The 288,358-nt window shown below is 45.5% G+C and overlaps 6 protein-coding genes, 5 non-coding genes and 2 pseudogenes across 14 annotated transcripts in view; 10 read left to right on the top strand and 3 right to left on the bottom strand.

The window, feature by feature from the left end:
- Positions 1-15,961, bottom strand: part of SMAD6 (SMAD family member 6) — a 76,323-nt gene extending 60,362 nt beyond the window's left edge. Inside the window, exons 1-3 of the mRNA XM_037054200.1 lie at positions 13,972-15,961; positions 5,956-6,012; positions 2,210-2,287 (exon numbers count right to left, since the gene is read on the bottom strand). Of these exons, the coding sequence (XP_036910095.1) occupies positions 2,210-2,287; positions 5,956-6,012; positions 13,972-14,782 (946 nt within the window). The 5' untranslated portion in view covers positions 14,783-15,961. The remainder of the gene's footprint in view (positions 1-2,209; positions 2,288-5,955; positions 6,013-13,971) is intronic.
- Positions 15,962-135,923: 119,962 nt separating this feature from the next.
- Positions 135,924-147,685, top strand: LCTL (lactase like). Of its 3 annotated transcripts, none has more exons than XM_037054197.1 (14): positions 135,924-136,013; positions 136,562-136,701; positions 137,088-137,251; positions 137,983-138,070; positions 138,347-138,456; positions 139,847-139,975; positions 140,078-140,173; positions 140,607-140,661; positions 140,755-140,916; positions 143,961-144,235; positions 144,775-144,901; positions 145,036-145,235; positions 146,082-146,145; positions 147,570-147,685. In XM_037054197.1, exons 2-14 carry the CDS (start codon positions 136,584-136,586, stop codon positions 147,683-147,685), a joined length of 1,704 nt encoding a protein of 567 aa, XP_036910092.1. In that variant the 5' UTR covers positions 135,924-136,013; positions 136,562-136,583. The 3 variants fall into 3 exon arrangements, with proteins under 3 accessions (XP_036910092.1, XP_036910090.1, XP_036910093.1); XM_037054195.1 differs by having other exon boundaries at positions 136,548-136,701; XM_037054198.1 differs by lacking the exons at positions 135,924-136,013; positions 137,088-137,251 and having other exon boundaries at positions 136,644-136,701.
- ZWILCH (zwilch kinetochore protein) lies at positions 146,343-185,417 on the bottom strand. The gene is made up of 19 exons (XM_037054194.1): positions 185,118-185,417; positions 182,645-182,696; positions 177,616-177,711; positions 174,927-175,045; positions 172,801-173,000; positions 172,202-172,272; positions 171,715-171,870; positions 169,911-169,982; positions 165,491-165,584; positions 164,924-164,973; positions 164,190-164,295; positions 163,185-163,264; positions 161,597-161,753; positions 160,844-160,872; positions 158,111-158,247; positions 156,952-157,047; positions 153,810-153,922; positions 148,976-149,091; positions 146,343-147,817 (listed from the first exon to the last, which is right to left on the bottom strand). Exons 1-18 carry the CDS (start codon positions 185,168-185,170, stop codon positions 148,997-148,999), a joined length of 1,776 nt encoding a protein of 591 aa, XP_036910089.1. The 5' UTR covers positions 185,171-185,417; the 3' UTR covers positions 146,343-147,817; positions 148,976-148,996.
- A 204-nt stretch (positions 185,418-185,621) lies between these two features.
- Positions 185,622-191,305, top strand: RPL4 (ribosomal protein L4). The gene is made up of 11 exons (XM_037054199.1): positions 185,622-185,716; positions 187,078-187,177; positions 187,463-187,534; positions 187,726-187,832; positions 188,389-188,527; positions 188,953-189,077; positions 189,574-189,703; positions 189,967-190,123; positions 190,418-190,501; positions 190,785-190,905; positions 190,990-191,305. Exons 1-11 carry the CDS (start codon positions 185,714-185,716, stop codon positions 191,218-191,220), a joined length of 1,269 nt encoding a protein of 422 aa, XP_036910094.1. The 5' UTR covers positions 185,622-185,713; the 3' UTR covers positions 191,221-191,305.
- LOC118992650 (small nucleolar RNA SNORD18) lies at positions 187,583-187,653 on the top strand. The gene has a single exon (XR_005067670.1). It is a non-coding gene; the product is annotated as a small nucleolar RNA SNORD18 (small nucleolar RNA).
- Positions 188,010-188,108, top strand: LOC118992651 (small nucleolar RNA SNORD16). Its single transcript, XR_005067671.1, has one exon. It is a non-coding gene; the product is annotated as a small nucleolar RNA SNORD16 (small nucleolar RNA).
- On the top strand, positions 188,784-188,856 carry LOC118992648 (small nucleolar RNA SNORD18). Its single transcript, XR_005067668.1, has one exon. It is a non-coding gene; the product is annotated as a small nucleolar RNA SNORD18 (small nucleolar RNA).
- LOC118992649 (small nucleolar RNA SNORD18) lies at positions 189,762-189,831 on the top strand. Its single transcript, XR_005067669.1, has one exon. It is a non-coding gene; the product is annotated as a small nucleolar RNA SNORD18 (small nucleolar RNA).
- A 1,296-nt stretch (positions 191,306-192,601) lies between the features above and the next one.
- On the top strand, positions 192,602-195,984 carry SNAPC5 (small nuclear RNA activating complex polypeptide 5). 2 transcript variants are annotated; one of them, XM_037054193.1, is made up of 3 exons: positions 192,602-192,742; positions 193,968-194,057; positions 195,071-195,984. In XM_037054193.1, the coding sequence occupies exons 1-3, from the start codon at positions 192,653-192,655 to the stop codon at positions 195,188-195,190; spliced, it is 300 nt and encodes a 99-aa protein (XP_036910088.1). In that variant the 5' UTR covers positions 192,602-192,652; the 3' UTR covers positions 195,191-195,984. The 2 variants fall into 2 exon arrangements, with proteins under 2 accessions (XP_036910088.1, XP_036910087.1); XM_037054192.1 differs by having other exon boundaries at positions 195,068-195,984.
- A 1,944-nt stretch (positions 195,985-197,928) lies between these two features.
- Positions 197,929-274,758, bottom strand: MAP2K1 (mitogen-activated protein kinase kinase 1). Its single transcript, XM_037054190.1, has 11 exons — positions 274,244-274,758; positions 237,772-237,982; positions 235,866-236,012; positions 229,090-229,167; positions 228,487-228,538; positions 206,633-206,757; positions 203,827-204,028; positions 202,488-202,552; positions 199,773-199,834; positions 199,376-199,421; positions 197,929-198,686 (listed from the first exon to the last, which is right to left on the bottom strand). Exons 1-11 carry the CDS (start codon positions 274,321-274,323, stop codon positions 198,573-198,575), a joined length of 1,182 nt encoding a protein of 393 aa, XP_036910085.1. The 5' UTR covers positions 274,324-274,758; the 3' UTR covers positions 197,929-198,572.
- Positions 259,534-259,997, top strand: LOC118992468 (60S ribosomal protein L36a-like; annotated as a pseudogene).
- LOC118992661 (small nucleolar RNA SNORA51) lies at positions 265,669-265,799 on the top strand. Its single transcript, XR_005067680.1, has one exon. It is a non-coding gene; the product is annotated as a small nucleolar RNA SNORA51 (small nucleolar RNA).
- Positions 274,759-278,604: 3,846 nt separating the features above from the next.
- On the top strand, positions 278,605-279,066 carry LOC118992528 (cytochrome c-like; annotated as a pseudogene).
- The last annotated feature ends 9,292 nt before the right edge of the window (positions 279,067-288,358 follow it).

The raw sequence follows: 288,358 nt of genomic DNA, 5'->3' as shown, positions 1-288,358 counted from the left end.
AGCATTTTCTACTCTTTTTAAAAGTTATTATTTATTTTTAGAGGTGAAGAGAGGGAGAAAGAGGGGAAAAGAAACAGCGACTAGGTTGCCCTGACCGGGAATCGAACCAGCCACCTTTCGCTTTGCAGGATGATGCTCAACCAACTGAGCCAGGCCAGCCAGGGCCAGTTTCTCTAGCTTTAAAACAGATGTACCATCTTATGCCATGTATAATGCACTCCTGTGTATAATGCACACCCATGTTTTTTGGCCCAGACTTTCAGAATAAAGATCTTTCATTTTAATTTTTTTAAAGATTGTATCTATCTTTAGAGGGGATGGAAAGGAGAGATGGAGAGAAATATCAATGTATGGTTGCCTCTGGTGCGTCCCCTGCTAGGAACTGGCCTGCAACCCAGACATGTGCCCTGACTGGGAATTGAACAGTGATCCTTTGGTTAGCAGGCCCGTGCTCAATCCACTGAGCTACACCAGCCAGGGCTTAATTTTTTAATTAAATTTTTATTTATTTATATTTAGAAACAAAACCAATGATCATATTCCAGGGTATTATTTTGCATATAGATATCATTATTGCTTTCTAGAGTTATACTTTTACCATATAAGCATAAATAAAAGAATTAAAAACATATAAGGATAGCCCTGGCTGGTGTAGCTCAGTGGATTGAGCACGGGCCTGTGAAGCAGGGGTTCACCAGTTCGATTCCCAGTCAGGGCACATGCCTGGGTTGCGGGCCAGGACCCCAGTAGGGGACACATGAGAGGCAACCACACATTGATGTTTCTCTCCCATTCTTTCTCCTTCCCTTCCCCTCTCTCTAAAAATAAATATTTAAAAATATAAAATAAAATAAAACATATAAGGATAAATAAAAGAATCCAAAACATATATAGATATGGAAATTAGTACTACCCATGTATAATGTATGTCCTTATTTTTCCCTAAAAAATTTGGGCAAACAGTGCACATTATCCACAGCAAAATACAGTGGTCGTGTGACCTCCCACGGCTGTGACGGAACAGAGTGGGGGGAAGGGCTCTGCAGGTGGGGAACGAGTGGGCAGCCCCGAGAAGCCAGCTTTGTGTAGCCGTAGGGAGGGTATGGCAGGAACGACAGCCAGGACTCTGTGCAGGGTGGGTCTATCAGAGACACACTCAGCCCTTGCAGACAAATGGGAGGCAGAACAGCGGAGTACAGTGACAGATGGCTCTGCTACTATGTGCTGCTGGCCAAGTCCCTTTACTGCCGTACTGAAGCAAAGGGGCCCAAATCAGGCCATGGCCCAATGTAAACACTCCATAGCTCTGATCACTGTTGTTGCTATCACGATATGGGTGCAGGGCACAGGAAAGACAGCTTAGATGCAGAGAGAGGTCATCAGGCCGAGACCCAGCCATGCCCACTTGGAAGCAGCTCCAGCCCGAGGGGCTGTCTGTCACACCATGCAGCACAGGGCCAGGCCATGAGGCCCAGCTGCCCTCACAGGGCACCACCGCCATGTTCCCAAAGGGTCCCACAGACCTTGGCATCCATGGCCCTCCTGGTCCTCTATGCCCCCCGGGTCACCACCAACTTCTTATTTCTTAAGGAAAGCTGGATTTGGGTATTTTATTTCTGGAATGTCCCCATGGCCGACTCAATTGCAAGGGGTGGGAGCTCCAAACCAGCATTCTCTCTGCAAGTTAGCCCAGCATCCACCGCTCCAGTAAAGTCAGGGAAACCACTGGCCTCTCGCAAACTCCCTGCTTACCGACCCTCCCGAAAACTTGTTGCACCCGCTTCATTTCCCCCTCTTCTAACCCTCTGCATAGGTCCTTCCTCAGAGTGGGGACAGAAGAAGAAACCCATGAAGAGAGATGTACATGAACACATCCATTTTAGCAACTTCTGAGCCTGCTAAAATGAGAGATGAAGAGCTGTGCTGGGCTTCCTCATGCCCACAAGATAAGGTAGAGAAACTCGTTAAAACATGGATCGACAGGCACTTTAAGTTGTTATCATCAGGTACCATTCATACAGACTGGTCTGTTCTTAAACCCTGGAACACCAGAGATGAAGACATGAGCGGTCGTCACATCCAAAATGTGGGAGGAAAAGGGGAAGAAAAGTGGGAATATCAAAAAAGGCTTCCATCAAGCACCACTCCCACCTGTCCCCGTCTGTAAAGTTCAACACAACAGCAACACACAAAGGAAAAAAATGCCAACCTGAGAATTCACCCGGAGCAGTGATGAGGGAGTTGGTGGCCTCCGTTTCAGTGTAAGACAATGTGGAATCAGACAGATCTGTGGGAGGAAAGAGAAAGAGAACTTAGCCGGCTGTGGGGCGTGCCTCCCTCTTCTGCTTTCTCACGCATCTGCGTGCACGTGTGTGCATGCAAGAGCTTGCAAAGGGCAGCGGGTCCCTCCCAACTTTCTGATGCCACTCTGAAACCCTGTCCCATGATCATACGAGACCAGGCCAGCCCGTCCTGGGACTCTTCTGGAAAATGCTGACTGCTGCAGCCCTGGCACCTGAAAAAGTTTCAGTCGCTTTGACCACAGAAATAACCCAAGTTCAGGGGACTGAGCAAGTAGCAACTTGGAGCCTCCTTGGTTAAGGTTAAATTAAGTCCCTAAACAATTCATAGCTGGCTGCTGTACTTAATTACAACCATTAAAATTCTTGAAGTTGTTCCTTCTTGCTTCCTTCCTTCCTTCCTTCCTTCCTCTCACTGGAGCTGAGGAAACTCTGTTTTAACAAGTCACCAGCCATCCTCACTCTGTCCCGCTACACCCCTCTAATTAAGAGCTCAAGCATTTGCTGGAAGATTAACTTTTTTTTCTCTCTCTCCCCTCCTCCACTCCTTAACATCCAAACCTGCTCACTGAGCAATTTTCAATGCCTGGACTGTTTTTTTTTAAGGCAGTCTTTTTAAGTAGTTTTAAGTACTTCATATGGCGTGCATTATTTGTTTTCCCCTGTCTGCAGTGCAGTTAGATGGGGAAAGGAAAATCTTTTGCACGTTTTTTCTTGGACACTGAGTTGCTAGCTTGACAAGCCGATGCCTTCTGGGGCAGGCAGACTTGGAAAATTTTTCCTGGGCCTGTGCCTCCTGCTACCAGCAATGGGGTGCTGTCCCTGCTAAGGGACAGGCTTGTCCAGGAGTCGGGAAGCATGATCTGTAAGGCCTGCAGCACCTTCATTATCATCTCGCCCAGCACAACCCAGGTATGGCTCAGCTGGTCCCACTTGGCTCAGGAGAGGCACCCAGAACTGGGGATTCCTAGGGCAAAAACCATTAGCCTAGGCCCTCACTGGCCAGGATTCCACTCAATCCTGCAAGATTATTTTTTTCCTTTCACCACATGGCTTGGAGAGTGGGAAGATGAGACATTAACCAGTTTGGCCTCTTTATTCTTTTCGTTTCCCACTTGCCAGATGCTGACTTGGTGTTCTGGGTTTTATTTTGTTTTTTTGGTCTCATGTGATCACAGAGGCAATGACTTTTTGTTTACGAAAAAGCAACAATGCAAGGAAAAGAAAATAATACCCCCCCAAAAATAACTCGGACTATTTTTCAGGACACAAAAAAGTTATCTGCTGATAAAATGTGTTGGGAAGAAAATAAGGACAGATGGAAAATCTCTTTTAAAAAAATCTCAATGCCTCAGGGGGACCTTCTTAAGATCATTGTTTTTAATATCGAATGTTCCCAAAATGTTCAGCACCCCATGTTTTGCTGCTACTTCTTGTTTGAAGAAGCGCCATCACAGGGTGAACCTACTTCTTGGTGAACCACAGTGGAGCCAACACAGATAGCTTTGTGAGGTTCCCAGGAGTGGGAACAGCAGGCAGCTTCTGCCTTTCTCAGCTATTGCAGTGAGTCCCTACAGTGCACTCTCCAAACCCTCACGTCTGGTGCTTTGAGGGATGCCCTCAAAGTCTGAAGCATCTTCTCATTGTTGTAGAAAAAGAATACTCCCCACCTTGATCATGCTGCTCAAGCCCCAAGGAAGGACCCCAGCTGGAAGTTGGAGCCCCAGATTCAAGTCCCTAGCCAGCAAGACCAGGGGTCGTCACCTTTTTCTGCAAAGGGCCCAATATTAAGCATTTCCGCCTTGCAGGCCATACAATGTCTGCTGTAACTATTCAGCTTTGCTGCTATAATGTGGAAGCGGCCACAGACAACACAGAAACGGGTGAGTGTGGCTATGTTCCAGCAGAACTTTATTACAAACACTGAAATTTGAATTTCATAGAATTTCACATGTCATGAAATAGTATTCTTCTTTCGACTTTTTAAAAACCATCTAAGCAAGTAAAAACCATTCCTAGCTCCCAGATGATACAAAAACAGATGGCAGGCTGCTGTTTACAGACCCCTGAGCTATGTGACCACCAGCAAGTGTCACTTCCTCTCTCTAGGCCTCACTTGTCCCATTCGTAAAATAACCAGGACACCTGTTGACTTCCAAATGGTCACTCTGCAGGGCTAAGTGGTGTCCAGAGTTTTGCTGCTTTATCACAGGCTGACCCACAATTCCTTAGGGCAATGATTCTTGACTTTCAAACTGAGGTACTACTTTGCTAAAAACATTTGAGGATTATTTCCCCCCTATAATGGAACTAGGGATTGTCTAAGTGACTAGTGCAATTATGTTGACTTAGGAAATGCTGAGACAATCCTATGAGGGAAGGATGGGGAACCAGCAGGCTGAATAGGGGGCTGCTCTGGGTTTCCACCTCAGCCCTGCTGCTCATAAGCTGGGCGGCCACCCTATCCTTCAGTCTGACTCCCCCTCTATGAAGTGACAGGGTCCAACCAAATGACCTCTCCAGTTCTCCAGGGAACTAAATAAAGACCCTGTATCCATGGGATGACCATATGTCCAGAAAAATAATGAGGAAGTTGCTATTGTTAAGCCACTGACTCACATGCCATCCTGAGACAGGCCCTGTCCTCCTAAATAGAGGAGGTCAAACTCCTAGAGGGGCCTGGTGGGCTCTCCGGACTCCATAGGAGGGCCTGGAAGGGACGCTGGACTGGATGCCTGAGAGCTGACAACACTCAGGAGGGACCTCCCAGATGATGCTGACACACGGTCCTGGGAAGAGAACTTGACCAAAACAAAATAAAACCCACTTTTTGTGGTCACTTGATGGAATATGTCAGCATCACTGCCACGCCATCCGACTTTTAAAGCTTACATCCCATGGGAACTGCACGGGTCACACAGCCACTCTCTCTCCTGGTTCTATCAAAGCCAAACTACCTCACCCCACCACCAGGATTCTCTGCTAGAGGAAACAAGACAGCCAGGAAACCAAGCCTTCTCTGCGTCTAATGCCATACACGCTGACTACAGAATACAAACTGCTCACCCAGCCCCAAGGTTTACAGAAAACACACTCTACCTCTGAATGAAACTGTCTACAATGACATAACCACCTCGACTAAGCGCCATGCCAGGGGCTTTATGTAGCGATACACATGCTTTCTAAATGTTCCAATTACTGCTGTTGCTGCCCAGGTAAATTTCTTGGCTTAACCAGGGAAAAAACCTACTGCTCCTCTCAATAGTGACTTCTTGCTCAACATATCTATCATAATAACAATTAGTACACATGAAAGGAGAACAATCTAAGACCTGGGGAGGGAGAAAGGAGAAGAGACAAATACCAACCCACCTCCAGTGACATGCTTAGGTTGAAACCCATTCATCTCCCATGGGCCCATGTTTAAAGGTCACAGAGAGGTTAATGATGAGCTGAGGAATTCCAAGATGTAAATAGCCCTCTGGAGAAGCTGAGTCTGCTTTGGCCTAACTGAGGGTGTGTCTGTAAAACTTCACCCCATTTCAAAGGTAACCAGACCAGCTTTCTCTCTCCCCTCCAGCCCTTCAGCAGTGAGGATGAAAGGGAGCCCAGGATGGACACACCTCCCCAGGGGTCGGAAGGAGGGCACACTTACCCAGTGGCTTGTACTCTTCACAAGGAGACAGCCGAGAGTAGGGGGGTGGTGGTGATTCTGGAAGACAGGAAACAGCAGGTCACTAGCAGGGTGGGAGAATTCACACCTGGGGGTTCTTCTACATGCTTTTGATTATTGATTTCCTCCAATAATAAACCCAGCTCACAGGAAACCCTCCTGTTCTCCCATCACCTCTGCTACCTAAATCCACTGGAACATCACTGCCCAGTACTGAGGCCACAGGCATGGGGTCCAGACCTGGGGTGGGTCTCTGCTCTGCCACCTTTGGCTGTGTGACCTTGGGCAAGTTACTTCAATTCTTGGAGCTGTTTCCTCAGCTCCAAAATCGTGACAACAATTATATAGACCCCTCGGATGTTCAAGGAGGATGAAAGAAGATAAATGTACACAAAATGCCTAGTAGAGTTCTTGGTACTGTGGAAAAATACCTCCACAAACAGTAACTATTATTATTGTAACAAGAGAAACATAAGTGCAGGGCAAAATCAGAGTCAGGGTTGCTTGATGGAATAACAGACACTCAGGCCTTGGCTGGTGTGGCTCAGTGGATTGAGCACCTGCCCACGGACCCGAGGGTGGCGGATCTGATTCCCAGTTAAGGCACATGCTTGGGTTGCGGGGTCCCTGCTATGGGTGCACAGGAGGCAACCGATGATGTATCTCCCTCACATCGATGTTTCTCTCCCTCTCTCCTTCCTGTCCCCTCTCTCTAAAAATAAGTAAATAATGTCTTACAAACAAACATACAAACAAAAAGAATCACAGATGCTCAGGTAAATCTGATTTTTGGAAATACTTGCACATGGCATAAGCTTTTGGTATATGTCCCTTGCAATAGTGGGAACATAATTATATGAGAAAGGTATGTGTAGTTTACCTGAAATTCCAACTTCCTGGGCATTGTGTATTTTTATTTGCTAAAGCTGGCAACTCTCATCAGGACTAAGTATGAGTGCAGAGGCTCAGACACAGATGCTCACTTCCAAACAAACTGCATTAGAACTAGCACTCTTCGGAGAGAGCAGGCATGCAAGACTGATTGGGACCAGAGGAGCCAAACCCAGGTTCCTACACGGGAGACCTCACACCCACCACCATGAGCCCTCGGCCTCAGTGCCCCGCTCTGCAAAGCAAAGAGAAAGGGTGGGACACGAGCTCCCTACCTCCTTCCAGCTCAGACCCTCCATGACTCCTTATTGTCTACAGTATTTTTCTTTTGGTTTCCTTTCATTTGCCTAAAATACTCCTCCTTAAAAACATATACTTTGTCTTCAGAAGAATTCCTTAGCCTCTTGCTTTAGGGGAAGTAACAATTTGCTAAACTAAGTAACAATTTGCATGAATGAAATGACCCTTCATTTTCCCTAAATGAAACTAAACACCATCAAATCGCAAAATAAAACAAACCCTCAGTGGTAGTAAAGTGGTAATAACTATTATTAGGCAGGTATCAGTAATGACACAAGGGGTAATAAGTGTTTTTCGCAATTATAATAAGGCGCAATTAGCTGCAGGAGCATTTGTTTTGCTCCACACACCCTGTGCAGCTTCAGCTCTTCCAGGCAGAAATTATTTCGACAAAGTGAAGGCGCTGAGGTCTAGAAACAGGGAACCTTTTGTGGATAGAATTTAGGGAGAAGGAAAAGTTAATAATGGAGTTGCTACTGGGAGAGAAGCAAACATTTGCAGAAAGCCTACACTGTGCCTCTCTCCATACCAGGCACTTTCAATTTTATTTACTGTGTTTTACCCTATTGAACCTTCGGTACAGAGTGGTTAATTATGCTCCTTGGGCACTTGATCTTATTTCATCCTTTTTCAAAGACAAAATGGTCAACGTAGTGCCAATTTTGCAGATGAGAAAACTGACTTGCCCAGCTGACTCACCCAGCCAATCACGAGAGAACTAGGATGTGAGGCCAGGCCTGACTCTGCTCTAACCCCAAACAAGACAGGTAATCAAAGGCACCCCATTCCCACCACTTCGTCCCAGCTGAGTCACCTCATCTGCACAGTAAGTGCTCACTAAGCATCTGTGGACAAAGACAACAGTGATAAGGACAGTGGTAAAGTTGGGGGCAGCAGTGGGCACAGGGGTGGATAAAGAGGACCCAAGGGGCCAAAGGGGTGATCCATGGGAGACCTTAAACAGGACACAAGGAAGGTGACTATTTGCCTTCAGTAAGAGTCACCTCAGCCCTGGCTGGGGTAGCTCAGTGGATTGAGCGCAGGTCTGCGAACCAAAGGATCATGGTTCAATTCCCAGTCAGGGTACATGTCTGGGTTGCAGACCAGTTCCCAGCAGGGGACACATGAGAGGCAACCATACATTGATATTTCTCTCCCTCTCTCCTTCTTCCTTACCCTCTAAAGATAAAGAAATAAAATCTAAAAAAAAAAAAAGAGTCACCTCATTAACAGGTCCTCAGTACTAACTCGGAGGGGCTAGAGATCAGACTTGAGTGAGGACCAGCTCCTCAGGACAAGAATCAAAACACAGGTAGGCCTAAAGTTCCACAGGGAAGGAGAACTGAGGCCGGTACTCCCACTGTGCAGAGAAGACTGAGGCATGGGCAGTGAGAGAGACTTCTCCAGGGCCAGACAGGGAGCTGGTTGCAGAGCCAGAACCAGAAGCTGAGTCTACTGACCCCCAGCTTCATTCCCTTCCTTCCACTACCCCACTAACTTATCAGAAAGACCTCAATTACTGCATAAGGGTTCTTCTGGCAAAAATCTGATTGGCTGAGACCCAGGCCACCCAAGGAGGGAGGCTCTGAACACCTGCCCCTCCCCCGTAGACCTGTCCCCCCAAGATGAAACTTAACAGCAGTGGGCAGTAGTTGGAGCCAAGCCACTGTCATCAACACCAGCGTCTCTTCCAGGGACCACCTGGGCCTTGAATTGTGACACCTACCACCCATGGCCACCCCTGAGCTAGTGGGGTTCTCATGACATGAACGAGACAGAAAGCAAATGTACAAACTTGAAATGTCAGGCACACCAGCAAGCAGGGAACTACAAAGGTCTCCGGAGAGACCCCCATTTTCTCCAGCAAACAGTGTGCACAGAATAGTTTAACAACTGTGGGCACTGGAAGCTAATCAGTAACTTCCATAGGAGGCAAGTAAAACAGTAAAAAGGCCTATAGACTTTATCCCCAATGGGGGGATTTAGAATGTCAGAGGTTTGCCTAACTCAACTTCTTGGAGTTCGCCCAATCCAATTTCTTCTTTTAACTGATCAGGCAACTGAGATCCAGCAAGGTATAGGACCATCCCAAGGCCACACAGAAAAGTAGGAAGGAGAAGTTACTTTATTTCAACTAAACAAAGGAGGCGGCCAGTTGGGGACCAATAGCAAGTTACTGTACCTTTGCTTGAAAAATTGAATTATCATTCACATACACTTTAAGATTTACTCTTCTGAGATATACAAGTTAGTGGTTTCCAGCATATGCAGAGTTGTGAGACCAACATCTAATTATAGAACATTTTCCTCACCTTAAAATAAACTCTGTCCCCATTAGCAGTCAGCCCCCTATTCCCCCAAACCCCAGGCAATCACAAATCCCCTTTCTCTCTCTGGATCTGCCTACTCCAGATGCTTCACACAAATGGATCCATACACTGTATGGCCTTCTGGCTTATATATAATGTCTGGCTTCTTTCATTTAGGGTAATGTTTTCAAGGTTCACCTATGTGGTAACATGAATTAGAATGGCACTCTTTTATGGCTGAATGATATTCCATTGTATGGATCTATCACATTGTGTTTATCCATTCATCAGCTAATGGACATTTGGGTCATTCCACTTTTGGGCTCGTAGGAATAATGCTGCTCTAAACAATACTGGGTGACCTTAAACTGGTACCTCCACTCCACTCCCACACGTCCAGGGAGTGGATCCAGGAGGATGGAGTTCCGGGACGTTAATCAGGTGAGCAAGGTGGGCACTCAGGTGGGACACACGGTATGGCAGACAAAAGGTCAGATAGGAAGGTGTGAGCTGCTTCCAGGTCCTCTATTCACTCACTCCCTTCTTAAAAGCTCTCAGTGCTTACAAAAGTTGTGTTGATTTAAAAATAATAACTTTTAGAGTCTTGCAGGCCCCTATGAAAGAAATTTGCACACGGAGGGAAAGAGAGAATGGAAAAGAGGGAAAAGAAGACAGGGAAAGAGGGAGAGGGATCAGAAGAACTCCAGTCCTTTCAGACATCCAGCCTCAGGCATCAACTTTAGGAATCTCCTCCAACTTCCTCCAGCAGTGAGAGAGCCGTCAGCCAGGGGCTCTGTGTACCAGAAGGCTAATGCTCAGCTCAGCTCGGCCCAGGCTGCCTCTGGTTAGGCCCCAGAGGGTACCTGGCCTTTCGGTATCTAACTAATTCTAAAACCAGAAGACTTCACAGCCTATCTCAGTGGCTGGTAAAGTATCAGTTTGGGATACTACCTTCCACCCCATCCTGGCAGCCCAGCATCTTGCTTGAGAAAGGCTCCACTGGCTTCTCCTAGGGCCAACCAGTTTCCTCTCTACCAAGGAGTGGCTGTGGGGGGAAGGTGGCCTCCCAGTGTCTGTCCCCTCCAACCCCAGAAGCTTTAGGCTGAACCCCAACCCCCAGGGTGGGAAACACAAAAAAGGAGCTCCTGGCACTTTAAGGCCGGCAGAGCCTAATTGCCCAGATTCCCCAGGCAGCCAGATAAACAGCGCGGCCGGCTGGCGCCAGCAAGAGGCAAACTGCACATTATCACCCCTTCCTCACCTCCAAGGAGGAGCTCAGAAGAGCTTGGAGGAGCAGAGCAGGCAAGCCAGAGGGGCGGGGCGGGGGCTTGGAAGCCCAACTTGAAATTGATCTGATTTCAAAGGGATAATGCCAGGCCAAATAAAAGGAAAACTTTCTAGCCCATTCTAATTCCTATAGTCCTGGCCTGGGAACCCTGTGTTTTCCTAGGCGGCCTCCTACAGTCGTTTAGAAGTTCTCTCTCTCACTCTGTCTCTCTTTCCCTGGCGCAATTTGGATAATAGTAATTTACTGAATATAATTACAGAAAAAAAAAGCGGTGAAGCAAAGAGCAGATTTATTCCAAAGTTAATGGATACTTTCAGGAGAAAGGAGCTCTATAAATACAGGTTAGAACTGTGATTAAAGTATTTCTCCACATTTCCGTCCACATAGGCACCAAGCTCAGTGAACTGGCTTTTCCTGGGACTGAGAGAGACACACAAAAGGGAGGGAACGCTAGGGGCCTGACTCCCACGGGGTGGGGGTGGGAGTGTGTGGAGGTGGAGACAAATTGGGCAGAGGGAGAAACCCACTTTCTGAGGTAAGAGTGGGGGAGAGGGCAGAGCTAGGGAGGTAGGCCTGTGTCACCTGAAATCTGCCCGTCAGACCTCAGAGACTCTGTATGCCCTTACCACTTTACAGATGGGGAAAGAGGCTCAAAGAGGGAGCTGGCCCCACTGCCCTGAAGCATGGTATGGATACAGCAGGGTTTGCTCTGAGCAGCAAGGGTCTGCAATGCCCAGAAAGGGCCTCCAGTCACTGGGAATCCCTGTGAGGCTCAGAGGCACTGATGTGACTGGTGCCAGGTGGCTGTCCCTCAGTTGGCCTGCTGGGTGTTCCAGTCTACTCTCTAGCTGTCTGCCTGCCTGCCGGTCTGCCCCAGCCCTCTCCCCTAGAGCCCTGGAAGGAGCAGTCTCCTTATCAGGACGCGCACGACTGAGCTCCAGCTATGCACCCGCCCAGCTCTGGGAGCCAGACTGGCGGCCAGCTGGTGGGGGTGGGGTGAGCAGAAAAGGGCTCCCCGGTTCTCAGTCCCAGTCTCCTAGGCGCATGCCATTAGGCAGCGGAATGAATAAGAGGGTCTACCTGATTCATACTGGAAACTCTTCCCAGGCCATCAGTCCTCCCCACAGCGCCCAGGATGGCTAGAAAGAGGAGCCCATTGGGCTAGAGAAGAGGAAGGAGAATAGATACAGCCCCTGCAACAACGCCTCCTTCTGGGAGCAGGAAGGGAGTCAAGTGCCAATGCTTACTCTAGAATTAGATGTGGAGAATGTTCCTAGAGCCACTGCCGCTGACCATCAGCTTACTCATCCAAGGTCAAGTTGTATTATTGCCCAAACAGAGCCTAGGACCAAGTCTATGGTTAAGAACCATCCCACAGCAGTTTGTCCTCAACCTGTACCTGCCCAGGTCCACCAAACTCAAACCAACATCCAAGATGACTTCTCATCCAAGGAAGAGGGACAACCCATCCATGCTTTAGCAAGGGTGTGTCCTGTCTGTGGTCTCCAACGCTTTCTCCCACCCACATACCTGAGCTTGCCTGGCTCTTTGACTCTCAGCTGGGTCTTTCCTCCTCCTCAACACCCATCACCCCTTACTCACCCTCCAAGGCTGCTCCAGGTTAGACCTATGGAGCTCCTGCAGGTGACCCTGTTACATATCTAACCCCATGGCACTGTGATAGTTTGCACCCCCTGACCTGGCTCTTCTTCCCCCATCTCCACCCCATCTCCCCCGGAAGATTGTATTTCTTGAGGACAGGGATCCTACTCATATTTCCACTCTCTCTGCTACTGCATCCAGCTTGGTGCCTGGCACAGAGTAAGTGCTCAGCAAATACATGCTGGCAGGCAGACACGATGAGAGAAAAATACCTGCCAGGGCTTTCTAAAACAGCAGAGTGGGCCCCACCAATGATCTTCCACTAAACAATAATGACCAGTGATAGGGCAACCACAGAGAGGTCCAGGTAGCAGAAGGGAGGAAGCCACTTCCAGGGGATGCTGTCAAGCACAGAAAGCCGTAGGCCACAGACCAGGGACTGCCAAAAGCTCCTGAATCAGGTTTGGACTGACCAACTGAGAGAGCAGCCAGATGAGGACCACCTTTCCCCACCAAGCCCCATCAGCGAACCACCACAGAGGCACCTACTTTTTCCTTCTCCTTCCAGCCACTTCCTCCTCACACCCTTTACATTGGGAGTCAGGAGACCTATGATCTGACCCTCTATGGACACTTAGGTTGGGCACCAACTACTGTCTCCAGAGGGACCAGAAAGGAGAAACTCAGAGCCCTCCAACATCCAATAGCCTATAGCTCTCTGACCCACACACCCTGACAGAACCCCCAATGCCACCTAAGACACTACAGGTTAAAATGTGTGTTCCTGCAAGTTCTTGGCCCCATTTGTCCTCACTTCTGCTCACTGGGCTGGGGGGGTGGGGGGTGGGGGATGTGCATGAAGTCCCAGGTAGAAAACAAAGACAGGGAGTAGTTCAGATGTAATAAAATACCTGGCTTCCTCACCTACTCATAGATGTCCCCAGGACCACTCAACTGGACACAAAAGCTGGACACAGAATTGAGAATGATAGTGGAAAACCCTGCCATTTGACACCCAAGAGATGGTGGGAGCAATCAGGTCAAAAGGGGGGTACCCACTTTGAGAGGAGTTGCCCTGCAAAAGCTTTGCTCCACAGTATACAAAAGGACAAGTGGGGCAACTGACAAACACTTCGACTCCAACCACGAATTGTCTACACCCGATTTCACAACTTATATATGCACTTGGATATAGCAAACTACAGCATAAGTATAGGCACATACTGGCAAATGCTACAGACCTGAGCACAGATTGGGGGGAAATTAGGGGGTAAGGTGTCCCAATGTTTGGCTTCTCCTAGGCCTACCCACCCCCATGTAGATGGAGCCTACATTCCACCCCTGTAGCTGCACAGAGAAAAACTTCACATTGTACCCTTTCAAGTTTGCCGGTGCCTTGATGAAGTTGCCATTTGATGTGTGCGCCCAGATCCCCACTCCCTGGCAAGACCAGGGTGAGGCGCCTCCACTGGAGCTCTCACGCTTCAGAGGTACCCGCGGGAGCACCACAGCTCTGCCCGCCCAAGGTGTCCGGGATAAAAATGCCACTCTAGGAAACTGGAAGGGGGCCCCGAGCCCGCCCCCACAAGTCCCGCGCGGCGCGCTCACCTGGCCCGCAGAGCCGGCTGAAGTGGTAGGGATTACAACACACAGTGGGGCCGTCAGCGGCGGCTGCGAAGCTGTGGCAGCCGCACAGGGGCTTCAGCTCCACGGCGTGCTGCAGGTCAGGCCAGCGGAAGAGGCGGCCAAGCAGCAGCTGCGGTGGTGCAGGCTGACCGCCTAGGCGGAGGTCGGCGCGCGGCACCAACACGCACCCTCCCGGCACGCCGCCGCGGGACTCCACCGCTTCCAGCAGCGTGTCCAGCGAGCGCTCCTTGAGCCGCTTCAGGAGCGAGTACGTGACCGTCTTGAGTTCCTGCTCCAGCAGCAGCAGCCGCGAACGGGCTTCACGACTCCGCCCTCCGCCCGCCGGTTCCAGGGCCGCCCCAGCCAGGGGGTCGCCGGCGTCCCGGGGCGCACCCGCAACGTCCCGCTCCGAGAACAGACAACAAGTCACGGTCTCGCAGTCACTTTCGGGCAGCCAGCCCGGGCCTCCAGGCTCCGCCGCGTCCAGCGGGGAACCTCCAGCGCCGGACCCCGGCTCCGACATGGGCCTCGGGGGGCCCCCTGCGCGTCGGCGCCTCCCTGCGCCCTGGGCGCCTCGCTGTCCCGCCGCGTCCCGGGGCCGCCGCGGGGCTACCGGGCGGACTTCGGAGCGGCCGCAGCCTCCGCCTTCTCGTGCCCGCGGGGCTGGCTCAGCTGGGTTGCCCAAGCTCCCATCCTCGTCGCCGCCACCGCTGCCGCCGCCTTCCTCCCGGTCGGGGACCACACGACTTCTCCAAAGTCGCCGCACCAGACCCGAGCGTTTGGACCTGAACATACGATATCCTTTGGCGCCGGGGGTGGGGGGGAGGCGGTCTCCGGTTACCGGGGGTCCGTTCCCTCAGCGAGGAGCCGGCTGCGCGGGCCGCAGCCCCACATGAAGCTCCGCCGCCGGGCGCCGTGCAGACCGCGCACAGCCTGTCGTCGAAGGGGCGCCGCAGGGCTGCAACATGAGGGAGCTCGCGGAGGTGGGCCGGAGGGGAACACGCGCACGCCGAGCCGCAGTCTGAGCCCGGCCAGCGGCTACATGGACCCGGCGGCCGGGCTGCTCAGCAACTCCAGCCCCGGCGCTTGAGGGGAACCACGGGCAGCGCGCCACCAGAAAGTCCCAGCATGGGCTATCAAGCCTTCAAAAGTTGCGCGGCTGGTCCATGAGCACAAAGCGCTCTCGTCGAACTCCCCTAAATGTGTCTGGAAAGCCCTGCCTGTAAAACCCAAGTTTTAAAAGCCCTGCCTGTAAAGCCCCTAACTACATGGGCTTTTCCTGCAGGACCCAAATGGCAGGCTTGTTGATACCCTCAGCTTCCTTCTTATTCCCTGCAAAAAGAGAAAAGAAAAAAAAAGGAAGAAAAAGAAACCCCAAACAAAACCAAAATCCCTGGAATTGCATGCACGAAACGCCAACTCCGTCTCAGGTCCTAGGCGCTAGATGCACTTGGAGCGAGTTTCTCCCGAACACGGGTGTCAACACATGAGTGGAAACTGTAAAAATCCCAAAGAGCTGCTTGGGAACCCTTAATTAAAAATGCAATCCACCGAGGCAGAGGTCGCAGCCCTCCCCACAATGCGCTCGGACGCCCGGGGCGCCGCGCTGCAGAGGTCGCCCCCCCTCCCCCCTCCACAAAAAGTGCCTCCCGGTGGCCCCGAGGTCCCGGCGAAGTCTGGCGAGGCAGCGCCGGGCAGCTCTTTCTCTCGGCTCGGCTCCCTCGCTCGCTCCCCCGCTCGGCGCTCTCTCTCTTTTTTGTTCTCCTCAAACGCACACTGAGGGCCCCCGGAGGAGCGCCGCGGAGTCATTGGCTGCCTCCCATCATATGCCAGTCTAGACACTTTGGCGGCTCCGCGGCGCTGATTGTTGCGCAAACAAGGTTTCAAGTTTCTTAACTCTTAAAGGAGAACACGTCCCATTGCAGGGCCCGCGGCTACGAGGGGCCGGCTCCTGGGGCGGGCCGAGCGCTGGCCCCCGCCCTACGCTCGCCCGTGCACCCCCGCTCCAAGTCTGACTGCGCCCACACCCCGCTATCGGGCTCGAGATGCGCGGCGAGCACGGATGGGAGAGAGCACACGCGCGCGCACACACACAACAAACACGGTTACAAAAACCACGGGCGGGTGGCGCGAGGGCTCCACGAACCTACTGAGACTAGAACGCAAACGGGGCGCTTTGCCTCTCTCTCTTGGCCTGAGCACAAACTTACAAACACACATTGCACTTTAAACTTGATGCAAACCCCCATCCCAGGAAAGGCTAATAAAAATGGGTGTGCGTGTGAGCTTTCCTGGCTTGCCTCTCTTGGGAACAGGGGCTGGGGCGGGGGGGGCGGGAAGGCTGGTTTGTTGGGGCAGCGGGATCTCGATGATGGCCCAAGGTCTCCACATCCTCTGTGCAGTCAGGGGTCGCTCTACTGGGACCAAAGGGGGACTGTGGGACACTTCGCACACAGAGGCTCCACGTTTGCCCGAGCTGAGGGTGGGGTGGAGGTGGAACTGTTTCCTACTCTGGAGCTTTCGCTTGCCGCAGCCTAGCCTCGGAGCCAGGCGGGCCGCCAGCGGTCCTGGGCCCCCTCAAGGCTGACGCTTCCTCCTCCCACTTCTCCATTCACTCTCTTCTCCACGGAGAGCGATGTGGGTAGAGCTCGGGCTTTCTCTTGAAACGTTTCACAACTGAAATGGGGATGGGATTCTGTAGGGTCAAGGGACGAACTAAGGCGCGCGGCGGCAGAAGCGGGACGCCCGGTGCGGGAAGGGTTAAGGCCGCTCCAGGCCCTGGAGCCGGCGCGGCGGGGTACCTCCTCGGGCGCGCTCGCTCGTCCGTGGGTGGCAAAAGTTCAAGCTTGTAAAGTACGGATTGGTCCCGCGCGGAGGGAAAAAAGGCCTGGTCCCCCCTCCCCCCCCGGGCGCGGCGCCGATTGGCCCAGCCGTGGGGCGGGCACCGCCCTCTCTCCGTCGCGCGGAGGCACCGCCCCCGGCACGGCGCCCCGCCCCTTTCCGGGCAGCAGGCGAAGCCCAGCCCCACATTGAATGAAAGAAATTCCGCTACTCCCATTGGCCCGAGGCTGGGCGCCTTTCTCCCGCGGTGCTCTAGCTTGGGGGGTCTCCCTTCCGCGTGCCCACGTTTGGGGCTGGCCTTGTGAGTGCTCTGCGCAGCGAGTCCCCGGCGGAGCGTCTGTGTATACGCTGGAGCAAGGGTGGTGTTTGCAGGAAGGGCTCAGAACCGTTTGGTGAGCTTTACCTGCAGCCAGGTACTGTTCAAGCCGCGTTCCTTAGAGAGGCAGCCACTCTCCGGTATAGAGCACCGGGCTGAGAGGCTTCCCCACCTTCATCCCCTACTGCTTTGACCAAATGAAAATAGTTGTCTTGGCTAGAGTTTCTTGTTTGAAAAATGAGGATGCCCTGGCCTGGTAGCTCAGTTGGTTAGAGCTTCATCCTGATGTGCCAAGGTTGGGTTAGATCCCGGATCAGGGCACACGCAAGAATCTAACAATAAATGCATCAATAGGTTGGAGTGGCAGGTCAATGTTTCTATCTCTCTCTGTAATCAATAATTTTTTTAAAAATGGGGTTGAAGCCTACCTTGAGTTCTCCACAGAACTATACATATCCTAGGAGATAGTGCATTTTAACTGCACAAATCACAAATGAACAGCAGGATCAATTTTACTACGTGAACACTATACCTGTGTAACCAGTACCCAGAAGACAATGTGACTGGCACCCCAGAAGTCCCTTTCAGTCACTTCTTGCCCTCAGGAGAATTACTGTGTCTTAAAATACAAGAAGAAACTCAATGTATTTTTTATCAGGGTATTTGCTGGCTTGGCCATGGATTACAATAATAGCTCATAGTATTGAGTGACTACTATGAGCAAGGCAATGTTCAGAGCATTACAAAGATTTTAGTCATTTAATTCTCACAACAACCCTGATGAGGTACTATTATCTCTATTTCACAGGGGAAGAAACTGGGGCACAGGAACTTGTCCTTTCAATTTACCATTGAAATGAAAATAGTGTTGAGAGTGCTAAATGCTAAAACCAGCATGGGTGCTCAACCCCAACAGCTAAAAAGTGGTGTGTGGAACCCTGGCCAGTATGGCTTAGTTGGTTGGGCATTGCCGCACAGAATAAAAGGACATGGGTTGGATTCCCAGTCAAGGCACATGTCTGGGTCGCAGGCGCAGTCCCCAGTTGGGATGCTGTGAGGGGCAACCAATCCATGTTTCTCACTAAGAGGAGAGGGGGAGGGGAGGAGAGAGAAAAAAAAAAAGTGGAGTGTGAGTCAGAGCCCACCCTTCAGGGCAGTGATTTTCAAAATGTTGGTCCTTTTGGGATTGAAGTGTTTTGGGTTAAGGGCTGGGACTCCATATAACACAACTTCGGGGGTAGGTATGGTTATTACCATCAATTTACAGATTAGGACACTGAGGCACAAGACATTCAGGAACTTGCACAAGCTTGTAATTAGTGGCTGAGGTGAAATTTGAACCAAGCCATTTTGACTGGGGGAGGGATGTGGGTGAGTAACAGAAAGCAAAGGGAAAGGGACAGCAGATAGGAAATGGGTGATCAGCTTCCACAAATGCTCATCACCTACACTTCAGGGCAAACATGTGAACAGTGGCTCCTTTCCCCCCACCCCCATACTTTTTGGAGGTACTACAGCAGTGTTCTGTAGGCCCTTTCTGCAGTGTTCCTGGGGAACTGCTCTGAGGGATGTCTGGCCTGTGTGAGGGCCTCAAGCCTAGAAGAGACTCAAGCAGTGGCCTTCCTGGGAAGGCTGTTTTCTTCCCTGGGCAGTAACCTGGACCAAGTATGGCTTTGGCGCTTGCTTACTGGTAATATTGGGGGCAGGGTGCCATTAGGTACCAGCTGGATGAGCCTGAAGAGCACCTAACCCAGAGTCTGCTAGGCCTGAGTTTAGTACTAACCCTACTTAACCTTTCTCAGTTCTGTAAGCCTTGGGGTTCTCATCTGTGAAATGGGCATGGGAATCATACTTGAGGTGGTTACCAAAATTAGGACATGAGGACCCAGAGTCATCCCGCCTTATGGGAAGACTGCTCCTTAGGGTGATTGTGTCCACAGTCCTTGGCTTCCTGGGAACCATCCAGCCTAGCTCCTGCCTGCGTTATGACCACTAGAGGGTGTGTGCAGCAGGGGCCTAGCAAGGCAGGGCCTGGGAGTTACAGCCTAAGGGCACCCTAGTACAGAAGGAGCTCTAGTTCCTGGGGGTGTAAGAGAGGCGGAAGCTGGGGTCCCAGCTGCTGCTCCCCAGGGGTGGGTAGCTGAGTCACTAACAAAGTAAATCACAAAGAAGTACCTCTAACCCCTCGGATTCAAATCTTATTCTAGTTTTTCCCCACTCCCTTATTCTAGTTTTTCCCCCCAAAGTACCCTGTGCTTCCTTCCCCTTTACAGTGCTTCTCATAATTTACAACCATACAACTCCTTGTCATTCTACTCTGCCTCTGGAAGGGAAGCCCATGCAGATAGAGATGCTGAAACTCGCAGGCACAGGCACCCACAGCAGCACTGAGGGAGTAGTCAGAAGTAGGCCATTGATGCGTTCCGTCTGTGCCCTCAAAGAAGCTAATTCACACAAGACAGCGCCTGCCCATTCTTTTTCTCCCCAGTCCATAGCATTATGCCTGTCACATAGTGGGCACCCTAAATATTTGTCACATAGGTGAGTTGAAAACCCCCACTTCACCAAGCTCTATACTCATTATCATCCTGTACCAAACATTTACCCACACTAGCTTATCAAATACCCCCAACCATACAATGAAAAAGTTATTCTTGATAGACCTGATTTTTTTAGAGAAGGAAACAGGAAAGTTAAGTCATTTGTCTCTGGTGACACAGCCAGTAGGCGACAGAGTTGAGACTTGAACCCAGGGCTGCTTAAAGTAAGAATTCATCTTCTTAACCCCTGGTCCTAGAGAAGAAAACATGCTTCTTTGTCCTTGGGAAGTTTCCACAGTAGCTGGGAAGAAAAAAGGCACCAAACAGAAATTATACAAGGCAGAACTTGCTTCTTGGTGTTGGGAAGGGGTGGGCTCTAGGACCACTGCTTATGAATAGAGGGAGTCTGGGTCACCTCTCACTGCAGTCAGATGGACTGGCAGGGAGACTGATTCATCCTAACCCACTTCTTAAGAGACTGATGAACAAAGCAAGGCCCCACTCATTAATTCTCATGGAGAATAACTAAATCCCCAGCTGGCCAAAGCGATAGTGTCTGCCCCTGTGGAAGGTAAATCTACTTGGCCAAGATGGCCCAAAATGGGGGAGTTGGGAAACCCTTGGGTGGTAGACAACCATTCTAAGGCTTTGGTGAATGCTATGGACCCTGTCTCTCTCAAAAAATATTCATGTGCATAAATAGAACTTTGTATTCATTCATTCAACACATACTTATTGAGCTCTTATTGGTGGCAGGCTGTACTCTAGGTGCTAGGAACCCTGCAGTAGGCAAAACACAAAAATTCCTGAGTGCAAAGTGTCAACTGGGAGGACAGACAGACCATAACCCAAATAATCAGGTATAAAGTGTTTTGGAAGGTAAAGGCACCAAGACTGAAAATAAAGCAGAGAAGGGGAGACAGGAATGTTAGGAGAGGGTGGGTGCAGTTCAGAGGAAGGAGTCATACAACACTTCCCCAAGAAGTTGACATTTGAGCAAGGTCTTGATGGTGATGGGCGAACGAACCACTGTGACACTCTCTGGAGGAAGAATGTTCCAGTCACAGAGAACAGCAAGTGTGCTGAGGTGGAAGCATGCCTGGCATGTTCCAAAACCAACAAGAGGTGATAATATGAGAGACATACTGAGGGGCAGGTTAGGTTCATACAGGACATTCTTGGCTCTTCGGCTTGTCCTCTGAGCAGGCTAGGAGCCCCTGGGTTCTGGTGCAGGGCAGGAGCCTCCCTATTTTAACTGGCTCCCTCTAGCGGCTCTGTAAAGAATAGGCTGCTGCGGGGCTGGGTGGAGCAGGGGGCTGGCTGGAACAGGGGCCTGATCCGAGGCTGTTGCTGTGGTCCAGGAAAGGCCATGGTGGGTTGGGGAGAAGTGGACGGATGGTGAACGTATTTGGAGATAGAACCAGCTTAATCTGCTGTTACATATCCAAGAGTGTGAGAGAATATATGCACAGTACACATGCTATTGATGCTTATGTACTTAATTTTTTAAATCAACTCACCACGTGTATTTAGCCTTATGGTAAGTAGTGATATCCCTGAACTCACAAACATGCTAGTTATATTTATCACTTTAAAATAAATATATAAAATAGGATATATTTACCTTTGCATCGGCCTGAAATCATTCTGGGAACCTCCAGGGTACATGCAATGTTGAGAATACCGGTTTAAACAATTTCTAGTCTCACTTACTTTTAGGCTTTTTGTTTGTTTATTTTTGGCTTTTTACCACTTTTCCTCAGAATTATTTTCCTGTTCCTGTCTATAACTATGGGGCCCATTACCATAATCTCTCTGCTGGTTTTGTTATTTATTATCAACTGCTGGTTTTATTATTGCCACCCCAGGCAGCCTGTGCTTAGCTTCTTACCCATTACTCTGTTGAACCCAACAGACCTGGGTCCAACTCCACTTCGTCACCTCTTAGCTATATGGCCTCGGGCAGCTTCCTTCACCTCCTACAATAACCCCCAATGGTGCACTATTATTATTCCCCTGTTGTAGATTACAGAGGGGAAGCCTGAGACTTAACTGGTGATAATAATATTGGAAGGTTTTTTTGAAGATTAAAATGCTTAGCACAGCGTCTAGCATCTAATAAGTGCTGAGGAAATGGTAGCTATTATTAGTCCAATGAAACGGAGCCAATCATTACCACACTAAACCCGTAATCTAACCCTAGAAACTACTTAATCTCTAGGAGACTCAGTTTCCTCAGTGATAAAATGGACCTGTTTGACTAAGGTGGGAGCTCAATGAGTTGAGTCCTGTCACACTGCAGGACTCAGCAACTCACGGGGGAGGTGAACTAAAGAAGGACGGTGGGCTGTGTAAGGAAACCAAGAGAAACTTCCCTCCCAATTGCTACCGGTCACACCCCTGGGCTGCACTTAACCCTCTACCACGTATATAGCCTTTCATGAGTGCAGGACAGAACGGGGCAGGGAGAGGGGCCTGTGTAGATTTTAAGTCCAGGAAAGGAGAATGACTTGGCCAAGATCACAGGGTCATTTGGAGGTAGCAGAGAATTGAGCAGAGATTGCTGACTCCCAGGGCTCCTTATCCCAGTACTTAAGGCTTCTCATGCCCAGCTGAGCAGGGCATGCAGTGCAGGAGGTAAGAAGACAGGCTCTGGGGTCAGACTGCCTGGGTCCTAATCCCATGGGGCTCTGCCCCTTACACAGTGGTCTTGGTCACTTTACCTATCCTTTCTGAGTTTGTTTCCCCATCTGTAAAATGGGCTTAATAATGACAGTACCCACCTCATAGGGTCATTGTGAGTATTGACTGAGATGAAATGTAAAGCATTTAGAGCTGCTGCTGTCATTCTGCTCCTGCGAATACCACAGGAGAGGGCAACACCCTGTGCTTTATCAGCTTTCAGATTCATCCACTGACTGAATGAACAGAGAGTCTCCTGGTTGTTGGAAGGGCTGGAGGCTGTAGCACAAAGGTCAGGGTGAGGGCTGGTGGATTTGCTCCCGTGAAACTGGATTACCTGCACCCTTCTCAAATGGGGCAACTGGGGGTGGGGGGAGGTTCTCTTGAAGTCAAAAGATTGTTCAGGAGAACTAATTTCACTCAAAGATGTTGGGGAAATTTATTTGTATATTATATTTATATCATATTTCACTTTTAATATTAAAGCTAACCCAGCTATATCAGAGAATAGAATGTAAAATTTTGGTGAGTTTTGAACAGAGATGAAAGACTTCTAAAGAATGTCACAGTTGCTGTGAGTAGCATCAGACCGCAGTCCTAGACCTGACCTGACCCCAGCGCCAACCACTGCCCCCCAGAAGCTCATTACCCTCCACTTTCAGGGTGACACAGGAGCCCTTGTGGAAAAGATGATGCCCAGGATGTAGCTTATTTTGCTGCTGGGCTAATGTTTCTACTGAGCACCTGCTGCAGGCCAAAGTCATTTGTGCAGGGAGCCCTGCTCTTCAGCCTTCCCGTGTGCTGGTCCACCCACTAGGAATGCCCTTCCTTCTCTTCCCCTGAGCAAACTTTTGTTTCTCTCTCCCCCTGAGAACAGGCCCAAGGCCGACTTCCTTACACTGTCCTGGCATTTGTATACCCCTGCCTCCCGGGGCTGGAAATGATGCATCAGCATTGGAGAGCCCACAGCCTGCGTGCTCCTCCTGTCTGTACCCCTAGCCCAGACCCTGGAGGGGCTCCAGAAATTGTTTGGGTAGAGGGGGTTAAATATTTGATAAGTAGGGGCAAGCTGGCCTCCCCATAGGAGTCGTACCAACTTCTGGTCCCTACAGCCATGCCCATGCCTGCCAACGCCGCAGTTCCACTTAACACATACACCACACAGATGTGCTTGCGCAGGAGGGAAAACAGTGTCTTCATACCACTAAGAAATGCACAACTTAAAGAGTGGGAGTTATGCTCCAGAAGGTTACTTTATAAAAGGAAAGAAACTAGAAACCACCTTTATCAATGGAGAATCTAGTTAAATAAATTATGATAGGTCATCCAGCTGTGGGAAAAAAATGAGGCAGCCCTCATTGTCAAGAGATCAAAATACTACGTGGCTAACAATGTATACATTATGCTCCAATTTGTGTAAATTTTTAAAAAGATTTTATTTATTTATTTTTAGAGGGGAAAGGAAGGAGAGAGGGAGAAACATCAATGTATGGTTGCCTCTGGTGTGTCCCCTGCCGGGAACTGGTCTGCAACCCAGGCACGTGCCCTGACTGGGAATCAAACCGCGATTGTGTGGTTCGCAGGCTCACACTCAATCCACTGAGCTACACCAGCCAGGGCCAATTTGTGTAAATTTTTTACAAAGCATATATGCTTGTGTAAAATGTCTCTGTGAAGCTACACTGGAAACTGGTAGAGATGACCCTCCCTCGAGGGTGGGACCAGGAGGCTGGAAGCCAGATGAGAGGGAGGTTAGCTATTCAGCCCGCACTTTGTTCGAATTTTTTGTTTGCTTGCGTGCTTGTTTTAATTCACTCTATTTAATAGGTAATGCTTGCACCTGGTACAAAGTCTAAACAGGACCAAAGGGTTAGAAAAAAGGATCCGCCATCGCTCTTCTGCCTCCAGCCTTCTTAATATTTACTCTTCCGTACATTCTGAAGTTTTGCACCAGGGGCTGAATTATCCACTCAAAAGAAATTAAATCAAGTATTTAAAAATAAAAAAAAATATTCTTAAAACAGTAAACATTTACTGAAGAAGGGAATAAACCAACAAAAGACTAGTTGACTGAAGAATTGAATACATGCAACCGTACAGTCACCTGCAAGCAGTAACCAACTAAGTGAGAAGTGAAATGACAAAAACAAGAAGAGATGCAAGTAAAAGCTGACAAAGGTTTGGGAGCGCATCCTGTCTCTTCTTGTTCTTGGTTTCCTGTGTGTGGGTCTTCTCTTCCAAACCAGACCAGGCCAGGCTTTATGCTCCTGTTTACTTGCCAGAGCTAGGCACACAGAAGGTGTATGATAAACATTTCTGGTCCTAACCCCCACTGGCACTAGCAGGCCTCTGGGAAGGGCCATCCAGGGCCCCAGGACTGGGGCTGTGTCACGACTTCTGTCTGCAGGGCTGTGTCACGACTTCCATGGACTCAGATACTTTTGTCTACATGGGCCACTTCTTCCGTTAAAAAATACACATATATTGAAAAGTATTTTTTTACAAGTGTATTGGCATAAAGATAAATGTCACCCAGGCTGAGTTCATTGTTACACATTCATTAATATTTATTTTTTTCTTCGGGTTCAAACAAAATTGAAACATTTCTTAGGCCCCCTAAAATTATTGTGGGCCCTAGGCACTATGTCTGCCGTGTCTAATGGACGTTTGTCCTGGGCCTGTGCCCCGGTCCTGGCTGGCTTTCAATAAACAGGGACAGCTTCTAGGAGCAGCCTGGCCAGGGTAATACATGGGGGTTGTATCCCAGCTCCAGCAATACCCACAAGGCTCTGAAAGCAATCACCAAGGCTTCCTGGGCTCAGTTTCCTCCTTCCTAAAATGCAACGTTGCAATGAGGATCAGAAATAATGTAAGATGCTTAGTTAGCTGAATAGTATTGATTGATTTGTCCCTAGGTTAGAGGGAGTGCTCTGGGGTGGCGGGGCCAGGGATGTGGCTGACGCCAACGACACTGACTGCCTACAGCCAGGAGTCCTGCCTCTTCAGGAGGAGAGGTGGAAGGAAGGCGGTGGTGGTGGAAGGGACACTCACCATCCTCCTCTCAGTGTAAGTCTGGAGCAGATAAAGAAAGACTAAATTCAGAGTCAGGCGATTGCTCAGGGTTTCTCAGCCTGAACTGCGTTAGAACGCTTGGGAGCTTGAAAAATACTAAAATTCAGTTCTTACTCCAAACCAATTATTAATCAAAATATCTGCTGAGGGCCTGGTATATTGCGCTTCAAAGCTGCCCCAGGTGATTCTAATATGGGGCAAGGCTAAGCATCCCCAGGGGCTATTCCTGTGGATGGAAGCAGTGAGTGGGGAATCATCTGTCTTGGCCAGCAGACAATTCTCACCCTGACAACAGCTGAGACCACAAACTTTCAGGGGCTGCCAGGGGTGGATTGAAAGTACAGGAAAGGTCATTTGTGGGGGGAGGGGGTCCTTCCAAGGCCCTGCACCCAAAAGAGTATTCCTTTTATTAAAGACAGCCTTCCAAATTGCATAGCTTCAGGCCGCACCCAGCTTGGATCCACCCCTGTGAGTGCCACTCAGCCCAGAACTTTGCTGGACCCTGAGATAAAGGGGACCAAATGCACCCTGGCCAGTATGGCTCAGTTGGTTAGAGCATCGTCCATAACCGAGAGGTTGTGGGTTTGAGTCCCAGTCAGAGCACATGGCTAGGTTGCCGTTCAGTCCCTGATCCCCAACCCCCAGTCTGGGCGCATACAGGAGGCGACCAATCGATCCTTTTCTCTCTCGTCAATGTTTCCCTCCCTCTCTCTCTAAAAGCAATGAAAAAAAATCCTTTGGTGTGGATTTTTTAAAAAAAGGACCAAATGCCCTCTAAAGGTTATGCCCCCACCTAAGGGGGGAATAACAAAGAAGACACAGGACCTACCCCAGCAAGGGCGGGCTGCAGGCCCTATAACCTGAAGATCTGGGTGCAGTTAACCTGCCAGCCTGGGTCATCTCAGACCCACTGAACCAGCATCTCTGAGTTAGGCCAGAGGCTGCATTTTTCACATACTTCCAAGGGGATTCTCATGCACAGGAACATTTTTGAGTTAAGAGAGGACCTATGTTCTACATCTTGGTTAGGAAGGGAGGATTACACAATACGAAGTCTGTCCAGAAAGTATCCAGCCATGGAAGAAAAAAAACCAAACAAACCATTTATTGAAGAAGATACAACACAAAAGAAATGTTGTACACAAGACAAGGACATCTCAGTCCCCTTCAAAGTAGGCACCTTGGGACCTCACACAGTTCTGCCAGTCACCATCAGCTGCCTCGTCATATTTTCCTGAATCTCATCGATGGTCTGAAATCTCTTCCCTTTTGAAAGTGAGTTTAGTTTCAGGAAAAGCCAGAAGTCTCAGGGCACCAAATCTGGGCTGTAGGGGGGGCTGAGTCACCTGGGTGATTTGATGTTTCTTGGAAAAACTGCACGAGATAAGATGCATGAGTGGGCGTACTGTCATGATAAAGCTGCCAATCACCAGTTGCCTGGAGCTGTAGCCTTCTGAATCATCTGAATAGTTTCTGTGGAGGAATATTCAGGCTAAACGCAAAATTTAATGCAGATTCATTGCTCCACTCGATCAGTCATTTTGAATGTCATGGGCCACACGGGACACATGCTTGCTTACTCAACAGTGTCTACGACCCCCACTGACTAGTACAGTGAAGTCATCATTGCTCACCCATATGTATCCCAGTCCATTCTCCTTGGCTGCCAGGCTACATCGATGTTGCTCAAAAACAGTCTCATTACATTAACAATGGCTGGACTTTTTCTGGACAGACCTCATATATACATATGTTGACTAGTCATCAAGGTTTACACTTAGCGTGTGTACTTTATGTATCTAATTCAAAAACAAATGAAAACAAAACAAAAGAGAAACAACCTTCTATGTGTCTAGAACTTGAAAGAGAATCAATGAAGGATGCCTGAAAGAGGGGTTTTTTGAGCTGGGCCTAGTCAGAGATAGGAGCAGGGAACAGGAGCGAGGGAGTTGGGAGGCCTAGGGGAAAGAGACTCCTGTATACACAGCAGTGGGGAGTCGGGGCAGAATGGAGAGAAGGTTGGTTCTGAAGTCTTGTCAGGCCACTACCTCACTCCCACCAGGAACAGGGTGGCCTCAGAGGCCCACGGGCTGCTGTGGTCAGCATAGGTAGCCTACGTTAACTCCCCTCTTGCCTCCAAGTGTATCCAGGGCACTCTCCCCAACAAGACGGCATTGTTTGGGGTTCTAATGCAGGGCAAGAAAAACAGAAAGCCCAATTGTCCCTGTCATAATGGATATATAATTTATAATAATGTCAGCTATTAAAGGATTTTTAGTAATTAACTGACAGTGGTGTGCTATTTCACTGCATTTTTGCCTGTTATAATGATCTTGAACTTTGTAAGGCAGTTTTGAACTTGCTCAAAATAAGCCCTGAATACAAAGAAGGGCAAGATCATTGCAAATGAGGGGTAGGAGAGGTTGGACAAAATGAGACTGTTCTCCCAGGAAGAGGGGAGAGCTATGCAGAACCAGGGAAATGTGAGGCCCACTGTCTTCCCAGGAAGCTGCACAACCAGCAAAATGCCTGCCAGACCAGAGTGGTGAGTAAAGACATTTTATAATGGCGTGTTAAGTTGCATTTTTTCTCAACACACCTTGTTTGCATGATACACACTTAAGAATATTTTTCTCTTCCCCAAAGAAATATACTTCCACTCTCATTTCTCTTTTTTAAGAATATTTCATTCATATGCTATTGCAGCTTTCCCAATTTTTTCTTCTCTTTATCCCCCGCTGCCCTGCACCTCCCCACCATCCAGCATTCCCCCCACCCCCTTAGTTCATGTCCATGGGTTGTACATATAAGTTCTTTGGCTTCTCCATTTCCCATACTATTCTTAACCACCACCACCCCTGGTCTATTTTGTACCTACCAATTATGTTTTTATTTCCTGTACCTTTTCCCCCTATTCTCCCTCCTCCCTCTCTCCACACTGATAACCCTCCCTGTGTCTGTAATCCTGTTCCTGTTCTACTAGTTTCCTTAGTTTTTGTTTTTGTTTTTTAGGTTCAGTTGTTGATAGTTGTGAGTTTGTTGTCATTTTACTGTTCATAGTTTTGATCTTCTTCTTTTTCTTAGATAAGTCCCTTGAACATTTTATGTAATAAGGGCTTGGTGATGATGAACTCTTTTAACTTGACCTTATCTGGGAAGCACTTTATCTGCCCTTCCATTCTAAATTATAGGTTTGCTGGATAGAGTAATCTTGGATGTAGGTCCTTGCTTTTCATGACTTTGAATACTTTCCAGCCCCTTCTTGCCTGTAAGATTTTTTCTGAGAAATCAGCTGACAGTCTTATGAGAACTCCTTTGTAGGTAACTCTCCACTTTTCTCTTGTTGCTTTTAAGATTCTCTCCTTATCTTTAATCTTGGCTAATGTAATTATGATGTGTCTTGGTGTGTTTCTTCTCTGATCCAGCTTCTTTGGGACTCTCTGAGCTTCCTGGACTTGCATGTCAGGTTCCTTTGCCAGATTGGGGAAGTTTTCCTTCATTATTTGTTCAAATAAGTTTTTGATTTCTTGCTCTTCCTCTTCTCCTTCTGGCACCCCTTTGATTCAGATGTTGTCCCAGAAGTTCCTCAGCCTCTCCTCATCTTTTTGAATTCTTGTTTCTTCATTCTGTTTTGAGTGAATATTTCTTCCTTCTGTTCTGAATCATTAATTTGAGCCCCTGTTTCTTTCCCTTCACTGTTGGTTCCCTGTATATTTTTCTTTATTTCACTTGCATAGCCTTCACTTATTTTATTTTTTTATGCCTTTCTTTTCTTAAAATATTTTATTTATTTATCTTTTAGAGAGGAAGGGAAGGAGAGGAGAGAAATATCAATGTATGGTTGCCTCTCACGAGTCCCCTGCTGGGAACTGGTCTGCAACCCAGGCATGTGCCCTGACTGGGAATCGAACCGCAATCGTGTGGTTCGCAGGCCCATGCTCAATCCACTGAACTACACCAGCCAGGGCCCACTTCTTTTATTTCGTATCTATACTCAGTCATTTCTGTGAACATCCCAATTACCAGTGTTTTGAACTCTGCATCTGATAGGTTGTCTATCTCCTTGTTGCTTAGTTGTTTTTCCTGAATTTTTGATCTGTTCTTTCACTTGGGCCATATTTCTTTGTCTCTGCATACCAATTACATTCTAAGGGGCAGAGCCTTAAGTATTCACCAGGGCAAGGCAACCCACTTCACTGCTTTGTGGCGCTGTATGTGGGGGAGGAGTCAGAGAGGGAGCAATGCCCCTTGCAAGCCTGCTATGCTCTCACCCCACTTTGCATCACTTCACTTGCTTCTTACAAGCAGATTGTACCCTTTCAGTTGCTGATTCCCCGATGGATGGGCTTGTTCTAGGATCCCTTGGGCCTCTTCAACAGACTCTCCTGTGAGACGGGGAGTTTCTCCCACTGCCACAATACCCACAGGTTTTTACAGCCAGAATGTTTGAGGCTTTATTTCCCCATGCTGGGACCCTGGGTTCTGCAGTTTGTCTTGCTCCCCAATTGTTCCCCTTGGCTTATCAACACAAGAATGTGGGAAATCTCATCCTCCAGCCACTGCCTTGACCACCCCACTTTGCCAACCCCCCACCCTTGCCGCACATTCTCTCTGTCCTGAATTCCCTTCTCTGCCCCTCCTACCAATCTAAGTAAATATTTCTTCTTTAACTACTTGGTTGTTGGACTTCCATGCAGTTTGATTTTCTGGCAGTTCTGGTTGTTTTTAAATTTGTTGTTATCATTCTTTTGGTTGTGCAAAGAGGCAAAGTGTTTCTTCCTATGCCTCCATCTTGGCCAGAACTCATTTTTCTTGAAATGCATGACTATCTTGATATCTTTTACTTTTTTGATTTTTAATAGAGACATAGGCATAGAAATATTTTTTTTCTTCTTAATTCTACCAAGGGGAATAAAAAGGCAACGCAAGCCCAATGATAAATAGTAACTGACACTGAGTGCTGGAGAGGCATTAGGAAGTGGTGGGGTCTGTGGCAAATTGGTGAACTCAGGCCCAATTGGTAAACTCAGAGCACAGCATCTGCTACTTCACTCCAGACAAGCAGGACTGCATCCCCTGGCAGAGACTGTTAAGTGGCTATGGTGCAACCTCTGTTCTTCCCCTTTCTCTTTAATAACAGTATGGTGAATTATTTTTAGAGGGGAAAATTTTATCCTGGGGAAAAGGACTAGTTTGGCCTGAGCATAGACACATGACTATCCTAAACTCCCTTGTACTTTGTATAGCCGTGTTACTATTTCTGGCCGGTAAGATATAAGAAGTTGTGCAGGAATTCTGGGAAGGCTACATGAGGAGAGTTGACTGAGCCAGGAGGTTCCATTTTATGCCCTCAACTTTTCCTTCCCCTAGAGTCTGACTGTGATGGCTGGAGCCCTGGAAGCCATCATGGACTGTGAAGCAAACTTTGCAAATGGGAGCTATACACTGAAGACAACAGAGGAGAAAGAGAGAGGACCCTAAGCCCTTGATGACTTTTTTAATCCACCACCTCAGGCCTGGGCTGCCTATTTATCTCCTAACTTCTTTTATATACAGAAGAAGCATCTATCTTATTTAAGCTCCTGTTATTTTGCATTTTTCTGTTATCTGCCCAACTCGTTCCTGATTAATAGGCAGCCCTATTAGGCAACTGCGCTATCCAACTTTTTGTATAGGTTTGCAGGTGACATATCTGAATGTCATAAATGTTGGAAACCTTATAAAACTAGTTAAAATACTGAATAGGCCAAACAAACCACATATAAACTGCATTAAGCCCAAGCCTCCCCCTCCACCCCATCCCTCAGCCTATACCCTTGATGGCAGTTATTAGAACTGTTGACAAATGGCCAGTCCTCTCTTTTCTGGGAACATAGTAGGATTCTATGTACCCGTCTACCCACCTGAACTCAACTGTGGCCATATGACTGGCTTTGGCCACTGAACTATGAACAGAAGTGATGTGAATCACTTCTGAACAGATGATTTAAGAGCCAGTGTTGGGCTTGCTACATTCTCTTTTCCTGCCACTTTACTGTGGACGCCTGTTAACATGGAGCTTCCTTCAGCTGGAACTTTGAGTCACTTTGGAGGACAGGGTACCCTGATAACCCACCAAGTAGTGTATAAACAAGAAATAAAGATGATTATAAAGCCGCCTGAACTTGAGGGTGTTCGTTACCACAGTACTTGGCCAGTCCTGGCTGATCTGCCACCTACACTCCGGATATTGGCCATTGGAATTTTATGAAGCCCTCCTTCAGCCTGTTCTCTGGAGTGAAATTTCTCCATCTCTCTAGCCCTCTTAGTCATTCTTTTTTTTTTCATTTATTCTTTCATTCATCCATACATTCATACATCAAACACACGGAGGGTCCTTCTATGTGTCGAGTCAAATTGCCGCTATCTGGGAGCTCGCATCCTTCCTTTGCCTGGGTTGTTTCTCTTTCTGATACCCCTGTGGGCCCTTCCTAGCCTCCCTCACATCTGTCCCAGCAGTGGAAAGGAATCAGGGCAGAGGGATGAAGCCCTTTGAGGGCAGCCTCTCGGGGCTGGGATTTGTGTCAAGGTGTGTTTGTTTCTTTCTTTTATCTAATTTAACCCTTATCATCTCTAGTAAAAACCCCAAGGCTCAGAGAGACTAACTAACTTGCCCAAAGTCACATAGCTGGAAAGCAGCAGACCTAGACTTGAGGCTAGTTCTGACCGGGCCTGTGCCCTACAACTACTTTATGCCACCTGCCTCCATGGGAGTGTCTTTACTCTGGTCAATGCCACCACCAGAAGCCACCTGTAGTGACAGGGCAGCCTAGCCCAGGGTCCATCTCCCACTTCTGATTCTTTCATCACAGACTGGAAAAGCATCTGAAACTCTGCACTGAATTTGGTGCAGTCAGTGCAAGCCCATGGTCAGCACAGAAAAGCAGGAGGGCTTGGTCTGTGGGAGTCTACAAGAGCCAAAAAGCTTGCACCTGGGCTTGGAGTTGGTGGACGGCAGCTGTGTCCATTAGGAAGCTTTGGGCTGCAAGTAATCCAACTCAAAGTGGCTCAAACAACAAGCACTTTCATTACTTCATAAAAAAAAATAACTTAGAGGTAGGTAGGTTCTGAGAGAAGCTCCACAAAGCCATCGAGGACCCAGTTCTTTCCATCTCTTTGATTATCCTTCCTCAGTGGGTCAGTTTTGCCTTAGACTGGCTTCCCTCACAGCTGCAAAATGGCTGCTTCAGTCCCAGGTATCAACTCACATACAATGAAGTCATCTTTCCTGCTGTCTCCTTCCAAAGAATAAAGAACCTTTCCCCAGCAGATGTCTTCTCAAATCTCATATGCCAGAATAGGGTCACTGACGCTAGAGAAATGTCATTTGTTAGGGGGCTAGACGGTGTCCATTCATCCCTTCCTTTCTCCACCCCTTTTTCTTCCTGTGAGGCTGCTGTGTATGGGCTGCATCAACAGGTAACCTTGCTCTCTGACTTCAGGTTGGATCCAGCCAATGGGAAACACCAGAAGGTGCTCCCAGAACAGGGGAAGGGAGCAGTCAGGGAATTTATTCCCTTGGGTTCTCCTTGTGGATTGCCATGGGTGCCTGTATCTTCTACTGAAGGCCACAGTACCTATAAGGTAGCCCTCTCCATACCATACCCTGTCTTGGTTCTAGTTCCTGCTCCCTCCCTTGGGGGTTCCTCAGGCCTATGGGATGACAGCTCCCCACCACTGCTAGCCCCAAGCTAGTCTACTACCCCTCCTGTAATGCACAAACTCTTTGCACACCTTTGTAAGTAGTCCTGTATCCACCCCTCTCAATTGCCCAGTCTGAATGTGCTATTCTCTACCCTTCCCCAGACCTGACTGATATTCCAGGCTGGGGATAAAGCTCCCTTTGCAGTCTCGAATCACTGTCTCCTGGGCCTCTTCCCAGAAGGTCCCTTTAGCACTTAACCCTCAGTCTGTCCTAAATACCATGCATCTCTCTAACCACTGCGCTGACTTCCTCATCTCTGTGAAACAGCACCACCAACCATGTAGCCTCCCAGGATCAAAACTCAGGTGTCAGCTTCCACGCTCCCACGCCCTGCCCCCAACCCAATCCAGGGCAAGTTCCATCGATTCCATCTTTACTCCCTCTATCCCTTTCTTCACCTCCCACCTAATTTTAGGGCTCCATCACTGCTTACCTGCCTCATGGCCTCAAGCTCCTAAATGATCCCACTGCCTCTGATTCATGCCACTCCCTGCTGTCACAGGAAAACCCTTACCCACAGCTCTGATCATAATCTTATTCCTCTGCTCCAATACCTCCTCTTATTGCCAGCAAATTAATGCCTTAATCTGACATCAAAGCCCTCCATGTTCAGGCCCCTACCCAGCTATCCAGACGCAGTTCCTACAGCACATAAAACCCTCTGGCTATGCAGGTTTTATCAGCTATTTCTGGGTGAAAAAAATCACCCCAAGTCTGAGTGGCTTAAAACAGCAACCTATATTATTTCTAACAATTCTAAGGTCAGCTAGAAGTTCTGCTGATCTGAACCAGGCTCAGCAGATCCTGACTTGGCTCACATGTCTGCAAGCACCCAACTACGGTCTAGGATGGCCTCACTCACATGGCTGTTGGCTGGGTGAAAGAAAGTAACCGAGTTGCATGTTGCTAATCACCCAGCACACTAGTCAGCTGATGTGTTAGTTATCTATTGCTGTGTAACAAATCAGAGAGCTAAAAACAACAAACTTATTTTCTCAGTTTCTGCAGGTCAGGAACTCAAGTGCCATTTAGCTTGGTATCTTTGGGCCAGGACCCTCACAAGAGTACAAGCAAGGAGTCAGTTAACCAGGGCTTCAGTCATCTCAAGGCTCCAATGGGGGACAATTGGCTTCTAAAGCTGACACGTGTAACTTTGGCAGGTCTCAGGTCTTCACTGGCTGTGGACTAGAGACATCATTTCCATGCCACATGGACTTCCCATAGGACACTCACGGTATGGCAGTTGGAGTCCCTCAAAGATCACCAGCAAGAGAAAGAGACAGAAGTCACAAAGTCTTTTCATAACCTAATGTCATGAATTGACAGCCCATGTCTATTGTTGCACTCTGCTTGTTAGAAGCAAGGTCCGAGCTGGCACTCAGTGGGCTGTTAACCCCGGGAGGAGGGGTCACTGGAGCGGTGTTAGAGGCTGCCTGTCACACCGGGGCTTGGGTATACACTGGCCACAGGGTCCTAAGAACAATGAGTGTAAGGCCACATGCAGATGCAAGGCATAGGGAAATAGAATCCATCTCTTAATCAGAAGATCTGCCCAGTTACATTGTCAAGGGGATACTGGCAAGGGTGGGGAATCACGTCCATTTTTGCAAAGAACCACACGGTTTCCCACTGGTTCCTCAGAACGCCTTATGCTTTCTAGCCTCAGGGCCTTTGGGTGCACGGTTTCCTCTTCCTGTGTATCCTGGCCCAGCCTCTGCCTGTTGTCATCCTGCCCATCCTCAACGACCAACACATACCCTTTTTTGCTGCTGTAACAAATTACCACAAATTTAGCGGCTTAAAACAACTCAAACTGTATTACCTTACAGTTCTGGAAGTCTGAAGTCCCAAATGGGTGTCACTGGGCTAAAACGAGAGCATCGGCAGGGCTGCACACCTTTCTGGAGGTTCTAGGGGGAATCCACTCCCCTGCCTTTTGCAGCTTCTAGAGGCAGCCTGCATTCCTCAACTCATGGCCCCTTCATCCAACTTCAAAGTCAGAAATGGCTATAGAGTCCTTCTCACTCACATCACTCTGACACTAACTCTCAGCCTCCTTCTTCCACTTATAAGGACCCTTATGCTTACTTTGGGCCACCCACATAAGCCAGGATAATCTCCCATCTCAAGGTCAACCGATCAGCAACCTGAATTCACCTTTGCCATGTAACCTAACATAATTACAGGTTCCATGGACTATGCACAGAGGGGGCACTATTCTCTCTACCACACCCCACTCCCACCCCGATGAATAATAACAGCAGCAGCTTTGCTGAGCACTTACTGTGTGCCCATCGGTGTGCCCAGTGTTTGTTTCCTGAAATGATCTCCTCCATTCATCACAACCCTATGAGGGGGTTCTATTCGTGCTCTGATTTTGCAGGCTCTAAGTGGCTAAGCAATCCCCCAAGGCCACCCAGCAAAGAAGTGCTGGGTTTGGAATTTGAACTCAAGTCTGCCCAACTCTGAAGCCAAAGTCCCAACCACTTGCTCATGCTGCCTCCTGTGAAGCTATCTGGTCCCTTCAACTGGATGTCACCCCTTCTCTGTGCTCCCAGAACTGAGTGATTGGGCCTCTCTCTTAAGAAATACTCTTCTGAAGTCTCAGTTTGGGGCAGGCTACCCCCCTGACTCAGCAGGCAAAGTATTAATGAACATCTAACCTGTGCCAGACTCTTCACTTACAACACTTCTCACACCCACTGCTAGGGCAGATGCCACTCTACTATCCAGAGGAAGAAGGTGAGGCCCAGAAAGGTGAAGTTAGGCTCAGGGCTCATTAGCATCAGTGCTGGGAGTTGAACCCGAGCCAAATTCCGAAGCCTGTTCTTCCCCTTTGCTAAGATGTCTCTGCAGTTGTGAGCAGGATAGAAATATACACACCATTACCTAGCAATGTAGCAGAGTGGTTCAATTGGACCTCCTGGAGTCTTATTGCTAAGATTCAAATCCCAGCTCTCTCATTTTCTGCCCCTGTGATTTTTTAGGCAAGTTACTTAACCTGTCTCTGCTTCTATTTCTTCATCTGTGCAATGGGTATAAATGATAGCACCTACCTCAGAAGAATTGTTGTGAAGATTAGACGATACATCTAACACACTTTTGACAGTGATTGCCACACAGTAAGCACTCTGTAAGTGTCTGCTATTACTGTGGGTAGGGCTGGTCAACTAAGGGTCAGGCAGAGTCCCTGCCTCAATGTCTGGCCATGTCACTGGCCTCTGCTCAAGCCTTGCTAGGCATCTCCCTTCTGTGAAACTTCACTACCCCACACTACCTAAATGGAAGGTTATCTGGAAGAGCAAAAGAGATAAAGGCTTTGTAAACTCTAGAGTGAAGTGCCTGTGTTGGTTAGTAATGACCTTTAAGACATGCTTAACCATCAGGCCTGAAAACCATGGACTCCGTGGAGGACCCAGTGCAGGCCTTCTCAGAGCAGCCCCAGGGAAACGGAGGGCTGGCAGCCGTCATATTTCCTCCTTCCCTCCCATGGCCACACCCCACCCCCACCCCATCCATCCTGGGGTGGCCATGGCTGCAGGAATGTGATGGTATCTCAGCAAACAGACAGTTTGTTCCCAGAGGAGCCGGGGCCGCCCCCAGGAGGCCCCACTCTCCCAGCCACAGTAAACACAAGGGTCTGTCCTCTTTATCAGCTTGGCTCAGCCGCAGCGGAGACAGTCTGCCCGCTGGGAGTCTCTGCAGAGCGATAAGCTGCCGGGCCCCTTGTTGGCTGCCCTCCTGGGGCTGCTGCTCCGGAACAGGAATCTTGGGGCTGACCTGGCTTGGAGCCTAAACACCTCATCCACGGGTTGGGAGGCTGAGGGTGGGGTTGGCTGCCTGTGCTCTCGGGTGATAGCCACTCCATTGAAAGAAGCAAAGGCCCAGAGTCGTGCCAAGGGGCTAGGACACACAGTGTGCAAAGCTCCCAGTTGCTCTCAAAGACCTGTGAATCATTTAGTTACACTGCTTTGCAAGTTATCTTATCATCAACATCTTTACAGAAAATACTTATTGATGACCATTTTCCCTCCAATGTTTTCCAATCTGCACTTTATTCAATGAATTAATGCACATAAACCACTTAGCACTGGGCCTGCTAAGGGCTCCACGAAGGTTAGCTTGCAGTAGGTGCAGTGTGGTGGCATCCTTGTCACCATTTTAGTGGTGCAAGTGACCCCAATCCCTTATAATAAAAACAGCTACCTTTTCGTGTAGGAGGGTCAAGCCCATTATGGCCTCAGTGTCTCAACGGACTGGAGGCGGGGACACTGGAGTACACAGGGTCCGAATCTGACAGAGGAGGAGACTGAAAGCACACAGAGATGAAGTGCTCCGCCCAAGGCTGCACAGCCAAACACAGCACAGCCCAGACCAGCCCCCTGCCCCAGGCTCGAAGGCTAATGCACCCTGTCCACCATGGCCATTGCCTGCCTTCAAGGCAACCACGGAGGAGCCTGGCTGGATCACTGGTCCACATCCTGGATCCTCTCAGGGGTTAGGCAGGGGCAGATCAAGATCCTGGGGGGTAGGGACTGGCTGATGCTCCTCCACAGCACCCTAGTGAACAGCAGGGAGTGGAACCCCCAAATAACCAGTGGCAGCTGTGAGCCTGCTGGGTGAGCACTTGGCTGGGAGTCGGACAGCCCTGGGCTCCTGTCCCTATTCTGCTGTTTTTAAGCCAGTGACCTGGGGCTGGGCACTTACTCTCTCTGGGCTTAGTCCCAAGATCTTTATTTTCTATCTGTAAAATGTTGCCTCCTCTGCCTTGGCTACTTTCTCTGAGACTCACTGGGTAAATGAAACCCCCTGGTTTGGAGCTCCTGAGTTAAGCTCCCTCTCCTCCTGATTAGCTGACTTTCAAAACCCTGGCCATCATTCAGCACCCAGCTCATATGCCTCCTCTTTCAGGGAGCCCTCTCTGGTCTCTCAGCTGGGCACAGCTGCAGCCTCTCTGAAGCTGTCACCTCTCTCCTAGGGTGCACTGTCCCTTAAATGGGGTCAAAGTCCAGGACTGATTCCTCGTTGCATCCCCAGATCCCAGCACACAGTGTAGGACACACTGAATACTCAATGAAGTGAAAGAGTAAATGAATGAATTACCAGAGTGAAATGACCATTCTGGCCCCCTCCTCTGTCTGTAACACTCAGAGAGCATGTCTCCTCCTCCTCCTCTTTGGGCAGCTCATACCAGTAAAGATCTCTGAGTGGCCATTCTTCCTGAATATAGCTTCCTTGCTTTGTCACTTCCTGTTCTCAGCTCCAGACCCTCATGTGCTCCCTAGGGCCCCGAGGATTCTATGCTGGCTCCTTGGCCTGGCCTTCGAGGCCCTTCCCAGAGAGGCCCCAGTGCCTGCTCAGCTTCTTCTCTGGTCCCTGGGCCTAAAAGTGCCTTCTACCTGGGCCTTGCTATCTGTTCTCCAAGACTCACAGAACATCTCTGCTCAGCCACCATCATGGCAGGGACTTCTGCTGCCTCCTCCTGCATCCACACACATACACATACCCACACTCTGTCCTGGACAAGGGACGTCCAGGTGGCCTTTGGTTCTCATGAATGGGTCCACCATCACTTACTCCAACAAAGCAACCTCTGCACCCCACTCCCCTGTACCAACAGGCTCTGATTCTCAGAGTCCCAGTGGGAAGGAGTGGGCATTGAGCTGGAATGTCACAGAGAACAGCCCCACTATATCTCAGGTTTTCTGTCGGCCACTCCTTCCTCCCTGTGCCCGCCGGGGTGCTCCTGCCTCCACATCTCCTTCAGACTCCACCTCACGGGGGGGCCCTTCAGCCCACTTCTGCGGCCTTGGCCCTCTGGCTACTTCCCCAGGCATGGCTACGGCCTTGCTGCCATGCGCCCCGAACTCCCTCCCTGTCACCACCACATTTACAAATGTTTCCTGAGTGCGTGCTCTGTGCCAGGTACTGTCCTAGGGACATGGCCGTAAACACAATAGACATGGTCCCTTCCCTCATGGAGCTTTCATTCTAGTGAAGGAAACGGAAGAAACGGTTAACACAAATGAGCAAAATATGTAGCGTTTTAATTTAGCTTTATTATAGGTAATGACTATCCTTGAACGTAAAGGCTTTGGCTAAAATTAAAGCTGGGATGTGTTTGGGGGGTTGTGGAGTAGAGGTGCTATTTATCATTACGGGGTGGTCAGGTAGGACGACATTTATTCAGAGCATTGCAGGGGTGTGGGGTGGGCCCTGAGGATCCTGGGGGCAGAGCATTCTGAGCAGAGGGGTCGGCGTACCAGCCCCTGTTTGAGTTCATGTCCCTGCCTCTGTGCAGCCGCACTTCTCAGTCCTCTATTTGTCCCTTAGCAGAATTCAGGAGTGACAGAGGAATTGCTCACTTGGCCACATGTCCTGCTATGGCAGGAGCTCCTTGGAACAAGGACCCTACTTCATAGTCACCCACACCCCACCCTATGTGTCCAGACACACCCCCGGACCCGCATGTCCAGACACACACACCCACATTCGCACAGAGACCCACACACTGTGGCTGACGGAGAGGCCTTGGTTATTGTCTACTGGGATAAACTGAGTGAAGAGTAAATAATAATTAAGTGCGCCCAGCCTGTCTAGTTTACAAAGATCTCCCTTGTGCCTACTCTCTGAGTTTGAGAACTGGGTGGTCATTACAGTGAGGTTCAGAGAAACCAAGGTGGGCAGGCTGGTAATTGGTGTTTGCAATGCTGGAACCCAGCTCTTCTGATTACCATCTAATGTATGTTTTCATAGTTTTAAGAAAATGGGTCAGACATGAACATAGTGCAAAATTCAAAATGTCCCTAGAGGTAAGTGTCCCTCTTCTCCCACTCCCACCTGCCCTAGGCCCCCGGCCATCTCCCTGGAATCTGAGCACACAGTTTATTTCCAACTTACTTAAATGGAGACTGAGGCTCCCCTCTATGAAAAGAATCTGCCTTGCAAATACATCTGATGGGATGAAAACAGGCTGGTAGCCCTGGCTCTGAAAGCACCTGGCACTTCCTCTTTGCTCCTAGAGCCTAGGCTGTCTGGAGCCAGGCTTGGCACGCACTAGGTTTCCCCAAACCACAAGCCTCTTGGAGTCATGACATGGTCACTGCATTTTCTACATCACAGTCCCTGGGGAAGATCCAGTCCTCACAAGGAATGAGCCTTGGGAAAGAGCAGGAAGGGGCCTGGGAGGGGGAAGCTGGGCGGCTGTGGAGGAAATCACACTCTGCTGGAGTGTCTTTAAAATGAGAACCCCATTTAATGACCTTTGTGTCCCTCCCCAGTGATTTTACAGCTAATGAGCTGTGAGTCCCCCGGAAAGGATGGCGCTGGAGTCACTGGATGACTATCCCACCACACCCACCACTCAACTGCAACTGTGCGGTGGTGTCCTCCTTTCCTTTACTGGGAGCAGATGAGGGTGAGCCGGCCCTGGGGCTGCTCTCAGGAGCTTACAGCCCAGGGGAGGCACAGACACACGCACACGATCCACTCAGGGAGCCTGGGGGAACCAAAGGATGGTTCTCCTCCCGGAGGGAGTGAAGAAGAGAGAAAGAAATACACAGGACCCTAGGCAGAGGGCACGTCGTATGCAAAGAGCAGGGGTGCTAAGAAATGTTAAGGGGTACTTTGGTCCTCGGTGGGATGGACCAAACAGGAAGAGTTAGTGGGGGTCAAAGGTGAAGGGCCTGATGTCATGTGTTTGACTTTATCTTATAGGAGGAGATTTTCAAGCAGGGTAATGGCAGGATTGATCTGTGTTTATCCGGATCTCTCAGAGACTGTGAGCACAGTGGAGAACTCACTGGAGGCAGGAGAGTCTAGAGGCTTCCAGGCCACGGGATATCAAGACCTGACTAAAGTGGAGCAGAGATAATATACTTATAATACTTAGTTCTTATATAGGCTGATGGAGACACAGTGTTTATGTTCTTTCTTATATGTCAGTTCATAACGGAAAAGAAATTTTAAATAATAGATGTCCATGAATATAAGCTTCAAGAGGGTGAAGATAAAAATAACACTAGCTAACACTGAAGCTTATTATGTATGCACTTAATAATTGTGCTTAATAGTCACTATTCCTAGGACTTCACAAGTATACATTCATTTAATCCTCACAATCCCATGAGGTAGGTGTTTTACTGCCAAATTACAGTCGAGGACAATGAAGTACAGAGAGGTTGAGAGTCTTGCCCAAGGTCAATAGGATGGAAACCTGGGATTTGGGGATCATGCACTTAACCAGGACTTGTCCTGCCACATGGGTCCTGTTCACTACCACATCTCTCGTACCTGGCACAGCCAAGTCTTCAGCAAGTATTCACTGAATGAGTGAAGCTCAGGGAGGTTTAGCAAGTTCTCTTAGGATAAACAGCCCTTTGAGATTAGACTCCCAGGGACGCCTGGTTGGCAGGCCCCTGGTTCAATGCTCCTTCCCCAACCTGGCTGTCCTCCCTCTCCTGTTCCTCTCACTATCTCTGTTTCCAGTTGTCCTCAGTCACTATACCAGCAGCTGAAGCCTGAGTCAACCAGACCAGTGAAGCCAGGCTGGTGGCCACACAGGTGACCCTACTGAAAACAACACAGTGTGGGGAGGCAGGCCAGCACAGGAATGGGCTATGCTGGATGGGGCTTCTGGTGGGGTGGGGTTGACACAAGCAGAGGCATCTGTCCTTGAGCTATGTTTGATCTCGCTGTCTTGTCGGTCACAAACTATGGGAGACCCAGCTACTGGAGGCCTGTTTTCTAACCCCAAATGGTAGTGCCCTCGGAAGGGCCTTGGCCAGTGGACCTAGAAGGAGGTCCGAGGAACCTTCCTCTGGGGAGCACCAGATGCCATGGTGACTCAGACCCCAGATTCTGGGCTCAAGGCCTGGAAATGTAGTGGCCTGATGTGGCTATCAACTTCCAGGCCTCAGTTTCCTCATCTATAAAATATGGCAGTTGGCGGGGGAGGGGGGGTGCTTTCCACTACTAATGCATGGGAGGCTTAGGAAGATGCCCACCCCACCCCAACTCTTGTCCCCTAGGAAAGCTCCCAGTAGTTTTCCAATACACAGACCAGCATAGCAGGATCCCCTGAGAACTTTGCAGATTCTCGGGCCCCATCTCAGACCACTGAATTGGGAACTCTGGAGGCAGCGTCCAGCAATCTGGTTTAACCAGCCCTTCAAGTGATTTTGACATACACTCAAATCTGAGAACCATTGCTGCAATCTGCAATTTCCCTGATTCTAGCCTAAGGCACAACCATCATCTTTCTTATGTTCAAAATAGCATCAGTGGATCCCTTCCGCCATAGAATCAAGCCCAAGCCCTTCTCCTGCCATCCAAGGCTTTTCACAGCTAAACTCCCCTTTACGCTTCACCCCACCCCCAAGAACAACTAGCTTCTATGACTCTATTATACAGCTAAATAACTTGTCTTCCCCAAACACATCACGCATGTGTTTCCAGGCCCTTGTCATGCCGTTCCCTGTGCCTGGAATGCCCTTCCTTCTTTTGACCAAAACCAAGTTTCTCTCTTCCAGGAAACCTTCCCAGAATGCTCAAACCAACACACACCCCCCCCCTTTTTTAGATTTAAAACAAATTTAGCCCTGACTGGAGTGGCTCAGTTGGTTGGGCATCATCCCACAAAGCAAAAGGTCACCTGTTTGATTCCCAGTCAGGGTACATGCCTGGGTTGCAGGTTTGGTCCCTGGTTAGGGTGCATACAAGAGACAACTGATCGATGAGAGGCATCGAAAGAGAGGCAATGTTTCTCTCCCTCTCTTTCTCTCTCCTTTCCCTTCCCTCTAAACACTAAATAAATAAAATCCTTAAAAAAACTTTTTTCAATTACAGTTCACACTCTATGTTATTTTGCATTAGTTTTAGGTACATAGCATAGTGGTTAGACTTTACAAAGTAGCCCCCCCAATATTTTAGGTACCCACCTCACACCATACATCATTATTATAATGTTAGTGACTATATTCTGTACTTTACATCCCCATGACTACTTTGTGACTACAAATTTGTACTTCCTAATTTCTTCACCTTTTTTACCCAGCCTCCCAATTCCTCCTTCCCTCTGGCAAATATCAGTCTGTACTCTGTATGAATCTCTTTCTATTTTGTTTGTTCATTTATTTTGTTTTTTAGATCTCACATACAAGTGAAATCAAATGATATTTGTCTCTCTCTATTTGACTATTGTCTCTCTCTAATTTGACTATTTCTCTTTGCACAATTCCCTTAGGTCCATCCATGCTGTCACAAATGGTAAGCTTTCATTCCTTTTTATGGCTGAGTACTGTTCCATTATATATATAAAACCACTTTTTTATCCACTTATCTATTGATGGGCACTTGGGTTGCTTCCATATCTTGACTATTGTAAATAATACTACAGTGAACATAGGGGCACATGTATTCTTTTGAATTAGTGTTTTGGGCTTCTTCAGGTTTACACCTAGAAGTAGAATCTGGGTCATAAGGCTGTTCCATTTTTAGTTTTCTGAGGGAATTCCATGCTGTTGTCCACAGTGGCTGTGCCAGTCTGCATTCCCACCACAGTGCACGAGAGTTCCCTTTCCTCCACAGCCTCACCAACACGGCGTTGACTTGTGGATGATGGCCATTCTGACAGATGGGAGGTATAGCTCATTGTGGTTTTAATTTACATTTCTCTGATGATTAGTAACATGGAGCATCTTTTCATATGTCTATTTGCCATTCACACGTTCTCTTTGGAGAAGGATCTAATCAGGTCCTCTGACCATTTATTAATTGGATGGTTGTGTTTTTTGGTGTTGGATTGTAAGTCTTCTTTATAAATTATAGTTATTAATCCTTTATCTGATGTACTATTGGCAAATGTCTTCTTCCAGTCAGTAGGTTGTCTTTTCATTTTGTTGATGGTTTCCTTTGCTGAGCAAGCATTTCAGTTTGATGTAGTCCCATCTGTTTGTTTTTGTTTTGTTTCCCTCGCCCAAGGAGATATATCAAAAAAAAAAATACTGCTAAGAGAAATGTCAGAGATTTTACTGCCTGTGTTTTCTTCTAGAAGTTTCATGATTTTGAGTCTCACATTTGCCTTTAACCCATTTTAATTTAATTTTTAAAATATATCATCTTTATTATATTTTTCCATTACCATTTTGTCCCCTGGTAACCCTCCCCCCAGTAGTCACCACTCTGTTGTCCGTATCCATGAGTCCTTTTTCTTTTTTGCTCAGTCCCTCCACCCTTCAACACACCCCCCGACCAGCTGTTATCTGTTCTCCATCTGTGAGTCTGTCCCTGTTTTAGTTAGTTCGGTTTGTTCATTTTTAATCAATTTTTAGTTTATTCTTTTATATATTGTAAGAAAGGGTCTAGTTTCATTTCATGTGTGTGTGTGTGCCAGGATGCCCAACCCTTGATGCCCCCTTCTTGGGAGTCCTCTGTCTTTGTACTCCTGCCCAGGGCTAAGCTTTGATTGGGGTTTGGTTTTGTTATGGGCTAAATTGTATCCCTCCCCAAAATTCATTGTTGAAGTCCCAACCCCAGTACCTCAGAATGTGACTCTATTCAGAGATAGGGCTTTAAAAGAGGTGATTAATCTAAAATGAGGCTGTTAGTATGGGTCCTAATCCACTCTGTTTGGTATCCTTATAAAAGAGGGAGTTTGGACACACAAAGAGATACAAGGAATGTGTGCCCACAGAGAAAAGAAAATATAAAGAGGCAGCAAGAGGGAGGTTGTCTGTAAACCAAGGAGCTAGTTCCACAGAGGAAACCAACCCTGTGGCATCTTGATCCTGGACTCCCTGCCTCCAGAACCGTGAGAAAATGAATTTACGTGTTTAAGCCAGTCTGCGGTATTTTGTTATGGCAGCCCTGGTAGACTAACACAGATCTCCTAGGGGTTAACTGTATTTTCCTGAGGTCTCTACCCCCCTTTCTAAATCTCACTCCTCCAGAGGCCACTGTTGGCATCTCTGCCATCGCTCCTCTGCATGGCCCTGGGGCTTGAGCAACAGCCATTTATTAGATGGGGATCCCCAGCTCCCCTAGTGTAAGACTGGAGAGACACAAGCAGAGGCAGATGGGTGCTGTCTGCTCCCTCTGCATCCCAGACTTGCAAATGGTTTCTCCCTGAGGAACAGTGTGCTTAGCATTAAAGGCACCCAGACAGAGACACCAAGGATTTTGCAGAAGTTATTTCCAGGTACGGAAATAACTGGAAATGTGCCCTCACTGGATTTCACCTTCCTTATATTCCCTGTTTCCACCCCCCCACCCCCCCGCTTTCCTCAAGTTACCCTGTGAGACAAGCAATATTGGTCAAAACGGCCAACCTAGAAAATTATAAGCCCTGGAACACAAAGCCAGGAAAATTTGGGCTCTGGACTTGGCCAAGTCTGTGTGGCCCTGGCTTAGTCACATCTGTCTCTGGGCTCTGGGCATTCCTGTGAAAGGAAGGGCCTGGATGAGCAGATGCCAAGCAGTTCCAGGAGAAGAAGAGAAGGTCCAACTGATCAGAGACAGTAGGGTGGGAGGGAGGCAAATCAGGTTGGAAGAGAAAGAGTTTGGACTATGGAGATGCTTGAAAATCACCATGAGGTGAGAGTTGTGTGGCTCGGCAGTGGCGAACCATGGCAGGCTTCTGAGCAATAGAGGGAGTTGATAAACCTGGGTGAGGACTGGCCAGACAGTGGGGTCAGGAAGCTGCCTCAGCCTACCCATATCCTTATATCCTTGCCTTCCTAGCTCCGCCCCTTTCCACACACCCCACCTTTACTCTTGATCTCCCTGTTTTTTCTCCAAGCCCTTTCTCACCTCACAGCCTTTACCCTGGCTATTTCCATTGCTCCAATGTCTTGAGAGTCATTGTTTCTTATATTTTGTCTGGTTTTTCAGTTGTCTTTAGGTGGCAGGGTAAATCTAGTTCCTGCTGCCTGAAAGTATCAATAACCAGAATTTAAAATTTAAAACAAAAACAGTGCTATTTAAAATAGTATTTAAAAAAATTAAATACAGATATATCTGACAAAAGATGTGCAACACCTGTACAGTGAAAACTATAAAACAGGACTAAGTGGAGATTAAAGTATACATAAATGAAGAGATAGATATGCCATCTTCATCTATCAGAAGAACCAATTCTGCTCAAATTGACACGTAAATTCAATGCAATCCCAGTCAACATCCTAGCAGGTGTTTTTGTTGAAATTGACAGACTAATTCTAAAATCCTCATGGGAATGAAAAGAACCTAAAATAGCCAAAATGAAACTCAGAGTTGGAGGACTCACACTACCTGCCCTCAAGGCTTATTATAAAGCTACAATAATCAGGACAGTGTGGCATTGCCCTCACCATAGGCAAAGGGATCAGTGAAACAGAAGGGAGAGTATAGAAATGGATCCAAAAGTAAATGGTTGATTTTTATTTTTTGCAAATGTTCTAAGATAATTCAATGGAGAAACAAAAGTCTTCTTAACAGATGGTACAGGGACAATTGGATATCTATATGCAAAAAGAAAGAAAGAAAGAGAGAGAGAGAGAGAACAGGAAAGAAAGAAAAGAAAAAAATTTAATTCATACTTCTATCATACATAAAAATTAACTCAAAATGAATCATAGACCTAAATGTAAAACCTAATACTATAAAGCTGTAGAAGAAAACAGGAGAAAATCTTTGTGACCTTGAATTAGGCAAAGATTTCCTAACCACACACAAAAAATACAATTGATCCAAGAAAAAAAAATAAATTAGACTTCATTAATATAAGAACTTGTCTTCTTGAAATGCACTAGTAAGAGAATAAGAAGGTAAGTCACAGATACTTGCAAAGGATCTTGCAAATCAGATATGATAAAGAACTTGTACCCAGAACGTTTATAGAACTCAGAACTCAATGATGAGAAATCACTGATTTAAAAATGGACAAATGATTTAAACACTCCACCAAAGAAGATACATAGATGCATGCCTGTGAGAATGTCTAAAAACGAAGTCTGATCATACCAAGTGTTGGCAAGGATATGAAATAACTGCAATTCTCTTACACTGCTGCTTGGAATGAAAATGGTAGAACCACACTGGAAAATAATTTAAAAGTTTCTTTAAAAATTTAAACATTTATCTACTATGTAACCCATTTCTAGGTATTTACCCAAAAGTAATATAAGACTTGTATGCAAAGATTCACAGCAGCTTTATTTATAATAATAAAAAAATTGAAAGCATCCCAAATGCCCATCAACACATAGATGTATAAAAAAATTGTGGAACATTCATTCAATGGAATACTACCCAGCAATAAAAAGGAATGAACGATTGATATACACATGATATATATGAGCCTCAAATAACTGCTGAGTGAAAAAACCTTATGCACAAGAATATATTCTGTTGGACTCCATTGATATAAAGTTCTTGAAAATGCAAACTAATGTATAGTAACCTAAAGCAGATCATTGGTTGCCTGGGGACTGAGGTGGGGGAGAGAAGGAAGAATTACAGGGAAGCACAAAGACACTTGGCAGTGATAGACATGTTCATTTTCTTGATTATGGTGATGCTTCCATGAGTATAAACATATGTCAAAATTCATTGTACCGTACACTGTAAATACATGCACTTTACTGTATGCCAACCACATTCCAACAAAGCTGTTTCTCAAACATGAAAGAAAGAAACACAGAGATAAATCTGACCTGGACTCTGCTTCTAGCCCCCTGGAGGGGAGGGGGAGGAGGGCTGCGCATTGGAACCTAATCAAAGACTGAGGCTAGAAGGGTGAAGGTGCAAGGGCAGAGTCTGAGCAAGGAGCTAGTGTGAGACGGGCTGAAGAGCCTTCTGCATTCCCGAAGTCACCCTCCCACAGGAGAGGCCGGTTCTGCCTTATCTCGCATGGCCTTCTCTCTCCAACATTCTTTCATCCTAAGGAGTTTCCAGCCAAAAAAGACTTCCTGAAATTGGGCTGGGCAGCCTGAGGAGGCAAGAACAATAGTAGAGCCCCAACTATGCAGCCAGCCTCTCTGCACACATTATTGTATTTAACCCTCACATCACCCCAGCACGAGCTATTATTGTGGTGCCATTTTACTAACAAAGACACGGAGGGTGGGGTGGGAGAGGGAGATAACAATGGAGTCTGCGATCGTGAATGACTGGTCTTAAGGACACTAGCTGACTGAGCCTCTCGGCCTCAGCTGGCCCCTGCCAGTGCTCACATGGCAAAAGGGCCAGTGGCTGGCAATGTGGTTGTAAGACTTTTCTCGACCTTGGGCTCTCTTATTTTGGAGATCCTACCTTACTCCATGCAAGGCATATTAAAGCCCCAAATCCTACAGTAAATATGATTTTCACTGTGATTATTCATTTTCATCTAGCTGTCGTGTTGTATTGGGGAGCCAAGACATGTACTTTTTTCCCAGTTTGAAACATTTTCTTAGGCTCTAAGTACTAATGGCAAAATGGCCCTATTTGTGGAGGGTCCTTTCAGGGTGTGTGATGGGGGCCCTGGCTTTGTGGGCAAGGATGTGAAGATCCAGTAGGAGGCCCAGGGCTCCAATACAGGTGTGCCTGGCTCCTGGGGACAGTGGGGAACGGTGCTGCCAGGGAGCCTGGCTTGGCACAGAAGCATGCATCAGAGTTGTCTGGTGCATATCCTGGCTGCATGGCCATTGCTCTGTGACCTTTGGGCACGTTACCTTGCCTCTCTGAGCCTCAGTTTCTTCTTCAGTGCAGGTGGGATCTTAGTAACTACCCCACAGGGTCAGTGACTACAGCAGGTCTGATTGGACAGTGTTTAACGTCCTTTGCTGTGCAGGGACGTGTGAAGACTCAGGAACCAATGTCAGAAGAGTGGCCGGAAATCCCGTCTGGTTGGCCGTTTCGACACCCCACTCCCACCCCCGACTTGTGGCGATTTCCTCTGGAGTCATCTTACCTTATCAAGTCACAAGCCCCTGAGTCACCTCCAGTCCTGGGGCCAGCTCCTTGGCTTCCCCACCACACTTCCTGTGGCCCTCCACCCACCCCATATTGTTCCCTGCCCCACCACATTCAGGGAGTCTTGTCTCCCCGGGTCTGGCGACTGAGAGCCGCTGGGAACAGGAACTGCTGAGAGGCCCCTGACCATTTCCAGGAAGTGTGCATGGAATGGAAGGGAACGTGTTGGGCGGCAGGCCCTCTGCCCAGCCTGGACTCCAGCTTCCAGCCACTTCACAGCCCGTCCCCTGCACCCCGGCCCCCCCAAGAGAGAGAGGGCAATAACAAGGTGAGAATGGTCCACCCAGCCTCAGCGCCCCTGCTGGGCCTTTTATAGTCACAGTGTTCACCCACTATTCTAGCAGGGTCCTGGACAGGCAGGCTGTTAAGGTTTCTGGACATGGGAAGGTCCAGAGGGCTGGGGGAAGGGCCAGCTAGTCTGAGCACCAGAGAGGAGAGGGGGGCATGGATACCAGTTATTTAAAACACCTGTGTGAGCGCATTACTATTTTAACTGTTCTTACTGTCATGCCCAATGCATGCCAGCTAAAGTTCGGCCCTGCATGCTCAGCCCCCCCTACCTATGAGGCATCACCCCTTTTGGGAAGCCCTGCTTGACCCCATAAGCTAGTATCAGGGACCCTTTCCAGTGGCGAGGTTTAGTCCTGTCCTATCACTTGTCACACCATAATCTCCAATATCTATCCCTCATCTGTCTTTCCATTGAGATATTCTGGGGAGAGGGGCCTGGGTGCCTCTTCCATCTCTCCCTCCATGAAAGAGGTTGTACTTTCTGTTAAATGAATAAAGGGCTTTGTATATGTTCAGAACCAGTCAGACCCGAGTTCAAATGTCTGCCTTCCCTCTTATAGTTACTCGATCTCTGCTGCATTTATAAACCCCCTTGTGTCTCAGTTTCCTTCTATGCCAAATAAACTAACCATGGCTGTCTAAAGCGTCATTGGAACCATTTAGACAAGTGTCTTCCCTCTCTTTTCACTAACCCTTAGATGAAGCTTGAGCCACCAACTGCCAGAGGCCCAGAGAGAGGAGTAGCTTTTGGCTTTCTTGTTGGAGGGGGAAAGATCTCAGAGACTTTTCCCCCTGAACTTGGCTGCTGCCCAACCCCTCCTAATTCTGCTAAGTGCAAGGCCCATCCCCCCTTGTTAACGTTCAGGCCTTGAATTGTGCACGTGCTACATAGGAAAGGGTCACTGTCACCCTAACGGGAACAACATACATTTACCAGCAGCCCCCTGTAACAGCAATAGCGGGCGCATCTTTGTGCAGAGTTGGTTCTAGAGCCCCTCAGGGCGCTCGCTGCTGGTGGGGTCTCAGGCAGCTGTTACTGCACTGGAGTGAAAGAGGGGATTGAGGGTGGAAGGGGGCTTTCACCAGGCTTTTGAAACTTGATCCCACAGGTGACCAAGCCTCCTCTACCCACAGTTAGACCTGGAAAAGCAAACAAGCCCTGTGCTCTTGCTGACTCCTTGGCCATGGGAGGACCCAGGGAGAAACTTGGCCCTGACAATGTACCACACTGGCTCTCCACCCTTCATTTTTATAAGTTCAGGCAAAAGAAAAGGCCAGGAGAAAATCTGCTACTAATAAGGAAATCAATTAGTTGGTGTGCATGTCACGAAATGCTTCAATAAAGATCTGCCTTTCGGGGATTTTTTCCTCTCCCTTTAATTTTTTCTCCCAAAGAGACCTGGCTGGGGCCAGGAGGCATTTCCAGCATCCTCCCTCGGAGCGGGGGGGGGGTGGGGGGGTTGGGGCACGCAGCTGCGTCTGGAGCAGATTAGCAGGGGGATGTGCTCCCCTACCCTGCTGGCACTGTGGGCAGCTGTGCCTAGCAGGGCCACACCCATGGTAGGGTCAAGGAGGAGGGGTCATGCCCACCCCAGGTCCCAATAACCAAGCTGCAAAGAGGCTTCATGGTCCTCCCCACACAGTCACTACAAATCACACACACATAACCTCACACACACACGCCCACAAACACATATAATCTCTCACAAAAACATACAGGCAGCCCACATACATGCACACACAATTACACATATACACTCACCCCCAAACACACACATACAAGATCACCCTTCTCCACACACATATATAAGCACACACGCACTAATTGTACATGTGTATATTTACACATGTACAATGAATCACTCATAATCCACACACATATACTCTCACACATGTAATTATGCTCCAAATTCACCACCCCCTACATAGAACCACACACCTAATCGTACAACCACTGACATGATCACATACCTAATTCCCTGCAACTGTACCTATATACGTGATGTGGGAACTCAGGACTATCTGAGCTAGGATGGATCCTCGAAGTCTTCACTTCCAACCCCTCCTCACACGACCAGTGAGGAGACTGAGGCCCAGAGAGAAGGCATGACCTGCATAACTGGCCCCTCTCTATCCCAACCCTCCCAGGGAAAGACATCTTGGAATGAAACACATTGACCAGCCGGTCGGGGTGGAGAAAAGGTGGGAGAGAGAAACTCATCTGGAGCCCAGCCACCAGAGAACTTCAGCCACATCTCTTCTAATAAGGAGATGTAAAAGTAATAATCAGGAAAGACTCCACGGAGCCCCGTAACTCCCCCGGCCCCTGCGCAGCCTTGAGCGCAGTCTAAGTGCTGAGACCATGGCCTTACTGGGGGAAGAGATCAGGCTTCCTGAGACTTGGCTTTGCCTCTCACATGCTGGGCAACCTGGGGCAAGGTACTTCATCTCTCTGAGCCTCTGTTTTCTCAGCTATAAAATGGGAGTAAAACTGACCTCACAGGACTTTGGGGAGGGAGAGCAGTCAATATCTTCAGAGCATCCAGCACTGTGCCCGGCAGGCAGCGGGCACTCAGCCAACCCTGCTCCCTCTCCCCCAGGCCCTTACATACAGGTCGCAGTTTTGTCATGTGAGCTGTGTGAGTCCCTTCCCTCTCTAGGCTCTGGCTTCCCCAGCTAAAGAGATCCCTACAGCTGATTAGAGATTGAACTTCTTGGCTGAGAGCTGGTGTGCAAAGTGAGCCCAGGTGGTAACTAAAGCGATGGCCTGGAATTTGCCCTGGAGACCCCAGGCCTCCAGGTTTGAGGGGAGCAGGGCCACTGCTCTTCAGAGAAACAGCTTTGAGGGGAACTCAGCCTTTGTCAGCTTCTGCCTGGCGAGGCTGGTATTTGAAATATTCTTCTGAGTGGTTGAGAGACGCTGGGAGGTCTCAGGGCAAGCTGGGAGGAGGGATGCGGTTGCCTAGGAAACCATGTGTTTCCACTTTTCTGAGAGGGGGAGCCTGAAAAGGAAGGGCCTGGGGTGCATGCAAGGGGAGGGGAGTGGGGGGAGTGTGTGCCCTTGGGGGGCAGGCTGAGGGGGAAGGGAGGCAGCCAGCCAGGAAGGGGCTCAGTGAGAGGCTTAAGGGAAGTTTATGGTCCCCAAATGACTGAGGACAAACAGCAGACTCAGAACCATCAAAATGCTTGCCAAAACTACAGATTCCCAGGCCCTGCCTGGGACCCACCAAGTGGGAGGGTAGGAGACTGGGCATGAGGATGAAAGTCTGTTATTAACCAGCTCCTGGCCTGGGAACATTGGGAAGGACAGCAGCCATGTCAAATTAGGAAGAAGGAAAATGAGACGAAGCCTGGCCCCTCTTGGGACCTAGGTGTCTTCATCCATAAAAAGATGGTGACAGCGGGGTGGGACACAGCTCCATTCCCTGGAGGCTGTGCAGGAAGGCTGCAGCCTGGGCTTCTGCGACAGGATGGTCTGGGCTCAAATTCCAGTTCTCCCAGTTACTGGCACAGTCTTGGCCAAGGCATCTCCCAGACCCTGAGTCTGCTCAATAGTAAGATGGGTATAACACCTATTATTATTATTTATCATTTCATTAATGTGGTAAAGTAACATATAATATGAAACCTGTTCTTCTGTCCTTGCCTTGAAGTTTAAGAGCTTCTCAATCTGGCCCCAGCCTCCCTTTTATCTCCACCTCCCCCAAACACCCTAAGTCCTTCCGCTGTACCCCACATTCTTACAAGGATCCCCCGACCTCTGCCCATGCTGGGCTCTCCACCTTCTTCCTTCTGACCACACAGACCAGCTCAAACATCCCCTCCTGGGTGTTCCCTGGCTTCTCTCCTCGCTCAGGACGCCCCAGTGCCTGCTCCATCCCCCCCACCCCCAGCTCTTTGCCACTGCCTCTCAGCTCAGCAGCCCCCAGCCTGCATGTGGCACTGGCAGAGGGCGGACTGGGGCTTGCGGGGGGAGGGGGGGGGTGTATATGTTGGGGTGGGGAGGCCATTTGGTGGCAGCACACCTCTGGGCTCAGACTCACCTGCAGGTGTCCCCTGCAGGGCTGACCTACCTTAGAGCCTCAAAGAGCAAGTCACACCACCTGCCCCCATCCCAAATGTCTTCACCTGTAATCACCTGGGTTACTTCAGACCACCTGCAGCTGGGAGGAAGTGAAGGGGTAGCTTTTGTTCTTTTCATCTTTTGGAGTGTATGGGTTCTAGCCCTCCCTACCCCCATCACCTACAGGCTGAAGGTAGTCTTCAGGTGGCACCTTAGAGAGAGAGGAGGAGGATTCCTATAAGCTGAAGTGAGGAGGGCACTTGCCCTAAGCAGAGGGAACAACCAGAGCAAAGGGGGTCAGTGTGGTTTAGAATCGGGAGACAACGATAGGAAAGGGGACTTGGCTGACTCCATCCCTCTTGTAAAGGAACCCAGTCATTGTTGCTGGATCAGGGCCTGAGCCCCCACAGGCCTCACTAGAGGTTGGCACCTTCTAGGGCTCAGCTGGTCCCTGCCTCTTTGCCACTGGCACCCAGGCTCTGGGAAAGAAAAGCCTTCTACACCCAGGATGGGGAAGAGCTTGATAGGCGGTTGGGAGAGGGGGTGACTTTGGCCAGTTACATCCTTCTCTGGGCCCCAAGTATCTTTCCTACAAAAGGGGGATGGGGCAATCGCCCACAAAGGTCCTCCTGGTTCCAAGTTGGCCAGTTCCTCCCACATCAGCTGCCAAGGGGGTGATTAGAGCCTCCTACCCTTTGGAGGGCCTTCTGGGGGGAGGCCTTCCACCCACCAGCAGCCCCACCCTCTCCCACAACCTCCCCAGGCCCAAGAGACTGGGGGCAGGCCTCCTCTCTGCTCTGCAGGACACTCCCACCCCAGCTTTGCCCTGGGGGAGACGAGAGGGACCAGCCCGACAGTGTGGAGCCTGAGCCAGAGCGGGTGTGGGGAGAGGCCTGCCCGCCTGGGAGGCCACCGGCAGGAGACAGCACGGAGACAGGAGAGATAAGCCGCGGCTAGGCAGGCTGCCCCTCCCGTCCCGCTGGGTCACAAAAAATGAACTCCGACATCCGGCAGGCAGCACAGGGAGGGGTGGTTGGGGTAGGGAAGCGTGGGAAGGGGGGACACACTCTGGTGGGTGGGGTGCATGGGACTCCCTTCATGGTTTTACCCTGTGTTAGGACACTGCCCTCCCACCCCCGCTCCAGGAAGCTGGGGGGCTGGGGAGGTCAACCCTACTGTACCCCTGTTCTGACAGGCTGTGAACCAGGGGCTCCCTGCCCTGCTCTTACCCTTGGAGGCTGTGGGGCCCAGGAACTTGGGCAGTCAGGGGCTGCTCCGAACTTGGAATGGAGCATCCTGGAGCCACAGGCCCTGCTGCCCCACTGGCTTTTCTTGTCCTGTCTGGAGAGTCTTTCTTTCCACTAGGGTGGGGTCAGGAGTGGGAGCTTCCTGCCCTGGGGGATTACCCATTCTGAGCGGCTGGTGCACAGGACCTGCCCAACAGGAGCTGCACTTTGAGACTCCCGAAGGGGGTGAGGTCTGGGTGCCATCACTTACTGATCATACACTGTACTGTGTACCTGACAATACCCATTATTATTATCCTGTAAAATAGACTGAGACTGGCTTAGCGGGGCTAAGGCCCCTGACCCCTCCACGCATCACACTCTCCTTTTTACAGCCTCTCACTCAAACCTCTCCATAGCCTGCACTTTCTCCATGCAGGTCCTTTAATCCTACCGCGTCTGTGTTTTCATTCATTAGCATGTACTCATTCATTAAAATTCACTAGGTCCTTACTCAAGGCCAGGCACCAAGCCTGGTGTTGCAATTTATGGAGTACACAGCAGAACCAGCCTCTGCCCCTCAAAATACTTCATATTCTAAAGGGAAAGATAAAGAGCACAATTAAAAATTTATTGACAGCTGTGGGAAGTGTTCTGTAGTGGGTGCAGTGCGTATGAAACAAATTTTGTGGAGTGTGTTTGTGAGGAGTGTGCCTGTGGAGTGAGGCAAGGGGGGTGGTGTTTAAGGACCTTTCTTTAGAAGGCAGTTTGCCCAGTGATCTAAAAGCAGGGTAGAACCAGGTGAAGGGGGTGAGGGTGTGGGCCATGGGGTATCCCATGTGGAGCTACTAAGGCCAGAGGGGATCTCTGTAGGTCAGAGAAGCTTGAAGCAGGTATCTTGTTGAGAGCAGAGCCTCCCCAAAATATGAATGGGAATGGAGCAGAGGCCAGAAGGTATCGAGAGCGGTGGTCTCCAGTAAGGGTGGCTGTGGGAAGGTAAGAGAGCACTAGACCTGGATGCACGGTGACCCAGGTGTGTTTTTAAAGGCCCTACAGCCACTGTGTGGTGAATGGACTCTAGGGTTGAGGACAGAGCAGGAGGCCAGAAGATAAGAGGGTGTGGCAGCTGCCGCATGAAAGAGATGCCAGGGGCTTGGCCTCATCTGGTGACCTGCATTTGACAGGTTGATCATGGATCTCCAGGTGACCAAATCCATATGATCCTTTGTGCTGTGGGACCAGCTGCTGCTCCCTCACTAAACCGTTCCTGTCCTGGCGTCTTGGGGCCCATACTCTCCAGTTCCTCCCCGCTGCACCTTCTGACCACTTCTGCTCGGGCTCCTGAAGAAGATCCTGTCCTTCCACTCTGCTCCTAGTGTCAGGACACACCGGCTTCAGGCTTACCTTTCTGTCCTCACTCTCTCAAGACAGACTCACCCACCCTCACAGATTCAACCACCGCCTGTACAGAGGTGACTTTCAAATATCTTCCCCCTCTGCTCCAAACACCTTCGTCTGCTGCACTTGATACCCCACCCACCTTTTCTTGGGATCCCTGAGAGCACCCTGCCCCCAAAGGACATGTTTAGAGTCCCCTGTACTCCCCCAGGCAGAAACACAGAGCCCTCCCACTGTCTCACACACCTGGCCCCACCCATCTCCCTTCATACTTCAAACTCATCCCCTCTTCTCCCTCCCCATACAACTGCTTTTCTAAAACAGATCTGTCCTCAGCTCCCCTCCATGCTGCTTCTCTGGTTCTCGATGAGCCTCAGAACAAGCCCAGGGTTCCTAGCACAGTTTCCATGGCCTCCAAGGTCCAGGATTTAGGGTTTCATCTTCCAACAGCCCTCCTGCCTCGCATGCCACTCTCTAGACACACTTTTTCCTTCTCCTTTTTTAGAGAGAGGGGGAGAAAGAGATCAGTTTGTTGTCCCACTTATTTATGCATTCACTGATTGATTCTTGCATGTGCCGACGGGCGAGCAAACCTGCAGCCCTGGCATACTGGGATGGCGCTCAACTAACCAAGCAAACTCCCGAGGCCCAGGCACCGTTTTGCACAAGCTATTTCTTCTGCCTGGCCATCTGCAGACTCTGCACAGAAATCCTCTCCTCCAGGGAATCTCCTTGACTCCTAGTTCAGCTTTTTTCCTGTATTCCTCCCACTCGGTGTGGTGATAGGTGGGAAAGGCAGACTTTGCCCTTCCCATATGATCAGAACTACCTGGGGAAGAGACCTGGCCTAGCATTCCTGGCTCCAGCAGTCACAGCCACAGAAAAACAGGACATCAGGGTCACAGAAAGCCCAGCCCCAGGCTAGACCAGCAGAATGATTGCAGGGGAGCCTGTTTAAAGATGGGAAGATCCCACTGGCCTGGAACCCTTCATACCAACTGGACTTGGCTTACATGAACAAAGCCTCAGGAAAACCTCAGGAAGACCTCTGACAGGGCCCATCTCCCATCCTTAAAATCCCCTTAGATTCCTACTCCTTTCTGATGAGCATTATCCTCCCATCTTCTCTGGCCAACTACAAACTCTCCAAGAAGGACTGCATACATTAAACAGCCACTGCTTGCTAGATCTCCCTTAGAGATCAACCATCCAAACCTGATAAGCCAGCAGCAGTGCAAGGCTGTGCTATAGCAGGGTACTTTTCTGTTTCAACACTGTGTACACAGAAGCAGGACCCTGATAAACTCTGTTCACAAACACACATTAGAGGGATTTCCCAGGAGGCTGTTTCCCAGAGTGGGTGGCCTACTTTGCTCTCTTGATAGCTCAGTGCGTAAGTTATTTGAAATTCCTAACATTATAGAGACATGGGTTAATTTGAGGTGCCTTCAACTCTGCCCCCGCTGTGTGGCTGACTCAACACTTGAAAACAGGACCATTTGGGTAGGAAGGGTCCTCAGAGCTCACCTGACACAACCCCTTATCGACAGATGGAGAAACTGAGTCCCAGAGGGAAAGGGTTTGCTCAGGGCTACAGAGCAGGGCAATAGGTCAGACTTCAAGATCCCTGGTTCCCGGGGCAGTGCTCACCCTGCTGCCTCAAGGCCTAGGCATGCAAACATTCTGAATTTAGTGGGAACTGTGTTTTCTAAGGGGCCAGTGACGTTATAGTGTGCTCTGCAGAGGGCAGCCCGAGGAGCCTGTGTTAATATGTGTTGGGTCAGGCTGCTGCTCACAGAACAGCACAGCCGGCTGGAGGTGGGGTCACAGAGGTGCCCAGAGACAGAACCACACGCGTTCCTCATGATTAGTTAAAAGTCAACACACTTACACATACAACACAATTACACATAACAACACTTACACATACCAACTCATACAAAACTCCTGTTTTTATTAGCTGAATTTACAACACAAGAATTCCATAGTCACTGAAGAAAAATTAGGAAATACAGATAAACAAAAATCAAGTAATGTAATTCACCCACAAATCTACTTTGAGCAAGGAAGAGGCGGTATTGCTAAATGGCCAGAAGTCCAGGTACAAGACCACCTAAACCTGAATTCAGTTCTGACTGTACTGCTTAGCAGCTGTGCGACCCTCAACAGGTCGCTTCACTTCCCAGAGCCACAGTTTCCTCATTTATTGGATGAACACTATTCTAGAAGTGGAGCGTTGGCCTTATGTTGCACATGCAACAGCTAAAAAACAAAAGGCAGTTATTTGGTGTGTGGCCTTCCAGAAACCATGCCTTTTCTCAAGGACAAATGCAGAAAAAGTAATGCATAGAGCTGGGCTGCATCACCTCTGTGTTCCCACCCCCGCACACACACCCCTGGCTTCAGCTTCGACAATTCTAGCACACTGAAAATGCACCCTGGGGCAGGGCCTTTTTTTGGTCCTTACCCAAGGACATGTTTATTGATTTTTCTTTTTTTAGAGAAAGAGAGAGAGAAACATCTACATGTGAGAGAAATACTTACAAGAGAGAAATATCAGTTGGTTGCCTCCTGTCCACACCCCAACCAGGAATTGAACCCGCAACTTATGTATGTGCACTGGCCAGGGATCGAACCTGCAACCTTTTGGTGCACGGGACAATGTTCCAGCCAACCAAGGCACCAGGCCAGGGCTGCAGGGGCCTTTTTTTTTTGCCTCTAGGCCTCAGTTTCCCTGTCTGTATTCTAAACTCAGGTCTGGAACAGCTACTCTCAGGAGTTATTTCTGACTGCTGGCCAGGGCTAGTGGCCTCCATCTCTGTGCCCTGACCCCTAGAGACATGCAGATGGCTAGGAGGCTGGCCCGGGTGGCTGGTGACTCTGGCAGCCGAATGCAGATCAGAATCTACAGACCATAGCAAGCCTTCCCTATCCCGCTTCCCCAAACTAAGGCAACATCGTGCACTGTGACAGGCCAAACAGGCCAAATGAGCGGGTGCATGCGCTTCGCCCAGCCTTCCCAACTGAGCCACATCAAATACTAACTGTAGGCTAATTATACCAAGAGTCTGACACAGGCAGTGGAGAAGGCATTCCAGGCCACTGACTCTTAGGGGTCTGGAAGGAGGCCACACGCATAGGGGTGTGGAAGGAGGTACACAGAGATTCATCTACTCATTGACTCACTTATTCACTGGTTTTTTCATTCAATAAACTCACAGGGCATTGTCTAAAGGTCATGCATTGCGCTAGTGCGGAGGATTTAGACTGAACAAAACAATCTTAGGTTGCTCCTGGGGCGGCAAGGACATAATTCCCAGAGGTGCTGTCGAGATGCACGCGCTGTGAAGTGAGGTCCAGTATAAAGCATGAGCCCTTCTCGTCCACAAGATCAGGGAAGACTTTCCAGAAGCAGTGGCCTTTGAAGCAGGCCTTGAAGGAAGGAGGCCAGGCAGAAAAGAGAAGTAGGACATTCTGGCAGAGGGTACAGTGTGAACAAAAGCTGTGACTGGTGAGTTAATCATGGAAATCACAGAATGAACACTGGAAAAATCCAAAGAGATCAACTTTGTCCCATCCCCTCATGATACAAAGCTGGAGACTGTGGCCTGGGCAGACCCCAAGGGCAGCTAGCATCACCTTGCAGGAGGAGGGACCTGAAAACTTTGCTATAGGTGATAGGAGTCACCAGGCTTTGCTGTTCAAAGGCTTGAGGTTCAGGAGCAACTGAGACAGAGGTCCCAGGCAAAGCCTGTCTCTTCTCAAGAAACCTGCAAGGTGTTGTTTGTGTGCTTGTGTTTTTGGCCAACCTTTATTTGGTCAGTTATCATTACTATCACAAGAAGCCAAGAACCTGGAGCTCTTTCTACTTCCAGGTGGCACAGAGAGCAGGCTAATACATGCTTGAGCTTCTGCCAGAGTTTTAGAGTAGATGTGAGGAAGCACATTCTAAGGGCGGACCAAGTTGGGCATAGGAACTAAGGCCAGAGAAGAAGCCCCATAGTGTACCCAGTTTCCTCCCGGCCTGGAGCTCTCTCTCCTGTCCTGCACTGGCACCCACCCTCGTACTCCCAAGGGAGCTTTGTGTCTCCCATGAGAAGGGCCCTGAGCTCTGGGAGCTATTAGAGGCCTGCAGTAGTTCTGATTTGGGGCATGGATCCATTTGGGAGTCTAACAAAGACTGTCAACCTGTCCCCGCAAAACTCTCCACGTGTCCAGATTTCGCCTGTAGTCTCAGCAGTTCTCGGAGCCCTGCGGCCTGTCTGCGGTCTCCAGTGTGGAGTGAGGAGGCTTCGATGGCCAACAGGTCCAAGCTCTATGGCAGGCCCACAACTCACCAGACACGTGACCTTGAGTCACTTTACAGCTCTGGGCCTCAATTTCCCCACTGCGAAAAGGAGGAAATTTCCACAGAGTTGGGCAGGAAATTGATTGATGCACGGAAAGCAGTGAGCACAGCTCTGGGCTCTGAGAGAGAATGGGGATACGTCTGCGTGCCCTTCCCCCACTGCTGAAGGGCAGGCTCATCCCAAATAGTGGGAGATACAAATTCAAAGGACAAAACCTCCTTCATAAATTCCCTCTGAAGTGGAAGACCGGGGCGTCTACTCACTTCCAACCTTTCTACAAAGAAGGCCATGACTTGTACATAAAAAGGACATTCCAGGGAAAAAAAACAGGACCAAAGAGGAGGTATGAATAAGGTTGCCCTGTGAAGCTGCACAGGGGTCCTTGGACCCCCCCACCTTCTCTCCAGAGCACCACCCCACTCACAGTTCTCAGACACACTCTGTATCTGCGTTCAGGTGATCTCCTCTACCTGGCACTGGCTTCTGCTCTTTTCCACCTAAGAAACTCCTAGCCACCCATCAAAGCCCACCTGAAAGGTCCCCTCTTCTCTGAACTGGACAAGCTTGTCACCACACCTAGCCTGCCCATGGGGCTTTGGTCTCAGGTCTAGCATAGGCTTGTCACATACCCCGACCCCCATTTGTCCTGGCTATTGGATGACAGCTGGGACCCAGGTTGTCATTTCCCACCTTGTACCCTGCACTGAGGGGTAGTTTTGTGACCTTGGGCAAATGTCAAATAAATGAATTTTCCTATGTCAAAACCTGGGGATCCCACCAACCATTCTCAGGAATTTATTTTACTTTATAGAGAGGGAAAGGAACGGAGAAAGAAGGAGAGAAACATCAATATGTGGTTGCCTCTCGAATGCCCCCTACTGGGGACCTGCCCTGCAACCCAGGCATGTGCCCTAAACTGTGAATTGAACCTGCCACCCATTGGTTTGCAGGCCAGCGCTCAGTCCACTGACCCACACCAGCTAGGGCATTCTCAGGAGTTTCTGAGGTGAGCATTACCTGATTCTTGATCTTACTATAAAGCCTGTGATGTGTGGGGCCAGCCAGAGAAGCAAGGGAAAGGCTGTGCAGAGTGATGAACTGAGCTCCAACCCAAGAGCCGTGATTCTCAACCTTTCGTCTAAATATCATGCTTGTACCCCACACCACCCCTGACCCCGTCAATAGCCTTTAGAGACAGTTTTTTTCTACTCACTCCCCAGTACAAAAGTCCAATACCCCAGGTACACTATATATCTATTTAAGTTCTATGTGTGTATCCATGATTTAAGATTTTGTAGATGCCTCCGCCCTGAACCAATTTTTGCCCCTTGTGGGGCAATGGCGCCCCATGAGAATGCCTGTTCTAAGCTAAGGCGTCATCCCCATTGTCTCTTCCAGCCTTCAAACCAGCCCATGAGGCAGGTGCCATTGTCCCCTCGTACAGATTTGTAAACGGAGGCACAGGTATTAGTTAACTTGTGCAGCTAGTGAGTGGCAGGGCTGGGATGCACAGCTGGCACTTTCAGAACACGGGTCCCTTGACTTGCCAGTTCCTTCAGGGAGACAAGAGACAGCTGTGTGGGATGGGGAAGGAGTCCTAAGCTAGGAGACAGGCCCTTCCTGCTTCTGGGCTTCCATTTCCATTCTCCTAATGTGAGGAGGGGGCCTCGGTGTGTCCTAAGTGCCCTAAGTACCCCAAGGCTTTGAGCCTCTGAAAAGAGGCTTTGGTAGCCTCCCCGTGCTGGGAGCGGGGCTGACCACCAGGCCCGAGTTGCTGGGGTCAGGTGGAGGGAGGGGAGGGCTGAGCCGCCAGCCCCAGAGACTAAGACGTCTGCTCCTAGCTGGCGGCCTCCCAGGGGTGCTCGGCTGGGAGCCTGGCTGGCCCCAGCTTTCCCCAGGGCCTGATAAACCAGAAAAAAGAAAGCGTGCTGTGAAGGGAAGGAAGCACCAGCAGACAAAGGAGGGAAGGGCACACTGATTCCATCGGCTCCAAGCCTCAGCCACCCTGGCGGGCTGGGCAGGGCAGGACGTGCAGACGGGTAGCCTGGGGAACTGGCGGCAGGATGCTGGGAGCCAGCTGCCCAGCGATCATGGTGCCTGCCTACCCTAGTGCCCCGCTGGCTGGGGTGGGGACTGGGACCAGGCTGGTGGGGACAGGCTCCACACAGCACAGCTTCTCACTGGAGCCTCCCCACAATTATCCCCATGTATAGGGGTGTCTGAGAGCCCCTGACGAGGCCAAAGTCACACAGCCAGTCACTGGCGAAGCCAGGTTGGGACCTGGGTCTCTGGCTCCAAACTCCAGGCTCTATCTCACCCCACACCTCACTCTGTCTGCCAAAGCCTGATTCTGTTGTCTGAGAAAGCAAGGAACTACTCAGAACAGAGAATGTGAATAGACCCAGTTCACGATGTACTGGGCATTGACTTAATCTCACAAGGGCCCTGCAAGGTTGGCTATGTTATTGTTCCTACTTTACAAATGAGGAAACTGAGACCTAGAGAGGTTGTAACATGCCCAGAGAACTGAGCTTGGAATCAGAGCCCATGTTCCTAATGGCTGGGCCTCTGCAAGGCCCTCTTAGGGCAGCCAGCTTTCCCCTTGTCTGGGGTGGGGATGGGGGTGCTCCAGACCCCTGGGATGCAGGAAGATAGCCTCTTAGGTCCCTGCCCTGGAGCTACAGGGCCTTCGCTGAGGGCAGCGGAGGGGGTAAGGGAGGGGCTCTGAGAAGTGGGAAAGAATAGCTAGATTTTTTCCCTTAAATAAGGAGCCAGAAAAGATACTCTAAAACTTGCAAACAGACGGAGAGAGGAAGTGAAGCCTTGCTTGGCCCTAGCCTTTCCTTAGGGTCCCAATGGGATGACTGATGCCTGAGTGGACCAGGAATTTGCAGGTGGGGGTTCAGTACCCAGCTCAGGTGCTCCATCTGGCCACTCCATCCGTAAGACAAGGCTGTGCGCCCCTAGCTCTCAGGGCTTAGGAGGGGAGCAGAGAGTCTGGGCAGAGGCTCTCCGCAGGGCTGGGCTTTCCCTTCAGGCCCCAGCTCCAGCCCATTGGGCTTGGCCTGAGGTGTTCAGTCATGCTAGCTACAGCTCACACACTGACTGTGATCTCTGAGGACCTTTCCCGGAGACTCTGGCCTCTCCCAGATGTCCCCCAAAGTCAGAAATGAGGACTGGGATGAGTGGAACCAGGGAGGAAGGAAAGTCAACCTAAGGGTATTACTGAAATAGCCACAGCTGTGAACAACTGGGGTTGCACCCTGCTGGGGCCCTGGGAGCAGCTGTACAGAAAGCGCTCAGGATCGGTCCCCTGCAGGGTGGGAGGGGAACATTACCTATTGGTTCTCATCCTCCCAGGCAGAAAGCGAGCGCTAAGCTGGGCTGCCAGGTCAAGGGTCATCAGCATGTACCTGCACAGAGCCAGTTGCCTTAGCAAGAGCTGGCATACAAAGAGAAGCTAAGAGGATGGTATGGGCTTGAGAGGCGCCTGACAGGCGCCTGACAGCATGTCCAGTGAGGCACATCCCTTCTCAGTCAATGGTCCCCAGGCCAGGGATACCCAAGAATGGGTCAGAACTGATGCCTTCCCTCTAGGAGCTCACAGCCAGTGAGGACCCCTCATGTACATTCTCCAACCAGGAGATAATGACGAGACCCACCCTGCACTTAGCACCTCCTATGTACCAGGTGCCATCAGCAGCCCTACAGGACAGATACTCCCTCTGTTTGAGAGAAGAGCACACTGAGGCTCAGGGAGGTTAAGGACCTTCCCAAAGTCTCACTCAGTCCAAGCTTGAAGCCTTCCCAGCATTCCTGGCGGGGCCAGGAAGTACTGCAGGGCCTTAGGGAAACGAGGCCGCTTGAAGGAGGTGGCGCTTGGGCTGCACTGAGGAAGCCGAGCACACACACGTCACCCCCTGCCTGCTCTCAGTCCCCTGTGTCTTCCCACAATCACCCCACTTGGAGTCCCCAAGGACACCTCACCATCACCTAAAATCACAACTCATCAGACTGGGAGGCCTTCAGGGGCCAGTTTACTCAATTCCTCCCCCACCTTCCTGTGAGAAACCTGAGGCCCAGAGAGGGGCATCATACGCCCAAGCTCACACAGCATGGGATAGAAAGCCAAGATGGGGGCCCAGGTCTCCTGACTCCCTGATTCAGTGCCCTCTCCTATGCAGGTAGCACATGCTAGCCTCATCAGGGTCCCATCTCTACTCTCAGGAGTAGAGCTCACCAGGGTGACTCACATATACCGGATTCTATAGCTGCATCTCCTTCCTGGGGTGTCCTGAGCTCAAAGCACAGTGCTGTAGGGTGCCCAGAGACCCTCGGCTTGGGCTGGGGTAGAGGAGGGGCTATGGGTTCAAAGGAGGCAGCAGAGAAGGGCTAAGGGACCCTGAATATTATAGCCAGGGAAAACGTGTCAGGCTCCTCCCTCCTGGCCGGCCACCTGAGTGCCCCAGCCATGGCGTTGGGCAGAGGGGACCCCTCAGTCACTCAGGCACTGGGGCACTACAAATGGGGTTAGCACTGAGCCTGGGAGACCTAAAGTGCCAGAGATAGGGGCTGGCGGGGGATCCAAAACACAAAACAAACACAGACCGCCCCCAGAGGAAAAGTCCAGAGTCTGAATTTTAAACAGGAAGAACTAGGCGTCAGACTCAGAGGAAGATAACAGGGGCTGGCTGAGCAAAGAAACAACAGAGAAAGAACTGAAGAAAGCTGGAGGGGGCTGGGAGGGCAGGGTGTTCCAGCCCGGAGCCTGAGACCTACCCAGATCTCCTTTGCACCCAGGGTGCAGGGTGCTGGGGTGCCAGCTTCCACACAGTGACCAGGGCACAAGCTCCCTCAAGGCATCATGGAAGGCCTTCTGTGAGGGGCACCAGAGTATGTAGGGAAAGCCTGTGGTGGGGGCCAGGCAGGCCAAGACTAGAATCCATGGGCAAATGACTTTCCAAGCCTTTATTTTCCCCTCTGAAAAATGTGACTAAGAATAGAATACCTATCTTGAAGGTTACAGAGGACGAAGGGAAACAGGATTGGCCAGGAGTGGGCACACAGTAGGACTAAGTTTTATTATCCTGCAGACCCAAGGATTAAGGCCTCTCTGAGTTTCTGGAAGCTTTGAGGACACACTGGTTCTCGCCCTCAACAGGTCCCGGTAATCTGGTGAATGAAAGATGGTCCTTCCAGGAGCAAGCAGACAACATCCCACCCAGCAGTCTGCTAGGGCTGCCATTACAAAGAACCATTAAGCCATACAGGCTGGGTGGCTTAAAAAACAGAAATTTATTTTCTCACAATTCTGGAGGCTATAAACCTGAGATCAAGCTGTCAACATGGCTGGTTTCTTTTGAGGCCTTTATCCCTTGGCCCACCTGCCATGGGGCAGGCAAGAACAGATGACCCTTGAGACCAGGCAAGCTACCCCTTCCCTCTTCCTTGCCCCTCAGGTGCAGCAGAATCACCTTTGGCCTCATTGCCATGGAACAAAGTTGCTACTCAGGGACTGAGGGTCTTGAAGACAGAGTAGGGAACAAGACAAGCCCTGGGCCATGACTGCCTCTGTGTGCCCCCCATAGCTGCTTGCCCACACCGGGTGGCCCTGGCTGAGGGGCAGCACTGCACTGGCTCAGCGAAGTGGCAAAATCTATTCAGGGGATGCCACCCTCAGCTCTACAAGATGCCCCAAGAGCAAGCAGAGGAGGGCTTAGGTGCTGGTGGATCTGTGCCCGGCTCCTACAGACCTGGCCCTTGCGAGAAGGCCTCTGCGAGAAGGCCTCCTGGGCTTCCCCCTCCACTCCCAGACTCAGACCCAGGGCAGAGCCCCGGAGGTAGGAACCTTGGGGTGTTACAGTGTCTGCACTTAAACCACTTGGACCTCATGAACTGCAGTGCACACACCCAAGACCCTCCACACCGTGAGGGGAGAGGATGCTGGAGACGGACGCTCATTGACAAGGTGGAATGTTATGAAAATGTCAGTAAGTGGAAAAAGGAGCAAACTTTATAAAGGCATAAAATATGGTTTTATAGTCTTTAACACCCATACACATACAGATATTTTGAAATACATGCCTAGAAAAAAGAAGCCCTACCAAAATGTTACCGTGGCTTCCCTGGGAGTTGGCGTGATGGATTCTCTCTCTCCCTTCTTCCCTCCTTGCCTCCCTCTCTCCTTCCCTTCCTTTCCTTCTCTTGCTTTTTATCTCTAGCTCCTGTTTTAGAAGCAATAAAAATACAAACTGACTATACAAGCAAATGTGAAAAGCAGAGTAGCAATGATACACACACAGGGTTTGGCCGCCTCCTGTAACAACCTCTCTCCTTGGACCCATCTTCCCCCCCGCCCCGACCCATCTTCCCCCCGCCCCAGCCCTCTCATTTTTCAAAAACCTCGTACATGCCTTTCATTTTATAATTCTCAAAGAAAGTTACATCCATTATATCAGTCCTCAGGGGAGGAGTGAGGCCAGGGGTTGCCATTAACACACTGTGCAGATGAGGAAGCCAAGGCCCAGAGAAGGGCTGTGCCTTGTTCCAAAGTCATCCTACAAGTGAGAAGCAGAGAGGGTTCCTCCCCTGCCTCTGGATCCCTCTGGTCTAAGGATGCCCTTGGGAACTTGGGGTGCCTGAGCCAGAGCTTCGGAAGTCAGGGGCAGAGAGCAGAAGGTATTGGTATGAATTCTTCTGGACCCAAATGAGTGCCCCCCCTTTTTTTTTGAGAGAGAGAGAGAGAGAAGCAAGAGAGACTTAGAAGCAGATGAGGCGCAGTTGACACAAGGTAACGAAGTGGGGTTTAACAGTGCACGTGTGTGGGGTGTGCAATAGTGCTGAAGGGGACCGTGAGAACTACAACGTTAAACAAGAGCTAGTTGGATAGGAAAATGAAGTCGCATTAAGGAGTTTGGGTTTCATCCAAAGGCTGGTGGGAAACCACTCACTGGCAGGGAAGTTACACAGCTAGTTTTGACTTTTAGCAGGGCCACCCTCTCCGAAGGATGAACAGCTGACTGGCAGCATGGAGAACAGGTAGGTGTATATTGCCTTACATGAGGTGGAAGATGATAGGGGTGTGAAATAAGGTCATTGTCCTGGTAGTGGGGACAAGTGAATGATTTGACAGCTCAGGGTAAGTGACAGAGAAGGCAATATCAAGGTTGACATTTAGGTTTCTGGCTTCAGCAATTAGCTCGATGGTGGTGTGATTCGCTGAGCTGGACAAAGAATACGATGAATTCTGTTTTGTGCATACTGAGTTTGAGGTTCCTGTAAACTAAGTCCAAATGTCCACTCTTCGGGTGGACACGTGGGCTTGTTGCTCGGAGCCAGAGATACCTACTTGGGACTCAGCAGCAGTGTAGTGAGGGGAGACATGGCTGTGAATAACTCCACAGGAGGAAAATTGGGAGAGGAGATTGCTTAGAATACGAATCACTAACTTGCTCTGAAGTTTTCTGCTTCAGTTTTCCCAACTGCAGAACAGCAAGCAGTTCCTCAGTGGCAGGAAGAACAAGCCTGGCCTTCTCCCTGTCTACCCCTCCGTCCTAAGGTGGCTGAAGAGACCCCCTCCTGTAATATGGTCTGGGGCTGAGCCACGTCCTGTTCTCCGTTTTGTGCCTCGGGCCTGGCCCCCAGAGCCATCCTCGCCCACCCCTCCTCTTGGCCCCACAGGGCCCTGGCTCCCTCATGAAGGTGCTCAACAAGCGCCCTGACTGAACAGAAAGGCGGGGAGGGAGAGCGCGCACAGCACCGCCCAGGCACGAGGCTCAGTGCCCCCGCTCCCAACCTGGCTCACCCAGGCCTCCGTTCAAGAGGAGAGTGGCAGCGACACCTGTGCGGAGCTGGCAGAGCAGCGGCACCGAGCACAGAGGGAGCACAGGCCGCGCTAAGAGAGGTCCAGACCAAGCGCTGGCAGCACCGCAGCTGCACCGCAGACACAGAGGAGTCTCCAGGCAGCTGCCACCGGGCGTCTGGAAACAACCTCTCGGCCTGCACACCCCACTTAATAGTGGGTGACAGTACTTCTCCAGGCCTCAGGTTTCCTCCGTGTAAAATGGGAGGTCAGGTGGGAAGGCCCCTAAGTGCCAACTTTTGAAAAACAACCACCACAGGAATAACAGTTGTTTGGTTCTACTTCTGGCCTATGAGGTGGAAAGCCAGAAGCAGCCAAGAATAATAGTGGGTGTGCGTGGGCCCAGGACTTGACAGGTTTTGCCATGTCGCCAGATACCCAGTGCAATCGCTGCCTCCCCAGACTCGCCAAAGGGTGGGTGCTTCTGGCTAACAGACCTGAGGACCAAGTTTCAAGGAGGGAGGTACAGGGTCATATGGGAGCCTGGAGCACCTGCCCCCAGCCCGTCTGGTCTGCGTGGCCCTGGAGCTGCCCTCCAGGTCCACGACGGAGCAATGCGACCACAGAGTAGTAACAGGGACATCGATAACAACCAGCACTTCAAATCTCTCAACTTGTGCAAGGACAGTAAGTGCTTTACATGAACTAACTCATTTAAACTTCAGCCAGCCCTACAAGGGAGGCACTATGGTCATCCCCTGGTCTGCAAATGAGGAAACTGAAGCATAGAGAGAGCAAGCAACACGCCCAAGGTGAGGCAGCCAGCTAACAGCAGGGCTGGGACTCAAACCCAGGCAGCCTGGCACCAGTGCTGACCCTCTTTAACCTCCGAGTTGCACTGGCTTCCAGGAGAAGGGACCCAGATACGTGAGACCCCAGATATGTGAGACCACAAACCCCTGTGTCAGATGCGAGCCTTCCTGGTGCTCCTTGTCTCCCCCCAGCCCCTGAGTGAGGCACAACAGAGCAGGGACACTTAGAAATGTAATACCAGCACTCCATTGTTAGCCTCCCCACAGATGACTTTCAGACGGAACCAGGGGAGTCCCACCACACATGTAAACAGCACCTATCGTTCACTCCTGTTCACGTGAAACTGAAAGAACACACACCTGTCCCTGCACTGAGACACGGCTGGGTGCATGCTCCCCCGTGACACATCTGTGGCTGCCTCTGGGTGGTCAGGTTTGTAGGTCTCCCTTTATACTTTTCTGTACTCAAAAACACTTTTTATACACTCACTTGCATCATGCCTATTAAGATTAGGTCAGATTTTATAAAGCATCTCAGGGCCACAGCCAGGTTGGAACCCAGGTCTGTGGGGTTCCAAACCCTTAGCTCACGGCCCTCCTCCGTCACACATCACTGAAGTGCTGCTGGGCGGTGGCCGGTCAGGCCGCTCCCGCAGGCAGAGGCTGGAGCACTCCCAGGGCAGAGCCAGCTCCCAACATTGCTGGGCCAGCCACCTCCCTTCGGAGAAGGGTGTAGCTCACACATTCAGCCTAAACGGAATATGTAATTTGAGGCCCTCTAATCTGAGAATATTTACACTATCAGCCCACTTCCAGTGCCTTAAACCCCAGTGTTAACATTTAATAATAAATAACAATAACCAATAATAATGGGCAAGGGAAACACCAGTGACTTTCCCCCCATATCTCTATATAATAATATTTTGGCACTGATCATATTGATTTATAGTAAAATAAAATCTTTTTTTTTCAAAATCATACAATTAGCAGAACTCCAAGCTTTGATTTTTACCCTGGAGCATAAAGGTTTTCTCCTTTTCCTTCACTTCTCCAGTGTAAAGGCTCTATGCTACACACTTGACATCCGTTATTTAGAGTCCTCGGGGATATACGCACATAACAAACATCCTTTCGAGAAAAAAAACTCATCTCCAGTTTTGAGTGGAGAAGTTGAGGCTCTGAGTGTCTACTAGGGTAGGTGACCTGCCGAAGGTCACCTGGGGGGAAGCCACCCAGTCTGGGTTCACACTGAGACCCGACACCGCAATCCGGGCTCTCTCCCTGAGGCTGCGCCTTGCACCCTCGCCCCTCTCCTCCACGTCACATCGCCACCTCACTTCCTCCCCGCTTTCCCTTCCAATCTGCCCCGCAGCATCTGCCAGTCCACCCTTGGACCAGAGACCACCGCAGGCAGAACTGGTTAGCGTTCCTTCCACTAGGAGCCTGTAAAATGCTTGGGTCCAGCCAGCCACATCCACGCTGTAATGAGAAGCACATTTCTGTGGGTCAGTGGTGCCCACACCAGACCTCGGGCCCGCATCACACTCCCGTGTGCCTGCCAGGAATACCCAGCATGTAATTTCTACCCTCTTGACAAAAGAGGCTTTTTTTCCTCCCCAAATCTCACTCACACACACACACAAGACCCTCCAGGGGGCAGGGCCCAAGCAAGGCTAGCATCCTACAAGTGGGAGGAATGGACCCACGGGAAGGCAGCAGGGTCTGGTGGCCCAGGGCTGGGCTCAGAACCTGGAGCAGAATATTTGAGAATGGAGCTGAAACCCAGATCCCTCCTCACCTAGAAGCCAGAGAGAGGAAGGGAGGCCAAGGCCACATACTCTTCAGGGCCCAGTGGAGTCCCAGTTCTCCTGACCCCCTTCCCAACTTCATTTTGGGGGAAGGACAGGGCACTGCCCAAGTACATGCTGGGTGCTGGGAACACTGAGACAGAATTGGGACTCCGCCCAGTCCCACAGAGGAGAGAGACGCCTACTTGTACGTCAGAGCCCTTCCACACTACCTGGCCATGTGCGCTTGCATGTGTGGACCCAAAACTGGGCAGGGCCTAAGGAGAGGGTTGAGAGTGGGGCAAGGAGGAGCTCCAGGGGAGAAAACAGCAGGACAAAGGAAGGGGCGCCTGGGACGGCCCCCCACCCCAGGTTAGAGGGCATCAGCAAAACTGAGACAGACAGCGTGGGGAGGGGGTAAGCTGTCAAAGTAGATGAGTGGGGATGGCAAGGGGATGCCTCAGAAGCCATGAAACGTAGTTAAACAGTCCCTCTAGGCAGTGGAGAGCTAGTAAAGGTTTTAAATAGGGGTGTTAGGGGGTGCTTTTGGAGCTGGAACTTGAGGAATTCTGGAGAGAAGTATGAATGAGTGTTGGGGGGAGAAGGGTGAGCAAGGCTGGGCACAAGGGAGGCTTGTTGGGGAATTGGGGTCAGGGCCCTCATAGGAAGAAAAGAAGCTGAGCCCCTCAGGGGGAGCCCCTCAGGCTGAGGACATATTAGGGAGGCAGGAGTCAGAGGTGTTGGTGACTAAGTGCCCCAGGGAGCGAGGGGCCAGCAGAACACCCAGATTCTAGCCTGGGTCCAACGGTGGTGCACCTCCACCAGAGCTGCCGCAGGTCCGGAGAGAGCTGACGAGCACGGTGTGGATAAGCCTCACAGGGGTGCCTGTGGGAGCCCTGGCAGCCATGGGGCTCAGCCCCAGCCCTCCCCTCCACCCTGACTCTAGCCCACAACTGTGACCTCCACCTCCCACCTCTGGCCCCCACCAGTCTCAGTCCAAAATGCCCCATGGCTACAGTGGACTTTGAAGGCCCCTCTTCCTTCCCTCCATCCCTCCCCAACCCAGCACCAAATCCAGCCCCCAGACATGGGTTTGGCTCAGCCAGGCCTGCTAGGCTGACGTCTGGTCTCTCTGGACAAGAAGGCAGGGGCGGCCAGGGGATGCCAGGCGTGCTGCTGTATCTAGGGACTAAGACCCTGTGGGGATTGCCAGACCTTGTGTGACAAAGGCAGAGGTTGGGGACAACCCTCGACACCCCTGGCTGACCCCCAGGACAGAACCTAGAAGATATGTGAAAAGAGAAGAAGCCTCTGTCCCTTCCTCCCTCTGCACACAGAGTCCCTGGCCCACCCTCACACCTACCCTGAGAGCAGGGCCAGGACATCTGACCCCGATGCTGGGTGAGCCCTGAGGCCCAGAGAGGCTGGAGGATGCTTTTCTGATCCTATTCTCCTCTGGCCTCTGTGTCCCCACCTCTCAACAGGAGGCACTGCGGGGCTCCTGGAAGAGAGTGGGAAGGTGTCTGGGAGCCGCCTCTGTCGCTCCCCTGCCCTAGGGTCTAGAACAAACTCGAATCCCTCTGGGTCTCAGTCTGCTCAACTAGAAAATGAGAACTGTGGTGCCCACCTCCCCAGGGGCTGGGATGGTTGAATGAGGGCATGGAGGATACAAAGCATAGCTCAAACCCACACCCGACAAGGGGCGGGGGGTGGGGGGACTTGTAATTCACATACTGATTATTTTATAAGGAGAATGCATTTTGGGGTCACTTGTATAATTTTAAAATAACATCAAAAATTCATTTTTAGAAACTGTAAGTCTACAGCAGAACAACTCCTGGGCCCCAGGCCTGGCCCTACACACTCACCAGAAATCCCCACCTCAGGCTGATCCCTGGGAAAACACCCCCCCCCCAACCCCGGTTCCCCACCCTGGACCAATGCTGTCCCTGGCAAAGGGCTGGGGGCCACTTTCCCAGCACTGGGCTCAGCCGGGTGGGACACAGTGGCGACAGCTGATAAGAAGGCCTGTTTAGTTCTGTCTGCTGCAGGCCCCGGAGGGAGGCCCAGGCGGCAGACAGGGTGGCTGTGGCCTCTTCCCCTTCCTGGGCCAGCCTAGTGCCCCCCCAGGTTGGAACCCCTTTGCCAGAGGGTCCCGCAGCCAGTTTCCAGAGCCCTGACCAGCACAAGCTGGGCACAGGGGCGCGCACAGGAGTGCATGGCAGTTGGTTTACACAACTTCATTGTCAGTGCAGGTGTTATATCCTCTTGTTCAAAAAAGCCCCAAGGGTTCCTGCGCTTATCTCCACCCAGGTCCCCTCTGCCAGTGCTCTCCCCAGAGGGTACCCTGGTGCAAGACTTGTAGATACACAAACAAATATGTCTTGTCCCTACCTTGCTTCCCCCGCATCCTCCCCCGAGCACTTGCACGAGGGTGTCCTGGGCGCATGTGCCCATGTCTCTGGACAAACCTTGGCCTGTACATGTCACATTCTCACCGACTACCAGCTCTGCTCTCAGGCCACTTCTGTGCCTGGCACACTCTCCTCCCCTCTTCCCCTGCCCCTCACTCCCTATACCCCTGATTCTCAGGCTTTCATCCTCCCCTGCTGGGTGCTTCCATGACACCCCACACTTTTTTTACCATCTCTACCTGAAATAGCTTGTTTAGTTACCTGTCCCCCCACTAGACAGAGGTCAACTTGTCCCAGTTTACCATAGACATCCCCAGTTTGGGCACTGATAAGCTCACATCTCAGGAAAGCCCTCAGGCCCTGACAAATGAGGGCAGTTGGTCACAATGGCAGACACTAAGTTTCATTAGGACTCTGGGTTATCCATCCCAGTCCCTCCAGCACCCACAGGCTCCATAAGTATTTGTTGCATCATAAAAATGACAGCCCACTTGTGTAGCAAGTACTCTGTGCCGGACACTGTTCTGAGTACCTTACACATATAAACTCATTTAATCTTCACAACAACCCAATGGAGCAAAAGAAGACTCCAGGAGATTAAGGCATTTGCCCAAGGCCACACAGATGGGGAATGGGACGAGGATTCATGGGTCTTTGCCCAGGCCACTCCAGGTCACCCAGGCTGACCTGCATGGGCTCCAGCACAGGAACCATAGTTGGCTGGGAAGGAGCCCCCAGGCTCCACAGTCCTGCCGAGGGCGACGCTGCCCGGGACACAGGACTGGCTGGAACCTGAGGAGACCTTGCTCTAGACCTGGGCTGATGAACTGAGGGCCTCCTGGGAATAGCCCCATCACCCCTAATGCCCCAAGCTTTGCCACAAAGTTGCAAATTCTCTCTGCGGTCAGCAGAGGGTGCAGGCTTGGAAAGAGAAATTAGGGGAATAATCACTGTCCCCATTTTACAGGCTTGCTTACAGAGGATTGATTACCTGGTTTCTAAAGGCCTAGGAGCTCTGCAAAGCTGTCCCTTCCAGAAAGGATCCCTTTTGTTTCAAGGAGGAGGAAGAGGAGGAGGAGGAGAGGAAGGAAGGAAGGAAGGCAGCCTGGCTTTTCTGCACATGCCGCCTCCTCTTCAATATGTAGTCCTGAGGCCTCAGTCCTGGCTCATCTTTCTTTTCACCTCAGCTGTGTGTCCTTGGGCAGATTTCTAAACCTCTCTGAGCCTCTTTTCTCATCTGTAAAGTGAGAATAATAATACATATCTCATAAAATTCTCTGTGGAGTCAATGAATACATAAAGTCCTTAGGAGAGTCATGATGCAGAGTGAATGCTCGGTAAGTAATGACTGATGTTATTTCATTTTTATGCTGCGCCACCTCCTAGAGTGCTCGTCCCCACAGCATGGTGAAATCCAATGCTCTGCAAGGCTTTCCCGCTCCTGTGACTCACACCTGCCTCTGTGTATATGAGATCAGGGGACACTCGGCACCTTGGAAGCCATAGCCTCATCTATCAGTTGTAATTAAAAAAACAACCAGTCACCAATCAAATCTTAACCTAATCAGTTACAATGAAACAGTCATCACAGACACAATCACAAGGACTGTGGAGACGGACTGAGTGGCTTCTGTCAGGAGACTTGAGGATGTGAGTCAGGAAGAGGAGCTGACCAGAGCCTGGGGTGGTGTGTGGTGATCAGGAGCACCCATGGTCAGGGTCAGGGAGGGATCCCAGCCCCTTTATTAGCTAAATGTGTGACCCTGAGCTCAGAGCCTCCTGTTCTGCATCGGGAAAACCGGGGAACAAGCCCCATCCTCACAGTGCTGTTAGGAAGGTGCATTTAGGTGATCCACAGGAGGTGCTTTCCTGGGACCATGAATGGCCATGATAGGTGCAGCTGTACAGCCTCAGGCAGGTGCTAGCCCTCTAAGCATCAGTTTCCTCACCCAAAGATCTACAGATGGGGAAATGAAGGCAATAAACCTAGCTCACACCATGGCTGAGGGCAAAGCACCAACCAGGGAGTCTGGACGATGGTAGGTGTTGTAGACGAGGTGTTTCCCTCCTTTGTGCATCCTCATCTCCCCGAGGGTAGGGGGGACTAGATTATATGTCCTCCGAAATTGCTTTAGGCATGTCACCCAGTTCAGCTGGGCTGGGATAGGGAAGAAAGGAGAGAGAGAAAGAAATAAGGGAGTGAGGAAAACAGGGAGGGAGACATGGAGGGAGGACGGAAGAAAGGAAGGAAACCAGAAAATAACATTATCCCCATCAGCCAGCCAACATAGGGCTGGTGTAGGCCCAGGAGACCATGAGACACGACGGCAGAGGGCTAGGTGGGCAAACGATGCCATCTGCCCGATCTGCACTAACAGGAGCTTCCCAAGGTGGGAATCCAGTTCTCTCTTCTTCCCCTGGGTCTTCCCAGCCAGCTACCCAGGGCTACCAGTTCAAAATTTACTTGATGGCCCAGACTGGTGTGGCTCAGTAGATTGGGTCACCGATGTGGTTCCCCATCAGGGTGTATACCTGGGCTGTCATCCAGGTCCCTGTTTGGGGCATGCTAGAGGCAGCCTATCAATGTTTCTCTCACACATCGATGTTTCTCTCTCTCTCTTTTTCTCCCTTCCTTCTCCTATCTCTAAAAATAAATAAATAAAATCATTTTTAAAATGTAAAAAAAAAAACAAAGAAAAGGTACTCGACAGAACTCTGCCCCATTAAAATACAGGGGAGGAAAAAAAAGAACAAAGTGAGAGGCCAAACACTTCCTGGTTTCAAAATATATTATAAAATGACACTAATCAAAACTATACGGTACCGGCATAAAGTCAGACACACACACCAATGGAACTGAATAGAGAGCCCCAAAGCAAACCCTCTCATATACGATCGGATAACCTTGGATGAGGATGCCAAGGGTACATAATGGGGAAAGGACAATGTCTTCAACAAACGGTGCTGGGGAAATAGGGTAACCAAATGCAGAATGAAGTTAGATCTGCACTTTATGCCATATACAAAAATAAATCAAAATGGATTGAAGACCTAAATATAAGCCCTGAAATATAAAACTGCTAGTATAAAACACAGGGAAGAAGCTTCATAACACTGAATTTGGCAATTATTTCTGGATATGACACAGGCGACAAAAGCAAAAATAAATAAAGGGGACCACATCAAATTTAAGAAACTTTCACATGGCAAAGGAAACAATCAACAGAGTGAAGAGGCAACCTACAGGATAGGGGAAAATATTTGCAAATCATGTATTTAATGAGGGATTAATATCCAGAATAATAAAGGACTCCTATAACTCAACAGCACACAAAACAAATAACCCAATTTAAAAATGGGCAAAGGACTCTGAAGAAACACTTCTCCAAAGAACAGATACACATGACCAATGAGCATTTGAAAAGATGTTCAACACCACTAATCATCAGAGAAAGGCAAATCAAAGCAGCAGCGCGATTTCAACTCACACCTGCTAGGATGGACGGTCACTATGGAAGAAACTGAAAATAGCAAGTGTTTGTGAGGCTGCGGAGAAATTGTTCACTGTTGGTGGAAATGTAAAAGGGCACAGCCACTATGGAAAACAGTATGGTGGATCCTCAAAAATTAAAAATAAAATTACATAAGACCCAGCAGTTTCACTTCTTGCTATATGCCTTTGGCCATATATGGGCTGCAAAATAAAAAGTACTACAGACTGGGTGGCTCGCAAGCAGCAGAAGTTTATTCCTCGTGGTCGGAAAGGCTGAGTGTCTGAGATCAGGGTGCCGGCATAACCAGGTCCTAGTAAGAGCCTGTTTCTGGGTTGCAGACTACTGACTTCTCAATGCAACCGCACCTAGTGGGAAGCAGAGAGCTAGCTACTGCTCCGGTCTCTTCTTATAAGGGCACTAGTAACATTGATGAGGGCCCTACCCCACGGCCTCATTGTCACTTAAAGGCCCCACCTCCAAGTACCATCATGTTAAGATTAGTGTCTCAACATATGAGTTTGGAGGATACAAACATTTAGTCCACAGCAGTGTATATCCCGAAGAATTGAGAACGTGAAATCAAAGCTATACTTCTATATCTATTTTTGGTGCATAATTATTCATAATCACCAAGAGGCGAAAGCAGCCTAAATGCCACTGAAGGACGAAAGGATCAACAAAATGTGGTATACACATGCAGTGGAATGTTAGCCTACCTTTATAAAAGAAGGAAATTTTGTCATAAGTTATAACATGGATGAACCCTGAGAACATTATGTTACGTGAAATGTCAATCACAGAAATACAAATACTACATGATTCCACTTACATGAAGTATCTAAAGTGGTCTAACTCACAGAAATAGAAAGTAGAATATAGTTTACAGGGGGCTGAGGGGAGGAGGAGCAGGGCAGTTAGCTGTTCAATGGGCGTTTCAGCTCTACAAGATGAAAAAGTTCTAGAAATCTGTCACAAACAATATGCATGTAGTTAACACCACGGTACTATACATTTAAACATCATTAAGATGGTAAATTTTATGTTATGTGTTTCTCACCACAGTAAAAAAATTAAAAGTACAGCCCTGGCTAGTGTAGCTCAGTGGATTGAGCATGGGCCTGCGAACCACACGATCGCGGTTCAATTCCCAGTCAGGGCACATGCCTGGGTTGCAGGCCAGTTCCCAGCAGGGGAACTCACTAGAGGCAACCATACATTGATATTTCTCTCCCTCTCTCCTTCCCTTCCTCTCTAAAGATAAATAAATAAAATCTTTAAAAAACATTAAAAGTACAAATCTAAAGGAAAAAAAAAACTAAGGAGAAAGTCCCGCCATCCTGACCCACTGTCTGGTTCTTGTCCACCTCCCTCCGGGGTCACAGAGCACAAACACCACTGTATGCTTCGGAGGAAAGTACTCTATTGTTTTGTCATTGCAAAAGTAAAAATGTTCTTTGTGAAAAATGCAAACAACAGTGACATGCAAAAATAAAAACCCACATCAGCACGCCCCGTGGCTCCGAAGTGCCCTCCCACAGTCAGCCATGTCCTTCCCAGGCTTCTTTCACATCCTGGCAAACACAGACCCTTTCACACAAATGGAACCACAGGGTTTAGTTATTGCAACTTCTCTTCTTTGTTGTGTGTGACCGAACTTACTTAACTGCCATTCCCCAAACTATAACAACAAGGAATGTGCTGCAACAAGCCAAAAGTCACTGAGATGGGGACCAAGAATATGCCACCCCTTTCTCTTCCCACCACCTGTGACCATCCAGAATAGGTTCATACACAGGGAACGGTTCTTATCCCTCATATGTACAACTTCTACAAACAAAATGGAAAAAAGTCAAACTACCAAAAAATGGGCAGGTTCGTGGTTACCAGAGGTGGTGGGAGAAGTGGGTGAAGGGGGTGCAAAGGTGCCAGTGTCCAGGTATAAGATGAGTTAAGTCCTGGGGATTTAATGTACAGCATAGTGACCGTAGTTAACAGTATGGTATTATCTATTTAAAAGCTGCTAAGAGAGTACATCTAAAGTGTTCTCATCACAGAAAAAAACTTGTAACTATATGAGGTGATAGACATTAAATTTATTGTGGTAATCACTTCACACTATGAGGGGGTCCCCCCAAAACCGGGATTCTCTTCTGGAGGGTGGGCCCCTTGCAGTACAGGCTTCCCTGCTAGGTGAGGGTTCTAGGAACCCATCTGTATCAGTGTACCAGCTGGCGTTGTTGTGACAGGCTGTATCTGGCTTCAGTGAATTCTGTCACGCACACACACACTTTTTTTAACACAAATGGGATCAGACTTTACACACTCCTACACAATCACCTTTTGCCACCTAACAGAATGTCATAAACAACAATGAAAGTCACTGCATGTAGTTTCAACAAACTCATTTTGGGGGGTCCACAATATTCCCCAGTATGGGTGTAACCAAATTTACCCACCCACAACCCTAGAGGTGGGCACTGAGATTGTCTCTAAGAAGAACACTGCAATTAAAACAATTATAGATAGATTTTTATGGGTAGAGTTCTGAAAGTGAGACTGGTGGGGAAAGGGCACGCCCATTTCTGTATTAATGGTGTTTGGTGAAAACAATGGTATTTTGTCTAGATTTTTGTTTGCCTTTCCCTAACAGTTGGGGAAGTCGTGTGTTTCCCTGTGTTCGAAGTCCTCTTCTGCTGGAGGTCCTGTCCATTTCTGTGTTGTTTGCCTTTTTCTAATCATCTGTGGGAATTCTGTATGAGGCGTTCTGAAGGGTATGAGGCACGAGGCCTCATCCTATACACAACGAATATTTCTCCCCGTCTACCAGTGTCTCTAGACTTGTTTATGGAGTCTCTTATCATGTTGACATTTAAACATCTTATATGATCTAATCTGCCTTTTCCTTCACGGCCCTGGGTTCCTGGCTTGTTTGAGAAGATCCTCCCTATACCCAAGATAATATTTACCGTCTATTTTACTTCTAATTCTTCCTATTTAGGTCATTCATCCAGAATGACACAGCTTTGAATCTTTACTTATCATGTGCATCCTTCCTAATTAGATTATACTGATTATCTCATCTTCTTAAATGCTATGTCGTATTCCACTGACAGATACACTAATTTATTTGGAGTATTTTGGGACATTGAAGTTATTTCGGTTTTAAATACCCGTTAATAACAGCTACCTTTATTGAGTGCACCAATCTAAACACACTGCACGTTATCAGCTCATCCGACCCCCTCAACGGCTCTGGAGCAGGTTCTGTGATCACTTGTTATAAATGGAGAAGTGCATCGTGTCAAGATGACACAGCTGGGTAATAAGTGCTGGAGCCAGGATCCCATCCAAGATGAGAGGAATCAAAAATACGAAGCCCTGCCCTGGCTGGTATAGCTCAGTGGATTGAGCGCAGGCCTGCGAACCACACGATCGCAGTTCGATTCCCAGTCAGGGCACATGCCTGGGTTGCAGGCCAGTTCCCAGCAGGAGACTCACAAGAGGCAACCATACATTGATATTTCTCTCCTCTCCTTCCCTTCCCCTCTAAAAGATAAATAAATAAAATCTTTAAAAAAATACAAAGTCCTTAACCACCATATGCACTTTCTCCAGTATTTACAAATACAACCTGAAATACCCCATTCTTTCGTTTGTGTAAGGACAGAAAAAGGGGGGAAATAAACATTTTTATGTTCTTCCTCTACTCCAAACCCTGTACTAGAGGCTTTCACAGGCTGTCTCCCAGAATTCTTACAAAAGGCCACTAAGTGGTTGGCTCGCTTTAAAACAAAAATTCCGGGAGGCTCAGCAGCTCACCCAGGTTTGTAGGTGATACAGTGGGTTCGAGCCCAGTTCCACACAACTAGTGTCTTCCAACGCCCCCCTCGGAAAGGCATGTTCACCAGCTGTACAACAACACACTGATGAACCCAAGTTTTGTTTTTTCTTTTGGTTCTGCTGGACTATTTCCTGGGGATGCATTCCCAGAGTGAGTCAAAGAGGATGAATACTTTCACGGCTTTCCATCTATAGTGCCAAACTGTTACTACAAAGGGCTGCACCCACATTCTCTGCCACCAGTGCAGTGGGGAGCTCCATGTCCTACAGAGTCAAATATTCAGGTGGGGAACTAACTGAGCTTCCAAGAAGGTGCCACATTTAACCCGTTAAGCCCAGTGCAGAAGCATTTTAGAGAGATCTGGTGGATAAGCCTGCCTTTTCAGGGAAGGGCAAATCTGACAAAAACCCTTTTCTGATGTGGTACCCCTTGGGGAAAGCGCCTCCATCAGCCAGGCCGGCATGAGGGAAACCAGGGGAGTGGCCAGCCCACGTGGGAAGGGGTGGGAGGTGGGGAAGGCGTGGGCCCAGCTCTGCCCCATCCCGGCGCCCGCCGGGCCATAGTCCCTGCGGGGGAGGCCGATAAGGGGGAGCGGCTGGTCACCGCGGTGGCCACGGCCAGGAGGGAAGGGGCCCGCCAGGCGAGAGCAGATAACGCGCCGGGAGCTCGGGCTGCCGAGACTCCGAGACGCCGCTGCCGCGGGAGATTGAGGTGCCCTGGCTCGGGCGCGGCTCCGGGTCCCGGGATCCCGGCGCCCGCAACCCGCAGGCCTGGGGGAGGCGAGCGCGCCCATGGCCAGGCCAGGAGGCTCCAGGGACGCGCATGTCCAGGGTCGCGCTGTGGCCGGGCCACCAACAGGCCCCAATCAGCGGAAGGACCCTCGCCCGGCCCAGGTCTGCCCCTGTGACCCCAGACGAAAGTTTTCTATTCGGACGTCAGTCCCCTGGTCTGTAAAACTGGGGCATTGAGGAACCGTCAATAACCCCTCAACCCAGGGCGTGCAGCAGTGTACAAGGACCCCTCTCTTGTTACCGAGCTTGGCTCTCTAAGGGCGCTAGTGGAAGGTGGTGGTGACGTTACCCGTTTCCGAAGTTGGAGGGTTAGATCAGGACAGGGCCCACAACCCAGAATGCCACACTTGTCTTCCACTGCCCCAGAGAGGGGCTTCTCCCCCTTAAAGGCTGACAGCAAGTCTCTAACAGTGGCATTGCATTCTGCCTTTTCAAATTCCTCAAATTCCCCACATAAAATTCAGTTGGCTGCCAGACAGCCAGGGAGGAGGAGAGCAGGGAGAGGCCACACAGGGGCCGCCAGGAGCCATAAACTGGCCCCAGCCCTCCATCCACATAGAGACGACTTTGGGGGTGGGTGGAAGCTCTCACACACACAGGGAATATCCGTTTAGTCACTCCACTGTTACAACCAAACATCTCAGGATAACGCAAACCATCCTGACTTCTCTGCCTGGCATTCAAGGCCCTGCCTGTGCTGGCGCTGACCCTCCTGGACCTGCCGGGTCTCCGCAGCACCCCTGCCCCTGCACAGTCTGCCTGCTGCAATGTCCCACTTGCCCTCGTGGCTCCTTGGCAATCCTAAAACCTCTTTTTCCCCTACTCACCCCAAGGGCTTAACTCTTCATGGCACCTTCCTAAGGGATTTCCAAGGGGAGGTTTGGGGGGTTTTTGTTTGTTTGTCATAAATGGGGTTTGTTCTTAAATGGCCTTAAGAACCATACCCTCTGTAACACAGCTCTGGTTCATGGCACGCCTACTGTGTGCCAGGCCATTTCATACAGTATCAAATTTTGTCAACAACCCCGGGAGACAGGTGATATCACTCCCATTTACATGGGGGAAACCGGTTCATGGACTTGCCCAGGGTCACAGAGCCAGGAACTGGGTTGGCCTAACTCCAGATTCAGGCAGAAGACGAGTAAAAAGCAACTGACTAGGAGACCTTGGTTCTGCTAGCTATTCTAGAACTTACTCAGTGTGACTACTCTTGGGCAAGTCCTTCCCTTTCTCTGGGCCTCAGTCACCTGGGAGAGAAATGGCAATGATGATGGACAGCTGTAGGGCTCTGAAGAGAGAAGGACATGAGGCTGGGCCCACAGGCCAGCGCCTTCTCCTGGAGATAACCGGGTTTATAGGTATGTCCCTCTCCCCTAGGTTACCAGCACTGACTCATGGAAACTGAGTTATCTGTGCCCCTTGCAACCCAGGCAGGCCTTTCCTGGAAACGAGTCTCCTATTTCTTTCTGGGGCATGGATGGGCAATGTAATACCAGCAGTCTCTCAGGCCCTCGGCTGCCACTCTGGGCACGCTCCTGTTCCTTCTTCTTCTCCACCCACAGGCTCTCAGAACCCTGCTCCCTCACCCCTACCCCATCCAAATTTGCTCAAGTCACTCCATCAGTCAGTTACAGTCAGTCAAGTATGAATGAGTTCAAATGACTAGCACACTCTTCCCAAAAGATGCACGTTATCACCCAGGATTCTGGACAGTTGCTAATTTGGGGTAATATGCTCTCCCTCTCCCCAGGCAGGAAGGCTGGTCCTGCCCAGTGCATCTGGAATTTCATATTTTTATATTTTTATTGGTTTTTTCCCCTGCCCTCCCCCCACATCCTGAGCAGGGAAAGAGGGTTTATATGAGCCCACTAATTAACAGAGAACAGAAGCCTTTTTATTTCATAAATAAAAGCACAGATACACTGTATGAGTAGAAATGCAGAATGTTCCCTGGAGAGTGTTTAAATATTTAAAAATATTCCCCCCAGGGTCTGGGCAGGTGGCCCCTAAGGGTCTTTTCCATGGAAGTCCTTGGGGGGAAGGGGGAAGTAGTTGTCCCTCAGGAGAAGGAACATCCTTGGGCTCTGAGCTGGCTGTTTTGCAGCATGACCTCCAGCGCACGCGGGCCCCTGTGTGCTCATTCCTGCCCAGGACCAGCCCTTCCCTCCATGGGCTTCTTTGCTGGGCTCTGGGCAGGGGTGAGAGAAAAGCGAACCGCAGCTGTCTCTGGGCACAGTGGAGCTGAGTTCTGGTGTGGTCAGATGGGGACCTTGGGCAAACCACTGCCCTCTGTGGACTTTCCTCCATCCGGAAATGAAAAGGGCACATGAGATGAGCCTCTGCGTCTCCTCCCCCTCTGAGGTCCTGCGCTGCAGGTCAGAGGGAAACCCAGAGCTCACCTGTGCGTGGCTGGTCTTCCACCTGCAGGCTTAACGCCTCAGATCACTTCAGGTGTGGGCTGCTGTGCATCCTCAGGACAACACAAAACCATCACCACCACCTCTACCACTATACCCACGTCACAGACTTGGAAGAGGGTGAGGACCGACACCCAGGCCCTGTGAAGAAAGCTGGGCAGAAACGACTACCTTTCTGCAAACTTGCAAACTGAGGTCTAGACCAGCAATTTTCAACTGGTGTACCACAAGAATTTTTAAAATATGCATTATCTGACTATTTAGTCAGGGGCACTGACCTCTTTTCCCTTAGATTATCAAATTAAAAACTGACAAAAGCCAACACAATAGCTGTCCAGTGTGAATGAATCAAAATTATAACTATTTTTTGGTCAGATTGACAAAAAATGCTATCTTTTGGTGTGCTGCAGAATTTTAGTAATTAGTTTATGTGTGCCATGAGATGAAAAGGGTTGGAAATCACTGGTCTAGGGAAACAACTCTGTCACGGTCCCAGGGCCTTGCTCAACCAGAGCAACCCCAGTGCAAGCACAGAGTGCAAGCTGAGTGGCCATGGCAGGTCGCTGCCCCTCCTGCACTCAGCTTTCCTGGCTGTGACCTGAGGTTAATGGGTGGGATGGTCGTGTGGAGTGTCAGGAGGCAAGAGGAGAGAGGCCACTCTAAAAGAGACACAGGATGAGACTGGCTCGTCTACCTCCAGACTGCAATGGCCTAGGTGGGGCCATCTGGTGGCCAGGCCTCGTGGCTGCAGGAGCTCCAGAGGCTGGGAGGCTCAGGGTTTTCCAGTCAGATTTCCCAGTTTCCAGAAACATGCAGCTGGAATTCAGAGGAATCTGGTTTGGCCGCTGGAGCAGCTTCCACTCTGGCTCTAACACAGGAAGGACTTATTCCTACCTGGTCTCCAGGGATCCAGAGTGCCAGGCTGCTGTGAAGCATCTCACATCCCACCCCAGAGATCCCTGTGCCCACAGCACAGTGCGGGGAATGAGGCACTAGAAAGTTCAGCCTTCGATTGCAATCACACAGCTAATAAGGAAGAGGACAGGCTCCAGGAGTAATTCAGTGCCTAATGTGTGCAGCAAAGGCTAGCTTGCTGTGTGACCTTGTGCAAGTGACACACCCTCTCTGAGCCTCATTTCATTAGAAAAGGATTGATGTTCAGATAAAAAAACATAATGTGTGTTGCTTTGCACATAATGATGAACTGTGCTTATCATGATTATTCCAGCAGATATTCCCCTGTTACTTCTCATCTTCTCTTTAGTGAGGGATCCTCCGAGCACCGCTCATGGCGGAGGACACAGGACTTGAGCAGCTTGCTCTAGAATACATTGAGTAAGTGGTCAGTTGGGAATTCAAACACTGGCTCTTTCAGGAAATGCACACTGAAGACAGAGGGGCGCAGAGGTGTGATGCTGGAAGACTACTTTCAGTTGGTTCCAAGAAAAGAAACAACATGGGCAAAAGAGATAATGAAGCAAAATGGGACAGAACATAAACAGTTCATGAATCTGGCTATACAGGTTATACGGGAGTTTTCTGCTCTTGTTTTGTAACTTTTTCATAAATTTGAAACTATATCAAAAATGTTTTAAAGCCCAGTTGTTTCAAAATTCTAGTTTCCTGTCCACATTCCTGGGGAGCAGATGAACACCCAGTCCTCTCAGAGATCCTTGCTCCAGGCCGGTGGCCCAATTCCCCAGTCATCTGGTGGAAAACGTGACTGCCGGCAACAACTTTGCAATCCCTCCGTAGAAAACCATAGGTGCCAGGCCTAGCAGCCAGCATCACCCAGGTCCCCAAGCCTCCTCAGGGCCCCTCCTCAGCCCCCCACCTCATTCTAGCCCAGGTCCCAGCCGGCTATGGTGCAAGGCAGAGGTGGGGTTTATTTATAAGTTCCCGCTGATTGTGAATCACTGGAGGAACTGCCTGCCTGGAGACAAAAGTCTGGGGCTGCCTGGCCAGGAGGAAACACTCTTTACATTCAACTTTCCTTTTGGCATAGGACTCCCTGTGCTGGGCCGGGCCAGGCTCTGCCAGCCCCTTCTGTTCTCAGAGGCAGAAGTCCTGTCGGCCTGTCTGCCTTGCTGTGTAAACAGGACCCAGGGATGGTGGCCCAGCCCCACACTGGAAATGAGCCTGCCTTCCGCAGCCTGGCTACTTCCTTCTAGTGTCCGGAGACTCTTCAGAGTTCAGATGAGGGCTCTTGAGCAGGAGCAAGGAAAAGCTGGGGTTTTGCCCTCTGTGGTCCCCACCAGCCCTGACAGCGGGATCAATAGACAGATGGAAGAGCAGAGGACTGTCAAAGTCTAGCATAAATTACCTCTGGGAAACCACTCCACCCTGGGTCTGCTCCCTGTTGTAGTTTATAGATTTTTTTAAAAGATTTTTTAAAATTTACTTTTAGAGAATGGGAAAGAGAAGGAGAAAGAGAGGGAGAGGCAGGCAACCACGCATTGATGTGCCCCTTACTGGGGACCTGGCCTGCAACCCAGGCTTGTGCCCTGACTGGGAATCGAACCAGTGACCCTTTGGTTCACAGGCCTGTGCTCAATCCACTGAGCTCCACCATCCAGGGCTAAAAATTTTATTTATTTATTTTTAGAGAGAGAAAAAGGGAGGAAGAGAAGGAGAGAAACATCAATATATGGTTGCCTCTCATGCACCCCATATTGGGGACCTGACCCACAACCCAGGCATGTGCCCTGACTGGAGATCAAACCAGCAAGTCTTTGGCTCACAGGCCGGCACTCAATCCACTGAGCCACACCAGCCAGGGCTGTACTTCATAGTTTAGTTACATCCAGTGAACATGTACTGAGCGCCTACTATGTACCAGACTCTGAGTAAGATGCCTCTGAGGCAGTGGGGTAGGGGGTGGGCAGGAATGGGGATATCTTATTCATATCATCATTCATTCTTTTCACTTGACTATAAGCTTCTTAAGGGCAGAGTTAATGTTTGATTCATGATTCATTAGATCCTACAAAGTGGCTAGTGTGGTTCCTACACGTCATAGAAGCTTGGAACGTTTCTGTTACACTGACCTGGATTAAATTAGGGCAGGCAAACTAGAGGGTGCCCAGGTTCCAGCCCACCCCCATCTCACGGTCTCTGTCCCCACCCTGCCTCGACATTCTGTCACCTGGGAGCCATATTTCTTCTTGGAGCAACCTGGTTTCCCTTTCTGAATATCTGAACCAGGTTTCCATCTGAGTGAATAACAATGGAGGTGTTACTGATTTTAGGAAGTGCTAGAAATCTTCACCTCACCTCACTCCGAAACAGCTCCCCCACTGCTCTGCAATGCCAACTTCCAGGCATTCTTCTAGGCAATCCTCCACCGGAGGATTGAACGTTGCCCTCTCTCCAAAGAGTCATCCATCGGATAGTGAATCTCTCCTCTGGTGGGTTGCACCTCTGGATGAATGAGGAGAGTTCACTCGGGTTGGTTGGCACTGCATCCCCATTTAACAGGTGAGAAAACCGTGACTTAGAGAACTGACACCCTTCTTGGGGCTGATAAAAGAGATAGTCAGCTTACGAGCTCTGCTCTGTACAGTCAATGCCCAGGATTCTTCACACAGACAGAGTGGAACTGTCTCCGCTTTATCTGATGCCATCTTCAAGTAGGAGAGAAGGGAGAAAGCTATGTCTCCTTAGAAGAATTAGAGTCAAGTCCAAAAGCTTGCTATGCCAACCATTCCAGGCTGTGCCCAGGACAGTCTTCTTATCACTCCATTTATCCCCATTCAAAAAGGGCAAAACTGAGGCTTGGCAAGGCTGGGATGGACTCAAGGGCATCAAGGTAGTGACGGCAGCCAGGACCCTGACTGGGCCCCCAGTGCTGTCTGGACACCCTGGGGTTGGTGCAACTCCGTGGAAAAGGCAGCCTGACAGCCCCAGGGCCCAGGGCTGTCAGCCCAGGCCAGGCTGTGGGGCCTGCAGCAAGAGGGCTTTAGGGTGGATGTGATTTGGGACTTCCTTATATAGACAGCATGGGAAAGAGGTAAACATCTGAAGGGTTTTGTTTTTTGTTTTTTACAGTGGCTCCTTTTACCTCCCTCAAGGCTTTTGCAGGAGCTGCACAGCTGTAAAAAGCAAGGCCTTCTCCTTTTCTCAGTGGGAGTGTACCCCCTCCCTCCACAGCCTGGCTCTGGAAGCCTCTTCCAGAAAAGGTGGGTTTGCCAGCCAAGGCTTAAATCCCACTCACTTACTAGCTCTGTGGCCTTCGATAAATCTGTTCAAGAGTCAGTTTCCTTCTCTCTTCACATGCAAAACAGGGATGTTAGCTATCTTTGGGATGAAATGAGTTAGAACATAAGACATCTTCATGAAGCAAAGTGTGAGTGAAGAGATGGTGGCCTCCGCCAGTCTCCCTATTTCACACGGGATGGTTCTTCCTCGCCCCCGACACCCCGAAGCACCTGAGGGAAGGCAGGAAGGGTGACAGGGTTCTGTGTCCTATTCCTTATCTGTACCTTCCCCTCCTCTTGTTTCTTCACATCTGTCCTTGCCCACTATGCCAAACAAAATGGTATGTGCCAGTCAGTTCTTGCTGGGGACCTAGGGTGACTCAACCTGGAGGCCGAGGCGTGGGCTCAGGGCTTCTCCAGGTCCTGTCTGACCAGAGAATCCTGGGAGATGAAACCCCACTGAACAAGGTCTCCTACAGCCTTTTGCCTCGGCCAGTGGGCGGAGACTTTTACATTCACTTAACATCACAACAGTCCTACCAATTAGACACCATAAGCCCCATTTTACAGATAAGAAAACCGAGGCTCAGAGCAGCTAAGCTGATTTCACACTGAAGGCAGGTGCTCTACTGAACTAGTTTCAGTATCTGAGGTCTTGGTGACTAGGAAAGACCTGGGTCTGAATACTGGCCCTGACTTCTAGGAACTGTGTGGCCTGGTGTAAGCTCACTCCCTGGGACTGTGTTTCTGTAAATGAGGACAAGACACCCTATTGGTTGTTGAGAAACTTAAACGACACAATAGGTGCAGACCCCCAATGCAGTGCTTGGCACACATGAGGCCAAATTCATGTTCGTGGGCCCTCCCTCACACCTCATGCCCACCCCTGCCCTGGAGTTCACCCACTCCAAGGAATCTTCCTCGTCAGTGACGACCAAAGTGTCCTAACCAAAAGAGCAGTAAGGAGGTTTGCACCAGCTCCAGGCACTGGGGGCCTGACTGGAAAACATAGGCTCATTAGCTGTGGAGCTCCAACGTTTTTCTGTGTGCTGGTGCCTGGCACAGTGCCCACACAAAGTAGGCACTTGGTAAACATTGTTGAATGAATGGATGTTGTTTGGATGCCGAAAGGTCAGCACTGCCACCCATTCGCTGTTCCCGGGGACAATGGGATGGCCTATTTGGAATAGGGGGCTGTCCCGGAGTGTCCGAGGGGTGAGGTCACTGGACTCGTGTGCACTGCTTACAGGAAGCTTGCTAGCTCAAGAACGCCTGATGCCAGCCGGCAGACATTTCCTGACTGGCAGCAGTCTGCTGCCTCTTCCTCCTCCTCCCCACGGGCACCCAGGCCTGGCCCCAGACTGGCTTCTCTCCTTGCCTCAAGTCGCACCCTGGGATCAGAATGCCTGGGGCGGGGAGTCCCTGGGTTCCTTCCATTCCTTCTCCTCCTAAGGACCCAGGACCACCTTGTCCTCAGCAGTCAGAGGAGACGAAGCTGCTCTCCTCCACAAGGCCACCTCCTTCCTGGGACCCCACTGAGGGAGGCTGCACAGTTTGACCCCCTCCATGATGACTGGACCAGCCTAAGCCTGGCCTTGGGGCACCACCTCAACGGACCCCTGAGTTATCCCATGCAACAAGGGGGCCACATTACACAAATGATGCCCAGGCACTTCAGAACCCAGCACCCCCAGCAGCCCTCACTGTGACTGACAGAGGGTGAAACTGAGGCCCAGATTGGATAAAACAGTTTTCCAGGACTACCCAGAAGTCCAGAGGGGACTTCTGCCAAGGGCTGGGACTGGCTGCTGCTTCTCCACAGCCTTTGGGCAAAACCCTCCTCCAGGCTTCTTTTTCCTCCTCTGAAAAATGAGCAGAGAGGGCTGGACAAGCCTTCTGCCCCCTCCAGCCTCCTGACTAGAAGTGCATCCTCTTCCCCCAACACACCCACCCATGCTCCTTGTGGGCCACTCGCCAAAGCCCCTCAGCCATGCTCTCTCTGCCTCGGTGACAGAGACAGAGCTCAGCAGTTTTAATAATCCCTGACTTGCATATACCAGTACAGTTTTAAAAATCACTTTCACATGCAATACTTCATTTAATTTTCCCTACACCCCATTTTACAGATGAAGAAACTGAACACCCTCAGAGGGGCTGTTCTCATAGCTGGCCAGCAGCAGAGCTGGGATTCAAACCTGTGCTAGGGTAGGGGCTGAGTCTGACCCACTCTCCCTGCTCCCTTGGCATGGGCTCCAGGCTAGGCACAAACCACAAACCAGATGCCCAACAAACCTGCATGGACACGCATTAATTAGCTCTTCTAGGGTCCAAAGTGCCCACTTAAGTTGGGTCCTCTGAAGATGAAGTCCCACCCAGGGAATGGGCTGGAACTTCAGACCACAGCCAGACTAAATCAGAAGACACTTCTGCCTTCCCATGCTCTCTGGTGGTCACCAGAACTAGAAAGTGATTGCCTCAGCTTCTCCATCTATAAAATGGGAATAATAATAATCATACCCTTAGGAGATGGTGTAAGGACCTACTGGTGCCAACTTGCCCTCCTCCACTGGTGGCTGGTACCTGCTAGGTTCTGGGGTTTAAAAGTAGGAGCTGGCCCTGGGCCACTGAGGCAGGCTGGGAGCCCACATCCCCATCTCCCAGCCTCAGCACCACTCACATCAAAGCCCAGCCACTCACCCTGCCAAACCCCAACCTGCCTGACTAGAGGGGCTGTAGCCAAGAAAAAGGCTGGACCCGACAGGGAATATTTGCTGTCCAGGGCTCAGTGATCGTGGTATAATCACCTTGGTGGCCAGCAGAGTCAAAAGGAACTCTGTTTCCTGAAGCCAGCACTCCCCCAGGTGGGTGGGAGATAGCTACCCACAGCCTGAACTCAGCCGACAGAGTCGCCGGCCCTGGGCCTGGCACGGCCTCCATATTTCACATGCATGACCTCATTCAATCCTGCGACAACCCTGCCAAAGTGGTTTGACTATTTGCATTGAACAGACATGCACACTGAGGTGCAAGGATGAAATGACTCATCTATGGTCCCACTGCTAATGAGGAGCAAACCAGGTCTGTCTGACCACCCCCCACTGCCCCCACCCTAGGCACCATGCAAGGCCACAGCACCAAGACCTGGCCATAACCCCTTTCACCGTGAGCCTCCACCAAGAGCTGGTTTGGATCGACTTGAGCACCTATCACGTGCCAGGCTATTTGCTCTTCTTGAACGTTATTTGACCTGAAATTGAATAACAGAGAATGTGGCACTACTACCCTCACTGTACTTATAAGGAAACTGGGGTTTGCACCAGATCCACTTCAAATATCCATAGGCCCAGGGAACATTTTAGTAGCTGAGCTGGGCCCCTTCACCCCTTTCCTTCCATGTTGGAAAGAGAGCAAAAGCACCCCACAGCATTATCCTCTTGACTCCCCAATAACACCCCTATGTGCAGCCTGTGCCGCAAAGAACAGCTGTGTCACAGTTCCTCATCCTTTTAGGGTCTAAGAGGACTTGGTCCTGTCCCTTTTTCCTGGACAAGATCAGAAGCGTACAGCTCAATAATTATCAAAGAGTGAATACAACGTGTAACTTACAAAGCCCTGCTTTTGAAAGTAACCTGTTCACCCAAGCAGCGCAGCAGCACTTAGGGAAGCCAGAGCGAAGGATCAGTCCGGGACTCAGAGCCACTGCATTCCTCAGGAGCTGCCCGGTGGTACAGGCGCTGCCAGCTTCCTGCTGACAGTGGGGAGCTGAATATGCACCATCAGAATTCCCTGGAGCCTGCTGGAAATGCAGACTTGCAGGCCCATTTCAGACACATCTACCATTAGTCAGTTTCAAGTATTAAAAACTATCTCGGCCCCACCTCCAGAGGTCCTCATTTCATTGTCCTGGGGTGTGGCCAAGGCCTCTGTACTCCTGACTGTTCCCTCTGGACAAGAATACTCACTAGAGGCACATCTGAGGGTCAGTGAAGGCTGGGAAGCTCAGTTGTGGAGCATGTTTCCTCAGTCTGGTCTCACCACCCTGTTCTAACTCTGCTGTTTATGGAGCACAAGAAATAGTTTGCAAGAAGGGCAATGACCTACCTATCTGATGGCATATCACATATGAACAGACTTATCAAATGTTAAAGCAGGAAGTGACCTTGGAATTCAACCAATTCAACCCCCTCTTTTTGCATTCAGAGAAACTGAGGCTGAGGGAGGGCAGGGCAGCCACGGCAGAGACTAAAATCTAGGGCTTCCCTCCATCATGTCATGCTATCTCTTGGCTGCCCTTGTTTCCCTCCTGATACCAGATTCCAGATCAGGAAAAGGATAGGTCTCTCTGCACCTCTCAATCTCTGCCTACAAATAGCAAAACCCTTTCTCCCCTAAACCTCAATACGTAGATTAAGGACCTCACTACTCACTGAAGTTGTAGTATTAAAAATGCAACTTGGCAAGAAGCCAGGACTCCATTAAGAAAACACTGATAATTGGATTTACACAGATTTTGGACAGAAAACATACACAAAAACATTAAGAAAAATATATGCCAATAATTATGACAAGCCAAAGATTAATTTGATGATGTCCTCCATATATAAAGCACTTTGCAATCAATGAGAAACAGACAACTTAAAAATAATCAATGGCCCTGGCTGGTGTGGCTCAGTTGGTTGGAGCATCATCCTGTAGGTGGAAAGGTCGCAGGTTCCATTCCCAGTCAGGGCACACACCCAGGTTGCAGGTTTGATCTCCAGCCAGGGTGCACACAAGAAGACAAGCAGCTGACATTTATCTCTTACATCAAATCAATGTTTTCCTCTCTCTCTGCCCAAAAGCAGTGAAATAAAATGCCCTCTGGTAAGGATTTTTTTAAAAAGTGAGGAATGGATACCAGAAAAGTTATTAAAAAACTCACAAATATAAGAAGAGGTGTTTGGTTTTACTTACAGCTAAAGAAATGCAAATTTAAAAACACTGGGACACAACTCTCACCCACCAGGTAAAGATTTAAAGTATGACTTGGCCATGGCGTGGGGAAGGAGGCGATTGCACACGTGGTTTGTGGGCATGCGAATGCGCAAAATTTGTTTTTTGCAGTTTGGTGACATCTACAAACATTTTAAACTTATATACTCTTTGACTCAGTAAATACCTTGCAGATAAAGTAATGCATGTGCACAAAGATTAGGTACGAAGTGTCATATCAGCATTGTTTGCAATAATGGAAAATTTAAATGACCCAAATGCCCATTAATGCTGTCACTCGAACACTGAAGGAGGGTCACGTGTTCCAACTCAGAAGGCTATATGTGTTGCAGAACAGCATGCAAGTTATGATTTTATTTGTACCGAAGATGACGTAAATATCTGCATAGAACATATATTTTTATGGTACACTATGCTGTTAGTGCTAAACAGTGAGTCGGAGGGAGAAAGAGAGTTTTCACTGGTAAAAAAATCTCATAATTCTGCATCATTCACCCAAAAGCATATACTATCTTTTAAAGGCTGATTGATTGATTTTCAGAGAGAGGGGAAGGGAGGAGAAAAGACAGGGAGAAAGACGGGCAAACCATTGATTGGTTGCCTCTCATGCGCCCCCAAATGGGGACCTGACCCACAACCCAGGCATGTGCCCTGACTGAGAATCAAACAGGCGACCTTTCGGTTCACAGGCTGGCACTCAATACACTGAGCCACACCAGCCAGGACACTATTTTTGTTATAAGTAATTTGCAGTGCAATTGGGTTACACTTAGTACTAGTTCAGTGGTTGCTGGGATAGTGCTGGTTTGAGGTGGGGGCAACATGCTAGAACTTTATTAGGACACATGGAAATCTCATTTTAACAGTCATCAGTTCAAATTAAATGATAAAATACATCTAATTATATGTCCAGATATGTCTTTCTATCAGGCTATAGGATAAAAGTAATTACCAGCTCACTTGGAGAAAAAATTCAGGGGAAGAATACAGAGAAAGGGGAGTGGTGGTAGGGATTAGTATTTAATGGCTTATAATGGCACAAAGCTAAAAGAAAGCTCCACTGAGTCAACCCCCAGTCTCTCCAGGGTCCAGGGGGATGTGAGGGGCCCAAGAGGTGGATCTCATCCCAGCTAGAGACAGGACCTCTTTACCCCAGGCCTTGGACCAGGACAGCATCTTGGTGTTCTCACAATGTGCAAACTGAAGAGAAGCAGCTCCTTCCGCTGAGTAGGTGAAAGGCTGGGGCAAGGGGGAGGGGTGGGAGGGGTAGCTTGCCCCTTGTGGGTGGCAGCAGAAACTTGTCCACAGTCCCCAGCTGCCAAGGTCTGCATCTCTCCACAGAATGCCTGCCCATCTGCCATGCTCACCCCCCATGACATGGCAGCCCCTCCCTGTCCCTTGGACTTCTCATGCCCACCCCTCCTCCCTCCATCAAATCCTAACTCAGAGTGGGGAGGGGCAGGGGTCATGCTTCCCACCAATGCGCAGGATGTCGGAACCGGATGGAGCCTGGAGACTCCTTGGAACAATCCCCTCATTTTATAAATGGGAAAACAGGCCCAGAGAGGAGAAGGGACAGGACTATGGTCATCCAGAAAGTTGGTGGCAGAGCTGAACCTGGGCCTCTGAGTGAGAATGTCACAGACCTTCCCTACAGTTTTCTGGATATGTTCCACTGCCCTTCTCGATGGCTCCATCTTTTATTCAACAAATACTTACTGAGCACCTGCTACGTGCCAGGTAGTGTTCTAGCCCCTGAGGTCACAGCAGTGAACAAAACAGACAAAACCCCTACCCTCATGGAGCTTAGGTCCTAGCTTAATCACACTGCTTTCCTGTTACCTGTTTGGGGAGTACAGTGGAAGGCCGGGTCAGCAAAGTATGCTCCGCCCAATCTCTACTCTGTAGGACAGAGGGCCTTGTCCCTGGAGAAGTAGGATCATCATCTAGGAGGGACCCCAATGGACCCCGGGCCCAGCTCTGCAGGGGTAACAGGCCCCCACCTGTGACAATCATCTCCTTTGGTTCTCAGGACCACCCTACAAAGGAGGTATTTATATCTCCATTTCACAAGCGAGGAAACTGAGAAGGTAAACACACCAGGCACGTTAGCTGAGGGCTTGGGCTCTCTCCTGCCCTCAGACAGGGGTCCTGGCCACTGCCCAGGCTGCAGCAGGGTGAGTGGGGCAGTGGGAACAGGGTGCATCTTCTGTCAGGCTCCCACTTTTGGAGAGGAGAGTGGGGGACTCCGTTGGCATCTTCTCAGCATGTTCAGAAAAGGCCACAGCACCTGCCCTGCCCAAAGGGACGGGACCTGGTTCAGGAGGTAGCACCCCCGCTCTGGGACGCTAGTATCAAGAGCAGAGCTCCTAACCATGAGGGGTACTAGCCTTTTCTGAAATGTTTAATGAAAACCATAGCTTTCTCCCTAGAAATACTCTGTGCAGTGTGTGATCTGCTCCCAAGGAGAGCTGAAGGCTACTTCATATCGTGTTGCACACAAATTCCCCGAAGCCCATCCTTGCCCCACTCCGGGCAGGGTAGGCCCTCAATGGAGCTTTCCTCATGGGGACAAACCACATCCTGGAGTTGGAAGTCCAGTCCCCGCCCCCACCCCCACATCACCTGCCCCTCCAGAACATCATTAACTAGGGGGCCTGCAGATGGTCCTGGGAGGTGTCTCTGGCCAGAATGTGCTGCCCAGATGGGGTGTGAGTGCCCCCTGGGGGTGGCTCATCCAAGTGTCCCAGGAAATTTAATGCCAAGATTTTGTCAATAAAAATGGTCTTTTAAAACATTGTTTTGAAATTAAATTTTTCACAAAGGAGTGTTAGAAGGCAAACTCTGCTTTAAATGTAAGACAAGGACTCTGAAGCTACTTCAGCCTCCGCCTCCCCTCTCTTCAGTGGAGTGGCCATGTGATAGTATTTACCTCTTTCTGCCAAGTTTTCTCGTCTATAAAATGGCCCTAAAAATACTCCCTCTCCCATGGGGCTGCTGGGAGAGTTGTATACGTGCAAAGCACTCAGCACAGAGCCTGGAACAGTGATGGCTCCCAATAAATGGAATCTTTTATTACTGTTACTACTTTTGTTATTAAAGGTCTTAGATGTTTAATTCTAAGAACCTCAGTTGGAGCCAAGGCCCTGCTAAACGGAAGGACCCAGCTTCAGACCCCACACCTGTTAGGAACCCAGGCTCCACACACCCCCAACTTCCCCCAGCTGCTCCCCACTTTGCAGCCCCACCCCATTCCATCAGGGCACCAGTTCCAACTCACTCTTCCAGCAGCTCAGAGGTGACCACAGCCCCATGTCTGCGGGGTCCCTATCTAAGTGCTACACATTCAGAAAGCTAAGGAATAGGGTGTGCTGGGGAAAACGGGAGCAAGGAGCTAGGAGACGTTCTGTGTGAAGAGCACTTAGTAATATGAGTGATCCTGAGAAGGGACCAAGACAGCCCTGGTGAGGAGCCAGGAGATCAGGCACCTGAAGCCCACTAGGTTGCCCACTAAGTCACCCACTTGCTGCGTTACCTTGGACAATTCACTTTCCCTCTCTGGGCCAGTTTGCTTCTAGCAGTGAGGAGAGTTGGACTCACTGGATGAATCCAGGCTCTGGGGGAGCCCTGCCTCCAGCCATCTGATGCAGGACTAATTTCTTTCTTTGTCTAGGTCCATGGAGCAGTATCTTAGACCTGTATTCCCAAAGTCTCATAGCTCAAGCCTTTGGCCTCCTGCTGGGGTTTCTAGGGCCAAATATGAACAAAAGCATCAAGATGTTCACCTGTGTGGCTTCAAATAAGTTGTGAGAGCTGGAGGGGGCTTAGTAGACCACCTACATCAAACCTTCCATTTCATAGCCAAGGAGACTAGAGGCTGGAGGAAAGTGCAGGGACCTGCCCAAGGTCACAGAGTGAGAGTGGATGGGCCCAGGGGCTCTCCTTCCTGGCCCTATTCATTCATAAGCCCCTGCCTGGGTCAGCCTTCAACAGGAGGCCAGCTTGGTAGTAACCTAGCATAGAGGCAGGGGACACCAAAAATACTTCTTACTCCATTACTGGGGGCAGGCACATGGGAAGCCTGGAGCTGATCTCACCAAGTAGTCTCATCCCCTCCAGATCAACCTCTAAGGCCTGCCTGGCAATCTGGCCCAAGCACAGAACATTGAAACGAGGGGGCTTTGAACATGTTCTCCACTCCCCAGGCCAGTCATACCAGGCTGAGGACAGGGGAAGGGAGATGAGGGGCGGGGAGATGAGGGGAGGGGAGGGAAAAGATAGGGTGATAGCTTAACTCAGTTTACTTAAGACTCCTAGTTTTCTTAGTCCCAGGAACTGCCCACCAGGAATGGACAACACAGAGCCACCCTCTCACCTGCAGGAAAGCCAGCCTGCACCTCTTTCCTGGGCTTGATCAGGGAAATGAAGCCCAGAGGGCTCTTAGAGCCTAGCTGGGTCACAGAACCCTGTGGCTCTGGGACCTCATGGTTGATTAATGATGTCAGAGTAGTACGTGACCTGCTCCCCAAGAAAGAAACCGGAAGGCCACCTTGACTCTCGGAGACCCCCAGAACACTGCTGCTTTGATCCCATCAGCAGAGCTGCCAGGGACCAAGGTGAGTGCTCTGCCCACATGGATGGGCAGTCCCCAGGAGCCTGGAAGACCACTTCCCTTGCCCACCCAGCCCCAGCCCCTGGGTTGCAGGGTAGGTAGATGATAGAAGCCATGCATGAAATCTGGGATACCCTGAGAAGTGGCTGGGCCGGAGGCATGTTTGAGGGTATAGGCACCACGGAAGCCTCCCGCAGAAGGGGAATCTCTGGGGCAGTATGTCAAGACAGATAGGGCTGTAAGCACATCACAGAGGTTTCTGGGTCCCAGGGAGGCCTCAGAACAGGCCCCAACAGCAGCACTAAATCGGGAGAGAGCTGCTGATAGAATTGAGACTGCCCCTGGGGGGGCGGGGGAGGGGCGGCGGTGGGCAGGGAAAGAACCCAAACAGCCAAAGATTAGATTTGCATCACTTCCCCCTTCCGTTTCCCCTCCCCAAGGAGGGCGTGACACAACAGTAAGGGAGTGACGGAAAAGTTCATTTCTATTTCTTGCTCATTCTTGCTCAGCTGAATCCCTGACCAGAGACTTCGTCCTGCTGCACTGCCCAGTTCATACCCTGAAATCCTCCCTCCCTGTCCCCAAGCCTCTCAAACAAAGCCCTGAAAGAAGGTCAGAGAAGATGAGGGACAGATGAACCCCATCAGAAAGCACAGATGCATTATTGTACTGGGTTTTGAATACCTGCCCCGCCACTTGCCAGCCACAAGCCTCTGCCAAACTCATAAAGCTTCTGAGCCTTATTCCCCACCCCCCTGTCTATAAAATAGGAGTGACAAGCCCCACACCAAGGACTTTTAAATGAGCGAATTCATGTAGAGTGACCCTGAATTGGTATCCATTTCCATCTTCTACCTGGGGCCTTGGCTCATCTGTACCATGAACAGGTTGCTCCCGCTGGTCACTTAGGTGGCCTTCTGGCTCTAGTAGGGTCATTGGTTCAGGCTGGCTTTCTGTTACCCACAGAGGGTTCCAGCATGAAACAGTGACCTCTGCCAGAGCACAACTCCAGCTTTCAGGGGGCGGGGCCCAAGAGGGGCCCACCCCAGCCCTGATTAAATCCTGCTGAAAGCTCTGGTTGGCCCTGGCCAGGCCAAGCACCCAGAACACACCTGTCAGGAATGAATGACCCTTTATACCAGACCCGTCCTACAGGCCCCAGTAATCAACCCTGTGCCCCAGACAGCCCCCTGCACCACCCTCTGTCTGGGAGTCCTCCTTCACACACTCGCACACATTTTATGAGTGACTCTGAGTGGAAGGGACTGGTGTTTGAAGCCACAGACAGGTGGGTTGGGCTGCCTTCCCAGTCACAGGGCACAGATGGGGGAGGGGCCACCCCCAGGTGAGGTCAGGCCTCCAGGTTGATGGAGTCCATCTTCTGCCAGCCTCTTCTACCAGCATGCTCCTCTAGAGCCGAGAGAGCCTGGGCACTCAGAGAAGGAACAGGTGATACCTTTTCACTGGGCACCCACCTCATTAACTCTGAGGCAAGGAGAGGAAGGGGACATGAGAGAAAAGAATGGAGGAGGTGCTGAAAGGAGAAGGGAAGAGACAAGACTCAGACAATGCCCTCTTTAGACACACTCCCTGCCGCCTCAAACAGGAAGTGGCTACCCCAGCTGGGACTCGACAGGGATCCAGAGCTTGGAACTGACAAGAGCCCACTGCCCTGTCCTTCTGGTAATGAGCTGCCCATGGCATTCCCAATCCCACCCCAGTGCAGCTACCTGGCTCTCTTCTGGGGACCCATGTTGCAGCTTCTTTTTGACCTTCACACGCAAAGGGCTGCCCGTTCCCGCTTCCTGGACAAGACTTGGTTGCTCCCTAGGGGACCCACGACTCTGAGATACACATGAAGCTTCCGATAGGTGCCACTTACCTCTTTCCTTGAGAAATTAAAGCAGAAAAGAAAACTCACAAGTTTAATCTCTAACAGAGCCTTCTATTAGACTTGCCTTGTAGTTACTGACACAGTTTTTAAGGCTAACAGTGCAGGGTGTGGGTTAGCTTAGGCCTGAGCTGTGCCACGGGCCACGTGTGAACCTGAACTGTGACCGATCTGAGTGGGGCTGTACCGTCAATGTAAAATGCACATGAGAACCCAAAGACTTAGTAGAAAAGAAAGAATATAAAAATCTCATTAATAATTTTTTATTGATTATATGTCAAAGTGATAACAGTTTGGGTATGATGGGTTAAAGGAAATATATTATGAAAATCAGTTCTTCCTGTTTCTTTTTACTCTTTCAATGTGACTACTAAAACAGTGCAGTTACACTCGTGGCTCCCATTATACTTCCATCAGATGGCATTGGGTTGAGTATTTCCTCCCTGCTGGACTGTGAGGTCTCTGAGGGCAGGGAGGGCAGTACGGGCCAGCACAAAGCCTGAGACAGACCATGGGGAGCCTCGAATGGCAGATTGAGGGGTCTGGTGTTGCCTTCTCCGCACTGGGGAGCACAGAATCCGGAAAGTGGTTCTATAAGGCCAGGTCCATATACCCAGCATCCAGGATGGTGGACTCCCAGCCCCACAACACTGCCCACCTCTGGAGAGGAGGAGGGGCCCTCTGAATGGGGAGGGAAGAGAGACAGGCCTTCTAGGGGGAGGCAGCTGTCTGAACAAAGGTTCATCGGTAGTAGAGTCAGGTACCAGAGGGCAAGAGAGGGGAGGAAGAAAAGAGGGTTGGGAAGAGGAGGCTGGCCAAAAGTAGAGAATGGAGGAGAAAGGAGTACAGGCCTGCTCATTTGGGCCCTCCACACTCTCAGGTAGGTTTTCAAAGAAAATCTCCCAGAGGAAGGAAGGCCCCAGCTGACACTGTCTACCTGCCCTCTGAGCCTGCAGGCCCCTGACACCACTCTAGCTAGCCCTGTCCCACACTGGCCCAGAGGCAGGCCTGGAACTGGTGGAGGACAGGACAGAAGAGGGGCAGCCTTGGGGCCAGGCTTTGCCCGTGCTTCCTGCCCCAAGACAGATGCCAGACATGGCAGGGTCAGACCCTTCAGAAGACCTGCTTCTCTTCTCACAAGGAGCTGGGTCTTCAAAAGGCCTGGACTTAATAGAGAACAGAGCCCTAGCCTGCCCCTTTCCCATTCCCTTCCCCTTCCCCTTCTATTCTAGGGACAAGCATCCAGACAGAGGGGTGGATGTTAGCATCACGGCCATTGGCCTCTGGGAGGCAAAAACCCAAACTGAAGAAGGTCCTGGTGACCGTGGTACCTTTTCTGTGTTATCAAAATATTTCAAGGGGTATTTGTAGAGCCTATGAACTAAGAATAGTTTTACATATTTCAGTGGTTAGGGGGAAAATCATAAGATGAATAATTCATTACCCATGAAAATGATATCAAATCCAAATTTCAGTGTCCCTAAGTAAAGTTTTACTGGGACAGAGCCACGTTCACTCATTAACGGATTGTCTATGGCTACTTCCACAATACAACACGGAGAGCTGAACAGCTGTAACAATCTGCGGCCCACAAAGCCTAAAACATTTACTTTCTGGCCCTCCATAGAAAACATTTGCCCATGCAAAAGTTACTATTTTGAGGATCTGCTGTAAATCTGGGTCCCAGGTTCTGGTCAGACAGACCTGGCTTGAAACCCAGCCCCTCACTTTCTAACGGGGTACGTTTGGAGACTCTCAATCACCTTGTAGGGTTGCTGAGCGGATCAATGCATGTACACACTTAGTAAATGTTAGCAATTGTTATTATAATATGATTCCTTTCAAATGGAAGAGTCTGAAGACCCTCAAATTTTCACCACCAGCCCAGATATCGAGTTCCATTGGATATGCCACCCTCCACCTGACCCTCTGCATCCCCAAACTTGTTCTTTCTCCTGAGCACCTGCCATCTTGCCTAGTGTTGGAAATTGTGGGGATAGTTGTCAAGTACCCCTCACTTTGACTTCCAAACACCAGCAAGTCTGGGGTGGGCAGCTCACCTCTGCAAGCAGGTGAGCCAGGAAAGGCTTGGCAGCCAGATAATGAAGGAAAGAAGAGATGAGAAGGACATGTGTGGCATTGCCCTTGTGTCAGGCAACCCTGATGGTCCGTACGAGGCCAGTGGTATTACGGCCATTTTACAGAAAAGGAAACTAAGGCTCAGAGAAGCCACGTGACTTGCCTCCAGTCACACAGCTACGAAATGGCAGGACTAGAATGTAGCATATTTTGCTGTGTGTAATATACACTTTTTGCCCAAATTTTTGAGGGAAAATAAGGATGCACATTATACATAGGTATGATGATTGCATACCATGGGTATAATAATGGGAAAAATAATCCCAGGCACAATGTGCACAAAAACTATGGGTGCACATTATACATTGCAAAATACAGTATATATAAAACATTCACATAATTTGAAATTCCAAAAATATAAAAGAATACAGTAAAAAGTCTGCCCCAACCCTAATTCAGCCACCAAGTTCTGTGTCCTTAAAGTAAATGGCCTGGGTGTCTTTCCAAAAATATTTTATACATATATAAGCAAATATGAAAAAAATACATACATATATTTAGACAGATAGATGTAAATATTCTTCTCTCCCCATTTTAGTTCTTCACCCAAATGATAGTAAACTATACACACTGTGTATTGCTTTTAATACTTATATCTTAGACATTTCTCCATATTAATATAGAGTAATTTCATTCTATTTCACATAGGATTCCACTGCACAAATATATCAATTTATTTACCCAATGTGATAATGATGGATAGTTGGGTTGTTTCCAATCTTTTGCAACTACAAAAGTAATGCTTCAGTGAATAGCCTTATATATTGCTTCATACATGTGTGAGTATATCCACAAGATAAATTCCTAGAAGTTGGATTGCTGGGCTAAGGAGTTTGTGCGCTTGTAGTTTTGATAGATAATGTCACATAATCTGCACTAGAGACTGATCCAGTTTACAATCCCACCAGCAACAAGTAAGCACAAAGTCAGGGTTTGAATTCAGGTCTAGCTGCTTTCACAGCCAGGGCTTGTTCTGCTGCACTGTGGCCATCGCTGCCATCACGCGAATGACTTTCCTGGTCACTTAGGCCACCTCCAAGTCTTGGGTCCTGCTTACTCACCTGGAATGTCTGCCTTCTCCTCTAGGAGCGCTCGGCCCTACCAAATGACCTCATGCTTGAACTCTGCTTCCCCTGAAGGGGGGAACTCACCTGTCCGCCCACTGTCAGTCCTAACGGACTTCCAAGCATCTAGCAGCTCTCTCCTTGTGTCCTAGGGGTTACTCTTTCCCCTCCAGTGCCCCTGCAAGGACAGAGGTGTTGCCACACATCTTCAGGCATGGTACCTGCCATGTCGGTAGACTTAATGTTTGCTGAATAAATGAGCCTGATGTTGATGCCAGATACATAGACAGTATCCCTGATTGCTCCTTCTCCTCACCCTCAACACTCAACTAATACCAAAGCCCATTGGTTATAGCTCTTGAATCCTTCCACTTAAATAGATTTTGGTCTGGACTGGGTTGCTGACCCCTTCCCAGTCCAGACCATCATAATTTCTCACTTGGATTATTCTAATGGCCTCTTACCTAGTGCTCCTGCCTGCACTCACAAGCTTTCCAACTACTCTCCACATCTCTTGCTTTATGGATAAAACTGTTAACTGTTCTCCAATATCCATTCTCTTCTTCTTTATTAACAGAACCCCTATGTTTTGGCTGGCACCTTTCCCAGCCTGCCTTGTAGCTAGGTAGGACCATGTGACTGAGCTCTAGCTTCCCAGTGTGAGCACTTTGTGACAGGCAGAACTTCCATCTACCCTTAAAGGGGAAAGGCACTTTTTCCATCCCCTTCTATACTTCCTGCTGCTAGGACGTGACAAACAGTCACGTTTAGGCCTCAAGATGGAGGCGAGGCAGAGCCACAAACTAGAAGGAGCCTCAGGAGGCCTCTGGGCAAAGGGCAGCGCACCTGACAGGGACACTCCAAACAGGAGCCCCAGCTGACATACCAGAAGCACAGTCGACCCTGCCTCAGTACCCAAGATCCAGCCAGCCAGCCAGCCAGCCAGCCAGCCAGCCAGCAAGGATATGGCAGGAAGCAAAACCCTAAGTGTCTTTTAATTTAAAAATTTCTTGGGAGTTGACTTGGAGCTCAGCCATTGAAATGTCACTCTCCTGGGTTCCTGCTACTCACACACACACACGCACACGCATGCACGTGCTCATGCCTGGCAGCTCTCTGCTAGGAAAGAATGCAGCCTTTTCCCTTTCATCCATCATCACTGTGCTTTCAGACAGACTGCATTCCTCCTCACTGAAGTCAGCAGCCTCTCACTCTGGGCATTCACAGAGAACCTACACATACTCAGAGATCCCTTCTGCTGGGCCAGTTCTCTACTATCTGGGCCAAAGGAAAAGCGGCACAGACAGTCTCCAAACAGGGGATCAGCACACACACAGAGTGTGCCTGTGCAAATACACCCTTTATCTATAACCAGGGGCGTCCACTGCGGTCCATGTGTTTGCTGGATTCTACCGGACCCATGGAGAAGCAGCCTCCAGAGAGAGGAGGCCAGTATAGGTGACACCATGCCATCGTGCAAATCTGTGTTACCCACCCGTGTTTCACAGGCTGTGGTCCCCACCTGCCAAGGCCACTTGTACAATCCCCTGCCCACTTGTAACTACATCTTAGGTTCCCACAGCATATTCCATGTAATTTCACAGGAAAGAGCAGTTAATAAACATGAGTTTTCTATCTTCTTGTTTTCTACTGTAGCTTTATAGTAAGTTTTAAAAACAGGTAGTGTGACTCTTCTAATTTTGTCTTCTTCTACAAATTTGTTCTGACTTTTCTAGTTTCCTTGATTTTCTGTATAAATTTTAGAACCAGCTTGTCAGTTTCTACTGAAAAGAGCCTGTTGGGACTGTAATCGGAATTTCATTTGATGAGTTTGGGAAAGGGTGACACCATGCCAACCTGGACTCTACCAGCCCATGAACATAGCGTTTCTCTCTGTGTTCAGGTCTTCTCTGATTTCTTTCATTGTTTTGCAGTTTTCAGCACACAAATCTGGTGCCTAAGCACTTGTGGTTTTTGGTGCTGTTGCAGGTGGTACTTTTGAAAAAATGTACTTCAATTTCCAAATGTTTATTGTTACTATAGACCATTACGGTGGATGGTTTTTTTGGTTTTTGTTTTTTGGGGTTTTTTTGTATAGTGATCCTGTATTTACGATCTTACTAAATTTACTTATTACTACTGGTAGCTTTTTTGTAAGATTTTTTAAAAGATCTTTTAAGGAAAAAATAATTTTTATGATTTTATTTATTTTTAGGGGAGTGGGGAGGGAGGGAGAAAGAGAAGGAAAGAAACATCAATGTGTGTTGCCTTTCATGTGCCCCCTACTGGGGACCTGGCCCACAACCCAGGCATGTGTTCTGACTGGGAATTGAACCAGTGACCCTTTGGATGACAGGCTGGTGCTCAATCCATTGAGCCACACCATGCAGGGCTGGGGGAAATATTCTATGTACACAACCTTATATGTGAATTGTGCTATTTCTCCTTTTCCAATTTATGAGCCTTTTTCCCCCTTGCCTTATTGCACCACGTGAAAGTCCCACTATAATGTTGAAGAGAATGGTAAGAGTGGACAGCCTTGTTTTAGATATGTCCCTGGTGCTTCATCTCAGAGAGTCCTCCGGCACCACACTACTGACACTGTTTATTCGTTGCTTGCTATCTTGGGGATAAGGGGTGGAGGTATTCACATTTTCCATTCTCAGTGACCCTGTCCTTCTCAGCCATCAGGGCTCTCTCGTTACAGCCCTGATTGCTGAGATCTGGACCCATTCCTTTTTTGATCTCTCTGCCATGGATGTGTTTTGGGGGGTGGGGGTTTACTATTGCTTTCCCCCGGCTGCACTGGGGCTTCCCCTGTGTCCTGAGCACTGCCCTTTCTTTCTGAGTAGCTGAAAGCTTTTGTTTCATAGCAGAGAAAGGGTAGACGCATGGAGGGATGGGCTTCGTTGCTTTCCCGAAGTAGCTACTATACATCTGCCTCAGGCCTCCCGAGAGCGTTTTCTACCCTTTCAAAAACTTTTCTTTTTCCATGACCTCCACTGGACAGAATTAAGAAGCCCCCTCACCCAGTGAGTCTCGCAGTGCCCAGATGCCCCCGCCTCTCTGAGAGCCAGGCTTTGTCCTGGGCCATGTTCCTCAGCCAGACTCCTGTCCAAGGAGCCCTCTGTGACCTTATGTAAGTAGCCCTCAGTGCCCTCTCCACAGCTGTGCACCCCAACACATCTGTATCACAGTTTGCTCTAAGGACCCCATTGCAAAAATACCATCTCTCATTTCCTCCACGAGGAAACAAGCTCAAAGTGACCAGCTCCCCCATGGTCACACAGCCGGGTGGTACCAAAGCCCACAGTGCTCATCGGCCACCGCCAATGATTCAGTTGGACCTCTGTGGGGTGGGGTGAGGGAGGAATGTTTGGGACTGGGGAAATAGAGAGGGTCTTTGAGTTTGGGTTAGAGCAGGTAGTGTAATAGGGCAGGGGTTGGAGATTCCAGAGAGATGTGGGGAGAGGGAGGCAGATGTGGATTAAGAACTCATTTAGGTTGGATGAGCAGGGAGAGAAAAGGAAGAGCTTAGGGCCCTAGAACCACTACTCCAAAATGGAAGCCTCTATTTTGACCTCTATTTCCTCTATTTGTTGGGATGGGGCAGTGCAGGGGTCAAAGCTGGAATTTGCACGGCTTCAGTCAGCTGCCTCCTCCTCAGGCAACTTTCCCTAGCAGCCCTCCTAGCCTGGGAGCAGGAATGGAGATAAACTACAATCCCTCAGTGGAATGAGGTAGGGGAACAAAGTGCTGCAAGAGAGGATCAGGTCAGACTGTGGTTGCCCAAAAGGCTCAAGTCCTGGTGCAGGCAATCAGGGAAGGCTGCCTGGAGGAAATAGACTTGGCACATAGAGAGCAGTCAATAATATTTAATTTTTAAAAAATTTATTTTAATTGTTGTTCAAGTACAGTTTTCTGTCTTTTACTCCCATCCCAGCCCACTCCCCCAGTGCTCCTCACCTCCCTCCCATTTCCACCCCCCTTACTTTTTGTCCATGTCTCCTTTATACTTGGACATATACTATAACATATAAGTATAGTATAACTTTATACTTGGACATATACATATACATATACATACAGTATAACTCCTTATACTATAACAACAATATTTTTCTTCATTTCTTTAAATGTCCCAGGAGACATGTGTGGATGAGTTTTCTGAATCCCGGTGGAGATGCTACCACTGTCGTCCCCTTGCATTCCTGAGCTCAGAGAGGCAACTATGTCCTCCCAGTGGCGGGAAGCTGTCTGCCAGGCAGCAAAGGCAAAGGGATGGTAAAGGCATGGAGACTCGGGAAACGAAATGGCCTCAGTATATGGGCTTTCAATGTCATTCTAAAGCCAGTGACTCTGACAACCACCCGAGCAAAGACTGGACATCAGACGTGCTGCGGGCACTTCCTGCACATGTTGCCTGCTCCTGCAGTGTCTGCAGCTGTGTCTCCAGTGCCCAGAACTGTGCCTGGCACAGAGTAGGTGCTCAGCAAACATTTAAGTGTGTGCCCTAGTAAATATAATCCTCACAATATCCTCATGAGACATAATTATCCCTACTGTGCAGAGGAGGGACTAGAGTCAAAGGTGGTTGGACCCAGCTTTCATGGGAGGCAGAATTCTAAACACAACACCCAACGACCTCGTAGGGCTCCCTCCCCTTTGAGTGTGGGTGGTATTTGTGAATACAATGAGATATCATTCCCATAGTTATGATGTTTGACATGATAAAAGGGAAATTATCTAGGTGGGCATAATCTCATCATGTGAGCCCTTTAAAAGCAGAGTTTTCTCCAGCTAGCAGCAGAAGTCAGGCATGTGAAACAGTGGAAGGATTCCACGCACTGTTGCTGTACTTGGAGATGGAGGGGCCATGCGTAAGGGCAGAGAGTGGTTTCTCGGAGCTGACTACCCACCGCTGACAGTTGCCAAGGAAATGGGACCTCAGTCCTATAACCACAAGGAACTGAATTCTGACGAAACCTGAATGAGCCTGGAAGTGGATTCTTCCCTGGAGCCTCCAGAGAAGAGCCCAGCTGCAATTTGATTTTGACCTTGCAAGCAGACCCTAAGCAGAGAACCCAAACATCTCCAGCTGTACTTCTAACCTACAGAACTGTGAGTTAATCAATGCATGTCGGTTTAGCTGCTAAGTTTGTAATAGTTTGTCATCCAGCAATAGAAAACGAATACAGCCCCGTACACGACATACAGAGCACACAAACACCACACCCATGGCTCTCACGGGTGCTACAGCCCCCCACTCAGCCCAGCCTGCTCTTCCATCAGGGCCTCAGAGGTCGCCCCCACCTCTCCGTTCCCCCATCGGCCTCGGTGCTCATGTGAAATGTGTTAGTGCAGTGCCCACCCCAACGGCCCATTGTTAACGATGATGATAACAGTGATCAGCTCAAATGACCTCTTCCTCCTCTCAGTCTCAGGCTGTAAAAGTCCTACTTGTCCTTCACAATGGCCCAAACTCCCCCTCCTCTAGGGGCCTGTGATAGTCAGTTTTATGTGTCCACTTGATTAGGCTAAAGGATGCCCGGATAGCTGGTAACACATTATTTCAGAGTGTGTGCATGAGGGTGTGTCAAGAAGAGATTAACATCTAAATCAGGAGACCAAATAAAGAGGGTTGCCCTCCCGAGTGCTGGTGGGCCTCATCCAATCTGCTGAGGATCAGAATAGGACAAAAAGACAGTGGGAGGGCAAATTTGTTCTCTGCTTGAGCTGGGACTTCCATCTTCCCCTGCCCTTGGACATCAGAGCTCCTGGTTCTTGGGCCTTCGGACTCGAACGTGGACTTACACTATTGGCTCCCTCAGTTCTCAAGCCTTGGGATGTGGACTAGAACCACACCAATGACTTCCCTGGGCCTACAGCTTGCAGATGACATCATGAGACCTCTCAGCCTCCATGACTGCATGAGCCAATCCCTCACACTAAATCTCTTTCTACAAATCTATACATTTCCTCTTCTCTGAAGAACCTGACTGATACAGGGCCCTCCCAAATGATCCCAGCAGTCATGGTCCCCCTTTCCCAGCACATGGTGACACAGTTCACCAACACTGCTCATGTGTCACAGGTTGGGTTCACTGAGAAGACTCTAAGATGGAGCTTAAGGTGCAGGGTGTTTATTAAGGAGGCCCTTGGGATCACACCCAGGGAAGGGAGGGTACAGAGCAGGAGTGGGCAGCGGGGAAGCTGAGCTGTGGTGCAGGTCCAACCCCAGGGCAGCTGGGGAACACAGGTGCCCTTCTGAGGTGTCATGAGTGGGGCTGAGGTGGCCAGGCCTTTATATTCCTGCTTCAGTAGGTCAGTGGATGTGGGTCACCTGGGGAAGGGGTACACCTTAGGGAAGCAGCTCTTATTGGCTTGGGCCATCCCTAAAGGCCTGACAGCATTCCCAAAAGCCGGGGCAGCGAGTCCTTCCTAAGAGAGGCCTCCTGGGTGCTGTCCCTCCCTGTCCCCCACAATTTGTCCTGTGGCTGTCACCTCCCCGACCTGCTCCAGACCGGTCCCTAGAGGGGAGGTAACCTAGAGGCTGAATCAATTCTGTACCCTTTGCCTCCCTCCTCCCACTTCAAATATCCCACAAGGCTGTCCTCTTTGGCACAGACCCCCGGTGCTAGCTAAGTTCTGAGGGTGTCTGTGAGCTGAGGGAGGCACAAGCCCAGGCTGCAATGCAGGGGGCCAAGCTGGAAGCCAGGAGCTTTGTGGCGTCCTGATGCTGATCCTCGGGGGGCAGATACTGCCCCTCTTAGGACAGCTTTTATAGAGTTGTGGGTTGTGCATTGGCTGTCAGAGTGATGGGAGGGAGTGTATCAGTGGTGGTGAAAAAAATCATCCCAGGTCCCATATTGGTGAAAAACTTGCGTATAAATCTCCAAGTCTAGAACCCAACTCTGTTTTATACATAAACACAAGTATTTTGTTCTATGGCTTTGATTAAAACATACACTGGGATGCAAACACTCTGTAAATCAAAGGAAGACAGGTACTTTGTTTAGTTTGGAATTTTATCAAGAAATAGTCCTCTTTCAGAAAATCATGCCAGGTATTTGACTCACCAGAACAACATCCTGTATCCACCTGCCCTTCACCGGTCACATGCTCACAGCTTCTATTTATAGCGAAAAGCTAGAGGTACTGAAAAATTACAAGGTTTTTCTAGCGCACCCATGCTCGAACATTTACAGGTTGAAATACATTGTATCTTATTCTCAATTGCTTTCTTTTTATTTCTCCCATATTACAATTAAGGCAGTATATTTGTTTCTTCATCCTGTCTCCAGATTGGTGGTACTATCTGTGAATTTTATTTCTGGGCGGTGAAAGGGGCGTCCACAACACTTTATATTAAATAGATCTGACAGGTTAAGAACCTCTGACCTGGACAAATGTCTTCTTTTTGGTTCTGACCTATCTCAATACACCACCACCACCACCACCACCACAACCATGCAGGCAGGCTCTGAAACCTGTGGGGGAAGGGCGCCCTCTTCAGGCCTAGCCCCTTTATGGGGGCAACTTGCCAGGCTACATTTCTGTTTACTCTTCAAGGTTTCCCCAGGAAGGTGTCTTGAGACTAAGAAGTAGGGTTGCCAGGTAAAATACAGGGTACCCAGTTCATGTGGATTTTAGGTAAACAATGAATAATAATTTTAGTACAAGTATGTCCCATGCAATCCTTGAAACATACTTACATTAAAAAAGTATATGTTGCTCATCTGAAATAGAAATTTAACTGGACTTTGTCAGTGTAACTGAGTGAGTATGCAGACACTGTGTATGTATGTGGGGTGAGAGGGAGGGCGTGCACAAACCCCAGAGTCACCGTGGGAAGGCAGACCTGGATAATGATACTACAATGAATGCCAGGCCTGAAGTGTGCGCCTATCAAAGAAAGGGGAGTGGTCAAGACCGTCCCATGTGGACCTGTCCCTGACCTGGGCTTATAGCACAGCAGTGCTCAATCCCAGCAGGGTTCCAGGGTTCCCTGGGTTCAGATTCCCAGAACTACCGAGTCCTCCACATGTACATACAGATTCTGGTCTCGCTGGAGCCTGGCTCCTGTTTCTCACACACCCTTCACTGGGTTGGTTGACAGTTTTGTCATCAGTGCAATTTAAGGCCAACCTCAGGGCCTCAAGGAGTGGGGAGCAGGCAGGGGACTTCCCAAAAGTGAGAGGACTCAGACCACCGTGGATGCACGGCTGCAGCCTGACTTACCTTTTGATGCCGGGGGTCCGACCTCCTGAACATAGTCCATCCTCCCGGCTCTCCCAGGGGTCTCCTGCCTCCCTGTGTAGAGGAAGGTTGTAGTATGAATGATACTGTTCAGATGAAGACACTGAGGTCACAAGACAGGGCTGGGACTGGAACCCAGCCTGCTGAGCATAGCTGTAGGCTGAGGGAAGCACCAGCCCAGATCTCCTTGCCTCCCCACCACAGGCCCTTAGGCATGACAACCATTCACTCCTGTTTTCCAGCCTGGCCAGGTCTGATTTCAGTCTGTGTGCTGTCCCTTCTCAGCCCACGCATTTTAAATTCCTGACCACACCCTCCTCCCCACCCTCCCCTCCATGAGGGATAGAGGTTCAGTACCACTGCCATTCCTGCTCTTACCGAACCCTATCATGATTCTCTGTGGCTCCCCCTGCAGGAGAGCACTTTGAGGATTCAGACCCACCCCCATTTACTGCTGCGTCCCTCCACTGGGTGTTCTGGGAATGCCTGAAGACTGAATGCAGGGGAGCGCTCCCCTAAGTGGCCTGCACAACTGACTTTTACTACTGTCCCCAATTGCCCGAATATCATCAGGAAGCCCAGTAGCTGCAGACACCACCTTCCAAGAAGCTAAGACGGTGAGCTGTGGAAAGCGAACACTGTCTGATTATCTGATTAGAAACAAACAACACTGCTTACGTCAGTAAGTGCTTACATGGCCACAGGGAAGGACGAATTGTGAGGAATATAACTCCATGGCTTCAGTGCAGTATGCTGGGCAAACACAACAGCATATAAAATGTGGAGCCTCCATTTATTCAGCAATTTTATTGTTATGGTCATTCAAAAGTCCTTAAAGTTCAACAGAATGGATATTTACATATCTTAAGATCACATGGAATTCAGAAGTCTTAGGGTTAAGGAAAAAAAATTATTCATATAGTATATTAATTTCCTACTGCTGCTGTAACAAATTGCCACAAACTTGGCTTAAAACAACACAAATTTATTATCTTACAGTCATGGAGAACGGCAGTCCCAAATGGGTCTCACTTGGCAAAAATCAAGGTGTGAGCAGGGCTGAATTCCCGCTAGAGGCTCTCGGGGGGTATCAGTTTCCTTACCTTCTCCGGCTTCTAGAAGCTGCTCTCATTTTTTGGCTCGTGGCTCCCTTTCAGCCAGCAATCACATCACTCCAGCCTCTGCTCCTGTTATCACATCCCTCTTTCTGCCTCCCCTGCCTCCCTCTTTGCTTTATAAGGACCTTATGACTACACTGGGCCCCTCTGGGTAATGCGGGGTAGTCTCCCCATCTCAAGACCCTCAAGTTAATGACATCTGCAAAGTCCCTTTTGCCATGTAAGGTAATAAACATGCTCACAGGTTCTAGGAATAAGGGTGTGGACCTCTTTGGGGGTGGGTGAGCATTATGCACAGCTAGTTTAAGATTCAAAATTCAACCAGGTTACCAGCCAGAGAGGAAGCTGCACTAGAAGAGCTGGGAAGTGTGCAGGAAATTTGGCACGAGGATGTGGACTACTCGACCATGATTTTTTCTCAGCATTTGTTTTTATGTACTGAATTTAATTAACTGGGGTGATATTGGTTAGTAAAATTATATTGGTTTCAGGTATACAATGCTATATAGTACATCATCTATATGTATTTCTTGAGTATTGTGTGACCCTAATGTTTTTGTATTAAGAGAGCTCTGTACATATTTGGTACTCTATAATGCTTGTAATATATAAGATAATTCGGTCTTTCAGAGTGATGGCTTTTTAACTAATAACTGAAAGTGTATAACTGAATAATTTAAACTGAGGGTTTTAAATTGAACTCATACTGAATTTATACACAATATTAGAACACATAAGAGAACTGTAAATTCACCATATTAAAAATTTCACTATTATTTAATTTCTATTTTTTATAAATTTAACTCGTTGGTTTTATAAATATTATTTAGGACTCAGGAAGCAAGTTGTCATTGGTCTTCGGAAATTGTACTGAAGTAAAAAAGACTAATTTTTAAATAAAGATTAAAAATTTAAAAATATTCGATTAACTAAGTTTATAAACTATGGTAAAAATATCACTCAAAGAGCTGTCAAAGGAGATTGTTAACATTTGTGATACATTGTAAAATAGTAAGATTTTCAAGCTGACTCTAAAATCTAGAAGGGAAACTCCCAGCCTTCCTGCCCCTGGCGGTGGTAGCTGAGAGGGGCAGGGTGCTGCCCCGTGGGGGCCAGCGGCCCGAGGGGAGGCTGGAGGGAGGTCCCAAAGGACTGCCCAGACCCAGGGCAAATCACATCTGGGCTGATGCCAGGGGTTTTATTGCTCATATTGGTGGTGTTGTTTTGAACTCTTGTGTGTGTTGCCAGAGCAAAGTAAATAAGCATTTATTTTTTGATATTATATTTTTAATTCAAAATAAAAAGGGGTATAATTATAAGATCAAAAGTTAAGTAGGAACACTATCATGTTAGAATCCAAGTGGGGGGGACCTCTATTTTCAGTAAAGGCAGACTTACATGCCTCAGACCAAACTTGCTACTGAAGGCAACTTAAAAAAACTGGCCACAATATTGTTATTATCTTAAAAGTAATGGCTTCCGGCCTAGATGGAGGTGTAGGTAGATACATTTTATCTCTTTGAGGAACCAAAAGAAGGACAACAACACATTTAAAAACAACCAGAACTGCTAGAAAATCAAACTGTATGGAAGTTCAACAGCCAAGGAGTTAAAGAAGAAATCATCACCCACACTGGTAGGAGAGGCAGAGATGGGCAGCCAGGGCAAAAAGGACCCGTGGCCAGATAGCTGGAGGACTGGACGGGCAAGGTGGCAGCCGGCAGACCAGGTGATCTCACATTTGCATGCGGATAAACAGGAGGAACAACTAACTGGGGAACAAGACAGACCTCCCAACCCAGGGTTCCAGCATGGAGAAAAAAGCCCCAAAACCTCTGGCTATAAATACCTGTGGAGATTTCAGTGGCAGGAGAAACTGCCAGTCTCACAGGAGAGTTTGCTGGAAAGACCCACAGGGTCCTAGAATGTACACAAACCTACCCCTCAGGGGATTAGCACCAGAAGGGCCTGATTTGCCTGTGGGTAGCAAAAGAGGTGACTGAAAGCCTGGGGAGAGCCAAGCAAGTGGCATTGTTCCCCTCTGACCCCTCCCTCACATATAGCGCTATAATGCAGCCATGTGGGTTGACCTGTCCTGGTGAATACCTCAGGCTCTGCTCCTTACAGTGTAACAGGTCCACCCGAGACAAAGAAATATAGCCCAAATGATAAAACAGATAAAAATTTTAGGAAAAGAACTAAGCGATGAAGAGATAGCCAATCTATGGGATGCAGAGTTCAAAACACTGGTAATCAGGATGCTCCTAGAAATGGCTAAGTTCACAAAATAGAGAAAAAAGTGAAGGCTCTGCAAAGTGAAATAAACAAAAATATACAGAGAACCAACAGTGAAGGAAAGGAAACCAGGACTCAAATCAACAATTTGGAGCAGAAGGAAGAAATAAACATTAAACTGGAACAGAATGAAGAAAGAATAATTCAAAGTAAAATGAGCCCTAGCTGGTGTAGCTCAGTGGATTTAGCGCATACCTGTGAACCGAAGGGTTGACAGTTTGATTCCCAGTCAGGGCACATGCCTGGGTTGTGGGCCAGGCCCCCAGTAGGGGGTGCTTGAGAGGCAACCACACATTGATGTTTCTCTCCCTCTCTTTCTCCTTCCCTTCCCCTCTCTCTAAAAATAAATAAAATCTTTTTTAAAAAATGAGGAGAGGCTTAGGAACCTCAGGGACAACTTTAAACACTGTGACATCCAAATCATAGGAGTGCCAGAAGTAGAAAAAGAAGAGCAAAAAGTTGAAAACTTATTTGAAAACATAATATAGGAGAATTTCCCCAATTTGGCAAAGGAATAGACTTCCAGGAGATCCAGGAAGCTCAGAGAGTCTCAAAGAAGTAGGACACAAGGAAGCACACACCAAGGCACATCATAATTACATTACCCAAGATTAAAGAAGAGAGAATTTTAAAAGCAGCAAGAGAAAAGGAGACAGTTATCTACAAAGGAGTTCCCATAAGACTATCAGCTGATTCCTCAAAAGAAACCTTGCAGGCAAGAAGGGCCTGGAAAGAAGTGTTCAAAGTCATGAAATGCAAGGACCTACAACCAAGATTGCTCTATCCAGCAAAGCTTCCATTCAGAATGGAAGGGCAGATAAAGTGCTTCTCAGATAAGGTCAAATTAAAGGAGTTCATCACCACCAAGCCCTTATTATATGAAATGTTCAAGGGACTAATTTATGAAAAGGAAGAAAATCAAAACTATGAACAGTAAAATGACAACAAACTCACCACTGGAGGGTTATTAGTGGGGAGGGGTCGGGGGAGAATGAGAAAAGGTACAGAGAATAAGAAACATAATTGGTAGGTACAAAATAGACAGGGGGAGGTTAAGAATAGTGTAGAAAATGGAGAAGCCAAAGAACTTACATGTATGACCCACAGACATGAACTAAGGTGGGGGAATGCTGGAGGAAGGGGGTGATAAAGGGAGGAGGGCAATAAAGGGAGCAAAAAATGGGACAACTGTAATAGCATAACCAATAAAATGTATTTTAAAAATTAAAAAAATAGTACAAAAAAAGCTAACAGGATACAAAGAATTTGCCAGGCCAGCAAGCCTGGCACTGGGAGGCACTTCTGCAGTGATGGAGTTGGCCAATCAGGGTGAAGAAGCTCAGAAGCTAAGCAGAATCTCTGAAAGCCTCGATGGAGTCAGGGAACAGAACTTAGGGCACAGAACGGGGACATCCAAGGGGCTGCAGTCTACAAGTAAAGGTGAACCAGAGGCAAATTGGCTCTTGCAAGGTCTATACTCTGGCTTTGAATTATGTGGGTAAGCCGCAAGGTAACCTTTCAAACAAACGTCCATTTTATAATCAAAGATAACCAGGTACCCAAGATGACAAAACAGCATAACCAAAATGCAGCTGAACAATAAATATCAAAAACAGACCCATGAGACATGGAATAATCATGCTTATTCCATTCCGTAACACAAATGTGTTTGTAGTTTTTTATAAAGAGTCCTATAGTATGTCCTCATATGTATGTTCCCCAGAGGAAAAGACTGGAGGAGAATGCTGGCCTCTGCACTTTGGCCTCCTGCCTGTCCCATCCTCTCCATTCCCAATTCATACCCCCAGGTGACCCTTGATTGCACTTGCACTCCTACCTTTACGCCTCTGTTGCAGGGGTTCCCAGAACCTACTGGAGCCCCCTAGGATGAATGCCATTTCCTCCAGGAAGCCTCCCTTACTCCCTCCAGCCAAAACACATCTCCTTCTTCCCTATTATCTTCCTTCCCCAGTACCCTTTTATTCCTCAGTCTTGTATTTTGAGCTGTTGTATTCTGCTTCTCCCCTGTCTGGACCAGGAGCTCTCTGGGGCATGGGCCTATCGTGCCCCTGCTGTTTTCACCTTGCACTTCCTCTGCTCAGTGCTGGGCACTCTGGAAGACCACCACAGTGGGCAGTAAACAGGTTTGCTCATCATGCTAATCAATATCCTGTTAATGTCCTACCACTGTCATCTCGGCCAGGATCCTAAAGGTTTAGGGAACTCTCGGGTTAGGTACTGCAGTTCCACCCAAGCCCCACCACAGGTGGACATATAAAGACTTACTACACTAGTGCTACATTTTCAATGTGCCTGAACACACCCAGGGTGGCAGTTGTCTCTCAGCAGCTGTGGAGAGGAGGCATCGTTAGCTCCATTTGACAAGGTAGGGACCGAGGCTTAGGGAGTAACTGGCCCAGTGGTTCTCAAGCCTGCATGTACTTTGGAATCGCCTGGGAGCTTTCAAAAATTAAGTTCAAATCACTTGGGGTAAAGCCCAGGTGTCAGTGCTTTTTAAAGCTCTCCAGGCAATTCTAATATATAGCCACACTGAGAACCACTGGACAAGCTCAAGGCCCACAGCAGAGCTGTGGGAGCAGAGCCAACTGGAGAATTCCAAATCGCAAAACAATGTTCTTCCTTTTATCCCAAGAAGAAGCTGGGAGGTTCGTGGACCATTAGCTATCTGGGCTTGCACAAGCCGAAAGACAGTGTTGGAAGAGTGGGCCCCACATAGTCCCAGCTTCTATGAGGCCAACCTCTTCCCCTCTTGTCCTTCCCTGACTCTAAAACTCAGGCCCAGACAGCCAAGGCCCATGGGACAATGGGTGACTCAGATGCTTCCTGTTTTCTTGGCCACAGTGATAGGGGGGTGGAAACAGCCCAGGCTGGGGTTCATGGCCTAAGACCAGGCCCCAGAGAGTGGAGGAGGCTGAGCTGTAGGGCCAGCCTGCCCTGAGATGCGGGAGGAGTGAGCTAGGCAAAGTGGCACAGGTGGTTTATTGGCTTCAGGGGGTAGGGACAAGGGTGGTGTGTTGGGTGGCCAAGTCAGCAAAAAGAGGAATGAATGGGGGGCAGCTTTTCTTGAAATGTGGGTATTTTCTGAATCCTCAGGTTAAAGGAGAGTCCTGCAGTTCCTCCTGGATATTTGGTTCAGGCAAAGCTGGCAAGCTGGTTGGCTGTGAAGGTCAAAGGAAGCAACTCTCTGCTGGAGCCTTCTTTACCTTGTCCAAGCCTCGCCATGAATTACCGCATGACCCTGAGTAACCCCCTGCTCATCTCTGAGCTCCCGCTTCCTCTCCTATGAGACCAGGAGGCAATGGGGTTATAGGAAAAACCATAACCTCTCCCAGCCTTACAGAACACAGTGCAGCCTCTAGGGGACTTTCCATTTACACAATTTTGATTTCAAGTCAGACGATAACCCTGAGGGCGGACAAGGAAAGTAATATAATTACCTGATTGCTGTTGGTGACACTAATAATCAGGAAGACTAAGAAAATGCTGGCCAAGGGTACATGAAAATGCAGGCCTGGGCACTTGTCCTACAAGGCCTGGACTGGTAGGACAAGAAGATGTCCACTAAATAATTTTGTGTTAATGAAAAATTAACCACAGTCCAGATATTCAGCAATAGGAAAATCTAGACCATATGGAATGTGTATTAGCTACCGATTTCTGAGTAACAAATTACCCTCAAACTCAGTGGCTTAACAAGCATTTATTACTATCGCCCAGTTTCTGTGGGTCAGGAAGCCAGGTTCAGCTTGGCTGGGTGCCTCTGGCTGAAGGTCTCTTAGGAGGCTGCAATGCAGGTATGCTGCAGTCATTTCAAGGTCTCTTGGGAGGCTGCAATGCAGGTATACTGCAGTCATTTCAAAGTTTGACTGGAAGGCTATCCACTTCCAAGTTCACTCACACGGCTGTTGGCAGTCTCAGGTCCTTGTTGGCTCTTGAGAGAGTTAATTCCACAACCTGTGGGCTCCTCCACAGAGCAGCCACAGCATGGCCTCTGGTTTCCCTTGGAGATAGTGAGCAACCTGAAGGCTCACAATCTTCCTGTAACCTGACCTTGGAAGTAACCTCCCCTCCTTTTAGCTGTACAATCATCCCCTGGTGTCTGTGGGAGATTAGTTCTAAGACCCTTGCAGATACCAAAATCAAATGGGGTCTGGGTGATAGAGCACCTTTATAAACTGGGTCTCTTTTTTTGCTTTTCAACACATACAGTCATTTATGCATACCTCCTGCCCCACAGTTATTTATTCACCAAACTTAAGTAACTATTTTTCTGGCCCTGGGAGTCAAGGGGCTATGTAGGAAGGAGTCTGGGCCCACCTTCGGTCCCTGAGCCAGTGGAGCAATAGAAAGCTACAAATTCTCATACTGGGACAGCCTCAGGGACCTATTCCAGGCAAATTCTAACTACCTCCAATCTCATTGCACATTCCTGGGTTTACTGGAGCCTGATTGGTGAGCTTTGGGGGTGATCCTGAGGGCAGCATTGTTTGGGGAGGATTTGGTTGAAGAGGGCATGGCAAGGAGTGGGCAGTTAGAAGAAGTAACCCATAGAGAAAGGGGAAAGCAGCTGATAAACAGTGGAAAAACACCAAAAGTTGAAGTCTGGGCCTGCCAGTTACTTGAGTGTGAGACTCATCCAAGGCTCATCTCATCCATAGAATGGGATGAAAATAAGTAATATGTCCTTCTTTGTTCAACATGATTAAATGAGATTGATTATGCACAGAAATACATTCTGTAAACTATAATGCTCTGGACCAATGTGGGTTTCTTCCGGGATTAACTAGAGCAAATATTACCTCCCTCTTCCCACTGAGCTCCTAGCAGGCATCAAGGCTTTCCCCAACCACCACATCCTGAGCTGCAGTTCCATTACCATTTTAAATTATTGAGTTGGCTAAAATGTCCATTTAGTCTTTTCTGTAAAACAAAAGACAAAATTTTCACCAATAACTTTATTGATTTGGATATTTTGAGTAGGTTGGTTACCTCTTGCTATTGGCTTCTAGTGAGTAGAGACCAGGGGTGCAGCTAACATCTTTCAGTGCATAAAACAGCCCGTAGCAAATAATTATTTGGCCAAAATGTCAATAGTATGGCCAAATGCCAAAAAACTTCGCAAACTACTTTTGACACGTTCAATTAGTCACAGCGCCTTCTCCATATACTGCACAAAAATTTTTTTTTGGTGTTTCAGTTGCATTTTTACCTTTCTTGAAATGATAAAGCATAACATGCTGAAAATATTGCATATTTTCTTCCATCTTCAGTATTAAAATGGATGCACAAAAATTCACCAATTTTGATAAGTTCTTTTTAACTGCAAGATGACACCTGTCACAATACAATCTAACAAAATTGTTTTGAATGAAGTTAAAGACACTTAAGCACTACTAGAGCCATTCTATGGAAAAAACTTAACAGACTCTTTGGCCAACCCAATAATTAATGTTGGATAAATGTTGACACTGAATATGCTTCAGTTAAAAAGAACGAAGTTACCTCTAATGAAAGATGATTTGGCAACATTCATTAAAATCACAACTGGCCCTGGTTGGTGTGGCTTGGGTGAAGGGTCACCCTGATAGAGAAAAGCCCCTTTTCTGCTAGCCTAAGAACGCCCTGTAGGAGAGTCTAACTTCCGCATTCCGCTTCTGTAACCTGCTTCCGCTATGTAGACAGGAAGGTCCTACAGGTTATAAAAACCCCAGGAGCCCTTTGTTCGGGGCTCAGAATTTGGAGATCACCCTCCTCTGGGCCTGTGCATGTAAATAAAGATCGTGCTCCTGAACCCTCAGTGTCTGGTCGCTTCATTTTTCTGTAACATTTGGTTCCCTGACCGGGAAGCGACCTTACATAAATTTGGGCCGATTTGCCGCTGGCTGGACAGGGCGGACCGGGAGGCAGGTAGCCCCACCGGGGACTGGGGGAGCACGTGCTCTGAGATTTCTTAGGCCCTGACTTGTCCGGGCACTAGACGCCGACCTGCAACTCCAGACGGGAAGTGAGGGTTTCCAACCACGATCTATTGGAAATCTGAAGGCGCCAAATTGGAAATTGGTAAGTGCCCCGGGGCCCAGACCCAAGACCAGGAGAGACTGATCACCTCTCATAGCCAGAAAATTTGATCGCAGTCAGGAACTTAGACTGAGTCCGATCACCGTGCCCTCACTCAGGGAGGGACCTGACCCAAGACCAGGAAGGGAGGTTCGAGTTCCCCTTCAGAAGGGAGGTTCGAGTCCCCCTTCAGACCAGAACCAGGATCGAGACTAGGTAGTCCGATCACCAGACCCTCGCTCGGGGAGGGAATGTTTAACTTCTGAGTGTCTGAGAGTGAAAGTGAGAGTGATTATGTTTGTGGCTCCATGGGTGAAAAGCCTACAGAGCAAGATTGGGCCCCAATCTGTGGTTTTGCCCTGCGAGGGGCAGGCCAAGCGTGAGAGCAAGTGAACCCCACCCTTTATGTGTCTGCGCCGAGTGGGAGGCAGGCCTTCCACAGTCTTAGATTGTATGCTCAAGAACTTCAGTAGATTTAGAGGGCAGGACCTGTCCCTGAATGCAGAACAACTTGAGACTTGATGTACCTCAGAATGGCTGACTTTCGGGGTTGGCTGGCCCCCCAAGGGACACTTCAAAGTAAAAAAAAAAAAAAAAGGATCAGTGTACTCACTGTAAAGAGCGAGGACACTGGAAGCGGGACTGCCCAGCCCGCAAGCGGCGGGAGGAGTTGCCTGACAGTCAGACAGTCCTGCCAGCGCCAGACCCTAATGCATTAGCCCTCACCGGGTTCAGCCAAGACTGAGGAGGACCGGGCTCCATTGTGCTTGGTCCCCAGGAGCCCATAGTCAGAGTAAAAGTCGGGGGCCAGGACATTGACTTTATGGTAGACAATGGAGTGGAACACTCAGTACCCTCCCGGTCGGACCCCCCACCGGGAAGGAGGTCTTAGTACAAGGGGCCACCGGGCTCTCAGCCAGCCTGCAAACCCAAGACGACGAACCCTGGAAAAGGCCAGTAGCCTACCTGTCTAAACAATTAGACAATGTCACAGTAGGGTGGCCCAGCAGTGGGTCCTTCAGGAAACCAGATACCTCCCAGGACCAGGGAGCCACCAGATTGCCTAAGCAGAGGAACCAAGAGTAAAAAAGAATGATAGATAAATCTATATAAGTAGAAATATGTATAAAGGATGTGAAAGTTTTAAACCTGGAGTAAAGGAAACCTCGAGTACTTGTTTTCTGGTTTTGTGGGAAAAGAGCAAATTTCTCACATGTGGTTCTGTTTCTGATCAGAAACCTGTATTGTAAGACCTAGGAAAGGTCGCCTGTAGCTGGTTGGGGATAATGCCTTTGCCACCTGGGACCCAAGAAGGGTCAATTGGGGCTGACCAGTGCTTCAGCCTGGGGGAAAACAGCATGTCTCTGCCATGAGACTGAGCCGGAAGGAACATGTTTCCTCGAGGCACCAGTGGACGCACTGGTGCGAGAAGAGGCCTGTGTGTTATTTTGGAACTCTGTGTTTTGGATTTTGTTCTGTGTCTGTATCTGAAAAGGAAGAGAAAAAGCCCACTGACAGGCAACAAAGACCAGGGTCACAGGCGCCTACAATTCTCAGCCTAGCTGGCTTAGACCCAGACCAGACTGCCACAGTGCTTCAGAAACTCTGCCACTCCCCTCAGAGAGGCCCTGACCAGAGATCTAAAATCATTCACTGAGAAGGAGACTGGATGACCTTGGACAGATTTGCTGCTGCTGGCACTACTTAGAATTAGGAATGCCCCTAAATCTTCAGGAGACCTCCTCCCATCCTCAGAATAGATAAAGGGGGCAGATGTAGCAGGAGACCTGTTTAGACAAGCCCAGACAAGTCAGAGGGACTCGGTCTGTTTGCTGAGCCATTAAGATAAGGAGGGGTAAACAACTAAGTAACTACGAAGTAAGAACAAAAGAACATTACCCTATCAGTAGCCCTGCTTTCTTGCTTCTGTAAACCTACTTAGCTCTGTGCTGCTGCTGTGAGGACACTGCAGCAGTCAGATTCTCTGTGTAACTGGTTCTGATAGGAATGGCTCTGGTTTTGAAGGTCATGAACTGAGGTCCAAGGCTGACCATCTGATTTATATGGTGTTTGCAAGGTCTAAGCTTCAGAAGGGTGAAAAATGTCCCTGTGAATCTAGGGACTTTTAGCTGCCAGATACTGAGTTTATGGATAAATCTGGATAGGTAAAAAGGCTATAGAAGGTTTATGAATATTGCAGAAAGTCTGTGGGAAGTTATAAAAATAAATGGAAATATGAAAGTTTTGGAAAGAAATTATGTGGTGTTAGTAATAGAAGGTATAAGGCATGGAGATGCATCTTGATGGGTATTAGGAGAAAGATTTTCCTTCAAGCTTTGTGTTTTTCTCCCTACCTGATCCCTCCAGAATTTGGCATTCTGAAGGAATGAATAATGACGTAAGGTTTCTTTGCATAAAACCAGTAAGACCAGTCATTAATAGTGGCTTTGTTAACCAGGACTTTGACTGGAATGTCACGCCTGAAGGAGGCATATATGGGTTCTGGTCGTTACCAGAGAGCTCAGAGGAACTGGGATTGACTTGCAAAGCTAGCAAAAGCCCACAAGAAAAACCTGGTACTTTGGTTGGTTGTGCGGTTCGTGCCAGTCTTTCCAGGGAAGGAACGAAGGTTGTCTTCCTGAAAGATGGCTAAAAGGAACCTATAGGCACAATGGAGGCTCAAGGATTTGAGTGAAATGACTGGCACAGACGAAGCCAGATGGCGGATGTGTGGCTCTGCTTCTGTGCCCTGAGGGGCAGACTGAGAAGTCAATCTGAAGGTTCCCTGTGTGAGTTTCAGCAAAGCAGACTTAAGGATCATAAGTGATCCAGGCTGTTCTTGGTGTGTTTATGCAAATGAACAGTCAAAATCAAAAGTGGGACCCAAAGTAGTCCCTGTAATAACAGTGAGGGTGATGTTAAGGAGAAAAATTATAGTTCAAGGAAAATCACTATGCTCAGTATTGGATATCAGAACGGCGCAGCTAACTGTCTTAAAACTGTCTTATTTTCATTTAAGAGTTGAAACCAGGTTTGTGATGTCACCAAAGATGTACAATTTACAGGTTCAAAGGACCTGTCAAATTGCCACTGTTAAATGTCATTTCAGGAAGGACCTTGCAATGGAATGTCATCCCAAAAGACAGTCTCACAGGCACAGCAACTGGTTTGGGGATTATTGTGTGAATTAACCTGTGTGTTCTTCTGTTTACATAGGCCATATGTCTATGACCTGCCTAATCTGACACCTCCAGAATATGACCTGACCAGAAGGCCAACGGTCCAGTAATGCCAGCCTTTGGACACCAAGCCTTCGACTTCCTGGTGACAGCCAACTGACCAGGACCCTGTAAGGTCCTTCCCCTCAGAGGAAGGACTCCCTCTGTGCTGCACCCACCTCCTCCTCTTTAAGAATACCCCTGACCCAAGGGTAGGTAGGACAACGTCTATGTCCAGCTTGAAGTAGTTATAAGAAGATGAGACCTTCGTCCATTGTCCTTTATATGATTCCAGAAGGAGAAAAGAATCTCAGAACCCCTCCTAATAGTTAATCACAGGAGGAGAAAAATGATGAGGAAAGAAACCTCATTAATGCTCTGAATCCAGGAACGGGGCAGCGGCGGGGGGGGACCTGTATATTCCTAGGAGAAGAGTGTTGCTATTTTGTTAATGAAAGTGGCTTAGTTAAAGAAAACATACAACGCATTAATGAACTTAAAGACAGACTACGGCCCAGGGCTGGGACAGGAGCATCCTCCTGGTGGCAGGACACTTTTCTCTCCTTCCTAGCCCGTCCTAGGACCCCTTTGCATAAAACCAGTGAGGGTTTTAGTCATCCTAGTCATTACCGTAGGACCCTGGGCCATCAGAACAGTAGTCAGCCAGTTAGAAGGAGCACTAGTATGAAAGACCACTAGCCGCATTCTCATGCTCCAGCAACAACAAGAGCAGAGAGTCCCATTATTGGATGCTGTGACAGACGAAAGCGCTGTCTAAGCACCCACAGGGGGGAATGATAGAGAAAAGCCCCTTTTCTGCTAGCCTAAGAACGCCCCGTAGGAGAGTCTAACTTCCGCATTCCGCTTCTGTAACCTGCTTCCGCTATGTAGACAGGAAGGTCCTACAGGTTATAAAAACCCCAGGAGCCCTTTGTTCGGGGCTCAGAATTTGGAGATCACCCTCCTCTGGGCCCGTGCACGAAAATAAAGATCGTGCTCCTGAACCCTGGGTGTCTGGTCACTTCATTTTTCTGTAACAACCCTGCAAACCTAAAGGTCAAAGGTTTGATTCAGGTCAGGGCATATGGCTAGGTTGCTGGTTCAGTCCCCAGGAGGGGCATGTACGAGAGACGGTCCATGTTTCTCAGATTGATATCTCTCTCCCTATCTCTCTCTCTCCTTCTCCCCCCACTTTTCCCTGTTCGGAAATCAATCAACAAGCATATCCTCAGGTAAGAATTAAAAAAAAAAAAAAGCCACGCAAGTGACTCAGCAATTCCACTTTTAAAAATAGATACACACACAGGTATGAAATGACGTGTACAGGCATATTCATTGCAGCATTCTTTGTGAGAGCAAAGCATGGTAAAGAAAAAAATGTTCACTTACAAGAGACTGATTAGGTCAATTATCAAACATCCATATAATAAAATGCTGTGGAGCGATTAGAATGAATGAGGCCGCGCTGGATGAACTGATCCAGAAAGATCCCATAAAACAAAAGACAGCAAGTTGCCAAACAATATGGCCTATCTATCTCCACTAATGTAGGAAATCAAACCAAGCTACATATATATATACATATGGTTATATATTCAGGTTATATATATATGTATATATAACCTGAAAATGGTCATATTTCATACATTTTCTTTGTACAAAAATACAAAGAAAATTCAGGGAGGGACAGGCCAGATGTCGGAAATGGCGTCTGGGGAGGGGAAGGGAAGGAGAGGCAGGGATGCGGGCCTTACCCTTTTTAGCGCCATCTACTTCAGGAATGGTTGCCATTTCTTTCTTCCTTCTTTCCTCCCTTCCTTCCTTTAAAGAAACGGTTTAGTTTCTGTCAACCTTATTTCCAATCTTGTTGAAGAGTCTGGAAGAATGGCTTAAGACCACTCAGTGGTCCCTGCTACCATTCAGGGCAGAGGCCTGAGCAGTGGGCACATCAGCAGGAACAGCTGAACAGGCACGGAGGGCCGCTTCGTGCCTCCAGACCCAGAAGCAGTAAATCTGGGATCTGGAGAGGTCTAGGCCTCCTGAAAATTTTTCTCAGGCACAGCCTTCTCAGCACCGGCCTGCTCTCTCTCTCGTTTGTCTCTTCAGGAACAGGCCGCGCCTCCGGAAGGTGCGCATGGGAGATGGTGCCACGCATGCGCAGAGCCTCCTGGCCAGCATCCGCCACCATAGACCAGAGGAGTGACTTCCCCTGTTGCAAGGGGATGGCAAAGTCCACGTAGAGCAGAGGAGAGTCTTTGTTACACAGAGCGATGGCAGGCAGGTTAACATAAAATGCCTCTGTGAGAGACTGGGGTCAACCCAGGGAATCAGTAACCACCGGAAGTGGCGTCTCCCCGAAGGCTGTCTGGAGTAGGTTAGTGCCAAGTTACAGGGATGAAGCCACCAGCAATAGGAGTGGCTCCAGGGCAGCAGCAAACTTTAGCATAGCCACTGGCCGCCGGCCGGTATTGCTGAAGGACAGGACATTGACATCAGCTAGTTTTCTACATCAAGGATGGCACGAGCTGCCGGCAGCAGCTTCTCCCAGGCTCTCTTCAGATTTATGATGTAGTTGCCCTCAGTTTTCCTTTTGTGGGTGAACTGCTCCTTTTGCAAGTCAAGGAACACACCTAAGTGAGTTCCTGTTGCCAGAAATTTGAGGACATCCTTTTACTTCGTTTTTAGGACCTCAGTGGCTCCTCCAGTCACTGTGGAAGTTTCCCTTAAGTTTCGAACAGAAAAGCAGAAGGATACGTTATGGACAACCTCTCTGGGTATCATGGAAAGGGGTTGCCATTTCTTTGTGATGTGAATATATTAATATATTATCTGGGTAACTTTTAAAACTTAAAATTTATATATAAATGGTAATTTTTAAACCTTTTTTCCCTTTTTAAAAATATATTTTATGGATTATGCCATTACAGTTGTCCCATTCCCCCCTTCACTCCCCTCCACCCTGCACACCCCTACCCCACCATTCCCCCCCTTTTGTTCATGTCCATGTGTCACAAGTTCTTTAGATTCTGTATTTCCCATAGTATTCCTGCCCCCCCTGTCTATTTTCTACCTACCGTCTATGCCACTTATTCTCTGTACCTTCTCCCCTCTTCTCCTCCTCCCACTCCCCTGTTGCTAACCCTCCATGTGATCTCCATTTCTATGTTTCCGCTCCCGATCTAGCTGTCCTCTTAGTTTGCTTTTGTTTTAGGTGTGGTTGTTAATAACTGTGAGTTTGCTGTCCTTTCACTGTTCATACTTTTTCTCTTCTTTTTCTTAGATCAGTCCCTTTAACATTTCATATAATAAGGGCTTGGTGATGATGAACTCCTTGAATTTGATCTTATCTGAGAAGCACTTTATCTGCCCTTTCATTCTAAATGAAAGCTTTGCTGGATAGAGCAATCTTGGATGTAGGTCTTTGGATTTCATGACTTGGAATACTTCTTTACAGTCCCTTCTTGCCTGTAAGGTCTCTTTTGAGAAATCAGCTGACACTCTGATGGGAACTCCTTTGTAGGTGACTGTCCCCTTATCTCTTGCTGCTTCTAGGATTCTCTCCTTCATTTTAATCTTGGGCAATGTAATTATGATGTGCCTTGGTGTGTTCCTTCTTGGGTCCAACTTCTTTGGGACTCTGAGCTTCCTAGATTGCCTGGAAATCTATTTCCTTTGCCAGACTGGGGAAGTTCTCCTCTATTATTTGTTCAAATAAGTTTTCTACTCGTGGCTGTTCCTCTTCCCTTTCTGGTACCCCTATAATTCGGATATGGGAGCATTTAAAGATGTCCTGGAGGTTCCTAAGCCTCATTTTTTTGAATTGTTTCTTCATTCTTTTCTGTTTGGTTGTTTCTTTCTTCCTTCTGGTCCACTCCCTTGATCTGAGTCCCAGTTTCCTTTCAAACACTATTGGCTTCCTGTGCATTTCCCTTCATTTCAATCAGTTTAGCTTTCATATGTTCCTCTAATTTGTGGATAAAATCAACCAGCTCTGTGAGCATTCTGATCATCAGTATTTTGAACTGTGCATCTGAAAGGCTGGCTATTTCTTGGTCACTTAGAATTATAGGCTCTGGGGCTTTGAGCTGTTCTTGAGTCATAATGTTTGGTCTGTTTGCACCAGTTACGTTTGAGGGGCAGAGCCATAGGTGTTTGCCAGGGTAGGACAACCCAGTCGCTGTGTTGTGATGTGATATGTGGGGGCAGGGTGAGAGAGGGAAAAAAAAATGGTACTTTGCTCCGCTCCGCTCTCTCAGATTTCTGTCCCCTCTGCAGCTTCCCACAAGCAAATTGGGCCCCTCTGGTGCTAGTTCCCGGGTATGTGGGCCCGTGTACTCTCCAGGACCCTGTGGGTCTCTCCAACAAACTCTCTGTGAGCCTAGGAGCCTCTCCCAGCTCCTCAACCCCGAGAAAGTCTTTCCAGTTGGTGCTTTCAGGCTCTAATTCCCATCGCTAAGGCCGTAGCCTGAGCGGTCTGTCTCACTGTTTGTTCCTTCGCTTGGCTTATCTGCACGCAAATGTGTGACCATGGTCAGCCAGCCACCCTGCATCCTCACTGGGTTTGCCTGTTGCCACCCCACGCTTGGGATCCACCAACCACCTCCACCTCCTCTCCTGGGTCAGTGGGAGAGAAAGATATTTCCAGCCCGAGCCCATTCTGCCGCTGACTCCACCCCTCTTACAGGTCTGGCAGAGTGGTTTGTTGTTGTTGGACTTCTGTACAGTTCAATTTTCACTGTTTTGGCTGCATTTTTGTTTCTAAAACTTCATTGTCTTTAAATCTGGTTGTGGGAGGGGGCACAGTGTTTCCGTCTATGCCTCCATCTTGGCCAGAAGTGTCTTAAACTTTTTTTTATTATTGTTCAAATACAGTTGTCTCCATTTTCCCCCCACCCCAACCATCCCCACTTCCCACCCTTGATCCTACCCTCCTTTGGCTTTGTCCATGTGCCCTTTACACAAGTTCCTGAAAACGCTTCCCCCTTTTCCCCCATTACCCCCTCCCACCTCCCCTCTGGTTGCTGTCAGTTTGTTCTTACTTTCAACGTCCCTGGTTATATTTTGCTTGCTTGTTTGTTTTGTTGGTTAGGTTCCACTTATAGGTGAGATCACCTGGTATTTGTATCTCACCGCCTGGCTTATTTCACTTAGTATAATACTCTCCAGTTCCATCCATGCTGTCGCAAAGAGTAGAAGCTCCTTCCTTCTGCTGTGTAGTATTTTACTGTGTAAATGTACCATAGTTTTTTGATCCATTCATGTACTGATGGGCACTTAGGTTGCTTCCAGCACTTGGCTATTGTAAATTGTGCTGCTATAAACATTGGGGTGTGTAGGTTCTTTTGAATTGGTGTTTCAGGGTTTTTAGGGTATAATCCCAGCAGTGGAATTTCAGGGTCAAAAGGCAGTTCCATTTTTAGTTTTCTGAGGAAATCCAAAACTGTTTTCCACAGTGGCTGCACCATTCGCATCCTACCAACAGTGCACTAGGAGTCCCTTTTCTTCTCCAACACCTGTTGTTTTTTATTTGTTTATGATGGCCATTCTCACTGGTGTGAAGTGTATCTCATTGTGGTTTTAATTTGCCTCTCTCTGATGGCTAGTGATGCCGAGCATCTTTTCCTATGTCTCTGGGCCCTCTGTATGTCCTTTTTGGAGAAGTGTCTGTTGAACTCCTTTGCCCATTTTTTAATTGGGCTGTTTGTATAAGTGGTAATTTTTATATTTTAATTTTATGTAGTTATATTTGTATTGTTTAGTTGAATTTTATATAATTATATAAAATCTTTTGATGTCTTTATTCTTTTAAAGATTTTGTTTATTTATTTTTAGAAAGAGGGTAAAGGAGGAAGAAAGAGGAAGAGAAATCTTGATCTGCAAGAGATCAGTTGCCTTTCACAGGCCTCCAAGTGGGGCCTGCAACCCAAGCATGTGCCCTGAGTGGGAATTAAACAGCAACCTTTTGGTTCATAGGCTGGCACCCAATCCACTAAGCCACACCAGCCAGGGCAAAAATCTTTCACTGTTGTTAAAACGGTTTTTAAAAACATCTTATTTATTTATTTTTAGAGAGGAGGGAAGGGAGGGAGAAAGAAAGAGAGAAACTTCAGTGTTTGGTTGCCTCTCGTGCGTCCCCCCATCCCACCCCCGGGGACCTGGCTGGCAACCAGGCATGTGCCCTGTTTGGGAATCAATCCACTGAGCTACACCCACCAGGGCAAAACCTTTTAATCCCTGCCTATTGTTTCAGAAAACTTCTAAGATCTTCATTGGGCCCAAGAATACTTATTCCTGAGGATAGAGTCATCTCTCTGTAGAAGGACCTAGGATCCTCTCCCCCAAAGACGGCGCCTCCTCCCAGATGAGGGGCTGTATGTGCCTCTGAGGCTCCTCAGACCAGGACCCCAGAACCCCTGCCCCAGGCCTGCTCCCTACCCAGGGATGATCCCTTGAGCTTGTTCTTCTCATCATCTGTGCAGGGATGAAAGAAAAAAATCCGTAATTCATTCCTTCCTTAAATAAACAGTGTCGCCTTGGGCAAAGCCACAGATATTCAGTGCTGAATAACAACAGACAAGATCAGAATCTGGTGGAGCGAGACTCTAACCCAGCAGCCCCCTAAAATTAAGTGAGGTCTGGGATGGATGCTCTGGAAGACAGACCCAGAGAATGTCCTGGGGAGAGAAAAGCTGAGGAGACTTTTTGTTTAATTTTTGCTTTTTTGTGGGGTGTTGTAGTTTGTTGTTTGTTTTCTGAGGAGGCTTTCCCCCCATTTTCACTGAGAGTCTTCCCCTCTCCCCACCCTGTATCTTCCTCCTTTCTACCTTTCACGAACTGGAACCTGAGGATTTGGCTGGTGTCTTCAGCAGCCACCCCTGGGATTCCCCACAAGTGGAGGAGAGAGGGAAACACAAGGTCAGACCCAGAAAATCGCAGCAGATGAATTCAGACCAAAGAGCCCTGGCAAGGATGTGCTGTCCGACACAGCAGGCTGGTCCCAGACCTGTCACCATCATCATCTCTTGTTCACAGATGCCGGCCTGAGGCCACCCAAGGCCACTATCCAACCACCACCCTCTCCCCAGCCTCCGCCCTCAGGGATCCTGGGTAGCAAGGCCACTGCTGAGTGGGATCTTTCAGTGTAGAGTGGATGGTTTCACTACCAATGCCAGTATCTGAACTAAGAAAGGAATTCCTGTATGTGTGTGTGTGTGTGTGTGTGTGTGTGTACACTCACTGCATACTATATACACAGGTTTGTACTCTGTGCATAGGGTGTCAATTCATTCCAGATTTACTGGAACAGCCTCAATTTTCACATATTTGGATACCACAAACCATTGAAATATCCTGAAAATTCCAACATGATTATTTATGCAGCACTCCTCAGTCTCGTTCCAAAAAAAGGATTTGAGAACCAGCTTGCAGAGTTGTATATACTTCAGAGGATTGAAAAATAACAGACAAGGGAATCAGGGAGAAGAGAGAATAAAACGACACACAGAAATGCTCAGCTCAAGTCCCCTGTGCCTGCTGGAGGCAGGCCACAGATGTGCCTTGCAGTCAGGGCTAAGAGGGAGACAAGGTGGCACAGACTCCTGCCCTCGGGGTCTGTGGGAAGTACCCCCAAACCCTCAGAAAGATACAGCATGACTCAGTCAGAAAGGGACACGTGTGTTCCACATCTTAACAGCGGTTTGGTGGCACAAAGGACTGCATCTGTCAGACTCACAGAGTAGTGCACTTAAGATGTGTGTGTTCTACTGTCAGCAAACTTTACCTCCCCCGCCCCTAAAGACTTACAAACAAACAGTTAATGATATGCCTGCTGAAGTGTTTAGGGGTGGACTGACATCTTCACTTACTTTGAAGGGAGTAAGTAAGTTACTTTCCCTGGAAAAGGGAGGTGCGTCGCTGGGTGGAAGGAAGAATAGAGAGACTGACATACAGTAAAGCAAGTCTCAGTGGCGGGCCGGCCGCATGGACTGTACAACTCTTCCAACTGTGCTGTGTTTGAACATTTTTGTAATGAAAGGTTGAAGGCTCTGAGACATGGAGTGGACTATGGAAGTGACCATTGACACCCAGAAAGCCAAAGGCCCTGGGTTTTGTTCACAAGAGCCAGAACCAGCAGCTGACCCCCTGGGCACCTGGCCCATGGGCTTTGACAGGGCCCTCGGGAGCGGAGTTCTGGCTTCAGCGGGGGCAGGGAGGCCTGGCTCCTGCAGGGCACACAGCATGGCGGGGTCTTGGCCTCACTCAGACAGAGCACACAGATCATGGAAACCTCTTGTCAGGACACCAAGGAGCAGCTCTCCTTGGAGGCACTGTGCCAAGGGCAGAGTTGGATTTCAGCCTTGACAATATGGTAACGTTGATGATGGGGATTATTTCCTGGGGCTTTTCTCTCTGCTGGCACTGCATTAAGCCTGTACATTTACATGTCACTTAATGTTTAAGTGACCCTGTGATGCAGGTACTATTGTCATTCCCATTTACCTGTGGAAGACAACTTGGAAAAGTTCAGGAACTTGTGTGGAACGTTCTGCTGGCAAAGGCTGAGCTGTGGTCCAATGTTCCATCTGACTCGGGAGGCCTCAGTGCTAACCTTGCCCTCTTCTGCTCCAGAAGCTGCTCTCCCCTGCCCTTCCACTTCCTTTCCCAACCTCTTCCCCAAAGGCCTGTCACAGACTTGTCTCTGCTCTGGCCTCAGAAGGAAGGTCAGGAGAAAGTCTGACTCAGGCCCAGGGTGCTCATTATAAACCAAATACCCCTCTCCTGCCCCTGAACTTCTGCTCCCCAGAAAGCCGTTCTGACCAGCCTCCCTGCCTACCGCAAAAATCAACACCCATATAGTTGAAATAGCCTGCCACCTCTTTAATAGAATCCAGAGCTAAGGAAGACTTCAGACAGCTGATAACCGGGCTCCTTAGTTTTTGCAGAGGAGGAAAAGCAAGCACAGAGAGGGGCAGTGGTGGTCCCAGTGTCACACAGCACACCAGTACCAAGCCTTGTCTCCTGGAGCTTGTACCCTTAGCTCGGGCCTGGCAGGGCTGAGATGGGCTTCAGGGCTGTTGCAGGGAGCAGGGCTGGGGTGAGCAGAGGCCGTGGGTGGGACCTATAAAGCACCTCCCCCCCAAGAGAAGATAAGCTCCCCTATGGCCAGGGTGAGCATTGCTGGGCCCTGCACTGTCAGCCAGGACCCTGAAAGTGCAACTTTCATTTCATAGATGGGGAGATTCAGTTCCAGAAAGAGGAAGTGCCTGTCTCTGGATTCCCACAGCCAGTTCCTGGCTATGTGGAGGAAGGAATCCATTTTCCTGAATCCCCAGTGTCCTTCCCACTTCACCCCTTGATTCTCTCTGAAGGATCTTGAGACCCAGTGTAGGCTCGGAGGGCCTGGTGACTCCCTGAGCTGTGCCTCCCCCACGTCCATACTTGCGTGCCTAGAACCCATCAGGGCTCCCCAGGACCTACGACCAGACCTTTGGCCTTCACCAAGTCCTTCTCGAGAAGTCACAGGTCTGGGCCCCACAGAGACCCCCACTGCAACCTCTGGAGGGAGAGAAGAGGGGGAAACTATAGGAGTTTAAGAGCCACCCCTCCACAGCACACCTCCTCCCAACCAGACCTGGCCGAGGAACTTCAGACCCCAATCCAAGAGAAGGGTCCTGCCCTGTGTGCTCCAAGCCTCAGGGCCCAAGCAGCCCCTGGAGTATGTATATGTGAGGGAGGGAGCCAGTAGGGGTCACTCAGCTGTGAGGCCCACATCCTTCCGGCCAGAGCCAGGCTCAGAGCCATGGTAGAACAGGATCAGACGGTGGAGACTGAGTCCACAGGCAGACCCCAAGCAGCCTTGGCCATGCCAGACCGACCAGTAGACCCTCCAACACAAATACCGGGCCCCTGACTCTGCAAGAAGGGGGCATTTTTCAGAGGTGACATCAGCTCTTAAAGTTTTGTGTTTCCTGCCTACTTTAGCCCAGTGAGTGGAGTCCCCAGGGCCCATGAGCCTGGAAGGGCAGGCACCAGCTCCAGCACAGAGGACACATCACTGGCCATGAACACTCATGACAACCCACCCACAGGAAAGTCGGCCAAGATGATGGCTGTCCAGCAGACTGCTCACCCTGAGGACACAGCCCTGCCTCTGCAAGACAGACTTGAAAGAAAATCTCCCAGGTCCCCAAACCCACCTCGGGGCCTTTGCTCACACTGTCCCCTTTGTAACTTCCCCTTCCTCACTCCTTGCCATCTAGCAAACGCTTCCCACCCTTCGAGTATCATGTGTAGTGCTCCCTCCCCTGTTAGGCCAGCCCCAGTTCCCCAAGCCTCCACAGCATCCTATCCATCTGCCATTAGAGGCTGACCACTCTTAACCGTATTTGGAACCACCTCCCTTACCCTGTCCCCCACCAGACCAGACCTATAGGAGGGCGCAGACCAAGTCCCATTTCACCCCAGGGCCTCTTGCAGCACTTAGCAGGACTCAGAAAGTGTTTGTGAAGGAAAGGATGGAGAGTGGTGAGAGACAACGCTTCTCAGCAACCCCCATCCCTTCATTGCATATCCACCAAGGGACCAGCACTGACATCCCCTCCAAGAAGCAGTTTCTGCCCCATGAATGTGCCTGGGGAGCCTCAGAATCTAGGAGGAGAGAGCCTTAATCCCTGCATCACAGCCTTTGGTGGTAGAAGCCCAAGGGAGCCAGGTCCAGCCCCTAGCTGGGCCCCTAAGGTAAGGGAGAGGGGAAGCCAGATGGAGAGCAGCCCCTGCCTGTGTCCAGACACCTGCCCCAGGCCCGCCTCCACGAAGCTCTGGACAGTTGTCAGGGTGGGGGTAGGCCTGGAGGAGCTCAGAATGTGTTCAGTAGAGGTGGGGGCCTCAGAGCAGGGCCACCTCCAGGCTGGTGTCAGGCCAAGAGGGGCTGCTTCTATTTGCACAGCAGTCCAATACTGCCCTTGCTGGGGCCAGAAAATCCACACTCTCCCTCCAGCAAGGCTGAGGCTGCCTCTGCTGCAAGGGGTGCTGGGAGGATTAAAGGACTTAATATGTAAAAACACCTGGATTGTAGGAAGCATCTTTAGGATAATTATTGTGTTAAATGTTTTATTGATTAATTAGAGAGAGGGAGAGAGAGACAGAGAGAAAGACAGAAAGAAACATCAGTTTGTTGTTCCACTTATTTATGCATTCACTGGTTGACTCCTATATGTGCCCTGACCCAGAATCAAATCTGCAACCTCGGTGTATTGGGACGATGCTCTAACCAACTGAGCTACCTGGCCAGGGTAATTATTGTGTCATTTAGACTCAACTCACATGACTGAGTGTCAACTAAGTTTAGGGGTAGGAATGCTGGCTAAGGAAGGGAGGCAGGTCCCTGCCTCCCAGGAGCCTTCAAGTGGGCAGGGGACACAGATACATAAACAGCAGACATGGATGTACAGGGCTGGAGGGGTGAACCCACAGCACCCACCCTTAGCTGGGTCTGGGTGGGTCCTGGAAGGCTTCCTAGAGGAGGTGCTGCTGCCTATAGGAGAGCTGAAGGATGAGTAGAAAGAAATTAATCAACTAAAAGGGGTAAACTCCTCCCAGCTGAGAGAGCCACAATGAAGGCTCAGCTAAAGGAAAGGAGGATGCAGGTTGAGTAAGGTGAAGGGAGCTACAAGGGTAAGGTGGGTAGGAAGGGGAACTACAGTGCAAGAGGTTCCAGTGGGGGACCTGGGCAGCCATGGTAGGGAAAAGGAGGTGCTGAGCCTCCAGGGAAGGTGTGTTCTAGCAGACAGTCCTAGTTGAAGGAGTGAAGGAATAAGTGAGGCATCCAAGGCAAGGTGGAAAAACCAGCTTCACCTTCTACAGCGAATTCTCTCTGGCAGTAGAAGTCAACAGAGACAGACACCCACACACGCTGATCCCACCCCAATAGACCTCCCTTAAGCTTAGTAGACAAAAGCGTGGTACATCAGGCCCAGGAAGGTCAGGGGACTGGGTCACTGCCCCTCTGCCCTGGGAGGAGGCTGACTGAATTCCCCTGGAACCAGGGCAAACCGCCCAGCTGCTGACTCAGGCCCCACTGTCCAGCTCAGCATTCATGCCCGCACCACTGAATGGGGATATTGAAGGTCTTTGTATGGGGGTGGTTAGGCCACTGACCACACCCCCACCCAGAGCCTTCCACACAGCTGGGGGCTTTGCTCTTAGGAAGCAGCATAAGCCCTGGGGGTCAGCCTGAGAGCCCTGTGGCTACCAGGTACTGCTCTGGGGGTGTCTGGGACCAGCAACAATTCTAGGTAAGCAGGCAAGGCTGGCATCAGAGAGGGGATCCCAATGAGGGGAATTGCTCTGACCCTCAGGACTGGAGGTTCCTGGACCGCAACCCTGCTCAGGGTTCCCGGCTTGGGTCTGGGTATCTCTCCCCTCTGCACGCACCAGTGTGTAAGTGGGGGTGTGCCATAGCTCCATGGTTGTCCCACCTCCCCCATCAGACTGGAGCTTCTCCAAGGCAGAGGTGGTTTCCCCATCAGATCAGGGCCTCTCACAGGGTATGGGCTGGGTCTCCCCTATCACACTGGGAATGGGGTTGGTTTGGAGCCTTCCCCACCAGATCCAGGGCTCCCAAGCCCAGTGTTCATGTCCCCTCAGTGTTTTACACAGGAGTTACATCTGGTGCCCAGCCTCAGCCTGCCCTCGGCAGAGCCAACACCTCTCTAGATAAAGTGTCCCCTCCTCCTCCTGACCTCCTCCGGTCTTCTTCCCCTTCTGGCCTTTGCCCCAAGCTGGGGCCTGGCCCCCTAGCCCTGGCTGCATGGGCTTCCACCTGCCAGGTGTGCTTTCCCAGGAATGGAGGAGGGCCAGGTGCCATGAAGCCAGTGCCCTTTGTCATCCTTTGGTGGGTGCTAGTGCTGGTGTCCAGGCCAGGGGCCACCAGGAAAAGATCCCCAGAAGAGGCCTCCTTCTACTATGGAACCTTCCCACATGGTATGTCCATTCCTCTGTTCGTCTGTCCACCTGTCTGTCAGCTTGCTCACCTTGGCTGACTTGCCAACAAGTTTTGTGTTTTAGCTTCCTGACAGGTAGAATGTGGAAAATAACTCCATGTAGTGTTCTAAAAATAAAAGAAGTTCCTAACAGATTTTTAGAACTTATTATACAGATAATATGCTAATGGGACTAAGATTGTACCAAAAAATATTTTAATGCATTATGTCTTCCCCCATCGACCCCGCATGCTCCCGGTCCCAGAGAGGCAGGGCCAGGCTGGTGGGAGGGGGCTTGCCCTGTGGCCTGGGAAGCAGAGCCCATGGTCCCAGTGCTGGGCAGGGAGTGGGAGGGCCCAGAGCCCAGCTCAGAGTCTCTACTTGCAGGATTCTCCTGGGGGGTGGGCAGTTCCGCCTTCCAGACGGAGGGCGCCTGGGACCTGGAAGGGAAAGGGCCGAGCATCTGGGATGCCTTCACGCACAGCGGGAAAGGAAAGGTGCTTGGGGATGAGACGGCAGATGTGGCCTGTAATGGCTATTACAAGGTCCAGGTGAGTGAAGGGTGTGGGTAGTGGGGGTGGGGCAGGGAAGGGGGAGGAGCTTGAGCACACAGCTAGCTGGGAGGTGGGCGGTGACATACTGGGGAAGTCTAGATGAGTGTTAACCTAGTGCTCCACTAAACACTTCCCACCAAAGGGAAGAGGGCCAGCTGGAACTGGGTACTGGGGGTGTGTGCAGGTTGTGGGAATACAGATGTAGGGGGAAAAGAAAGCAGGGCCAGCCCTACCCGAGCCAGGGGCCTCTGCTCTCAGGGCACAGCATAAGCCTTGGGGGCCACCTGAGAGCCCTGTGGGGCAGCGGAGTTATGGGTAGCCGAAGTGCAGACGCCACGGCCCAGGGCCTATAGGCTGCAGTGGCCCGAATCCCTGATCCCTGAATGCACATCAGCCCCTGTGGAGGGAGTGGGACCAGCTCATCCTTAGTCCCTCTGCTCAGCACCTACTTTCCTCTCTAGATTGACTTTTTGGGGAATTCATCACCTAAATTTATTAGAAATACCCCAAGGGCCTTCTCAAGTGCCCCATATCCTGCGTTTTGACTCTTCGCATACCCCCAGAAAAAAGCAGGGCAGGTGGTAGGCACCTATTGTATGGATGAGGAAACAACTGCTTCCTCACCCACTGGGAGTATAAGCATAAGTAAGCCTTGGCCTGGGAGCCCCCTACCTGCCCACCCCAGGATCCCAGATGACCCTGCTCTGCCTCCCACCCTCTCTGCCCAGGAGGACATCATTCTGCTGAGGGAACTGCACGTGAATCACTACCGATTCTCCTTGTCTTGGCCCCGGCTGCTACCCACTGGTGTCCGAGGTAAGCCAGGGCAGCCCCTCCTTAGCCCAAGAGTGGCCCCTTTAGGCAACACTAGCTTTGCGGGGACACCACAGTCCTGGGCAGGGAGACCACAGACGGTTTCTTCTGGCAGCAGCTTGCACAGGCTCCCCAGGCAGCTGGGCTCCCAGGAGTATCTATAGCACTGCTCTGGGGCCCCATTGCTGGTGGGCTGAGGAAACTTCAGGCCTACGAATGCCACATTTCAGAAGGCCAAGGCTATGGTCATCATCAAGCCCTCTTTCATCTCACCTTCAGGTGACCATGTGAACGAGAAGGGAATCAAGTTCTACAGTGACTTCATTGATGCCCTTCTGAAGAGCAACATCACCCCCATCGTGACCTTGCACCACTGGGATCTCCCGCAGGTGAGGGCTGTTCAGGCTTAGCAGCCTACAGGGAGCTCAGCTTGGCAGGAGGGAGCCTGACCTGGACACCTGGGGCGGCCAAGGTGGGGCAGGTGGGTCTGGACAAAAAGATGAGAAGGAGTGGAGAGGAAATCTCTCTGGCTCACCCATGGCAGGGAGGTCACACTGTTTTAACTGATTTTGTAGTAAGTGGTAAGTGTGCATTTTGATGTTTTCCCAAAACATTTGTCCTAAAAACCAACTCATACTATAAAGAAAAAAACATCTTTTGAGTAAGATCTGATGACATGGTAGAACAACAAGTTTGTTTAGCCTTTTCCTCATTTGTTTGAGCCAGCACCATATGTGCTCATATGGGAGCCCCACCTCCTCCCCAAGCAATTTCCAAGTCTCAACATGCTTAAGAACATCACTGTTAGACATCCCCATTCAAGTGACTTTTCTCATCCATTCAACAAGGCCCACAGAGATCACAGCCTAGCCGGGAGGGGAGCCATGCATGTAACTCTCTGTGCACAGGGTGGCAGGAAGTCAGGGGACAGAGACATGGCTTAGGGAGGTATTGAAGAAAGATGAAATCTGACTGCCCCTCTGAAAGGCTGGGGCACGAATGAGAGGGTGACAAGGAGGCGGGGAGGGGCTGGGCAAGGGATTTGGCTAGGGTTTGGGGGGTGGGCAGGAGGGGGAAGGTTAGAGATTGGAGGAGTAACTCGGATGGCCTCAACTGTGGGGCTGACGGGTTTGTTCTGAGGGAGGGGAGTCACCAGAGGCCTCTAAGTTGGGGCTGGGGGCAGAGGGCAGGCTTTCCACGGATGAACTGGAAACCAACCCTCCCCCCGCCCCGGCGTCTTCCTCGATTGATTACCTTCACTTCAGTGTCCCCTCAAATCCACCACGGAGGGCTTGGTAGGTAATATGATGAATCTTGGGGAAACCTGCCCTCAGCCTTTGGGTGGGAGGGAGCCCTCTGTGGAAGCAGGATCCACTCTCCTCACAGAGGCTTCTCTGAGGGTGCGGACATCCGCACGGCCCTCAGAACCCTAATTGACCTTTCATGCCCACTATCTTACTGATTCAGAATGCATATTCTTCCCTCACGGTCAGACCTGTTTCCTTTGGCAAATTTTCTTAAATATTCACCCTATCAAGTTCCCCTTAAGCAGGAGTCTCACACCGTCTCCGCTCCCAGTCTTGTTTGTGTAAGGTATGTCACCCACATTCACGTCGTATCATGGTTCCTCCCTGTTTCTTGGCTCCCCTCTCCTCTAAACATCCTCTGCAGCTGAGATCACCCAGGTTTCTCCCATGCACTCGGCCAAAAAGCTCCATGTCTTTTTCTGCAGAAGGACCCTTGGGGCACCTGCTCCTCTCTCCACTTCTCTATTCACAGCTGCTCCAGGTCAAGTATGGCGGGTGGCAGAATGCGAGCATGACCAGCTACTTCAGTGATTACGCCAATCTGTGCTTTGAGGCCTTTGGGGACCGGGTGAAGCACTGGGTCACTTTCAGTGATCCTCGGGTAAGCAGGGCCCCTCTCCAGGTGAGAAAACCCACTTCCCAGATGGCAGTGTACCCTGCCACTGCTCACAGGTCCTTTGGTCCCCATTTGCCATCCCTGTAGACAATGGCAGAAAAAGGCTATGAGACGGGCCAACATGCGCCAGGCCTGAAGCTCCACGGCACAGGCCTGTACAAGGCGGCACACCACATCATTAAGGTGAGGCAGGTCCTTCTGGGAGGGGTCTGGGTTCAGTGTGGCGCGATGAGCCCCAGTGTCAGCTCAGCCCGCCCCAGGGTTCCAAGCCTGAGCGCAGTCCTCTGCTGCCCCACGTCAGAGCCAGCATGTCCCACAGCACTTTCACACCACCCATTTCCTTCCACGGGTCTGCGGTGGGAGCACCCTGGACACTGCAGCTGAGATGATATATAGTGGCTGCTCTCTAGGGCTTACAGTCCAGCCCATGGATGGAGCACGAGCATGGGAAAACTCGTCACCTATAGGTCTAAACTGTATTGTGTGCAATGGTGATAGGAGGAGGCGGGGATCTCACCTGGATTTCTAGAATTAGGACAGAAAGGCCATCTCCATCTGAAAGAGAGGAGACAAGTGGATGGGTCAGACACCTTTGATGAATCCCTTCCTCTCTCAGGCCCACGCCCAAGCCTGGCATTCCTACAACGACACATGGCGCAGCAAGCAGGGAGGTGAGCGCCACCACCTCCCATGTGCGGGGAACAGACAAGGGCCCAGAGAAGTGATCTCATTCCTGTCACCCCTTTTTCTCTCTTTTCCTTAAGGGCTGGTGGGGATTTCATTAAACTGTGAGTGGGGGGAGCCAGTGGACATCAGTAATCCCAAGGACGTAGAAGCTGCCGAGAGATACCTACAGTTCTGCCTGGGCTGGTTTGCCAACCCCATTTATGCCGGCGACTACCCCCAGGTCATGAAGGAGCGTATTGGTGAGCTGAGATCCATTTTCAAAGTCCAGATACCCCAGCAACTGTATTGAACTCATATGAAATGACCAGAAGGCAGCGGGGTAGAAGGCACTGGGCTTGAGTGAGGCACTCAAGGGATAACATCGCCCCCAAAGAACTGGTTATTTGAATTAGGGGCATGTGTGGAGGTGGGGAACACCCAAGCAAATCCCCAGAAGTAAAACTCAGCAATTCTCAGCTGCTCTCTTGTGTGTCCAGCTGCCCTGTCTTCCCCATCCCACTCCATTTTAACTGTAGTGAAGTAGGAGAGAGAAATCAAAGACACAGTTGTGGGTAGTGTCAATTCTATTGCCAGTTCTTTCTGACACTTAGGAAATTCCCTCCAAGCTCTGGTTTCCAGTTTCAGAGAGTAAAGACAGGTAAAGCTCACAACCATGAGTTTAAGTGCCACATAACAGAAAACCCCAACTAAAGTCACTTGGAAAGTAGGGAATTTATCATCTCACCCGAGTCCAGAGGAGGATGTTCCAGGGCTAGGTTAATCCAGCCCTCGGGGATGTCTCTGGGAGCTCAGGTCCATTCCATCTTTCCACTCTGGCACCTCAGCTTCTATGGCCACAAGATGGCTGCAGCAGCTCCAGGCATCTCATCTTTACACATCAATACCCAAGGGCAGGAAAAAGGAAATAGCTCTGTCATATCTGTTTCTAACAAGGAAAATCTCCCCAGGAAACAGCTTCCACCCAAAGCTGCTCCCCCTTCATGTCTCAAGGGACAGAACCATATGCCCTGAAGTGCCCTAGACCACCAGGACAAGGTCTTCAGAGGCCAGGACTCCCATAAAGGTTACAGGTCCCTGGAAGAGGGCACAGAAGACAGGCATGGAACCACTGGGCAGGCAACCCGCAGTGTCTGGCTGTAGGAATCTAAATGTATCACCTCTGTGTGATTTGGAGGTATCAGCCCACAACCCACTAAAAAATAGAGAGACAAGGATGATATTGAAATAGGTTACAACCTCACTCAACAAGGCTATTCTGGATGTTTGAGAACTGACAACATGTCAACACTTTCCCTTTCTGAAGCACCATTTATCAGGCTTCTCTGGTTCCAACTCTGCCACTAACCAGTGAGTGACAAGACAAGGAGCTTCACCTCTTTGGGTGTCATCTTTATCTTCTGAAAATGAAGGACTGGACAAAATCTCTAAAAAGTCTTTTGACAATAACCAGTTGTGTGGTGTGTCTATACACACACACTCAAAACCTTGGGAACAATTTCCTCAAAATGCGCAAGGAAAAGCCTTTGTGACCAGAACAATGCCTGTATTCCTGTAGGCACAGCCCATCACTTGCAACGTGCATTCACTCGCCTGGGGCCTCAGAGGCCATTGCAGGAGCCACAGAGGATTGCACTAAAAGCTCAACGGATTATTTGTCATACAGCAGACCTTGGCTAAAGGCCAATCCCCCCTAACAACTCTGTGATAACTCAAGTGGAAACTGGGCTGAACTTTTCCTTTGTACAAAGTGGAAAGAAAGATCCTCTGAGCAGTTAATATTTTCTTTAGTAGTAAAAGCATCTGCTTTCAAATCTTGTTCACAAATTACTTCCAGGCATCTCAAGCACCCTTTTATTCACAATAAATATGAACAACAGTAATTCTAGACCAATGCTGACCAACTTTGGTGATGATGGAAATGTTATGAATAATGTATATATATACAGATATGATATATACAGATATACATTATGCAGATAATGTATATCTGTGCTATCCAATGACAACCTGTGGCCATTTATCTATTAAAATTAAAATAAAAAATTCAGTACTTCAGTGTGACTGAATTAAAGATGCAGTCATATTATCTTTAATTCAGTAGCCTATTCAAAGAGCGACGTGTAGTGAGTGGCTATTGTATTAAAGACAGTATAGTGGTGATAACTTGCGGTTTTTCTCAAGTTACTAAATTTAACTGAAAGTAATAACATGCTAATAGTTTAAAGGTATTTAATAATACAAACTGTTCATTTATTTAAATCAATAGCCTCCATGGAAACATTTTTATGGTTATATTTTATACCAACTCATAAAAATGTTACTTTTATTTATTCATTTACAACTTTTTGCATAGAGTATATAATGACATGTATGTTTCAAGTATTTTAAAGTACAAGAAAATACAGAGTCAGCCTTCTGCCCCGCCCCCTCCCCACTGCCCTCTCCTCCCCAGGAGGGAGCACGCTCTGGGCATGGACCGTGCACTTGTGAGCAAAAGCACTGCTGCTGGTTGGGTTATCGTACTGGTCATCGCGCTCATTGTAGGCAACACCATGCATCTCTGTTTCTCTCAAGCACATACCTTGGCATTCTTTCCACATTGGTATACAAAGTACTGGCTCATTCATTCCGACGGCTGCAGTGTTGGGCACTGAGGGATATCCCATCATTTATTTGAGCAGTCTCTCCTGACAGACATTTAGATTGTTTCTAACCTTTTGCTACTCAATCTACAGTGAAGATCCTGGTACATATATTCTTTTACATGTGTGAGTAAAATGTAGGGTAAACAGATTTGTAATTGATCAGTGAAAGGACATACATTTTTATAATTTTGAAAGCTAGGCAAAATTTCTCAGTACAGAGGTGTTCCAACTGACTTACCCTACAACAAAGCGTGAAGACAACCATACTTCCCCCCACCGTGCACTGGCCTCGCAGTTCCCTTCCCAGAGGCAACCACAGTCACCAGTTTTTGATGTAATGAATAATATAGGAATCCAACTCTACTATTTTCCAGATGGCTACACACATGTCTTCATACCACTTGCTGAGTAATCTATGAAAGTATTACTTTTAAGCAATATAAACTTTTAAATTTTTGGACAGTATTCAAATGTCAAAATTCCAGTTTGAAAAGCTAAGGTTATATTTTCCACACAAATAAATCCCAAAGCCCAGGATTTGGATGACAGGTTTTATGTCAACATGTCAGTATCATCCTAGTACATAAAATGATTGTGAGAAGGTAAAACTTTGTTAAACTGTTTTTCTCTCTCAATAGGAAGAAAGAGTGCAGAGCAAGGCCTGGATATGTCAAGGTTACCAGTGTTTTCACTCCAGGAAAAGAGATACATTAAAGGCACATCTGATTTCTTAGGATTAGGTCATTTTACAACTCGGTACATCATAGAAAGGAACTACCCCTCCCGCCAGGGGCCCAGCTACCAGAACGATCGTGACCTAGTAGAACTGGTTGACCCAAACTGGCCTGATACGGGCTCTCAGCGGCTATATTCTGTGCCATGGGGATTAAGGAGGCTCCTCAACTTCGCTCAGGTGATCATTACACTGAGCTATTTAAACGGCATTTCTGACCTGAACTCAGGGTCGTAAGAACTTAAGTGCAGGTGCTTACACTTAAAGTTAACAAACTAAAATAAATCCAGTTACTCACATTTCAGAGGCTGATTTCGACCTTATAGACTAATGCCTACTATAGTCATTTACAGTAGACTGATGCCTACTATAAATAACCATCTCAATGTACATAACTGTAGCTGAAAGTCCTACCGGCATTCGGTTATTCTGCTGCCTTTCTCACCTGAAATGGAATATGTGGGAAAGAACAAGACCTGAGGTACACTTTCTCTACAATGATGCTGATTTATTGAGAAATGTATTCTTTCATATGAACTTGCCCCCTGCTTGCTTGCATTCATCTCTAAATAAACGTGTGAACTGGCATTTACTAAATACTAAACACACGTGGTTAAAATACAGCAGGCCTGAACATGTGTCTACATGTACCTCAGACTGAGAAACCCACCTATAAGTTGGATTTTTTAAAGATATTTATTACTATGACTCACTTTCAGACTCAATATGGTGATCCTCCCATATATGTGATGGAAAATGGAGCATCTCAAAAATTACACTGCACTGAATTATGTGACAAGTGGAGAATTCAGTACCTTAAAGGATATATAAATGAAATGCTAAAAGGTGAGATACAAACCAACATGGTCTTCAGACACATGGTTGACTAACACGTGTTTCTAAATGAAAACATTTATCTTCCCAAAACTATTTTTCCAAGTAAATGATATTATTAAATATGGAATAACATGTCTTTGCAGCTATAAAAGATGGTGCTAACATAAAAGGGTATACTTCCTGGTCTCTTTTGGACAAGTTTGAATGGGAGAAAGGATACTCAGATAGATATGGATTCTACTATGTCGAATTTAAAAACAGAAATAAACCTCGGTATCCAAAGGCTTCAGTTCAATATTATAAGAAGATTATCACTGCCAATGGCTTTCCCAATCCCAGAGAGGTAGGCCTAATCTTCCATCTTACTCACTCTGGATTTTAGAAGAGCTAGGCAGCTGGGGGGCACAGAGTCCAGCAAGCACCTCTCTCCCCGTTCCTCCATGAAAGAGGACAAGGGTATGCGGGAGCATGGCCCTTTGGCCTCTTACCCTAACTGGTACAACCTGTTTGTTCCTTTGCCTAGAACAGGGTAGGCACATCTTAAAATTTACCCCTAACATGCAGAATATTAAGGGCAGACTACAGTAATGCAGGAGTCCTGTTTGTTTAGGTTAGATTAGTTCGTAAAAACTTTAAGTGTTATTCTAAATGCTGTATCTGTTTACAATGTATCTTTTTATTAATTGATTTTAGAGACAAAGAAAAAGGGAGAAAGAAACATCATTTTTTCTACTTAATTATGCACTTATTAATTGATTCTTGTATGTGCCTTGACCAGGGATTGAACCCAAACTTTGGCATATTGGGACGATGCTCCAACCAATTGAGCTGCCTGGTATGGGCTAAATGTTGAATCTTAATGTAAACAAATATTGCCAATTCTTCAATAAAATACAATTTTCTCTATTAGCTCTCTATGTTGCTAATGACAATAGAAATTGTAATTTAGAATGTCTTAATAAAAATAATTACAAAAATAAATTTCACATATTTACCAACACTCTTTTAGGGTTAGTCTAGTAGGACTATAGAAGCTATTAGGCGTTCACTAGAACAGCTCTAGATTATAAGCTCCTCCCATTTTTTGGACCCCTTCACAGTGATGCACATTGGTGTTCAATAAATGTTAACTAATTTAATCTACAAGCAGATTAAAAACAACATTAATCACCAAGTGGTTTTTTATTAGGTCGAAAGTTGGTACTTGAAAGCCTTGGAAACTTGCTCTATCAACAACCAGATGCTTGCTGTAGGTGAGTGCATTTTAATTCTTCCCTTTGATAATTAAACCACATAATCATATAGAACATGGCATAACCAAAATCTGAAAATGCAGACCTACCCTAAGTCAATTGTCTAAAACCAAATAATTAAAAATGGTTGTTTCTTTATATTGAAGCAATTTCAAATTTCTATTTTATAAGCACTTAAAATAATATTTTAAACACCTACAAAAGAAATATTTTAGCTACCCTATTCTTTTCTTCTTGAATCATACTGTAAGCTTATAAATCCATTATTTTGTTATATTGGGCTTATGGAAGGAGGGAAAAATTCAACCATTACACCAAATAAAATAAAAAAAATTAAAGAACACTCGAGATATATTTACTCATTCAGCAACTAATTGTTAGCACCCACTAAAGGTAGGGGGGATGTTCTAAGCATTGGGGAAATAGTAATAAACATAACAAGGTCCCTGACCTCATAGAAGGCATCATTTCTTATGCAGTGGGATCTAAAAAGCTCAGAGATGTAGAATAACAAAGACACAACTATATATCAAGAAATGCCAGCACATACCATTTGTTTCTTTGAATTTTGTCTTTTTATCTCTATAAGGTCAATCAGAGAAATATATTTGTTTTTAACAAACACATCTTTAATATGGTATCAGAGGTAGAAAGTGCTAAACCAAACCCTGCCAATTCAGCTATTTTTATAAGCCAGTATACCACTGTGCCTACCCCTCTTCCCACATCTAAATAAGTAGGTAATATTAAGGATGTAAATTCCATTAAACTAAAATAAACCTTTATCATGTATAGACATGATGGAGAATTTATTGTTGAGCCTGTGTACCCAGTTAGAGCAGGGCCTATACCTTACTTACCTTGGTAACCAGGGTCCCTGGTACAAATCCTAAAGGCAGGTATTGAATCAATGTCCACTACTATATTCATGTACATGAAATATGCTTAACATTTAACCTTCAGGACTATTACTTAACTATGCAAGAATTACCTCGCAAAATTTCAATGTAGAAACTCCTATACTTCTTAAGATACACAATAACGTCTTAGAAAGGTTGGAAATGTTCGTCAAGGATTTTTCTTTCACAAGTTCCTTCAGTGAAAATTATAAAAACCATGTGACATAGCTGCTAATATTTGGAGATTATGGTAAGCATGAATATTAATACACATTTAGACTTTATTACAGTACCTACAGAACAACCAAATTTAGGTATTCTTTATCTTATATTTCCTGAAATATTTTCCAAAGCCCTCACATAATTTTTTTTAACATTTAATTCTTTTGTAGCAAGTGAGAATAATTAGAAAGTGTGATACCATTTTCCAAGTTTTTCCAATACAGGTAAAGCTTTCAGGATGAAACTGTATTTGCTAAAATGATCACGTTCCCATTTGTGCTGGTGTTCTCTCTCCCATTTCAGAGCCTTTGCTAAGCCACATGCAGATGGCAACGGAGATCGTGGTACCTACAGTCTGCACCCTCTGTGTGTTAATTGCTGCAGTTCTCTTAATGCTCCTCCTGCGGAGCCAGAGCTGAGACAGGGCCACCCTATTTCACAGCTTCGTCTTTCAGAGAGAATCTTCCGATTTTCATCCATTTTCTACTTCAAAGATTTATATGCATTCCTGTTTCAGGCTCTGTAATTGTTTTTTCTTTTTTGGGCTTATGCTGGGATTTAAGAATTAGAAAACAAAAATAAGCATTTAGTAAATAAAATAAAAATCACCCATCACCTTACCCTTCTCAAAGTCAAAGTTAGTATTTTGCTGTATGTTATGAATCTATTTTCATTTGGCAAAAAGAAATCACAGTGTACAAATTGTTTTATGACTTGATGTTTTTCATTTTCCAATCTGCCCAGAAACATGACTGTAAAGTAGGCATGAATGCCATCTCAGCACTGTCCTACACACGAGAGGCAGAGTCAGTCACCTGCGGACAACAATCCGTTCAGTCTAGGGGTCCGATCATGCACCAGGGAAAAGCTTAGTGGGTACCAAACAAATGAGCACATACACTTCCTAATTCCAATTCACTTCATTCAATAAAATATCTTAAAGAAATATAACAAATTTATATCTTTCCTGTAATTAGACATTTTGTTTTTTAAAATAAGGGTTCACTTTATTCTTAACTATGCTAAAATTAACTAATCTCTATTTATCTGAGGACAAAACACAACTTAAGAAGGAATAATATCAGGCATTGTACTCATCTGATTCTATTTAATACTGTTTCTGAAACAATAACAAAAATAGTAAGATAATAGAAAATGCTATTCCATTAATCCTTTTGGTTGGCTAAATTAAGCATTTCAAATTAAGCATTTTTAAAAAGGTATTTACACCTGAGGCTTCAGTCCTACAATTGGGCTGGGGTTAATTGCTTTTAACAAGTCTTTATTTCAATGTCAAATCGATATAGGGTTTTGGGGTTTTTCTCTTCCGTCAGTATTTTTGAAATCAAACTCTCTACTCTATATCCAGATTTAAAGTATAAAGATATTACCACTCAAAAAATGTTTTGTTTCCCTGGTTTTAGGATTAAACTGAGCTATTAGGTTGGCTACAGAAGGTAGAAAGGAAGTTAAAAACTTGCACAGCCCAGTAACACCTGGTAAGTCTTTTATGTGATTACTGATATGTAATCAATATCCCTAACGTATTAAGTCATCATTATGTTGAAGAAAAACTAAAACATCACACATTACAAAGGTAATGTGTATTGTTTTAACACATTTAAAACATTACACATTTATTTAACACATTACAAAGGTATTTAACACATTACAAAGCATTCAGAGGGAACAAAAAGTGAGCATACTACCTGATAGAGGACCAGCACACTTCACTTGAAATGCACCTGGCTGCAGGTAACCATGTTAGTAAAGGATATCCTTTCTTCCAGGCTACTATTTAATGTTAATTCAGAAAAATCTGTAACCAGAAAGATAGTGAGATCAGAATTGTTTACCATCCTGCTGGCTTTTCTATCATGTATACTGCTGAATTTTACAATAAAAGACAGGAAAGCTGAATGATATATCTTTTACTTTAAGAGAATTTGTTAAGACAAAAATCAGCAAGGACAATTCCTTTACATAGTAACCCTCTTGGTGCACTGAAAACATGATAAACAAATGAAAAGAGAAAGCAGATTTTTTAAAAGTACGTATTTTTGCCCTGGATGGTGTAGCTTGGTGGATTGAGCATCAGCTTGCAAACCGAGAGGGCACCAGGTCCATTCCTGGTCGGGGCACATGCCTGAGTTGTGGGCCAGGTCCCTGGTTGGGGGCGTGTGAGAGGCAATCACACATTGATGCTTCTCTCCCTCTTTCTCCTTTCTTTCCCCTCTAAAAATAAAATATTTTTTAAAAATTATATATTTTTAATTTGCTTTATTTTTTTGTGCCTCTTCTGCTATAGTTAAACAATTTTTTTCCAGTCTTAACATATATTTGTTAACAATCTACCTAGGATATGTATGTAGGCTCTGGGCAAGACATATCCATTTTTTTCTCCTGAAGTCTATTATTTCCAAATAAACAGTACAATTAACATTTAGATGAGATTAAGTGGACTTCCTTGTCGTTGACATTTTGGTTTCCATATTCTCACCATTACCAACAATTATTTGAACACACCCTGGGTGAGCAGCACTCTACCAGACACTGTTTTACTCCCCCACTGACTCCAAATCATTATTCTCTCTTCCCATGGCAGATAAAGGTATACTTTTCTCTCTGAAGCTGTCCTGCTTTTGTTATCAATTATTTTACTCGAGTATTATACCACTAAATACCTCGAAAAGCTAGTATTCAACCAAAGTGTTCAGTCCAATGAAATAGGAAGTCTAACTTCTTAAATGTGTATGATCTTTCATTATTGGACTTTGAAATTTATAATAAGGGCTTTGTTTGAATATAAATGAGGTCCTCCTTCAACAGTGGGTCTTATTGTGGCCCAAAGGTAGTAAACAGTTTCTCAATTAACACATCAAGAACATATGATAGATAGAAGAGGTTATAATACCCAAGCCAAAATGGAGTTTGAATATTTATTTAAAATTTTATTTTATTGGCTGGTGCTGAAAGAAAAACCCTTGGGTGCATCCTTGCCCTGGGACTGTGCCAGGGGCAGCTGTCACTCGAAGGCACAGAGGAAAAAAAATTTTATTTTATTGATTTTAGAGATAGGAGGAAAAGAGGGGTGGAGGGAGGGAGACAGAAACATTGATTTTTGTTCCACTTATCCATGCATTCATTGATTGATTCTTGCACATGCCCTGACCAGGGATCAGACCCACAATCGTGGTGTATGGGGGACACTCTAACCAACTGAGCTATCTGGCCAGGGCTGAGTGTGTTTTGCAAGTACACAAATATATAATTTCATCAAAAATTTTTATTTTTATAAAAGGAGTCACTGGACCAATGCATTAGCAATGTTTTAACTTTTAATATTCAAAATTACTCTCATTCTTTTTTTGAAGTAAACTGCATCAAAAAGGCTCTGAAAGATATGTTTAGTATACTTCACTTCTTCAGCATCATTGGAAAAGGGTATTTAGTCTTGTATGAATTTCTTCAGAAGAGGTTTAATCTTTAATACAATTTTAAAACAGCATTTTCAAAAAGTACATCACATATGTTCACATCATTAAAACTTTAATTAAAAAAGTAATACATATCTTTTTTTCATAAGATTTATTTATTTATTTATCTTAAGAGGGGAAGGGGAGAGGGAGAGAAATATCAATGTATGGTTGCCTCTCGTGGGTCCCCTGCTGGGAACCAGCCTGTAACCCAGGCATGTGCCCTGACTGGGAATCAAACCGCGATCATCTGGTTCGCAGGCCCGTGCTCAATCCACTGAGCTACATCAGTCAGGGCTAAAAAAAAGTAATATATATCTTTAAAAAAACACCTGAAGTAATGTAAGTACATAAAATGTTTAAACTGGTGGTTCTCAACCTTAAGTTGCATAATGGAATCACCTGGCAAACTTTAAAATTACTGACTTCTAGGCTCTACTTCCAGAGGTTAGGATTTACCTGGTATTAGTATAAGAACTTTTTCTTCACATGATTCTAAAGTTCAGCCAAAGCTGAGAACCCCCCCTGCCCTCACCGTTCTACAGCTCAGGAACTTGTTTGTATCCTTCCAGACCTTTTTCTATGTCCCAGTTTCCATGTTTTCTCTGGTATTTTGCTACTATAAACAATACTGCAATTAATAGCCTTGTTTATAGGTCTTTTGGCACATGTAGTTATATGTGTGAAATAAATTCCTATTAAAGAAACTGCTGGGCCAAATTCATATTCTTGTAAGATTCTGGTGAGTATCGCCCTCCAAAGAAGCTGTACACAACTTTATACTCCAAACAGCAATGAGTGAGGTTGACTGCCTGTTCCCCCATGTCCTTGCTAGCACTGTGTCACAAACTTTTTGATCTCTGTGAAACTGACAGGTGAAAGATGGTACGTAACATGATATATAAATTTACATTTTCTGATTATATGTAGAGTTGAGCACACTTTATTTTTATTTTTTCAATTTTAATTGTTGTTCAAGTACAGTTTTCTGTCTTTTAATCTCATCCCAGCCTACCCCCCTAGTCCTCCCTACCTACATCCCATTTCCATCCCCCACCCCTAGTTTTTGTCCACGTGTCTTTTATACTTGTTCCTGTAAATCCTTCCCCTTTTCCCCTGAAATTCCCTCCCCTCTTCCCTCTGGTCACTGTCAGCCTGTTCTCTACTTCAGTGTCTTTGGTTATATTTTGCTTGCTTGTTTGTTTTGTTGTTTAGGTTCCTGTTCAAGGTGAGATCATATGGTATTTGTCCTTCAACACCTGGCTTATTTTGCTTAGCATAATTCTTTCCAGTTCCATCCATGCTGTCGCAAAGGGCAGGATTTCCTTCTTTCTTTCTGCTGTGTAGTGTTCCATTGTGTAAATGTACCCCATAGTTTTTTGATCCATTCATTTACTAGCGGAAGCACCTAGGCTGCTTCCAACACTTGGCTGTTGTAAATTGTGCTGCTCTGAACATTGGGGTGCATAGGTTCTTTTGGATTGATGTTTCAGGGTTCTTAGGATATAATCCTAGCAGTGGAATTGCTAGGTCAAAAGGCAGATCCATTTTTACTTTTCTTAGAAAATTCCATACTGTTTTCCATAGTGGTTGTACCAGTCTGCAATCCCACCAACAAGAGCATCTTTTATTTTTAAAATGACATTTGAATTTCCTTTCTGGTAAACTGTTCATATTACTGATCATTATTTATCATTTTTCTATTGAATTATTAATATTAATATTACTTGATTCAAAATTTCTTCACCAGGGAATGTAGCCCCTTTTATGAACTTGAGCCGCAAACTTCTTTTCCTAGTTAGTTATGTATCTGTTTTTTTGCCTCTGATATTTTTTGCCATGCAAAATTTTTTTTATTTTTAAGAAAATTCTTGCCCTGGCTGGTGTGGCTCAGTGGATTGAGTGCTGGCCTACAAACCAAAAGGTCACTGGCTCGATTCCCAGTCAGGGCACAGTCAGGGCACAGGCCTGGGTTGCAGGCCAGGTCCCCAGTTGGGGGCATGTGAGAGGCAACCAATAGATCTATGTCTCACACATTGATGCTTCTCTCCATTTTTTCCCCTTCCTTCCCCTCCCTCTAAAAATAAATAACATCTTAAAAAATTTGTTTCAGTTTCTTTAGGACTTATACAGTTCAGCCATATGAATAGAGAAGTTTCCATTATGATTGAACTATCATATAATTTGGGGAGAAAGATAAATATTTTCTGGAAATAATTTTGAAAGGTATCAATCACTTGAATAGAACTATTTGTATTCCCAGAAGTAGTTAACGACAGGCTTTTGAAATCCTGGATTTTGTCTTACAACCACCAAATTTTGGATAATGCTTGCAATATTTGAATGCAGCCATTTAAGACCTATGTAAGTAAAAGATGACTGTACCATACAATCCACATGAGCAAGGAAAACAAGTTTTATAGGTGCTCAGTGAAGGAGGAAGACTTGGTGGGCCAGATCATTATACCAGGAGCTAAAAGACATTCTTTGACCAAACTGTCTTTGATAGAACACCAGAAATTTTAACCTTTATTCCAGACACAGAGAAGACATTTGGGCAGAAACATCACTATTTTTTTTTAAGATTTTATTTATTTATCTTAGAGGGGAAAGGAAGGAGAGAGAGAGAGAGAGAAATATCAATGTATGGTTGCCTCTCGTGCGTCCCCTGCTGGGAACCGGGAACTGGCCTACAACCCAGGCATGTGCCCTGACTGGGAATTGAACCACGTGTGGTTCGCAGGCCTGCACTCAATCCACTGAGCCACACCAGCCAGGGCAAAACATCACTATTTTAAACAGTGCACAAAAATGTGAAATATGGAATTTCAATCTTTTAACCTATTTTTAGTCCTATGTCCCTACTACTTCATCTCTTTTAATAAAAGTTCCTCTATCCAGGATAGTGAGAAAAAGCACTCTTTCATGATTTTTTTAGAATATGTTTTACACCAAGGGTTTAGGGAAATTATTTAAAATTGGGCATAAGAGCTATAATAATGATTTCTACCAGTAAAATTCTATTTTCATTTTCAGTTTATCTAAATAGATTACAAACCATACTTACCAGGTTTGTGGCAATTCAGATGGTCCACAGGTAGACTGTCACTCAGTTGCCACACTGTTTTCACCTTTTTTTGACCACTGTTTATTTCCACTCTCCATTTCTGTGGCTTCTCACTAAGGAAAACATGAAAGGAAAAAAAACCTTGTTATTTCCTTCTTCTTTCCTCCTAAAACCATTTAGTGACATCCTTCTATGATAAGCACTAAGGAAGAAGAGATGAAGAGGTCACAATTCTAAACTTAGATTCTAGAGTTTGAACTGCCTATAGGACACTGAAGTTGGGCGTTCACAGCTAACAGAAACATGGGTCTGAAGCTCAGAAGAAGCCGGAGGAATGAATTATCATTAATATTTAGCCCAGAGGAACTGAAGTATGACTATAACCTTGAGTATGACTATAACCACCCAGGGAAGATAGAAAGTAGGAAGAGGGACTTCCGCCAAGATGGAGGCATAGGTGGAAACACTATGCCTTCTACCACAACCAAGTTTGAATACAACAAAGGTTTAGTAAACAAAGACACAGCCAAAGAACAGAAAATTGAACTATACGGAAGTCCGACAACAACCAACCATTCAACTGGACCGGTAAGAAGGGGGCGCAGCCAGCAGTGGAGCGGGATTGGGCAGGAAGGATCCCCCGACCCAGGTGCCCAGGCAACCGGGTAGCAGTGCGAACCCAGTGAGGGTGCAGGGCAGGCTGACCACGGTCACACATTCTCGAGAAGATAAACCAGCAGAGGAGTGAGCAGTGAGATGGACCGCACAGGTCCCAGCGGGCGAACCCAGTGAGTACACAAGGCGGCGGGCTGACCTCGGTCGCACATTCACAGGCAGTGGGATGGACTGCGCAGCCCAGTGGCAGGAGGCGGCAGAGGGGGTCGCCATTGCTTTCTTTTGACCATGCCCCCACATACAGCGTCACAACCCAGCAACTGAGTTGTCCCGCCCTGGTGAACACCTAGGGCTCCGCTCCTCATACATAACAGACATGAACAGTTCAAAATATGGCTCAAGAAGATCTCAAAGCCCCAGAGCCAATAACTCTAAGCGAAAAAGAAATAGCGAACCTCTCAGACGCACAGTTCAAAACACTTGTGATCAGGATGCTCACAGAACTGGTTGATTCTAGTCACAAATTAGAGGAACATATGAAGGCTAAACTGATTGAAATGAAGGGAAATGCACAGGAAGCCAATAGTGCTGGAAAGGAAACTGGGACTCAAATCAAGGGAGTGGAGCAGAAGGAAGAAAGAAACAACCAAACAGAAAAGAATGAAGAAACAAGAATTCAAAAAAATGAGGAGAGGCTTAGGAACCTCCAGGACATCTTTAAATGTTCCAACATCCGAATTATAGGGGTACCAGAAGGGGGAAAGAAACAGCCACAAGTGGAAAACTTATTTGAACAAATAATAAAGGAGAACTTCCCCGGTCTGGCAAAGGAAGTAGACTTCCAGGAAATCCAGGAAGCTCAGAGAGTCCCAAAGAAGTTGGACCCAAGAAGGAACACACCAAGGCACATCATAATTACATTAGCCAAGATGAAAATGAAGGAGAGAATCCTAGAAGCAGCAAGAGATAAGGGGACAGTCACCTACAAAGGAGTACCCATCAGACTGTCAGCTGATTTCTCAAAAGAGACCTTACAGGCAAGAAGGGGCTGGAAAGAAGTATTCCAAGTCATGAAATCCAAAGACCTACAGCCAAGATTGCTTTATCCAGCAAAGCTTTCATTTAGAATAGAAGGGCAGATCAAGTGCTTCTCAGATAAGGTCAAATTCAAGGAGTTCATCATCACCAAGCTCTTACTGTATGAAATGTTAAAAGGACTTATATAAGAAAAAAAGAAGATAAAAAATATGAACAATGAAGGGACAGGAAACTCACAGTTATTAACAACCACACCTAAAACAAAAGCAAACCAAGAAGACAGCTAGATCAGGAGCGGAACCACAGAAATGAAGAACACATGGAGGGTTAGAAACAGGGGAGTGGGAGGAGGAGAAGGGGGGAGAAGGTACAGAAAATAGCAGACAGTAGGTAGAAAATAGATAGGGGGGAGGGCAAGAATAGTAGGGGAAATATAGAATCTAAAGAACTTGAGGCACGTGGTCAAACTAAAGGGGGGAATGGTGGGGGAGGGGGTGTACAGGGTGGAAGGAAATGAAGGGGGGGAATAGAACTGTAATGGTATAATCAATAAAATACATTAAAAAAAAGAGTAGAAACAAATACATTAAAACAAAGTAGGAAGAGAGCAGAGAATGAAGTTATGGTGAAAACCCTTATAAAAGGCAGGCAGAGGAAGAAGAACTTGATAGAGAGCTATTCTCAATTATGGAAGTGGACCAGGGAGGTAGAATTAAAATTAATACAGAATTCTATATCACAGAAACAAAGAAAGGGGACAGGTTCAAGGAAGTAATTGTGTTAAATGTCAAATTGCCTTATAAGTGCTTATAAGCTTGAGGGACTAATTGGTGGACCCTCTAATTACAACAAGAGCTAAAAAATACTGTTTTACTGAGAAGTATCCACTGGACAACTGATGACCTTCGCCAAAGGCCACTGGTTAGAAGGCAACTTATGACCTTTGCCAAAACAGGTTCATGGGCATGCTAGGATTTCAATAAGAGGGAACTAAATACAAGGAGGGCACAAATAGAGTGACTTAGTATGAGAGAAAGTTCAAGTGTATGAGATGCTGAGGGGGGACCATCATTTTCAGCAAACTGTATGTCCATGTTGATGGCCAATTTGTCATCTTAGCCTCACAGTTCTTCCCTACCCCAAATTCTCTCACTCGCTGCCATACCTTTGACTTTGTTGTCATTACCCTGAACACTCTTTCTCCAATCTGTCATTTCTTTTATGGCTACACAATCCACCCTGTTCAGCAAGGGAATTACAAACTGAGAGAAAAAAAATGAAAGGCTAAAGGCTCAATGGTCCAAAGAGTAAACGAAAGGGCTGGGAGAAGGCAGAGGGAGAGCTCTGTCAGACTGTGGGCACAGAGGGGGTGAGATGATCCAGGTTTCAGAGGAGAAGCAGCTCTGTGTCACGAGATCCCCATGGAGCAGATATCAAAACTGCCTAGAATCAGGACTAGACTTAAAGTTCAATTTATTAAATTGCATACCTTTGATATAAGTTTTTTACAGCAGTTGGTCTGACTGGCAGCTGAAAAATGTGTTGTTCATCAAGAGGGTTTTGTTTGTAATATTTTATGCAGGACCTATAAAAGTAAAAAAAATGAACCTCTTTAAGAAAGGGATGCTGTTGGAGATAAAGGCTTCTTTGGAGGTAGTCTAAAACTCATACGGAAACATTTTATTGAATACCACTAACCACAACATCAACAGAATAATTTCAGGGACACAAAAGTAAAAAACAAACACACAATACTCCCGCTCCCAACAGTGGTCATTTCTTTTCAGTTGAAGAAAATACCATCTGCTTCTTAAAAATTAGTAATAGACACATAGAATACATTTTACTTGAGCCCAAATAAGGGCTTACATGAGGAGAGAGAGCTATCAGAAAGAAAAAAAGTCAAGAGGCAAAAGAGAAAGATGTAGTCTCCATGGTTTTCAGAGTCTGGGGAATTAAAGTTATTTATATTACTTATCTTTAATGGAAAAAAATTAGTTCTTTTCCATTTACAACTGAGGCAAATTCTAATTTTGGAACAGGCAGAGATACATTTCCTTTCACAGAGAAAAGAAATCCAGTCCTGCCACTTCATGGTTCACTTATTTCCAGTGTGAAACTTCCATCATACATAAGATACCAGTGATGCACAGATGAGAATTATTCCAAACTAATTTTAGTCAAACTCATTGGCAGAAATCTCTAAAATTACAGCAACATTGTTGACAGAGATCTGGTCATATTAATTCCACTCAGTTGCCATACAAAAAACTGGCAAGTCATTTGACCTAGTAAAGAAAAGGAACTACCATTTATTAAGCATATATTAAGTGACAGGAACCATAATTACATCATTTAATCTTGACAACAAACAAATAAGGTTATTAGATCACTTTTATAGATGAGAAAACAAAATGCAGTGAAAGGAAACTTCCTCTGGAAATTAGGAAGTGCTAGAGCCAAGTGTTAAACTGATTCCTTTTGAATTCAAGGGCTTTCCTTCCTATGACAGTGACTTAGAACCACTTTGCTACTTGAAGCTGGGGTGCACATGTTCTAACTGGTAATAAAATAGGCACATATTTTGGCTGCATCTATTTCAAAAGAGAATACTGTTACATAAGTAAAAACAACAGAGAAATACTTACTGTGTTAAAGAAAAGAGGAGCTCATGTTGAGGCTTAATAAAAAGCTGACAACTGACTATTATTTCTAAAATATGGTGGAGTTTTTGAACACGATAAACTTGTTCTTGTATATCTACTGATGGACAAATGAAATATTCCTAGAGAGAAAAAAAGTATAAGCAAGACAGGGAGTTAATTAAGGAGAATCTCTAGAAAGAATATGGCTATGCCTGCTAAACCTAAATTTGGATGCTTCATTCATAGGGGGAAAATAAACAGGAGACAGCTAGATAGAATTTACCACCTTTTAATACTATTTCTCTAATCTGTAAGCAAAGTCTTCACTGAGAATATTCTAAGCAAACCATTCTACATAATCTCTGGTGAAGGCAAATCACAGAACTGCTTCACAAAGGAGACCCAAGTGGGTGACTATGCTACCCACCAACCTCTCCAAATAGAATAAATGGCAAATCCAGAAGATAATTCTTAATTTCAATACTCTTGCTAGGTTGATGGAAGTGTCTACCTCTAAAAATAAGTAGTAAACCTGAAGTACCAAGAAATTAAGCAAGTGTATTGATAAAATTCCACTCACACATATTATTGGTAAATTAGTACAATCCTTCAGAAAAGAAATTTGGCAATGTCTGCTAGGCACCACAAAATGCTCAGACCTTCTAACCCTATTTCTGAGAACCCACCCTAAGGAAACAGGCCATGGTAAATATGGTAGGTGGAATTCAACAATGGTCCCCAAGATTCCCACTCCCTGGAGTGCCCATCTTGTGTAATTCCTCCCCCTTGAGTGAGGCCAAAACCTCTGAATATGACAAGATGTCACTCCTGTGAATAGGTTACTAACTGATGAACTGTGAAGCAATCAAAAGACAGATTATACGTATTACTAATCAGATGAGCTCTTTAGAAGGTGAAGCATTAGAGATGCTTTCCCACTGGGTCTGAGGAAACAAACTGCCTGTAATGCTGTGGAGAGTGCCACATGGCAAGGACCCCTAAGCAACCTCTAGGACCCAAAACTGATCCAGGGCTGCCAGCTAGCAAAAAAATGGGGATCTTTGTCATCAGGCCACAACGAAAAGAATTCTATCAGCAACAAATAAGGGAACTTGGAAGTGGATCTTTCCCTAGTTAAGCCTCCAGATGAAAATGCAGCAGGATGACCTCTTGATTTCAGTCTTGTGAAACCCCGAGCAGAGAGGACTCGGCCAAAATTTGTAGTAATTTGTTGTGCAGTAACAGAAAATGACTACAGTAAAAAAAAAATCAGTTATTTAGAGTAGGAGATGGTTTGCTTATAAAGAGGTATGTATTACTGAGCCCTAGACCTACCGAGTCACTGGGGTTTAGGAATTAGCATTTTAACAAGCCTTCTGGGAGATTCTCAAGTTTAAGGACAATTGTGTCAGAAGTTTGGAGTCAAATCATATTTTTTTAAAACGGGGATATAAAATGACTACAGGGGAATTCATAAAAATTAGAGTATTCATATTTGGGTGATGAGAGTAAGGATATATTTGCCCTCTAAAGTATTTTAACTTTCAAAAATCTTATTACTTTTCTAAGTGTAAAAATATGTATCAAAACATTCCCCTCTGGGACCTCCATTAACGTGTATAATACCCTGTTACATATACAGGGTCCAGCAGAAGGAAGGCTTGCTTGAGTGTGGTTGGTAGGGTACATGCATGTCTTACACGAGATGGACAGCAATTTGAACATTTCACCTAAAATGTCCTATGGTGTGCTTGAGTGATACTGTTGTGTTACAGAATTACATGCTTATGGTTTTGTAATGAAAGATTTGTATGGAATAAAATAGGGGCATTTTTTTTGTGCCGGACTTGGTATATATGCTATATACGTAATACATATTTGTATACATATAGTTGTTGTTAGAGCATGTTTCCACTAAAGAAACATATAAAATGTTTAAAATTTGAAGAGCAAAAATTAAACCTCAAAAAAATTCAGTTGAGTCTTACTTTGCACAACCGACACAGTTAGAGTTTTTTGATCTTGTATTTTTATGAGACAAATGACAAACAAGTTGATGCTATAGATTTATCTTCTAAAAGCATCTTCCATCAAATGCCAAGGTTCAGTACAGATGCTGTTCAATCTCCTAAACTTTCTAAATAAAGATGCTAAAAAATACAAAAGCTTATAACCGTGACCCTGAAACCCAGAAGTCTGTCTTTTGTTTATTGAATTTATTGGGGTGATACTGGTTAATAAAATTATACAGGTTTCAGGAGTACAATTCTATAATACACCATCTGTATATTGTATTGCATGCTCACCACCCCAAGTCAAGTGTCCTTTTATCACAGAAGTCTCATTTGAATCAATATATTAAAAAACATCGTAAATTCTTTGAAATTTGTGTATAATATGAATGGGTCAAGCGAATATAAAACAAAAATTCCTTTATAGGGGCTATCAAAGAAAGGCATTCCCTAACCACTTTAGATAAATGAGGTGTGGGAATACATTGGCTTGAGCAGGACATAGCTGTATGTCAGTTATCGCAAATTCATAGAGAATGCTAAATGACACGAAAATGGGCTTTTTTGTCTGTCTAGTTACTAGACAGTAGTAAACACCCGTATTGTTTCATTTATCTGTTTCTTAGGACCTAGGACACAGGGGCACAGATTAGGTACTTAATAATTATATACAAAATGAATGAACAAAAGGAAAATCAAGTTTTGATTAAAAAAATAAACTTACCATATGATTCAAAGATGCAAGTTCCTGACCTATTATGAAAAAAACATGACAATAAGCTTTAGGTATTATCTATTCCAAGTTAAAGAATCTAAGTAAAAATTTTTCATAGTTCATACATAAAAGAAATGCTCAAGCTAAATAGTTGATCAGAAGTAGTCAAATTTTCTGGCACATTACACCATAAAGACATATTGGTACTTCTTCTAAAAATGATGGCAGCTTGCTCTAATAAAAACAACTAAGTACTGGGTATTAAAATAGCACCTCATTTAAAGTTTTTTAAAAAATATTTTATTTATTTATTTTTAGAAAGAGGGGAAGGGAAGGAAAAAGTGGGAGAGAAACATCAATGTGTAGTTACCTCTCACACGCCCCCTACTGGGGACCTGGCCTGCAACCCAGGCATGTGCCCTGACTGGGAATTGAACCGGCGACCCTTTGCTTCATAGGCCTGAGCTCAATCCACTGAGCTACACCAGCCAGGGCTAAAGGGTTTTTATTTTCTACATTATTCTCATAGAATCTCAAAATGTTTGAACTAAAAACAAATACTATAAGAATCTTTAATCTAATACCTATATTGAGGGAGAAACTAAAGGCCCAGAGAACAAAAGTGTTTGTTTCACAGTAAACCAAGGGCAAAGCCAGCACTCCAAATGACTAGGAACAAGTAGAAAGATAAAATCTGAAAATATCTATGGGCTGACAACTATGATGTACTTTTTAATTTTTTGAGCTGGGAAAGGGACTTACCTATGAAAAAACTGATATAATCTTTCTTTAGTTTATCCAAGCCAATTTCCAAAAGCATCTGAACTGGAAGAGTCCCACTGAGAGAAACTGTGTCCATGGTTCCATGGTAAGACTGATGAATGAGCTTACTGAGTAAACTGTTACTTCCACTATGGAGCTAGAAATCAAGAAAATTTTACAAAGTCATAAATAAATCCAATAAGCAAAAGAGGAGCAAACTACATTAGCTACAAGCTAAAAACTATTAGCTTGCATCTTTAGTCTCCTAATACTTTAACTGTTTGAATAAAATCCCCCAAGTCACAAACATAGTTTCTCTAATGCCATTCCTATTTCATTTGCTCAAGTCCGAAGCAATTAAGAATGGTTTAAACTTATCACCCCCCAGATGCAATTCCACCAAAAAGAAGACAGAGTTGGTCCACTGAAGCTCTACAACTAGGAATTCTCTTTCCCTGGCTAAGTGCTCTGAGCATCTTTGCCCAGTCAAACATCTTCAACTATACTGAAAATCTCCTGCAGCAGAAAAGTCTCCCTCAATGTTCCATGCATGTGTCATAGGGAGCTTCTTACTGGCTACATTATTCAACACACTAACTTGATCATTTGCAAACTGAAAAGGGCTGTGAACTCACAGATCTAATGCATGTTCTAAATGTTAAACAATTAATTTTAAACATACCTAGAATATTTAATATTAGCTCACTATTGTCTATGATCTCCAATTTTCATTATAATCTCTTTCATTTTATTATTTTTATTGATTTCAGAGACAGAGAGGAAGGGAGAAGGAGGGAGAAGGAGGGAGAGATACAGACAGAGACAGAGAAACACTGAGTTGTTGTTCCACTTATTTCTACATTCATTGGTTGATTCTTGTATGTGCCTGACCAGGGAGCAAATTCATAATCTTGACATATTGGGATGACACTCTAACCAACTGACCCACTAGGTCAGGGCTGCCAGCACCATTTTTAGCAAGTATTACATATGCCATTATATGGCTATATTATTATTTACTTAGTTGTTTCACTAATAGTGGAAATTTAGGTTATTCACAATTTTTTGCTACCCTGACTGAAGCTCTAATGATTATTCTGATACATAAAATCTCAATACACATTTCTGTGTATAAGCTTAGGATAGATCCTAACAAAAGAATTATTGATTCAAATGGCATAACACATTTTCAGGATCACTATGAAAACTGATTTCTAGAGTGTGTTCCAAATTTTACCTTCATCAGTAGTATATGAGAATTGTCATTCATAGCAATAGTAACAATGATAACATTAGTAGCTTACAAATACTGAGCACTTACTATTTATTAGCTGGGTGCTAAGAGCTTTACATAAATTAAATTATTTAATCCTAAAACAACACTCTGAGGTAGGGATTATGCCTATCACTACTTTACAGATGAGGAAACTAGCTCCCACAGCAATAAAGGCATCTGCCCAAGTTTATGCAGCTAGTAAGTCAGTCACAGAACTGGAATTCAACGTCAAGCAGTGTGCTCCAGAGCCTGTGCCCTTAACCACTGTGCAATATTGCTGTGAAAACACTGAATGCAAGCTACTAAACCTACCCATGGCTGTATGTCACCACACTGTAGACTCTGGTAGATCAATGTAAAACACTTCACCAAGTCTTGATACGAAATCACACCTTGAAAAACAAGTCAGTAACATTATTTTCATGGTATTTCTGCAGATCAAATGTGTCATCAATCTTAAGGCTACACAAATGAAGAAGATAAGTATCTCTACTGTATAGATGGGGAAGGGAAAGAAAATGGTAAAAAGAAAAGACAGTGCATTTCTAAAGAAACAAATTAAGTGTACTGCACAAAATAACACACTTAGTAAAATATTGATAAATGTCTTTTCCTTTCTCTAATAATTATAATTGCACTAAGGTATATGTTTTGGTTCATATAAACACAGCTTAAAACCCCCCTAAGTCTTATACTTGAGGAAGAAGAAAAGAACAGATTCTACCAACTGCCTTATATGATTACCACAATTCTTGAGTAGAATGTGCCAGTGCATAAGTTTGTGAAACAGAAACTAGACTTGCACACAAAATTAGTAGTACACACTGTATCACTCCCAGAAGACTTAATTAAAAGTAAACCTTGGCCCTGGCTGGTGGGGCTCAGTGGATTGAACTCCTCACTGTGAAGCAAAGGGTCACCAGGTCCATTCCCAGTCAGGCCACATGCCTGGGTTGCGGGCCAGATTCCCAGTGTGGGTTGTGTGAGAGGCAACCACACATGATGTTTCTTTCCTTCTCTCTCTCCCCTCACCTCTAAAAATAAATGAAGCCTTTAAAAAAAAAAGAAAACCTTGGCGCACTCTCCCTCCAGAGAGCATGCCCATGCCTTTCCCTTCCTCTTCTTCTCCCCCAGCCCCCTCATGTGGTTCTCTTCACCTTCCTCTCTCCTAAGCTCCAAGGGCCCTACTTTTTCCCCTATAAATTGTTCTCTGAGCCCATTTCTTCTATAGTCAGCCCACTTTTACCTCTGTGACTTTGTAAATAAACATTCTCTTATAGTATGAAAAAAAAGGTAAACCTCATGACAGACACCTACTACTACTCATTTTGCACCACAGCTGCTCAGCAAAATCGAGATCACACCGTACGGTGAAAAGACATTCGATGGAACGATCCAACGCAGCACTGTCGTGCTTCACCGTCTGAAAAAGTGTCAGAGAACATTCAGTGTAGTTTTCTTTTAATGAAATACTTTAAGGCCAATAAGCTTTCAAATGCTTCTCTGAGAAAATGTGGACCCATGAACGTACATAAAGAAAGATATGAATGAATTTTCCACAACTTCATGCACTACGGGGAGCTACAAATCAATAAACAACGAAGAACTGGGCCACTAAAATTGTTTGTAACGCCTAAAAACAAGCACCGACTTCCCTTCATGTTAAAATATTTAATTAAATTACTATTGTTTCCATTTTCCCATGCATCAAATGACAACACAATTAGCTTAATTTAGTAATACCATCTCTATCTATCACATTAACATGTCTTATATTAATATACTAAAGTAAAACTATGTTATAGTTTTTAACATATTCATTTCTACTACTCTGTACTTGAGAAATAATACTAATGTATTAGTTCTGTCCAAAAATACTTGTCAGCCCTTAAGAGAATCAATCAGCAGCGCTGCCATCAGAGACCAAAACACTGCTTCTGCTGTACCAGGTCCACGTGACGTGGATAGTACAGCATAAAAGATAACTAACTGTACAACCACATTTTCAAAGCTATTTCAGTGGACATTTCTAAATGCTAACAGTCACTTACCTCTGCGTCTTTTTTTGTTGAATCACCAAATCCATCGAGCTTATTTAAGTCTAGAAAGTGGCAAAAGCTTATTAATTCTGGGTATTATTTTCTTGCTTTCAAAATTATTTCCATTCTAATTCTATTTTCAAATGGTAAATGAGGACAGTAAAAGTATACCTGGGGATTTTAGCACATTACGTAACTCCCCAGTGGAAGTCATAATAGATACCCACTAGGTAGAGGTGCGAGGATGAACTGAGGTAGAGGGAAAGCCCCTGACACACAGCTTGCATACGCGGTAGGTGCTCTAAGGTTACTGTCCCATTCCTCTTCTCCTACAATCTCACATATGGTTGTGGTATATATATTTTAAATTAAATCTTATTGTTAAAACTCCTTAGGTTGTTACCATCAGCAATTCAGAATGAAAGCCATCCTTATGACCATGACAGACTTCATAGCTTACATATCACAACCGAAAAAATATTAAGCCTAAAAAGACAACTTATATTTAAATATAGCAAGTATATATTCCCAATTAAGAAAAATAAACAATGTAGAAGCATGAATTAGGAAAACAAACACCATTCAGAAATTCCTGCACAAGGTCAACAGCGGATTTTGCTTCCAGAGGCGCAGGCCATTCAGTTACACCAGTCCTCAAACCATCAGCCAAAACCTATGGGAGATTTAAAAAGACAAAATCCCAAAAGCTTGTTAGCGGAAAGCAATTTAATCAGTAAGGATGTATTTAATAATACTAGTATTTCTTGAGTGTTTAATCACATGTCAGGAACTATTCTAAGTGTTTCACATGTAGTACGTTACTAAGTGTCTGTCATGATGAAGTAACTGTTTGAGCTAAAGCTGCCCCTGTAGTATGTTATTTAATCCTCACAAAAACCCTATGAGGCAGATAATACTACTCACCTACACCTTACTATAGCTGAGAGAGGCTAAGGTAACTTGCTTCAGGAAAAACAATTAGTAACCGACAGTGCCAGGACACACATCCAAAGATGGTGTTCTAAACCACGGTGCCATGTGTGCAGATGCTACAGGACACAAGGCTGATGAGCCTGCCCTGAAGATGCTTGTAATTTTGGTTAAGAAGGACTGATAATACAGATGAAATAATTGAGAGCAACAAATGTAAAGTGAACTGAAGTTTACATAAAAATAATATAAATGTACATGTCCATACATGCGATATTTAAACTGAAGTCCTAAGGAAAGGAAGTCAAGATATGCTGGAATAGCTAGGGGAACAATGTGAAACCTCAGCTCAGCTCCAAATGCGAGAACCATCGGCTCCAGAGCAGGGAAGGAGCATGAAATGAGATGAAGAGGGCGGGATGATTCCAACCAAGGTGGAGACACCACCTAGGGAACACAATAGATTATAAAAAAAAGGGGCTACACAGGAATAGTGTCCTTAAAACTTAAAAATATTTTTTATTTTATGTGGAAGACAATAGCCACTCAATTTTTTGGCAAGTAAATGACACAATCCAGAATTCCTCCATCAGAAATACCCAGGATTGAGTCAAAAGAAAAGAGAAGGTAAAATACTTCTCAACGGAATTGATCTCATCCTCTACCCTCACAGGGCATTTGGAAAAATATGCAGATCATTTTTGGTGTCACGGTATCTGGGGGTACAGGAGCATCTTGACCATTTAATGTGATAGAGGCCAAAGATGCTAAACATTTTGCAACGTGTACAAAGGTCCCAAACCACAAAGCATGGTCCTGCCCAAAACGCCAATAGTGTCCCTGCTGAGAAACAATAAATGATCATTCGAGTGGTCCAGGAGGGAGGTGATACGAGCGTTAACTAAGATGGGCACAGTGAGTGAAACTTCAAAAGAAGAAAAGAATAGTATATTCCCGGAAAACAGAGAGAGAGAAAATGCATGTGGAATAAAAGAAAAGACAAAATCCTACCCTGTCATAATAATACAGAAGACTGAACTTGCAGAGGCTAAGTCCCTATGCATATCTAAGATTCTGTGAATTTATAAGAGAGATTATAACAAAGCATGGACTTCTGGGTCAGATAGACACACGTATTTGAATGTTTTGAACCAGGTCTTTCACTTACCAGCGCTGATGCCTCAGACAAAATAACTAAGCCATCTAGCACCCCATGTTTGGCACACAGTGGAGCGGCAGCTTCCAGCTGTGGTAGTAAGTGCAAGTAAGTGGTAGTAAGTGGTGGTAGTAAGTGGCGGTGGCATGGATAGTGCTCACTAAAGTAAAAAACAGTTGACCCAGGAACAATAGGGGTTTGAACTCCATGGGTCCACTTATACGCAGATTTGCCCCCTGTAAACACAGCAAATGTATATTCTTTTCCTTATAATTTTCTAAAAATTTCCTTTTCTCTAGTTTACTTTATTGTGAGAATATAGTATAATACATATAACATATAAAATGTGTTAATCAACAGTTTATGTTATTGGTAAGGCTTCCAGTTAACAGAAGACTATTAGTAGTTAAGTTTTGGGGAGTAAAAAGTTATGAATTGCCAAACATGCTGGGGGTAGAAGGATATGTGCCCCTGACCTCCAAGTTGTTCAAGGGCCAATATATAAGTGAAATCGAATGAATGGTGGAACCACACAGGGGTTTCTATTCCGGAGATCTAGTTTGGAGATTTCAGGTTTCATTTTGGACATACTGAATTTGAGGCAATAACTCTCTACTCAAGTCGTAGAAAAGTAGAAAAGATGGCAACTAGTATCGGCTTAAAGAAGGGATCTGGAGTTCCTTCATGAATGCGTTAGTCAAATCACTGAGTGTACAAGTGACCTGTACATCTCACCAGGTGCAGAGAGAGGGACAGAGACAGGAGGGTAGAAAGATGATGGCGGCCCACAGGAACAGTCCTGGAAGGGGGGCTTTAAAGAAGAAAAGAGAGAAAAGTAGAAAAAGTACCAAGTTTTGCACAAACAGGGAAATAATAATAATAATAATAATAATAATAATAGTACCAAGCTATTTAGAATGCTTGGTACTAACTAGATGCTAAAGGCACAACAGGGTACTTGGCACTGAAGTCTAGTAAGAAAGAAAGATAAGGAGACAAATTACTGTGATTGATAAACACTCTGACAAGAGTTGTTGGAGTGCTATAGCAGCACCGAGCAAGGCACCACAAGCCATTCTGGGGGATTAGTGCAACCATCCTAAGCAAAAGATGTCACAGAGAGCTCACCCAGAAAGAGGTGAGAGAAGGGCACACCCAGTGGGTCAACACACACACACACACACACCAGAAAGTGACAAAGTATGACAGGACTGGAGCTACTACAAGCATGGGGCTCAATATGGTGAGGGTGGGGGCGTTCAGTGGAAGTGGACATAGAATGTTAGATTAAGCTAAAGAAAAAGGTAGCTGCCAATAGAGACATGAAAAGATACTGAAAGTCATTAGCCAACAGGGCACTGCCATGTAACAAGATATCACTTCATCCTCACTAACATGATTATAAACAAAAAAAACAAAACAAAACAAAAGCAGATAATATCAAGTGTTGGCAAGGATATGGAGAAATTGAGCCCTCATACTCCGCTAATAGGAATGTAAAGTGGTGCAGCCACTTCGGAAAACAGTTACAGTCTGGCAGTTCCTCCAAAGGTTAGAGTTACCACATGACATAGCAAATCCACCCAAGAGATGTGAAAAGATGTCACACAAAAACATGTACATGACTGTTCATGGCAGCATTACTCAGAATAGCAAAAAAATAGAAACAACTTAAATGTTCATCAGCTGATAAATGTATAAACAAAATGTGATATATGTATACAATGGAAGCTATTCAGCAACAAAAAGAAACAAAGTACTACTGAAAGTACCTAGTGGTTGCCAGCGGTTGGTGGCTGTGGGAGGTAACTGCTAATGGCTGTGGGATTTCTTTTGGGGGTGGTGAAAACGGTCTAAAATTAAAGATGGCCATTGTTATATAACTCTGTAAGTATACTAAAAACCACTGAATAGCCCTGGCTGGCATGGCTCAGTGGATTGAGTGACAGCCTGTGAACCAAAGGGTCGCCAGTTCAATTCCCAGTCAGGGCACATGCCTGGGTTGCAGGCCAGGTTCCAAGTTGGTGGCATCCAACAGGCAACCACACATTGATGTTTCTCTCCCTCTTTTCTCCCTTCTTCCCCTATCTCTAAAAATAAATAAATAAAATCTTTTAAAAAATCATTGAACAAGTGACTTTTATGGTATGTAACTTATATTTCAATAAAGTTGTTTTTTTAAAAAAGAAAGAAGTAGGACAGTGATTAGCTATAACTGACTTTGCATGCCAAGAAGACACTTGGAATTACTACTGCATTAAAATGAGGCATGTTCTTGAGACTCAATTTGTAGAGTGGAGCTAAAATTACTGAAACATAAAATTCTTGAAACATGCGCCCATTAATCTTTAGTATCAATCAAAACACAACTTATTGCCCTGGCCAGGTGGCTCAGTTGGTTACAGGATTGTCCCATACACCAAAAGGTTGCAGGTTTGATTCCCAGTCAGGGCATATATGGGAGGCAGTCTATCAATGTTTCTCTCTCACATCAATGTTTCTCTCTCTCTAAAAATCAATAAACATATCTTGGGTGAGGATTAAAATATACATGTGTATATTTTTCAAATCCTCAAGTTATCAACAAGCAGATTATACATGCATTTGAAATAAATTGGCAGCTAACCCACCTGTAAAGAGGGCAATCCATCATATAAACAGAAAAGCAAACACTCCAGTAAAAAATGCCAAATAACTGTAGCTATTAATGATCTAACTAGTGCTCCCTTTAAATGTAAAGGTAACTACCACATAGAAAAATTAAACTGCCCAAACTGCCAAGCATATCCAATGCATACGTGACATTTGGAATAAATTTTGAGGAATGCAAAACTAAATAACAACAATATTAGCAAACATTTTTATGAAAACATAAGATTTAATGGAAGTTACAAACTCCAGAAGGATACTCACAAGGAGAAATTTCAGTTCTCTGTGAAGATGACTCAAAGGACTTCTGGGGTCTCCCGATTCCACTTTAATATTCTAGAAAGTTCCCAAAATCAGTTTTCACTGGTAATCTCATGTTCTCCGCACAAGGGTCATAGTTATTTGCATTTCAAACTACCCACATATTAAAAATATGTATTTCATAAAGCATGAATAAATTGAAAATGTAGGGCAAAACCTCATTTAGAACCTCTCACACACATACCACAGATCCTGCCCATCCCAACATAGTAAACTAAAGTCAGGCCATCAAATCCCGTTTCTTTACCACAAGTGCACCTGCGTGGAACAACTGCTCTCATTACACACTCTCCTGCTTCCTCCCACTGGATTTCCAAAGGACAAGTAGGAGAAATATAAATATAGCTCCAGACTTAATGATAAACTTAGCATTACCACACACCAAAACTAAAACCTCCCTATAAGTATGTTCATTAGACTCTAACTAAACCATCCATGTACTGCCCTACCTGGAGGTCAATGGTTACAACCCTAAGATATTATTTATAAAAAAGGGGAGTAAAAAAAAGATTCTGCTGTATGTGAATACCTACTGAAGGGAAAGAAAAACATTAAAATATGATTACTCATAACCTCACTACTCTGAGGAACCATTATTAACAGTAACCAGGCTGCTCTGTACATTTTTTAAAAACATAACTGAGCCCTGGCTGGTGTAGCTCAGTGGATTGAGCCCGGGCCTATGAACCACACAATCTTGGTTTGATCCCTAGTCAGGGCACATGCCTGGGTTGCAGGCCAGTTCCTAGCAGGGGACACATGAGAGGCAACCATACATCGATATTTCTCTCCCTCTCTCCTTCCCTTCCCCTCTAAAGATAAATAAATAAAATATTTACAAAAAATAGCTGAGATTCTACTATATATTCACTTTTGTACTTTCTGCTTTTTTCTGCTTAATAATAAGCATTTCCTATTATTATTAAAGATACTTTAAATAATGATTTTTAAGACTGTGTAACATTTCTTTTTTTATTGTTGTTCAAGTACAGTTATCTCCATTCCCCCCCGGCCACTTCCCTCTACCTCACCCATCCCCAAGACTGTGTAATATTTCATGATAGAAATCAACTGTAGTCATTGTCTATTAACATTCAGGTTGTGTTTTTAATATTTTGGAAACACAGCTATATCACTGTGAATAGCTTTGTACATGTATTTTTGTTAGTAATTGTGATTAATTTCCTAAGGCAGATTCCTAGAAATGTTATAGGGTGAAAAGGCTTACTAGTATAATAATTCCTGATGCATTGCCAATATAAGCAGTCTTTTAAGACTAGCACAGATGATGGGGATGTAAAGTACAGCATAGGGAACACAGGAAATAATATTGTAACAACTGTGTATAGTGCCACGTAGATACTACATTTACCAGGAAAACCACTTGGTAAGTTTTATAAATGTCTCACCACTATGCTGTATACCTGAAACTAATATAATATCGAATGTCTGCTATAATTGAAAAATAGAAAGAAAGAATAAAAAGAGTAGCAGAGAGGAGTCATTTTGATAATTACACTTGAGTCCCAATTCAAGGGACTTCATTAATCACTGGAAAATTCTTAAGTTACATAATTGCAGTGTTGTGGGCTACTGATACATCAGATCACCTGGCAAAACCACCACTGGCTTCTCTTGGTACTTCAGAGACAAGCTGTCAGAGAAGGGCTGGGGCTGGAAACAAGCAAGTTAAAAGTAAACCTACACTGAGTAAACTCAACAAAAACCAACCAGGGCTCACTCCTACCAGAGTTGCAGTTGAAGAGAGTGGAGGGATCTGAAGAATCTCATCCACAGGACTCCAGGAAATATCCAAAGTGATCGTAGTTTGTGATGCAGGGACTGTATCATCCAAGGTAGTGGACTTCAGGAGCTCGTATTGGGCAAAGCCCCTGGCTGTAACCTGGAAAAGTGTACCCAGCACACCAGCAGCTATGCTTTCACATAACCAAAGCCCATTTTCAAAACTACTATGATTCTTTTCTCAAAAGAAGAAAAAGTGCCATACTTTCATAGCAAATGGAAAAACAAGGTAATTATTTTTAAACACAAAGATTAGCAAAAAGGCAAGAAGACAGATATTTTAATTTTAGTCATTAGCTGATATGAAAATAAATACAAACATTTTGATACCACAGAAAAATATGTAGTCATATTAGGAGTAAAAAACCTTTAAACTAGAAGGTAGGTTAGTAACAGTTTGAAGAAAGTAATGTGAGAAGAGAAATACTTACAGTAGACAAGTGATGTCTTTTCTTATGTGAATTTTTTAACTCTTCAAGATTTATAGAATAATTTTTATCAGCTATGGGGCATGAAAGAAAAAAAGAAAAATATTTACACTTCAAAATTACATCTTAGTGCTAGAAAATTCAAATTCTGAGGGTACCACAACCTAACACTAATAATAGCTGAGATTAAATTTTAAATCATAGGTGAAAGAAATGTCTATAAAAGAATAAAAGTGGGACAAAGGTCAATACTACCACCAAAAATATAACTATATGTCTACTATGAGATTGGAGTTATACTGTCACTATATTCAATTTTTTATCCTCTAATGAAAATTCTAAAAAATATTCAAATCAAATTAAACCAAAACAAAACAGCCATAAACTCCTGCCCAGACTTTTGGAGATCTGTTTCTGGAATATTGCCAACATGCTACAAGTTACACATTGGAGTAGATTCATTCATGGTGGCTAACACAAGTTCTATTGTGTGCGTTTCCCTCTTAATGATATCAACTTTCAATAAAAACCACAGAACAATAACTACCAAAAAGTAAATATATACACGTACACCCATTAGAGTAGTAAGAGTGAGCTCTCACCTCTACAACTGACCGCATATACAACAATCCCTGTAATGCTGTTGTTTGTTGTGGTAAGCTCGGCTCCTAGCCAACAGGTCCCTTCAGGGTCTGAACTGTCACACCTTACCCAAAGGGGAGGAAGGGCAGTAACTGGTCGATTAATCTTCAAATGGGTCATATTAGGATTGTGAGCCATGGTGTAAAGTCCAATTAACTGCCTTGAAAACAAGAGTAGAAAGTATTAATTATAGGTATAGATTGCTGATCAGTCAAGGATTTTCTTTTCCAAAGATATCACTTCATGAAGAGTCTCCTAGGAATAAAAATCTGAAAATCAAGTGGCAGAATGCACATAAATATTACACCCAATGAAGAAGTGAGAGACGGGCACACAAGACAGATCAAGATTGATATGCCAGGAAGTGACAGAGTGACAGGAGTTATCAGCAGGGAGTTCAATACAGTAAAAGCAGAAGTATGGTATGAGATTAAGCTAAGGAAATAAGCAGGGTATGTCACTCTCTCTCAATAAAGCTGCGGGGGTGGGGAAAGTAGGAGCCGAAAAGGAAGTAGGATACTCCAAGAAAGATACTCCAAGTTATTATTACTCATTGGGACACGTTAAGGAGATGAAAGTGAATTAAATAATAGTATTGTAACAATACTACATTACGAGATTTTAATCATTGTTTTGTGGCTATATAAGAGAATATACTTGTTATTAAGAAATACACGGCGAAATATTTAGGGGTAAGGAAGTACAGTATCTCCAACATACTAAAAAAGGGTGTGTGTAGGATATATATACTATATAGACAGTGTGAGTTGGGGAGGAGGAGAAAGAGAAGAAGGAATAAAAGAGTGACAAAGCAGATACAGCAAAATGTGAACAACTGGTTCACATGGTGAAACTCAGTCAAGGACATACAGAAGTGCCCATATTATTCTTGTAACTGTTCTGTAAATTTGAAAGTATATCAAAATTAAGTGACTGAAAATGTGGTTTAATTTCTTTTTAAACAGATGAAAACCAAATTTATTACCAACAGATGTTCAGGAAAGCAATTTCTAAGGGACTGAACTTCAAAAGGGAAATACAATAATCCCAGAAGGAGGGTCTGAAATGCAAGAAGAAATAGAGAGCAAAGAAATGATAAGCATATGTATAAATCCCAACAAACAATGGCTGGAGAAAACAATATAAACAAATGATGTTTAAGTTGTGGGAGAGAAAAGAAAAAAGGCCAAATGTGACTTAAAATTAAGATGCCATGAAAGAAAATGCTGATTAATTTAACAACATAAAAATGTTAAAAGCTTCTACATAGCAAAACAAACAAAAACCATCACGAAGGAAGGTCACTTTGTGAATATTGTTATACAGTCATTATTCTCTAAATGTTATTATTTTTATGACTATATCCTCCAGAACTCCTTGATGGCAAGGACTTTTTGGTCCTGGAGCTAGGGGAGGCCAGGCAGAGAGGACTGCATGTGACTACACAGGGAGGAGGCAGGAAGTGAAGCTGGCAAGGCAGGGAGGCAAAAGGTTTCTAACAGGGTAGGAGATTCCTCACTGGGCCAGAGAACCCCATGCATTGCAGGACGTTTACAATCCATGGCCCAGGCTAGTAGCTCCCTTCAATCATTATGGCGACCAAAAAGTACCCCTGAAATTTCCAAATGCTCACACTGAGCATGGTACCCCTGGTGGAAGACCACTAGACTAGACAAGGAAGGCTTGTACGTGTCACTCAAAAGGAATCTGGATGTTATTATGAGGCAGTGAGAATCGCTGAGGGATTTATAAGCAGGGAAGAAACTCAATCACACTTTCTTGGCAACACGGAGGAAGAAAGACTGGAGGGAAACCAGATTAGACACAAAGAAAACATTTAAGAAGCAACAGCAAACAGTATAGAAGACTGGAGAAAGGGAAGATCACCGCAGCCTTCTTGGTCATGTTTGGGATGGTCAATGGGATATTCAGTAGACCTGAATATACCTATCTAGGGGGAGGAGGAAGGAAGCAGGGAGGGACCTGCATTAGATATACCTTTCCCCCCAATGTTTATAAGAATGCTTCAATTTAAGGTCCTACCCTCCACCACTACTCCTACCCTGATACTAAGAAAAAAACTTACCTCGCCCTCTCAACTGGTAAAGCAAGTGGTCCAACATTCTCACCAGTAGAGAAATCAGAAATAGCAGTTTCCTCAGATTGTAGCTCTTCAACATGACTTGTTTCTTCCTTTTCTAAAGGCTTTAAAAAATGTTTTAAAAGTATTTAGCCAGGTAAAAAAAACATAAAAGTCAACTCTTTATTATGCTAGATCATAATGCATTGATTTCTAAAACTTTAAGCACAAATGATTTGGCTATCACAAAAACCATACCTACAAACCAGTTTGGTACCAACGTATCTTGCCATCAGAAGTATTTCCTATTAGAAGATACAGCTCTGAGTTGCTACTGATGAAGGAACCATCTGATGCCTATAGGAAAAAAAGTGCTCCTACATGTAATTAATGATAAGCTAAAGACCAAATACTAGGGGAAACTCCCTGATTTTGTTGGATTCTTCACTCTCAAAATGCAAAGATTCCTTAAAGCTATTTCTCTTAGGGCTATCAACTCTCATTTTTTATAGGATTCTGATATTCCATATGTTTAACTAGATAGCTAGCTTAGTGTTGCCAATAACAAGAATTACAAGTTAACATTTCCTAAGCATAACTAGGTACCAGCTACCACTCTGTTTTATTTTATTCCTCATAAAAGCCCTGAGATAGATACTATCATTAACCCCATTTCAGAGATGAGAAAACAGGTAATGAGTGGCTAAACAACTTGCCTAGGATAATAACAGAGCTGCTGAGTGCAAAGCCAACATTTGAATCTAGGCAGTCTCTTCGGGCAGTAAGTTCTCTGCCGATTTAATAGGAATCAAGCCGAGATGCCTCCTCAACTTTGAATTTCTTTTGCCATATTCTAGATTTCATTCCTCTCCAGGCCTGGCTTTCCAAAAAGTTCCTAGAACTAGAGGTACCCAAGAAATATCATTTTTCCCCTCTGTTCTACGTTTGAACAGTTATGCATCCAATACTCATGCATTAAGCTCTACTGATTTTTGCAGAAACAAAGGCCATTTAATTATTCCCTACCCCAAAATGCTAGGGCCTCCCTGAATTCCAGTTCACTCCTAACTCCAAGCTGCATTCTCCCCAGTATCCTAGCCCACTTTTCCACAAATGCCCTCTCTTCATCTTTACCCTTTTCAAGATAATCTTCATTGGACCATCTTCATTTTTTTTCAGCTTTTGCTTTTTGCTTTCAGCTTTTGCTTCTCCCCATAACACAAGTCTAAATTCAACCACATAATGCATGTATAATTATAAATGAATTTTTCCTACCATTTGTCCACCACAGATAAGCACTGATAACACCCATGAATTAACATAAAAGACAAAGGAGCTCCCTCCTCAGAAAGTCTTCGTGTGTGTATTTAAAACGAAGAGCTTGTTCATTCACTACCACGCCTTCCAGACAGCATGAGGGTCCTAAAGCAGACAGAGGTGGTCCTTCTACAGGAACATCCACTTTCCCCTATTACAGCCTGTTCCTATCTACTTCAGGAAATGGTGTAACCAAAGGAATGCTTGCCCCAAGCAACCCTGTAATGTGACAGCATTGGCAGCATTCCATAAAAATCTCAACTGCCAATCAGTTATCATCATTAAAACAAAGGTTTAAGGTTGTAATTATAAAGTGATACAAATAAGAAGTTCCCTCTTGTTACAGTTACACAAAATTAAAATAGAACTTCATGAGTCATAGCTACTTGTGCTGTGCTGCAAAATACACAACAGCCATTAGCCACATGGCTACTGAGCACTTGAAATAAGATATACGTGTAAAATACACATCTGACGTGTAAAATACACATCTGATTTTAAAGACCTAGTATGGAAAAAAAGAACTTGAAATATTTCATTAATGATTTTTACATTAGTTAGGTGTTGAAATTATAATTTCAGATATATTAAATTTAAAAAAAAATTACTAAACCTAATTGCACATCCAGCAATCCCACACCTGAGTACTTACTGTAAAGTTAAACGCACATAAAAATCTGAACAAAAACTACCATAGTTGCTCTTTTCAGGATTACTGAAGACTGAAAGTAACCCAAATGTCCTTCGAAGGGTGAATAGGTAAATAAACTGTGGTATATCCATATCATGAGACACCACTTCACAATTAAAAGAAATAAACCACTGATACACACAAAACCTGGAAGAATCTCAAAGGCATTATACTGAGTGAAAGCCAAACTCAAAAGATTACACACTGTATGATTCCATTCATAACATTCTTAAAAGTAAATATTATCATATGATATCATTTATCTATTTTTAATGAGGCTACCAGGAAGTTTTAAATTACATTTGTGTTTCACATTATATTTCTATTGAACATCACTGTACTTATTCCTAAAAGAATTAGAATCTACTTTTAAATATGCTGATGAAAAAATGTATACACTTGAGCCCTGGTTGGTGTGGCTCAATAGACTGAGCACCAGCCTGTGAACCAAAGGGTCACCAGTTCGATTCCCAGTCAGGGCACATGCTTGGGTTGTGGGCCAGGTCCCCAGTAGGAGGCACGTGAGAGGCAACCACATCTTGATGTTTCTCTCCCTCTCTTTCTCCCTCCCTCCCCCTCTAAAATAAAAAAATACAATCTTTAAAAAGAACCTATATTTACACTTGAGGTTATTCCCACAAAACCAAATTAACAATAAAACCATGACAAAGGCCAAGAACCACTTACCACTCTTTCCAAGATGAATACTACATCATTTTCATTTAGAATATTTTTCAAAGGATTTGGTTGGCCTTTGCTGATCAATTGCACTTGGACATCAGCCTAGTAAAAACAGAGGATGTCAAGCACTGTTTTATGTGTTTAATATTTGTACAAATATTTAAATAAAGACCAATTCTATGCAAGTAATTTTTCCCCATATTATTTCTCATTTTTAGAAAATGTAGCTCATATCTATACCCACCCATGCTTCAAGGCCCACCTAAATTGCACTATGCCTTATAAAGTCTTTTTTCTTAAAATTAGGATCCACTGACTGCCTTTTCCTCTAATCATTTCTGAATTTATTGTTATGTACCACAAAAGTAAGCCTTTATAAAATATTATCCTTTCTTCTGATTAGAATATGGAATTTAGAACTATATCAGTTTATAGGAAATATAGTCTTTCATCCCAATTATAACACACATTTACTATAGAAAAGTCTGAAAATAGAAAGTTAAAAGAAATGTTTAAAAACTCATCTATAATTCCACGAGCCAGGGTAATCACTACATTAGACTTTTGCCAGCACTTTTTCCAAGCATATAAACAAATCTATGTAAATAAAAATGTACCCATTATTTAGCTATCTAGATAGAATTTTGCTTAATAAAAGTAGGATATTCCTGCCCTGGCTGGTGTGGTTCAGTTGGTCGGAGCATCGTCATATAACCGAAAGGTCATGGGTTAGATCCCCAGTCCAGGTGCGTATGATCCCTGGTCTGGGTGTGTATGGGAGGCAACCAACTGATGTTTCTCTCTCTCTCTTTCCCTCTTTCTAAAAGCAATGAGAAATGTCCTTGGGTGAGGATAAAATTTTTTTAAAACATATATGTCACGAAATTTCATGCCACTAAATGGTCTTTGGCTGTCCAGTATCATGGCTCTACCATCATATAACTAATTTCACACTGTTTGACATTTAGGTAGTTTCAAGTTATTTGCTATAATAAATAATTATTAATGGTCATTTTGAATTACTTTAATATGAATATATAAAATCATATTGATATTGTCAAATTGCCTTTCAAATATACCATACCTACATATTTGCATTCTTACCACTTATATCAACACTTGAGTATTTTCACTATTTTTACCATCTCATTGCAAAAAATAGTATCCTGTTGATGTTTAATTTTCATTTATTTGATTAATGAAGGTGAACAGTCTCTAATATGCTTATTATTGACAAATATCTCTCATTATTTAAATTTAATTTCTTATTTTGGATACTGAGGCATTTAGATACCAAGTTCAGAGAGCAAAGGATTGTTAGAAAGCACCAAAAGCAAGGAGGCAAGAAAAGAACTTTCCCCAGAGCCTTCAGTGGGAACACGGCCCTGTTAACACCCTGATTCCAGACTCCTGGTCTCCAAAACTGTGAAGAGAATACATTTCTGATGTTTTAAGCAAACCAATTTGTGGGACTTTGTTACAGTAGCCCTAGGAAATTATTATAGGTATCAAGTGGCAAGAATTCGTATAGGGAGGGATTAATACATGTACCTGAATCTAATGAATTTCTGAGTTTGGTTAGTGATAATTCAGATAGTGACGATAACTATACTTGTATTTTTCTTCCTGTGATTAGTTGTGTCCTAATCTAGTTGTCTTTTTCTCATTGATTTTAAAGAGCTTTTTGTTTTTTCCTAGCATATATTATGCAGTCACTGAATATATATCAAATGAATGTATGAATGATGTATTTTTAATTGTCTTATTAGGCCACTACTCTTGTCCCAATTTTCCCCCTTGCTCCCCTCCACCCAGCACCCCCAAACTCCCTCAGGCAATCCCCCCACCACTGTGCATGTCCATGGATCATGGGTATAAGTTCTATAGCTACTCCATTTCCTACTGTACTTTATATCCCCATGGCTATTCTATGACTACCAATTTATACTTCTTAATCCCCTCATCGTTTTACCCATTCCCCCACCCTCCCCTCCCATCTGACAACCATCAGCATACTCTCCATATCCATGATTCTGTCTCTGTTTTTCTTGTTTGCTCAATTTGTTTTTTTAGATTCAACTGTTGGTAGATTTCATTGTTCATAGTTTTGATCTTCTTTTTCCTAAATAAGTCTCTTTAACATTTCAAATAGTAATGCTTTGACGATGATGAACTCCTTTAGTTTTTTTCTTATCTGGGAAGCTCTTTATCTGCCTCTCAATTCTAAATGGTATCTTTGCTGGGTAGAGCAATCTTGGCTGTAGGTCCATGCTTTTCATGACTTTGAATATTTATTGCTAAGTCCTTCTAGCCTGCAGTTTCTTTTGAGAAATCAGCTGACAGTCTTATTGGAATGCCCCTGTAGGTAACTAACTGCTTTTAAGATTCTCTAACTTTTGCCATTTTAATTATGATTTTTTTGGAGTGGGCCTTTTTGTAGCCATCTTATTTGGACTATCTGTGCTTCCTGGACTTGCATGTCTATTTCCTTCACCAAATTAGGGAAGTTTTCTTTCATTATTTTTTCAAATAGATTTCCAATTTCTTTCTTGCTCTTCCTCTTCTTCTGGTACCCCTATGATGCAAATGTTAGACCCTTTGAAGTTGTCCCAGACGCTGCTCACACTATCCTCATTTTTTTTTGCATTCTTTATTTTTCTTGTGGTACTGATTGGTTGTTTCTTACTTCCTTATATTCCAAATCACTGATTCTTGACTTCATTCACTGTATTGTTGTTTCCCTGTAAATTGTTCTTTATTTCAATTAGTGTATCCATTGTTACTGATTGGATCTTTTTTATGCTGCTGAGATCTTAAGTTCCTTGAGCATCCTTATAATAAGTGTTTTGACACTGCATCTGATAGACTGCTTATCTCCATTTCACTTAGCTCTTTTTCTGGAGTTTCAATCTGTTGTTTCATTTGGGTCATGTTTGTCTCCTTGTTTTGGTAGCCTCCCTGTGTTTGTTTCTGTGTATTAGGTAGAGCTGCTATGACTCCCTGTCTTGGTAGTATGAACCAATCTGATAGGTGTCCTATAGGGTCCAGTGGCAACAGCCGCCCCTATCACTCAAGCTGGGTACTTGAGGTGTGCCTTTCACATTGGCTGAGGACACCCTCCTCATGTAGTGGAGCCTTGGTTGCTGTTGGCAAGTCAATGGGAGGGATTTACCCAGGCCAGTTAGTTTAAAGGACTGGCTATGACCACTGACCACCAACCTCCACCCTCCATGGAGTATCAGCTGGGCAGGGTGGTGACGCTCTGACATGGTCTGTAGCTGTCCACTGAGAACAGAGGCTCTGGAGTTTTCCAGGTGATGCAATCTAAGGTCAGCCACAATCTGGATTCCTGCCAGGGCCACCCTGCCTGAGCTATAAAGAAATCTGAGATGGCTCCCGCTTGTGCTGGGCTTGGAGATTCCCAGGCAAAGCCAAGCTGTGAATCTAAGCTGGCTGCTGCTAGTGCCTCGACTGGGGCCACTGAGCAAGAGGTACAGGGGCTAAGTGCTTAATGAGGTAGGCTGTTCCTTTTTTGATAGGATTCAGGAAGCTGTGAAGCATGAGCCAAGACCAGCCATTTATATGGAAAAGTCACGGTTAAAAGCCACTTTGGGTGGGTCTGTAAGTTGGGTAGCATGGAGTGTCTGGATCTCCAGGGCAGGGCAAACAGTATTAGCCAGATTGATGGAGTCTCAGATTTGGCACCTGCCTGCTGGCTCTGTGGGGTGAGGGCTCTGAAAAGGGACAACTACCTCTGTCTGCCTTTCTGTCTGGGACAAAGCTGTCCTCCAGCTCCCACCTTAATGCCAGACACGTCACTTCCTCCCTGTATACCTTTCCAAGCTGTGACCCTGGTGCTGGAGCTGAGAGAGAATGAGTCTGAGTAAGTCCATGTATGGATTCTTTCAGGGGAACTGCTTGGGACTTCAACAATTTCTTCCACTGACTCAGTCCCACTGGTTTTTGCAGCCAGATATTAGGGGACTTATTTCCTGGCCCTGGAACCCTGGGCTGGGGAGACGCCTACTACTGATATATCTCTTCCGAATATTTATCCACCATACATGGATGTGGGACCAACCCATTCTGCATCCCCACCCCTCCTACCAGTTTGGATGGAGGTGGTTTCTTTAATTCTATAGTTGTCAGACGTCCATTCAACTTGATTTCTGAAAGTTCTGAGTGATGGCAGTGTCATATTTTTATTGTAATTTTGATGTGGTTGTACAAGGAGACAAACCATATTTACCTATGTCACCATCTTGACTGGAATCATATGTTTTTTATATATGGATATTAACCCTTATTATATATGACTATTTCTCCCCAGCTCATTTCTTTTTTAGTGTATAATTTACTTTTACTAATTATTTTATGGGTTAAACTTTATGGGTAGTTAAGCTGTACTGTTTTAGACTTTAAGAACTGTATCAATAAATGTTCTGTAAGTTACCTGCAGCATAATGTAAAAAAAACTTTATGGGTAGTTTACCTATGGAATGGTTGGCATATATTAGATGCTTAATAAATCCATACATGTTTATAGCAGCATTATTCAAAACTGTTAAAACCTGGAAACAATCCAAGTGTCCATCAACTGGCAAGTGGATAACCAAATTGTAGTGCATCCACACAATGGGATGCTTTTCAGCAATGTAAAGAATGAACTAATACATAACAACAACAGAGATGAATCTCAAATGCATTATACTCAAACCCAAAAGGCTACATACTGTAGGATTTTATTTACATGAAATTCCGGAAAAGGCAAAACAGATAAAAAACACAGTGGTTGCCAGGGCCTGAGAACAGAGGAAAGGGTTACCTATAGAGGGACATGAGGACATTTTTGGAGATGTTAGATATGTTCTATGTCTTGAGTGTATGACTGAATGCATTTGTAAAAACTCATAGAACTACACTCTAAAAAGATGAAATTTACTCTATGTAAATTAACTTCAATAAACCCTACTATTTAAAACTCACAATTTTAGGATTATTGAGTTACGCTGAAAACCAAATAAGTTTTTCATACCTCATAGATAAATGGGTCTTTACAGATTCCTTTCTTTTCTTCATCAAATTCCCTGGAATGCGGAAATACATGTGAAAAATAGAATTACAGTATTATCATTTCAACTCAGATGCCAGTAATCATTTCATCTCTATGTGGCAACAGTGAGGAAAGCAAAATGCAAAAGTTGTCATGGCAGTCCTATGTTGGGAAGAGAGGTGAAAAAAGCAGAAAACAGTATTAGGTTAAGGACAAGAGAGAAAAAGGAGATGTAGTAGAGATTAATAGACTGCAGCCCACAATCAGGTACAACTGCTTCTAAGAAAGTAAAAATGACTGGATTCTGACCTGCCAATGAATCTGTGGGCCACCACAGTGACGTTATTTAAGGGTCCCAGGTCCTAGATTTCCACGGCTAAAATGGAAGCATGTATTCTCCCTCTACATTTGTGAGCTGTTACTAAAACATTAGTAAATTTGATAATGTTAAACAATTTTCTTTTAAAAATGTAAGCAAAACCCTGTAGAATATCATTAATAATTACCATTTCAGTCAAGGAAGTTTTAAAATAGCCCTGGTTGGTGTGGCTCAGTGGACTGAGTGTGGGCCTGTGAACCAGAGGGTGATGGGTTCGATTCCCAGTCAGAATACATGCTTGGGCCCTGGCTGGTGTAGTTCAGTGGACTGAGCGCAGGCCTGTGAACCACACGATCGCGGTTCGATTCCCAGTCAGGGCACATGCCTTGGTTGCAGGCCAGTTCCCAGCAGGGGACTCACGAGAGGCAACCATACATTGATATTTCTCTCCTTCTCTCCTTCCCTTCCTCTCTTAAAAAACAACAAAAAAAAAAACCCCCAAAAAACATGCTTGGATTGTGGACCAGGTCCCCAGCAGGGGGCACTCAAGAGGCAACCACACATTGACGTTTCTCTCCCTTCCCCTCTAAAAATAAGATAAATAAAATCTTTTTTAAAAAAGTTTTAAAATAGTGGTCTCAAAGCATGTAAAACTATAAACCATTAACATACTGAAATACATATCAGCCTGCTCTACACTCTGAAAAAAGAATCTTTAGAGACCTAAAGGAACCCAAATGAATTGTTTCAGGATACCATTTATTATTTTATCTACTCTATGACTTACTAAAATAAAAACTGGAGATATAGGCTTGAGACTGATTCACTTTTGCTCTTTTGGACAAGACTGTGACTTGTCTTCAATGTTTAACTCAGGGATGTTAGTCAATCACTCAACAATCATTTCTCAAGCATAGAATGAAATATTATACAGCAGTTAATTTTTAAAAAAACAGACCTACAGGCTCTCATACTGAAAGCTATCCAAGACATTGTTAATAAAAAAATATTTTAACCCTGGCTGGCGTAGCTCAGTGGATTGAGTGCGGGCCTGCGAACCAGGCGATCGCGGTTCGATTCCCAGTCAGGGCACATGCCTAGGTTGCAGGCCGGTTCCTTGCAGGCTAACTACCAGCAGGGGACGCACAAAAGGCAGCCATACATCGATGTTTCTCTCCCTCTCTCCTTCCCCTCTATAAATAAATAAATAAATAAAGAAAGAAAGAAAGAAAGAAAGAAAGAAAGAATATAGCTTTAAAAAATATTTTACAAAGCTACAGTTCATTCTATTAATGATCAAAAATTGACCAGAATTACCACTTTTCTAAGCAATAAACGATGAAAATTTATAGCATTTAGAAAATAAGGGGTTAGATTACACCAGTGGTTCTCAAAGTGTGGTGTCAGGCCAGCAGCACCTGCTTCACCTGTACTTTGTTAGAAAGGCAAATTGTTTGGCCCCACCCAGACCTACTAAAAGAGAAAACCGGGAGAGGGGGCCCAGCAATCTGTTTGACAGCACTCGCGGTGATTCCGATGCATGCTCAAATCTGAGAACTACTAGATTTCGATTTTTACTTGGATGCAAGAATAAACGGAATCCCCTTTGGTACTGGTACCTCACTATGAGAATAAATGCAATCTTAGAGCACAGTGAAACAAAGGTGCTTTAAAAAGTCAACACACCATCCCATTATCACTATAACTATGGCTCATATAACTATCTTGAATAGACGACAGCAAGGTTTTAAACCGATGAAGGATGCCAACGTGTAGTTTTCCATATACTGCAAGGTGCCTCTAGCATTGCAAGTTGTGTGCACTTTCACAATGAATACACTACCTCTTGGAAAATTGTCACCTTCCCCAGCGATCAATAAGGTAGATATTCTCTTAAACTAGACTACAACCAAGGCTCCACAGGACCAACCCCACACTGACGGAGCGGATAACCGGCCTCTGCCCAACTCCCGGACCCAGGAAAACTGACTTAGTCCATAACGTCCGCGCCACTGAGAAGTGACCAGGCGCTAATCCCCAAGGCTGCGGCAGGAGGCTTAAGGGGGAGAAATCGAGATACCCGGAGGGACTAATGCTGTTCGCGCACTCTAGCCAGCAGGAAGGGCTACAACTCACTGCAGGAGACGAGTGTAAAACTCCTCAGCAGCTCGGTTCATTCGCGACCACATCCCGCCTCAGCCAGACAGCAGGTCCGTAACCGCCCAACTAAACTGCGCGCCGGACGCTGACTTCCGGAGACCTGACCCCACCCCCGCCGGGACTACTTCTACCGCCTCAGAACAAGTCCAGTTTGTTCACAAGTTCAAGTTTTCTTTTACAGCCCACGGCGATTCTCCGTATCCCTATATATTTTTCTTTTCCGTAAGAAAGTTATAATACGTTACAGTAGTTGAAGGGAAAGACACATCATCTCGCGAGAGTCGACACGCCTACTTATGAATTATTCCGCGAAAAGGAGTCCCTCGTTTCTAAGCGCTTTTGTTGACTTTGGAAGTCGAGTTACCGTAATGTGACCCATATGAAGAGATAATATTATATTTTTAATTTTTTTAGAGTGGTAGAAAGAGATTTTGTATCTCCGGGTTGGTTCAGAGGCGGAGCAGGACGGCAGGCGGGTTGAAGGTTACATATAGAACGAGGAAGTGCTGAGTACTTCCTTTTCCTGTGCGAGCCGCCGGGCTGAGAGGAGTGTGCTCTCTCCTCTCAACGCCATGGTGAGTAGAACCTTTCCCTGCTGGTCGTTCCCCGTCTGTTGGGCCCGGCAGGAATGGATCGAGGGTTCAGGGCATAAAATCTCATGGAGGGAAAGCAGGGAAAAGGAGACGAAGACTAAATGCATCTGTTTGTTGAGGGGAGTTAGGTAGTGCGGCCATACGGCAGCCATCTTAGCGGCAACGTGGGCCTCCAGGCCCAGGGCGCTCCTGCTCCTGGAAACAGCGCCATGCACCATATGATTCTCTGGAGCAGAGGGTCTTTCGAATTTTAGCTTTTCTTGGTGTTAAAAGGTATGAGCTGTACTGAAGACTTGGAAGTCCTTGAGTCCTAAGAGTCGTGGTGAGTCAATTTTAGGCCTTGTATCTCCAAATTGTGATTAGTAAAGAATATTATATCTTTTGAGGGAGATTTGTTTTTAAATATTTGTTTTTCCACCATTTATCTGAATTATTGACTGTTCACCCTAAGAATCTCCTGTATCAAAAGTGTCTACTCCATTAAGAGTTTTATTATTGGTGTCCCCTAAATCTTACAGAACTCTGTCAGCTTATAGTATGGCTAGTGAACAGAATGGGCAAAAAACTGTGTTTCTTAGATCGTAATTGATTTAGGTGTAAAATTGACAGTAATGTTTGATGGTAGTGAATGCTTTGCACATACGGAATTGGAAAGGAGGCAGTAGTTGGGGACTAAACAATCAGAAACCTATAGGAGGTACCCCGAAGGAGGTGAGGAAGCATGCTGAGAGTATCTTTAGGGAGAAAACTTGGTAACACTGAGGCAGGAGGGTGAAGATTGCCCTGAGTGTATCTGAAGCAAGTGGGCAGGAGGTTGAGCAGATTGTATAGGCCATCCTCCAAACTTGTAAGGTTTATTTTCAGGTGGTAAATCTTTGGAGAAGGTTGAGCAAAAAGTAACTGTTTTTACTAGTAAGTTTTGGAAAATGGGTTTAGAATGGGATGAAGGGCAAGTTCGGAGGAATAGAGTTGTAGACAAGATTTACTGACATTTGGGGTGAAAGTTTAGATAGTGGTTTTAACCTGCATTCTCAAATCTTAAAGTGTTTGTTTTGATCATTTCACTTTGTAAACCCTGGTTTAAAAGCTTAATGATAAACCATTCTTTTAGAAAGTTATGTAGTACAACTTGATTCTAAGTGATCTTCAGGTAAGAATTATTGGAATTAATAGATGAAATGTGTTTGTAATGTAGCCTTTGTTTTAGCTTTCGAATTCTAGGGGATGTCTACTTCACCAAACTCTAGACTCTTGGAACTTAGGGTTTGATGGCACTGATGGCACATGAGAATGAGTGTTTCTGACATTTCTTGTCAGTATAAATACCTTTTCCTTTTTCCCAGGCGTGTGCTCGTCCACTGATATCAGTGTACTCCGAAAAGGGGGAATCATCTGGCAAAAATGTCACTTTGCCTGCTGTGTTCAAGGCTCCCATTCGACCAGATATTGTGNGAAATGTGTTTGTAATGTAGCCTTTTTTTTTTTTTTTTAGCTTTCGAATTTTAGGCGATGTCTACTTCACCAAACTCTAGACTCTTGGAACTTAGGGTTTGATGGCATTGATGGCACATGAGAATGAGTGCTTCTGACATTTCTTGTCAGTATAAATACCTTTTCCTTTTTCCCAGGCGTGTGCTCGTCCACTGATATCAGTGTACTCCGAAAAGGGGGAATCATCTGGCAAAAATGTCACTTTGCCTGCTGTGTTCAAGGCTCCCATTCGACCAGATATTGTGAACTTTGTTCACACCAACTTGCGCAAAAACAATAGACAGCCCTATGCTGTCAGTGAATTGGCAGGTATGGATTTGGATCTTTCCTGTTTTAATGTTTTAAGAGCTGCTTAACAGCAGTGATGAAATTCCACTCCATTGGTCCGTGTTTCTGAATCAGATGATTTTCCTGGATGTTCTGATGCTGTTTGCTGCCATGCGTAATTGTCACATTGATATGGTTGGGTTAGTTAAAACTTTATCTCTTTCCAATTTCAGGACATCAAACCAGTGCTGAGTCTTGGGGTACTGGTAGAGCTGTGGCTCGAATTCCCAGAGTTCGAGGTGGTGGAACTCATCGTTCTGGCCAGGGTGCTTTTGGAAATGTATCTTTTTTGTCATTACCTACTTGTCAGCCATCGTGGAATTTAGCAGGCTGGTCCTGGTTTATTCGTGTTACTAGTTTGAAAATATTTTTGTCCAAAATACTAATAGTGTCCAGCTAACTCTAGACAGTTGGAATCTGGAAGATTCTAACGGGCTTTGCATTAGAAAGCTTTACTTGCAATGATGTCGTAATTTGCGTCTGACTCTGTTCTCGGCGACAGTTGCCTGCTGTCAATAAGCTGGTTCAGAAGGGTGACGAAAATTCTTACTGAGCAAGACAGAACCTTGTTTAATTCTTTTTAAAAAAATATATATTTTATTTATTTTCAGAGAGAAGGGAAGGGGAGAGGGAGAGAAACATCAATGTGTGGTTGCCTCTCATGTGTCCCCCATCCGGGAACTGGCCTGCAACCCAGGCACGTGCCCTGACTGGGAATCGAACCACGATCCTTTGCTTCACAGGCCCGCGCTCAATCCACTGAGCTACACCAGCTAGGGCGAACCTTGTTTAATTCTTGACGTTTGAGAAATGTGATTCTTAACTGAGAAAAATAGATGTGTCGTGGGGGCCGCATGTTTGCACCAACCAAAACCTGGCGCCGTTGGCACCGCAGAGTGAATACAACACAGAAACGCTATGCCATCTGCTCTGCCCTAGCTGCCTCAGCATTACCAGCACTGGTCATGTCTAAAGGTTTGTGATATATTTTGTATTATAGGAGTGGTATAAAATACCCATGTTTTCCTTCACCTGAACTTCTTTATTCATGTTAATTATAGCCTTTGTAAATTGTGTTCATCCCAGTGGCTAAATTTCCTTCTACCAAATACTCTGTTCAGTCTGACAAATCAGTCATCAGTAAATACTATGTAACATGCAAATAATTCAAATATAGTGATTTAGTATATTGGAAAACTACACTTCGTGTTGCCTGTTATGTTTTCACCCGTCAAAATGATGAGATTCCACTTAATTGGTCCGTGTTTCTGAAACACATGATATTTGTGGAAGGTTCTGATTTGGCAAATTGTACCATTTTGCTTTTGTAGGTTATATTAAATGTTTCAGTTTTTCCAAAGTTTCAGGGTAACCATCTCAGTGTTAATTGGCTTTGTCAGGTCATCGTATTGAGGAAGTTCCTGAACTTCCTTTGGTGGTTGAAGATAAAGTTGAAAGCTACAAGAAAACCAAAGAGGCTGTTTTGCTTCTTAAGAAGCTTAAGGCCTGGAATGATATCAAAAAGGTAGGTTTAATGTTGGTAGTCCTTCACACAAATTTGTCAGAATTTAATTTTCAAAACATTGCTGGCCTTGGCCAGGTAATTTCATTGGGACATTGGCCTAGTACACCTGTAGATTTGCATGTTCGGTACCCAGTCAGGGCACAGAAAAATCAACTAATGAATGTGTCCATAAGTGGAACAACAAATTGTTTCTGATTCTTTGTCTTTCTTAAAACTAATTTTTTTTAAATAGTGCAGAAGGATGGTATTAACTACAAGGCTTAGATATGATTACATATGACAGCAAGTACTCTGGAACCATATTATAGTCATGCATTGTTTAGGTGGTTTTATCCTCATCTGACTCTCAGTACTTAACTCAAACACAGATGGAATGTAGCCTACTTAACTACACACCTAGGCTATATGTTATACCATTTTCTGTATGTGGTTTTGACTCTGAAGATCTATTATAGGGATCATCTTGATCAGAACACTAAACCTTCTCACTTCATAGGTGTATGCCTCTCAGAGAATGAGAGCTGGCAAGGGCAAAATGAGAAATCGTCGTCGTATCCAGCGCCGGGGACCCTGCATCATTTACAATGAGGACAATGGTATCAACAAAGCCTTCAGAAACATTCCTGGTAATTCTTTTACTGCCTATATGTTTGATAGCCTGAACTATGCAGATTTACGCAACTTTTATTATGATGAGATTCCACTTTATGGTCCGTGTTTCTGAAACACATGATTTTGTGGAATGTCTGATTCTTGGCTAAATGAGTGCACTATTAATGGTTGAAACTTCATAATTATAGTTCTTGGGTTATCTTACGTAGTAGTACATAGGCTGTCAGGACAATTTTCTATTGAAATACACATGCCTTAATTCTTTTCCCTTTAAAAGGAATTACTCTGCTTAATGTAAGCAAACTGAACATTTTGAAACTTGCTCCTGGTGGGCATGTGGGCCGTTTCTGCATTTGGACTGAAAGTGCTTTCCGCAAGTTAGATGAACTGTACGGCACTTGGCGTAAAGCAGCCTCCCTCAAGAGTAACTACAAGTGAGTGTCTTCATATTCATATATTGAATGTAGATGATTATTCTGTGTTCACATTCTGAATTGGTTTTTGGTTTTCATATTTTAGTCTAAATAAGATTGTTTTATTGGTATTTCCCTTTATGTACAGATGCAATATGCTGAAATGATAAGATGCTCTGAGGAGTGATAGGATAGTTGGAAATTCTCATTGAATTCTGGGGAGCTTTAAATGGTTAAACATTGAGGTTCATTTTAATCACATGAGAAATGAGAATTCAGCATCTCTTTTCAACATTTTCTTGATTTTTCTTTCAGCCTCCCCATGCACAAGATGCTCAATACAGACCTTAGCAGAATTTTAAAAAGTCCAGAGATCCAAAGAGCCCTCCGAGCACCACGGTAAAAGTTGTGATATTTATAGTAATTCTTGTCCCAATAACATTGTAATTAATTTGTTATTTGTAAAATGTGAGGTAATGTAGCCCTGGATGGTTGGCGCAGTTAGTTGGAGTATCAGTTCTGTACACCAAAAGGTTGTAGGTTTGATCCCTGGCCAGGATGGGGGGGGCGGGCAGCCAGTTGCTGTTTCTCCTCTCAATTTTTTAAAAAAGCATATCCTTGGTGAGAGTTTTAAAAAATGTGGATAGTGAAATAAAATATTAACATACTGTCTTTTTTATAGCAAGAAGATTCATCGCAGAGTCCTAAAGAAGAATCCACTGAAAAACCTGAGAATCATGTTGAAGTTAAATCCATATGCAAAGACTATGCGCCGGAACACTATTCTTCGCCAGGCCAGGAATGTGAGTGATGATTTGGTTTTTTGCATGTGTGATAAGTCTTTAGAAAGATTTGATTTTTTAGATTTTCTTCTTAATGTGTTGCAGCACAAGCTCCGAGTGGATAGAGCAGCAGCGGCACTAAAAGCCAAATCAGTAGAGAAGAAGGTTCCAGGCAAGAAACCTGAGGTAGGAAAGAAAGGAAAGAAGGTTGTTGGCGTGAAGAAGCAAAAGAAGCCTGTGGTGGGGAAAAAGGCTGCAGCTACCAAGAAACCAGCAGCTGAGAAGAAGCCTGCAGAAAAGAAACCTACCACAGAAGAAAAGAAGCCTGTGGCATAAACTCAAATTTGTTTATTCTATAACAGTCAAGTCACTATGGACAGCTAGTTTTGAATAAACATGTCAAAGGCAGCGAGAAACATGACTTGTTGCATCTGTTGTGTGACTCTTGGTTAGAATTATTCTTGTCAACAAATTGTTCTTCATGACTCCAGCCTTTCGTTTGTTAACAGTCTGGTCTAAAATGGGTGGTTGGATTTACACAAAATCCATGCTGTTGAATTGTAGGAAGGATGCTCCATAAATACAGATATAAAGTCCAATCCATTTTGTAAGCAATGTTTTGAGAAAAGAAGTGGTGGTGAGAAGGCTTCAATCAGAAATAACACAGAAACTTAAAATTTAGCTGCAACCACTCTCCCCTGCCCCCCCCCCAAAAAAAAAAACAATTTCATAGTCTGACATTCCCAATAACCACAAGAGAGCATAATCAGAAGGCATATTTGAGATGCAGCAGTGAGAAACACGGTTTCCTCAGAAAAGTTTTACAACCTGGGACAATGCTGTTAGGGTATTCTTGCCACCCTGGATATTTTGGCTCTTGTAACAGTGCCGGAAGTGCTTTATAATTGCAGGGTATTCTTGCCACCCTGGATATTTTGGCTCTTGTAACAGTGCCAGAAGTGCTTTATAATTGCGTGTTCTGGAATGTGTATGTTGATCAAGCATGATACCAAGAATATGCCACAGCATGTGATCACCCTAGAGTTGACTTCATATTAGAACTCCCCCGCCCCCTTTATATTGGCAGGCAAATCCATAGCATGCGTGATATATAATCCATTTGCAGATTCAGGACATCTCAGTTCCCTAGCATGTATGGGCACCATCTTCCAATTTGTTAGCTGCTTTATTTTCATGCTCACTTCCATGGTCTGGGAAACGCTTTCATGTAACTGGCAATCCTTATGTCTGACAACCAACACTAGAGAGCTTATGCTGCGCTGAACGCTGTTGATAATCCCCGTCTTCAAATGCAGGTTTTGTGGTGGTAACCACTTAATCCTAGATGGATTGCTCCACTAGTTAGAATGTCCCCATACACCAAGGCTGCACTTGGTCCTCAGGGTACATAGAATTGACCATTGAATGCACAATGAAGTGGAACAGTATCGATGTTTACCTCTGTAAAATCAAATTTGAAAACTCCCGGCACATTAGAAGTACAATACAACTGAAGTGTTCCACTGAAGCATTTGAAAATAATTGGGCAGTTTTCTCTTCTGGTTCTGTACAGTTTCAAGGCCCTGTTCTTCAGGAATCCTATTACTCGAGTCCAGGTCTTATGGTTTAAAACCTCCGCGTCCCTCGGCCAGAGAGGGCAGGAAGCGCCCCACCCCACGAGCAGTCAACCTGCGGTTCGGTTTCCGGGACACGGGGCTGTGACGTCATCACAGAGCGCCCGGCCACCTGGGGCGCGTGAGGAGAAACGATGCTGAGCAGGCTCCAGGAGCTGCGCAAGGAGGAGGAGACGCTGCTCCGTTTGAAGGCGGCACTGCACGACCAGCTGAATCGGCTCAAGGTGATCCCGCGGCCCCCACCCGGCCCCTCACCTCGCCCCCTTGCCACTGCCCCTAGCTCGGCTCTACGCAGATCCCAGGCGTCTGCAGTGCAGCATTGCTGCTGGTAACCCCTTCCTCACCTGGCGGTTAGGGTGCTGACCAGGTGGTAAACAAGCCCCGCGTCGGCTTGTTTTGATATTACGGGCCCAGCTCAGAACTTGAATCCTGTTGGTCTAGGTTGAAACCCGGCAATCTGCACGTTTGGCGACTTCATTCCCATACCAGACCTCCCGGAAATGCAGGTGGTTCCCAGAAGAAGTTCGTCCTTCCCCGCCCACCAACCCCTCCCTCCCTAGCTCCTGCAGGTTTAACTAGCCACTATTTCCAGGTTGTATTGCTGCTTGAAATAGCTCTAGAATTACAAAGCTAGAAGAGCCTCGCACATTCTCCCATGGTGCGAAGGACAATGAGGCCCGAGTGAAGAGACTTGTCACAGAGTTCCCAGTAATTTTTCTTCCCACAGCGGTTACTGACTCCATGGCCTTAACTGGGAATAGAGATTTAGGCCCGCCAGGACCCTTTCCCAGACCTGTGCATTACTATTCGCTCTTCAGCCCCAGTGCGATGATCCTGATAATTCCTGCTCAGCACCTTTCTTCAGGATCTTTAAGTCCAAACGAGATAAGGGTTATGAAAGCCCATTGTAAACTGAAAAGCATTGTGCACAACTGTGACATATGAATGTAATAAGCATTTTTCCTCAGGACAGTTGTCATAGCCCACACTCATGTCTTCAGGGCATCATAGTACCTGTACAGGTACCTAATGTGAGTGTGTTGATGATAAACTCCAAAGCCTAAATTTCTTTATGTTCCTGAGGACACTTCCATTTCCCATTCTTCCCACCTTCAGTTTCTCATTACTAGGTAGAGAGCTCAAACCTAAGGAATCTGCCTTCTGTGGAATCAGAAGATGACACTTGGCTTTTTTTAAGGACTCACTCTTGTTTTCTTACCAGAGCTGCCAGGTCTGGGGGAGTGGAAACCCTGGCTCAGCTGGAGCACCTGTACACCCAGGGGGAAGGGACTGGAGGATTCCACCACCATGCTTTCTAGCGCGGCACAAAGATTACACTGTTTTCACTTCCTCTCGATACCAACCTTTTACAGCATGGACAGTATAATTTTCCCACATCAGTAGCCTAGTGAAAAAGTAAGGAAAATGTCCTTAACTCTTCCTTCCTAGGTTGAGGAACTGGCCCTCCAATCAATGATTAGTTCCAGAAGAGGGGATGAGATGCTGCCTTCTCAAGATGCTCCTGAACAGTCACATGATGTAAGCTTAGTGAAGTGTCGGGGTAGGGAGGGAATGCCAAGCCCATCCTGCTGTCGTGATGTTTGGAGGTCAAAAACTTGTAAATTATATTATGAAGCCCAAGGGACTCTGGGAAGTACTGATAAGAATTTTCTAGTTTTATAGACTGGGTATTCAGTATTACTGTGTTAAACAAGAACAGCCCAGCTGGTTACACCTTGATTGATTTATTCATTAGGTTCTTATATTGCCTACACCATCCTGGTTGTCTGTGTTCTGTTTACTTTAATGAGGGCAAGGCGAGTAGAGATCTTTGCAGGGACATGGCAGACCTTTTGCTCTGTGAGTAAGTTAGTTTGGGGTTCAGAAGTAGAAGATAACTCCAGTTGCAAAGCATGGTGCTAACAAGTGAGTTCTAGTCTTCATTATATCCCCCCTCTTACCAAATGCCCTCACTTAAATCAGTAAAATCATAGTCTTTCTAAATACATGATATTTGAGCAGTTCTCTCAGTTGAGTGAAGACTTTAAAACCCATTTGAAAGTAGTAAATGCCCTGGCTGGTGTAGCTTAGTGGATTGAGTGCGGGCCTGCGAACTAGAGGATCTCGGTTCGATTCCCAGTCAGGGCACATGCCTTGATTGCAGGCCAATTCCCAGCAGGGGATGCATGAGAGGCAACCGTACATTGATATTTCTCTCCTCTCTCCTTCCCTTCCCCTCTAAAGATAAAGAAATAAAATTTATTTTTTTAAAAAAGAAAAGAAAGTAGTACGTGTAAGCCAGTGTAATTCTTACCTAAGAACCATGTTTGTAAATCAGGTGATATTCTGTCAAATCTAGTTCATTTAACTTCCCATTTTAGCAGTGCAGGTTGGTGGGGAGCCTGGGGTAGAATTTGGAGAAATAGGAAAGTGGTCATACCTCTTAGTGGTAAATACTGGAAATGAACACACAATTGAGATTTGGATTAAAATTTGATGTTTTTGAGGCCAGTGCCCTCCCTACTAATCCATGATGTCCTTGGCTAAAGCAGATGTCGGTGCACGTAGACAATGAAGCATCAATCAACCAAACTGCACTGGAGTTGAGCACAAGGAGCCATGTGACAGAAGAGGAGGAGGAGGAGGAGGAAGAAGAAGAATCAGATTCTTGAAGTGGCAAAAGAGCTAGGATTAGTTATACAAATTCAACTTCAAAGTCTCAGAAATTTCCTTCCAAACATTCTTGCCATGGGCCCTACAGCCTGCTTTAAAGAGAGCGAGAACTTCAGGAGGATGTGTACTTGCGAAACTGGTTCCATCAATAATTTGTTTCAGAATGCTTTACCAAAAATCAGCAGCACGGGGGAAAGGAAAGATGCGGTGTCCGAGCATTGAGCAATATGGGTGGTGCTGTGTCTGTATTCTGGTCAGAGCCAGTAATTGTGTTCAAAACAGAACATTTCCTCTGAAGTGCTATTGAGAAAGTCTGACATTTGCCAAAAGGGCAGAGTGTAAGAACAAGCCAGCCTTTCCGATCAACAGTGCTTCTTGTAAGCAAGTCAGTGTAAGGCTGTTTGCATACCATTGTACCCTTGTAAGCATAGCCAGAGTCTAGGGAAGAAAAAAGACAAGGACAGAAGGCCACTTGAGGGCATGAGCTGTTGCTACCTCTCAGTGGTGTCTTGAAACACTGCCCACTACAGACCGTTTTGTGTGGCTGTCATCACATCTAGGTTGAGACACCACTGATAAAACGTGCTTAGAAATAAACTATAGACGAGTAGCCATCGTGCAGCCGCTGGTTTCAGTGGGGAAACGGATCGGTTCCTCCTCTGGGGAAAGGAGTATGGCAGGATGATTTAAAACCCGCTTCTTGACTTAGAAGGAAATGTGTCATTAGGGAAGGAATCACTGTGCTTGGGAGATTGGACTTTTATAATAAAGAGATGATAGAATGTTCTTAAAACGTGATATTTGAAATTGAGATTTATTTCTGCACACTCGCCCTTTGCCATTGAAGGTACTGGTTAGTTACCTGACTTCATAAAAGTAACTTGCCCTGTCCGTACTATAGTAAAGCCAAACACAACCTCCTCAAGCAGAACTTCTGTAACTTCCAGAAAAGAGAACACGTTAATAATTTTCATTAAAGTTATTTTGAGCTACTCGTACAGGAGGTAGCAGGAAGTTTAAATGAGTATGTTTCTTAGAAAGCAATGTGAAGATAGTTTTGCATCCAGGTTATATGTATTTTGGGGTCTAATTTAAAATATGATTATGGGTTTGTAAGAGCTGGAAAACTGGCTATGAATTCCAGCCCTCTCACATCTTTGAACTTGCGCTTTTCTATCTGTTAAATGAGGGTATTCGTACCTGCTCTATTTTTACAGGTGACTGTGAGATGCTAATGAGATAACTGAAAAATCCAACTAGTGTCAGTGTTTCGGAAATTTGAGGAGGGAATTTGGCATGAGGAACTCAACACACAGCAAGAGTGATGCAGGGAACATCATTCTGGAGAACGAGATAATTCTTAGTAATTATTGGGGAAGAAAAATCTCTCTTGAAAATACCTTTAGATATGAAGAGAATTTATAAGCAAACCTCAAAAGGTAACGAGCTTGAAAGTGTTCGGATCCAGATTTTAGACTCCAAGTTACACCATCCCTTTCTTAGGTGGAATTTGCCCAGTTTAATGAGACATCTCAGTAGCAGTGGCACTGCATAAATGAAAGACAGGATGAGGGAGGTGTGGGTATTAAACCTTAGCCTGAATGTTTGTATATCATAAAGTATATTGACTTAGACATTAATTAGCCTTGCAGCGAGAAAAACTGACTCTGGGACGGCAGTATACAACACTGACCAGTTTTTAAAATCTTGGCTGTATTCCAAGCTCTGACGTATCCAGAGTGGAACTACCTGCTCAGGAGATTTACCCAAATTCTTTTTAATTTGAAAATAAAATAGGCATTTTATTTTTTCATATATATTTACTTTGGCTTTCTATAGCCTGTCCTCTCAAGGAAGAACATAAGGTCTGAAGAGGTGCTGACCAGGCAGCCTCACATGGAACCCGAAGTTCCAAAAGTCATTTCAAAGAAGGAAAGGGTACCAGTGGCCAGTTGAGATGTGGCTTTGTTTTTTGTAACCTCACAGCCATAACAAAACCGGCACCAGGCATATCCCTCCTCTCCGGAAAGGTGTAGGTAAGTGGAGCGAGTGCAGGGGAACCCAGCGCTCAGTGGGGCAGGGCAGCACGGACAGACTGTTCTGGGGGCTCCAGTGCCAGCCAGGCGCTGCTGACCACCTGCAGGGTGCCCCTCTGAGCATGCGGGCCCCCCATCCACTGCTGCTCTGCATATAGTAGGTAGGCCCTTCACAGGTCTGCAGCAGAGGTGGCTGGAAGATTCAAAGGCAAGGGCGTCTGCTGAGAAGAGTTGGAGGAAGTCCACGGTTGGAATTTCAGGAAGCCCCATTAGTCCAAAGCGCTGCACTTGTCCTCATGGCGGCATTTCCGCATCCGGCCTCCATCCTATCCTTATCTTTCCCCTCACAGTAATGCTCAGCTAAATAATCTGATTCCTTGTTAAGAGACGCTGAATATCCCAACTCAAAAGTAAAAATACCTTTCAGCCTTTTAACTTGGTAGTATATTTATTAGAATAAGAGGTTAGATTTGTTAAACATTTGGATTAAAGTTGTTAAAAGGATTTCCATACAATTTTTAGGCACTGTACACACTTGTTTACAATAGCATCAGTATTTGGATTGGAGGAAAGATAAATCTCATACATTTTAATGCCTTGATACACTTGTGACAGTCAAAGTAACTCCACCATTTTAGAAACACTAATCCAAACTTAAAGAGACATATACCACTAAATATCCCACACAGTATATTTAAAAATAAATATAGAAATACGACCAGAAGTCTACAAATCATCAGAGTAGATACACTGTGAAGCCCCAGTTATCATGGCAGTGAAGGGCTCTGGCTAGATTTTGATGGAAATGGCTGAATTCTACACCAAAGGCAAAAATAGAATAAAATAACATGATATACACTTTCTGATGCTCATTTTCATAGCAGCAAAGCATGCTTCACATGCACTGCCTGTGAAGACTCTTACCAGGCTCCTTCCTCAAGTAGAGAAGGTACACCTGGCAAGAGTGAAGTACCACCAAGTGTCAGAGAATCCCCAGGATCCAGGTGGCCGGCCGGCCAATCCTCGTGAGGGAGTGCAGTGCAGTTTTCAGTAAAAATGACTACCCACAGTCACCAAAGTTTCACACTGCAATTCAATGTTGCACATGATCTGATCATCACCATACACAAAAATAGCCCCAAGCACAAAGCCAATCCACTTAGGGGAATAATAAGAGTAAAGACAGTTGTATTAAAAATGACACAAATAGAATTTTGGCACATGCTGTGTTCTTCATCCTTTGTCGTGTGAAATGCATGTCTGAACAGAGATGTGGGAAATAGGCCTGAAAGCAACATAACACACCACTGGGCAGGGGACTTGCTCTTTGCTGTTTCCCAAACACTTAGACACCAGCTGCGTGGGTTGGTGTGCTGGGCTGGTTAAGGCCAATGGTGGAGCAGAGCCAACCTGCAAAATCCACTTCCTCAGCATCAGATCTCTTGATGAAAGCATGAACCTGCATGTGAGGAAACAGGAAGCAATGTTAAATAGCCACCAAGAAAGGAAATTCAGAAGTCCTGGTGGGTCTAGGGCTTTGCCACTTGGAAGTAGCTCCTGGAGCCCGCCCTTGAGCAGCAGCGGGGCCAGGAAAGCAGGTTCAGCTGCTGGACAAAAGACCAGCTCGCCCTGGCTCTGCCAACTACACCAGCTGTGGGGCAGCTGGCTCACTTCCCAGAGCCTGCTCTCTCACCTATGACATGGGGACGGCAGCTCTGCCTTCAGTGCCTCACACAGCTGTTAGAAGGAACAAAGGACCTGATGTATCATGTTATACTGTACAGGCTCTGTGAGACATGTAAGCCCAGGTATTTATAGTTTTACTTCTCAATACCCCTCTACCACCACTACCAAACAAGAGGAGGCAAGTGGAGAGGAGCTTGGGGAGCAAGCTAAATGTAAAATGAGCTGGTCAATATTAGAAAAAGACCCTGTCCTGTGAACAGGTGTGCTGGCCCTTTCTTTCCCTGGACTCAGAGCTGCAGAGCCATTCCAGTTTTTCCTTTAAACTGATGGAGGAGAATAGTATCTGGGATCCTATGGAAGGGCCAGCAGGACTGCTGTGGTCAAGGCAGAGCAGGGATGGACTCTGACAGGAGAACAGATGAATAATCAAGTAGTGTAAGTGTCTGAAATAAATGAACTTACCATGAGTTGCTTCAGATCTGCTCTCTCTGCAGGGTTTTTAATTAAGCTTAAAGGAAGAAAAATAACATGAGAGCTATTGCCTGGAGCTGCTTCTACCTCCAATTACTTTTGTTTACCTCCCTGTCCTCCCCACACCCTACAGGCTCTGAGGCATGCCTGAGCCTTATTCACTTCCCTGTTCTTAGCACAAGGCCATGCCCACAGCAGGTTAATAAATGCTGAACTGAGTTAGGTCAAAAGGCAGCAGCTACTTTACTGACTGCAGTTGTCAGGTCACCTAAGAAGGGCAGCAGCCGAAAGGATCAGTGGAGAGGGGAAAGGACAAAGCGATGTTCCCAATGGGGTGGGGAGCCTGACAAAAATGGGGTACTCTTCGTATAATACGAAGCCAACTTACCATTTATTCACAAAATCTTGAAATTCCAGACTGAATACTCCACTGGGCAGTTTCGGAGGAGGCTGCAAATACATTTCGACACACGAGAAATGCTGGGCTTCCTGCCCCAGCCCTCTCTCCTCCCCAACCCCTCCAGGCAGTGCTGCCCGTACCCGGTCAAGTAAAGGCCAAGGGCAGAAGGCCAGTGGCGGCTGCTGCGTCACTGTAGCAGAACCACTGGTCTCACACCACAGAACTGGGGCCAGGTCAGTGTTCTACCACTCACTTGGCTAGTTACTAAACAGATCACTTTCCCCTTAAGCCTCAGTTTAGCTTTCTATGAAATGAGGGCCTAATGACCCTTTCCAATGACTCTTTTCACACTACACCAGAAAATCTTGGAGTGTGGCATGCAAACCACCAGCAGTTACCAGTAGCAGCAGCTAGGGGCATATGCAAACCACCAGGCACAGCCCAGTCCAGGCAGCACTTGTGGAAGTCACAGAAGGCTAACTAGCTAACTAATAAAATACATATCCTCTTTCTAAGCCCTGAAGAAAATAGAAAGGTTAATAAAACATTAACTGGCAAAGGGCTGGGTCTGGAAGAATGTTAGCTGCACACTCACTCCAGGAGTGAAGCAGGCATGGGAGCTAGAACACCGGCCACAGCTCTCATTTTACCCAGGTGCACAGTGGGTATCATGCAGGGCTACTCGGGACAAGGCCCTGCAGTGTCCTGTGCTCCACACAGCTCAGGAAATGTGACCCACCCCTGTAACCTGTGCAGCGACTGTGTGCAGCTTCCTTGTGAGCTTATCTCCAGACCCTGCCCAGGATGCCATTGCTCTGATGTGTTGCCCAAATAAACAAGTAATTTGAGACTAAAAGTTAAATATCGACACTACCAAAAAAGCCCAGCCCAGTCCTCTTCCCCTGAATGCCTTATAAAGAATAACAGGTGAATAATCTGAGGTCTGAGGTCTAGGATTAAAACCCAGGTCTTAGGCCCAACCTGCAGACAGTTCCCGCTGCTCGGGAATATGAAGGGAATATCCAAGAACAAAACAAGCAGTCGGGCCTCCATCCCAGTCCTGAGTAGGAGGGGCCAGGCAAGGGTGAGGCGTGTGCCAGCAGTGTGAGGTGCACGTGCCCGTCACCATGCAGCCCAGCCTCCTGGGAGGTCCAGGTTGAGGGGTGGAGGGACGGGAGGAGTAGGTGGTAAGGAAAGAATAGCAGTAGGTGGGAAGGACCTGAGCTTTCATCCCTGAGCCCCAGTTTCCTCACCTGTGTGAAGAGCATAATAAAATCCATTTGACCCACCTGAGCAGTGCTTAGAAACCTGATTAGGAAATGTGAAAACACGGAAGAAAGCAGTATACACTAGGTGACTAGCAGCTGCACATACAGCCTCAGGCCATTTCTTCCCTTAACGTGGCTCCCACCCAGCACCACTCAACTTAGGTCCCACAAAGCGGAACCCATGAATACGGGGGCAGGGGATGGCTTTCCTGACTGCCACAACGCAATGCACATGGCTCTCCCCGAGTCTTAGAGCAGCCACAATCAGGTCCTGAACTTCTTTTCTATGTCCATCGTGCTTAGCTTAACGCTGTGCAGTCAGGAGAGAGGTCACTAACCTTCCTGGCCGACTGTGACCCAGTGACAGTGGCTTAGTCACTGCTGGGGTTACCAGGATCTTCCCTGTTGAGTTTATAATAGATAAGGAGACCTTTCTGAGCTTTTTGGGACCTGATTTTAGAGAACAGTAAGACAGCATGAAAAGTTATTCCACTAGTCTCTTGAGAAAGGGTGATTCCCTTTACCAAACACCCAGGCTGAGTGGGGGCCTTCAGCTGCTGCCCAAACATGCCAAAAACTTATCCTGGCCCACTAACCACGCTGCCCCGGGGCCAGGAGCGCTGGCCCTGTCGTCCGAAATCCTGTCCTAAGCCCTGCCCCTCCCCTCTGAGCAACTGTAGTGCCAGCCATTCCCCTCAAATAGCTTCCCATTCCCTTCAAATCCACCCAAATTTGATGAATGCTGATCAGTCTCTTCCTCCCTTGATCCATTTTTTCATTTAAACATACTGGCATCCGTATTACATATAATATGTGTTCCTTGTAAAAAAAAGTCAGCTAACAGCAATAAATAGGAACCTTTAATCACCTGTAATTCCATCCATGGTGTGTTAGTTTCCAGACTTTATATGCACATACGGGCTATATACATACATTGTTTCTACACTGTCACTTTTTATGTTCATTGCTTTTTAATGGCACAAGACAAAACCCAATATTGCAGTTATAAATGCATTTGCCTCGCCTCCTCTACACAATCTAAGAGTCTTCACAACTAGGGACTTTGGATTTTTCATCTTTGGATGTCCACCTCATTCCTGCCACCCACAGTGCTCAGCACAAAGTAAGTGCACAAGAAATGCTTGGTGAATGAAGGAATGAGATGTAAGTAGGTAAAGTGGTGGTTCCTGAGTCTGAGAAAAGAGGAGGGACTCAAGAGTTACCTGAAGATGTTCCCTGGGGAAGGGACTGCTGCAGCCTCTAAACCAGCCACACAATTCCAAAAGGATGACGCACAAAGCAAAACCCATGGATCCTGAGGCCCAAGCAGCCCATTCGGTGGGAACAACTCACAGCTTTCACAGTCAAATCAACTCAGTTTTTTCTCAAGAGGAGCAAATACGTTCCATAGTCTAGGAAGCCATGCAGTACTTACCTCATTGACTATGTAATCCAACAACTCAAAAATTGCCATGGGAGGTCGGCTGTCCATTCCATAAGCTAGAGATTTTATAAAAAGAAAGAAAACGCTTCTCAGAAAGAGACGGGATGATACTTGCCAATAAGGGGCGAGATGTTGAGCATGTACCCCAGGGCCCAGAACAGGGTAGTGGACGATAGAGGCAGGGCGGCCACAGGTCAGGCCTGGACGGAGGGGACCAGCAAAGGCCACAGAGCAAGCTGGCCATGGTATGAATCCAGGCTCTGACACATCCAAAGTTTTTGACCTTGGGCAAATCAATTGTCACTGGGCCTAGTTTTGAGTTATATAGAGATAGATAATAATTATTACCTGCTTTCTCCCTTCCTTATGTTGAGAGAGAAACAAATGAAGTAACACTTAACAACTAAAAAACTTAGTTTTAATTATCCCTGAACTTGGGTTTCTTCCTTGTATACCCCAGAGTCATGGGTCACAGCCACCAGCCCCTTCGATGCTTCTCCCTTTGTGCACGCCCTCTCCCACGTGGGCCTCATAAGGGTGAAGTCCAGCCATGTCTCCTAGGTCAGACAGGACTGTCCTAACAGGAACTATATTAGAAGAAGATGGCTGGGCCAGAAGCTTCTGAGTATCAGCTTCCTTCACAGTATTCACATTCAAAGAGGCAGGCACAGTGCTCACCACCTCCGAGTCAGACTTGGCCACTTACAAGTATATGTGGCCCTGGCAAGTCAAGTGCTCTGTGCCTCAGTTTCCTCAAATCTAAAATGGAGATTATAGTAGTGCTCACACACAACTGCTATTAGAATTAGATAATGGTAGGCAAATGCATGGAGACAGAAAACAGATTAGTGGTTGCCAGGAATGGGGTCGGGGGAGTTGGGAGTGAATGCTAATGGAGGTGAGGTTTCTTCTGGGGGTGACGGAAACATTCTGGAATTACATAGTGGTGTTAGCTGTGCTACATGGAGAATATACTAAAAATCACTGAATTGAACACTTTAACATGTGCATTTTAAGTTACATGAATTTTATCTCAGTAAAAATATCTACCTAAAAAAAGAAAATGTCACGATTTGAAAAAATTAGATAATGCACATAAGTACAAAGTGTAGTGCCAGGAACATAGTAGGCTCTCAACAAGTAGCAGAAGTGTCAGAACAGTGATTTCCTACACCTACCTGGACACTTCTGCTCTGCTTCTCTCAGCCCCAGCCTGGCATCCAGAGCTGGGGAGTCAGTCTCGGCAGAGTGTACAGAGAACCAGCCCTCCAGGAATGGCCAACAGTGAGGGACCCCCACAGCCCAAGCTCGAGCACACCAGGACACTCACAGCTAAGGGGCCTCCCAGGGGTCCTTGGCCTGGGTGGTGTCTCAGCCGCATCTCCCTCCACCTGGCACCCAAACATCAGCTCCAGCTCCTTGGCATCTGGAGGAGGGATGGGATACCTCCCAATCGCCATCTCAACCAGAGAGAGCCCCATGCTCCAGATGTCCGATTGCACTGAGTAATGAGTCCCCTGGAGTCTTTCTGGCTGCGGGAGAGACAGAAACAGTTACAATAGCCTGTGAGCTAACCTGGGCCTGAGCAGGAGGATGGAATCCCCATGGGTGCTCAAAGGGAGCCTCAGGACTTCCTGCCACTTTGAGACTTGCCTGCACTGCAGGGGAGTAGGCTTCCCCACAGGGCCCTGGCCCTGGGTCTGCTGATGGGCTTTACTTTCTCTCTCCGGAACTCAAATCCCATTTTAAGATCTCCACTAACCTCTTAAACTTTGCCTGTTGCCTGTGCTCACTGAGTCCTAGCCAGTCCCAGGGCTCCGACCCCTCCTCAATTCCCTGTTGTCTCCCCAGTAACCTAAACAGCATCCCACCCAGCTGAACTCTGGCTGTTGCCTCAGCTGTGGTTCCAGTTTTGCCCGGCCTGGCCACTGTCTTGCATGCACGGGGCAGCCTGTCCAGAGCCCAGCACGGGAGGTTCATCTTGTTACTTGAGTCTGAAGCATGAAGCTTCTGGTACACGGGCCACGAATGAGATGACGCGATGGGCAGAAAGAAGTTCTAAATCCAGCTCTACCATTGACGCACTGTCCTTGGCCAACACGAATGGCGGGGAGGCAAAGGATCTGGAGTTAGAAGACCTGGGTTCAAATCCGAACTCTGGGACTTCTAAGGTACACAATCCTGAGCCTCCATTTCCTCATGTATAAAATGGGGGTGATGATGGTGATGTCACAACAGTAAGAGCATAACAAAATACCTGCTCTACTTAGTAGAGTTATTAGAAAGGTCAAAGCAAATGAAAATGTGTATTGTGTGTTGCAAAATGAGCTGTTGATGGGAAGAAGCAAAGGAAAAAGCATACAGTGCTAGAGAAAAGCATTTGATATATCACTTGTGTTTCAGGGACCCTATTTAAAAAATCTTTATCTGACCATTGTACATTTATTAGACATCAAATTATTTCTCCTGTAGGATTTTTCCCTAACTCCAAAGCTGGACTATTCTGGAAATGACCACATGACCACAACAACTCAAACCACTACACAAACCCCTGGATCAGTAAGTCCCAGGGCCTGTCAACTGATTTTGAATTTGAGAGTCAGAGTGGAGGGGCCCAGTTTTTAGACATGCAGAGAGGAAGCAATGATGGGATGGCAGGGAGAGAGTAGAAGAAAGCCCTGAAGGGCCCAGGGGTTCGTGTTCCTTAAGGCTGGGTCACTGGGGTGGAGGCTGGAGATGTGGGGGAGCGCCGGCTGAGGATGACAACCGTGACCGGAACCGGGGTGGGGTGGGGGCAGGCAAGGAGGAGTGAAGATGTGGACATGCACTGCCACACAGGGAGGCTGGGAGCCTCTGACCCCCACCTGAGAATCACGTGAGTGCGTGCTGTGGGAAGGGAGACAGACCGGCAAGAAAATCGAACCTTCAATCCTGGCTCTGCGAGGTTAAGTGAGCAAGTCACTGAACCTCCCTCAATCTAGATTTCTTCATTTCTAAAATGGGAATAATCTTTATTTCCTGGGATGATTACATAGGTCAAATGAGGTCACACAAAGATAGAAAGTGCTTGACACAGAACACATAAAACATCCTCTATGCAAAGATGCCCTGAGCCTCCGTGCCCGGCCCCTGCAACCCTGGCCTGCACTCATGTCCACCTCCACAGGGACCTCCGGCCCTGCTCAGCGCTCATCCAGTCAAGTTTCCCTCTTTCTGAATCACCCTAAGGGATGTGCTAGCCATTTCCCACCCGTTCAGTGAACCAAATATTCACCCACTCACCAAGCACTCCCTGGGCAGCCACCATGTGCCAGGCCCCCAGCCAGACCCTAGGGACAACAGAGACACCTACGGTCCTATCCCTGCTCCCAAAGAGCTCGCTGTACGGGGAAGGGAAGAGACAAGCTAATACCACCATGGCGTAGGCACAGCCACACACAGAGCTCTGGTGGCAGGGGGACCACCAGAGTTGGCAGCAGGAGGAACACCTTCGTGACAGGGTGTCCGCTGAGCTACAGCAGAGACTCCAGCAAGGAGACACGGTAGGTGGGCTGTGGTGAGAGGCAGGGGCAGTTAACTGGGAGACATGCAGTGAAGAGGGAGAAAAGAGGCTGGACTGAGGACACAATTCTTAATAGGCTCACAGCAGCTGGGGAGCTGGGAAGGGAGGTTAATGGCTGATGCTCAGGTCTCTGCCTTGGGAAACCGAGGAAAAGTAACGCCATTTACTGCTAATGGGAAAGACGGGGAACCCTGGGGTGGGACCACGTCTGGGTGTGTAAGGTTCGAAGTTCTGAAGACAATCAGAGAGAGGTGTCCAGAGGGCAGCTGGAGCTCACAATCTCTTCAGAATGGAAGCCCAGGTCTGGAAACATCTGAGTACTGGTGACAGACTGAGCTGCAATCGGACAGCCTCTTCTGGTGAGAAGAGACCCAGGAACCCAGTTATGCTCCAAGGCCTGTGAAGGCGGAGACCATCTCCCTATGTACTGCGATCTCCTCAGGGTGGGGTCGCAGGGCTTCACCCATCATCCCCCACCCTCCATCACCAGGCTCTGGCTCCACAGGAGAGGCGCCCACTTGCTCCTAGCCCTAACCAGAGCAGGAGCTCAGGAAATGGAACCCACAGCTCATACCGACATGTAGGACCTTGTGCCCACGAAGGAGTTGGCCATGGAGTCGATGAGCTGCCCGCTGACCCCAAAGTCACAGAGCTTGATCTCCCCACGGGAGTTCACCAGGATGTTGGAAGGCTTGACATCTGCAGGGAAAAGAAAATTGAAAAGTCGGGAACTCACTCAGCCAGGATTGGGAAGACAAGAGTCAGTGCTCCACGGACAGACTGGCCCTGACCACAAGCCCCAGGACACCCCCACCCCATCACAGAGCCAGCCCACAGCTTGCAAATACTTTGTGACTATGGAAAATTGTAACCCACCCCATCATTCCTTCCACATTGTTTCTATAAGTGCTGGCTTTAATATGTGACCTGGAGGTAAACAGTATGTTTGTCTAAGAATCCTAGGAACTAACTTCAGAAGACAGACTCCGCCCTTCAGGCAGGCTAGCTCTGGAGGTTTTGTTGATCTTCTACCATGCAGCCAGGATGATGTGAAGCTGGGAGATGTAAAACCATGATGACTAAACCAGGATGACGCACACCGACCACCACTGGCCTTATCAGAATGGACTGCACTCGTCTGCACGTAGAGAACCTTTCAACCCTTCCCTTGATCACTTTGCTCTGGTCCCTCCCGCTCCTTATAAAAAACCTCTGCCTCCACTGAGAGGTGGAAATGGACTTTGGGAAAGGAGTCCCCCGTCTTCCAGATGGCCAGCATCTGAACAAACCACTTTTCTTCACCTCAGCACCAGCCTCGTGAGTTTTGGCTTTTGTGGGGACAGACAGCCAGGCCTGCTTTCAGTTACAACTTGACACTGAGACCCTTATTCCCCTTTGTTCAGGGTTGAAGGAAAGACTAGCAAGAGAGGAAATGACAAGCTACTGTAGAAGCAGAACGGAGAACCGGCAAATGTCAACTCTTTAGGAATCCAGACTTGGCAAGGTGACTCATGAAAGGAGTCAGTTACCATGAATAATCAAGATTTCGAAGTCTGCTGTGGCTGGTGTGGCTCAGTGGACTGAATGTAGGCCTGCAAACCAAAAGGTCACTGGTTCAATTCCTTGTCAGGGCACATGCCTGAGTTGTGGACCAGGTCCCCAGTTGGGTGTATGTAAGAGGCAACCAATTGATGTTTCTCTCCCTTTCTCCCTTCCTTCTCCTCTCTCTAAAAATACATAAAAATCTTTAAAACAAAAGAAGATTTCAAAGTCTGTTGCTTCAAGCACCCCTAATGGCAAAACACAATTAACTACGGTTGAGTCACAAGGAAGAAAACCACCAATAATAAGACCTGTATGCTTGCTGAGGCTACAGACCAAAGACAAAAGGGGGATGGAATGGGGGTTAGACTTCCTACTTTTGACCTTGGTTATAAACACAGAACATGTGGTTTCATGGATAATAGGTCTGTCTGGAAAAAGTCCAACCATTGTTAATATTATGAGAACAGCCTGCACAACATCGATGTAACCAGGTAGCCAAGGAGAGTGGACTGGAATGTGCATGTGTGGAAAATGACGACTTCACTGTACTAGTGGGTGCGGGCAGAAGACGCCGCTGAATGAGCATGCGTGCTGTGTAACCACTGTATTCAAAATGACTGCATAGAGCAGGGGTATCAAACTCATTTTCACCAGTGGTCACATCAGCCTCATGGTTGTCTCTGAAGGGCCGGAATAATTTTAGGACTGGGTAAATTGTAACTACTCCTTAACTGCTGAGGAGTTGAAATTACATTCGGCCCTTTGAAGGCAACCACAAGGCTGATGTGGCCACCAGTGAAAACGAGTTTGACTCCCCTGGAGTAGAGCAATGAATCTGCATCAAATTTTGTATTAAACTTTAACATTCCACCATGGAAACCATTCAGGTGATTCAGAAGGCCACAGCTATGGGCAACTGGTGACTGGCCGCTTCATTGTGACAACACACCCACTCATGCATCACGTCTCGCGCAGAGTGGTTCGGCAGAACATCAAATCACACAGGTGACAACCCCGCTACAACCCAGACTTGGCACCCAGCAACTTCTGGCTTTTCCCAAAATTAAAATCACCTTTGAAAGGGAAGCAATTTCGATGGAAAGAGACCATCGATGGGATTCAGGAATATATGATGGGGCAGCTGATGGTGACTGGGAGAACTGTGTGCGGTCCCAAGGAGCCTACTTTGGAGTGGACTGAGGTGTCATTGTTCTATGCACAGTGTTTCGTCAGTTTTTCATATTACATGGCTGGATGTTTCTGGACAGACCTCAGGTGTGGCAGTGGTTAGGAGCTGACATGAGTCTCACTGAAGTTACTTCCCTAACAGCCACACAGTGGCGTCTACCTGTTAGTCAAGGAGAGCCAGAGAACCAGGAAGGCCTGAGAAACTGCTCCTCACGGCGGTCAAGGCAGTGCTTGCAATACCAGGCCCGCCCCCGTCCCCTGCACACAGACCTTTCTCACATCATGCCCTGGTTGCCATTCCCACTGCTAGGCCACCGCCCATTCCCTCCGCAGAGGGAGGTAAACTTCCAAATGTTTTCTTCTACCACCTCCTCTGATTCAAACAGCTGCCCTACAAAGTGGGAAGACCAGGGCCAAGTATTGTTCTCACTCACAGGGAGGAAAACCAGGGCTGGGACTCGGTAAAAGTCCCCAGGCCAGCACTTTGTGGGCAGACATCAGCAAACATGAGATGCACTGGTGCAGGCCACATGTCAGGGGCAAAGGCATAAGCCATGCCTGGGAATCTTTCACAGAAGCAAGCAGACACTGTACAGAACACCTGAAATCAGAGGAAACAACAACTCCCCATGATTCCAACCTACAAGAACTGCTATTAATATTTTATTTTTCCCTTTAATACTCCCAGGTGAATGCATTTATTTTTAAACAGATTCTAACAGGTCTATTTAAGAATCTTTCCAAGAGTAAACTGAAGCAAAACAAAACAACCCACCCTTTCATATCCCAGTTAAGCGCTTCCCCTGCCCAGACCCCACCTAGCCCCTTAACATCCCCAGCCCAGGGTAGGGGTCATAACCATAGCTCCTGGCCTACTCCAGCCCCTCTCTCCCTACCATCAGCTCCAAGAGAGAGGAGTGTTGGTGATCTGCCTCACCACTGCACCCCAGCTTGAGGACCAGCCCTGGCACACAGGAGGCACTCCAGACACTGTGAACGATGGCTCTATGTGCACAGAGCACCAATGCACATGCTCTGAGCCGTCTCTGTAAGACCCACCCTCATCATGTCACAGGACACAGGATATGAGACCCCTCAGCAACCCTGACTCCTACAAATAGATTTTCAGAATGTAGGCAACGTAAGTGGCCTTAAAGAGCATCTGGTTCCTCCCCTTCATGGTGGCAATGAAATGTCTAGGCCCAAAGGGGTCCAGGGACTTGCCTGAGGTCACACAGCAAAAACTGAGTAAAGTTGGAATCAGAATTCAGACCTTCTGATGCCTACACCTGTCCTCTTCCCACCCAGCTTGCTGCCACATTACTCAACGGTGTCCCCCGTTCACCTGTGTTCACTGAGCACCTGCATGTGCAGCTACCAGGGGGACAACAGCGAGCAAACTGATCAAGGGTGCAGGGTAAAACGAAGCTTACATCTTGGTGTGAGGAGACAGACGAAAACAAACTGAGTAACCAGTGTGCAAGGTCCAGTAGCCTCAAGTACCATGAAGAAAATAAAACTAACGCCACCATGAAAAAGCACAGGCGGGGCGGGGACTGCCGCTGTGGCAGGGCTGCTGAGGGAAGGCCCCGCTGCAGACATGACCCTTGAGCAACCACCTGTGTGGTCTCTTGGAGAATCACTTCAAGCACAGGGGGATATTATAAACTTTAGGAGGTCAAGGACTAACTTTCGTTTCTCTCCCAAACCTAACATGAGGACAAGCCCAGACAAGCGCCTTCAACCGAGGAGGTCCTGCTCCCCACAGTACCGAGGCCCCCTCACACAGGACAGAGGGCTGGGCCCTGGAAGTCAGTGCTTATGTGTGGAAAGTGATGCTGAGTAACAGGACAGAACTGGGAGAATGAGGCGTGTGATGTGCTTGCCAGGGCCTGATGGGGAGGGCACATGGAGGCATCCAGCGTGCACTTCTCTCTTCCCCACTCCCACCAAACACCATGGCACACCTTCATCCCTGCGCCTGGCCATGAAGCCCTCAGCCCCCTAGCCTTCCAAATGGTCCCATGGCCGATTTAGGAGTGGCCTGTTAGGCTTTGTTTTAAAGCAAAAGAGTGGAAGTGACTAAAGGGACAAGGCACTTGGTTGCACATCCTTGGCCCTGCCACCCGCTGTATGTGCAGCCTTGAGCGAACCGCTTCACCTCCCTGGTCTGCGGTTTGCCTGTCAGTAAAGCAGCTCTCGCCACCTCACCAAGTGGAGACCAGCATCAACGTAATGAAGTGTGGGTATTTAAAAAGCAGACCAGCCCTGACTGGTGTGGCTCAGTGGGTTGGGCACCAACCTGCAATCCGAAAGGTCATCAGTTCAATTCCTGATGAGGGGCACATGCCTGGGTTGCAGGCCGGGTCCCGAGTTAAGAGCAGGCAAGAGGTGCTGATTGATGTTTCTCACATTAATATTTCTCTCCCTGTCTCCCTTCCTTACCATCACTCTAAAAATAAATAATATTTTTTAAAAAATAAAATAAAAGCACACCATGTTACAGGAACACAAAGAATGATTCTTTCACAGGCTGCCCTCCAAGACAAGACAGCAGCGGTCCCGTCCCCACCCCCAGGCCCCGGGGACGCCTCCGCCTGCTGCCTCAGACACGTCTCTCCAGGCTGTAGCTGCCGCTCAGGCGCGGCTGCGCTGCCTCTGTAGCTGTCCTTGTATCTGATTTCTATTCACATTTTAAGCAGGCCTCCTTTTTTCAAACTTATGTAACACATTTCCCTCCAGCCCTGACTGTCAGCTCCGCTTCCCCCACCCGCCCCAGGGAATAGCACTGCTTGGGCGGCTGCAGGGACCAATGATGGTGGTAGAGGCAGAGAGGAGCAGAGGGAAATCCTGAGGGCACTTCCCTGCTCGGACCACATATCCTGGGAGCCAGAGGCACTACACACGGCTCTTCCTGGTGACCAGGGAAGCCCGATAAGAAGCTGCTTGGAGACCTGTCAACTCGGGAGCTTGTGGCTGAAGCAAGCTCCTCCCTGGCAGCCCCAGCCAAGTCGGGCTCTTCTCTGGGGGCGCAAAAGAGGTGCATGTCAGACGAAACCAGAGAGTGTTCTCTCTGTCAGCATCCACATTTGCTTTTTACAGCTGCGACCCCTCTCTCCTCTGTTTCTACTTCCGATATCTTCCCCCTTCAGCAGTGCAGCCCCTGCACAGAACCTGCAGTGGCTCCCATCTTCCTTAGAGTAACAATCCAAGCCTCTTGGCCTGCCTTTCCCAGCCTTCCATTGGCCCTCCCTACCTCTCCAACATGTCTCCACGTCCATGTCCTCCCTGCTCAGGCTTGCCTGCCTCTCTAACTGCTGGTGTTGTACTGGTACCTGCATCTAAAGCATCCTCCTTTACCACTCACCCTTCTCACCTCCACTGCTAGGTGCCTAGTTCTGAGTCCCTTCCCCAATGCAGAATACTGCCTTGCTCCTGGAGCCCAGAGTTAACTGGCTTCCTCCCACATCTTTCTAGCAGCAACCTCAAACATTTTTCAAATCATAGGCCCCATCTCTCCCTACTTCCTGAGGCCTTCTGTGCCTTGGGTTCTCTTTCTGAGCCCCAGATATCAAGAGGGTGAGGCGAGGAGGAGCCCCAGCACCTGGTCGGTTAGCCTGTGTTCTGGAGGGGGCTTCCAACCACGCTGCTAGGCTTATAGGCTTCAAGGCCCCCGAGGAAATCCATAAGACGTTAAGGTTGAACACTCCCATCCTGCACAGCCTCTGCAACAATGAGGGTGGGCAAACACCCCTTCTACAAAAACGAACAAGGAACTTTTGGGAAAAACTAGGTAGAAGAAAGTACGTTCTTCTCTGGTATTTTCTGCCCCAGAAATAACTACTGTTCAAAATCCCACTCTCTCGCCCCTAAGAGCACATGATTTTAACCTCATTTCTGAGCATTTCCTTCCTCTCTACAACAAGAAGTTTGAATTAAATAAGCCAGCAGGTCATTTGTTTATTCTATAAACCCTTACAGAACGCCTGTACTGAACTATGAATAAAATGGCCCAGTCCCTGTCCCTGTCCTCAAAGCCACTGCCATTATGGGAGACAGAATCAAATAAATAACCAGAATGTGTGCACATGTGTGACAGTAAGGGCAAAGAGAGGAACAGCCAGGGCACTGTAGTCTCAGCTAGTCCGATTTCTCCCGACCAGGTGGGGTCGGTGCCAGCCTGACTAGGGGGCAAGGCCCAGTCAGGCAGATGAAGCAGGTGAGCATCGGCCCCCACAGGCTTCTTCTGTGTTTGAGTAACCTCGTCGTGCTTGGTGTAGGCTAATATCACAAGATGTATTACCTATTGCAGGGGGTGGGGAAGGAAGGCAAATGGAAGAAGGCAGAAGGTGGAGGAACAAAAGGGCAGAGGAGCAGGAAAGGCAAATGCAGAGTAGAAGAGAAACGGAGACGAGCTCTTGGAGGGAAGGAATGAGGGCCCTAGAGAAGCAAGCTGAGGACACTTGGACACCAGATTCTGGCTCGTCTGTGACAGGCTGAATCCAAAAGTAAGATGATCTTGGATAAGTGAGAGTTAAAGGTTAAAGAAAAAAAGGCAAATGAGATTTTTAAATGGTGACTCTAGGCGTCGAATGACCTCTTCTTAGCAGCCCTAGCAGAGCCTTAATAACCCTTCTCTAAAAATGAAGAAACAGAAGGGAAAGGTAGCTGACCCTGGTAAGTTGATTAACAGTCTCCACAGAGTCACCTCCAGTTCATGGCCTCGGGGAGCTAGTTAAGTAGCAAATGTAATTAAAATTCAGAGAAAATCCCAAACCCCTCAATCAGCCAGGAACTATAACCTCTTTTTCCCACCCAACCTTCCCCAGGGGCATTAAAAAGAGGCCCCAGACTTCTCCCCTCCTGCTCCTACAGAAAATGAATGCAGCTGAAAGACTGGGGTGGGAGGATGGGGGCCGGCAAGCCCAGCAGACCGAGGGAGACGCCACAACAGCTCCAAGTCATTGAGTGCCTACTATGCCAGGCCCTTTAAATATATGGTCTGCTTCAACTCTCACAATACTGTGAAGCAGGCATTAGTGGGGATGAGAAACACTGCAGCCCAGGGTCCAGGAGTGACCTGCCAGAATTACAGTGAACTGATGTCAGAGGCTACAGTAGAGCTCACAGACTCTAGACTGATTATCCAGAGCCTAAATAATCTGGGTCTAGACAACAGATCAAATGGCAAATCGTAGTGAGTTGTACTCCAAAGTTTCAGGAAAGTCATCTTAAGCGGGTGAAGGTGGTCAAAAGGTATAAAACTCCAGTTATAAAATAAATAAGTCCCGGGATGTAATAAACAGGTTGGTGACTACAGTTAGCAATAGTGTTATTATATATTTGAAACTTACTAAGAAGAATAGATCTTAAAGTCCTCATCAGAAGAAAAAAACAACTGTAACTATATATGGTGATGGATGTTACCTAAACTTACTGTGGTATCATTTCACAGTATATACATGTATCAAATCATGCTGTACACTTAAAACTAGTACAATGTGGTATGTCCACTGTATCTCAATTTTTTAGGAGTAGTGGTTGGGGAAAGTGCTTATGTCACTTACATAATAGGGAATAGGATCTGACTTGGGGCAGGCTGAAATCCTTGAATCTGGTTGTGAGAGAAAATATTTCTCTACTCTAGTTCAGTGGGCACGTTTCCTTCTGAGCTCCAGCTCATTATCATCCTTGACAAGTCAAACTGCAAGAAACAGCAGGCGCTGTTTCTGGCGCTAAAGGTTGTTTCCCACCTCCTTCTGATTAACAATGAGTTCAAGGAGGAGCCTTCAAAGCAGGCAAGCCAGGTCCTAACAAGCAGCTATTTTCTCTCCTCACATTCAAAATTATTGCAATCAAGTCTAGTAACTGCATTTAAAATATTTTTATAGAAACACTTATTTTTTAAATACATTTTTTGATTATGCTATTACAGTTGTCCTTTCTTTTCTCCCCTTTATTCCCCTCCTCCCTGCACCCACCTCTCACGAGCATTCCCCTCCTCAGTTCAGGCCCATGGGTCATACATGTAAGTTCTTCGGCTTCTCCATTTCCTATACTATTCTTAACCTCCCCTGTCTATTTATGTCTACTATTCTGTCTATCATTTATTCTTCTTATTCTCTGTACCTTTTCCCCCATTCTTTCCCTTCCCTCTCCCCCTCCTTGCTGATAACCCTCCATATGGTCTCCATTTGTTCCTGTTCTAGTTGTTTGCTTAGTTTGTTTTTGTTTTTTGTTTTTTTTAGGTTCAGTTGTTGATAGTTGTGAGTTTATTGTCATTTTACCGTCCATAGTTTTGATCTTTTTCTTGGATAAGTCCCTTCATTTCTTAAATGCTAATAATGTAATTAACATTTCACATAATAAGGGCTTGGTGATGATGAACTCCTTTAACTTGACATTATCTGGGAAGCACTTTATCTGCCCTTCCATTCTAAATGAAAGCTTTGATGGACAGAGTAATCTTGGATGTAGGTCCTTGCCTTTGATGACTCTGAGCATTTCTTTCCAGCCCCTTTATGTCTGCAAGGTTTCTTTTGCGAAATCAGCTAAGAGTGTTATGGGCACTCCTTTGTAGGTAACTCTCTCCTTTTCTCTTGCTGCTTTTAAGATTCTCTCCTTATGTTTAATCTTGTGTAATGTAATTATGATGTGCCTTGGTGTGCGCTCCCTTGGGTCTAGCTTCTTTGGGACTCTCTGAGCTTCCTGGACTGCCTGGAAGTCTATTTCCTTTGCCAAGATTAAGGAAGTTGATTAAGATTTAGGAAGATTAAAGAAGATTAAGAAAGATTAATCTTCTTAAGGAAAAAGATTAAGGAAGTTCTTCATTATTTTTTCAAGTAAGTTTTCAATTTGTTGCTCTTCTTCTTCTCCTTCTGGCACTCCTATGATTCGGATGTTGGACCGTTTAGAGTTGTCCCAGAGGTTCCTAAGCCTTTCCTCGTTTGTTTGAATTCTTGTTTCTTCATTCTGTTCTGGCTGAATGTTTATTTCTTCCTTTTGTTCCAAATCTTTGAGTTCTAGTTACCTTCCTTCACTGTTGGTTCCTTGTACATTTCCCTGTATTTCGCTTTTCATAGCCTTCACTTCTTCCTCTATTTTGTGACCATACTCAACCAATTCTGTGAGCATCCTGATTACCAAGTGTTTTGAACTCTGCATCTGACAGGTTCGCTATCTCTTCATCGCTTAGTTGTATTTTTTCTGGAGCCTTGATCTGTTCTTTCATTTGGGCCATTTTTTCTTGTCTCAGCAGACTGTTACATAGTAAGGGCTGGAGCCTTAGGTATTCGCCAGGGAGGGGCAACCCACATCACTGTGTTGTGATGCTACATGTTGGGGAGGGGTCCAAGAGGGAACACTACCACTTGCTTGGCTCTCAGCTGGTTTTCAGTCACTTCCCCCACTACCCACAAGCAAATTGGGCAGTTCTGATGCTGATTCCTGGGTGGGTGGGCTTGTGTACACTCTAGGACCCTGTGGGTCTCTCCAATGAACTCTCCTGTGAGGCTGGGAGTTTCTCCTGCTGCTGCGACCCCCACAGGTTTTTACAGCCAGAAGTTTTGAGGCTTTATTTCCCCACGCTAGAACCCTGGGTTGTATGGTCTGTCTTGCTCCCCAGTTGTCCGTCCCAGTTTATCTGCACACAAATGTGGGACCACCCACTCTGCCAGCTGCTGCCTTGCTGCCGTCCTCCCTGCCCGGCTGCCAGTCTCCGCCCCTCCTACTGGTCTGGATGAATGTTTCTTCTTTAACTCCTTGGTTATCAGACTTCCATACCGTTCAATTTTCTGGCAGTTCTGGTTATTTTTGTTTTTAAATTTGTTACTGTCCTTCTTTTTGTTGTATGAGGAGGTGAAGTATATTTACCTATGCCTCCATCTTGGCCATAAAATATTTTTCTTCCCTCCAAAGATTCATTAGTTTTGAAATGCTTTCATTCTCTACTTTTATATACTCTTCTCTGCAAATTCACTACTCATTTCTGACCCATAAGGGACACAAATGCTGACAATTAAACAGAAGAGGATACTGCAAGTCAGGATTTGATTTTCATTAACAAACACCATTCTGAGAAATGGCCTAAAATTTTAAAATAGGATATAACAAAAGCCAGAACAAAATATACAGGGATTACACTAGAGAGAGAGAGAGAGTGGGGAAGGAAAGAAAAGAGGCACCATTAAGGAAAATGCTTATAGGTCCTAGATTCCTTGATCTCTCATTTCTAATATTTGGCAGAGCAACCCCATTTTACAGACACAGAAATAAGGCTCAAGTGAAGTTTCTTGCCAGAAATCATAAAATAACCTTTCCAACTGAAGGACATGCCTCAATGTAGCGAATTTCCCCTCCAGACTATCTAGGCTCCTTCAGAAGACAAGCAGATATGTCATCCATCACAAAGCCAAGCAGCCCCAGTGGGCAGAAATGCAATGTTGGCTACCTTGGATACTCATCATCTGCTATTCATAAAAGGAAAATGATCTGTTCATTTTTAAATGGAGTGGGAGAAAATCCTAGTAACGCCACCATATTTATGGCAACTCAAGCTGCACCAAAGTAAGACATCACCATTTGTGCCTGGGTCATGTCTCAACATGATTCACCACAGAAGTCTGAACAGGTCAAGAGGCCACTCGCCAGTCGTCATTCACACCTCGAGTTTAGGACAAATTCCTAAAGAGAAGCCCAAGAAGAATGTGTTTGCCAACTTAAGGACAAACATAAGCCAAAAGTAATGGACATTCCTTGTGTAGTTTACTGAGAAAACCCTCTCCCCACAACACACACTTTGGAAGAAGTGCTCTTTCCTCACTCCAGCCAGCGCCTCAGGTGGAAACCGAAAAGGGCCTGAGGGAACTTTCCCCTTCCACCAACACGTCCCAGCTGCCTCACTTGAAGAGCTAGAGACAAACTCATCTGGAGCCATAATCATCACCACCGTGGGTCTGGCAGCTGAGGTAACTCTAGAGAGAATGTGACTCATTTCTTAAGAGACCAGCATGCTGGATTCCAGCTACTAATTAGCCACTGTTTCTCTCCATGTATAAAGGTGGGGCAGTCTAGACAGAGTCCAAAGGAACTGGTCTCCTGGTCAATTCACTGCCACCTTGAGGCTGTCACCACAGGGCCTGGGGGATGAGACAAGTGGGCAAAGGAAGAAGAGGTGCAGTCAGGGCCACCTCCAGAATACTATGGACCAATTTATCGGGCACCGTCAATATCTAGACACACACACGGACACTACCCAGGGCAGAACCCCATGCACAGCCTCGGGGGCAACCCTGAGTTTCTGCTTTTTCTGCCTGGCAATACACCAGAAAAAGCTTGGCATGCAGGAAGTGCTCTGTAAGGGTTGCAGAAGCTACTCAGAAACTCATTACATGCGAGCCTGCTACCAACAGCTTACAGAACAATCACAAAACAAAAACCATCTCAGGCCACTGCAGATCTTGCCTATCCGTGCTAACAGCAGGTCTGCTAGAAGGGAGAGGAGGACTTCAGACGCTGAAATCTCAGCCATGGCTGAGGACCCGGTTCTTCTGGAGGCTGCTGCTGGGATATCTGTGAGGTAATTTGGAGACACCCACCTGTCCCCAGGACTAGGATCCAAAAACATTCTTATGGTCCCCGAAGAAACTACATTTCTTTCTGACCTGAGAGCTCTCTATTTTTACAAAACTCTATCCTGAGCAATACAGAACTCTTCTGGAGTGGATTTTAAAGCAAAAAGGCCCCAAAGCATAAACCACACCAGCTCTGAAGAATGCCACAGAGCTTGCTCCAGTTACAGCTCAAGAACCTAGGCCAGCTTTCTCATTACACAACAGGCCCAGGCCACTAATTCAATACTGTGCATAGACACCACGTGGGTTGCACACTGCTTTATCCGATAAAGGGAAAGAAAAACAAGCTGAGGCATAATTTAACAATGTTTCTGGCCATTTATTGACCATCAGCCAGAAAACCCGCAGAAATAATGTATGGGCAAAGCTGTATGAACTCCGTTTTGATCTAAATCATGTGATGCTTCCCTGAAAGCATTACCCCTGAAAGGGTCTTGACCAAAATAAAACCTTGGTAAGTCAAGTGGGCTAAGAAGAATGGGGGGCTGCCAGTGCAAATCACTGCTTTAAAGGGCAGGAAACAGAGCTGTATCCTGATCTCCACCCCCACCCCTTGCACAACTTCCCTAACACACGATCAAGTGTGTGCACCCACACACACATACACATTTTAACTCAGAACCTAACCACTTGGGGTTCAGCTTTGGATGAAGTGGACCTACAGCCTCCTGCCATAGTAAGAGGAAGGACTACACAGAAACCTTTGTAGCTCATTTCTTTTAGAGCTCCAGGGTTGGGGAACACGCTCTCTCCTACCTATGCCCTCGTCAAGAACTTAGGGCTGATAAACTTAAAGCTGAGTTTTGTGATTAAATTCTTTTTTTTTTAAAGTTCTTTTTTTAAAAAAAATATCTTATTTATTTATTTTTAGAGAGAGGGGAAGGGAAGGAGAAAGTGGGAAAGAAACATCAATGTGTGGTTGCCTCTCATGTGTCCCCTACTGGGGACCTGGCCTGCAACCCAGGCATGTGCCCTGACTGGGAATCGAACCGGCAACCCTTTGCTTCATAGGCCCATGCTCAGTCCACTGAGCCACACCAGGCAGGGCTTGTGATTAAACTCTAAAGTTTCCTCAGGCAGGGGGATTCTCTTCCCCTTAACTCAGCGGTTGGGAATTTTTTTTTTACAAAAAACCCTCATTTTTCTGTAAATGACCAGAGAGCAAATATTTTAGGCTTTGCGTGTCATGAGGTCTCCTTCACAACCTTTGTCTTTACAGCACAAAAACAGCCAATAAACGTGCCTGCGTTCCAATAAAACTTAATTTACAAACACCGAAATGTAAATTTCATACAATTGCCAAAGGTCACAAAATTCTGAAAAACAATTCTTAGCTTGCAGGCCATACAAAAATAGACAGTGGGCCACATTTGGCCTGTAGGCCACCAATTTGCCCACCACAGCCTTAAGGGCTCAATTATTGCCCTGATTTGTATTAGCAGTATTGTTGTCTTTCTGATCCAATGCTTAATAGCATTTATAATGAAAAAACTTTTTTAAAAAATTTGCTTGCTTTCATCATCCATTCTTCCTCCTCCGCATCTTCTAATAATGGAAGTGCTCTTTTTCATCTGGGATATGCCCCTCCCCGCAAAACAGGTGTTTCTGTTAGGATGTCAACTAGGCCCCATCTATCTGGCCACGGAGGTGGGTTTATAGCCCAGGAGGGCCAGCCAAACTACTCTAGTCTCCTGGACACAAGGACTGGTCCAGGAGTGGGCGGGCACTCCCATCAGAGTCAGTCAGTGGTCAAGCACTGACCTGGATGCTAGGAGCATGGGGGGAGCTCTAAGTTTCCATCCAGCACGGAGACATCTGAAATGTTGGAAAGCTATTATGTGCACACCCAAGGCAGTATACCTCACTAGGACCAAGACACACTCACCTAGTTGAAAAAAAGATAAAAGTAGTCCCTAAAAGGCACCTCAAAACAGTTGGTCTCTACCCAAATACCATTTACTTTCTCACAAAAGTCCATTTTAAGTATATAGGTATGCCTACTTTTGCATCACTGACATATTACTAAAAAGAAATGCTTGAATCAAATTGATTCACTTGCTTTTGTGAAGATTCTATGAAAACTTGTATTTGAAAGACCCTGTAATGAATGTATTTAAAAAAGCAAAGAATTGCACCTGGAGCAACTTGTGTTATAAGTTATTTTTGTACATTAGTATTACCTAGACCAGGGCACATTGAGAATCACTTCCAACCTAATAATTTAAAGTCCCAAGTGTCTCCCCTGCACACCGATGGGGCACTAACCCACCTCCAACACTCAGCAGGAGGGCTTAGTGTCCCTTGATGCTGACACCTGCATGATGGCTGTGGGAGTGGATGGTGCACAGCCACTGATCCCTGACCTCTGGGAGGTGACCCAGCCCAGAGCCCACTCCCCACGGAGGAGCCCCGGTGGTGGGCGTGGCCTCGGGGCAGCTGCAGCTCTGCTTGAATGGCCCAGCTTCTCAACCAGGGCAGCCCTGGGCCTTGTCCTACCAAAGTCTGTGGGCTCAGCTTTTCAAAGAATTCTCTGATCTTTCCCAGGATCCTTCCAAGGAGCAAGTTTTGAGAAGCTTAATCCAAGTTAGGCTGGTTTCTGTTGCTAGTAATCATAAAAACCTCGACCAATTCATCTGCTAAGCAGCAGCTAATGTTTATTAAGTGTTTACTACGTGTCAAGCAATATTCAAGTGCTTTGTAGGCTTTATCTAAAATAATCTTCACAACCCTTACGTGGGCTCTATTTCCTCCATTTTCCTGCAGTTTGGAAAAGTTAAGTAACCTGCCCAAGTCAAGGTTCAAACCCTGAACTTTTATCACTGTGAGAATAGAAAAACTGGCCATAATATTTCGTAGCTCCTCCCAGCAAGACAGTCTATCAAGCTACTCTCTTGACTTTTGGCTTGACCACATGACGTGCTTTAGCCAAGAAGCAGGAATAAACCTGACATAAGCAGGCGCTTACTTGGTGGTTGATACTGGGGTTACCTGCTCTTGGTACTGAAATCCTAAGGCCATCATGGAAAGGCAAATGGGCTTCACCCTTCCAGAGGCTGAATGAAAACATGGGGTGATAGGCCATGCCAACCCAAAGAATTATAGAAAGTCATGAACTGCTGTTGTTCTAAACTACTAAGTTTTGGGTGGTTTATTAGAGAGCAAAAGCAAACTGATGATCACTAAGCTCTCACCAGCAAATCAAGAGAATCAAGTAAGAGTTAATAAAATGTGAGGCAGCAAAAACGCCTCTTTATTCTTCATCTTTCCTCATGGACAGAATGAGAAGAACAGAGTTTATATTTAATCAGGAATGAAGATACAATCCAGAACAAATAATGCCCCTTTTTTATTACAAAATCATCAGCATGTATTTCTGTAACACAACAGTATCACACTCAAGCTCACCATATGGCATTTTAGGTGAAATGTTCAAATTAAAACTATAAATTATTACACCCATGTTATTACCCTACCAACCACACTCAAGCAGGCCTTATTTCTGTCAGACCCTGTATGTGGAACAGAGGCAGAGCTTACTGGCAGCAAGGACACCTAAAGACAGAGGCAGGAGACTCACTCCCTCTCATTCTCATCCTAACTAAGGTTTCCAGGAATTATCAACTCATTGCACTTCTTGCTCAGGAATCAAGTTGCGCAAGAGGCCAGGCCTTACAGCAAATTCTCTCAGAACTGGAGAAGACCCACAAACAGCAGGAGTCTGAAAAGCTGAGCAGCCAGGCCAGCCCGCACACACACAGCTCACTGGGACAGAAGCCCTTCTAGTGACTTCTCCTTTTTTGCCTGGGCAAGCAGTGAACTCTGCACCAAAGACATCCATCCAGAGACCTGTCTAGTTAACTAAGTGCTCTTTAAGCCAAAGAACAATACCTGGTGAATTCAGAAAAGAAATTCCTAGGAAAGTGGGAGCAACACCTACGCCGAAGGAGAAACCACGTTGTTATTCCAGGAATAAGCTGAAACCTTCCTCTCTCCAGTACGGAAATATGAGTTAGACTCTGAACTTTCTGTCAAAGCCACAGAGAAGGCACATGGTAGAAAAAAACATAGGATTAAGCTTAATGACTGTGTTAAGAGTGGAAGACATGGGTTCTTAACCCAGTTTCACTGCTGGTTCCTGTCTGTTGTAATAATTCTTTAAAGGAGAAGCTATTTTCTGCAATTATGTTAGGGACTGGGGATACAAAGGCACATTAGACATGTTTCCGGATTTAAAGAAACTCAAAGACTAGTGAGAAACCTATAAGCTCTGTGAGCTTTGTTTCCACATGTGTAAAATAAGGAAAACATACCTATTTTACACGGTTGTCCTGAACAATAAATGAGAAAAGCAGCATAAAGCACGTGATACAGCACTTGGTACATAACAGGTCCTCAATAAATAATGATTACTATTCATTACAATAAGAATGAAATGGATACTTTGCCAAAGGAATATAGATGGAGCATACTTAATCCATTCTGGGTAGGGGATGGTTCATGGGAAAACCTCTCAGAAGAGCTGTCTGAGTTAAATAATAATATTATTACTAATAGCTAAAATTTATTAATGACTTATGAGGGAGACTAATTCTCACAAATACATAGGATAAAAGTATGTAATTCGCAATTCTCCCTCATTGGCAAAAATTATCCTCATTTTACAGATGAATGAATAACTCCGAGTTCATACACCCTTTTATATAAGTGAGTCAGGATTCGAACGCCAACTGGCTGATTCCCCAGCCTCAGTGCTGTACTTAAAGGTCTAGCAGAGGTAATAGTATGAGGAGGTTGGGCGGGGATGTAGAAGGAAGCACTCCCTGGAAAAGCAGCAGTAAAAGCAAAGGTGAGGCGCACACAAAGGTTCGGCTCATGAAAGGAATTTAATCCCACTTGTCTCAATTTCCTCACAAATTACATAAAGGAATAAGAAAGGCAATTAGCATTTGTTAGGGCCTTCTATGTGTAAAACACTTTACCAGTTGCTTCCTTTTGTAGTATCAACAATCCTCACAGCAACCTAGGAGTACACAGGAGGATTCCATTTTACAAAGGATGTAACAGTTTTACTCTCCCAGGTCCCTCTGACACTGACTTCCTGGGTTTCTGTCAGTGAGATTACATGTCAATCACAGCCCTGGAACATAGCCCCATGCTCAGGAAATGTTCATCCTTCCTCTCCTTTCACCTGCTTCTATTTCCCAGAAATTAATACACTAAAATATTCTAACACGGAACTCAGATAAAGGGCCACAAACTCTGGGAAAACTGCTTTCCCTTTATGGAACGCTTAAGCCATAAAATACCTCCTACTGACACTTGGTTAATTATCAGAGGTAAGAGGACAGAATGGTAACTAGCCAGTGGAGTTAGAAAGAAGGCTTTCTGTATTTCTGCATTTTAAGTGTATAATTTGATACACTTTGAAAAAATGCACAATCTCTGAATCCACCACCAAATTCAACATTCAAATTTAATATTTTGATTACTCCAAGAAAGTCCCCTCTAAGAGCTACCCTCACACTAGCGTCCCCGTCCTCAAGACCCCCAGGCCATCACTGGTTTACTCTGTTACTGTGGACTACTTCTGTCTGTTTTACGTACACGCAATCATAAAATATGTACTCTTTTGCATCAGGCCTCTTTCACTTAGCATGTTTTTTAATTCATCCAAGTTGTGTGTATCAACAGAGTTCTCTTTTATTGTTGAGTTCTTTTTTCTATTGTTTGAATATGTCAAAATTTGTTTGCCCGCTCATCTGGTGATAAACATTTTGGTTGTTTCAGTATGGGTATAAAGGAATAAAGATGGGTATAAACATTTGCACACAAGCCTTTGTGTGAACAAATGTTTTCATTTTTCTTAAGTTAATACTGAAAAGTAGGGGGATAAATTCCATGGTTTAACTTTTAAAGAAACTATCAAACTGCTTTCCAATGTGGTTGTCCCTTTCCCTGGCTGCTTTTAAGAATCTCTCTTTATCACTAGTTTTCAGCAACTTGACTTTTTTCTTTTTGCTTTTTTATAGCTTTATTGGCATATAATTTTAATAAAAGAAATTCATATAAGGGATTTATTATAATGGGTTTATAAATTATAAATTATAATGGATTATCATTTAACGAATGTATGTGACCATCACCACAATCAAGATTATAAACGCATCTACCACCCAGACTTCTCCTCATTCTCCTTTATAATTCTTCCCTTCCTCCCCTTTCCGCATTCCCCATGTAACTCCCCGTCTGCATTTTGTCACTGCAAATGGTAGGTTCATGCTTAATATTTATGAAACTGACGAGCTGTTTCCCAATATAACTGTACCATTTTACATTCCTACCAGCAGTTTCTAAGAGTGCCAGTTACCCTACATCCTCAATAATACATAGTCAGTCTCTTTAAAATCTGAGTGTTTTCTAATGTAGTTAAAACCACAGCCTCACTGGGGTTTGAATTTACACTTCCCTAATAACTAATGATGTTGAATATCTTTTTATGTGTTTACTTGCCATTCATATATCTTTAGTAGAGTTTCTGTTCAAATCTTTTGCCCATTTTTAAACTGGGCAGTTTATACTTTTATTATTAAGTTGTAAGAGGTCTTTATACATTCTAGATAAAGTCCTTTGACAGATATGTTTTGCCAATATTTTGGCAAAATATTGCCAAATATTTTGGCAATCTCAGTCTATGGCTGGTCTTTTCATTTTTGTCACAGTGTCTTTTGAAAAGCAAATGTTTTTAATTAGATGAATTTCAATTTACTAATTTTTCTCTGATGGTTTGCCCCTTTCATGTCCCATTTAAAAACTCTTTGTTACAACACAGGTCGCTAAGAGTCTCCTATGCTTTCCTTTTGAAGTTTTATAGTTTTCACTCTTACGGTTAGACAAAGTGAGAGTTCATCTTTATATGATGTAACACAGGCTCATTTCTGTGCACAGGACGCCCAATTGGTCCAGCATCATGTGTTGAAAAGGTTATTCCTCCCCCACTAAACTGCCCTGTAATGTCTGTCATAAATGACTACACATGTCTATTTCTCAACTCTTCACTCTGTTCTATTTGATCTATTACTTTTAGCTTTACATCTATATAACATTCCGTTACTGTAGCTTTGTAACAAATCTTGAAATCAACTAGTGTAAGTTCCACAACTTTTTTTTTTCAAAGTTGTTCTGGCTATTCTATATCCTTTGGATTTCCATATACATTTCAGACACAATTTGTCACTTCTACGAAAAAGAAGGCTGCTGGATTTTCAATGGGACGGCCCTGGATTTAAAGCAAATGTGGCGCCTTAACAACACTAGTGGTGGTGGTGGCTGTGCAACAGTATGAAATGGATTTAATGCCAGTGAACTGTACACTTACACCTGGTGAAAATGGCAAATTTTATGTATATTTTACCACAACTTAAAAAATGTTAACTGAAAAAAGCAATGCCTATTTAGAAGTTTAGAACTTGCCACCTAATATATGATCACTCATAAATCGGCCGGTCAATTCCGCCAGCCTGCTTCAGTCCAGTCCACTCCTCCTCAGCCTTCCCTGCTTCTGCCTGCCTCCGTTAGCACACTGTGGCTGAAAGGGACACGGCCTATAGCACTTCCCATTTTTCTTCAGCTTTTTTTGTTTTTTAATAAACTTTATTGAGGTATAATTTATATATTATAACATACAGCCACCTTAATGGAAAGTCTGACTTTTGATAAATGCATATACCCATGTAATTACCACTACAATCAAAATACATTTCCATCACCCCAAAAAGTTACCTCATATCCCTTTACTTTTTTTTTTAATCCTCACCTGAGGAAGAGAAAAAGACAAGAGAGGTGGAATGAGACAGACACTGATGTGAGAGAGAAACATTGGCTGGTTGCCTCCCCTATGTACCCCAACAAGGGACTGACCCCACTCTAGGTATGTGCCCTGACTAGGAATCGAACCCACAACCTTTCAGTGCATGGGGACCATGCTCCACCCAACCAAGCCACACCAGCAAGGGCCCCTCACTGTTGGGAACCACCCTGCCTGGTTTCAGAAGCTGTAACCTTTCGTGGCTAAGGCTGAGTAAAAAGACCTTGGGACCATAAGCCACTAAGGAGACAAAGCTTATCTTCCCGGAAGGGGCGAAGCCTGGCCCTGGGCAGATGACTAGTTAGCCAAAGATGAGTAAGATTCCTCAAGGGAGGAACGACCTAAGATAGGCTCGGTCACTATGGGGTCCTCAAGGAAGGACTTGGGGGACTAGAGAAAAAAGGGGATGATGGACCTGGGCTTTGACATACCCTGAGTCCTCATTTTGTGTGTAAAAAGTCTCCTAATCTCCTGGCTGCCTCACTTCCTCTGCCTGACATAAGCCTGAAACAATGCCAGAGGCCTTGCAACCATGAGCTGGAAAGGGCGGTTCCCCAGGGCAATCAGGCCTAAGAAAATAATGCATAAAATCCTGTGAAACCTGCTTTGCTAAGAATACCCTTAATTTAAATGATAAGAGTCCAAGCACAAAATGAGTTTGTTTCCCAAAATTCCATAGCCCTTTGGCAGTCACTCTATCTATCTGATCTGGACGCAGAATCAGCCCTCCTAGTTCTTTGAATGTTACATATTGTTTAATCATTTCTGCCTGACAATGATTGAGCTTTACATATATATCCTGTATTCCTATGCTAAATAAACCCAACTAAAGCCCATTGAGGAACAGGCTCAAGGCACTTCTCCTTTGAGAGACTGGCCACCTTTTCTCCCCAAGCAGATCATGTCTTGGTAGACTTATTCTCATCCACGATGTGGGGGAAGGGTGGAGAGGCCTGCTGGACAAAGCTCCCCCACACCTCACATCTCTTTAAAGTTATCCTCTAAACTCCCAGGCAACCACTGATCTACTTTCTGTCATAAATTTGTTGTTGTTTTCTCCAGAATTTTATATAAATGGAAACAGTTTGTACTATTTTGTGCCGGGCTTCTTTCATACAGCATAAATGTTTTGGGGATTAAGCACAATGACATGTATCAGTAGCTTATTTGTTTTCATTGCACTGCTGAATAGTATTTATTGTATGGAGATACTATAATTTGTTTATCTCTTTACCTGTTGAAGAACATTTTGATTGTTTCTACAATGACTATAGTTGCTTTAAGAATTTGCATAGGAGTCTATGTGGACATATGTTTAAATGTCTTGTCAGAGTGGTATGGTCATATGGCAAATGCATATGTACCTTTATTAAAATAAACCAGAGTTTTTTTTACAGTCAATCTCACATCCAGATGGTCTGCCATGGCTTTGGGCCTATGGACAATCTAGTCCAACGGGCAGACAGTGACACAGGGGCCAGGTAACTAAATTCTAGCAGAGCCTCTGGCCTGAGCTGGCTGCCCTCTATGCCTGTTTCAGCTCCAGCTGACATGTGTACCACAAACCAAGAAGGTGGAAATTGCTGCTTCAGCCATCAAACTAAATAGCCAAAGACTTTTTTTTTTAAGATTTTATTTATTTATCTTTAGAGGGGAAGGGAAGGAAAGAGGGAGAGAAACATCAATGTATGGTTGCCTTTCGTGCGTCCCCTGCCGGGAGTTGGCCTGCAGGGAACTGGCCTGCAACCCAGGTATGTGCCCTGACTGAGAATCGAACCGCGATCATCTGAGTCGCAGGCCCGTGCTCAATCCACTGAGCTACACCAGCCAGGGCTAAATAGCCAAAGATTTATAATAAAAAATTAAAAATACTATTAAATGACTTCTACACCAAAACACAAAAGAGGATACAGCAACTTTGAGATTTCGGCTAAAATTTAAAATATAACAACTAGCAAGTAAGTAACTTCTTTTCTTTTTTTTTTTTTTTATCCTCCTTTGAGGATATACTTATTGATTTTATAGAGAGGGGGAGGAAGGGCAAGAAAACAGGAGAGAAACATCAGTGTGACCAACATCAATTGGTTGCCTCTTGCACGTGTCCAGAACAGGGACAAAACCCTCGACCCTGAGGTTAAGCGGATGATGCTCCAACCAAATGAGCCACACCAGCCAGGGCACTAGCAAGTAATTTCTTACCTCTATGCATAATCTTGTGCTTCTCCCTCAGATATGTCAGGCCTTTTATCACCTAGCGGAAAAAGAATGTAAAAAGTTAGGAAATGGAAATAGTGGTGTTTAGAAAAGACTCAATGTCTCTAATTTAAAATAATCTAGCAAATATTTTATCTAAAGTCATAAATTTGCCTCCTTCTCTTATTTTGTATTCTTTCTTTTGTGTTAACCTTCCTTATCAAGAAACCATTTCTTTTACATGGCATACAGAGTATTATTTTGAAGTAAAATTGATTATTGCAAGTTTAAACAACATTTAAAAACACTATTCGCATCCATTTCTTTCTAAATCTGCAATCTAAAATGAGGCTTTTTGATGCCACAAATGGGAATTCTTTTGGACACCTTATCATATTTTTCAAGACACAGATTTTAACACAGAGTAAGTCACTTTTCTAGTTTTGATAAGAGAGAATCTAGACAGGAAATAGTCCAGTGAGTAAACCTCATTTTCTTACCAACTTTCCCTCACTGATGTCCTAGCTTCCTTCCTTGTCTACTTCCTACCGACTCATTAACTCACCAATAGGGAAACTTTAGGGGGAAAAAACTTCACTATATACTCACAGCAATGCTAACTTTTCCCAAGATTTGTTCAGGAATTCTTCCAGCTTTCTTCAGGACTTGATCCAAGGAACCCCCATCCTAATAAGAAGAATACCGGCCCATTTAGTGACAGTGATTCTAACTATTCTTTCAAGTGTTAAACTTCATGAGAAAAGTGAATCTCACACATGGCAAATCCTCCTAGAAAGATACCCTTTGGTTTGTTCCAGACATCAAATATTATGTGAATGCAAAACATTGTGGGGGGTATCAAATAACTAGTAACTCAAATCCTATGAATGATCATTAAACGAATCACTAATTCGGTGGTCAAAAGGAGGGCTTGGTTGCACTGCACTGTAGAAGCTGGAGGCAAACTGTCTAAGTTTGAATCCCAACGGTGCTGCTTACTATCCAGGGGACTTGACCAAGTCACTTAACTTATAAATTGGGGATGATAATAAGCATAAGCCTACAAAAATAATCATAGGGCTATTGTAAGTATTAAACAAGGTAATACATAGACAGCATCAAGAGCAATCTCTAGCATATAGTAAGTGCTCAACCAGTGTCAGCCACTATATCCCCATCATATGTCACAACTTGCATTTGGTGTCATCCTAATAAATCATAATTAATAGAAACTTTAAAAATGCTATAGAAAGCAATAAATTCATTCCACAAATCCTACCAAGTACCATGTTAGGTTCTATGGCAGATAGAAATATGAAAAAGATCTAGTTCCTGTTCTCGATAAATTTACAAACTAATAGAGAAAATATACATCTCTTAATAAAGTAGTATAAAAATGAAACAAATGTATAAAAGTGCCGTAGATATGCAGAAGTAGGGAGAAGTAATTCTGACTTCACGTAGAAGAATGGCATTTGAGCTCAAATCTTACTCAAAGAGTAAGTATGATTTCCACACCAGGACCAGAAGAGGAGCAAAGGGAGAAAGGAACAAGGTATTTCCATGAGATCAAAAGCACAGAAGCATTAAACTGCACTGCTGGAATGATATGCGCTTCGTTTCGCTGCGGGTGCATGAAGAAATGCAGCAACGACGGGTCAGGCTGGAGACGGCCAGCTATGGCTGGACCACAGAGCCCCGCTACGGAGCCAACACTTGACTTGACGGAGGCAGAAGGACAGGAATCCCGCAGAAGGACAGGGTGTTTTAAGATGGCAGGAACTTTACCTGAGAGAAAGAGGCAAGGCCATCAGCAAGAAGCAAATCATGGGACAATGACATGAGCTGGACCCTGGACAGAAGTAGTGGGAAGGGAAAGAGAATACAAGCACGGTGCGCAGCCAGCCTCTGCAAGGCTCACACACCAGGCAGGGCCTTTCTGCTCATGGATCCTCCATCTCCACCTGGGATCTTGAAGAAATGCTTCACTCAGGGAACCTCAGTGTCAAGACAAATAGTCTGTGCCCCTATGGCTTCAGGGGTAACCAACTGTCAGACATAATTTAAAATTACCCTCAGAAGACAAAATAATTCCTGTAAACTCTGACTCCTTTTATAAAGTATCCTGTCTACACTGAATATCATCACCAATCATTTATAAATTACCTCTGAGTAAGGCACAGGGATATGTAAGAAACTAGGGATGAAAAAACCATAAATACAAAAAAAAACACACTCTGCTTGGAGAAACAGGATGTATTCATAACAAGGCAAAGCACCCTAAATCCTCCTCTGAAACAAGGCGGGGAACCAAAAGTTGAATGAAAAGAACAGACACTGCTACAGGTGTTCAGAGGAGGAACCGATCCCTACTCAAAGCGGCTAAGGGATGGACTCACAACAGGAGTGACACAGAAGCTAAACCCTGAAGGTGGGCAAGACCAAAGAGACGTTCCCTCCAAACTCACAAGCCTCCATGATGCAGCCATGGAATGCGAAGTCACAGGACAATGCATAACATGATAAACTAAACAAGTAAAAAAGGCTCTGTATACTCACACAAAACCAGAACATCAAAAATGTTACCAAAGGTTATTTCCAAGGTAGTAAGATTATCAGGGATATGTGTAGCATGGCAGTTTCTTCTTTTGTGCTTTCCTAATGCTTATAAATTTTCTACAATGAATAAACATTTTATCTTTTTTAAGTACTGAGCTCATTTATAAAAGTGGGAAATTAAATCTACAAATCAATTAACTGAGCATTCATTTTGTGCAGAAGTACTGTCAGGTAGATACAACACTGCTTTCCTTCTAAAGGAGGTCAGAATATAAGTGAGACTCATTCAGGGATACAGACCACTCGGAAAAATGTTACCCAAAACATTGATGAAAAAAGATGATCAACTTAAAACTCCTATGCTTATAAAAAGGGATAGTTCAGACTAATCACTTCCTGTCACGTGAACTCTGGATCATGGATGCAGATGAAAAACAGTACAGGGGTGGACTCTCCGAAGCACACCAACACCCTTCAACATGTTGGACAGAATTCTCATCATGATAAACTAACTCCCTAGCATGACTATCGAATGGTGGGGCGGTCCACCAAAAAGCACGGTGAAGATTCTGAAATTCAGCCTGCAAACCAGATGTGCATAATCTCCACACACGTACAAGAGCGGAATTAGGAACCTAGAACCCAAAGAGAACTCCCCTACAAGCACACTTATTGTCCAAGAGCACCTGGAAGAGTCTCACTCAGGCTTAGGTTTGAGTCATCGTGGGAGCCTGCTGCTTTCATAATGCCACTAGCTCCCGATGACCAAATCAGGATGACACGATGATAACCCAAGTAACCACACCCAAGCCAGTCAGCACCTCTGAATTACCTTTACCGATGGGAAAAAAAAACTCCAGTGTAGAAAGTTTCCAAATCATTTCTTTTTGCTTCCAACTGAATATGGTTTCAGATCCTGTGCCTCAACGACTTTCCCTACTTCCCAGGGAGGACTTAAAGCAAGATAATAAAACAACTCTGTCAAAATCTGATTCAAATGAAGTAGAAAAGCTGACTCTGTGGGACTCAGGCACCACAGCCTTGGACAGAGGGCAGCCCAGCCATCTGTTTCAGTCTGCACTTTCTCTGGGGGTTGTGGTGAATTAATGAAAAGGAAGAAGCCCTGGCCCTCTTCCCTTTAACCTCCTTCTAGGCTATAAGCAGTTAGAGTGTGAACAAAGGTGTTAACAAGATTTAAGAAGCGTGAACCACCATTAGGGTTGGGTTACCCAGAGATGCCTGCCACTCACCTCACAAGTTAAATTCTACTTCCCTGTTGCCAAGGCCTTGCTTTTACAGACTAAAGCTGCAGAACAGTGCTTATTTTTAGAAGCCCATTATTAACTAAGTCAATGGTGCTTTTGTGAAGGTTTTCTACAGAAGAGATAAATGAGTTATGGGTGTGGGGGAGAGCTCAAAAGCTTTTACTCCTGCATGAGAACCGTCAACTCTGAGTCCCCAGTCCTCTGGTTGCCCAGCTACCACCGAGCAGAAATCTACTTCCCCGAAGACAAGAGCACTCCTCTTCTGTTCAGGAGCACTCATTTCTAGGGTGACAAAATTTAGACTGGGCAGTGCACACACAGCTTAGCTCTAGGAAAGGTCAGGCCCTAGCCAAGTGCTTCAGAAGGCTGGGCTCAAGGAATGGTAATGATACAACTTATTTTAAAATGCATCCAAAAACACCAATTTGAGCAATAAAGAGATGGACAATATGTGGTAAAGCAAATATGGCAAAATGTTCACTGAAAAATCTATGTGATGGGTTTACAGTGTACGTTATACAATTCCTTCAACTTTGTTTTCAAATTTTCATAATAAGCATGGGGGAGAAATGTTAATGACAAAAAATATCATGTGAAGAGGGTGACACAGAGAGGACCAAAGAGCCTCAGAGGTTGGGATATGACTAATGAACAGAGCTCTACATGTCAACACCTTTGAAGTGCAGAATCTGGGGCAAAGTACAAATCCCAAGTAGCAGCCAGCAGTCAGAGCTTTCCCATCCGGGCAGCTGGTGCAGGGTCTCTCCTGCAGTAGAGTCTTAGGGACCAAGGAAAGGGTAAGAGTGTCCAGGGCTGGAGCAGAAAGATACTCTGGTACTCATGGCTGCTTGAACTTCAGGTCACAACTGCTTCCCTATAGGGTCCCGTCTCTCCCCTAATATTAACAGACTGACCCAGCTGCCCTCTGATCCTATGTATACTCAGGAACGTGCCAGGGTCTAGCCTCGGCAGGTCTCAGAGTACCTGAAGGATGGACGGCACAGGCAACAAATGAAGAGTCGAACACCTGATTGGAAGCTGGAGAACAGCCAGCCTCTGTAGGTCTGATCAAACTCTCAGAGTTTGATTTAAGCTTTATTTTTACAGAGATTGTAACATAATAGGTATATGGCATGACCAATTAAGCAGAAAAGATTAATGCAGCGGTAACTAGGAAAAGTACAGGAAATTCCATAGATCAAGTTATGTTAAACAAAGGTTATTTTGACCAGGAGAGTCATTAATTAGACAATTAGAACTAGCTGTATGTACGGAACTTTAGATGTCTTATTATTTATTAAAGTTCTTATAATTAGGCATGGGGCAATTATTTCTACATGCTTAGTTTGTAACGGTTAATTAGTTTGTCTTGCTTTTTTATCTGTCTAAATTCTACTTGATATATATTTTTGTCCAAGGTAAAGGAGGGGCTGTTACTCCATCAACTTTTAGATATTCAGGGGCTACTTCATTAGGGGGGACTTTGTTCTCTGGCCAAGAAACTATTTGGTGCAATTTCATTGGAATTATGCGGGTAATTGGGCCTGAAGTATGGGTGTCTAAAAATCCCGCCACCTATTAATCACAAAAACAAACATGCAAGGAGACATAGACAGGACGTCCAGCCACAGTTGCCTCTGCTGTGCAGATGCATCTTGTCCATCCCGACTGTGTCAAGGGACGGCTGCTGGTCAGCTCCCGACAGGAACACACTGACCTATTGCTGACTCCAAAGCTCCTCTCCCACTGAGCCCCAGGCTCACCATTCCTTCCCCCACCCTGGCCTCCCTCATTCAATTGTTCAACACATATCACCTAAAAGGTGCCAGACACTATGCTTGGCCGTCAAAAGGTTTTAACCGACCCAGCTTCTGACAGCCAGTTTTCCAGGCTCAGGCTCCCCAGGATAATTCCAGAGACATCTTCTATTTCAGGGACTTGTGTGGGATGATCTCACTATTTCCACAGAGCCAAGTCCATGGGGGTAGGGTGGAGGATGACCTGCAGAAACTGGAAATGGGCCAAGAGAAGAAGTCATCTCTTGTCATTCCCATGTCCTCTTTTCTTCCTGGAAGGGAAGGCTGGAGGGGATGGGGGAAGACAGGGCAAGAGGCACAAAAGCTCTCTGGGAGTTCACTGAAACCAGACACTGAGCTCTAATTCCAGGGACCAGGGCAGGTCTAGAGAGCCAGGAAGGGAGTAAAGAAGTTGCTGAGGGACACTAGGCTGGACTGAAAGTACAGCAGTCACAAGGTATGGAGACCACGTCAGCCTGTATCTCTGAACTGTTGGCCCCAGTGAAAACAAAGCAAAAGCTCATGTTTGCAAAAGACATACTCTGAGTCAGAGAGTGTGCTGGAAGACGTACATCTGTTACCATAATTAATCCTCACCACAACAAGGCAGGTGTAATACCAGCGATTTTACAGATGAGGAAATTGAGAATCGGGATGATAACTTGCCCAAGGACATGGATGAGACAGTGACAACCAGTTAACAAATGCTTACTGAGTGCCTGCTGTGTGCCAGGACTTCTCTTCAGAGGCACAGCGGCAAACAAAACAGAGTACCTACTTGGATTTTTGTGGAGAAGGGAGCTATGACTAAACATGTCAGATTCCAAAGTCTCCTATGCAATGCTGCCTAATGGGGGCAGGAGAAAACAGCAACCATGAAGCCAGCCCCTCTTTTTGAAGCTCTGGGCATCGAGAAGGAAACAGGACCCCAATCACTACACAGTGGACTCATCAAAGCACAGGCAGAGGTCAGACTGCATCAGTTTAAATTCTACAATACCACGTATAGCTGCATGACCTTGGGTAAGTTATTCCATTCCTCTGAGCATGTTTCCTCATTTGTAAAATTGGGAAAACATACCCACACAATCAGATTGTTGTGAAAATGTAATAAAATATTAATTTTCTTAGGGCAGTGCTTGATATTAACAAATATTAGTTTATCACTAGTAGTATTGCTAACATTATTACTGTTATTATTATTGCTAGTCACTGGGGAGAAAAAAGGGACTCCAGACAACTAACGGTAAGGAGCCTGGCAGCTCGCAAACACGATTAGCCAGCCCGTCAACACCTTTTCACATGTTCCACTGTGCACCAGGTAGGACTACTTCTCTACTCATCCCAAGAACCCCTTCAGGCTGCCCTTAAAGCGAATTATAAACTCTCAGAGGGCAGGGACTGTCTCACTCGTCTACATAACCCCAGAACCATGTACCTAGCACATAGCATTGCATATAATGGATCTGAACTGTAATAACCAAACTCTACTCACATCAAAATCTTGGGGTCAAGAAGACTGGGAGATGTGCTCTAGGCATACCCACCAGGGATAACTGGGTGCTGCCACCTCTCTGAAGAGAGGCAGGGATCTAGGAGGAGGCTTCATCTTTTGGCTATTACAAACTCTACAGTCAGGTTTCCCAGAGGCCCAAGAGAGTATAGGGATCCAGGAGAAAGCAGGAAGTAGCTGGTTACTTCTCAGACTAAATTTTAGCCAAGAGTCACCCAACACCCAGGCTCCAGAGGCCAAGAGGCCACATACCATGTGCTCCATGCAGATGCTGATCTCTCCATCACTGTAAAATGCACCATAGAAGCCCACGATGTATGGGGAGTTACACTCATGTAGAACCTGCAGCTCCCTTATGATCTGGTTCCGGATCGCAGGTTTGATCTCCAGGTGAATTAGCTGGGGAAGAAAGGTGGGAGAAAGAGAGGATTTAAAAATAGTATTGTAAGTACATGGAGAGATGGATGGATGCATGCAAGTGTTCTTAAATGCTTAAGCTCTTAAAGGTAGGATAAGAGGAAACAGTCAAGTCTAAGAAACAAGTTGCTGCCCAGCCAAAGCACTAAGTGCCAGCATGCCAAGGCAGGTGTTAGCACCTGAGGCCCTGTAAGCGGGGGAGGGCCAGCTATGCCTCCGCTCCTAGGAGCCAAGACTGAGAAAGAAAAACTCATCCCTCCCCCCACAAAAAAAGCTAAATGAAAGGTTTCCTCCAAAAAGACCCATGATGCTGAGAGATGAAGGGAAAGTGGCCTTGAGCACCTGGTTGATACTAAAGGGCTGCAGGAGTACAAAGAAATGAGGAACTGGTATGCTGAGCATAGAGAGATTTCTCTTTGACCTCAGATGCCTAATGTAGTTGAGATTTAGGGAACTCCTCGGGTGCCAATTTATATCCTCCTAATTTGTCCCTTGTTTCAGCTGGGGAGACAGGTGGCATTACATGAAATGTTGCCGAATAAGGCCGAACTTCTAAAAAGAGCCACAGACAAGGAGTGCCAGAGGACATGGAAGCAGTGGTTACCAGTGTGGGCTGCAGCAGCTAGTGCAAGCTAGGCGAGAGGTGGGCCTTGAAGATGCAGACTCTTTGAAAGGTGAAAGGAACAGCACAAGCGAAAATGTATAGACAGGAATGAATATGGTGTGCTGAAATAGCCCAGCTGCACCCGAGCAGGGCACTGTGTTCAAAAAAAGAACCCAGGGGAGACAGGAAGGGAAATCTGGCTTGAAGACGACATGCTGTATGGTGGGGAGCTGAGATGTCACACTGAAGGGAAATAAGGGAAATGAGGGAAACAACTGGCAGGGCAGAAACATGGGAAACGCGTGAAACGTGTGTGCTGTGCGTCCCTGGGGCTGGGTAAACGAAAACAGCTTCTCCCACACTTGATGAACTATAAACATGCACCCTAGCATTCTTTCCAGAACACAGAATATGAACAAAGAGTCACTTGGTATTATTTCCAGTCTGGGAAGGGGATAACGTCACTAACACACTATTAATGTCTTTATCTCAATCACTGCATCACCAAAGTGCCTTGCCAAAAGTATATACCATCTTAGTATACTTTCCCAACCATAAGGAATATTGAAATACTCTATGAAATAATAAGTTCTATAAATCAAAGGAAGCTGGATACAAAACTAGTTAAAGAGGAGTACTTTAAAGCATTTCCATTGGTTTTCCCATGTTTCCGGTTGATCCCTTTGAAGTCTGCACTTTTTCATGTAAGGTATAAATTGGAACAAAAACCCAGGTAAACAGAACAACAAATAAAGGGCCTCGTGAACTCTCATGGATCCCATCGTTGCAATCTGGAGCTCTGCATAGTTGTCCAACATATAGTTCCAAGCATTTTTAAGTGCTTCTTGCAGAGGATTCTTGGGTAAAAGTGAATCTATAGACTCCACAGCCAAGGACGCTGAACCAAAGATGCTGACACTTTCACTTGTTGCCATTTTTCAAATCTCTGCACACAGCCTTATAATTCGGGCCGCTTGCACGGAGAATGCCACTACTCACCACCACCCAAATTCAGCCAGGTGCTAGAAGCCAGAAAACGCCTCTCCCAGCTGAGCTCTTCCCAGGTCTTCTAAGAGATAAACCAATGACCTATTTACCAGGCAAATTTGATCCAGTCCTTTTCTTAGGCAGCCTCACCTTTCTGGCCATAACCAGGCCGGATGGCTTGTGGGAGACCTTGAACACCACACCACCATTGCCAGCACCCAGCTCGCTGATCTTCTCAAAGTCATCATCCTTCAGTTCCCCCACCTTCTGCTTCTGGGTAAGAAAGGCCTCAAGGCGCTTCCGCTGCTGCTCATCGAGTTCCAGCTCCTCCAGCTTCTTCTGCAAAGCCTCCAGGTTGGTCCTGTCCCAAAGGGGGAAAGAACAGGTCAATACTGTCACCAGAGGAGTCCCCCCAAAGAAAAGCTAGGGGGAGAGGTTCCATCACTGTGGTTCTGCCCTCTTCATTCCACTACCCCACACAATTCCCCACCGACAAAGCCTTGGTTTCCTCATTCGTAAAACAAGGGAATTAAGTCCCTCAATACGCTGTGAGTCTACAAGAGGAACCAAATAACCTACGGAAAGAAAGGTGGCTCCAGAATGAGCTTCCTTAATTTGCTTTAAAACCCCAATTTCAAAAGCCCCACTAGTGTTGGTTGTTTTTTTTTTTTAAGATTTTATTTATTTATTTACTTTTAGAGGGGAAGGAGAGAGGGAGAGAAACATCAATGTATGGTTGCCCTTTGTGTGTCCACTGCTGGGAGTTGGCCTGCAGGGAACCGGCCTGCAACCCAGGCATGTGCCCTGACTGGGAATTGAACCGCCATCCTCTGGTTCGCAGGCCTGTGCTCAATCCACTGAGCTACACCAGCCAGGGCCTAGTGTTGGTTGTTTTGACATCATATACAAAGTAAAATCTATTACCAAAAACTACTAAACTGAAACCAAATCAAATCACCAAAAGAGACTCTAAACTGAACCACAAGAACAGAAACTCTCTTTTCCAATGTGATTGAGTCAGGAACCAGATAGATTAAAATAAAGCAAGAAATCGTAAAAATATATACCTAAAATGTTTTATTCTTGCATAATACATATGAATATGTATTTGTTCACCCATTTTCTAACACGGGGCAAAGCTGTCTCTTTGCATAAGGGTACACTGGTAAGAGCCTCACATCATTTTTCTTACATGAACCAAAATATAACACATTGCCTATCATTTCCAATTCTGGATTCCTTAGCGAGAAGTAAAAATGTAGGCATAGAGTTATATCAGAATAAAATTCTAAGACTTTTATGATTTCCTCAATGTTAATGTTTATCCAATTGGACAGCAGTAATGTTTTTTAGTGACTTGAACTTGAGCCTTTCCACAGATTTTAACTAGTGTTCCTAGGAGCAAAAAATGAAAACCATCTCATTTTCAGTCATATTTCATCAGTTTTGTCTAATGTTTAAATACATTATTGCTTAATTACAATACCAGCCAAAACTGCACAAATAGCTTTGGGAACAAACTGGCTCTTGGTAAAGCACATAATTGAACCAGCAGGTGCTGAGGCGAGTGGGTAAGGCGGAGAGCAGCCTGTGAGCTGTGCGTTCAGCATGCGGTGGGTATTACTGAGCATGTTTTACAGAGAGAACTGAAAAGTGCTCGTTACTCCTGGGAGCTCGCTAAGAGGAGGGTGGTAAAGAGAACTTCCACGATGTTTCGTTTTATTTCAGTCCCTAATCTACACAAACAACACAGGTGACAAGACAGGCCACCATCCCACCCCAGGATGTTGGTCCCCCCTGCACCCACATACACACACACCATTTCTGAGCTTGAGGGGCAGGAGTAAGCATAACCTTCCACTCTTCAATCATACTCTATTGCAATCTTCAAGAAGACAGTAAGACGGAGACCTAATGCCTCCCCAGTGTGTGGGAAGATCCAGCACTGCCTTACAAATAACACAGCACATGGAGCCAAACAGGACACAAGGCTGCTTTTACCAATTTTCCTCACTGGGGAACTGGGAGGGGAAAAGCTAATGCTATGGACTGGATTGTGTGCCCTCCCCACTCATAAGTTGAAGCCCTAACCCCTAAATGTAACTATGCTTAGAGATAAGACATTTAGGAGGTAATTAAGGTTAAATAAAGCCATACAAGTGGAGTCCTATCCAGACAAGACTGGTGGCCTTATGAGAAGAGAGGTGGCCCCCTCCCCTACCTCTGCACACACTGGCACCCTTATCTTGGAATTCAAGCCTCCAAAACTGTGAGAAAACAAATTTCTGTTGTTTAAGCCACCCAGTCTATGGTATTTTATTATTCAGCCCAAGTGGACTAAGACAGCTGGTCAATATTCTCATCTTGCTAAAATGTTCAACAAGTGTCAGCTGCCCCCAGACCCTCAGGTTTGAGGGTCCAGAACAGTATGACTGCAGTGTACAAGTACATCCTCTGGTTTCCTTTCTTTCAGGTCTCTCCACAAACAAGCCCACTGATGGCAGCGTTTAGAAACACATGTCAAATGCGGACAGACCTACAGCGAAAACTCGCTGAGGTTACAGTTGCCCGGAGGACTCACCAGGCCAGCCAGAAACGCAATTCTAAAAGGCACTGTCAAACACACACACACGCTGAGTGGATGAGAGGGAGAGGGGACAGAGGGCTGGATCAAAGGAAAACCGCACTCTGCACGACACTGTGCATTCTTCTGCTTTACATGCATGAGTACTTTTAACCCACAGCCCTGTAATTACAACACACAGCACACTCAAGCACAGGCAGGTGAAATGGTGTGTGCAACGTCACAGAGCGAGTAGGTGTCAGAGCCAGGATTCATACCTGGGCAGAAAGAAGCTCTAACCTTAACCATGATACAACCTCTTCAAAAAACTCAATACCTTCAAGGGAGGCAAGTTGCAAACATGGATAAGGTCCTAGTGTGGGTCATTGAACACACCAGTGTCAATCAGACATGAAGACGGTGCACCCACACCAAGAGCCTGCGGCCCCAGACACAATCCTGTTCCCCTGAACATCGCCTGAACACTGCCTTGAAAGTAACTGGCCACAAGAAACCCCACCTAGATAGATAGCTGTAGGTGTGAACAGAACTTCATCCATGTCCTGGATTTAATTTCATTTTTTAAGTTTCGTGTGACCTTTGACCAACCTCACTGACCTTAGGAAAGCACATCAAAGCTTTCTAGTTGATGATTATCTGTGTTCCTTGAGATGTAGCCATACATATTTTTGCTAGTAATAGCCAGAATGGCACAAAAACTGAGCTAAAAAACAAACTGATGACAGTGGCAATGATAAACGGTTGTGTGTCATGGACCACTGGGAGGGATGGACCTCGGCGCTACTGCCTGCTTTTCCCTTTGTCCTGTGGATCATAAGTGTCCTAGTTTTACTGTTTTTAAAAAGTACTGTGACAGGGGTCTGTTCATGGAGAATAATCTGCTTCCCTACGGAGCCAATCTTCCCGTGAGTAAATCACCCTAACGTAAACCCTGTTATGTTCTGTGGAGTTGCCTGCTGGGTTTGGCGGTCTGGAGATACCTTCTCATTTACAGGGGCCATTACACCTTTACCCCACTGCGGGACACCACCCATTTGGGGGATTAAAAAAGAAGGGGGGATTGTTGACTCTGTGCATTTTCCCAATTCTCTGTAGAAAAAGGAATTCTCCCACCCTGAGGAAGAAAACTAAACCTGGGCATTGTGCCACCGTCCCCCCTCCCCCACCTCCTGTGCTATACTGTCTGAACGCCTACCCTGTCGGTAAGGGACTGACTGTTGCCTTGTGCTTTCAGAAGGTGGGCCAGGGAAAGACACAGCGAAGGCTGCGCTGTAAGCTGTGGTGACAACTCTCCTAATGACTAGGAATAGTGTTGCTAAATAAACAAGTCATCAGTAATCTGAAATTCTTATCCCGAATTGGTGGTCAACTAACTGTGTGACCACAGCCGAGTTATTTAACCTGACACACCTCAGTGTTCTCTCCCACAGAGTGGAGTCAACAACTCGCACTCACATTGCGAGTGGAGGATTGAAACAGAAAACTGATGGGAAGAAACACTGGAATTTGACATGTTTCTACACTGATGTCAGGGCGGGTGGGGGCAGGCTGGAGGATACGGAGCAGGAGCCAAGGCAGCAACAGCAGGATCCAGAAATAACTGCCTTTCCTTTACTTAATAATTCTTAAAACCTTCTAAAAGTTTAAAAAACTTTCAGAGAATGAAAGATACAAGATTTTATCTGAAGGCGAAAGAAAAATTCTGGCATCAAGATGGCTTTCAGCACTCATTAAAAAGAAAGTGCTCAGTAATTTCACAGTATTCAGTATTACTGCCTCTTGTGCAGGGAGTCAATGATGTTCAACAAGGGTCACTTGCACCTCCCCGAGATGAAATGCCCCAAGCAACTGAAATAGAAAGACAGGGAACCCTCAAGCCCAAACAACACCACAAATCTCTAAAACTCAGAGGGCAAGAACTTGCCTTCTTCATAATTTTTGGTTTCAACTGAAAAAGAGCACAATCAGAACTAGGGACTGAGAAAAGAAACCAGAGCCCAGCACAGTAAATCCCTGACACACACACACACACACACACACACACACACACACACACGGCCCTCCCCAGGGACTGGCTGTGATGAGCTCTGCCCCCATCAAAGTCACCACAGCAGAGAGAAAACCAAACACTGAAATGGGAATTTTGCACCATGGCTGTCTTACAATACAAGTTCATTGAAATAAAAGGAGCCCTGGCTGGTGTAGCTCAGTGGACTGAGCAAGGGCTGTGAACCAAGGGGTCACTGGTTCGATTCCCAGTCAGGGCACATGCCTGGGTTGCAGGCCAGGTCCCCAGTGGGGGCCAGAAGAGAGGCAACCACACATTGATCTTTCCTTCCCTGTTTCCCCCTCCTTTCTCTTCTCTCTAAATAAATAAAATCTTTAAAAAAAAGAAATAAAAGGAGATTATAGGCTTGAAATGGGAACACAGAGAAGAACAAGGAACATGGAGAAAAACTAGGGTTGTCACTTGTGTTCTGAAAACACCAGGGAGATGCAAGGAAGTGGGTGGGGAAAAGACAATCCTATGGGCAGGAATATCTCCTTCCCTCTCATCCTGCGCATCTACTAAGCCTAATTACACCACCACCACTGGGATCTTCCATTTGTGGTTCAGTGGTTTAAATTAAGAAGCAGTATAATATGTAGCACAGGAAGGGGCCTTAAAGACAGCCTGTTCTAACCCATTTTACAGGTAACACAACTGGGGTCCAGAGAGTACAGGTCATACAGCCTATTGGCAACAGGTCTCCTAACTCCTAGCACAGGGCTCCTTTCAAGGCTTCACACTGCCACCTCCAGCCCTCACAGTCACTGAAATGGGAAGCTGACCTAAAGAAGTGACTGTGCCCTGGCTATGGCTCAGTGGACTGAGTGCTGGCCTAGGAATGGCAAGGTTGCCGGTTTAATTCCCAGTCAGGGCAGATGCCTGGGTTGCAGGCCAGGTCCCCAGTTGGGAGCTAGCAAGAGGCAACCAATCGATGTATCTCTCACATATCAATGTTTCTCTCCCTCTCCCTCCCTTCTTCTCTCTCTAAAAATAATAAGTAAATCTTTTTTAAAAATGACTGAAGGCGGGGTAGGGAGGTGATGTCCAGACAAAGGATCAGGGTCCTCAAATTGCCACACACTACAGAGAAATGGTCCCCAACTGCATGCCAAACACCAGCCAGCTATCCTTGCTCCAACAAACTTAAGCCTTGCTCTAGCCTGGCAGCCCCTCTCTGCCAGAAGGAACACAGAGGGAAGAGCAAAGCGTGACAACCAATCACTGTGCTGGAAGGAGAGAAAGGGTCCAGTGCAGAGGGCAGTCCTCACCAGAGAGCCCAGGGAATAACGCTCTTTCTGCCCTGTGGCATTTGGCAAGCAGGAATGCTACTGGGCCAGGAGGAGGGCAGGAAAGGCCCAAGCTACCAGGTAACAGCACCCAGAGACTAAGACTGCAACCCCTCGATCCACATCCCCCTACACCACTCCCCACTAGTGAGAGCATGGGCAAGTGACCTCCCTTCTGGTCCTCAGTTTCCACACCCATTAATAAAAGTACACGGGGAAGGGGACAGGAGGGGGGAGACAGTTGTCTAAATATACATACGGTCCACCAAGCCTGTCCATGTGACAGCCAGCTGAGGAGCTGCAGAACATGGCTGAGGTGTGTGCCGGCTGAGGGACTGAGGAGCTTCAACAGGCAGTGGGAAATGTGAGGAGAAAAGAGAACTGGCACAGTTAACCCAGAGCCAGCAGGGGATGAGGGGGGGAGGTGGTTAGAGGTAGTAAGTGAGGAAAGGAGAATGTCCTGAAGGAGGAAGGCAAAGAAGGCCAAAGATGCAACTAACCAACTTCCCAGACTCTACCCTAGGCTAGCCCATCCGTGTGGGAGGATGCAGATGTGCGAACTAGGGCCAGCCCCAGATAACATGAGAAGGGCCTCTATGCCCGCCGACACCTCAATTCTGCAGGCCACTATGGGAAGGGCTGGTCAGCTAACTAGGCCACGAAATTCCAGGATTATACATAGAGGCTCTGTGAAAGAAGCCAGATGCCAAAGAATACACACTATGTTGTCCCATCTACATAAAACTCAAAGAGAGGCAAAACTAATCTATGCAATTATAAAGTAGGAAAAGGGTCACCTTTTGTAGTGAAGGGCAGTAGTTAGAAGGGGCCATGTGATGGTTAATTTTATGTGTCTATTTGGCTAAGTCACAGGGCCAAGATATTTAGTCAAACATTATTCTGGATGTTTCTACAAAAGCATATTTTTTGGGGGGTGAGATTAAAATTCATACTGGCAGACTAAGTAAAGCAGCAGATAACCCTCCACAGTGTGAGCAGGCCCCATTCAATCAGTCGAAGGCTGTAACAGAACAAAGGCTGACCTCCCTGAAGGAGAAAGAACTCTGCCAGCAGACTGCCTCTGGACCCAGACCACAACCTTTCCATGGGTCTCCAGCCTGCCAGCCACCCTGGGAATTTGGGACTTGCCCAGGCTTCCACAATCACATAAGCCCATTTTTTAAAAAGTCCCAGTCAGTATCTGTCTGTTTCTTCTCTCTCTCAACCTCAGTCTCTCTCTCCCTATGGACGGATGGGTTGATGGATGGACAGATGCATAGATGCAGACAGATGGGTCAATCAACCTTAGATGCAGTGTTCTGGTATTTTTTTATTCTAATTGTTGTTCAAGGACAGTTTTCTGCCTTTTCTCCCATCCCAGCCCACCCCCTAGCCCTCCCCACGTCCCTCCTGTTTCCACCTCCCCCTTGTTCTAGTATCTTTTAATTTTCCCCTTTATGTAATTCATTTTGGATCATTTTTACTGACCCACCTTCAGGGTAATTGATTCTTTCCTCAGTTCTGTTCAGTCTGATGAGTCTGTTCACCTTTGATGTTGTTTTGTTTTTTTTTTTAATTTCTAGCATTTCCACTTAAATCTATTTTAAGTTTGCACCTCTTCTAAAATTCCTCATTTGTTCATTCGTGTTATCCACCTTTCACACACTAATCATGGTTTTTAAAGCCCCTGTCTGACAATTCCAAAATCTCCATCATACCTGGGTCTGGTTTTGTTGACTAACTACCTTATCTCTTGGTAATGGCTGTTTTTTTCTCCCTCTCTCACTTGGTTTTTGTGTCTTGCAGTTTTTGATTGAATGCTGGGCATTATCACAGAAGAACAGAGACTGAAGTAAATTGTCTTTATGCTTCATAACGAGCACATTCTTCTGTCATGCTGTTAGTGTGTGTTAGTCAGGAGTTGGGTTGGGTTTGCTTGTTAATGTTAACACACCAAAGCCTGCAAATTTATCCAGCAATGAGTTTTATCTTGTGCTAAGAGTAGAGTCAGAGCTGTACAGTTTTCTTCTCAGTGTTCCTACTCTTCCATCAGCTCTGAACTGTCCTGTAATGCCTGTTCACAGAGTGGGGTCTTTCTCCATGCTTTGTCTCTCCTCCAGGGCAAACAAATTACTTTCATCTGGTGCTAAGCTTATGTTAGGAACAGGTAGAGGGTAGCAGGTTCTCTCTTGTCCTGATCCAGCCTCAGTCTTAAGCAAGCACCATGAGCATGACTTGCCCTCCTCTCCATGGCAGCCAAACTCTACCTTGTACCTGTGGTGATCTTGGGCAGGAGAGTTTCCTAGACCTCCTTCAGCTATGATAGACCTTTGCAGACCTCTCTTTATGGGTGCTGAGCCCATCTTCAGGCTTAGATTCTTAACCAACTGTGAGGAGCCATGCTTCAGTGCAATCATTGTTTGGCATGGTTCATCATGTACTTCACTGAATTTAGCAGAGGTATTTGTTTCCTTTTGCTTGATGAGGCTGCTCACATGTTGGCTGCTCACTCTTCTCTGCCTAATGACAGGTATGTAGGTGAGAAGAGTCTTACAGCCACTGTTCTTGAAAGCAGACCCCCGACCCACTTCCAGGGCCAGAGATATATGCAGAAGTCAGCTGCTTCTGGGTCAGCACAGAGCTGGTCTTTTACAATGGCACATGAAACTACCAGAAAATAGGGAAATATGCATGTGTCTGCCAGATACTCAGGAAGCAGGTGTGAAGGCTTTGGGAGTCAGAAGACTTGGGTTCAACTTTGATAGTTACTGCTCTGTGAACTTGTGCAAGTCACTTGCTCTCAATGTTTCTCATAGGTTAAATAGGGGAGTTAAACTAAATAGAATTTAAGGTTCTCCTTAGTACTTAAATTCTCTAATCCTAATATCAGATTCTTCCTGTAACACTCCAAAGACAGAACTCTCCTGCTAAGTACCACACATTTCTGCAAGCGCAGTGGTTAGCTTCCCATGTGGTATGGTTTGAAAGCTTGGTCTTTATTTCTTGCCCACATACAAATCCCACTGAAAGTTATCTCACCCTCACTGCATTTTCCTTTAAGACTAACTTGACTGCTTCATCTTCCCTGATGTTCTCTGGGAATGTATGCACTTCAACACCAGAAGGCCAACAGTGAAAGGAATACAGATGAAGACAATGATGTGATGATAAATAAACAGTGGTTGTAGAGATTAATTGTGGGTGTAATGTAAAAAGAAGCTAGAATCACTTTGAGTGCTGAACAAATATTTAATATTGTTTTTCTATTGTAGCTAATTATTCATTACTAAGTATAACATTTAATAATACCCACCACTGACTTACTACATACCTGCTCCGTGCCAGGTATGCCACTAAATGTGGATGAGCTCCTTTAATTGCCTACCACCACCAGGTTATTACCACCGTCAGCCCCATTTTACTGAGGAAATTCCTACATTTTCACATTTTCATGCAATAAATAAATAATCTGAAAAAATGTGCAATTTCATTACATGCTACCTTTATTGTCTTTCATTGCTTTCACCACCACTCCCCAAAATGACTGTGGAGCAAAGACTGTCCCACAGTCCCCCTAATTCTCACAAGGGACCTAGGACACAGGTGGTTCTGTAGTTCAAGATACGCTAGAGTAATCAGACTACATTTTGTGAGAAAATGAGCCTCAGTTGGTCCAGAACAATACACAAAATTTAGACAGATGTTGAATTATAATATTGTACAGTTGAAAATTATACACTGTTATTAACCAAAGTTATCCCCAATAAACTGAAAACTTTTAAAATTTTCTATAGCAAAAAAAAAAAAGGAAAAAGGTCACTCTGCTAAGGCCTGCTCTGTAGACAATGGTGTACGATTGGGTTGGGAATATTAAAAGCAAAGAGCAAGGGTTGGGGGAATAAAACAAAAGTAAAGATAAAAATGAAAGTTAAGACAGATGTTTATCTCTAATTTCACTTTAAATCAAGTGGCTTCCAAGCCAATGAACAAATGTTTTTAAAAGTGAAGCAAACCAGTTTAAAAAGAGACAAGTAAGAATTACATATTCCTATCCTTAAAAAAATAAAATCAACTTCCTCCTTGGACTCAAACAGGCTTCTGATTGTTGTCCATGGCAGGAGAGGTCATTAATAAACTGCACACACACAGAGGAACCTCTGGAGGGACAGGGTGACCCGCTCCCAAAGACCCTTCTTAATGTTGAACAATGTCCTGAATCAGAGAGGGATGTCACATTGTTGCTTGAAAGAACTCATAGCCTATGGTTCCTTTTGCCTCAGGGGACAAATTTTGCTTCACATTAGCCGCCTATGAATTAATTCCTAAGGATCAATCTTCCTAAAAATATAAAAAGGAATTTGGCAGGAGAGGGGGAAAAAGATCAGAAGACAGAGGACAAAATGGAACATCACATTTCCTGGACAGGGGCAAAGGAGGAACATGACAATCTGGTAAAGAATGAAATTTAGATGCACGTAGGAGATGAGCTTCCTAAATGCTACCCATTAACTCATTTAACCCTCACAAAACATTAAAAAATAGGTATGTTGTTCCCATGTTACAGATATGAAAATGGAGACCAGGAACAATTAAGGAATTCACTACTCAAGGTGAGGGCTGGAACTCCAAAGCTTGATTTTCTCCTACCACACTTTGCTGAAGAGCTCATGTCCTTCAAACAAATCCCCCACCAGCTCATCTCTAACACCAGGTGTTTACCCATTAGTGACTCACTCCTTTGAGGTAGAGAACTGTGTTCTGCTAAAAGGGCAAGGTTCCTGAAAAGACAACAAACTGAATCGACCCAAAGAGGAACTCCCTTCAAGGGAACATCCAAAGCTGACGTACGTTGAATGGGCTAGGAAGGGAAGAGACACTGCCCGGGTGGAGCACACTGGTAGAAGCAGTGAAACTTCTGGTGGCCACAAAAACAAAGCAGGGCACTGCAGAGGGAGGGAAGGGCAGAGAGGAAGGGCAGGGAATGTCGAAAGGAAGAAAGTACCGAGGACAACCCAGACAGAAAGTCCAATAAATGTGTGCTCATCATGAGAAAAAACACAAGGGGAGCGTTGGGTCTGGTGGTGGCCATAGAAATGGGTGTGGCTGGCAGTTCCTGAAAGGACAAGCTGACTGACTGTGGCCTTAGATGATGCATCTGACACCACCCATTCCCTGTTCTTGAAAACCTGACCTTTTGGAAACACCTTATGTAAGAATAATGGTGGTGACACCACACTGCTCCGAGAATCGAAGATGCAAGTTGCTCTTCAACTCAGAGTGGGAGTGCGGGGACGGGTACAGGACCCAATGTGACTGTAATCTTAGACCTCATAACCCCAAACCATGAGAACAATCAAGTTCCCAAGACAAAAAGATCAACAGCCAGAAAGTGCCCGAAAGCACAGCCAAGGGCAGGAAGATGTAGTCAGAAGAATCACAGCACTCAGAACCTCTCCAATTCTAGTCAACACTGAGGTATCTTAATTCCCCAGAACCGTTTCCTCACTGTAAATACAAAAACAACATGTTTGGCCCTTCTTAACCAAAGTACACAAAGGAGGGTTGCGCAAACCTCACCTCCAAGCACACATCACCTACAGGGAAAATCCCACTCCCTGGATCACTCTCTAGCGAAGCTCAGCGAACCCTGCTCTCGGATGCCACAGCAGGGCTCACCTAGGCAACTCAACTCCTTAATCTGGAGCATGGAAGACTGCTAGTCAGGTCACTAAATCAACAGCAGTTGGCTTGGTAAAGTCAAAACCTACCTAAGTAGAAGTAATATTGTGAACCAGAGAAGACAAAATGTAATTAAAACCAAAACTGATAGTGCTTGTTTCTATCTTCTGAAAAGAAGGTGCAGGGTGGAGAAATAAGTGTTTGTGCTAACCAACGTCTCACACCAGAGGCTAGCAGGGGACAGGAGGCTTGCCAGTAGTTTAGAAGGGCCTGCTAAAGCAAGCCCTGAGCCTTGCAGAAGCAGGCCTGAGCAGCAGCATGTGGAGTTAGAGCTGGAGAGCCAAATTATGTTGCAGAATAAAATTTTAAAAGTTTGTTTTAGAAATGGCTGTGAGGTAGCAAGAGAGGAAGAAAAAAATGCACCATGGCAGAGTGGCAAAGGTCATTTAAGACAAAACTATCCAATACTAGTAAATTTTAAGTTGTCTATATTGCTATAATTCTCCCTCCCAGACCTTAAATCCAATTTGCCATGCACACAAATAGCTTCGCGTGGATTTTGTTCTTATCGTTGTTTGGTGGAAAACAGGAAAAGGGACCAAACTTCAAACTGGTTAAACACAGAGCAAAAAGAAGAGAAAAACCACAGAAAGGGAACTGTGAGTCCCTAGAAACAGAAGTGACCATGAGAATATAAACCACAAAAATTGCTCCCAACTAGAGGGGGGCAATGGATAGGGAACTGGAGCAGACATCGGTTTACGCCTAATTACACTTATAGCTGTGAAAATGCAACACAGCTTTATGATGGAGCAATCCCCATGTGACAAGCACTATCTATGCTGGAGGCTAGGATGGTGCACATGAGGAAGACAACGTCCCCACCCTCATGAGGCAATCTCAGTTTGTGTGTGTTTAACAGACAGGGAGACAGAGATACAGAGAAGAAAAGAGAGAAATGGAAGGATACTAACAAGTATAGCCACAGCTGTGGCGTACAGTAGATCATAATGCTGAAAGTGAGGTGGGTACAGGGGGGTATGGGGACAAAAAAAGACCCCAATTCCATCTAAAATGAAGAAGGGAAAACGAGCCCTGGCTGGTATAGCTCAGTGCATTGAGCGAGGGCCTGCGAACCACACGATTGCAGTTCGATTCCCAGTCAAGGGCACATGCCTGGGTTGCAGGCCACTTCCCGGTTCCCAGCAGGGGACGCATGAGAGGCAACCATACATTGATATTTCTCTCCCTCCCTCCTTCCCTTCCCCTCTAAAGATAAATAAATAAAATCTTTAAAAAAAAAAAAAAGAAGGGAAAACGAAAATCAGAGTAAGGAATGCCCAAGTTTAGTCTTGGGATATCAGTTTTTCGAGCAGAGAAAAAAGCACCCCAGCTTGGGCATCAGCATGAACAAAAAAGTACTGAAAGTGACAAGCTTTTTCAAGTGGCCAGAAAGTAGATACATCCAGAAGAGTGTCCAGGTGAGGCTGGAGGGTAAGCAGGGGCTGGACGACAAAGGGTGCAGTATACCATGCCAAAAAATTAGGTTTTGATGACATATTGGTTGAAGGGCACAAACTTACAGTTAGAAGATAAATAGATAGGTTCTGGACATCTAATGCACAGCATAGTGATTATAGTCAACAATACTAAATTACATACTTCAAAGTTGCTAAGAAATTAGATCTTAAATGTTCTCACCACAAAAGAGAAATGATAATTACGTGACACAATGGAGGTGTTAGCTTATACTATGGCGGGAACCAGATTGCAATAATGTGTCAGATCAACACACTGTACACCTTGAGCTTACACAACGTTTTACATCAATTATATCTCAATAAAAATAAATTAAAATCTTAAGTGGGAAAAAATTTAAAAGAATGGCCTCAGCACAGCAGTCTAGAATGCCTCAAAATGGCTAGGGTTTTCAGCGAAGAGCAGCTTGGCATCTTAGCTTCTAAAAAATGTCATTAAGAATATTTGTTTTAGTACAGGGATGGGAAAAAGTAGTTTACAATTGTTCATATGGAAAATAATACAGTAATTAAGTCATCATACGAGAATAAACTGTGTTTTACGTACTCACATCTGTAAACCTCCTTTTGCCTGTCGCTGTGTTTAAGCATCTAAAATAAACTCAAGACAGCACAATTTGACTAGGATACAATTTAAGCATGCAGTTTTGGGGCCAAATCACCCATGATGTGCTTATGCAATGTCGACATTTGGATAAGTGAAAAAATTCTCATTTGAAACGTTCACAGAAATGGAGTTAAGAAGTACACAACTCAGGAGACAAAGCGTATTTAAAAATGTGAAGTCTAAAAACTGCAGAGCTCAGCTTTCCAGATCCTTGGAAGCCCACTGGGGTCTTCGCTTTCAGATAATGAACCTCTCACAGACTGCTCCAAGGAAATAACCCTGAGCTTGAAGTAAGGCGATCTGGTGCCCTCCATCAACTATGCTGACGACTGGTCATCTAATCTTGAACACCCCTCATCTGCATTAAATGGAAGCACACTCCTTCCAAAAATGTCATTACTATACTCAATATGTTCCTGATAATATTTATATTGATATTAACATTTCATAATACCATGACATTTTACTAATGAATTTTTTGTAAATATATGATAGCTTTTACATTAAAAAACATGGTAAAGTTGAGGTCTCTGCTATAGTCAATCCATCTCCCATGTTACACACCTCGTTAAGCCTATCTCCTACCTGCAAAAATATACACAGGGCCATTTGCACATAACTCATACCCATGTCCAATAACCTCATGAACTATTTTCCAACCGTTAAAGCACACATACGTTTAAGTTGGAAAGGAAATGCCAGAAGAAGGCTTTTGAAAAAAAATCCCACTGCAGATGCCGTCTCATCAACCGCTTTCCCCTTACTGTACTCTTCATGAATTGCCTCATCATAACTCCAACCAGTGAAATTAATTACTCCAGATGATTTGGAAATCGGTCTTCTCAGTTCTTCTGAAACTTGCTGAGATCATCACACAAAAGTTGGGGAAAAGGTATTATTAATAAAGCAAAAACCGTCTTTGAAAAATGGGGGAAAATAAATCAATGGAAGCACCCTCTTACCCTGTATCACAAGGGACTGTCATGAGCACGTGGACAGAGAATGGGTGAGAATGTGGTGAGGTACATAGAAAGAGGTACACAGATAAACACACTGAAGATACACTTTTTTTTTAAGTGCCTTTCTTGGTTAGAAAAGAGTGTGACTGTGGATGACATCTCACATTAACTGTGAATCCTTGAAGAGCATTAAAGACTAAACCAATTACCAAGATTACAAACAAAAGCCTCCAAGATAATACTCCACTGCATATTAGACAAATGTATTAAAATTGAGCTGTGGAGGAAAAACAAGACAACTGCGAAACCAGCAGTATTAAGTATTCGCTGGACCTCGGTCACTCTGAGTGAAAAACCTGCAGGCTCTGCCTGGCACTTGTAAGGGTACCACGTGCTCTTAGAGCAGCACAGAAAAAGACCTGTCCACCAAGTGCTTCTCTTCACTTCTCCCCACCCACTTCCTTTGATTCCAAAGGAGAAGGGCTCTCATTTACCCACTGGTTTGCCACATCCTGCCTCTGAAGCTACTTCCTAGGAGTTGCTTGGGCTATTGTGAGAGGAGCTTTAACATCTTCATGCCCCAAACCAGCGGATTTTCAACCAGTGCGCCACAAGAATTTTTAAAACATTCAATACCTGACTATTTTTTCAGGGGCACTGACCTCTTTTCCCTTAGACTGTCAAATTAAAAAATGACAACAACCAACACAATAGCTCTCCAGTGTGAATGCCCTGTCTCGAACCATAAATACATAGGTCATATAATAGAGTTGCATCTTACTGATCATGTCGCATAATAAGATTGCGTCTGATTGGTTAATTCTTGGTAACGGAAATCCTTAAAGATACAAGTATAGGCACCTGGTTTTTCATCCTTTTTGAAAGGCAGGAGCAGTTTATTTTTATTTATTTATTTTAGAGAGAAGGGAAAGGAGGAAGAAAGAGAGAGAAACAGTGATGTGTGAGAAACATTGATCTGTTGCCACACCCCTAACTGGGGACCTGGCCCACAACCTAGGCATGTGCCCTGACTGGGAATCAATCTGGTGACCTTTTGGATCATAGGCCAGTGCCTAATCCACTGAGCCACGCCAGCCAGGTTGGCACCTGACTTTTTGAAAGTCACTTTGTAGCAAAAACAGTAGGTTGTTGTTATTATTAAATCAATCAAAATTATACCTATTTTTTGTTGGACTGGCAATTATATTTTTTCGTGTGCTTCAGAATTTCAGTTTGTGTGTGCCATGAGATGAAAACAGTTGAAAATTGCTGCCCTAGACCACTAGTATATTTATAACATCCTTACCTACCATACTCATAGTCTACTAACTAGACTTTCTCTACTTGACCAGATAATACTCCCAACTTCTACACTGACTGCCGTGGCTCAGTGGATTGAGCACCAGCCTGCGAACCAAAAGGTTGCTGGTTTGATTCCCGGCAACCTGGACTGTGGGCCAGGTCCAGGTCCATAGTTGAGAGGCAACCAGTTGATGTTTCTCTCCCACATTGATGCTTCTCTTCCTCTCTTTCTCCCTCTCTCTAAAAGTAAATATATAAAAACCTTAAAAAAATCCACCTCTCAACTTCCTTCTTGCCAGGCACTGAATTTAAGCACTTTACCTGCAATAAAGTCAGGAAGAAGCACATCTCAGTCCCATCTAGGGCTCCAACTAGCCCAGCTCTTGCTTAATTATTAAAAAATAAAATAAAAACATGAAGAAGAAATTACTTAAGAATGGTTATCAAGAAAAATCAATGCACACAACATTGTATTTGATATCAGTGAAAATCCAATACAGGCATACTTTCATTGCCCTTTATTGGACTTCAAAGATGTGTTTTTTACAAATTGAAGGCAAGACCCTCCATCAGCAAAAACAATTACAACTTGCTTTACTGCACTACTCACGTTACTGTGGTTGACCAGAATCGAACCCACTGTATCTCTGAAGAACACCTATAGACCAAATCTCATGTCCCGCATGAGGTCTGTAAACTGACCCCGACAGTCATTCATTCCACATTTAAAGATCACTATGCCAGGCCTGGACCAGGGACAGGGACAGGGCATGGAGACTGAACTCTTGATCGCCAGATGATCTCCAATGGAGGTGGTGACACACAACCCATGTATGAAGATCACCGCACATACATGCACAAGTGGTTTGTCTCCTGAGTAGTTACGGACAGTCCCACCGGAGCTTTTCCAAGGCAGGCCAGGCGAGGTTCCATGCTCAACAAAATATCTGAGTTCAACATTGAAGGAGAGGCAGACTCTCAAACACTGGCAATAAACTTGAAGGAGAAACACCAAATGAACCATAAATAGCAGGTAACATTTTATTGAGTGTTTACAGTGAGTGATTTAGGAGTTATGCCAAAGACCTTTAGCCCTGAAAACAACCCTACAAGTTAAGTACTATCACCTTCACATTTACTGGTGAGGAAGCTAGGTATGAGAGAGGTGAAATAATGAGCCCCACTGCCATGCCTTGTTTGGGAGTGATGCCAGTACTCCAACCTCAGCTGTCTGCCTCCACAGATCACTCCTGTAACAATAAGAACCAGAAGGGAGTTTGTGTCTGTGGGGGAGCTGGTACTTGAAGAGGAGCAGGGCATAATTATTCCTCTTTTCCCCTTAAATAGACTGAGATCTTTGTAATCAAGAAAGAAAGATTTTTTAAAACCAAGAAGCCTGTCAACATTGACTACCTACTATTTGTGAGACACTGTGCAAAGAATTATCAGCTGCTGTGTTACAACTGGACTTCCTGCTACAGACATCACCCCCATGCAGGTTAATCAGACACCTCTGGCTGGCCAGGCATGTGTATCCCTCCCAAAAGTCCCCACCTGAACAAAGGGTCTCCCCACCCACAGCAGGGGAGGACCAGAGACCAGTCCATGGCTCGCCAGCTGCTGAGCTCCCGTGCCCCCCCCAGTCCATTAGCGGGAACATAGAACACTGACGCTTCTATGCCAAATGAGAAGGACTGTTTTATTTCAGGTTTCAAACTTGGACCTATTGCTGCATTTTTATAATCTACAGCAGTCTGAACACCAAAATCTGATGAGTTTTAAAACCAAGGAGCCAAACATATACTATTAAGAAAAAAATTAACATTATTTTTCCTCTCCCTTTATATATACCTATTACCCTTCCCTCTTTTTCTTTTTTCCCCTAAAAGTTAAACCCTATCAGTCAAATCCACACAGCATTACCCCTGGGCTGCAGCTGACTGTATAGAAGTATGTCAAGACTTTAATAGCCCTTACCAAAGCTATGTCAAAAAAAGTCTGTGAGGATTAACAGGAAATTAATTCACTCTGTACTTTGGGCCTTTAACAATGAAAAACTGAATAAAACAAACAAAAAATTTAAAGAAAAGAAAAATAACAACAACAAAAAAACTAGTCGTTTTTATTTATTTTGAGCTCAACATAGAAATTCTTCCTTTTTTGTAAGACAGATCAAAGGGCAGGGAGTAGGGCAGGGGAGAAAACAGGAGCTAAGAAGAAGTCAGGGCCTTGGACCTCAATCCAGGCCTTCACTAGCCATTTAATACTGAATAAGCTGCCCCGCCTCTCTGGGTCTCAGCATCTTCCTGATACTTCCAGCAGACAGGACCTACCAAGATCTTTTCCATTCCTAGCAGTTAAGGACAGGCAGGCAGCTATACTCAGGGTAGGAGTGAAAGGTGTTGGTGGTAAAAACCATGATTAATACAATTTAATGCTATCTTGGGTCCAGAAATAGCCTGCCTGGCTTAGCGCTACATTCACCTTATCAGCCTAGATTTATGGAGAAGGGGGAGGGGTGTAGGAGGACTGGTGGGTGGGAATTGCAGCCACCTACAGTGAAATTAAACTCTGTTCCCAAATGAGTTCTGCTGAAGTGTGATTTATCCAGAGTGTTAAACAACTACCAGCAGCATGAAACCATGCTACTGAAATTGTGTTACCACACAAACTTAACTTTTTCCCCTAACGCGATTTGCAGAGAGGATGCAGAGCTGACAATCCCGTGTCTCTGGCCATCTGTCCTATCTGAGTCCCCGGAGAGGCGTGGGGGGAAAGTGTGAAAAGCCACAGGTGCCATGTATATTCAGCCACCGATGTCACATATCCATTAAGGAGCCCAGCATTTGCTGAGAATAAGTATTCAGCTCAGCATGCAAAACAGGCTCATCCTCCATCCTCCATCCAGCCCCAAACATTCCCTGAGTCTTCTCTGTGCCAGGCATGGAGCTGAGGGAACACCACAGAATGTCACCATCAGTTTCCCCTGTGGGCTAGTAAGGGACTATTGGCTGAAAAGGCAGTACAGAGGCCTAGAGGCACTCTTAGCTGCCTGTAAGACTTGCACAAGGCCCTTAACCAGAATCAGTTTCCGATCTATGGAGTAAACACACGTCCCGAATGTCTCCTGTGGATGCATGGGGAAATAAAGGATGTACAAACAATGAAGAGTATACAGAGCCTTGAAGAAAAAATGTTGTCATTACCACAACACTGTGACCCTCTTGGGCCAAGGTACTATAAATTGAAAATAATCAAACACCAATAACCCCTTTGCAGGGATTAGCAGAGCCTTGATCTTTGGAGCAGAGCATCTCAGTACTTGTTCAGTCGTTCCACAAAATTCTGCCAAACCAGACTCCAGGGAACATGCTACGCATTGGACATAATGATGATTAGGACCCACCAGTCCAACTAGACAGAGTCACACAAACAACGTAAGTGTGATGGGATATGCACAGAGCGCTCTGAAAGCAGCAGCAGGTGACCAGTGCCTGGAATGCGGTGGAAGAGAGGTCTGCGGCAGACCCACAGAGTGCTGACCTACAAGCTGAGCTCCAACATAAGATCACGATTTCAACAGGCACTAAGAGTGGAGAAAGAAATCCCAGAGGAAGACACCATAGGAGCAGAAGCCAAAGCCCACTGGGGAAGATGTGTGGATGAACCATGGAGAAGCTGAACCCAAGATCCGCCTAGAACTGATCCCCAACATCTGGCTAGGGCCTCAGGAAGGGTGTGTTACCATCCCTTTAAGTCAGTGACTACCACGCCCTATTCCTTCCTACACACCCACACATACACACACACAGCCCAGGAAATCCTCTTTAAACTCTTTAAGAGGAAAGCTGAGTTTCCTGGGTGGTATTGCGGTCCCAGAGGAGCTGGGAGGAGTCTATGTTGGGATGTAATGTGCAACAGTTGTTTCTTGGCACCTTTGGCAGCCTCCTGTTCACAGAAAATAATTCTGTTGCTTCCTGCACATCCCAAAAATTCCAAGTATGCCTGGTATTGTCTCCACTCTAAGTCTGTACAGATAAAAGAACAGGTGAAGAGCCCCATTACTGGGAGTTCTTTGGGAGGTTAAGAGTTTTCTCTCCTTTTCACCTGAGAGAGAATAAGGCACCCTGGGTTGGGAACCTGGTCCAGCTCTTACCATTAGTCCTATTAATCATAAAAAGCAGTTTACATAATGGCTATAAATCCTTTCTGCTAGGCAGGTATTATTAGGCCCATTTTATAAACGTGTAAATAAACTTAAGGATCTGAAAGAACTTGAACAAGATCACTCAGTAAGAGACAGGGTCGGAAATCAAACCCAAGTCTGCCGGCTCCAAAGCCTTTCCCCTGAGCCACAGTCTCCAGGCCACACCTCCTCAAAAGTCACAATCACAATTCAAACAGGACCTGCTGTGTGATAAGGCCAACTTTTCTCAACCCTTCTTTGTAGTCCTGGGTTCTTTTATCTGCCAAAAGATCTCCAAAATCCCTTTCAACAATAAAACTGAATCTACTTAGTATCTTAGAGCTCCAACGTGTGCTCAGTGGTGAAATATGTGATCGTGTGGCGTTCATTACATAAACCCAAAGGCAGTGAGCGAAGCACTGCCACCGCCCCCACTTTGCAGAGAAGCAGCAGGCAGAGTGGTCATGTGGTGAGTTACCAGTTGCACCAGCAAAGGAGCTCAGATCTCACATTTTCCTCTACGCAGGCACTGTTATTCAAAAGCAATGCAGCCTAAACCCTCTAAAGCCTGCAGACTCACAGACCCTCTGGAAGACAGGATCGAGGGGCAGACAGACACTGTCCTGGATATCCTGCCATCATTCTAATTTCTCTGTTTGTACTCTCTGAGCATATTCATGCACATGACTTTAACATTTCTTTAGGGAAAACTCTAAAACTTTAATTTCTCGGTTTCTGAAAGACAACTTTCTAAATAATGAGCCTATTAAAATGAAATCAAACATTACATGTAGGCTTCCTAAAAATATCACCCCGGCACAATGCCTCCTTTTCATTCCCACACGCCTATCCTCCAAACACACACACATACACTTTAGACTGTCATTAGATGCTGAAGTGTGTAATTTAAATGCCTTTAACAGCATCTACTAAAGGGACATTTGCACATGAGTCTTCACTTTACTTTAAAGCTATGATCCAAACTGGAGCTTTTACTTAATTTCAGGACTACATAAGTAAATATGTGGATGGCAAATACTGACAAAATTCAGACAAGAATTTAAAATGCATTCAGTTTGCCCATAACATTGGCATCCTTTTCAATTTTGAGCAAAAGTCCTTTTTGTCCATCTCTCAGCTCAGTGCCTGGTATATACTAGGTACAGTGGTATATATCAGTTAAATCAATGTTAATACACCTTTTCCTTCTTAACACATAAGTTAGAAATCTACTGAAATGTCTGTCATAATCTAAATCTATTTGACCTCAACACAAATGCCATTCAAGTCAACAGCAAATAACAAGCAGCTGCTTGCATTCAAAGTATTCATACCTCAGTCACTTGACCTGTTTTGAAGTTGTCTTCTTATTCAGGGGACAAATGGTTAGCAGCTGCAAGTTCAATTACAAAGTGCTTGGTAGGAAGGCAGAGGAAGAACCAGAGAAAATCGAAGTGTTATTTCACATACTAAGTGTAGAATTTCTTTCCAACAGATATCTTTCATTTCCTTAGGGAAAACCAACCCAGACATGCCCTTTGAACTCAGGAAAATGCCGGGCTGTACTTTGGGAAGAACCTAGTTTGAAGTCCAAGCAAAGCTTGGAGAGTAGGGGAGTCACTCCTTTTGCATTTGTATCTCCATTCTTTTATTTATTTTTTTTCCTTAAGGGAATGTGGAGCAAAGAAAAAGCCACCAGTCCAAAGGCCTGGATTAATTAGATGTATGACAATGAACAAGTTACTTCCTGCCTTAGTCCTTCATTTTCTCCTTCACAAAATAAAACTGGCTTTTTCCTTGCTCATAGTGCTCTCACAAACATTGTGAACATTCCTAAAACCCACAGGACTTTCTATTAAAAGTGTGGCAAGCATCAACCCCACAAAGTAACAGTAAGAAGGGCAAGGATTCTCTGTACGGGCAGGGAAAGCAGCATTATGACAGGAAGCAGAGTGGCTATGGTGGGCGGACTAAGCCATCGGCAAAAAAGCTAAAACTACAAAGATCATGCTGAGGACTGAATGCACTGAGCCTAACTGCAGATCTTAAGAGAATGCTGGGTATTACGAGATGCAAGCATTTTGATCTAGGAGGAAATAAGAAGAGAAAGGACCAAGTGATATAGTTCTAAACTTTGTATTGTGTTTTATTATGTGACAATAAAATCCTGAGGATGTGTTCACTTAAAAAGAGGGGAGGGGGGCCCTGGCTGGTGCAATGCAATGGATTGAGCGCAGGCCTGCAAACCAAACAACCATGGTTCAATTTCCAGTCAGGGCACATGCCTAGGTTGCAAGCCAGTCCCCAGCAGGGGACACACAATATCAACCATACATTGATATTTCTCTCCCTCTCTCCTTCCCTTCCCCTCTAAAGATAAATAAATAAAATCTTTAAAAAAAAGGGGGAGGGGGGCGGGGGCAGTGAAGTCAGACCTGGCTGGAGAGCTCAGTTACAGTGTTGTCCTAATATGACAAGGTTACATGTTCCACCCCAGATCAGGGCACATATAGGAAGAAACCAAGAAATGCAGAAATAAGTGAAACAACAAATCAATGTTTCTCTGTCTTTCTTTTTTCCTTCCTCTGTCTCAAAAATCAATAAATTTTTTAAAGGGTAAAATTAAGTAACCTCTAGGCACTAATCAAATTTTCTGCAATGATGGAAATGTTCTCATCTTGTGCTTTCCAATACAGTAGCCACTAGCCACATGTGACCACTGGGACCCTGAAATATGCTATGCAACTTAAGAAATGACTGCCCTGGCTGGTGTGGCTCAGTGGGTTGAATGCTGGCCTATGAACGAAAGGGTCGCCAGTTCAATTCCCAGTCAAGGCACATGCCTGGGTTGTGGGGCAGGTCCTCAGTTGGGGGGCATGTGAGAAGCAAACACACATTGATGTTTCTCTCCCTCTCTTTCTCCATCCCTTCCCCTCTCTCTATAAATAAATAAACAAATAAATAAATAAAAAATTTGTAAATTATTTTTAAAACTTTAATTTTAATTAATTTAAACAAATAGTTACATATGGCTGGTAGCTACAGTTTGGAGAATGAAGCTCTAAAAAGACCTCCAGCATTTTATGCAATCTCTGGAGGGTGTGTGGGAAAAGCATGGGTGTTAGAATAGGACAGACCTGGGTTCTAAACTTAGTCCCAACACTTACTAGTTGTGCAGCCTTGTACAAATTACTTAACTTCCCTGAATTTCATTTTCCTTATATGTACAATATTATGACCTTTCTTGCAGAATTTTAGTGCAAATTCAAAATAACAGATGTAAATAAACCGAACAGACCCTCAATAAATGATAGTAATTTTTCCAGTTATGATGTCCTTCAGGGAGAAAAGTTTCATGTCTTTTGACTTCATCCTACTAGTCCTTCGCAATCTAGGACCCACACTTAATTATTACCCTACAGAGTAAGAGCTGTGCTCCTACAGATGTGGCTACAGGTGCAGCCCTTGTCTTTCAAAAAGAAAGAAACTTGCTCAGGAATCATTCCAAGTTCTCACTATGGGTGAGCCTTCTGTAACCCAAGTCCTCTGAGCCTCCGGAACTGCTGATTTCCGCTTACCCTGCGTCCCCTCCACCTCACACCAGCATTCAGGAATTCACGAAACTCCTCCCTGTGATTGCCTATCAAGCTGAAACTTTATTCAATGCAACTAAAACACCTGTTGGTGGTTCCTGGTACTTTCCTCACTAGCTTTGCCTTTGACTTCCCCTAATATTTTATCGCCTTCTTAAAATTTACAAATGCTTATGACAGTCTTTTTCTTTTTGGTAATTTTTCAGTACCCTCAGAAATAGAACAGCAGCAAACTACACTTATGGCTAACCCAGCGTTAACTTTAGATACCAAAACAAAACAAGGCAAAGGAGACTGTTTTAGGAGTATTCCAGTAAAATAATAAGTATTACAATCTCTATCTAAATTAATAAAATGTGTTAAGAGCCTGGTCCAAATGTTCATTCCACTAGTCCTTCCTTTGGTAAATGGAACCTTTCCATGGTTTAAATGGCCAAATTTACACAAGCGAACACAAATGGCTAAGGTAAGCAGAATAAATTTTCTATGACTAATAACTGTTGGACTGTTAACTTGCTCTCATTTCCCCACCATTCCACAGGCTGAGGCAGGGCATGGGGAGGAGAAGGAGCAGAAAAGAGGGCCCGGGGAGAGGCGGACTGAAATGCAGGCTGGCGTTCGGTAGCATTTCAGTCTGGATCTGAGTAAGCCACTAGACAAAGGTTTACATTTACCTCGGAGTCCGTGTGAACTTCTGAGGCCTCGCCCAACAAGGACATTCTTAGGTGATTATTTATTGAAGGATGTATGAAATCAAACAGTGCAAATAATTTTGATTCTGGACTCTCAAATATAATGAAGTTCTCATCTAATTCTTCAGAACTGACCTGGATATGCAAGTTAAACTCAGTAAAAAAGGAAACATAACCTGGATCAAGACAAACCTATGAATATGGCAATATGACTGGCTAGTCAGTCATGTCTTCATCCAACTCCCCAAATTTCAAGACTTAACCTGAATCTAGAACCCAAGTGGACTGTTCACCGAACTCAACTGTGCACTTAAGAGCATTCAAGATTCTGAACCTTCCCTGGTAACAGTTAAGCTCAAAATAGGTCATTTCCAGAAAGGCATTCATTTCAACGGGACTTCTGTCTGCGGTTATTTTGAAAACCACTGCTTTTAAAACTATCATTCTGAAGCTTAAAAATAGGCTCCCTACTAAGGATCCTGGACTATAATATTCTTTCCTTTCCCCATTTCCTTATTTCCCTTTTCCCTCAAACACCTGGGAGAGTGGCAATAGAGAGGTATCTTCTCCATAGCTTCAAATTATCACTTGGAAGGATGTTTTTAGCCCTGGCTGGTATGGCTCAGTGGGTTGAGTGCCAGTCTGAGAAATGAAAGGTTGCCGGTTTGATTCCCAGTCAGAGCATATGCCTGGGCTGTGGGCCAGGTCCCCAGTTGGGGGTCGCAAGAGGCAAACAACTAATGTATCTCTCATGCATCCATGTTTCTCTCCTTCTCCCTTCCTTCCCTTCTCTCTAAAAGTAAATAAATAAAGTCTTTAATTTTTTTAAATAAAGAGGTTTTTAAAAAAAAATCATTTTAAGGACAATTGGATAAGGTTACCAAAAGTCAGCACTGGGTAAACTGGAAAAATTTTCAAACCAAGTAATGTCCCAAATGAAAAAATGTAATACATACACCGTAAGAAAGTAAGTGGGGATGGAAGCTCAACCACGTCTCTTCCCACTTCAGCTGTGTGAACTGCCTGCAAGCTCCTCCCCTCCCTGGGAATGGTCTCACACGCTCGACTAGAGGGCCNACAATTGGATAAGGTTACCAAAAGTCAGCACTGGGTAAACTGGAAAAATTTTCAAACCAAGTAATGTCCCAAATGAAAAAATATAATACATACACCGTAAGAAAGTAAGTGGGGATGGAAGCTCAACCACGTCTCTTCCCACTTCAGCTGTGTGAACTGCCTGCAAGCTCCTCCCCTCCCTGGGAATGGTCTCACACGCTCGACTAGAGGGCCTATGAGGTCCCATCCAGCCCTTTCAGGCTCTACTTTTCTAAAGCCGGCAGCTGCTTCCTATGTTCATGGCTCCTTGGAAAAAGCAGAAAAGTCCTTGGCCCAGAAGGTCCTTGGGAAGCTTCATTACACTTGATAGTGTTCCCTTGGAACACAAGAACTGCTATTGAGAGCAATTAAAGATGAGACAGCTATAAAATATAAAAGGTGTTGAGAGGAAAAACTGTGTTTTGCAGACGACACTAGTAAATCTAGAAATGCAAATATATTCAATAAAAATTACTAGATATAATATGTAAATTTAACAAAGCTGCAGGAAATAAATAATTCATATAAATCAAACCATAGCAACGATGGAAAGACAAATTTTATCTTCACCCAAGGACATTTTTTTCCCATTGCAAGGTAAAGAGAGAAACATCAAATAGTTGCCTTCTCATACATGCCCCAACTGCAAAATGCGTATGTGCCCTGACCAGGAATCAAACCAATTACCTTTCAGGCAATGAGACAACTGAGTCACACGGGCAAGGGCAGAAAAACAAATTTTAAAAGGTTCAATCACAACAGCATCAAAATATTTAAGTATCTGAAATATTAACTCAGAACACAAGAGAATTATTCAAAAGAAACTATAACATTATCACAGGAAACATTAATAAATGAAAAGGTATACCATGAAAGTTTTTAAAGTTTTAACCTAACCTTATCAAATTTTAAAAACAATAATACTACCAAAACTGCATAAAAGTTAAAAGAAAATTTTAGAAATAGAACAAGATGTCATAAAGAGCAAATAAAGATAAACTTAAAACTGTAACAGGTGGATAAATAAATCATGTTTAATAAACTCCAGTAAGATACTAGAACTCATCGTGGAGAAAAATTAACTTAGACCCATACCTTATGCCAAGCACATTAAGGGACACATTTAAGGGAGAGAAAAGGCTGGAAGAAAATGAAGCCACATACTCCTGCTAGTTATGAAGAGATGATAAATGTTTAAATACTAAAGAAAGGTAAGCTATCCTATAAAAGACATGCTTTTGAAGAATAAAAAATTTTTTAAGTAATACAACATAAAAGGAAAATATGACAATGGGGCAATGTAGTAACCACATACTATATAAAACTTCAAAATACAAAGCACACTGACCTATTGCTTCAATAAGCTAAAAGACAAGTAACTATACAGTAAGTGGATCAACAAAAGATATAACCTAAGGGGAAAAAATATATAAAGCATATAAAAACTATTAACATATTTTTAAAAATAGTGAGCAAGTAAGAAAAGTTTACTTGTAACTTCGCAGAATGTCCAACTGGCACCACAAAACTGTCCCACCTACCTCTCCAACTTCATCTCCTGCGACCCACGCCGATGCTCCAGGCACACTAGACTACTGGCCGGCTCCTCCACACATCCCAAGCTCTCCCACTTGTATAAAGTGGCTCATTTTCACTCTCTTCCTGCCTCCTCCCTCCCCAAACATTCCCATGGAAATCCTAGCCATCCTTCCAGACCTAGCTCAAATGTCATCTCCTCCACGAAGGCTCTCCTAACCCCTCCACTGCATGTGCGTCTTCCTCCTCTCAGTGAGCTCCGACAGTACTCTCTTTGTGCCTCTCCTTTTAGGGCACTTTTCTTACTCTACAGCCACTTGTTTCCTTCTCGTGCCCCTGCAGCCTCTTCCTCCTGTGTGAGATTTTAAGATCCTTGGAGGAAAAAACAGCCTTACTCACCTATCTACAGCTTCCAGCACAGTAAATTACATTCAGTGAGCAGTCACTACATATGAAACTGAACTGGTAAAATACAGAAAAATAATCCCCTTTCAAAAATACAGCCTGGCTAACTATTTAATAAGTAAAGCAGATTGACCTTTAAAGGAGTCCTTGTACTGCCTATTAAGCTACAAAAAAACGCTAAACAAAAAAAAAAAAAAAGAAAGAAAAAACCTTTCCTGAATCTTGAGGAAACAGTTGAAATATACATTGTAAATAAGTTGTATATTTTTGCAACATATTCTGTTAATGTGTAACAAAAATGGTAACACGCTTCACTGCCTCTGATTCTGTGTATGAAGTAATCTAAAAGCAGAACAAAATAAATTGATTCAAAACATTTACAAGAGTATCAATAAATAATAAAAGTCTGGAAGCCACCTAAATAATTAACAAAGTGTCATTTGTGAAACCAGACCCTATCAAATTCTACTCTTTGCCCAAAAATAAATAACAAGGGTTTATGAGGATTACGACCCTGTGTAAAAACTGGCAAAGGGGCCTCCTGGTGCTTACCACGGCTGTGTTCTTACACTGCCTATACAGAAAGAGGAGGAAGAGTAAACCCACCCCGCACACACCTCAGTCCAGGCCCTCTGCCTGGTCTGTGTTGTGAATGGGAGGACATGGAAAAAAAACAAAACAAAACATGGGATTATATTTCTGTATTGTGAATGAGGAGGGGGGTAATGGAAAAGGGGGAGGCGGGGGAGTGGAAGACTCATCAATTGATCACAACTCTCAAATATGTACACATGGAAAAACCAAAATGTCTGTAGGTTCTTTCTTTAAAAGGTATTTGTATATTCAAATTTCTTGAAACTGGTGCTTAAGCAGGCAAATATTCAAAGAATTGGTGAGGGGAAAAGAGGTCACTCTGTCCTTGTCCACTTTTTCTTCAACTCCCATGTAACCTATTCTTAATCTGACTCCCTTGCTGACATCAAAGTAGGATGCCCCTGGGATCTACCCCAAAGAAATTGGAGGCAGGATCAGCATTTTTAGCAGTCCCTGCACCGGGATTCAGAGAACACCTGCTACTTTAAAACAAAACACCATTCACTGGGGGAGGTGTTAACTTTGCAAACAGGTTTATGAGCCTCCAAAAGGTTCTGGGTTTCCGGCAACAGAACCAGGACACAGGACATAAAGTAAAACCACAATCAAGTATCAGTAAGAGACCAGGATGATTTTTCAAAATTGGCAGCTTCTGAAAGGAAAACAACAGGAACAAAACCCAAGGCTTTCTTCTTAGGCTCACCTCATCTTCCCAGCCTGCAGGGTCTCCAGATCGGTTTTCTCAGCAGGTCAGAAAGATTCACCACGGCTTGACCTATGCTTCCTGTGGATGTGCTGGAAATAACTACGAATTCATAGAGACAAAGGCTAGCAAGAAGTTGTTTGTTTAAACATTATTTTGGCTTTGTCCACTCTACCAAAAATTACTCACTTGGTATCAATAGTTTTAAAAGGCCCAGGGTCCAAAACATTATGGTTCCCAATAATCAAGAAAGCATTTATGATTAAAAATGATATTGCATTTGTTTACTATACAATGGTAGGCCAGACATTCAAAATGACAGAAATATGGGTTAATTAAGAAGGGGATAACACTTAGGATGAATTTTGTTCTTTGGGCATTTAAAAAAAATTTATTATGAATTTTTCCAGACACACAGGAAGATGGAAAGACTGAAACAGCGAAACTCATAAACTAACCAATTAAAACAAACGATTGTGAACATCTGCCCCATTTGCTTTATCCACTGTAAGTGCATTTTTTGCTAAACCATTTCAAACTAAGTTTCATGCATCACTTATTACAATACTCTCCTACACAGTCATAATACTAATATGTCTTAAAAATAACAATAACTCTCTATTCAAGTTTCCCTAATTGACGCAAGAATGCATTTTACAGCTATTTCAATTTTTGGCCCAGTACCCAGTTGAGGTTCGTGCACTCCACCTAGTTGGCACGTATGATCCAGACCAGCACCTCTACCTACTCCCCACCCAGCCTTTTTCCCTACGCCACTGACTTTTTAAAGAGACTGTGAATGTTCCACATCCTGGATTGGTCCGATTGGGTCCTCCTGGTGTCATTTAACTTGTTTCTCTGTCCCTGATTTGCTGTAAACAGGAAGTTAGATCTCAAAGCTTGATTAGGTGCAGGACTGGGTTAGATTTTAAAGGATGGACAGCATATAAAACACCCGAATCAACATGATTTATCAACAATTGCAAATGTGGTAAAGAACAAAGGGCAAAAGTCAGCTTTCTGAGAAGGAAGAAATCAAAGCTAGCATCCTGAACAACACGTGCCATTCGGACGGCACTGCAGCAACCACCAAGTGCTCTCCTACACGTGGTTTCAGAGGGTGCTCGCCTGCCCACCTCCCCCTCACAAGTTTGTTGTATTGGGTTGGCCAAAAAGTCGTTTAGTTCTTTCTGTAAAATAAAAGACACATTTTTTCATCTTCACCAATAACTTTTTTTTAGACAAATAGAATGTCAGCTTTTTTTTAGATTTTATTTATTTATTTTTAGAGAGGGGAAGGAGAGAGAGAAAGAAACACTGATGTGGTTGCATCTCACATGGCCCCTATTGGGGACCTGGCCCGCAACCCAGGCACATGCCATGACTGGGAATCAAACCCACGACCCTTTGGTTAGCAGCCCATGCTCAATCTCAATCCACTGAGCTACGCCAGCCAGGGCTCACCAAGAACTTTAATGATTTGGATATTTTGAGTATGTCGGCTATCTCCTGTGTGATATATCATTGATTATTCTCATTTAATGTATCGATTTGATCACTATCAACTTCAACTGGTCTACCCAACTGTGGAGTATCACCCAGCAAGAAATCTCCAGCATGAAACTTTGCAAACCACTTTTGACACATTTGATCAGTCACAGCATCTTCTCCATACACTGCACAAATCTTTTTGTGTGTGTCAGTTGTATTTTTACCTTTCTTGAAATAACAAAGCATAGTATGCCAAAAACATTGCATATTTTCTTCCATCTCTGATATTAAAATGGCTACATAAAAATTCACCAATTTTGATGTCTTTTTTTTAAATGCATGCTGACATGACAGCTGTCACAATACAATCTAACAAAACTGTTTCAAATGAAGTTAAAGACAACTAAGCACTACTAGAGTCACTTACCAAAACCAAGCGATCTTTCTGGCCAACCCACTATAATCATTCTTACTTTACTAATGAGGGAAACCGAGGTTCAGATGAGATTTACGCTATGTCTTGAAAGATGGGTCACATTCATTTGTTCCAGACACCGTGCTAATGCTGCAGAAGTACCAGTACACAAGACAGTCATGGTCGTTGCTCTCACAGAAGCTACAGTGTGGAGGCAAGTACAAAACAGAAATAAAATCACACAGGAAAGCAGAGGAGCGCATTCCAGACAAAGGAAATCATGTGAGCAACACTAGGCAGAGGTAAGAAGCAGCAGCAGAGACCAGGAGGAGCACAAAGGGTTACTCGGTGTGGACCAACGCAGGTGAGCTGGGAGAGAGAAAATCAAACTAGATGAGTACAGCTGCTCTGCTGCTGAAGTAGTCTCTCCCTTTCTTCCAAAATGTGTAAATCAGTGAAAGTAGAATTTTGTAAGTGTTTATGTTCAAACAAGAGCTCCATGCACATCTTGTCATGGGCTAAGTCAACTTCATGAACCTTTTGCCATTCCTTTATCTGCTGCAAGGAAAGACATTCTTCCCAAAGACGCAGATTTCAGCTGGACTTACTTTTCACCAAGTCACTCTTCTCAAAAGACACTACCACTGTTAGTTATTGCAGCAACAAACCGGTAGAAGCATCCAAGTTCAAAACTACAAAATCAATCACAACCACTTCAAAAGCTCCTCCTTATCATGAAAAGACCACTAGAGAACCCTCCCTGCCCCCAAAAGAGAACATCAACCTATCACAACCTTTATATTCCCTTCCTAAAGGCCTCACACGCTAACAGATGTGTGTCCCTTACGGGCCTGGCAGAATTGCTCATGCTATAAACTACGCTCTGAATACAAGGATTCAGTAAGTCTGAGTGTTTCAGGGTTACCTTGAAACAGTTCAAAAGCCAAAGTCTAGAGATGCCACCAAAGCCAAGTCATGTACCCTCCCGTTTATTCAGCACCTTATAGCTGTCAAAGTGCTTAGAGTATTTAATCTTCACAATACTCCTTTAAGGTAGGAATATTTAATCAACAGATCCCTACGGAGTACCTCTTCGGGGCCAGATACCATTCTATGCACTAGGCAAGAAACAAAGCCAAATAGATGGTAGGCAGAAAATAGATAGGGGGGAGGGCGAGAATAGTGGGGGAAATATAGAATCTAAAGAAGTTGAGACACGTGGTTATAAACTAAGGGGGGAGAAGGGTGGGGGAGGGAGTGTGCCAGTGGAGGNAAGGGGGGAATAGAACAACTGTAATGGTACAATCAATAAACTATATTAAAAAAAAAAAAGAAACAAAGCCAAGCCTCCACCCTCATGAAGCTTCCATCTTAGTTGGGGAGGGGCAGATAAATACTGCCACTGTACAACACAATGCAGTGCTGGTTAGTGGCAAGGACTATGAAGAAACAAACTGCAAAGGAAAAGGAGCAGAGAACGATGGGAAGTATTATATCAGATAGCGACCAGGTTGTCCTCTGCGTGGAGACACTTGAGCAAGAGGTCTGAAGGAAGTGCGGAAGCACATCGAGTGGGTATCTGGAAGGGCATTCCGGGTGGAGGGAATGGCAAGTGCAAAGGCCCTGAGATGGGAACATGCCCACCCTACTGTGGAACAGCACAGAGAACAGTGCAGCCAGACAGAGTGCATGAGCGAAGGAACAGTGGAAGAAAACAAAGGACCTGATTAGGTAGGGCCTTATGAGCCATTAAGGTAAAGATTTTGTAAATTATTATCTCCACTTTACAGACAAGGAAACTGAAAGTCAGAAAATACAAAGGACTTGCCCAAGGTTGAAAATTCCACAGGGAACTCTCACAAGGATCCAAAAGGAGCAGTGGCAGTCAGAGCTGCGCTGTCTGAGGCAGCGAGGAGCTGGAAACAAAGTGGTCTGATCCCAGAGGAGTTAGTAAAATGTGGCACGTGCACATGACTGGCTGCTCTGCTGCCCGGAGAAATAATGAGCTAGATACAAATAAAGCATTATGAATGGAGAGCTCAGAAACATGCTATCTGGCTTTTAAAATTAAAAGGTAAGACACTCACATAAAAATTTGGGGTGATCACTGCTTCTGTTCAAATATCCTAGTTCCAAGAAGACCCCCACCTAAAGATCAGTGTGGCCTTGTGACACGCTGTGGCCAATGAAATGGTTGCAAAAGTGACAAGTGCCACTTGCAGGCAGAAACTTTTAAGAGCCAAAATGGGCTTCTCAAGATTCCCTTCTCACATAAGCATATTTTGGAACGGTACTGCCATCAGTCTGGTCGCTGATGGAACCCAATCGACAAAGTTTCCCACTGACCGGCAAGTGTGTTAAATTAAATAAGATTTTGTGGGTGTTACCTCCACACAACCTAGTTTATCCTGACTAAAGCAGACTTATAATACAATAGCATTTTTAATAAAAAATGAATATATTTAAGGTTTACAAGGCAGTGATTTGATAAACGCATATACAGTGAAATGATTACTATAGTCAAGCTAATTAGCCATACCCATCTCCTCACATAATCCATTTGTGTGTGTGGTGAGAGACCCAAAATCTACTCTCAGTGAATCCCCAGTACTCGACACAGCATATAAACCACGGCCCTTGGGCTTTACTTCAGGTCTTTGACGTACTCAGCCTGCACAAGCGCGCTCTGTACACCTGACCAATGTCCCCCTATTCCCACCACCGCTCCACCCCATAACCATCTTTCCACCCTCTCCACCTGTGTGCTCCACTTTCTTAGATTCCATATGTAAGTGATAACATGCAGTATTTTTCTTTCTGTGCCCAGTTTGTTTCGCTTAGCATAAAGTCCTCCAGGTTCAGCCATGTTGTCGCAAATGGCAGGACCTTCTTCCTTTTTTAAGGCTGAATAGTAGCACAACAGCATCCAGCACTCTAAGCACAGAAATACACAATACCTCCCGAAGGTACACATACACCCAACAAATGGGTGAAATCATAAGAATCTATTAAATACCGTAGAGTAGGTGAGTGGTACCTACGAAAGAAAAGAAAACGGGGATGGGGCAATGAGAGTAAAAGGGAAAATCAAAGAAAAATGAAAAGATACAAAAAGTTTTGTTAAACATATTGCACAAACATTACAAACTTCATTCACTCACTGATTCGCTCAACAAACACCGGTCTGTTTGAGTTGCTTGGTACAGTTACTATGTGCCAGGAGTTGTATCTAAATACTACTTACAGAGAGCAGTGAATCAAAAAATGGCAGCACTATGCTCATAGTTTATGGTGTAAAGAAGTGATAGATATTTAAAATACTCTAGTAAAAAATTATAGACAGTGAATGTGTCTATCATTTAAAAATGAGGTGACATGAGAAAAAGGGATCTACTTTAAACTAGGTGGTCTGTGAACATCTCTGAGGAAATGACAACCAAGAGAGGTGAAGACTGCTTCCTTCCTAGCCTGGGAAGAGGAAGGGATGATTCAGTCCAGGCAAAGGGAAGAGCATGTGCAAGGGCCTGGTGGGAGTTGACCATCCCCTGGAGGAAGTGAAAGAGGACCAGTGTGGCAGAAAATAAAAAAGCGGCAGGAAATGTGAATAAAGAGATTGGTGGGGGGAGGAGGGAGGGAGCAAATCACCCTTGTCTAATATAAGAAGCACAAGCCCAATATAAGAACTTTGGACTTTATTCTAACTGCAACAGGACCACGAAAACATTTTAAACCAGGAAATATGATCTTATTTCCAACTTATTTCATTCTAACACTTAGCAGCCTTGCGAATATGACCACACGTTTTTGCAGAACTTGTGAAATAAGTATTTTTGCACTCATTTTCTTCTAGGACCCCCCCAGAACTTGCATAAACTTCAAGTCCCAAATTACTCAGCTCCATCTGAATGGGGTAAATGCTACATTAGATGCAAATCCCAAGGTACCAGGGAGCCACAGAGTAGAATCAACCTTGCCAATTCAGTATCAAGAGTTTTTCACTGTCAATGGATTTTTTTTCTTCTTTAGTTTACAGTGCACGATAGGTTCAGCACTGTGCCCTGGTCTAAGTACAGAACTCATGAGAACAGTAGCTCTGCTTGAGAAACACTCTTGAAGGTAAAAGATGATGTGTACAGCTCTCCCCCTGTTAGTGCCAGGAAGCTAGTGGGACAGTCCCTGTTTGCATCAGGCAGCCTACACAAAGATGCCTCCTGTCGTAACGCAGCAATGAGTCATGGAGATAGATGCGAATGGCGCAGAAAACTAAGCAAGGGATGGTCGTTTATCCAGAAGCAAAGGCACCTTAATACACACATCCACCACCGGGAATGAAAATTACCTTCCGGTTTCCTTCAGCCTTCTCAACATTTTACCCAGTAACAAAGGTACCAACAGCTACTGTCTATGGAAGATTTGCTATATATTAGTTTATTTATTATTTAATCTTCAAAATACCCTAAATCAGTTTTATCGTTAGCTCCATTTTTGCAGATGAAAAAACTAAACCTAAGCCTTAGAAAGATTTGTCCAAAGTCACAAAACCACAAGTAACAGAGCAAGCTTCCAACTTAGCCTAGCTTCAGAGTTCAACCTCTAAACCACCCAGACTTTAGAATGCTCCCAGTCCCACCCAAATTTTTCTGACTGAATCCCGTCTCTGGGGGGTTTCCAACTATTTTAAGGGGACAAAATTCTTACAAACTAAAACTGAACGAGTATCTACAGAGCAATACACTGACCTGTAGAAGTCAATAACATGCAAAACAGACACTACAGTATTGCAGAGGGTTTGTTGGGAGCAGGTGTGAAGAAACTGGCTGAGCTCACACCACAGGTTCACCAGTGGCCTCATGATCATTAAGAGAATAGACATTCGCCAAGCCAGCAGGACCCTGGAATATTAAAATCCAGAGGGGAAGGTTACAGACATCACCAAAGGGCAGAAGGTCCAGGCCTACTCTATTCATTTCATTAGGTAGCTTCCTAAAGTCTCCAGTGTTCCGGTAAGAGATCAAAAGCCAAATCCTCCAGCTAGCAGGGTCTCTCTCCCCCACAATCTTTCTTGTCTCTTACCCAAAACGCCAAAGAGTTATGAGAACTCAGAAATCCCCATAAAACAATTTCATCATTATTTAATGTGTTGGCTCCTGAGCAACACTGGAAGCTACAAAGATGGAGCACCTTGTGTGAAGTTTCCATGGCGATGGTATTCACGTCTCAGGTCAGTATAGGGCTCCAGGGCAAGATGAGGAGAGATATGATGAATGAATGAATGAATGAATGAAGTCAGATGAAGAGGAAGCCGCTCCCTATAAGACCTGATAGTTCCCAAGAAGGGCAAGGACCGGGAACCCCCAAGTCGGCAATGAAAGAGCCACTGGGGTGTCGGTGTGCATTCACCCACGCTGGCCAGGCAGGGGGCCAGCAACAAGGCACTCCCGGCCCACAGGTGTCAGGCACCAAGGCGAGGATGCTGCTAGCTGCTCCCAACTCCACTCCACACTCTGAGCCGATTTCAAAGAAGCAGATGCGATCTTCGTTATTTCCAAGACATTTACCCCTTCTCCCCATTACAGGCCAGAATCCCAGAGGATCGTATTAATAAAACAGCTGACGACGGTCGGTGGAAGAACCAGTTTTTATTTTCTTGTGGCCAGGGGTGACCGAAAGGGTCGGAAAAGGAAGAAAAATAGAGACTCGCTAGGTCCACTAACTAGTCTGAGTCAGGAGCACAATCAGTGCTTAGTCACCGATACCTCGGCGGCCAGGAGTTCGCCCCTGCCAGCCCGAGACGTACGTGACGAACTCGAGCGGAGCCCCGCGCACGGCGCACACCCACTCTGTTTCTGCACCCTAGCGCGGGCCTCCCCAGTCCGGCCGCGCGCTCGCCGCCCACCCCACACTTACTCTGCCGAGCTGGTCCCGTTAACCGCGGAGCCGTCTGGGGCCGGGTTCAGCTGGATGGGCGTCGGCTTCTTCTTGGGCATTTTGAACCTGGGAAAGGCGCTTCCAACTCCGAAAGGAAGACGCTCTTGCCTCCTCCCTCTACGATGTCCCGCGCGCGTCGCGCGGAGCCAATTCGGGGCCGCGAGGTGGGGGATGTCTTTGGGGGACGGCGCGCGGTCCAGTCGGCGCTGATGGGCTGGTGGCGGTCTGGCGGGACCCCCGCCCGGGACTTGGCTCGGCGCGCAGAAAACCAAAGGGTTTCTCAGCAGGCGCAGTTCGTCAACCCGAGAGTCCCTCTTCCCTCTCTCCCACAGTCAACCGGTCCCTAGGGCTCCAGCGGCTCCGCCGCTCGCGCACCAGAAACCTGCTCCAACCAAAGCCCGAAAAAGTGCAGCTGCCACCACCGCCCTCCCCAGTAGCTCGGCGCAGCGGTCCCTGGGAGGGACTAGAGAGTGGGGGAGGGGCGAGAAAGGGGACCGCTGCCTTCTCCACGAAACCAGTAGGCTCCGCCCCAATTGCCTCTCAGACAGCCAATGAGAGCAAGCTTCGGCGGCAGATGACGCGGAAATACGTCACGGGGGCGCGGCGAGCAGCTCTGAAGGCGGAGTCCGGCGCGGGCTCCACAGCGCCCTCTACTGGCCGGAGGCACCCAGGTGGACCGACCGGGAAAGGAGGTCGTGCGTGCATCCTCGTACTCATCTGGAGCAGAGGTGAATTTGTCTCAGCCAGGGTTACCGCGCTGTCTCCTCCTCTACGGTGACTGGAATACCTCCAGGCTGCGTTACGTTGACAGAGATTAAATAACAAAATAAAATAGGAAAAGGACCCCTTCTCTCATCCAAAGGAAAGGCTGCATGGAGGAATAGAAAACTTTGTTTAGAGACTACTTGCGCCTAATAAACTGGAAAGTACTTCCGATCTACTGACAGGATATAGGAAGACAGATGATGCTGATGAGATTATAAATTGGGGCAACCTTTTTGAGAACAGATTGGTAATATTTTTTAAAGCCTTAAAAAAACCTTTCATCCAATAATTCCAGCTCTATGAAACTTGAAGTATTAAAACGTGAACAAAGATCTTAAAATAAAAGATGCACAATGGCTATTCAAAATGCACATTCAGTTTTCCTCATCACCATCTGTTTGCCATTCCTAAAGTATTCAGTCCTAAAGGCTTTAGCTGTGCAGAACAAAAGTAAGCACCTACACCTGGTGGTCCAAAACAGGATGTTAGCCACCCAGCCAGGAAGGAGGCTGTAGAAATCGGAGAGGGTGAAGAGGGCTTGCCCTACACTGGCCCTAGGGCCTAGTGGGTAAGGCAAGGCATCCAAGAGGCGGAAGCATGACCGCTTGGATGGGAGTCCAAATATGATTAAGGATAGTAGAGACAGGTCTCTCATTGTGGAAAAAGAAGTTTCAAATCAAGAAAGGAAGGAAAGAGACAGGAAGAAAACCCTGTGGTATGGTATTGGAATTGGAGGTATTGGTATTAACTCACAGTTTTCAATACATAGGAAGAGATAATATGTGACTGTATACGTAGATGTGATCCTGTATTTATGCATATTAAATGTGCAAACTTTTATGTCTGATTAAAATAATAAACATTAAAAATTAATTGAAACAAACTTTTTCAGAGCAATGTATATTGAGAGACAAGACAGATCATGTAAATATAATCTGCTGGAAGGCGAATTGACAGGGGCTTTCTGGAAAACAGTTCAGTTTTCAATATATTCACACACTTTGACTCAGTAATCCCCTTTCTATGAATATCTTGTGAGGTAATTATGGCAACTGTAAAAGAATGGTATTATTTATTTTTTAAAATATATTTTATTGATTATACCATTACAGTTGTTCTATTCCCCCCCTTCATTCCCCTCCACCCGCACACTCCCTCCCCCACCCGCACACTCCCTCCCCCACCATTCTCCCCCCCTTAGTTTATAACCACGTGTCTCAAGTTCTTTAGGTTCTATATTTCCCCCACTATTCTCACCCTCCCCCCTATCTATTTTCTACCTACCATCTATGCTATTTTCTGTGCCTTCTCCCCCCTTCTCCTCCTCCCACCCCCCTGTTTCTAACCCTCCATGTGTTCTTCATTTCTATGGTTCCACTCCTGATCTAGCTGTCCTCTTGGTTTGCTTTTGTTTTAGGTGTGGTTGTTAATAACTGTGTGTTTTCTGTCCTTTCACTGTTCATATTTTTCATCATCTCTTTCTTATATAAGTCCCTTTAGCATTTCATATAATAAGGGCTTGGTGATGATGAACTCCTTGAACTTGACCTTATCTGAGAAGCACTTTATCTGTCCTTCCATTCTAAATGAAAGTTTTGCTGGATAAAGCAATCTTGGCTGTAGGTCTTTGGATTTCATGACTTGGAATACTTCTTTCCAGCCCCTTCTTGCCTGTAAGGTCTCTTTTGAGAAATCCGCTGACAGTCTGATGGGTACTCCTTTGTAGGTGACTGTCCCCTTATCCCTTGCTGCTTCTAGGATTCTCTCCTTCATTTTAATCTTGGCTAATGTAATTATGATGTGCCTTGGTGTGTTCCTTCTTGGGTCCAACTTCTTTGGGGCTCTCTGAGCTTCCTGGATTTCCTGGAAGTCTATTTCCTTTGCCAGACTGGGGAAGTTCTCCTTTATTATTTGTTCAAATAAGTTTTCCACTAGTGGCTGTTCCTCTTCTCCTTCTGGTACTCCTATAATTGGGATGTTGGAACGTTTAAAGATGTCCTGGAGGTTCCTAAGCCTCTCCTCATTTTTTTGAATTCTCATTTCTTCATTCCTTTCTGTTTGGATGTTTCGTTCTTCCTTCTGGTGCATTCCATTGATTTGAGTCCCAGTTTCCTTTCCATCGCTATTGGTTTCCTGGACATCTCCCTTCATTTCAATTAGTTTAGCCTTCATATGTTCCTCCAATTTGTGACTGTACTCTACCAATTCTGTGAGCATCCTGATAAATAGTGTTTTAAATTGGGCTTCTGAGAGCCTGGCAATCTGTTGGTCGCTTAGAGTTATTGGCTCTGGGACTTTGAGTTCTTCTTGAGCCATCCTTTGGGCTGTTCGTGCCTGTTAAGTAGCCGGATTGGAGCCCTAGGTTTTCACCAGAGCAGGGCAACTCAGTCGCTGGGTTGTGACGCTGTACGTAGGGGCGGGGTCAAAGAGGGACAATGGCTTCCCTCCGGCACCCGCCGCCGCTGCGACCCCCACCAGCACCGCAGCCACCACCATCACCAGGGCCACGCGCCCCGCGCCTCGGCACGCGAGTGTGCCACCGCTGTCAGCCCTCCACCACTGGGTTTGCCCCCTGGGGCCTGTGTGGTCCGTCTCACTGCGTGCGAATGTGCGACCTTGGTCAGTCTGTTCCGCACCCCGACTAGTTCTGGGCTGCCTGCGCTCCTAGGTCTGCCCTGTCTGACCTAGCTCCGCTGCTGGCTCCACCTCTTACCGTCCTCGTTGAACGGTTTGTAGCTGTCGGACTTCCGTATAATTCGGTTTTCTGGCCCCTGGGTGTGTGTTAGTTCTCCAAAACTTTTGTTGTATACAAACTTGGTTGTGGGAGAAGGCACAGTGTTTCCACCTATGCCTCCATCTTGGCGGAAGTCCAAGAATGGTATTATTTAAATAGCTAAAATTTGAAACCACCTAAATATTCAACAAAAAAGAAATGATTACATCATGTATGATACACCCATATGATGGAATATTGGGCAGGAAAGCGCTTTTTTCTCCAGTGATTTCAATCATTAGGCAATTTTTTTAGCAACCCTTCTGAAATCTATTCTCTTATCAGGAAAGACAAAAAGTGACTTGCTTGATGTCAACCTCTGTCTATGTCAACACAAAGAAAAATGAAAGCGAAATAAGCCAGCACTGGGCCATCACTATTATTGGTAAAATTTGATAGAATATATAGACATCTGGGAAATGTCCAGGACTTTAAATTACACAGAACATTCAGTAAAGAGTACAGGGACAACTGGCTGGTCATTTGGAAAAGAAATGAAGGTGGATCTCTACTTTACTCCTATGTGAGAAAGAATTCCGGTGCATCAAAGATGAAACTGTGGAAGTATTAGAAAAGAATATGAGAACATAGTTTTTAAAATTTGGGATGGGGAAAGCCAGTCTAAGCAAGACATAACTCCCCAAAGTTATAAAGATAAAATATTGATAAAATTAACCTCCAAAATATTTCACATTTCTCCATAGGGAAAAAATGTTTTATACAAAGACATAAGTGCACAAGTGACAAGCTGAGATACCAAATGATCGCAACATATATAACAAAAAACTAGTTTCTAGAGAGCGGGACATCTGGCTTGCGAGCAGGAACTTCTGTGTTTCCCACAATGAAAGAGCAATTTTAAAATGGGTGATGTTGAAAAAGGCAAGAAGATTTTTGTTCAGAAGTGTGCCCAGTGCCATACTGTGGAAAAGGGAGGCAAGCACAAGACTGGGCCAAATCTCCATGGTCTGTTTGGGCAAAAGACAGGTCAGGCCCCTGGATTTTCTTACAGGGATGCCAACAAGAACAAAGGGAAGAGGCTACACTGATGGAGTATTTGGGGAATCCCAAGAAGTACATCCCTGAAACAAAAATGACCTTTGCTGGCATTAAGAAGAGTTCAGAAAGGGCAGATTTGATAGCTTATCTCCAAAAGCTACTAATGAGTAATAGTTGGCCACTGCCTTATTTATTACAAATGTCTCATGACTTCTTTATGTCTACCATATTTAAATGTTCTCATATACCAGAATTCAGACCGTGAATGACTGATAGAGCATATTTTGGGGCAGTTCTGATTTAAATAATACTGGCTTGTGGTTAAACGAATATGATCAGCTTTTTGAACTTTGATGGTAATTTTGGTTTAGCAACTGCTATCACTATTTTCCCCTTCTAAAATATGATTGGACTTGGTTTGTAATTATTCACCTTTCCACAGAGATGGTGAATGCTGCCTCAAAACCTGTAGGAGATTGGTTTTTTATTTAGATTTATGTAACTAGTAATACAAACATTTTAAATACTGAGGATATCCCTTCACTGTTTGTTAGACAAGTAAGACTTGCTTGTGTTTCAAACTGTGTTCATTTGCCTGTTAAAAGGCGAGGGCTGAAGAAAAGCTGACGGTGTCCATTTTATCTTTTCGGTCCTAACTATGCCAATTTAATTAAAATATCCTGTATCTAAACTATTGAATTCAACTTACTGAAAGGCATTTTAGTGTGTTTTGTGTATAATATCAAATAAAGAATATTTAACACTTCTAAAAACAGAACAAAACAAAACGAATCTAATTCTTGAATGTATAAAAGACCTCTTCCAAGTAAGAAAAAAAAAAAAAAAGACCATCCACCCAACAGAAAACTGGGCAAAACACATGAATAAATAGGTAGTTCATAGAAAAAATAATACAGTTTTCAAATATATAGAAAAAGCATTCACTCATTTATTAGAGAAGGGCACATTAAAATTAGATATCACCTTCCACTTGTCCACATCAAGTGTGTGGAGGAAGAAGCCTTCTCATACACTCACTGGGAGTGTAATTGCTACAATCTCATTAAATGGAATTTTGGTAATAACTTTCATTTTTTCAGATCCCATAATTGACCCAGTAATGCCATTGTTAGGAATTTTTTCCTACTAATTTACTTAGACCTGGGTAAAAAAAAAAAATCTTTAAAGGCATGTTCACTGCAGCGATATTTAAAATATTTTTTAAAACTGTTATTAGACCTGGCTGTATGGCTCAGTGGGTTGAGAGCCTGACTGCAAACCAACAGGCTGCTGGTTTGATTCCCAGTCAGGACTCCTGCATTGTGGGGCCAGGTCCACAGTTGGAGGCCTGTCAGAAGCAATGGATCAATGTTCCTCTCACACATCAGTGTTTTCCTCCCTCCCTTCCTCTCCGCTATCTCTAAAAAAATAAATAAAATCTTTAAAAACAAAAAACTTCCAGTGTAGCTCAGTTGGTTGGACATCACCCTGCAAAGTGAAAGGTCGCCAGTTCAGTTTCTGGCTGGGGCACATGCCTGGGTTGCCAATTTGGTGTCTGGTCAGGGTGCATACAAGAGGCAACTGATCAATATTTCTCCCTCACATCAGTGTTTCTCTCCCTCCCTTCTCCTCTCTCTAAAAACAAATAAATAAAACCATTTAAAAAGCTGTTACCAATCTGATTATCTATCAAAAAAGAGTAAATTATGACATGCAATTAAATAAATTATAATATATTTATACAAAGACATACTATACAGTCATTCAAAAGAATTAGGTAGACTTAGCTATGCTGTTGTAGAAAGATTTCCAAAATGTATTATGTTAAAGAAAAAAAACAGAGTATGACAGTGTAGGACAATCTTATTTGTTTTAGGAAAATTGATGTATTTAAATATATGCTTATATATAATGTAAAGTTTCTGAAAAGATACAGAGGAACTGTTAATAGTAGTTGCCTCTGAGGAGGACCCCTGAGAAGTCTAGAGGCAGAGTAAGGTTTCCTCTTCATTTTGATATTGTTTGAATTATATATCTATCTATATCTATCTATAGATAGATATCTATATCTATCTATCTATAGATATAGATATATAGATATCTTATTCAATTAAAAACATTAAAATTTATACAGTTAATATGTCCTGACAATTCCAGTCGTAACAATATACTCAAGAGAAATGAAACTATACATCCATACAACAACCTATACACAAATATTTATAGCAGCGTTACTCAGAAGAGCCAAAAAGTGAAAACAACCCACATGTCTATCACTGAGGAATGGGTAAACAAATGTGGCATATCCATACAATGGAATATTACTAAACCATGAAAAGGAATGAAGTGCTGACCCATGCTATAGCATGAGAGAACCTTGAAAAACATCTTACTAACTGAAAAAAGCTAGTCACAAAAGATCACATCTGATTCCATTTACATTAAATGTCCAACATGGGCAAATCTATAGAAACCAAAACCAGATTAGTGGTTGCTTAGTGCTTGGTGGGGCAAGTGAATGACAGACAGTAGGGTGATAGCTAAAGGGTATAAAGTTTCTATATGAAGTGATGAAATGTCCTAAAATTGTGGTGATATTGCACATCTCTGTGAAGTTATTAAAACTATTGAATTGTACACTTTAAATAGGTGAATGTATGGTATATGAATTGTTTTTCAATAAAGCTATTATTAAGACAACAATAATATGAACAAGGAAGTTCAAGGGAAAAATAAAATAGTGACTAGCCATGCCAGTGTTGCAGAACAGAGCTGAAGGATTTGCACTACCAGACATCAAGACCCCTCTAAAGGCTGAGTATCTGAGGTGATGCGACACTGGCACAAGGACGGACAGACAGACCAGTGGAGTAGAACAGAGAGTCTGAAAACAAACCCACATGTATTTGATCACCCAGTTTATGATGAAGATGACAATACAGTGTGGTGGGGAAAGGTCTTTTATATCAATGGCACTGGGCCAATTAAATATCTATACAGAGGAAAATAAATATCGACTCCTACCATTCACCATACATACAAATCAACTTTAGATGGATTATGGAACTAAGTAAAAGTTTTAAAAGAAAATATTGAACATCTTCATGACATCAACATAGGCTAAGATTTCTTTTTTTAAAATTTTTATTTATTTTTAGAGAGGGGGAAAGGGAGAGAAAACAAAAGGGAGAGAAACATCAATGAGTGAGATATATCAATCAGTTGCCTCTGGCTCACCCCCAAACGGGGACCCGGCCCACAACCTAGGTGTGTGCCCTGTGCCCTGACTGGGAATCTAACCAGTAACCTTTTGGTTCACAGGCTGGTGCTCAATCCACTACGCCACACCAGCCTGGGTGGTAAAGACTTCTTGAAGCACAAAAAAACAAATAATAAAGGAAAATAGGACAAATTGGACTACATTAAAGTTAGTGACTTCTGACCTTTAAAAAAGATAGAAAGAAGACACTTGCAATGTATATACTAGAAAAAAGAACTCATATCCAAAATGTATAAAGAGCTACTGTATTTTTCAGACTATAAGATGCACTCCCCCCTCAAATTTGGGTGGAATAATGGTTGGTTATGCTATTATTGAGTTCTGTTTACATTGACATTGGTAAAATATTATGTTATTTATGTTATTAAATATTTTACCACATTTTTTGCTTCAAAATTTTTTTTTCCTATCTTCTTCCTCGAAAACCTAGGTGTGTCTTATGGTCCAAAAAGTATGGTACATATTAATAAGAAAAAGACAGAGAATCCAACAGAAAAGTGGGCAAAGCCTAGAACAAGCACTTCATAAAAGAAGATATCCACTTGGTCAATACTCTTGAAAAGGTGCTGAACCTCTTTAGTTATCAGGAAAATGAAAATTAGAACCACAATGTGAGTGCTTCATGCCACTAAATTGTATGTTGAAAAATGGTCAAAGTGGTAGTTTTTTTGTCATGTATATTTTACCACAATAAAAAAAATATACACTGTAGTGGAAGCATAAATTTGTGCAACTAGTTTGGAAAACTGGCAATATTGACTAAGACTGAACTTAACATTTACCCAAGACTCAACAGTTCTACTCCTAGAAATCAGTATATATGTTCATCAAAAAACATGTACAACGGACAATCAAACTGTCCTTCGATAGAGGACTGGATAAAAAAGATGTGGTACATATACACATTGGAATACTACTCAGCTGTAAGATGAAATACTGCCATTTGTGACAACATGAATGGACCTTTAGAATATTAGGCTAAGTGAAATAAGTCAGTCAGGAAAAGCTAAGAACCATATGATTTCACTCATATGCAGGATATAAAACAAACTCATGGACACAGACAACAATGTGGTGGTAGCCTGAGGGAAGGGGGTTGGGCGGGGATGTCCTGGGGGAGGACTATGGTGACAAAAGATGGTTTGACTCTAGGTGGTGAGCAGAAAGACAGCTCATGTGTCATAGAACTGTGCACTTGAAACCTACAGGGTCTTATTAGCCAGTGTTACCCCAATAAATTTAATTTAGAAAAATGTACAAGAATGTTCAAAGCAACACTATATATAATAGTTATTAGAAAAACAACCCAAGTATCCATCAATAGTAAATAGATAGATTATGGTAAATTTGTTCATGGAATGCTTTGTAGCATTGTAAAAAATATTCAACAACTACCTCCAATGATATGAATGAATCTCACAAACATCCTCTTGAGTAGAACAAGCTACATGCAAAAAGCAATATGACTTTATATACCAGTAAAACACAGGTGTGTTCCATTTATGATCTATGTACTTTTCTGGATATGTATTACCCTTTCAATAAAGCAGTTACTCTAGAAAAGAAAAATAAATTTACAGGAAGATATTTCTTTCTGCAGAAAACAGGGCAGAATGACCAAAATGCACTGTTATTTGCTCTGCTTTTCTTTTTAAACGGAAAGAATAATAAAAGCTTTTCTTGCATTAAAACATTTACATCTTCTGAACATCTTGATTTGGTTTCAGATTTTGCTGATTTTTTAAAAATTATATAAATAATACCGGCTTATTACGTGGGGAAAAACTAGAAATGATGATAAAAACCATTCTCGATATACTGCTCAAGGGTCACTTTCATTTACAATATGGAGTCCTGCATTGATCGCAGCCATAGTCACACACAGAGTTGGCATTATAGGATCATTTAATTTTATATTATCAACTTATGAGCTTTCAGAGGCAAGTCTGTATTTGATCCTTATGAATTAAGATCTTCTATTCTCTTGTTATGAAAAATTCAATTGGGATATTCAAAATAAAAAGCATCTAGATACTGTAAACAGAAGTTATTTCCTATTTCTCATTTTAATACTATATTTTCCAAATCTCTAGTCATGAGAGAACTCTGAGTCTTTATTAAATGCTTTACTATCATTAACTCCCTTTGCTTATAATTCATTCTGTTCAGGGTGAGGCTAATCTTTTGAATGCTTAAATAAATAGCTAAGAATCCCTTGTCTAGGTTCTAAGCTCCTGTGATTTCGGCAGCTGTTTCAACCGAGTAGCTGTGTGAAGGGTAACACTACCCCTTTTCCCCTTCGGAGGAGGTGCATCCGCTTCCTCCTTTCTGAATGTCTGACATTCTAAATGCAGTGAAACCACTGCGTTATTTTGGGAGCCACTTTTAATGGTCACTTGCCCTTCATTTAAAGGAAAAGATGCCTCAGCAAGGTGAGGAATGATACTATTTCAGTTGCTCTCTAAGGATGTGGCTTCAACCAGAGAGGATACAGATAAGGCACCTTTTTTTTTTTTATTTTGAGGGGAGTGAGTGGTAGGGCCCTTGCCCTGGCTTGGCATTCCAGAGAGGAGATGTGGTACTTTGTTTTTGACCCTTGAAAGAAGATATACTTGGACATACCAGCTTCCTAGACAGCAGCTGTGCAGAGGGAAGTCTTAACTTCCTTTTGAATCACAGTCCAGGGTCCCGGATATTCTTATTCGCATATCTGGTCTGAGATTAAACAAATCTCTTTCCCAGGACATTCAGTTGCATTCTTTTTATCATTGGTCTTTAAATTTTTTTTAAAGTTTTCTCACTTCAATGGAAAACCCCTGCATCATCCTTTTCCTGCCAAGTGCTTCGCAAAGATGACGAGCAGGAAATGTAAAATGACCATTTGAATGACAGTGGTCTGTGCGCTGTGATAAGAACATATGGGATGTGCACATACGGAGCCATCTTAAATCTGTCCATTATTTTCATAATTCACACTCGTGCTTCAAGGCCAGGTCAACTCATAGAGAACGAAGAATTAGCTGGAAGAGCTAATGATTAGCGTCATCATCTTCAATGACGAGCCGTAAATGACATGTGGTTCTGGGTTTATATATATTTTAAGATATTATAAACTATAATTATTGATACATTGGCGTGTTTTGTGGTTTTATATACTCCTGGGAAGCAAGGAATCTCTCCTCTGCAATGTGCCAGATTGTTTTAATTGTACAGCCTCAGAAAGAATTGTTATGATAATGATATCTTTGTTGTGTCATTATAATTACTACTGAACCGTAACGTATGGTTATTTATCCTTGCTTCTGTGTGCACTTTCTCTGAATAGAGACCTTTATAGCTAGATCAAGGAATGGCATATGATGTGGGGCTTCAGCATATAGAGAAAGGCAGAATTCCTTTTAGAATTTTAGACTTGGACTATAAATGTCATGATTTCCAATTTACACCCCATTTTATAAATGGGAAAACTGAGCCTCAGAGAGTTTGATGGTGTCCTTTGATATCACACAGCTACTTAGGGGTAGAACAGGGACATATATCCCAATTCCTAGGCCAGTGACCATTTAAATAGTCTTGATACCTTGCCAAATAGTACATAAGTAAACTTACTTTGTCTGATAGACACCAAGTAGATAAGTTTGGTCATCACGTGTTCAAATATCTTTAATCATAAAGACATCAAGATCTTGGTAATGCCATAAGTAAGAATAATATAATTATTTTCTTTTTATGTATCATCCCTTTCTCTAATTTCTAGTGATATCCAGTGATATCCAACCATATTCGACGTAAGTTCAATAGATTTGGACAGCTCACAGTCAACACTTCTTCTGAGCGCTGTGAATTTGGAGCCAAACTTAAAAGCTGACAAATCTAGATGCCATTCAAATTTAGTTTATAAACTGGTTTTTTCTAAAGCAATTTTATATAATGTCCATAATGCATACAGTTCAAAGTTAGGAATTTATTTTAGGAAAATAATCAGAGATATGTACAAAGATTTATATACAATGGGGATGTTTATTTCAGCATTACTCATGGTAAGATGTAGACACAAATTAATTTTATACTCAACTTGTTTACTCTCTTATTGAATTCAATGTTCTTCTTTTCTTGGAAGGAACCACAAGATTTTGTTAACAGTAATTACCTTTGGAAAGAAAGAATTGCTGAATGGGAAGAAAAGCTTTCACTTTTCATTTTGTAACTTTCTGCGTTGTTTGATTTTTCTGCCCAATATACAGGGTGAGGTAAAAGTAGGTCCACAGTTTTTCATATTGAAAGTAATATAATAATTAATCAATAATCATAATGGAGAATAAACCCTGTGTTTCACATACTCACAACTATGAACCTACTCTTACCCCACCCTATATATCTACTACTTTTATTTTCTTCAAAAACATCAACAGATATTTATTTCCTAGGTGGGAAGATGATGAGCATTTTTGGTTTCCTTTTTTTGAGTTCTCTATGTTAAAAATAATAAATTATATTATCTTAAAAATTAATGTCCAAAAATAGAAGATTTTTGTAATATATCTATGTGATGAAATTCAATACATTAGTTTTAAAAATCTCTTTAAAAATGTAATGGTAATGGCATGAGAAAGTGTTCTGAAAATAATAAGTGAAAAAGCATTTATAAAAAGTATATACTATAACCCTGACTGGTGTGGCTCAGTTGGTTGGGCATCATCCCGCAAAGTTGAAAGGTCATTGGTTCAATTTCAGTCAAGGCACATGCAAGAGGCAACCAATCTATGTTTCTCTCTCACATCAACGTTTCTCTCCTTCTTCTTCTCTCCCTCTCCTTCTCTCCAACTTCTCCTCTTTCTTTGGAAAAAAAAGGTATGTATTACTCCTGAGTGCCATTATATTATTAAAATACAATATAAACACATATGACAGAGAGATTCAGACAGAGAAGACAAAGGAAATCTCAAAATGTTGACAATGTTTATTTCTAGAGGGTGAAAATATGGGTGAGACTATTTTTTATTTTGTGCTTTTCAGTATTTTTCATTAGTGAACATTTGTTAGTACCTTTTTGGTCTTCACTCTCTGCTTAGGTGACTGTACCATCTACAATACATGTTGCTGAGCTCCCAATGTTATTACTTCTGGCTAGACCTCTCCTCCTAAGATTCAGACACACGTGACCCCTGCCTCCTTTGGATTTCTCCTTGGGTATATCAATGGGCTTCTCAAACTCAAAACACCTAAATTAGAGCACTTGATTCCTCTCTATCCAGCTCTGTCCACATCCACCCTATCATAGAATTCTGAGGCCCTGTTCTCGGCAGTGGCTTCTGAGGCTCCACTATGGTCCTTGTCTGGTCACCTCCCTGCCTGCATTGTGAGGTCCACAGGACCAAGGGGCCATGTTTGCACAGAGCCTGTGGTCTCCCTTCTAGACCATTCTCTGGCCACCCAAGACTCCAGAATACCATGCCCCAAAAGTACAAAGCTTGCTCCCAGGGCCTTCAGGTGCCTCTTCTCCTGGTCCATCCTCCTGAGGACAGAGTGACACCCTGCACTCAGGCATAGCTTCCTCTAGCCCCAGGAGGTGAGCAAAGGACCTTTTGACTAAAAATGTGTGGACAGAGCTCAGCTGGCAAACTGGATTTCCACACACCTTGGGTGAAGTTCCTTGCAGCGTGGGAAGGAGCTGGAGGTGGGAAGAGAAGAGGGAGCAGGCAGAGGAAGGAAGGCGAGGGGCCAGCTCTCCCCTTGTTCCATTACAGCATTCCAAGGAATCTGAGAAATCTAAATTCCAACCTGGACTTCCACATTGTTATGAAAGTATATTTTTCAAGATAGGAGGATAGAAGATATGTTATTTAATGGTCTACAGCTTAATTTAAAACTACAGATATAAGCATTTGGGTTTGGACTTCCATTTGTTCTCTTGCCCTAAGCCAGGGGTGTCAAACTCATTTCCACCAGGGGCCACATCAGCCTCGCAGTTGCTTTCAAAGGGCCGAATGTAATTTTAGGACTGTATAAATGTAACTACTTAACAGTTAAGTGAGACGTTGGTACTGCCTCAGGGTAGAAACAAGGTGCTGGGCCGGATAAAACAAGGTGAAGGTCAGGATGCAGCCCACGGGCCTTGTGTTTGCCACCTGTGCTCTAAACCCTGCAACATCAATGTTGTGTCTGACTTTAAATTCTATCTTCAAATACATAATTTTAACCAGCCCTCTGCTTTCCTACTGGCCTCCTGATGGTCCATTCTCTATGCAACAGAAGATCTTAAAAAACAAACATCAGG

This window comes from Sturnira hondurensis, unplaced genomic scaffold, assembly GCF_014824575.4.
Source record: "Sturnira hondurensis isolate 20B ecotype Veracruz unplaced genomic scaffold, ASM1482457v3 Scaffold0008196, whole genome shotgun sequence".
Lineage (NCBI taxonomy): Eukaryota > Metazoa > Chordata > Mammalia > Chiroptera > Phyllostomidae > Sturnira > Sturnira hondurensis.
Note: the sequence above shows the minus strand (reverse complement) of the source record. Positions and strands in the feature narration are given on the sequence as shown.

Bases quoted from the DNA above. Each gene is read 5' to 3' on its own strand.
- LCTL (XM_037054197.1), top strand. From the start codon at position 136,584: ATGAAGCCAGTGCCCTTTGTCATCCTTTGGTGGGTGCTAGTGCTGGTG. The intron at 139,976-140,077 runs GTAAGCAGGGCC...CCATCCCTGTAG, and splicing joins TCACTTTCAGTGATCCTCGG to ACAATGGCAGAAAAAGGCTA. The intron at 140,662-140,754 runs GTGAGCGCCACC...CTTTTCCTTAAG, and splicing joins ATGGCGCAGCAAGCAGGGAG to GGCTGGTGGGGATTTCATTA.
- RPL4 (XM_037054199.1), top strand. The intron at 188,528-188,952 runs GTTTGTGATATA...TGGCTTTGTCAG, and splicing joins AGCACTGGTCATGTCTAAAG to GTCATCGTATTGAGGAAGTT. The intron at 189,078-189,573 runs GTAGGTTTAATG...CTCACTTCATAG, and splicing joins CCTGGAATGATATCAAAAAG to GTGTATGCCTCTCAGAGAAT.
- ZWILCH (XM_037054194.1), bottom strand. From the start codon at position 185,170: ATGTGGTCGCGAATGAACCGAGCTGCTGAGGAGTTTTACACTCGTCTC. The intron at 177,712-182,644 runs GTATGAAAAACT...TGTTTTTACTAG, and splicing joins AAGACCCATTTATCTATGAG to GCTGATGTCCAAGTGCAATT. The intron at 175,046-177,615 runs GTAAGTGGTTCT...CATTTTTTAAAG, and splicing joins TATTCATCTTGGAAAGAGTG to CCTTTAGAAAAGGAAGAAAC.
- MAP2K1 (XM_037054190.1), bottom strand. From the start codon at position 274,323: ATGCCCAAGAAGAAGCCGACGCCCATCCAGCTGAACCCGGCCCCAGAC. The intron at 236,013-237,771 runs GTGAGGCTGCCT...TTTCTTCCCCAG, and splicing joins GCCTGGTTATGGCCAGAAAG to CTAATTCACCTGGAGATCAA. The intron at 198,687-199,375 runs GTAAGTTCATTT...CCTCACATGCAG, and splicing joins CAGATCTGAAGCAACTCATG to GTTCATGCTTTCATCAAGAG.
- SNAPC5 (XM_037054192.1), top strand. From the start codon at position 192,653: ATGCTGAGCAGGCTCCAGGAGCTGCGCAAGGAGGAGGAGACGCTGCTC. The intron at 192,743-193,967 runs GTGATCCCGCGG...CTTCCTTCCTAG, and splicing joins ACCAGCTGAATCGGCTCAAG to GTTGAGGAACTGGCCCTCCA. The intron at 194,058-195,067 runs GTAAGCTTAGTG...CCTTGGCTAAAG, and splicing joins CTCCTGAACAGTCACATGAT to CAGATGTCGGTGCACGTAGA.